Source organism: Diprion similis, chromosome 12, assembly GCF_021155765.1.
Source record: "Diprion similis isolate iyDipSimi1 chromosome 12, iyDipSimi1.1, whole genome shotgun sequence".
Classification (NCBI taxonomy): Eukaryota; Metazoa; Arthropoda; class Insecta; order Hymenoptera; family Diprionidae; genus Diprion; species Diprion similis.
Window position 1 is genome coordinate 12,544,566 of NC_060116.1, and position 288,358 is coordinate 12,832,923.

Here is a 288,358-nt window from a genome sequence, read left to right on the forward strand (position 1 = left end):
CCAGTACACGAAAGATTACCAATAACACACCGATTACGCAGCTGACAACAAAAGCCTGTCACAATTATCACCTTCACGCTCTTCATATTTGCATTATACAACCTCGTTCATACCACCCACGGTGTGACTTTCCAAAGTTACACAGCACACGTCCTAATACCCAGCTAAATGCTTACCCACGAATTCGCAGCACCTCGACCCGATCGATCGACTGTGAATATCGGAATGATGAAAATTTTGGGGATATCCACCCCGTCCTGTACTTTTGAAGGGTTGTGAAATGCCGGGCGCTCGCATCTTCCACCGAACCCGGAGGGTTTCAGGGTCGCTCGATCGGCGTGTGACACTCGATATAACCGTCACTATGTTATATTTGTCACGCCATCAGGATAATAGCAAGAATGTGGACCTGTTATAGGTGGGAAATGTGTTTGCCGAGGGCTCGACTGCAGGCCCGGATTGTGTCGCGGGGTCGGCGAGGTTCGACTGGATTGGGTTGGGCTGCAGGCTTGAGGCGGGCCGGTGAACGTAAACCACTTTGCCACCCCAAACCCAAGTCGACATTTTATTATCGACACCTTCCCGCCGCTCCCCTCTCCTCGATATCTTCGCGGTGACCCTCGCCTCGCCACTCTCGTCTCCCCCGGGTCCTCCAGGATACGTCCTTCCTCGACTTGCCACCGCGCGGACCGACGAACCCTGTTTTTCGGGACAAAACAATCGATCCTCAACCCTGACGTCACGTGACGTGTACATAGGTATATACACCTATATTCGGGTTGCATCTTGTGTCCGTACACCGGGTGCTAAATTTATATATCTCGCAGCATTTTCCACCTTTCACTCGAGCGATGTATCGCTACGAGCGCCTGCTTTACATCCGGAAGGAATCGAACTGCCGAGAAGCTTTTATGCGAAGCGACGCGTTTCGGAGACAGAGGAGATTTGAGAGCCTGAAGTCGAAGAGCTGCGAGTATCCTCGCATCGAGTCCTCCTTGTCGTAAATGGTTTATCTTTGCCGATAAAACCGCGGTAAATCAGGAGGGGCGACCACCCCGGGAACCATAACCAACCCCTCCCAGCACAACGGCGCTACTTAGAATCTGCACCGAATAACCAAAGCGAGAATCTTCGCGTTAGGGGTCCTGCTGCAACAAGGACTCGCAGCCTGTTGCCTCCTGACTACTCCCTCAACGGTCTTAATAATGTGCGTGCTTCCCACACAAATGCGCCTTGCTTTCATCCCCTATACGTGTGTAACCTAGATGGAGGCATCAGACAAACTCATCTACGAGCTGGAAGATTTTCTCGAATTTGTGAGAGGTTTGAGAAATCCGATGGGTGAATGAAGGGATTGTTTATTTGTTTTTCTGTTCTCACCATGGTTATATGGTTGTACGAATAATTGCTAAAAGAAAGGTAGAAACACAGATTTTGCCATATTTCACGTAGTCGCCATTCCCTTAGAATTGGAAACCGTGAGAGTTCGAAGGCTTTCATATCACCTTATCGATCCGAGGTGTGCTTGTGATTTTTTTTTATCGAAATTTCGTTTCAATAGAACTTGAACGACGCTTCTCGGACATTCGTGAAGCGTGCTTTCAAGGTGGAGAATAAAAATTTCTTCCCACGTTGTACAGGTACGCGAATGGATGACGAGCAGCCATGTGTAAAGAATTGGTCGAGTGTCGCGTAACGCGTCGGGCGATCTCATAAAGGGATAATAATACTTATCGGAATACCTACGATATTTCACCGGGTGTTTTCGGTGTATCTAGGGGCTGGCGTGACCAGGGATCATTCTGCACGTATACCCTTTTCTCGTTTCTTTTTCTGCGTTATTTTGTTCCGCGTATTTATTTTATTTCTTTCCTTTCCATTCCGTTCCAACTTCCAACTTCCAGACGGATGTAAGGGATGGTTTCTGGGTGCGCCGCAAGCCTCGCGACTCGGGCGAGGCACGGCAGCAATGAGCAGAAGCGGAGAGCGGGGATCGCGTGCGTTTTGCGAGGGTGGGGCTGAAAACCGAGGGAGTAAATTTATACGGCTTGCAGGGGTGGTGGAAATATGCTAGCCGTCGGCTGATGCTATCGTCCTATATGTATGCTACCTACCTCTATGTATGCTGCATGTCTTTACATACACTTGCACCTCTGTAAGAAATAACGAATATCCTGGGGATCCCTGCAGGATAGCGGCAGCTACGGGTTGCCATGAGGCTTAGGGTAGCGGAGCCTGCATCCATATGACAATTAATACTTTCTTGACGGTAGAAAAATAAAATGATTTCCTTCTAATCTTTCGGCATAGCTTGTGGGTTGACAGACGCAAAAGAAAAACAAGGAAACCAACAATTATTCATAGACAAGCAGGTCTTGAACACAGGAAGGGTGGAAGAAAAAAGCATTTGCAAACCTGCGAGATTCGAATCTCTGAAAGAGGGCTGAAACTCTTAGCAACTTCTATTGTGATTGAATAAAAAGAAAAAAAGAAAGAAAGAAAAACAATGAAACTGAAATATCGCGAAACTTTATGGTCACAGTTCTGCGCAGAACCTGCACTTTTAATCCCCGTAGACATATTCTACATCTCGAGCTCGTAACGAACAAAGTTATTCCACGGCCAAAGAAAGAAGAAGAAAGCGAGAGAGAGAGAGAGAGGGAGAGAGCGTGTCTTTCGTGGACCTAGAAGTTGATCCTTGGGAGCTTTGAGACGGCGAAGTTGGATCAACTTCTTTTTCGGTTGAAATCCTTCGCCGAGAATGACACGACATCTACGATTCGAGATCGGAGGACAGCGGCTTACTGGGAAACCCTTTTAATCTGCGAACGGTTCGAGTAGGTCGCGGAGATGCCGAGGGCTTGTGAAGGAAAGTAGGAAAATGTAAAGACAACAACGCGTTGTCTCCAAAAGAGGGTGGATCGCCGTATAAGTGGATGATCCTCTATCGGAACGAGGAGTCAACTATCTACAGCCTTTACTCTAGTGAGAAATTGATTGTATAAGAAGACAAACTTTGCGTTGCAGGAAGAAATATAAGTGGCAATCAAAACTTTGCCTCCGGTAGCTATAAGAACTCATTGTAATTCCGAGGGAAGAAAGAACATGACTTTGATGAGATTTATGATTTCGGAATTAATAAATTTCTGTTCTTGCGTCCACTTTATTGTTCGACAGTCACTTGCTCTGGCAAGTTTCATCGAATCATCGGATGGGCATCGAATAATATTACGTGTTCAACCGTCGGATGAAATTCCTCTAGGGTACGTAAGGAGCGGTCTTGATCCTTGCCTCGTACGCAGCCATTTTGAATTTCGAGAGTTCGAGAGACCCCGGCAAGAAGAGGAACAAAGAAATGCTCGTCAAGTATAACGAGCCGGGTCCACTAGGAGCCGTCGAAAATTACCCGTAATCCCTCACAGCAGGACGAGGGAATCCGGTGCGAGATGTAAGGGATGAAATTATAGCGCGTGGATTGACGTCGAAACGACGAAACGTAGGCGGCAGAGATCAGAGGCGGTCGGTAACCCGATCGACCCCGACAACACTGGGGAGTGTCATCCGCACGCAGAACTCACGCGGTATAATGTGCAAACCGTAAAGCGTAACTATCGTAACGCGTTACGCCCGCATCGCGAAACGCGGGGCGGCGGGGGGGAGAAAGAGAGAGAGGAGAGGGAGGGAGGCCGGAGGAACGGACATCGATCTGGGAGCGGCGTAACTCGTACACGAACAGACTCGGGGTGCAGAGTTTACCCGGCAGGGTGGGGGTGTGAGGGGGTGGCTAGACCGCGTTGCTCAATCGGGACATCCTCAGGGCGTACGTCAACTTCCCCGCAATTCGGTTACGAGCGTCTTGTTTGCCCTCCAGTAATCGTCCGCGGAGTACGGATCTTCGGCACTGGCAAATTAACCCCCCACCCCCTGAGTTCCGAGGGTTGAAGTAACTGGGCGAGACTTTCGTGCAGAAATATTACAAATAGTAATGCAACCGCGAACTTTTCAATACTTGCAGACCTGACGAACGTCTCACGTAACATTGCAAAATTACGAGCTTTATATACATGGCTGATTTAGACGAGGTCTTGTGTACAGTCTGTTCGGAAATTAAGGAATATCTATGAAAATCTGCTATAGAGTTGGAAAACTTTCCAACATGGAAGACTTCCGTGATACTGTATGAAAAGAAATAAGGATTGGAGGATGAAATATGGAACGAAATAAATTTGTCTAAATACTCAATTGAGCCAAGAGAAATTATTGCAATTTATTGGCTCACAGGGGAAAAGCCGCTGAGGCATAAAAACCCCTTATTATTACAATAGTAAAGTTGTCTCAAGAGCGTATGAGGTGTTAGCGTACGATCAATGGTTGTGTCTCGCAAGTGGAGAGCTGCCGTGAGATTCAGAGGCCGAAGGCGTGAATCTACGGAGGTTCGATCGGCTAGCGAGAATCTAATGTTTAAATTGGAGAGGAGAGGAAGAGAACAAGAGAGTTCCGAGCGCGACTGGAATGGCCGGAGACTCGAATCAGACTGACTAACCGAGCGCCGATCCCCGGTCAGTTATTTATTCTTCCAACGATCAGCGCCATCTTTGCGGTTAACGACTGAACATCTGCCGTACGGAATATCTCAATCAATTGGCCTAAATCAAATTCTATGTACTACCTATTTTTAGAGAGAAATTGTTTAAATTTTAGTAAAAATTCCAAATTGAGAGAATAACTCTACCGATTTCAACATGATTCTCGTGAAACTTTTCATCCACACGTCACACAATTCCTGTTCATCCGAAATGAATGAAAACTTCTCATCGAAAGAATATTGTCAAAATTCTAAATAATGTTTACACTGATTTTGCAAATTCTTTTAAACTCTTCAGAGAGCAGACGGAAAAGTTTCCTCATCAGGGTGAGAATCTCTTTCGTCAATTAGTGCCGCATTTCTTATTTACTTATTTTTTTTTTTTTGTTAATATTTTTTTGTTTCTATTTTTTCTACGACATAACAGGGCGAGCGATAATTCTCCTTATCCACGTAAGTATACGAACATGGAAAGTTAAATCATTAACCGGTAATTGCTTCGCGGAATTTGGGTAAAGTTTTCGTACTTCACTGTGCAGTGGATGAAGTGTGATCGAGGAATGGGTCGGTTGTTACTTCATCGAAATTAGGGGTCGTGGTTTTTTACTCCCACGTCAAGCTGCGAAGGATCCTAATGTGGGAGCTTAATTTGAGGTCCCTACGCTTGTCCACTTGCGTTTGCACGTTTGTCCTCTGCATCTTGTAATGGAATCTGAATTGGGGATAAGCGAGGATTGGATGATTAAAACTAAGGTGCAACTTCTGAGTGAAACCGATCTTCTCGAATCTCGAACTCAACCGAGTTCGAAGGAAAGTGAACGATAGTAGCAGTGATAATAGTACTGTACAGAGATTCTGATCGCATTTTCCAAGAAAACAAACAAAATATGCATCGATGCATGAATTAGGGGAAAATTTCACAACTTGCGAGACTAGGCAACTCGTAAAACGAAACAAACAAATAAAAAGTTAATTGCAAACGGTACCAGGCTCGTTAGTTCGTACATCGGCGAGGCAAGAGGGTCAAAGACGATCAGCGGAACAGAAATTGATCGTTAAACCTTGCAGGGGAAGGTCGAGTGAAAATCACCGTCGACGTTAACCAGGGCGACGCGTTTTTTCAGAATCACCTGCCGTACCTATCGTTTCTTCTTTTTTCCATCCCCAGTACTGATTCTTCTCTTTTTTCTTTCTACTCTACCTTCAGTCAGTGACTAATGGCCTGCGGGAAAGGAGAGAAACGAGTTGAAGAGTTTCGAGGGAGCAAATGGTTAATTTGAACGGATTTCGTCGCCGGTATAAAGGGCCTTGCTAGCCTTTGTCACTTGGCCGTTAAGGAGATGAAAATAAGAAAATGTAGGTTTACATGTAGCCGTCGTCAGACTAGAGAAGCTCATTTTCATAACTAATGGGGGAGAGGTTTTACCGGGGGTAATTTTAAGCGTCCTATTTCTTTCACCCCCTGACTCGTGCCTTAAAACAGCGTAAATCATTGAGATGCTTAGGAAAATTATTATGAAGATGAATTTTTCTCGTCTCCCCATTGCACGCGGTTAAATGAAAGCGCAAGTGATCACCAAACTTAATTATATCACAAATATGATATTTCTATAAGTATATATAAGTCTATAAACACGATTGTGTTTGGTCGTCTCCGTCGTGTCTAAAAAACTTTTAATTCAATCTTACCTTGGCCATTTTTTTTTCATTCGTTTTTGCTGTCTCGACACGAATTTCTGATCTCGTCTGTTGATGTGGAAACTGCAAAACGATTCTTGACTCGAAAGTGTTGAAATGCATCGATAATTTTTTGTGATTAGATGCTATTCTTACTCGCGATAATTGTAAGAACCTTTAAACAATGTATAAGAGTCAAGTTAACAACCGAGTAATATCGCGTGAGGCGAGACCTCTGGAAAACGAAAAGTGAGATTAAGACTAAAACGAAAATACCAACACGCTGCTGGCTGCGCTGTTTCTCATTCAGGATTCTGCATGCCCTGAGGGAGCAGCTCCTAGTCAGCGAGTTCAAGGGTCGGTGCCCTCCGAGGCGTTTTAAACGGCTCGACAACCTTCACCCACGCCCCTTGGTGGGCCTCGATCCTTGCATAGACCTTTGCCGGCGTTCCTTGATCTTCGTCGTCAGACTGAACAAACCATCGCGAGATCGTACAAGGGCGAGAAATGTAATCGGGATGAAAAGGATCGAAGACTTGACGGAGATTTCGGAATGCCCTGATTTTCTCTCCTCGATCGGATGCAGGGAAGGATCGATAATTTTGGAAAATAAAACCTGGAAAACTGCTTATGGTTTTGCAGGCATACATGGTATATAGAACCATATAACCCTGGGCTGGGCTCCACGGTACCGTCCTATTTCAGCCCATTTCCTAAACCGAACTCGTTTTCTTACCGTGAAACTGGACGCCCCGTAATCACCCTCGAGAAAAAGGACAAATGGAGGGTGGCGTAGGAGTTCGTTTTCTTTTTGTAGATTTTTTGATCGGACATGTGTGGGGGGAGGAGAAAACCCGAAAGGACGAGCGAATTTGTGTAAGGATCGAACGTCGTGCATAAAGGACGTTATTTCCTTTGCTCCGAATCCTATCGAAAAGTGTCCGTGGAATCAAGCCACGCGTTTTCTTCCCGTTTTTGAGAAAAAAATCTCTACGAGGCAGCTGCAGAGAGTAAAAACGAATGGAGTAACGAAAGACAGTAGGATAAGAGAGCCAGGAATAAGGCGAAACGAAATCAGGTTATCACCGTCCTTATATCGGGTAAGTGAATTCTCTAGTCGGATGGGGACGCGTCAAGGGTATCCCTAAAAGAAGGAGAGAAAAAGAAAGAAGAGGAGGAAGAAGCAACAGAAAAAAAAGAGGAGATCGACGCGCGGATTGAGCCGTTCGAGAGAGAATGAGGACGTTTAAAATCTGAAGGAACAACGTCTGGCTTGCGAAGTCTGCAGGGTTTCGAGCCCTCGCGTGCCTTTTCTCCTCCTCGCAATTTAGACACAGGATATACGGGAGGGGCTTTGCGGGGTTGGGCTGGGCGTGTGTGCCCCTGGGGGGTCCCAATATTGATCCCCCTCCCCCACCCCGCAGACCCAGCGTGAATCAACCCCGACATTTCTCACCCCGCCTCTCGCCTGGCCCCCCATCCCTGCATCCCTTGCCATTTTCCGGGGTCCCCGCCCCTCGTGGTATTTACAGAATATTTAGGAGAGCCAAACCGAGTTACCGCGGCTCCTGCACAACGGCACGCGAGTCTCGATCCAAAGGTAAACGTACCTAAGCCTAACCTCAACTCGATCGTTTCACATTTCTACATAGCCTGTATAAAGTATAAGGGAAATAATTGGCCCTCGTTGACGTATAAACGTCGTGTTTCTGCGTTGGAATCGCAATCTTTCGCCCGAGTGGTTCGATCTTTGGTTAGAAATTTTCCACCCCGCAGGTCGATCTTCGTCGGTGCCAATAAGTTCCGCAGACTCTCAGCAATCTCGTTGAGATCCGGATCGCTCCGTCGTTACTCAGCGATAAGTTACAAACAACAATAAACTATGATGATATTTTATAATAAATAAAAGTTTCGTATATATGTATGTATAGCACACATCCAAAATGACTTTGATCTCTGCGATGGACGATTGTAAAGACACGGAGGTATGAATCATACGAGAGAATACGCTGATGGGGCTTATTTTTTCGGTTTGAATGAAAGACAGCTCGGCGAGATCACTTTGGATGAATTAAACGGCATCAGCCTACAGCAAAATCCCCGGAAGTGTAATTGAAAGTTGAAATAGAAGCAAGCAGCCTGTCGATGTCCGGGGATTTTCGATCCTCCGTTAATGATCAAGTCTTGCTTTCATCTTCCTGCCGGTTTTCCGATTCTCATTTTTTATTTTCCCTTTCTCGCGTCGATTTCCAAGGATATCCGGCAAATTGCGGGTTTACCATGTATAACCAACCGTGATAAACAGGAAACGAGCGGAAAGGAGTACGCGCGTGTAAGCCTGAAGGGCTCGCCAGGCCCCTTTGCCTATTCGCTTCGTTTCGGCTCGTTTTGAACGTAATACAGTCGTCGTACGTTATACGGACGCTGCTGCAGGGAGGGAAGCGAAGATACATAATGCATAATGCATATACTATATAGAACAAAAGGGGGTGGAGGAAAGATGAAGTGTAAACGGAGAGATATAAGTGTATCGATTAAAATATATAAATATATAATACATATATATATATATATATATGTATAGATATGTATATAAATAATCATTGTGGTGATGATAATAATCGCAGTAATAATGACGACGATATTGACGATATTACCTGCACTATCATATTCTGATTAAAATAATTATAATAATATCGTTCATTTATTAGACTTCAATCTCGATTATCTGACGAATAATTATGATTACGGGTTAAAACCTCGTATAAGTATAATGTTAACAATAATAATGATAGTAATAATAGTAATGATAGTAGTGATAATCGTTCAGGTTTTTTTCACATTGACGATCAGGAATGATTCGTTGATTGCTTTTCGTTTGTTTTTGTTTTTTTTTCTTCTTTTTTTCTCTTTGTTTTCTTTCCTTTTTGTAAAATGACTAGAATTAGAAACATTTGGTTAAAATCGTCAGGTCCAACACACTTGATACTAGATTATGCTAAGCTAATTATTAATATGAACACCGTTAAAATTTATCGTGAATGTATATCATGTATATATATAATATAGTATGTATATATCGTATATATGTACACTTTGTACTTGGGTAAATATATAAAAGCACTTACATCACTATATGATTCTAACACTTAATTTGATATGCCCTATATGTATTATACATATAATATTTATTAAGTTATTATCATATTCATTGTCCTTTGGAATTATCGATAGATTGCTTTATATGATTTTGCATTATATGATTAAAAAAAAAATTTATCATTCTTATATTTTGCCATTTTCATGCTTCATATTTTCTTATACCGTTGAACGAAGAGTTTTCACTTACTATGGTCTCAAAATTACTTTCACACAGTTGAAACTGCTTTGATTGCATCTACGTAAAAAGTTGTTTTTTTTTTTCGATGGTCAAAGTAATAATGATAATAATAATAATATTATTAATAATAAAAATATATGACAAAATATATGAATTACAGTTAGATTAATTCTATAGGCCGAAGGTATCGCAAACTCGTTACAAAAACCCGTGCATCAATTTATTATTTTTCCCTTTCTTTTGCCTTCTACTTCGTTTTCTACCTTCTCGTCTTTATCAATTATCACAAATTACAGTATTATTATCTCTTGAATAATTCGTTATCGTCATCATCGTCATCATATCATGATCATAAAAAACAACAACAACACGAATAATAATAATAATAATAATAACAGTAATAGTAATAATAATTATGATAGTAATCTCCCGAAGAAAAAAACAAAGGTTTAATCTCGACGATAGAAATGATCTGATTGAGAGATTAATTAACCGTTTGCTTAAATTTCGTTCCTTCTCAAGAATCAGTTCCATACAGCGTTACATACGCGTATACGTTTATCTAAATTTATGCAATATAATACGGTGTCTATATATGTAATCGTATAGACTAGACGAAACTACGCGTCTAAATAAGCTAATTAGTGACAAATCTATTTGTAGGTCTATAATGATAATAAACAACAGGCTACGTTAATTGCTTTCGTTGTATAAATACGACATTGATATGACTGCGTGTATATGTATGATGCATGAATATGTAATGCGACAAGTTACTCGACTAAAGCTTTTTAAAGAGTTTCTACACACGGCGTGTTTCGGATAAAAAATTATTTCAAACGCGTCCGTGTCTGCATGACATTAACGCGCGAATTTAGCGATAACAAGATGATCGCACAATTACAGCATAGAAAAATGTTGATCAATATATTTACGAACGTCCGATGCACGCCAAGTCACAAACAGAAATTATTATTATTATTACGTTTTTTTTTTTTTTATTCTTCTTCTAACCCAGAAAATCGACCAAAGCGAAAAGCACATACAGCAGAAAACGAAAAGATATTGAGCAGGAATAACATAGAAAACAAGAGAATAACAATAATATCGACAACACGTATGAACAAAATTACTCTAAGAAAATTGATATATCGCATGATTTCGAAAGATATAAGACACACAGAAAGAATAAATAAAATCGAGGTATAATACGGATTACGTGTGAGTAGGCACTGCCTGTAGGTATACGTACTTCTGAGGGGAACGAGTGGAGGATTCTTTGAAAGTTAGTAAAAGATGGACCCCACCGATCTAACCCTCCTCTTATTTTCTCTTTGCCATCCTTCCCGAAGCCATCCAACTTCTAAATCCGCGGTAGGATTTCTCTCCTTTTCTCTCTCTCTCTCTCTCTCTCTCCTGCTAGCTCGGTGTTTCTGCTGCCGAGCAACGTGAAGAAGACGAAAAGCGCGTTAGATGATTTAGGAATAATGGTCCTCCGCCGTCTATATATATATATATATATATATATATATATATTTTCCACAAAAATACTTCATATACGCGTTTTACTACGAGTAGATCCTGCAAGTTGCCTCGAGAAAGAGAGTGAAAGAGAAAAGGAGAAAAGACAAAGAAGGAAGACCCGCAGGGACTCTTCTGATTTCTTTCTCGAGACACAGATGAAATTCTTATATAAGCACAGAGCGTCAAATTATCAGAGTTTTCAAGTGTTTCCCGTTTTTTTTTTTTTTTTGTTATATTTTTTATTTATTTGTTTTTTCACATCTCTACTAGTTTGCTTTTCCCCTCCATCCATCTCCTGCACTCCGCAGGCTCTCCCGTCCCCTCCCCTCTTCTCCCATCATCGTCAGTCTTCTTCCCTGTGCAAAGCCTACGATACAAATTATACATTACACACGTAGAAACGGATAAAGCGGTTTATCTTCCGTTTGTAAACTGCAAAACTTTGGTGACCCAACGGGGATGCTATGGTTGCAGATGAAATTGATCGGTCACCAGGGGACACCAGAACGAAAGAAAATCCCATGGCGTAGCTACGCAGGTGCAGCAGGCGAATAACTAATTGTAAGGCAAATTCGCACCCTCGTTTTATCCCCGGGGTTAATTGATAGCTGACCGATGTAATTCAACTCAAATTTTTCCAAATTATTGTTCGAAAATTTAACGGAAAGAATGAACGAAATATTCGAGGCATTTTTTATTATTTTTTTTTTTAATTTTTTTACCGCTGGCTTACTTTTCGTCAAATACCTTCTTTATATTATTATTATTATTATCATTGTTATTATTATTATTATTATTGTCCTGCAGGCGAGACGAAGGATTTACAGGTATAGGCGGCGAGTAATGGGGGAGAAATTGATTCTGTAAAGCGGCAAGATATATACGTGTAGGCATATATGCATATACATAGCGTGGGATAAGAGTAATTTTTTAATGTTTTCAACAACAACAGGTACAGCCTGTGGTAAATACTTCACGATAAGATACTCTTTCAGTTTACCCAAATACTGCATTACCTTAATACTCGTTATTACCAATTAATCATTACGTAATACTTGCTACACATGTGTTTTACTATATAATGATAAATCACGCTAGCCACTATTAATAAATATCTGTTAATTTTACACAGATTCGCGAGGGTCTGCAACAGAATTTTTATGCTACGCTGACAAGAATTTATATGAGATCAAAATTAAAATAATGAACTGACGCAACGTAAGAAAAAATCTTTCTTCCTCATTAATTGTTTCGTTTATTTATTTATTGTTCTCTTCGTTATCACTGAAGACCCTCGCGATCCAGAGACAAAAATACAGATAAAAGGAAGGCTACGTTAAAGCAGTCAAAAAATTATTGGCAAAATGTATACACCAATACAGACCAATCAATCAATCAATCAATCAATCAATCAATCAATCGATATCAATATCATAAGTATTAGCTCTAAAATAATTCAATTGTGGAGGTCTTTGTTTTTTGTCTTTTTTTTTTTTATTTTCATCGGTTTCTTTCTCCTTCTTTTTAAAAATTTTTTTGTTCGTTTGCACTATTCTTTTTCTTCTCCTTCATTTTTTTTTTTTTTTTTTATAAATTAAATAAATAAATGACTAAAATGCATCTCGCGTAGCCCTGATCCGAGCCCGTGATCACATGAAGATGAAAAGGGAAGGTGAAAAATTAGGGAGCAGAAATTTTATTTAAATTTCTGACTGACGGGATGGAAGATTTAAAAGAAAAAAACAAATGGAATTTCATCAGCCTTCGATCGATTGCCGTAAAATGGCTTATTGACTTGATACGCAGGTGCAGAATGAAATTCCGTTCAATTTCCTTCTCACGACTTTTCTCCGTTGTCATTTGGCAATGGGAATTACGATAAATATATATATATGTATATATATAGGCTTAGAGAGAAATGTGTCCGTCGGCCAGGATCAGGGTTTACACATTGGTGCGTTGTATATAATAAGCAGTATACAACGATACCATTCACATCTATATACTATAATATATATGTCAATTGAATATAGCTAATAATATTAATGTTTTAAATTACGTTAAAAGTTTTCTTTCTTTTCCTTTTTTCCTTTTTTTTTTTATAAGACGTATAATAACTACTCACTACCGACTATAATAATACTATTGTGAAATATTCTATCAATGTGCACTTTGTTCTTCTATTACAGGGTAATCAGAACGTATTGTGTAAGGTCCACTACTCGTTGACGTTTTTATTTATTCGTTTAATTCTTTTTATTTCTTTTTTTTTATTCAATCAATTTTCCGTTTTTCTCTTCTCCCTTTCATCGCTTTTATATCTGAATTAATTTTATAATACGTATTGTGTAATAATAATAATATCATTATAATACTTTTTCAATACGAAGAAAATATATTTACATTAATATCTTCTCTTACTAGATATTCTTATCCCTGTACGACGCGACACGTGCATATAAATAAATTATACCTCGCGAGATCGTGTTTCGTACAGTTATTAATTAATCACGTGATTAGGGGTTTGGGTAATAAGTGAATAGATTTTACTGGAGATTAAGATTAGTAAAAATAAATTACTGCTCCATGTACAGAGTTAATACAATAAATAAATAAATTATTACTTGCTGCAGATCATATCTTGTATATAAGTTATATATTATATCCTATTATAATAAGATAATAAATATTCCGCGAGTGCATTATCGAGATTGAAAAAATATTTACAACTCTGCGCAACCGAGTGTCTCGTGGTCTAGATAAATGTATATATTATAAATATATATATATATAGGATATCAATTTTATTCACTTATATATGTATTTTTATATATATATGTATTACTGCCCCTTCGTTATTATTGCTTTATGGCTCTATCCCTGATGCATTTATGTGTCCTCGCAACAAAAATTCGAAGCAAAGAATCTAGCTCTGTTCCACGTGGCACTCGAATTACGGGGGAAACTCGCGTTCTCAATAAGTTACAGTGAGAGTATATAATATATATATATATACAGATTTTCGCGATTACGTACTTGTTCCTTTTTCCCTGCGTTCATTTCCTTCTTCTCTTTTAATCAATTCTTTTTGTCCCTTTCTTATTTCCACGAGATTCTCTCTATTGCGTTATGCTCCTCCTGAGAATGTGCAAAAAAAAAAAAAAAATCGCGATGTACGAGTAGAATAAATTTTTCTTTCTCTTTTCATCGGAAATTTCAAAAATACAAAGAAAATACCGGATACACGACGTGCCTAAATATCACCGAAAGGATGACTCGAGCTAATCAAACGCACGTCGTGTAAAAAAGAATTTTGGAGTGAAAGAACGGAAGCGAAGGAAAGGAAATGGAAAAAAAAAATTCAAAAATCAACGATGAACGATATAATATCTCGCAAAACCGTAAATCACTTGCAACGTTATAAAGAGTCCGAGTTGTAATTTACAAGTACGTAACATTCGTGATATATACATATATTTGTATGTATGCATGTATGTGTGTATATATGTTATTTATAAGTTATTTATACTATATGCACGCGCACATATAGTAATATGGAAGAGCAGTATGGCCCCGGTGAAATTAATATAAGAGCCAGAAAACGCTATACGAATCATATATGTGTGGGTCCCTTGTCCAAAGTGCTTCGAAAATCGATCAATTACTTATACTATTATATTGATATATACATACATATATGAATGTATATATGTATGGATATAATACACGCAGTTCGTATATCATAGAACGATGCGTGTAATTATTTTGTAATGCGTTAAAATTACCCATTACGCGTTAATAACTCGAGATTTATACCTTTCGCGATTATTCTCTAAACTCAAAACTAACGTACGCTCACGTAGATACGATGATTTTATGTTTATGCAATATACATTATATGTATATACGAATTAAAATTTTATGGATTAAATTCTACACCGTATAGATTTTAATTGCTCTCTAGCTCTTACAATTGCTAATCTTAATCTTACAAACCGCGTTTCTTTATCTCTTCATTCTCTCTCCCTTTCTCTCTCTCCCTCTCTCTCTCTCTCTCCTTCTATTTCTCTCTCTTTTCCCACACTCATGATTTCATACATTTGCTAATCAAAGAAAATCGACTCAATTGATCGATCGACTCGTAGCTCTTTCGGTTTTGTTCCATTATTTTTTTATTTTTTTTGTCATCATGTATACTAAGACTAGCTGCTCGCGGATGCACCGCAATCGTATAATCGTTATGTAATCTTATATACGTACAGGTACAACAACGTTAAGTGTGGATTATAATTTTGTTTTTTTTTCTTTTACTCCGCGATAAAATTTGCACGATCGATTTACCAGCTGTTATTAGAAAAAAATTTGTAACTTGTAAGTTTGAAGAAAAAAAATGTCGTTGCTGCTGATTTTCGCTATGAAAAATTGATGGAAAAAATATTTTTAAACTTCAATAGTCTCCGAATAGAAAAAATAAATAAATAAATAAATGAATAAATAAATAAATAAAGAGAGAACGAAGCGATCTGCTGCATATTGTATACGTATACGCTGGAGTGTTGGCACGAGGAGTTTTGATTTATACTTTGTTAGTGACATGCATGAACGCACCCATGTGGTGAATTAGCTAATGGGTATAAGGTATACAATACCTATGTATACATATACTATACTATAGGTGTATAAAACAAGTTTGAAGCTCAACGACTCAAGTTTCCGCAATTCGCCTAGAACTTTCGAAATTCAGTTAACGCGTGCCTATAACGACAAGCTGCGCTGTAAGGCGAAATTATTTCTCTCAAAATGTGAACTACACAGTTTTCTTTTACGTATAATAAAAAAAATAATAATAATTATTATTATTATTAGATATATTTCATCAGGCGTATAACGATGACCGACTGTTGCAGGGTTGAAAATTTATCATCGAAATATAATTAATTAATACTGAATGGATAAGTTTTGTCGATTATTACATGTGTTTATATTTTTCAGGTATTATACAAAGATCCACAGTTTGCGAGAAGGACTATAGTCGTTGTTAAGCTCAAGTCAGTGTGTTATATATAATATATTATACGCAAGTATATACGGTATTATTTACGTATAAAAAGCCGTTACACACGAAACTACGCACTACACCATTTACCACACTTTTGGCAGTTTATGCTACGAACAATAAAATTCTATGTATCATAATAAATACATACATTGGCGAATGATCATTACGCTATATGTATAGGATGAATACTAATTAACTAGGATATCTACTAGTAATATCTTACCTGGTCATGGTTACGGGTTTCTCTCCACGTACAGGCGTCACCTCCAGACGTTGCGCGCACAGCAATGGATTTTATTTCGACGTTTTGTTTGTTTTTATTTTTGTATTTTTTTTTTTTTCAAAATCGAAATACCAACATAAAGAATTAAACAAGGATACAAAATCAAGAAAAAATCCAGAAATAATAAATTTCAAGTTATATATATATATATATATATATAAATATATATATTTATATATATTATATATATATACATCATCTACGAGGCTTTCTACATATAGATGCCAATTTTCGCGTTTCTTTTTCTCCTTCTTCGAAAACGTCTCATATTATTATAGGTTATTTTTGGATATTTGTTGCTTGTTTTTTTTTTTTGTTTTTTTTTCTTTTCTATTTTGCGATGGAAATAAACGTGTTGCAAACTACGGGAAAATTCAGGGTTCAATTGGGCAAGGGAGATATTAAGGCACTCGGATGGATTTTCGAACTTGAATCGATCTTTAAAAAAATAAAATTAGGAATGATAATTGATCAATATCAGGTCTACTATACTGTTGAAAGCTGCCCGGATAATAGCGAATAAAAGAAAACGAAATATGAGAAAAACAAAAAAAAAAAAAAACAAAAACAAAAAAAAAACAAGACACACACAAAGTGTTGAACAACGAAAAATAAAAACTGCACAATGCACACTTACTAAACTTGAATATTAGATATCGTCGTTTCAATAAATAAATAAATAAATAAATAAATAAATAAATAAATAAATATATGTATAATTTATCCGAAAAGAATAGGACGCGTGGTTAATTGGGGGGGGAGGCAGAGGAAAATCATTGGGTATTCTGCCGGTTAGACTGCAGGGGGTCCAATATCAGTGCTCTATCTAACGCATGCGCTACTCGGCGATGATCCCTGGTGGTTACCCATGCATGTCCTCGTACTTTTCCACGATTCTAATTCGACCCCGATACAACGGACACGTTATACTGGACAGCATCCCCTGACGGAGTGTGAGAGAGAGAGAGAGAGAGAGAGAATATCTCTTTCCCTGTTCACCACCGTTATTTCCTACACTTCGAAACGACGAATCATGCGAGTAGTTACCGGGGTAACGACCAGCGAACAAAATAGCTGCTCTGCACCTGGGAGTTTTTCAATTCTACCACGTGTATGTATATATATTTACAAGTATACGCTGTATACGATGGTACAGCACACTGTTCGCTTCGTGGATGATTTCTTTTTTTCAAATATATTTAATGGATCAGATCTTGCTTTTGCACTCTGCTCGATCCCCGCCGCCATTCAACTTGAACTAATTTTCAGAAAGCCAAAACGGCATTTACTTCCTTCTTTTCACTTGCAATTGCAATTAAATGAATCGTAAATGGGCGGGGTCGAAGGATTGATCGCGTCAGGTCGTATATAATGATCTTAGCGACAAATTATAGTTAAAAAAAAAAAAAAAAAACACACACACACACACAATCGGGTAATAATTATTATAAATAAGTGAAAAAGTGTCCAGAGAATGTAACACATATATATTAATTAATAATTTTTTTTTCATTTCTAGTGCAAGTTATTACTTGAAACAAGAACTAAATAAAAAAAAAAAAAAATTACAAACCAAAAATCCGATCGACTCGAATGTTGACCCAACGCGATCTGAAAGCGAACGATGCGTGAAAAGTATACGTGCATACGTAGGTACGTACATACATACGTGTGGCGTTTAATGCTTGCATACTGTATGCATATACGTATTCTAGACTGGCGTATCGGGCAACGAGACTACCGAGTGAGATGAGCACCCGACGGGTTAACTCGCCTAATTATATCTGAATATTAATTAGCCAATTAGCGAAACGTGCAGCCCTGTGCCTGCAATCTCCCTGCAGGGAAAGAGGGCAAACGAAAATTTCTTCGGTGCCTGATATTATCATGATATATGCCATCTACAGACGTACGTATGCAAGTATACTGGTGATAAAATATTCACCAAAGATAAGGTAGAAAAAAAAAAGAAAAGTTACAAAAACAAAAAGAGACGTTTTTGCGTCTCTCTAAATACTCAAATACGAGAAAGGTGGATTAGATTAAGAAAACAATGCAAATCAAATATTATTATACATAGAATAAATACGGTGACATAAATACGTGAGGTGAGGTGAGGTGAGGTGGTATACGGGGGGGAAAACACAACAAATTAATTATACATACTGTTTTTTTTTTTTTTTTCTACTAGTTTTATCGACTACTTTATTGGCAATTTTTCTAGGCAGTTACCTAAACTATTATACGCTTGTCATATTTGTATAGCAATGCAATGTGTTATTTCATATCGTGTTCTCGTTTCTGTTACTTTTCCTCAAATATGATTATAGTGTGCATGATGTTTTGTGTATTTCTTTTTCTTTCATATAATAGTATATGTCATACCTGAATTCATCTTTCTTTCTTTCTTTCTTTCTGTTTTTTTTTTTTTTTTCATCTCTTAAATTTCAGTCGCGGCAGACCGGCGACACCGACCAAAAATTCGCTCGATCTTATTGTATCAGGTTATTTCAATCACGCGAAACTATCAAACTCGTCTACGATCATTGTTTAAATTTTTGTTCGAGGAGAGATTCAGGGTTAAGAAAAAAAAAGAAAAAGAGAAGAATAAATATATATGAATGCGCGGGCGATTCATGAGAAAAATTTAACTTCGTTCGTTCTCATTCCCAGTTTGTTAAAACGGAATCGATAAGCGTGAAATACGACCAAACGAGATGAAATCTTTCCACGGGGTGGTCCGTCCGCCGCGACAGGAGAATATCAAGTGTGTCTCACGTGTACAATTTGGTTCGTGACGATTATGCCCCCAATTCCTTCGGGATGGTAAAGAGAAAAATGGGTGGTGGTGGTAGTGGTGGTGGTGGTAATAGTAGTAGCAGTAGTAAGAGTAGTAGAGTAGTAGTCGTAATAGTATGCGATGCAACTTCATAGATAATTGTCGTTAGGTAAATTTAAGATTTATTTATTTATTTAATTAATTAATTAATCAATTAATAGTAATAATAATACGTCTTGAGTATTGGTTACACAATAGGTGGGCGGGGTTGGGGTGTAAAGATGACGAATTTTTGTCAAATTTAGAACGTCATGAAAAAACGACGATTTGCAAACTAATTCGATTCGAGTTTATCACATATTTATATACGAATGTAACAACAATAACAATAATGCTGAGTGTTGTTTTATCGTTATTTCTATACTTGTTTCTCGATTTTTTTCATATCTTTTCTTTTTCAAATTTTCATAGGGTTTCTTTTTCCTAAAGGGACAATTCTAAGCGCGCGACTAAAGTGAAGGGATTTTTATTTCTTTTTTTCAATTTGCTTCTTTCTCTTCGTTGTTCAAAAATCTACGTGTCATGTTTTATCACGATTATACGTGTGGGTCTGTGTGTGTGTGTATGTGTGTTTGCGTAAATGTATTTATACAAGTTACAGGATTCTATAGTATATTACTTTACTTTACTTTACTTTACTTTACTTTACTTTACGTTACTTTTACGGGAGTGACTATATTGGATAATACGGGGTTGTTCGTGGTGGTGGTGGTTTTTTTTTTTTTTTTCCTTTTCAAGATTCGACGTTCAACGATCAACGTTTCGAGAACTTCGATATCGTAATTGATGCATTTTTTTCCTTTCGATTTTATCGCGGCATGCCTTGTTAGTCGTCGGTTCGTTTTTTTTTTTTTTTTTTTGTGTTTCAATCATAACATTGGTGTTTATGCAGTGCGATAATCGTAATGATTATAATAATGATAATAATAATATTAATGATAATCATAATCATAGTAGAAAACTACATACAAGTAATCAACTCGAATTCAACTCAAAAATAGACGAAATACATCGTTAGCTTCAACAACTAATTTATTGCTGCACACTAGAGATTTGCTAAATATATGTATATTATTATTCGCATTCGACAAGATACGTATAATATTAGTATGACACAAGAATAAGCATTAAACAAGAAAAAAAGAGAAACGAAAGTGAGTAAGAGAGAAAAAAAAAAAAAATTACGGGTGTCAATTTACAAGAAATTGTTTACGTGCATTCAAAAAATTACCTACCAAAAATACCTTCAACAAATTACACTTTCTACATTCTGCATAAATAAGTTTTTTTTTTTTTTTTTTTTTGTTTTTTGCCTCTGTAAGCAACGTGTATTACATATTCAGATCCGTATACTTTGGCTAATGAAATCCAATATACAGATTCACGATCAATTGACCGAAAGTGAGAAAGAAAATTGACTGAAATGAACGTGAATAACGAGAAAAAAAAAAGAAAATAAAATAAAGAAATGTTGAAATCATTACCGAACATGTCGAAACCGAATAGTAGTTGTGAAGTAAGAAATAATAAATAAGTGACGTGACTGGTAAAATGAAAAATAAAAAAAAATGTAATTAAATTCAAATCGGTGACTGAATAATTGAGACGATCGCAATTTATACAATGATATATATATATGGCTTATTATATATATAATAAGCCATATGGGAAATTTTATTCGTTGATGGTCGCCGAGCGTCGAGCGTCGAAAAACGAATTGGAATTTGAGTATGACAAAAACAGAAAAAAAAATACATAAAAAAAAAACAAATAAAAAATTGTTAAATAATTTCACCCGCCCCCCGAACACCCGAAACCATTCTACTTATGTACCAGGCTAGATAAGACTACGCAACGTATACGCACTCACTCGTGAATTCACTCATGCGCAGACCGAGACGATAAATCGCTCGTTTCTCTTGACTTACGGATATTACGAATTTAGTACAATTTAACTTGAAGTGTTGTTGTTTGTTTGTTTGTTTGGTTTTTTTTTTTCGTTTTTGTTGGATTTTTTTTTCTTTTTTTTTTTTTTTTTACTTCCTTTTTTTCTTCATCACCGTCAAAGTATATCGTAATATCATACATACTTATGCTATACCGAATACTTCCGGATGTCGGAAAAATTAACCGTACAATTAAACAGCCAGCAGAGACAACAGACAGACAGACAGACAGACGGACAAGCACACGTATCCTTATTTGCTTATAACTTATAACTTATATCAAGTTACTAACTTACATTAGTTACTTATTTACTTAGTTGCTTATTTACTTAGTTATTAATTTAATTCTTTAGTTACTTACTTATTTTTATACGCACGCACACGCATGACGCATTAATCAGTACTTGACGGAAATTAAATACCGTTATACATATACAGGATAATCGTTGATTAACAATCGCTTTTCATTTTCCTTATAAATCTCCATAGTTATTACTATTGTTCACTGATTCGAATATCTCACGAATCAATTTCGCGTGTTTCGTATTATCGTAAACGAATTTGTGTTTCGAATTCTGTGTCGAATGTGTGTTACAATTCTTGCTCTCATTTTATCAACGTCTCGGCTGTTACAATAATTATTTATATTGTAATTAAAATGTGTATAATATAAGTGTGGCGACAAACCCCATAATATGCTATGGTGTGTGTGTATGTATGTATATTGTATACCTATACGTATATATTATTAAGTTTACGGTAGAACAACATAGCATGGATTGTGGGCAATGCGATATCATACGAGGTCTCGTAACTGTATTGTTATTGTAATAATTATCTCTTTTCACAATCCTCAAACCGGTTTACCTTTGATCGAAATTTTTCTCTTCTTTTCTCATCCCCTTCTAAAATTTAATAATACTACAAACGCGCTTCTGAATTTCTTTTCAACAGAGCACACGAAATTACTCGCAGTAATTTTATCATTACAACACATTTATCGTATCGTATATAATATATAATATAGGTAATAATAACTATGTATATATAATACTACCGTCGTTGCCGTCGGCCGCGTCCGCGTCGTCACGTATTGTCCATGGTAATAAGAAAAACAAGAGAGAAATAAAAAAAAAACAAATAAGACGAGAAGAAAATGTCATTTACGCGTTAGCGGTAGATAATAATTGATTGATTAATTACAATTATAATTATCTTGCATTATACAATATAATCATCTCACGTATTTATCACTCGCACGTATCACTATAGATAATTATTACTTATGGTTCAACAGGATAATTCTGTTTTTCATATCATTTTTTTCGCATTTTCATTTTCTTCGCTCCCCTTCAAATGTTTAAGCGATAAAATGTTAAAACATCATCATCATCAACATCATCATTATTATTATTATTATTATTATTATTATTATTATTATTATTTTTAATTATTGTTAAGTATAGTTGAGTAATCACTTATTGCTCGAAATTTCCATCCGTACTTTTTTTTCTTGTTTTCTGTTTTTATTTTTTTCCTTTTTTGTTTTCGCGTTTTATCTTTCTTCCTTTCGTTTTCAAGAAAGTGTGCTTAATACTCCGTTATTTGTATGCCGCATTATGAAATGCGCTTGCACCCTTTGATACCTCTGCATCTCTCTCACTGCTCTTTCTTTTCCGTTTCACCTGCATTTTCAGTTTCGTTTTTCTTTTTCTTTGAAATTAATCTTCCCCTCTTTGTTTCCTTTGCTTTTTTTTTTTTTTTTTTTTTTTGTCTGCTTCGTTTTGTTTGCTTCATCTATGACTCGAGTCTTTTTCAAATACTTTTAAAACGTTAAATTTGTAACCTTAAACTCTTAACATCACGAGATATCTAATTTATCATATTATTATACATAATATGTATATATGTATATTAGAATAATTAATAATTAATTATTTGTTCACACATGAATATAAATACATACATAAAACGCACATATAACTTTATATGCATTTATGTACATATTTGTATTCACTTGCGTATGCATATATGTATAATTTAAGTAACGACTTACTCACTGAGCTACCCTTATCTTTTCAAAGTACATTATCGTTATTATTGTTAAATGTAATTTCTTAACTTCTATTTAAGTATTGTTAGCGTCGTTAAGTTAAGTATACATACTTCTTCCAATTTAAGTAGAGCATCATTTGAGTAGTAAGTAGTAGTAGTAGTAGTAGTATTAGTAATAGTAAGTAGTAAGTAGTAGTTGTAGTAGTAGGAGTAGTAGTATTAATAATAGTAGTATTGTATTGTTATTGTATTATATATATATATATATATATATATATATATATATATATATATATATATATATATATATATATATATATTTATGTATATATATATATATTTACCGTATATGTACGTATTGTATGTATAGTATCTATTGTAGTTTACGAGTCTTATGTAATTGTGGAGAGCAGATAATATTGTCTTTAATTACTCGAATGACTTTTACCGTATGTATAAATATTAAAAAAAAAAAAATCACGCGCCTATGATAATAATTTACGCGAAAACTTTGACAAATCAAAAATCAGAAACGAAAACGGTCAATCAATACTTGACAAGCTTCTCCGTATAATAATACCGTGATATATGTATTGCTTGAAAGATCGTACAAATAACAATGCCGAATTTCGATATGCTAGTATATCAACATTGATGAGTAAAACGAAGAAAAAAAAAAACAAATTACGTAAGAATTGTATAAACGCGAAATATTTAATTTATACGCTAACGAGTATTGATCGATTTGAGTAACTAACTAGGAACCGAATGCAAACGCGACACGGCTTGAGTGAGTTTAAATCCATGACAAAATAAAAACACTAAATATAGTAAAATAATATAGTAATAATTGTATCGGAGGTGGGCCGGGTGGGGGGGGGAAGAAGAAAAACGCGACAACTCGACAATTGAAAAACGCGTTCGATTAATGATTATAAAATTATTGTTATTATTCGTCGAGGCAACCGATCTGCACGCTTACAGTTGGGGGCCTGAAATACTATATGCCGTAAAATTATATACAAAGTGATTATCTATAGACAGAATGGCCCGTCGTAAGCTGTGGTTTAACGCGCATGCGCAACAATCCGAGAGCAGTTGTTTGCCAGGGTGCCCAACCGTCATGAACGTGACCTGAAAAATTTTAACAGTTGTCACCGACATTTGAGCTCCACATGAGTGTTGGTTACCCTGACAGAAAATTGCTTCTGAATATTAGCGCATGCGCATTAAACTATAGCAGACGACGGACCATTCTGTGGATGGATAATGACTCTGGATACACTTGTAATTGTTATACACGTGTGTTAGCTGCCTCGTTGAAAGAAGAAACGATAAAAATTAAAAAACATATTAGATGAAAATAAGATAAGAAGAAGAAGGAACCGTGTAAAATAGATTAATTTTACTAAAGGATTACACTATTAAAATAATCAATCTCTTTCTTTTTTTTCCATTTCTTACATTCATCGTATTCATCAATTGAAAAAAAAGAGGAAGAGAAAAAAAAAATTCGTAACACCTCACACTTGCGATTTTTGGCTTTAATCGAGGATCGTATGTGTCATTTTAATAATTATTATTCGTGTGATGATAGAGTGTGTGTATTTGCGTACGTGTGTATTCAAGTGTTTATGTGTGTGTGTGTGTTTGTGTGTGTAACATATATAATATAACGTGTGTGAGATCAAATTATCTTGGATTTTTTTCTTTTTTTTTCATTATTCATTCATTGTTTGTTATATATATATATATTTTTTTTTTTATTTGTTTTTTCTTTCAAATTTATTTTCACTTTTCTTTTCTCTTTTGCTAACCGAAGCCTTGCCCTTTTCGACGAGTTTTCTCCGCGCGGCAAGCGCACGCGCTCTCTCTCTCTCTGTAACACGCCAATTAAATTTCATTCATTGAATGTACACACGTCTATCCGTGTCTATTCGCTGGGCGAGGTGATCGAGCAGCATGAATCGAAATGAGGTACAATCCGAAAACCAAAAACAAAATAAATAGCTGGAGAACGGAAAAAAAAAAAAATAAATAAAAAATAAAATCTGCACGTGAAAATTACGATGCGTTTAATATATAGAGCGAAAATAATAATAATACTAGAACGCATCTCGCCTAAACGTACCAACTTCCAGTCAACTTACCATAGGGGTAAAATACTAGCGATTAGTAACGGTGGTGGTGATGTTGGTGCTGGTTATAGGAATGTCTATGAAAAAGCTTGAATCACAAGTTTCTGCAACACGCTTACGCAACGGGTTTTAAAGAACCTCGTATTGCACAAGGAGAAAGCTGATCACACCAGATCTCAGTATTCCATGGTATTATTTATACAATAAAAGATTCGGTCAAATCGCTTTTCGTAAACCCAAGCCCCGTTGAAAAATATTTCCTAATCGTAAAACGAATGAACCGAAGAAAGAAGAGAAAAGTTGAGAGTGAGAGAGAGAGAGATATAGAGAGAGAGGGAGGAAGAGAGAGAAAGAGAGAGAGAGAGAGAGAGAGAGCGACTTGGTTACCATTTCGCAAGTTGAAAATATCGGCAAGGTAAAGAAGTTATGCATGGGGGTACCTCGTTGTTACCAACATCAACAACAAACATCCCCGCGTCCCCCAAGGTCGAACAATAACCTCGAGAGTAAAAGTTGGCGTAGTTTGAACGCGTCCCCCGCGTCACTATCCCTTAAACGTACATCCCCATGCCGTACATCGATCCCCAGTCAACACCCTGGAAACTGGACATGTCGACGTTTGTCAGAGAGTATCCCTGATAGGGGTTGCCGGGGGCCGCAGGTGCCGTTGGTGTCGCCTGGGGTGCGGGCGCCGGTGGTGGTGCGGTGGCCATGGCCCCCGGTATGGGGTAGGGGGCGTATCTGTAAGCGGAAAGCGCCGGGTAGCTGCCGAAGAGCTTTCCGTATCCGGCGACCGCGTTCTGGACTTGGGCCGCAGCTGCGGCCGCCGCGGCGGCCTGAACTTGGGCCTGAGCCTGGGCCGCGACGATCTGGGATGCGACGGGGTGGGGCTGCTGGGGTGCAAGTCGGACCCCGAGGGCCCCGAGGACGACGCGCTTGCCGAGGGCCAGGGCCCCGGGCTGGACGGCCTCCTTCGGCTGGGCCTTCTTGCACTCGACCTTCTTGTTCTTTATCGTGTGGAAGTGTATCTCGCAGACGCGATCGACGACGTCCTCGTTCTCGAATGTTACGAAGCCGAAGCCCCGGTGCCGCTTCGTCTGCTGGTCCATCAGCATCACCGTTTCTTCGACCTTGCCGAACTGGTTGAAGTAGGCCTTCACCTCGTCGCTGCTCGTGTCCTGGCTCACTCCTCCGACGAATATCTTCTTCGTGCGATTCGCCTGCTTGGCACGATTCTTAGGGGTCGCGTGTTTCGGGTCGATCTTCTTGCCGTCGAGCGTGTGGATCGGGCACTTCAACACCTTGTCCACGCTGCCGGGCTCCGCGAATGTTATGAAACCGAAACCCCGACTCCTCTGTAACACGATATAAGCAAGGGGCGTTTTTTATTGTCAGGTATGTTTATACAGTTACAGGCCGACTCGAAAGCGACGGAGATTATTACACCGAGTCATCGAAATCGATTCCAGGCTCAACGATCCTCGTCCTAGTTTAACAGTGTTTACCTAAGTTAAGGTTATTTGGTGCGAGGACTCTTGGAAGTTGTCACCCAATCGCCAATTCTCATGTTTTATGTTACAACGTTCGGTGCGCTTGGAGAGCGTAAAGAAACGTCCGCGTGATTCCCGATAACCGAGTATAATAATAATTGTACTTGCGTCACTTCGGAATCGCTCACAATCGGTAAAATCAAATATTCAAATCGCGGGGGTGCGGGATGAGATTCACTCGTTTTCAATCGGTTTCATCATCGGTCGAAATATACACGAGAACAGTTATGTAAACCGGGTGTAGGAGTGGGTGAAATCACTCGGAATGAATATTGATGAATCTCCTTCTCTACAGCTACCCCGACGAAATACTTGACCGATTTCCACTTCACCCTGTACACTTTGAATAATGATAATTAAAGTGAAGTCGTTATTATAATATTCCTACGGGATACACCGAATCCTCATCTAAAACAGATCAATTTTCAGAAATACTAGTAAGATTCATTACGTCACATGTAAGATGAACCGGAAAACTGAGAACACATTTAACCGAAGGATTCCGTTTTTGCCTTTATTCGCTGACAATAACTGGGTACTAAACTTCCATCATGCCTAGATACGGTTCGAAGAAACAATGAAGAAGGGAGGTGGTCGAAGGCGATGGTGGTTGACGAGAAGACAAAGAGGGATCCTTGTGTTTTTTTTTTTTTTTTTTTTTTTACTTCTATTATTAGCGAACGTGTGTACATGGAGGTCTTAGAAGATGAGCACGTAGGATAGAAGTTGTCGCGAACGATGTGGAGGATGAGGAGGACGTGAAGAACTAACCTGTGTAACGGGATCCTTCATGATCAGCACGTCCGTGACAGTGCCGAACATGCCGAAGTATTCTCGGAGTTTCTCGCTGCTCGTTTGCCATGACAAACCCCCAACGAATAGTTTGCCGGGGGCTGGATCACCGCTGTTCGGTGTACTTCTTCCTGAGCTTCCCGAATGGCTGCCGTTTATGGGTACCAGGGCATTGTGAAAGTCGTGCTCAATCGCACCGTTGGCTTCCATGCCGGCGCTAAAACAAAAATATGAAAATATTCATTCGCCAGCTGTTTCTCTCATCCCACGCACATATATACGTATACATATATACATCAATCAATCACACATCGTCATCGCACCCCGATCGAAGCTCGGACAACCATCTGCAATGAATCACGTTTCTCGCACAAAATGTGTACACAGTGTCACTTTTGTTTCAGCTCGCACCGTTTTACGTTTTGCCGTTCCTCCTCCTCTCGATGGTCTCCTTCTTCGTCTGGCACAGAACCATGAGAACGACCATAGACGTTCAGTAAGTCGCCTTTGGCAAGTTTCCTTATATTACAATATGATTGCAAGAAAAATTCTCTCATATATTTATATATATCGGAGTAGAGGTGTAAATATACGAACGTCCAGTTTTCGGGGAATGAGGAAGAAGTCTCGACCTCATCCCGGCATCCCGAGTCAGACTCTCTCCGCATGGATCTGCTCATCACTAATGTATCGACCACGTCTCTCTCTCTGGCGTGGCAGACCAGGCAATTTGACTGGGTACGAATCATAACTCTTTTCGCTCCGCGGGGATCAAGAAAGAAGAGGAGGGAGAGGGGGAGAGTTTGCAGGTGCAGAACCCTCTCCGTTTTTCGACTTGGTGCAGTAAGAAAATATAAGGAGGGAGGACGAGATGGACGGAATGGGATCTGGAGCGAAAGAGAAATTTATGGCTGGGGAGAGGCGAGTTGAACTCTCCGGGAGATACGAGTGCGCGGTTCCCTCGGGAGCGACGATTCCCGAGGGTCAGAGGCCGGACGGACGGATGAACGGACGGACCGTCCACCATGGATCGGCAATTGGGAGAAAAGGCTAACTGGAAACACTGGAAACGGGGCAGAGAAATACTACACATAGTCTGACTCGGGGAAGATCTCGCGTCGCGTGGGGGAAAGTTAATGTCGTAATTAGGGGTGTTTCTCCCTCGCCGACAAGGGCGAAAAAAAATCGACTCGCCACAAGATTCTGCGAGTGTTGCAACGCGCCATGGAACCGAGAGACGTTGTAACTAGCCGTTTTTCCTTTCTCAGGTTAGACAAGTATCAGCGATGGGAAATTCCCTCGAAGCCAAGATTCTTCGATCTCCGAAACCCCCGCAGTCTCAAGGTAAGCGAGTATATATAGACGAATAATGTTTCAACTTGACCGACGTTTCTCCGCAGCGTGGTCGCAATTTATATCTCTGCGCGTCAAAGTTCATCACTCGGACGATGATTCGGGACGCGGGTGTAAAATATATGGTCAAGGTTTAAAAGATCGTGTACTTAGAGAGCTTACGCTCGAGGCTTCGAGGAACGAAACGACGAAGCCAATCTGCTGAATTCTAATGACCTGTAATCCACTTTTTAGATTGAATTACCACAAGTGTTTAAGAATTAACATACCGTTCGCTCAGTTTTAGTTCTTATAGATTTACTCAGACGGTTGGTAGTTGCTAAGTTTTTCGTACACTTCAATCCTTTATAAAACTATCACTGTATAAAAAAAAAAAAAAAGAAAATATGTAGCTGTACCTACTACGGAAAATAAATTTTCCGAATACCGTGAAAGGTTGGAAAACTTTGCCAACTCTCCGACGAATCGATTGAATTTCAGAAGTTGGATCTTGAGTATCAATTGGCTAAGTTTTGGACGACGTGACTTGATTGGTTATAGAGAAGAGAGTCTATCATAAAACAGTCCTTAGCACTGCAAGCGCTGACTATGAATACAAACCTCTTGAGTTTCCTCAAGAACTTGAGCACAAAATATTTAAAATGACAAGAACCATCAATGCGCAAGGTGACTTATAGTTGCGTTGCAGTGCAGTGCAGAGGACTAAGATCGAGATGATACGGGGTGAAAGAGCTCGCTAGCCTGTGATAGTAACTCTGATCTGGAGGATGCGAAAATTCTCGTAGAAAGGAATATAGTATATAGAGAAGGAGAGCAAGAGAGGACTAGGAGATAGTAAAGAGAGACGAAAGGAGTCAACAAAGACGCAAGTTGCTCTCGACTATGCAGCCGATACGGCATGGGTACCTATGTCATAGGTACATATGTTACACCTATAATGCAAGAAGGAGAGTAAGAATGAGAAGAAGAAGCAGAAAAAGAAGAGCAAGTATAAATCTCGCACGTGCCGTGCATTGAAAACGTGCCTATCGAAATTCAAGAACTTTAAACTGCAGAGTAGCGAGATGATACTATAAGTAAAATTCTTGAATATACTTATTATTCCACGATTGAAGATACTCTATAACTCACGATATAGTAAACATAAGATTTTCATAATCAACGGTGTTCGGGTGACCCGATCAATACTTATTTCCATAAAATAGAAATTCAATTACACCAATCATCGTCTCACAGATTTTGCGTAACAAAAATTGCAATTCCCATAAGTGATTAAATGTAGGTTTCAACAGTAGTGTACATCTAAAAAATTACACCATCTACTGCAGATCCTTGTATAATATATACATATACACCTATAATCGCGACATGCAGTAGCAACTACTGACTGTGCGCTCTTTTATCAATCTCCATTGTCAACCGCAGGTGTGTGTAGTAAAGGAAAACTGTTCTTTCCGTTGCAGCATAGCTTTACGTAGGTATGTATACCTATAGTGCCCCTGTAGGAGAATGAACGATAGTTCGAAGTCGTCGACGTCGTTCGTTCGTTCGTTCGTTCGTTCGTTCGGTCGACAGGCCGGAGCGGCATCATCGCGGGGGTGGAGTACGAAGGGTGCAGGCGACGGCACACAGCATTGGCCATATCCCTGTGTGCAGAGATAGAGAGAGATAGAGAGAGAGAGAGAGAGAAAGTCAGTCTCTCTCGGTTTTCGTTAGTTCGTTCGTTCGTTCCGCGCGGCGTCGTCTCCCCCGGTGAGAGAGAGCGCAGCTGGTGGATCAATACGCCCCGCGCTCTCCGTAAGCCGGCGAGGGGTCGTTTCATCCCTCCCCCTCCTCCTCCCCCTCCTATTCCTCCTTCTCCCCCCCCCCCCCCCCCGCACCCACCCCTTGCCTCTCACCCCCTCTCTCTACTTCTCCGTATTTCCCACCCCCGGCCGTCCCACCTACGTCGTCGCCCAGTCGGTTTGCCACCCCTCGCGCACCGGGGGCGACGAGGAGGCTGAGGGATGAAGGGATGAAGGGAGGCAGGGAGGAAGGGAGGAAGGGAGGTCGGGGCGCGGAGGCGCCGCCGCGCGAGCGACGCAGTGCCGTCGGGACGCTCGACCAAGTCGCTATCTAGACTCTCCCTCGTCTCTCGTAGCCGTCCGTTGCCACTGGCTCCGTCACCGTCCGACCGCATCCTCCAACCTCCTGCCTGGCCTACCTGCCTGCATACTTTTCTTCACTAACGGCATACGATACGCGTCTGCATATACCTACATTACCTATCCTACATACAATACGTGTATGTATTACGTACGCGGTTACACGCTGCACGCGTCACTACATATATATATATATATATACATATATACATATATACAAGGATATGTATGTACATGTACATAAATATATATCTATATAGAGATACATATGTGTGTATATACATACGGAGTGTGTACGATAAACGGTGAGAGGGAAGATAAAAGGGATAAAATTAATTGGTAAATAAACAGAAAACTGCTTGAAAATAAAAAAATAAAATAAAATAATAAAAAATCGAGAAGAATAAGACGAAGAAGAGGACGTATCGTAGAAAAGTGGATAACCGGAACTGTACGAAAAGTGGAAGCAGGCTGAAAATTCATGTCGCACCGGAGGAATTTCATCCGACCTCGTCACATCAAGTGACGGTGTATAACGTTGTTATATAGAACCGCAGAAAGGATGGATTTGTCATCGATGTTTCGCCGGGGCCGGGAATATTGTCCTGTCACAGCAGTACACCTTTTCAGAGTTACTGGTGTGGCGGGACATTGTCCTCGACCTCGAGCACACCCGCAAAACCCGAGGAAAAAATATTGGATAAATAAATTTCATAAAATGAATTTAATAAATCAATTGAATCGGAGAGAAAATTTCGTCTCGTCTTGTCTCGTTATGTAGCTGCGGATAAATAAAAGAGACGGGGATTCGAATAAATCGAGAATGATTACATCGAAACGAATTACTAAAACATGGATTTTAAAAACTCATCTTATCATATCGATTTCGACGATATGTACATTCAAACGCAGTGATGTCTCGTTACTTACTGTAATAATCGGTGAAAGAGAGAAAACCAAGAAGGAAATTATTTGGTGAGATCGCGAAATTAAAATTGCAGCGATACATGTATTGATCAATGTGCAGTTGTTAATTACAATAACCCTAATATTCTGTGTAACGTTTACATAAATGCATTGAATTTTACAAGCGAGAGAATCGAGAGATGTAAAAAAAGGGGGGAGAGGGGGTCAAGTCAAGTTGTTACAACGAAACCACCAGAGATTAATAAAAAAAAAAAAACATTAAAAAAGAACAAAAGAAAACAGGGAAAAAAAAACAACTCGCTACAGCGTGCCGAGAAATAAGTGAGAAATAAAGAATTTCTTCGTAATTCCTGAAACGAATAATCGTATAAGAGCATGATAAATCTGAACTTTATAAATAAAATCTGAAAGTAGAACGCGATACAGAGGGATGAAAAATATAATCATCCCTTATTCGGGAGGGCAACGTGAACGCCGCCACAGTCGCTTGCAGGGAGCTTCAGAGCTTCAATGAAAATGGTTTCCGGTCGATATAGGCGCGGCTACTGCCCACCTCGTGGTTGCATCGATCACGCACGCAGACAGACAGACACACACACACAGACACGCACACACAAACACACACCCTACCTGCAGGTGGTCCTACTTATTTCCCGAATCTTCCAAAAGTTTTCACCCCTCCCGCTCCAAGTCGCCTTAAAATCCCCGCATTCGCCGGGTCAACAAGGGTGGAAAGAACAAAATAAAAAAAAATATTCCAGCAGAGAAATTTTTCACCACCGTCCAACGACATTGATTCTTTACAATAATCAAATCTTTTCATCGTGGCGGTATTTTTTTTTTCTCATTTCATTGAATTTTTTCTTTTCAAACCTAATTAATCCCAAATTCCCGATACCCACTAGCGTGCCTGTTTTATATCCCCGTGGGACACGTTTATGGACCGACTAGCCGCGTACACGTGCGTAATTAGAGGAGTAGGTACACGTAATGCACGCGATCCAATTTTGCGTAACGATCGGTTATTCGACTTGTGAGTTTTTTTAGGCTGGTGTGCGTGTGTGTGTATTTTTTACTATCATTTTCTTTTATCATTATTATCATCATTATTATTCCCGGAGCAGTGACATTTTTACACCACCGTGTCAATTATCCCTCACAGCGGGACTGTAGAATGGTTTTAACCTTTCGTAGATTAATACGGTTTGTGTGTGTATGAGTGTGTAAAAGTTGTATATCTACACACAACACACGCACGCACGCCCATATATATATGTTGATGTGGGGAGATGCGCGAAATGTTATAAGAACGTCGACTTCAACCTTTCGTATAATTATTTACCCATCCTCCATTTTGGAACGAACCCCCTGCAGTACGTATATAATATACCTGATGTATATGTACCTACTGTAGGTATATATAAATATCGCTCAATTGTCAACGACCCGTGTGCCCTTATTCATACATATATATATATGTATATATATGTATGTATATAATATACATGTACATATACCTCGTATAACGTGTACGTAGGTAAATACGTTATATATTTCGTATAGACGCCGCGTACAAATACTTGTTCAATCCTTCCGTTGGCAACGCGTTTCTGAAAGTGCCGTGTCCCTCGGTCTTTTATTTTATACACGGGGGTGAAATTAACGATCGTCGAAGAACAATAAGTCAAGTTATAAGTAGTAAGCGAAGAAATATGAATATCGCCGAAAAGGTAATAGTCGCACGTAATTGTACGTAATCGTACGATGTAAAACTTGAAAGGAGGATAAAAGAAAAAGAAAAAAAAAAAAATATTGAAGAGAATAGAAAAAAAAATACGGTTACAAAGTGAGAATTACCCGGATAAAAACGTTGCATGATTGCAGTTCCGTGGATCGGCGAAGATTGGTAACGTAAAAACGCAAGGCTGCTGCAGTTGCACCAGAAAGGGTGGATATGCGTTTTGAATTAAAGGTCGAAGGAAAAGACTCCCTAAAGGTAATGATGGCAATTTATTAGCCGTGGATTAACGTGTTTGGCACGTCTCGGTGGACGCGAGACACACAGAGAGAAAGAGAGATAAAAAAAATAGGGGTTGGTCGCGTTCGGCAAGATTTTCTCTCCCTCGCGCTCTTGAGGCTAGAGTAAAAAAGAAAAAGAAAAAGAGAAAAAAGAAAGAGAAAGACGAGAAGGGGCGATAGAAAGGGAGGCCAAAGTAGAGGGCGCAGCCGCTGGATGGCGCCAGTTCCGCAGGGGCGAAATCCACCCTCCGGACCAATCAGGTCCACCCAGCTGAGCCGCCTTCCCGAATGCCGAAGCCGGGTGGCGCCACCAAATGCGGAGCTTTCAGCAAGAGGCAGGCTGAGGCGATACTGTGAGAATCGATACCGCAGCGACGAGGGTAGCAACCCCTGAACGGCTCGAGTAGTCCGGCTCGAATTATCCTCCCGTCGTTATTCGTGGCACGCGAGAAAAACGGGTTAACGAAAACGAGGATCAACAGCTCTGCGAGGCGTTGTTTGTATATTTAAATACACTGTTCTTTCATTTTCATTTCTCTTTTTCCCTTTCTTTTTTCGTAAGTCGTATCACGTAACCCATAAATAAAATCATCTACGAAATGCAACGGGGACGTAAAAATCCGGTATCTCGTCAAAGACGACGCGGTGTTGCTGACGCTGACGAAGATGCGGATGAAGATGAAGATGAAGATAAAAGTGAAGATGATGAAGAAGATGCTGCTGCTGCTGCTGCTGCTGCTGGTGGTGCTGTTGCTACGAGGACGACCAACAACGTGAGAGAATTGATATGAAAAACCATAAAAGAAAAAAGATATATAATCAATATTCAAACTAAATGAACCACAGCAAGGAGAGAGAGAGAGAGAAAGAAAGAGAAAGAGACAGAGAGAGAGATAGAGAGATGCCAGAGAAAGTGAGACAGATTTTATAAAGTGCCTTATACATAGATGTGTAGACGTAGTATTTATTGTTAGCTATCGACTGCTATGTAGTACCGACTATATCACGATATATATATATATTAGGCGTTTAAATATTGTTATTATTATTGTTATTATGGACATTTGTTACACGTCTATTTATTAAATATATTTAACACGTATATCATAGGTATACGTGGGTGTCTTATAATGTATCGTAGATGATTTATATTTAAGAAGCACATTCGATTATTTATCGTAGATATATCATGTATATCATCCATGCACATACATGAGTATGTATATGTGCATAAAAATTCACCGCAATTTGATTAGTTTGTTTATTTGGTGATTATACTCTTTTCTCTTATACCTATTTTTCTCTACACTATTCTCATCACTCGCATCTAAGGTAATTGTATAATAGATGATATAGATATTAAACGTATAGTTATAGAGAATTTTTTTTTGTTTTTTTTTTTTTTCTTTCTGATCACGGTATAAGTAGTTAACAACGATATATATAGTAGTTATAGAATGAAATTATTACCATTGTTATTAATGTGTGTATACATAGTTTATTTATATATGTATATGTATTTTTATATACTGTTTTCACAATATACGAAAATTATTATCCAAACGACGTTATCGACGCATTTCGACGCTCACGCGATACGCTTTAAATAAATAATTTACTGTACAGAAATTTGTCCACAGAATCGATCTGGCGGATCTCGTAAAACAATTAATCGCTATAGGTCGCTATACGATATCGCCTGTTCTTGAATTAACAAAATTTCGCGAATCGCACCTCAACTTCCAATCGGATCGAATTATTATTCAGTCCTCTGCATAGTTACAGTTGCAATATACGGTTCGAAATACGTATAAGTTGGTAAAAACGACACGTCCAACCCTCCGACGTAACGATGCGTCGCAAATTCAACTCAAAATCAATCTGGATTAAGGCTCGTCACGCACCTGTACCGTAATTTTACTCTCGATTTTTTCCCATCCAGCCAGGTCGTGGATTAAAAAACAAAGAAGAACGTTAAAAATAGAAAAATATCATGAAACTGGTTAACAAAAGTAAAAGTGTAAAAAAGTTACGTGGTCGTAGTCGCAGCATTTCGTATACCGGACGAAATGAGAAATTAATTTGACGCTAGTTCACGGTGCGAAAATATTATAAACCGCAAATTCGCCGTAATTTAAATTACATTCTATTATATACCACTTCGACGTGTCTTAATTCATTTAGCGAAACGAGAAACCCGTAAGACCAAATTAACGAGTAATTTTTTAATAAAAAATAACGATTAATAAAATTTTACGAAATTTATACACCAACATAAGCACAGAGATTCGATCTATAACCGGACGTAGAATGCTCAACCGCAGCTGGTTAAATATGGCCATTACTTTGCAGACATTTCTCACCCCCAGAGCCCCGATCTCGGGCACTTAGCGAGCTTCTACCGTAGGTACTTGGTTCCAGTAGTAACTCTCCGAATGACGAGACTATCGTCACAAAATTGTGTATATACAATCATTTATCTCGCGGCAAAAGTAAACATTTTCAATTTTCAATTACCAAATATCATCATCCCCTCGATCAAATGACACTCTTTGAAATTCCTGTGGCTATAATATTTTGACAAGAAGATTCCTGTATTTAGTTCGTTGTGTTCGAGTAGCGTGAAATTTTTCGAATTCTTTGTACCGATTCCAAAGCTGTCCGACGTCGCGTTAACCGATGCTAATTTTGGGGTGGATTTTTAGGGCTGTTATATAAAATCGGCGTTACATGGAAGTAAGTCTCGATGGAATCGCAGGCCTTTGCCTCCCCGAGTATTCGGCATCGGGCTGATCACTCGGTGTCTTTCCGGGTCCGTCTCTCTCCCCCGTTATTGGATCAATACGTTGGAGGTCCAATTAATCCGCGGAGTGAAGGGCGGAGGGGGAGGATTTCGTATCTCTCGACAGATGGCCGAGAGGAAACACTACACCACGCTTCGACGAATACATCGAACACAACCAGCCGAGTCTCTCTTTCGCTCTATATACGTATATACATACATGTATATGTGTATATATATATATATATGTCGACGGCAGCCCCATTTTTTTATATACCTACACAAACGTATGCACGGGACATTCGGTGTGCAACGTCCGTCACCTCCTCGCGTGACAATCTCATTTATCAATTATATTGTTAGCGGCAGACTAAATCGCGGATATTCGTGGTTGAGAGAGGAACGGAGAAGGAAAGGAAGAAGTGTAGAGGAATAGTTCAACGGGTAGGAATCCGGAATTTGTCGAATGAAAAATAGTAGATCAAACAGAAAAGGGTAGGACTGATGTACAATTTTTATGACTTCATATATAAACCTAATATTTCAAAATTCTACTTAATTATTTACTGATTCGTTGTACTGTTATCCGGTGTCCATTGCATTCCGCGATATACAGGGATCGCTAATTATCATCATTTGACGGTAATCGACGAACCGAGCTCGGCGTTTCAATACCACACACGTAGATTCGATCGCACAGTATTCTAGCATCATTAAACTTCGATCCTGGCTGTATAAAGTCTGAATATTGCAGGTGTTTAGGGGGAGAATGTTTGAATCTTTTAATATCTTAAAGTTTCTTCTATTCTTTACACCATGTAAATCTCTCTCTCTCTCTCTCTCTCTCTCTCTCTGTCATTCTCTCGCTTTTATTTTTATAAAAATTCTCATAATATACCACAAATTTCATTAATATTAGTAATAGCAATAGTAACGATATTAATGGTGAAAAAACCATCGAAAAAATAGAAAGAATTGATGAAAGAGAGAAAAAAAATAAAATACCTTTGCCAAAATTCGTCCACAATCAGGTTTTCTCGGAGTCGATACGATATAATGATAATAATAATTATTGTTATAAGGGGCTCTGACCCAAGATAATTGAACGATTATTATCACTAAGATTATTGTCATTGTTACTATTACTATTATTATTGCAGACATCTTCGTCTTATCTTGGTTATTATTCTTACTCATATTATAATTACTGCCCAACGCTAAAGGGCACCCTTTTACGTCTTTACGGACGAAAATCTGAAACGAAATATCAGAGATCATGGAAGAGCGTTGTGTATAATCAATTACTAAATATATACGGAAACGTGGCTGATTCAGTCGCGATTAAATATCTCCGCGATCAGGAGAATGCCTTGATACGTACCTACCAAACAGATTGGTGAAAAGTAAAATCCAAATTTCAAAAGCCGGAATTGCTGAAGATTTTTCATTATTAAACAACAGCGGAGAGGAAAAATAGCTCAAAAGTTTCAGTTTTATATAAAAAAAAGATATGCACTTTTATTCAAATATCTGCTATTGGACGAAAAAAGAGAGTAAAAAAAAATTGACGGAAACGGAAAAGAAATAGGGGGAGGGGGGCGGCGAGTACTTTCGGTGTAAAAATAAATTCTTCCATAGTTCAAATTTTAATAGTACATAATCAGGGTGGCGACAATCTTTTTCGAATAAAATTCCCTGATTTTTCTCATGAAAATATAATCGAGGGTAACTTTTATAACCAAAAGTTCCCGGATTTGTGCACCTTCGATACATAAATTTCGATTCAAAAGCACATAAAATTTCTCCGTTTCACACAAATAATTAGAAATTAAATAATACAATTTCCAAAAGTCAGCTTAGCTGAATTAACGAATGATAGCTGAAGTTTGAAAAAAATTTATAAAACAAAGCAAGTTTTTCCCTTTGGTCCATCATAATTCCCAGACTTTTCCCTGACTTTTCCCTATTGTGGAAATTCTATGACTATACTTGATTTTCCCGGATGTCACCACGTTGTAGGTATATATATATATATATATATATATATATATATATATATATATATACAGTATACACATCTTCACGTGGCCGCACGTGCGGTTATTGAATTCTTCTGTGTACTCATTCTATAACTTCTTTTTCAACGTTTTGCCCCAATTTTTTTTCTTCGCTTCATTCCGGAAGCAGCAATCTCGTACAAGCAAAAGGTCAAATTCGGATATATATATATATATATACTTCTGGTCGAGCGGTCGTCAAAAGATTCAAATTCCCCATAAATATACATATTCAGCAAATGTAGTTACAGTAAACACAGTAAATAATAAACGATAAGCCATCTTGTCGTGCAATAATTACGACACTAAAAATATTGCGACTATAGGTAAAAGCGATCCTTTTTTTTTTTTTTCAAATTTTCCGGAGAAAGTTTTGAAAAATTTCCACCCATGCATCGTACTTTCGTTCGGTAATTCCCGAGTATGTAAATATTTCGCGGCAATAAAAGCAAGCGTGAATTGCGCGATTTATTACGTGCCACGCGTACAACATCATGAGGGATGAAAAAAATTTTGCGAATCTGAAAATTTAATAACAATAATTGCGAAATACCAGACGTGAAGAGTATATGTATATACGGTTGTATATACCGGTGGTTTATCCACGTGCACACGGTTTTCCCAAGATAAATGAAAATGTAAGCGTAAAGCGGAAACGTATACAAGAGACGCGTGGATTATGCTCGACATGTTATACCTGCGCACACGAAACTTTCATTGGTATGCGTAACAAATGTTTAAGCGTCTCTGATCCGCGTGTATAACAACGTAGGGACAAAATTTGTCCAACCAGATGTGTGTTTGTGTGTGACAAGTTCGCAGCTTTTACGCAAATATATATATATATATAGACGAAGAGCTTGCGAAGCTGAAGGGACAAGCTTTGCCGGATATTTGCTGACGCGATTTCCGTACCGTGCAGAGATGATGTAAAAGTTTTGCACGTTGCGGAATACTCGCGACTAAAATGCGGAATATTTCCAACTCAAAACTCATGGAGAATGTGGAATACGCGTTTTTTACACATTACTTTTATGGTTACTACATTTTTTTAACTTTTTTTTCTTGCTTTTTTTAAAAAATATTTTTTACATCTTTCTGCACCGAGGGGTAAAAAGTAAACCACCGGTGATACACACGCGTGACGCTTCCCCGTAATTTTTCAATAAATTTTCCGATAGAATGAATATTCAGTGATTCTTTTTTCATTCGTTCTTTCTTTTTTTCTTTTTCACCCATGTATTCGCGGCGTTTGGAATTTTCCGATATCAGCGCTCACGGAATGTAATTAATATTCGCTTTATACGAGAAAAACTCTACGACGGTACAAAAATTCATCGAGCTTGCAATTTTTTCTTTTTTTTTTTTTTCTCCTCTCTACCAATAACCAGTTAGTGCGCGGCTGAAAAAATGTCGAAAAATAACATTTCAAATTCCTGCTGCAAATATGACGATATGCAATAATTATAATTTTATCAAATAAAAAAATTTCATGAAACATTGAATACAGCCGTCGAAATTTAATATTCTATAATTCTTTTCATTGAAACAAATGCCAGAAACAGGTTAAAAATATTAAACCTGTAGGTCGAATTATTTCGTTTACTGTGAAACGAACTGTATAAATTTGGGGTAAAATTTCGTCGCATGATGGCGTCGCGGTGCAGGAACGAAACAGAAATTTGTGGATATTCGCGTCGTCGTTTTGTCGTGCAGATCGCAGTCGGTAAGAACGGGACGACATGCTCGCCTTGTCTCACTCAGCTCCCTTTCTTACCGACCGACGAAACTACCCGCTGAATATTACCAACCCTCGCTGCAACCGCCCCATATGATCGTTATTACAACTTCCGACCGAACCGAGTAACGTAATAATGAAACGTCAATCAAATTTCAATCATTGTCAATTTTAGAGTCGATTTATGTACTCCTCAATTTCCCTTTTCATATAAACGTCATATTTAGTAATTGTTTATTATTTTTTCCATACCCTCAGGCGTACCTATACCAAAAATATTTCAGGGTAAAATTTTATTTCAAATTTCACAGCTTTCGGTTCGATCCCAAAAAGGCTAGAGAATATCGATCATGATTAATCAATATGACACGAATTTGATGTAATTTTACCATAAAAATTGTCACATCAAAATTTCATTCTCAATTCCTACATTTTTCTCATTTTTATTGTTGACAAAGCATTAAAAATTGGTCAAATCTACCCCAATATTTTAGTAAACCTACTGGGACGTTTTTTTTTTTTTTTTTTTTTTTTTTTTCTAACCGTGTACAGGGGATGAAATAGGGTAGAAAAAAGGCAGGTTAAATAGGGAGGTAAAATTGTCAATCTCCTCGCGAGGTAAATATTGTCGGGACTCGTTCATCAACCCGGTCAAACGGAATACGCTGACCGATGGCGCGCGGTCGGTGGAAATGAGTTTTCGCAGTTTAAACCAAATATTTTAATTTAGCAGCGTACCTACTACGGGGTGGGTTGGGAGGGATGGGGTGGAGGGCGGTGAGGGAACTACAGAGAGTGGCTGCCGGTTGTTACTGGACGCAGAGCAGATTCGGGGGCGGCAGAGAAGCTCGACTAAATTAAATCAGGCGAAAGTCGTTAGTCGTGTAAACGCGTCTCTCCATGCATGACCAGCGAATTTTCCTCTTATGCAGTTTCATCGTGTGATGCATCAGCTAGTTTCTTTCCGAGGGTCGGGAGAAGAAAGAGAGAGAGAGAGAGTGAGAGAGAGAAATGAAAATCAATTAATTGTAAGTTTGAAGATAAAAACGAATTCCGATGTTTTTTTTTTTAATTTTTTTGCAAAAATTTCGATTCTAGAATCCAGTCACCGATTAACGAAAAATATAAAGATATCGCAAAATTGTTGAATTTTTATTATTTAATTACAGTTTCTTCAACACTTTTTGACATTAAAATTTGTGTATAAGTAAATCACAGAACGATAATGTCACGAGTTAATTATGTTTCCAACTTGACGGGAAAACTTGGATATATATATATCACCACGATTATGTGTAATTGAGGTGAAACCAATCGCCCGAATGTAATGAAAGCCGAGTGTAATTTCACCGAGTAATTGTAACGTTTTTTTTTATTTTATTTTATTTCAAACATGTATTAATTACAACGACTTACCAACGATCTATATCACAAACCATAATTGCTTTTGCACAAATTAACGTTTCAAACACAATTATCAGATAAAGTAAAAGACACTGAAATTTTATCGAAGAATTATTGCCAACGTATATATATATATAGAATTTTTCTCGTTAAAATATCAAATCTTGCCGAATCACGGTTAAAAATGAACCGTTCTTCATTGAACTCGGAGGAAAACTGTTGTTGGCATCGCATTTTCAAACTCTGGCCAAAAATTCGGCCGTTACTTTCTATCGCACGTTGCAACGTGTATTATATATACATACATACAATATATATATATAGGTATAAAATACCGGGAATGAGTTCAACGACGCGTCTACCATGCTCGGAAGTGTTATATACGCATAGGTAGGGGTACATGGAAGTGTGGCCACGAACTGCCGTCTGCTAGTCTATCGATTAGTTTACCGGGCGCGTAGCTGCACAAACAGCCGACGAAGCAAACCGAGGCGGCGATATCACAATCCTGGCATAGGAGAGGAGAGAGGAGAGGAGAGAGGAGAGAGGAGAGAGGAGAGGAGAGAGGAGAGAGGAGAGAGGAGAGGAGCTCAATTGCGGGCAGCAGGTTTTCGCATCGAGGCATTACTCTTGCAGCCGGCGGCCGTCCCGACAGCAACAGAACAACAGAAACAGAAGCATTAATATCGCCAGGATTAGGGGAGGATGCAGGGTGAAGGGTGAAGGGTGAAGACCCGCTGGGATGAGACGGACGCGTCGACGTCCTTCTAGATCTGTTTCTCCTTTTCACTCTTCTTCCAACTCTTTTTCATTCCCCTTCCGCAATTTATACAGAGGAAAAGAAAAATTTCAACCCCCTGAATCGCGACGACCCTCCGACCGACGTTTCAAGTTTTCACACGAATCGAGATTCGGTTCTGTACCATTCTTCCTTGTTGCTTTATTATTTTTTTTTTTCAATTTTTTTTTTGTCACCTTACGAAAGCAAAAACGTGAACATATTATTCACAGAAAAAGAATAACTAATCATTACAATTTTCCTGACTTGTATTACATGTTTATCGTTATTTGTAACGCGCGACGTGTGTCAATTGATGATAACAATCGTCGTGACGAAATATCGCAATACTGCAATTACGGCCTTTAGATCTCCCCCCCCCCCCCCCCCGCAATTATCGCACGACATGTTATATGATCATTAATAATAGTGAAAGTGTTAATGATTTCATGATGAGTTTATCTGTGGAAAATTGCTGAAACTACCCTCGGGCCGTAGAGTAAATATAAATTGTGTTCAAACTGTATATCTTTGGAGTCACATGTGTACTGATTTGCGAAATTTTGTTTGTTTCCTGACCTGATTTTGTTTCATACCGACAGTTTTTTTCGTCACCTTTTCTTACCAAGGTATCTATACTAAAATGTAAAACCGCAATACTCTGAAAATTTTCAAAAATTATACGGACGATAAACTACAATTTTCATTATATTCAACATTTTTTCTTAAGAATCTTAGTATCAGTTGTTACTTGTAAGAGTTTGAAAAAACTACGAAAGATTTTCATTTTCTACGATTATACGTCACGTGTTCGGAGACGAAGAGAAAAAAATTGCATCTTTCGGAAAAAACCAAAAACCCTGTACAATTTTGAAATTTATTCCGCAGTATATACGCTGCGTCGCGAATACAAAATTATTAATCCTTATTCCAGTATAATATTATTATTTATTCAAAGAACCGAGTTCCGGGTGAACGTAGGTACATAAATTGCGGTTGTCGAGGTAAAACCGGTGGCTGCTGCTCCTGCTGCCGCTGCGCTGCAGCGTACGTCTATATGTAACTCAATTGCAACAATGTACGTATATGTACGCACGAATAGATGCAGCTATAGATATTAGGTATGTCAGCGTCGCGACGGTCGAGCATGTATACGGAGACTAGTGGAATGTCATCGGGAATTACAGTAATTAGTGAGTGTTGATTAGAAATTAGGTGCAGCAACACCAAGTCACGCCGCAGTGCACCTATGCATATATGTATACACGTATTGCACGTTATTTGTTGCCTTTGCAGAATTGCCGACACTGTATTAATCGTATACAAATGTAACGCCGCGACAAGCCACCCCGCCATTTTCCTTGATGATTCTGTATCAATGATTCTGTCCGATAAATGATCTCGTTATAGCGATAAACTAAAACGGTATGCAAGAATTCCTCAAGCTGACACAGATGATCTAGATTAGCTCCTTGAAATTTTCGCCAATTAGTCGTAACAGAGATTCGTACCTTATATACATATAAAATGAATTTAATATCGCGTGTAGATACTTCTTATAATTTAGGCAACCTCGCCGTGTTTTCTCTCAATTTTCCTCAATCTTTTTTTCCTTAATTTCAAAGTGTAAGAACTTAACGAAGCGCGACCTGTTCAGCGCTTGGAGAAATATGATATTGAAATTTTGTGTATAATATATAGATAGCTATGTATGTATATTGTACATACATATACTCGGAACTGAGGGAAGATCTACCGATGCAAAATAAATAAAGGAAATGAAGTAAAAAAAAAAAAAAAAAAAAAATATCTTATCAAATCACTGGAATCAAAGGAAACCGAAGAGGGCTGAGTTCGAGAAGAAGATGACGACCAACAAATGGACGCGAGGGGGGGGAGGGGGAGGGGATGGGGATGGGGATGGGGATTCGTAAACCACGGACGGTTTGTTCGAACGAACCGATGAAAGCTGGCTTTCATCCCGCGAGCGAATTACAAACTTCCAACAAAGTGTATATGTATATGTACATTATATGTATCTATGTATAGGGGTAGGTATATAGCGTATAAAGTATATAATGCAGACTCTACGCATATAAATATAGTCGTTGGGATCTCTTTGAATTTTCGTAATGAGGCGGTGTCTCTTCGAGTTTCCTTCTTGTGTTTGTTATTATTGTTATTTGTATTTTCTTCTTATCCTCTCAAGCACGGTGAACTTGAACCCCGGCGAAAAGAATCGTAACGGGACGAGACAAGTCTGCAGAGAAATTAGTTTGACATATTTTATTTGAGTTAAGGAGGGATATATTGCTCTTCACAAACTAAAATATACCTAAACATTATTTAACGAGCGATAAGTTAAATGAAAGAGTCACGCGTTGCCTTAATCGACTCGAAGAGTTCCACCGATCAAACGATATCCAGTCGAAAGTCCAACGATCCCGAATAATCGAGGATGTAAGGAAAGGTGAGAGATAGAGATGGAGGGAGGGAGAGAAGATTGCGGTTGACGAGTGGAAATATCTCGAGCCGAGAAGTAATGAGTTTTGCGAAATAAGACGTGAAGATTAAAGGCTTTCTAAGACGCTGTCGGATATGCTGTGATCCATTCTGAAAATTTAAAGCCATTAATTTATTCAAAGCGTCAAATAAGCTTCGTCGACTTTTACCCCTTACCTACCCTTTTCACCCGTGGCTCGACTCGACTCCGACAGACTGGCAGGTAGGTGGGATGGAAGGAAGGAAGGAAGGAAGGAAGTTGTGTACCTACCGAGGCCAACCGATGAAGGAAGAAACAACCCAAACCAACCCTTATACCCAACCAACTCACGCCAACCCCGAAGAAGTTTTGGGAAGGCCCGACTTGCTGTGCAATATTAAATCAGTGTAATATGTATATATAGGTATATATAGATATATATACACTCATACACGTATATACTTAGGTATAGAAGGGAGATTCGGGAAATTTCACTTTAATCTCTCGCGCAAGATATAACTTCTAGACGGTATAAAGCTTTACCGCCTCATCCACATCCCTGCTAATGCAAAATGAATCGGTTTAATACACGTACCGCCTCCACACTTTTTGCCGCAAGGAATTTATAACAAACTTTACTTTTAGCCCCGATATATATATATACATATATATGTATCTATATTAAAACAGTTTATATTCCTTACTGTAACGTTGTTGTTTTTGTTTTTGTTGTTTTTATAACAAAAATATCGTTACATTTTTTTCACTCTAATTTCATTATCGGCACAGAGAGCTCGAATCTGATTTCTTCGAAAGATAATTAAACTTTCCTTCAATCGATATTCTACGTATTATTAAAATTCAACACAGATACAAGGATATAAAATTATTGTTTTACATAAATTTTCTTTCTTCTCTTTTTTACTCATACAAATCGTCGTTAAATTCGTTCGATGGATTTATATATACAACTTTTTCGTAATTAATTAATAAACTGCGGTAAATTTTCTCGTTAAGTTATAAAAAAACGGTGCGAGGGTGAAAGGAGAGAAAGATTTTCTAATCTGTTTTCGATTTTCGCTTCTTTTGGGACACGATGCAGACGGTATACAATCGACAGACGATATTCGGGATTGATATATAGTTTCCGGAAACCGTGTAATCAAGCTTCCGATAAACTGAAATTGAAATATCATTTCTTTAGTATATAATAAAAATATGATTTGGTACGCGAGGCGTAAGAAATTACACATACGATCATCAATCAACAGGTTATGAAATTCTACCAGTGACCAGTAAACTGACCAACAATATTATCTCTATGTTCAACTATAAGAATATTCTCACCAATTTTTTTTCCTCTTATACTTTGTTATCTGCGATTTTGTCTAAGCGTATTAAGGCAGCATGAATCCTCGCGTTAATTATTCAATTAATTATTTGCCCGCCGGATAGCGGCGAAGCATCAGTTATATATATCGCATAATAATATCAGCATGCAGTAAACCCAGAGACTTGCGTCGTTAATTTTATCTAGCTATGTAACTCTTTATATATATATAAATATATATATATATATATGTATATCTATATATATATATATATAAATATACGGAAGCTTTTTCGGAATTATTTTATTTCATCAATCCTCGTAAAGAAGTCAATTCGCGTCAATTACCAAATTATTTTATACGATCGCGATAAGTTGCCGAGAATTTTTATATTTTTATTTTTTTTCAATGAAATCGAAACATTTAAAACAATCGAAAATTTTTCAATTATCCAACAAAATTGTTAACAAAGTTTTATAAAGTGAAGTGCACCTGTCCTCCGATAATCAATCATAAGGATGTAATAATCTTTCCTAATATTTCTTAAAGAAATTTTGATCTTCTTTTAGCGATTGAATTTTTTTTTTACCACAGCGTATATATTATATAAACCATGACAACGATCGACTTGCTTTACGATATTATAATCCGATCGTGAGAGTGACTTGCATGTTAATAAAAACGTGAATTATTCACGATTCTTCAATACAAACGTAGGTTATTATTATTATATAATACATGTTATTCACATGGGTATAATAAGACGGAAAACAAATTAGGAATGAAACGAGACGAAACGAAAAATAGCAATTTCATATATATATATATATATGTATACGATTATTCAACGCTAAGTAGTGACTATATAATTATTATAATTAATATACCCAAATAACGAAATGTATTATATACTTCAATGCGAGTTACGTAGATGATAGTTGATAGATGATATAGATGATATAGATGACATTATAATATGCGTATTGCCAAATTTTGATACAATAATAATACATGTACCATGCCAGAGAGTTAAAAAGACATTATTTTTACACGCTATTCTGTCTGTTTTTCTTCGTTAAAATTTACACAACCAACATATTATTCTAATAAATATTGTTCCTAGAGCCACTAGGTATATATATAACGTATAATAGATTTATACAAACATATCAGATATCCCTAGGGAACCCAAAAATCTAATCCCAAAATCATTCGCCATTTCTATAAACTCAACAAAGCAATGGGTGTAGGTATGTATAAAGAATACGATGAATGAGAGCAACAAAATGCGAATGATATTGTTATTATATACTATGTAAGGTATGTGGTATACGTATGTATACATATATGTATAATAATATAACAATAATAACAATAATAATACGATACATATGATACGTATATGCCAAGTATATATACATACACACACACATATATATATATATACATGTATATATACTCGTATATATGTATACATTACACCATAATGCGAGCATATCCAGTTGAAACTGGGTTAACACTTCTGACCTACCTCTATAAGGTTAGACTAAAGTAATGTGATTTCTAAGAGTTAGAGAGGTACGTTTAGTTAACATGATTGACCACATTATCTGACCACGAACCTACGGTATTCACAGATCGTTAAGGCAACAAGAAAATTGAAAAAAAAAATGAAAAAGCTCAAAGAAAAATGTCTCCCCCTTGCCAACATTGACAACTTGACTAATTGTAGGAAGAAATGCGTTATTCACAATTCAACGAATCCATTCGATCGTCTCGATCGAGAATTTTGGATAATAAATCAAGGAACGACGTATGAATGATTCGACAAAACTGAAACTATGGAATTTTATAAAACTTGAAATAATCAACGTTGCCGCAGGGCTGATTAGGAGGAAAAAAAGCTGCACACCTATGTGATGTACGTAATAAATCCACTACTACATAGTATATATATATATATATATATATATATAGGTATAATAATAGTATAACAGGTCAATAATGTGAAATAAGTGATAATCCAACATGTATACATATAATATAATGTAGGTGTAAGTATTAATTACATCGGTGGTATTAATGAACAAATATAATACGTATAAACAGTTAAGGGAGTTTCATGTTTTTTTTTTTTTTTTTTTCTTTCATATTCTCTCATCTGTTTTACTTATGTTTTCAATCAAGTTATTACCATACAGTCCAAACCAACCAAATACGAGAGAGCGAGAGAGACAGAGCTACATGAAAGGTGGATCTAACAAACAAGAACAACAGCAGCTGCGAGGGGGGAGAGGCTACACGAAAATCGATTCGTCAGTCTCCCGCAGCTTTTTTTTTTCATTTTCATTTTTTTTTCTTTTTCTTTTTTTTTTTTTTCTTTGTTCTTTTACCTGGAGGGGGAGTTGGAGGTAAGGACTGTCAGCGATGGTCCAGTTTTTGATTCCCGTCGCGGTCCAGCGGCATCTTACGACGCTTACGACGCCTTTCGATCCGCAGAAATGTAACCTGCCTCCTTGAAAAACATAATTCATATCGTGATGAAGCATATCTTATAATATAATGTTATATTATTAATGTTATATACATATATATATATATATATATATATATGTATGTATATATTACATCTCACTTTTAAAACTGATTTTGCGAGTGTTACTACGTTATTATAGGGCTCTAATTTAGATATTAAAGCTGTTATTAATTTTTGCTAGTCTCTTTTTCTACGTGGAATTGTGTAGCATTAGTAGTAGTAGTAGTAGTGGTATTGGTAGTAATAGTAGTGATACTAGTAGTAATGGTAGTAGTAGTAGTAGTAGTGGATGTACAGATAATAATAACAGTAATGGGACAAGAAAGAATTATTATACATGAATTAATATAAGTATACGAAAACTACAGAAATTTTCACATCCTACGTTCGTTTTCAATTCCGTTTTATTTTTTTTCTTTACTATTTCATAGATATATTCTTTCTTCGTACCCTTAATATATTATAAATACGTATAATGCTATATATATGTATGATTGTATATTATAATTAAGTATATTATAATTATATACGAGTGCAGACTGATTAAGAGAGAGAGAGAGCGATATAAAAAGAGTGAGGAAAAGAGAAAACGGGTTGTCCTTTACCATCGCATGCTATTACATTACATGTAGGTATACATATGCTGTAAGCATATCGATACATATTACAGTACGTAAGATGTGACAATAACTAATATCTATAACTCTGTGAAATTCAATTACTATAAATAATTAATTCAATTATTGTAAATTACTATTTGACTTGCGATCAAGAATGTTTTTGGGAATGCACGTGTCAAGACCTTCGGTCTTTGTTGCTCGTTATTTTTTCGGTGAAAAAATTCAGTCGAAAATTCAACAACACTTTGGTTTTTCAATTCCTTCGTTAAACTCTTCTACTCGAGTACTTTGAAATACCGTTTTTTCTTTTTTTTTTTTTCCTTGCAATTCATTATTATTATATTACATGCAATAAAACGATAACCTCTTATGTCCTTCCTGAAAAAATTAAGGTATAATATTTAGCCTCGATTACCAACAGAACGCTCTTCATAATTAGTGTACAGTGTTTAATTCATACTTGAGAATATACGATATACATTTATTGAGCTACTGTACACACGTTACATGTGAGGTGTACACTAATACATGATAAACTACAAAACTCAACAAAGTCGATACGTGAAAGAAAATGTACGTATTACTTTCGAAAACGGTTTCGTAAGAGACACGAGAAAATATTAATAGAAAGAAATTACCGCTTTGCCAATACGTATACATAATAATTCTACGGTTATATGAGAACTAATGTTAAAATTGCTTCATACATCGATGAGACTTCGTACTTGTTACGTTTTTCGAAATTATGGATTTCACAGGATACAACGTAGGGCATAATATGACAAAAAGAAGTATTACAAAAGGCTCGAGAAAATTTTCTTAATAAAATTCTTCTGCTTATTTTTAGATCGGTTCCTTGCATATAATCCTTCAAAATTGAAAAAAAAAAAAAATTACTCCAAAAAATTATTGCAAGTGAATATAATAAGCGAAAATTCTTCACTTTTATACTAACGTATTAGTTTTCAACTCAGTTTTTCCGCTGTATAAAATACGCGTCATAGTATTATTTACATAAAAAAATGCACGTGTGTATAATTCCCATGTTAAGTGTCAACTTTGTCCACAGAGGACAAGGAAAAAGAAAAAAAAACAAACGGACACATACATACGATCTAAATTGTGATAAGTTAATTATCAAACTACAAAGAACTACTGGCGCTAATAGTTACACAAAAGTGGGCGTATTGTATACTTTGTTTTCGTCGTAACGATCAAAGTTTTTTTTTTTTTTTGTGTTTGTACCTAGTATAATTCGAACTCGACTCATCATCCGATTTCTTTCTCTTTCTCTCTCTCTCTCTCCTTCTTTGTCATTCAATTTTCAATTTTCATCCTCAGTTTCTAAGAACGAACGAATGAATATAAATGGTTATTACTCAAACTTCTCGACAAACTTTCATGTCTGAAAACGAAGGAAACAACAAACCCTTTCATCGCGTCTTAAATTGCAGGCTACACCGTAATATATGTATATGTACAATATACATATACGGAATAGTAAAGTATCTGTGATATATAAGTACATGCTTTAGACACAATGTGTCTACTGTAAACTTTTGCCGCTGCACTACAGTTACAAGGTTTTGAGGTAAAAATTATCAAACAGATTAAGAACAAAATAGAAAAAGAAAAAAACTTGACGTGTTTTTGTTTCATTTGCAATGTTCTTTCTTTCTTTCTTTCTATCCTTCGTTTCTTCTTCGTCTTCATTTTCATTTTCTTCTTCTTTTTCATCTTCTTATTCCTCTTCATCATTTTCTTCTTCTCCTCTGCTCGTTTATTTATTTTTTTTTAACGAAAATGTGAAAGATAAATATATATATATATATATATCAATAAAAAATAAGGAAAAGAAGAAATATCGGGCGACACTTTCATTATTTCCGGAATTCTGAAATATTATTAATCGAAATATATAATTATTATTATTATTATTAATTTCACAGCAATTTCAAACAACCTGAGAGTGCAGCGATGCAGAAAAACGTGTCGTTTGTTTATCAATTATACATTTGCTGTACATATAGATACTAGTTCTAGTTAAGTGATATATATATACGTACTCACGCCTATGAAACTAACAATAAATAATATACTGTAAGTCAAAACTACTCTGGCACGTGAATAAGGCATACCCGTTGCAATATATGTGTATGTATGCAGATAGAGATGTATTACGTATACATATATGCACATATGCACACATATGCAATACATATGTGATGTGGAACAATTAACCGACTACCTCTAGCTGGCAGCAGCTGTTTGGATTACAAATGTAGATTATATATTAGTAATATACAGCGATTAGCTCTACGTATGCACAAACATATAATACTATGTAATATATAATAAATGATACCTGCATAAACAAATATATATATATATATATATATATATATATATATATATATATATTTATGTGTGTGTGAACGATACGTATCCCAAAGTTTTACAACGTTCCGAAATGACGTGTGGAATAAGATCCGTATCATCATTTGTTAATGAGGTAAAAAACGTTAGTAGACAATTTATACTTAGAAACCGTAGTTCCCGATTGAATGGATGACGTGACAAGTAGTTAGTTGAAAAATAAATAATAAAACGTATTAAACAAATGAACGCACACAAATATACACCGATTTTTACAAAAACATACGATTAGCTTCTTTGATCACTTTTTTTCCGCCCGATGATAAATAAATTATTCAACGTTTGTACAATGGAAATGTTTAAATTAACACGGTAAGAATATTATATCTCACTGCTGAGCGATTATATCTTCTTCCACAATGTTCCAAATCCTTCCAAATATATATATATATATATATGTAGGTCTTGTTATATAACATTTCGTCGTTCGTTAGGTTATTATAAATATTGTAGTAGGAGAAATTGGGTCACGTGCAGATTAGCCAGGACATTTGATAATCTTCAGAGTCGTGATAGAAAATAAATCGCGATGTCTCAACACTATCGATCAGTTTTCCCCCTCGTTCCTTCGATGATTCAGATATCAGATGCACGTCAAGTATTCACACGACATAATAATAACCAAAATTACTTTTCACCCGTTATGGTACAATATAGATCGTGCATAGTCGTCGGTGTTTACGATTAATCAGTGCGAATATTCATAATAATAAATAATCAATAAATAATAGAAACATAAACGTTAGACTCTATGTGTCTTCTGCTATATATCTATACATACATATATACTATAATCTCAATCTATGGTGATGTATAAGCCCCAAGAATCGCGTGCTAGTATAATGACGATAATAATAATAATAATAATAATAACAATAATGATGATGATTTATAGAAATAATATAAATCTACACAAAATCTACTTCTAGACATCAAGATTAATTTGCTCCCTGACATATTGAATTATATTATCTATCACATACATATATATGATATATATATATATATCATATATATATGAGTGTATGTGCAATACATATATTATACTTGTTGTATAATATACATATTACGTTAAATATGTTTACTACAGTCACTAGGTCTACGTTCTCGTGTCAATGTACGTATAATGCGTATATAATAATAATAATAATAATAATAATAATAATACAATTGATTAATTAATAATAACAAAATATAACGAGGTATGTAAGACAGGTGGTGATACAATTAGGTATAGTATTAGTCATATACAGCAAGCGAGGCTTTTCACAATTTTCCCGCGTCATCGGTGGCCCACAATGGAAAACAAAGTATATAGAAGGTAGAAAAGAAAACGAAAAAAAAAAGCTTCCCGTACTTTTTCTCCCCATCGGCGTGATTGACGAATTTTCGAACATCTTATACCAAATCGTTTTTAGGCAGAATGGGAGAGATGGAAGAAGAAGAAAAAAAACAAAAAAAAAAAAAAAAAACAAGTATCCGCGAGATTTACCAAATTTTCGCCACGGCGCATTGTTTTGGTTCTCAATTAACATTGCATTGCTTTTCTCTTCTTTGGGAACGATTGAAAGGGGGAAAGGGGGAATGAATTTCAATTAGCGTGGAACAATGTTGAATTGCATTCTCTCGTGGCGGTTGGAACAGCTGAAAAGCTCTTCACCCTCCCCCCCCCCCCCCCCCCCCCTTCCAACGGAACAAAAAAGAAAAAGAAAAAAAAAAAAAAATTCTCTCGCAGAAATCTTCTTCTTGTTTCGTCGTTATTCCGGGGACAAAGATGCGATTATATTCGATGGAGAATAATACGAGGTACTCGAAAGGAAAACGTGTTTCTCGGGGCCAAGACGACGGAATCTGTCGTATTGCAACGGATCGATCAATCCCGGTCGAACGCACGGCGTATTTGTTGCCCCCGGAGTTATAAATGTCGGTGTAATTAGTTAATTGACCGTAAAAACGCGGTCAAGAAAGCGAGCGATCGTCCCGCAGTCATGATGTTTGTTGGGTATATAAGTAGGTACAAACCATCACCTTTAGTGACGGTTTGGTGAGAAAATTTGAGGAATGTTGAAGTTAGTAACATCGAAGTAACGAAAAATCATGGAAAACATGAGTTGGCTATTAAAAATAATCCAACATGATTTTTTTTTGTTTTGATTTATTAGCTGAATATCCGAAAATGGTAAGGATTTCAAGTAACGATTTTTTCTGAACACGCATCGTCAAAGTATTACGTTACTAACTTGAACCTCATAAATTTTACTCTCCCGCGGGATAAGTGCAATTGATTGTTTTTTACAATCGGTTATTCTTCCCTCATTTCTCTCGTTCTTTAATTAATTATTATCACGCTGCGTTCCGTTTACTTCGTTGATTAACTTTTGTATCACCTACATATAGTTGGTACTTAATGTGGTCATAATAAAAGAACCTGTAGAATGAAAGTGGCGATGTTACATTAATGGCGGCATTTACTTGAACGATCAACGAATCCCGTTAAGCAGAAAATTAGAGAAACGAAACGTGGAAAGTAGTTTGGAGAAGTAGGTATAGATAAAGGAGGTTCAACTGTTGAAACTTTTCCAAGTATCCGACAACTTATCTAGTACTAGAGTAAGAACGAAACACGGAGATGGTCAACAACAACTTGTCTCGTTATGTCTGGTAAAACATTTTCGCCAAACTTTTATCAATATCTTTATCGCGAATATCTATATCAATCGGTATTTGTGCTGCAATAAAATCGGCGTAACAGAGATGATTATCACTTAAAATGAGAAAAACTATACAAGTATACGACGTTTAACTATAATTAAATTTTTTGCAAAGCATCGACTGATCGAGCATTGAATTGTTATTACTGGTTGCGTATTTTCGCGAATCGTTTGCAAAGTTATTCCGAAGCCGTCGTAAATATGGGTAAATTTTTTATTTTCATTTTTTTTTTTTTTATGCTTTGGAAAAAACTTCTATTACCTACCGCTGGGTCCTGAGGAAATTGAAACTTATTGGATCGAGTCTAGAATTGCGGGGTATCGCTTATGCGCCTCTCAATTTTATTTCCACGTTTACACATCTCGTCGTTTTGTCGATACCAAGCAGCCAACTTCGCCAGCAAGCCGTGCATATAAATATAAACTGTATCAGTGCATAGTTATCGACAAAAAAAAAAGAGAGGAAGAGCGCGAGAGAGAGAGAGAGAGAGAGAGATGGAGAGAAGGGGAAATGGCTCGTACACGATATCGACTGCATGAAGGGTTCAAGAGCCCCTCTAAAGAGCGTCTGTGACTCACCCCAGGCCAACATCCCCTCTTTCGAGAATTATTTTTTCTCCTACATCCACGTGAAAATGAATTTCAAAAAAATGCAACTATTGCAAGCAACTTCATTTCCCGCGATGAGATTTTCCGAAAGAAGATGTCCAACCTGACCCGGATCATGAATAACCCAACAACGCTCAAAGTAACCAAAAAAATACATAAATTCCGAAAAGGAGTCGAAGAGAAATAACACAAAGAGTGTCAAAATCTGTGACATTATATAACACACTCAACAACAGGAGTAAATGCAAAAAAAAAAAAAAAAATGCTGTTCAAGCTACTCTCAGCATCATCGTCACACCTCCAATCACTGGAAACGTTATTCTTCAATCTTAAGTCCGGTCGTCATCGAGTCTGGATGGATTGATTTCACTCGACGATCTTGAATGTCCGAAGCGTCACTAGAGCCGAGGATGTAACCCGAGTGCACGATGCAGTATAAACTTGTGCAAAAGTAACGGTGATAATTATTGCGTCGTAATTGAAAGGCAAAATGACTATGATTGAGTCGCGATTTTCAGAGCGGGCGAACTGAACTCGCTCCAGCGTTCATCCCACAAGCCATGAGACCATCCAGCCAGGACATGAGAACCACTGTTCTTGGCCCTGGAATTCTGAATTTTCTGCTACCTATTTTCCGCCAGTTTCTACTTCACGACTGCCGCATGATTCCGGCGCCTTCCTCCGTGTCTTCAACTTCACTTTATTCAGCCCTCTTGCGACGTGCAGAGTTTTCCATATTCACATGTGCAAAGGCATGCAAAGTACATCAAACGCTTCTTGTATTCTTCGTTCGCACTTCGACCGGACTTTGTCGACTGGCTTCTACACTCTCCGGGGACTTTTATTTACGTTGCCTTTAGTTATGTGGATTGTTTATTCAGCAGATTACAACGTGTGAAATGAAGCTGAATTGCATCAAGTTCACATCAAGACTTGATGCAAATGATTTAACACAAATCCTTGCACACGTTCATGGACAATCGACTGGAATATATCAAGTTTCTCAAGGTTGAAGATATCCCGCAAGTCCAGGATTAACCCAGACTTCGGCATCAGACCTGAACTGATTAACCCTTGTACCTACCATCAAACGAAGAATCACCCTTATGACTTCGGTCATGTATCCATCAGTTTTGTCCTGATGACAAGGGAATGTACCAGAGTTTTCTGGGTTCGCAACGTGGCCGTGGGAGTCGAGAGCTCAAAAGAGGAAGAGGAAGAGGAAGAGGAAGAGGAAGATGAGAGCGAGAGAGGCGAGCGATCGCTAGGTGGAGCCATCTGTGAGGAGCGACGGAAACTTTGTCTTAAAAATCATCCCCCAGATCAATACTCGGGTAAGGGGCGGACGGCTAGACACAGGGGCTGCTAAACACGAGGGTTCCCAGGGCCGGTGCTCATTTTCAGCTTCAATGTCGCGTCGCCGGATTCTCCGCTCCGCAAGGTTAAATCTGCGCGCCAGATTTCGCAGGTCATGCAGCCAGAATAACCAGACAAACGTTGCAATGTCCATTCGAAGATGGTAACACAGTCCGGAAATCAAAATTTTATAAAAAATACCTTGAACCTCCGATACTTTCACAGAATTACAAGGCTAAAACTGAACTGCATTTTTCCATTTTCAAAAACTTTAATATTTTTGGCTGCTAACTCTGGCTTTTAGCTTCAGCTTCAGTGGCTTCTGCGGCTGCCATCGCGTGTTATCATAAATCGGAAAACACATGTTCCACCTGCACGCAGCTTCCCCACCTGATATGTCGATCACGCATTTCAGCCCATTATTCGCCATTTGATAACGTCCTTAGCTTGCGCGGCCGGAGAAGCAAAAGAGGAAAAGAAAAAAAAAATTGAACAATTACCTCTAGCAGTGAATTTATCTCAAAATATGCATGTATATATGATATATATGTATATAAGAATGTCTCAGTCACATTATTTCAAGACCGCTGAAAAAAATAGGTATACGAAAAATTTCTGCAGGTTCGTTTTTTCATTCGGTAGGCATATCGAAATCGAAAAAGTCCTCGTGAACATCTCTCGTGAATACTGTACTGACTATTGAGAATGAAAAATGGATTTTCGTGATAAACGAGCGAGCCTGACTCATCGAAGTCATACATACATACATATTCCTACGTTAAAAAGACACTTTATCGTGGGTTTGAAACGAGTGTTTTCAAAATTTACGGTTTCCAAAAGTTTCGGTGGCAAGGTGACGAAATTTCGTTTTATATCACTGCAACTGTTGATCCTACGGCGTTTTGAAAGGCTCTAAATTGAATTTCTGACGGCCCAATAATTAGTGGTAAAAAGACTGATTGCGATCGATTCTGACAGGACAAAAAGCATTCACCGGAGGAAACTTGTTGGATCGAAGAATAAGGATCCTCCGAAACTGCGCTAAATCCTCATAGAAATAAGAAGGTATAAGGTTCGTGGGTTAGCGGCTCGCTCGTCCCGCGCACTTTCTTGGATCCTAGGAGAAAAGCCCGGCCATATATCGTGCAAGGGATGGCTTTGCCCGTCGGTTATCCCCTGGGATATACTCTCGACAACAGCCGACTGCCCCTGCTGCCGCTTTACCAATTCACATCGAGATAAGCTGGTGAAACAGGCCCCTGAGACCCCTTAATTATAAACATTCACATTCCACTAATTGTAAGTGGATGTCTGCAGGCAATGCAGGACATTCAAGCCTTCCCGGGATTGAAAAATCGGTAAAAAAAAAAAAAAAACCATTCAAGTCTTTAACAAATTATCGACAGTTATAATTCGAAACTCGCGAGACCCCATTCTGAAGTTCTATATATAATGAAATAAAAAATTCGGTAGAGAAAAACTATAACGGTCTATAATAAAAGACCGAGACTAGAGCTGAGTTTGCAAGAATTTTCAACATTTTACAGACGACGTTGGTATTTCGAAAATCGCTTTGAAAGTGGAGGTCACGAAATTCCTTGTTTAGACTCGTGTCGTATACCTTGAAGGTTATACTCGAGGAGTTAGGTAGGTAGGTAGGTAGGTAGGTATGTACCTTACGGCGCCGTCTCTCTTCGCTCCCCTGGGAATCGGGATCACAGGGAAGTATGCTTGACGAGGAAAACGAGGGATGAAATAAGGAGCCTCGATCACTCGGTGGTTGACACGTGTAACATGTGTATCCCAGAATTATGGTAGATCAGAAGAAAGTTACGGAGAGTTTATGTACCGCGTGTTTGCATATTGCGAGTACTTATGTGTCCTATATATATACATGTATGTATATGCATATACTTGAGAATACAACAGACACTCGAGATAAACGCGTTATATAATTACAATTACAGTACCTACGAGTATATACGTGACGTGTAACGTGTTTATCATTTCATCGGAATAAGGAAGACCTCTAAAGAGTTTCCAGCCAGCCAACGAACCAACCAGGGAGGAATGGGGGAGGAAACTGCCGCGAAGACCTGCCAATTTCAGGTCACGCATTATATATTATACCCATATACACGTGGAGGGATCTGCTCGACATAAATTCCGTCCATTAGGGGCTTCGTTGATCTTTCGCTTTTGCCTGGCTTCGCGCGCATCATGTAACGCTAATTCGATTTGTATTTATGTATGTAGTATGTACAACAATTACGTATACAAAGTACAATTGTTTCGTACGATGTGTCGACTACGAAGTAAACAAAACCGAAATATATATATATATATATATATATATATAAAGTATTTATTGACAATGTAATTTTCAACAGCGTTATTGATCCTCGAAAATTCTTCCAAATTCAAATAAAATCATCTCGATCTTTCGATTCCTTCGTCGGACGATTTTCCGAGATAGGTAACGAGGGATGTGATGATACCCTCACCTACACAGGAAATACCAAGATTCCAAGATTATGTACATATAAGGCTTTCCTGCAAATTCCCAGTATAATAATCCAAGTTTGGTACATCATAGAATAACTCTGCACGATATCTCGAGTGAAGACAAGCGGGTTCCGGTTACATTGAGAAATTCGACTGAAGATGAGAATATTCACCCCCTCCCCCGGGAGTAGAGTTCGTACATCAACCTCGAGTTTACAGGAATTCGCGTGATTCGCGGTTACCTATCGTGTATTGTACATATAACCTGTACACAAATATATATGTGATACAGATGCTTGCGGTATTTACATATATATTTTACACAAAAGCATAGGTATATACATAACAGCGATATCGCACCTAATTAGATTTCACATCTATATAGAGGGGAAAGAGATGGAATTTTCCCTTACACAATTTTCTGGATACATAATACATTATACCCATGTATTTATTTCAATATCATTGGTATATTTATATATTTATGCGTGTGTGTGTGCGTATGTATGTATGCATACGTATACACGTCGGCGGGAAGCCCCAAAAAATTTTCCTTCGATCGGCGTTAAAAAACGCTGGAGAAGGAGAAGTTTCGGGGCAAGTTTAGACTTTATTATTATTATTGTTATTGTTGTTATTATTATTATTTCAATTACCGCTCACGCATTTTCCATTCCATGGGGCTGCGTGTGTATTACTTTTCGTTTCGAGTGTTAGGGTTTTGTTACTGCATAAGTATATCCCACGAGCATTTCCATGTCGCTCAACTTGACACGATCGGATCCGGTATTCGTTCGTTGCTTTGTGTATAATACGACTGGCTTTGGATATAGATATCAGAGCCGACTCTGTGCCACGCTCTCTTATGGTTTCTATGTTCATCGTTGCTGCTGCTGCCGCAGCTTCATGCCTGCGTGTTTTTGAATTATCGCGAGATTCAAGAGCTTGGCAAACTCAAGAGCGCCGGTTTCAAGAGCACAGAGTATACGTATATATAAATATGCGTATATGTATGTATATATTCACACGTGTGAAGAAACACGAGTTCCTTAGATAATGTATATATATATGTACATACGTATACATGTACGTATAAAATTATGTATTTGCTTTATCGAGTCACGACTACCCAAGCCACGTATCATTAATAAATACACAAAGAGTTTAAACGTAGGTAGATTGGTAGTTAGCCGTATGGTGTTACTTTAATTTTCGTACAACAGGAGGTAATTCGAAACTGTGTGTATATAACGCATGGAAAGAGGAAAAGAAAAACCGAAACGGGGAAAGAAAACTCGGTGAAAAATTAAAAGGTAAAAAGAAATTGTCCGGATCACGATGTTATTATTATATACAATAACTGCACTAAATCTCGAGAGTACTTTATTATTTTATGCGCTCGTCATGATACGGAGGGTGTGAATTATTTTTAAAACACTTCCAGACAGTGCGTACGATGGTCTCGAGAGAATTTCGTGGATAATCCAATTTCCCACGTTTTCCTACATAAAATATACATATATAACACTTATACATCCGCAATGAGCATAAAATATGATTGAGTGGAGACAGAAAAAAAAAAAGTGGATAAGTAAAAAATTATGTTCACAGTAACGCGATGACGATGAAAATTCATGTCACGTATATTATGTGTTTTTTCTTTTTTGGTTGCTTTTTTTTCAAAAATGTTGATAACAAAGCGAAAAATAATTGAAAAGGGGGATAAAAAAAAAAAGGCTGCAAATTCCTGCAACCAAGAATTGCAGGCAAATAAGAAAAAAATGATTTCTCCTTCTTTCTTCTAAAACAGCACTCACAGCCTTTATCAATTCTCCTATTCACTTACTACACGCACTGATGGCCGTCGGTTTTGAATATTAATAAAGTTTATTGAAAAAGAAACCCGTGCATGGCGTCGATATCATTGTGGGCATCAGGGGGGCGGGGGGGGGGATGGGGAGGGGAATGAAAGAGAAAATGACGAATAAAACGTAGAACTACCGTCACGATAGCGCTGCAATTCCGCAAATCAAAGTTAAGGACAGTGACTCACGGGTATATAAAGTTGAGGAGGGTAGGGCAGCTCGTAGTCGGATAAATAACGAAAGACACGCTACACACGGACAAGTATAACACAGAGACGAGCAGCACGGGTCAACCGGGTCTAACAGAGAGGGTACCTACGTCTACATACCTACAACAGTCGTTTTCTCGCCGCGATTATCCGCCCCGGATTTCAACCTGACAAATTGTTTTCAACCAGGTATAAGATGGGGTGGGGGTGGATCGCAGGATCAGGAGATTAGGCCCATTCCCTAATTCTCTCGCTACCTGAATAATTTACAACCTCAAAACTGTGCGTAACGCAAACTGAGTGTTAAAAAAAAATTCGTTACTGCCGAGTCTGCCAAACGGTATTTGAAATTGGCAGAATTTTTTTTTTTTACATACGAGAGAAGAATTACAGTATAGATATGTATAGATTTTTCGAACACTCTTAATATTCATATAATTTGTAAAATTTCAAAATGAAATATGAAAACGAAGCGTACAGAGGAGTGAAGAAACATTTCTGAAAGCTAAAAAAATCAGACAGATAACAGAATCGTAAGAATTTCTATACTTTTTCTACACTTCTACGTTTAAATACTACGTATATACATACAAGATTCTATGTTCCGACATTCCGTACATTTTCACCTCGATGATCTTGATTGTTTTACAATCACTGAACTTTATCGAAATATTTTTATCAAGCATGCATAATTGCTGCAACAATACAAAAGCAACTAGACTCTATCTTCCTGACCAAAAATCAATCTATGAATCGCTCGAAATGATCAGACCGAAAAAGAAAAATAATATTTCCGAGAACCGAGTGTATATATATATATATATATACGAATAAGACGAGATCTTGTGACGAATAACTCGATCCGACGATACTGACGGGGCATGTCGGGTGTATAGAAGTCCGTCAGATGAGGCGAAACGCGTAGCGAGAAAGCCTGAAATAATCATCGTCCGGAGGGTAGAAGAAGCGTGAGGGGTTTCTCAAAATGGTGGAGTGGAAGCACCGCCTGGGGAGGATCGGAGTGGAGGTTAAGCCGCTTATTCTGACAATAAGAGCGAGCGGCGTGTTGCTGGGCTCCGCTCAGCTCCGAAGTTGATCAAAACTTAAGAACGCCGCGAATCTTCTTAAGGGTGATCGAATAATTAATGCGGTCTATATTGCAGACATAATATTACCCGCCATACATCATTATAGCATGCGGGGATGGGTGAAGAATTTCTCCTTTTGCAAAAAAGGGAAACCTTGTAAAAATCAATGAATAAAAAAAAAAGAAGAAAAAAGAATCAGAAATTCTACACCTTCTACACGATTTTCGCTCACACATAAGAATCGAATCAAAGATTATAGCAATGGAAACGCAAAAAACGATTGCTATTCGTGACTGCGGAAGATCGTCGGGTAAAATATATAGTAACTCGCGTAGTTACAGTAATAAATAAAAACTTCTCCCATATAAGATAAATATAATACATACAATTGAAACGGGAAAGATAAGATGGGATCGCATGACCATAATTTTGTATAACTTCTTCTCGCGAGGCATAAATGCGGAATGTTGACGCGTTCTTGAATCTCAAGCATGCCAGCCAGGGTAATAAGTCTTTGGGGGGGTGGAGGGGGTGGAGGTGCGTGTCTGTGTTCGCATGGATCATACATCCCGGAACAAAGTTTGAAACGTTTAGTTGGTACGCCCTGCTGACGTGGTGGTACATTAGTAGGAGAGGAGGGAACGTCGAGGTAGAGACATCGCCGGTTCCCAGGTACCTTATACCGCCAGGTAAGCCTGCAGGAACAGCCAGAGCCACGCACCTGGCACCGAACGACTCCCGGATTATACCTGAACCACATCTACGAGTATCCGTCCATATATATATATATATATATATTTGTATAAATTGACCAAAAATAGATGTAATAGCTCTCGCGATTAGTTACATCTATAGCTTGATTCTTTTACATAATAACAATTTAAAAGAAATGACAAAACAAAAAAATTATTCTTTACAAATTCTAACAACGAATCGATTATATATATATATATAAGCGATAATTTCATAGTAGATTTCCAAATAAGGAACAAGATCGAATACAGGAAACTGCGTACATATAATTTTTTTTCATTTCTTTTTATATGGCAATTATAACAAATTATGGGATAAGTACGCCTGTGGATAGTATAAAATCCATGCATTTAAGATTTAATTCAATTTCATTAATTTGCTGTCGCATAATCCGTACACAGCCGCAAATTATAATTTCACGAGTTATTCACCGTTTTCATTAGCGTTATTAACTCGTCGTCGCGAGGTGATAGATTGTGAAAAATTGATTCAACGTCGTCTTTTTCTTTCCTATTTCCAAGATAATCGTTCATTTTATTCCATTTCTTTGCTTTCCGTGATGTCCGTGAATTTTATTCAATCGTTATTTAATACATATATATGTATACACGTAGCGCGCCGTGTTATACGATTCGACTGTATAATCATCGGTTGCAAATTCATTGTTATAATAATAATGATATACGTTATAAATTCAGACTTATACATACATAACGCGTCATATTTTTCTCCTGTCCTTTTGCGCAAACTTTTTCGTATTTAACGAGCGCGGATTTTTCCCTCCTTCGCCTCTCGTTCCTCCCTGACCGACTTCGCATAGCTTGTTACATAAAATGTGATTAGGGATGAAGCACAGAAGCTGAGAGGTAACAAGATTGTCTCGATTACAAGAGACAGAGTTAGAGAGAAAACGAGATAGAGAGAGAGGAAGGGGGAAAGGAGGGGTGAGGCAGATGATGAATTTTTCATTTCTTCACAAAACATAAAATTTCTTCACTTTCGTTGGAAGAAGAAAAAAAAAAACCATCAGGACGTACGAGAGCAGAGAAATATTAAGCTGGGTAAAAATTTAATGAATCATTTTCTAAGACTCAAGTTATAAGAGAGTAAAATTTAATAAAATACCTTCAATATGTATAAAATATGAAAATTTATTGAACGATCGATAATCATGAATAAATAATTATCCCGTATCAGTTCTTCAACATTAAGAAGTACGCACGTAAATGAAAAAAAAAAAAAAAAAACACAAGAAAAGAGAAAAAAGAAGGAGTAAAACGAAAGGAGGACGAATAAAATATATTTACCCACCGAAGATAAATAATCTGAATAAAAATTTCACGTGTAAGAACTGTTGATTTTAGCTCGCTATGCTCAAGTAAAAATCAAAAGTTAATTATATAATAAGATTATAAGATTTCGATGCAGCACCAGCATCGGCAGACGAAAATAATATATAGAATTGGAAAAATGGGTAGGAAAGAAAAATTCTCAATATAACCTCAACGAACTCCAAGTATATATACTATACATTTAATAGAAATTGTGGTACGGAGATAATCTTATACGAATATAATATGAAAAGCGCTACAGCCGGGGTCACGAAGGGTGAAATTTTCTCTTAGATTATTAAAAATTATTAATATTTTTTTTCTTCCCCTCGTTTTCACTTTTCCCTGCAAGCTGTTTTTTCCTTCTTTCTTCATCTTTTATACAAACATAGCTATGTACATATTCCAATTTTTCCATGCCAAGGCATCTTCTGTTCTTCCAAGAGAGAATGAAAAAAAATGTACCTATATACCCTCTCTTACTCTCTCTCTCTCTCTCTCTCTCTCTCTCTCTCTCTCTCTCTGCGGCCCGATGAGATTTTAATATTTAGCCACGTTAAATTGGATAACTCCACTTTTCTCTCTCGCCTGTGCCTGTGTATGGATATATACATGGGTATGTGTACCTATATATATATATATATATATATATATATATATATATATATATATATATGCACATACATATGTATTCGTTAAATACACTTCCGAGCCAATTGTTTTTCAGTATTTTAATTTTATTCAATGTCCGGTTAATTTTCAAAATTACAAACTTCACATCCGTCTCGTGACTGAAATGAAAAAATGATATTGTAATCATTACTAAAAATGGGTCATCGCTGCAGTGCGTGCGCGTGTGTTCAACGTCCTAAAATAAAACTGCCTCCCACAAAATATATTCGTACAGTGCCTGGTGTAAATATAAAAACATGTCATACCCGTATAACGCATATTATATACATACAAGTAGATTGTAACAACGATCGATCGAACGAACGCAACGAAACGCCATGAATATTCGTTCGACTAAAACCTCGAGAGTGGTTATATACATATATATATATATAATATAATATACATGGTCGTGTAAGCTTATAAGCCGTGTACGTAATATATATATATATATATATATATATATATATATATATATATATATATATATATATATATATATATATATATATATATATATATATATATATACATATTATACATACACAATACACGGCGTGAATTTTGAATAAATTTCTTTTTGCGAATTCATCGTGTGTATAAGCGTGCGATTGTATATGTATATGCGTATATATATATTCTATACCTAATGAGAACAACGACGATATTAAACCATGTTTTTTTTCGTTTCTTTTTCATTATAAATTTTTCACCCGGTGAATTCCGCTCGTTGTGGTTTTTGCAATTTTTTCTTACAGTTAATTTTGTGCTTTCTTTCTTTCCTCCGCTCAGTTGATGAACACTCACAATTGGCAGCCGGCGATTCACCTCGACAACAGATACCGCCTAATGCGAAACGAGCCGATGCTCGACGCCGATGGTAACGAGACTGACGAGATTGGGGAGGACGAGACAGGCTGGGAAATTCCAAAAGAATTTTAAGAATAGAATGAAAAAGCAACGACTACCAAAAATTAATGTCATTAAGGAAAGTGGAAGAAATTAATCTGCAATTATCTCTCTTCCGTAAAACTTTTCACAAAAAAAAAAAAAAAAAATCTGCAAAAATTACCTGTTTATAGTGATATTAATTATGATATCGTGTGATACGTAAGTGTTCACGTCGTTGTACACATTTGTAAAATGAAAAAGAAAAAACGTTACTTTCGATTCTCGTTTATTGTTAGATAAAAAGGAAAATGGAAATATTTTGTTTTTATAAAAGTCAACGAGTTGATTTTCTGAATTAAGTGTTATACAACGGTGTGATTGTAACTTTTGAATCCTTCGTTTATTCCGTCAACTCGGGGTGCCGAAGAGTAGAAATGAATTTGAAATTTTTAGCCCCGTAGAAAAAAACAAAAATAAATTTCGTTTCAACGATATTTCGTCGCTATTTTCGTTGTATTTTCTTGTTATCATTTCACTTCGTTTTATTTTACAATATAATATAATATATAATTACACGACCGCACGAAACAAATGTCAAATTTACAAGACGTCCAGGTTTTTTTTGTTCCCGCGCATTTTACATAATTCTGTATAATAGATATATATATATATACACGAAAAACTGTTTGCAGATTATTAATCCACAGCCAATTAGATAAAAAGAAATACCGTAAGTACATTCGGGGGGAAAAAAGGAGGGGGAATGAAAGGTAAAATAAATTTAATTGGAAAGAATAAAGTGTAAAGACAAGAAAGAAAATCCAATCAGCGTTAAACAGGATGAAAAACAAAATGAAAGAATATTCTGACTCGATGGAAAAATAGAGTGTATTTGCGAACTCTCAAGACGGGGTTTTACCTACTTATAGACAAGGCTTGACTTTAATAAATCAAATCGCCCTCAGCTATTCTTGCAAATATCCTTTTTCCTTCTTTACGTTCCGTATCTCATGTATCGAGCTACATACAATACTAACAAGATATATATAAATATATACATAAACACAACCACACACAGACACACGTATAGAATATATATACGTGATACTGCATCACGTTATTACAATACGTAGGTAAGTATATATAATACACGTGGCTGAGCCCCTGGCAACTCCCGCAGGCTTTACCCGCCATCGCGAAAAAACAACAACAATAAAGAACAAGAATAAGAACAACAACGACGAAAATTAAGGAAACGATATAGGTATAGTCACGGAGAAATCAGACCCGTCTCAATGTATAATAGCTCGTAGTTAGGCTCTTGGTAACGATAAATAGATAGATAGATAGATAGATAGATGGATAGATAGAGAGGCGTAGAGAGACAGAGATTTTCTTCATTTTTCTCCACCTCTTTTGGCACATCAAAATCGTGAGCCGTCACTGTTATCGCGTACAGAGAAAAGGGACTCGAGACAAGGATGTTGTCCGTAGAGTTGAGAATGATTTGGACCTTTCAGCGCCAAAGACGCGACCCCGACCGAGACAATTTCTATTTCTTTCTTTTCCGTCTCTTCACACCCCCCTCCTTGATATATATACATATATATTGCGCACAAAAATGTGCATACCCATACACACTATTATATATCGGTCCTAGTAATGAGCGAAGATAACGCGGCTATTCATCTCAAGACTCGAGAGGTTAGAGGAGATGAGATGAAACTAGATAGTATATATATATATGTACGTAACGTTTGAAAATATGTAAAAGTAGCATGGTAAGTTGCAGCAGGAGAGAATTAGTAGGAGGTACATAGAGAGCATGAAGGAACTGGGAAGGTGGGTGTACATATATACCATTAGCAGATTAAAAGGAGTAGCTTTGAAAACCGATAACGGATCCTCTCAACTTTTCGACTTAACGGCAGATACTTCATATATATGTATACGTATACTCATCATATGTATATATACTCTCGCATCCTGCGAGACTCTCTTCTCCGATTTTCAAGCTACACATCGTTCTATGAATTATACACCTACGGTATGCCTTAATATAAGTAAGTATGTATGTATGTATGTATGTATGTATGTACGAGAACGTCTCTCCTTTACGCAGGAGAAAAAGCAGGGAAAAAGACAGGAAACGAGAGAAAGAGAAAATATTAATATATATATATATATATATACATATATAATATATATTATATACATGCCTACCCATATATAAAACTTTCTTATTATACGTTCATTATATTTCGCTTTCGCGAGGAAATTAATTACTTTTTTTCTTTCTTTCTGTCTTTCTCTGTTTCTTGCTTTCTTTCGTTCGTTTCGTTCTTGTAGCTTTCTTCATTTACCGAAACATGCAAAGGTGAAAAGGAAAATGTAAAGAAAAACGAACAAAATAGAAAGAAAACAAAAATTCATTTATCGACTATCTCCGAGATTGGTAAATATTCCTATTTTTTTTTTTACCCTGTACAATTAATTTCCATTTCCTACAATAACACACACACGCGGAAAAAAAATCCTTATTTCGTAAAGATTTTTTAGTGAAACTAATCGAAAAACATAAGAATGAATCCTTGATCGTTATGAAAATGGTGAAGATTATTCTGCGGTACTCGATTTTCGTACCGAGATGATTATGTTAATAATTAAATGCCGATGTAAAAATACAAAATACGCGTCCTCTAGTAAACCTTTAATTTTCATTTCCAAAAGTACCGATGAATGCGTCAAGCGCAACGCGGCGCGTTTTGACCAAGCGGTATCCAACTGGCTTCAACTTTACAACAACCTATACCAACCTACATTGCTTCTGTCGGTGGTTGTGAAAAGCTTGCAGCTGTCGTTCGCAGTCTGAACCTGGACAAACCCGCCAGTCCTGTTATATATCTATACTCTACAGCCAACACTAATTCTGCACGAAATCGCAGAAAGGAAAAGATTTTCAACGACTGTCACACACGATAAAAATCAGAATTAACGTCAAACTGGTAAGATGAGGAAAAAGAAGAGAAAAAGAAAATCTAACGATCCGAGTACGAACAACGTTAGATACAAATCGTTTCTAATTTTCTTGCAATTTTCAAGAGGAGGATCAAATTTAATACCTTTTTTCATCTTTTCAATGTTACAATGTTGAACAGCAAAATTTACTCATATATATTCAATGTCACCTACGATGCAAATTTAGTGACTAACTAGAGGCAAGAATTTACCTTTATTCTTTTTTCTTTTTCTTTTCCATCTCGGGAATAGTATATAAATAAATACCTTATAACTGATAGTGAATTTATTTATAATGCAGAGGCCACAGACTCTTGTTGCAGTTTTACGACGGGTCTTAAAACAGGTTATTCTTCTTATACCGCGTACGTCGTAATGCACTTCGAGAGGGCGAAACTCCATCGCAGCAAAAGTAGCAACAGCAGCACCGCCGCGTAGGTACCTACATACATTAAAAACTTTCGCAATCCTTTTTGCAAAAATATTGATAAATGTAACGCTTCGAAACTTTCTTATTATAAATATAAAAATAATTATACATATATATATATATATATATATATATATATATATATATATATTTATAATCATTAAAAAGACTCTATCTATGCCGTTTATTTCTTCATATTTCGTTTTCAACTATCGATAACGACTCGAAACTTGTGCCGAATATTATTCTCATAATTATATACTCCCAGTATATTTGAACGTTAAATATTGAAACTGTAATATTATTTTTATAATTTTCCTGTAACTTCCCACAATAGCCATACCGAAATGAAATTCCCTTCGTCCGTGCACAGGGTAGACGATGGGAGGAATAAATTTGGGGGTTTATGGGTTCGAGGCGAGGCCGATTTCCCCGGAGTTCGGGTCGAGGATCCCAGGCCTTCGACGACGAGCAACGTCATCAGGGTTCCGACCAGCCACTCCGGGGAGTCCGAATCCGCCAGGTGTCTCGACAAAGCCCCGTTCGACCGAGAACAAAGCTGGTTTTTGGGGGGCCACAAGGCACCCTCTTAGGTATATACGAGCGCACGTTTGCTGCTGCTGCTGCTGCTGCTGCTGCTGCTGTTGTTGTTGCTTTTACTGCAAGCGGAATTCCCGCCGCATATGCGACTACAACGAATTTTCGTGTCTATATTGCATTTCCAGTTACAATTCAATTTTACGAGAGTCTGCGTGTATTAAATAGAAAATTGGTCACCATTTGATCCCAGATCTTGAGATTCAAGTTGAAAAGTGATTGTCTGACACTGATGATCGATGGATCATATAAAATGACCGTTAATTTTTTACGCGAATACTTGAGTTTAGATCAACGAATTATTCCGATATTCTAATTTCTCTCTACGATTGACGATGCAAACGTGAGGCGAAAATGCGCAGGAATAACATACGACAATCGTATTAACGTACGAAGTATATATATGTATATATATCATCTAATTAACGAAAACTTTCTAAATTTTCATCTCCCACGAATAGTTTTCTCCGATCGGTTTTTGATTGACCATATTTGATACATCGACCGAGTGTAACGACGACGATAGAAAAAAATAATAATCTGACGGGTGTTAAAGTTACGACGACGGTACGACGCGACGGTGACGACAGGAGTAGTAAGTAATTTGAATGATGATAATGATAATGATAATGACAATGGGTACATGGTTCGTCGCCTAGTGCGTGGATAGAAAGAGGATGTGAAACGATACGAGTCGCAGGTCTGGAAGAACAAGAAGAAGTGTAAAAAAAAGAAGAACTGCACGTACATTCATCGGCGTCGTCGTCTCTCATCTCCTCGTTTCAAACTGATGAGAAGAAGAGCGTAGCCGAGAGACGACGCGATGTCATTAGCGTAAGCTATATTATGACGAGTGAGTGAGTTCAGCTACGACAAGAGGTACCTACAAGGCGGCAAGTTATGATAATGTAGTGGTAAAGTACAAGGAATTCGAAAAAGATCAAGCAATATAAAATATAAAATAGATAAATGAATGAATGAATGAAAACAGACCTACAGACTTGATTCGAATATCTACAATAGGTACATACACACATATATTGATATATTCATTTCTTCTACATACATACATAAGTTTGAAACTGAAAACTTTTCGCCATGATAATAAATGATTGACGAGATTTAAATCGAATCGATCGAAATGAAAAATTGTCCAAATTTTTTAATTTTTTTTATTCATTTTTTTTTTTTAAATTCCTCCCACGGCCGATTCGAGAGTTCGTGTTACACAAGTAGAAGGAAAGGTAAAAGTAAGTGGATAGACACGGGCAGTGTGAAAGAGCTCGCTTTTCAACCCGAGGCGAAAAGTTCGATTCATTCGCGACGATTCTCATGAAGAAGAAGAAGAAGAAAAATAAGAAGTTCCAACCCCCCGGAGGGTGGGTAAAGAAGAAGAAGAAGAAGAAGAAGAAGAGGAAGCTGCCGTGTTTAAAAAAGAGAGAGGGAAGGATATTGCTCGCGTAGGAAGGAAGGCGGAGGATCTTCCTCTTGCCTCGGTGACGCCAAGCAGCCCCACCTCGTCGCCATCCCACCCTTACTGCTTCCAGACTTTATCGTCCCGCTGCAGGGCGTCGCGGAACAAGCAAACGCCGCATCACGGCTTCACCACCAGCAGCGGTTCTCCTCTCCGAAGTAACGCTGGATGTTTGTGTTTGCGAAAAAACTTGTCGAAAGTGAAGAGATAAAAAAAAAAGAGGGAACAAACAAAAAAAAAAAAAAAAAAAAAAAAAAAAACAAGCGTCGAAGAAGAAATTGAACGAAGAAAAATGAGGTGAATCCCCAGTCGTTTGTTACATACGTAAATATATAATATTTTCGAAAATTCAGTGAGTCAAGAATGACTCAAAGTTTATTGGAGATTATATAATGAGTAAATCTGCGATTTAAATTCATTTTTATACCGAACTTGTAAAAATTCAACTGAATACATGGGAACTAACAATTTTTGCAAGCTTTATGCGGGGTAAATTCTAAAAAGACACGAGGTTAAGGTTCGCAATATTAACGTAAGGATGGATGATTTTTTTTCTTATGGAAAATCATTGTACTTGGAATTTCGAAGTTAAACTCTTTCAAAACCGATCTGTAGTTAGAAAAAGAGATTTTATTTTTCAGTGCTAATTCGTTACGTTAGCGTTACTCTTACGTTAACCCTGTTAAAAAGCGATTATAAGAATTTAAAATGAAATAAAAAAATAAAAAGAGATTGTAAAACTGAATTAGGCATTTGGGCCCAAATTTCACGGCGCAAGGATACTCTACTGCATGAAATCAAACATCCATCCATCCATCCATCCATCCATCCATCCATCTATATGTGTAGAGAAGAAGGTTTTTGAAGCAGTTCGCCGAGACTTCCATCTTCCGCGTACGGCGGCCATGTTTATTATAGACTCTTGTGTAAGGGATAAAATTCAAAGAGAGAGAGAGATAGAGAGAAAAAGACGAGGGTAGTTTTGCGGGCATGACGTAGGCATTCCGATCCCCGGACCCTCGAAAACACACAGCCTGTGTAGCTTCAGGCAGCATGCACACTCAGGCCTCCATATTCTTCCCGAGAGCGAAAGATTCACCGTTTTGCTGTGTTACCCCGATGGTCAGTGGATCTCAATTCGATTTACTTGATTGACGTCGAAGTTATTAATCAGACTCGATAATGTACCGAAACCGAGATAAGATACGAGACTTGTAATTTTTCAAAAAAACATGTTTTTGATCAATATTTAACCAAACTATTCAGTCATCATAAATTCCTTGCAATCTTGTTACATTCTAATAATTTATTCTTTACAATTCCATATGGAAAAAAAAAAAAATACAGTTTGTCGCTAAAGTGTGAAAATTTTAAAAAGACTTTAATTTTCGGTATCGCGAAACTGAGAATTACAAAAAGTGCAAATACACGGAGAAGAAATAACAACAAAAAAGAATAAAAGAGAATTAACTAAAATAGGTAAACGATAAGCGTAAAATCGAATCGTCAAGAGGATCGGAGAGGCTGCGTTTTGGGACAGGTAGTAAAAGTCCGTTAGTTTTTGTACTTCTCGACTTGGGAATGGAATGTTATACCTGCTGCCGCACACAGATCTCAGCATAAGGCGTAGCAGCAGCAGCAGCAGCAGCAGGAGCAGCGAAAGTAGTTTGCAGTTCCTTATGCGATGATAAAATGTGGTTTTATCGGATGAGAAACTCGCAATCCAAGTGGACGAGAAGTAACCGACCATTGCAGAGTCATTAAAGAATCGTGGGCGCATTTATTCGATTATGGTACAGAAAAATGGCAATTTTTTCTAACCGGATCGCTTCGGCAAATCATCCGCTTTCCAAAATTATGCAATATAATATATAGATTATAATGAATGTTGCCAAACCGCGGCGGTTCTCGATTTCGTACAAATTTGCGCATATCTCATTCTCTCTCTTTCTTTTTTTTTTGTTTCAGTTAATTTTTATTCAGCTTCCAATCGAACGAAATCCAATAAATACGTACATAGTATAAACAGCGAGAAATTGTCGTCGTTATAAGGTATTGAAATCGCGTTGAAAGTTTCCGAGTTTCCATTCCTCGGGAATTTAAGAAAAGAAGACGACAACAGAGTTGGCTTGCACCAGAAAATATCGCGGTGAAGTTTTCTTCGCTTAGGGCGTTTCGATATGGAGGAAGACGATAAAGAAAAAAAAAACCACCTTTGACAAAAAAAAAATATGACGGAGAAAAATCGCCAAGTTTTATTTATAACGTGGTACAAGGGAAGCTTTTTTTTTGCAACCAGACATTTTACCCCGTATAATGATATACGTTATAAACATGCATATATAACCAACGCCTGTTAAAGAAGTTTAAAAACTGGGTTAAACTCGGATATATACGTCATCTGATTAAAAAAGAATCTTTCCATAATCCGCCCAGCGCTGTTACATTGTGTCACTTTAGATTACGCAGAAGAATTTCCTTGCGCGCTATTACCGACAAAAAAGAAGGAAATAAAAACAAAAATACATATATATATATACATGTATATCATTCAAATTCCCAATAAATAAAATTAAACGTTACGTGGTTTTCGTACTCGTGATAATAAATCGTATACGATAATTAAATGCGTAATTAATTTTACATCCTTCATAATTGATTAGGTGTGACGGAGATTTTTCATTCTTTATTACAGCGCACGATCTAATCAACGATAAAACGAACGGTGTGGCCGTTTCTAAATGTTCTGCAAGAGTTGCTGTGGATATATAATTATATATATATATATATATATATATATATATATATATATACATATATATTGTAAACGATATACAATATTGTAGATATAAAACTATCGTACAGATATTTCTTTGTGAGAAGTGTACGTGATAGCCAGTCATTCGAAATGATTGAAGGGGGTTGTGGAAGAGGGGAAAAAAAGGGTAAAAACGCAAGGAGTTGAAAAATAATTTACTTGTCGCGTACCCGCGTTGAATGAAAACCTGGATCTGCACGTAGATATCTATATCTATATACCTTTGTCTTCTATGTACCTACCTAACGTATATTATGTATATACATGGAATGTTGAAAGATCAAACGACGCGAATCTACGTGGTTGGAACTAATCTTCCCGCAACGGTTCCGTTCCATTATCGTGACCGATATTATACGCAAGCCCGGAAGAAAAACTGTCTAGGCTTACGCGCGTAATGCTTTCTGATGTTACGTCACGCGTTAGTTTTGCCTATTTTCTCATTTCTTTTCTCACACTTTTTCTCGTCTCGCTTTTTCTCCTTTACTCCTTTTCTGCAAACACAAAAGCTTTTTTTCCCCTCGCGAGTTAGGTGAAAACGGGTGGATATACATATTGCGACAAAATAAAAGCACGATGAATATGAGAAGAAGATGGATTTCAATTTTTAACACACCTTGACTGGGTAAAATTTTGAAATTTACCGAGTTGTGGAAGACGAATTAGTAATTTTCCTCATACAAGTAGCTCATGTCGCACACTTTGTAAACTTTCAGTCAATATATTCAGCCGAAATTCAATTCACCATAAACGACATTTCGGTAAGTTGCCAAAATTGTATCTCAAGTAAAAAAAAAAACCAGTAAAATGTGATGGTAAGTATGATTTACGTTTATACGTATATAAAAGAAATACACATTGGAAGATTTTAAACGAAATAAAAAACGATATAGATTCGATTTCGGACCTTCTCGAAGGTACATATAAATAACATCCGCGTCCCGCAGCGTCAGTAGGTATGAACCTATATAAGCCCCTGCTGTTAAGAGAAATAAAAGTATTAAAAAGTAAAAACAAAATCAGCTACAAATAAAGCGGCCGAATTCCGTTGGTAATTTCATCTTCAGAAGACAGGAATCAAATTGCATAAAAATTTGCATAATAAATCATATCAAAGAATTTCTCTTGAGAGAGCCAGAGCCAGAGCCATGTGACATGGATGGTGAATTTCAGGGAATTTTCTGGCAACGAATAACAATAACAATAATAATAATAATAATGATAATCACTAACGCAGGAAAAGGTTTCTGGGAGGGCAGTGATCGTGAGCCGAGTAGTCGCGCCTGAAATCGGTGGTTATTCTGCGTCGTCGAGACGCAGCTAAGGCCAGGCAAGCAGTAGGTATAGAGCGTGCTGGGAGGAGGTAAGCAAGGCAGAGCAGAGTCGGTGGAGCGGAACAATGAAACGAGAAAGAAATGACCGCGAGAATAAAAAGTGAAAAGTAAAAATGGTACGTGAGGTAAACGAATGGCCTGGCCTTGGCGTCGCCCAAAGAGAAGGATGAGGATGAGGATGAGGATGAGGACGAGGAGAAGGAGGCGAAGGAGGAGGAGAGCGAGAAAGAAAACGCCGCCGCGACGCTACAGAACCGAGGAGAGGAGGATGATCGCGATCCGCGACGAAGAAACGAGGCTCTTCCCTCTCCTCGCGAATTTTTCATCTCTCCAAAAGTCTCGATCGCTCCTCCGCGCCCTCCTCTCCCGCCGACCACCGAGCAGAGGCCAACCACCGTTTTGGAGGCCAACGACGGGGATCAGAAATGGAGGAAAAACAACTAGCTTTTGACTGTATGAGCATAGCGCGGCCGTTCTGCGCGTTACCGAGACGAGAGAGCAGCGAGTCGCGAATCGTCGCGCGAGTGCATCTCCGAAATATGTAATCCAGTGAACCAAGTCCTGAATCTGGAAGCTTTGAAAGTGGCTGGATCTTGACTTTTATCTCCGTTTTATATACACTATGCGTAAATCCAGAAAATTGTAGTAGTTAACGAGAAAAAAGAGACGGAAATTCGTTGCCACTTGGTGAATACTGGACGTGAATTAAACCGCAGAGAACATTTTTCGACGCAGAATTTTTAGCTGTACAAATTTTGTACCAAACTTTTGTCGAAATTCATTACCGTTGCCGAGATAATCTCGAAAAACTAAAATTAGCGTCATTTTCGATTAATTTTTACAATTTCACGGCTATTTTGACCCGGCAAATTTTCGTATAATAGTATTTTTTACATATTCTTCAGTGTAAAACAAAGACGAAAATCAAGTTGGCAGCTATTTCCAAATTTTTGCTAACGTTCCGAACTTCAGCCTAATGATAAGCTGAAGTTGTCGATGAAACAATTAAAAATTTCGAAAACCCCTTAACCATGATTTTGAGTAATTCTTGACAAACGACGATTACGGGTAAAATATTCTTTCAAGTGTATATAATAACAAGAATATTGAAATTATTGCAACCGTATAATCCAAAGCAACGTGTTTAAAAGAAAAAAAAAGAAAATGGTCAAACTGCGAGAGAAAATCTATTTAAGCATTGAGTTGTTTTCTCTTTCGTTGCAAAGTATTATTAATAAAGAGTCGTACGAAAAAATGAAGAAGATAAAAAAGAAAAGAAAAAAAAAACTCAACTCTCCTTCCGAGGTTGTAAGAATTGTTCTGGCTCTCCTACAGCTTATTTAACTTGGTTGTATTACGATTATTATTATTCTTAGCATTACTATCGCTGGTTACGATCGTACAAGGCATGCGTTTATTGCGATTATTAGCACGGCGCGAAGCTTTTAGTAGAAAATCGTGTATACGCCTAAACGCGAACAGCTCGGATCAAAGATCTGGAAAACCGATTATACGCACCCTGCGGTAGGACGCAAATGTGTTCATATTGTAGTATAATAATTCTGTAACCGTGTAAAGGAGTCCGCATGTTTTAGTTTAATAACGGTACCAAAAATTGAGCAATTAGTAAGTAGTAATATCGGAAAATACCGGAAGAAAATCTCCTTCTCGCAATTTCAATGCAATATTATTACTTATATATCGCATACGCCGAGTACAATTAAAAATACATCACAACTCTGCTGCATTTCCCTGCAATTTTCTTTCCATAATCCTGCGACACGATAATGCGATTTTTCATAAACACAAAAAAGTTTCTTCAACAAATAGATACAGCTCGGTGAGCAGATCCATTAAAAGCGCGTTAGGTTCGGACCAATCGCGAGTAGTATAATAACGCAAGAAGCATATCGCGAAGTTAAATACCGTAAAGAGACTTTCACGGGTAATGATAGCCCTCAAGGAGCGTGCGATTACACTTTGACAAACGTATCGGTAATGCGAAAGAATTTCACATCGCAGACTAATTGTAAGTAGCTATAACCTTTCAATTACGGGCATGCATAATGCCTACACGAATGCACACTTATTGTTAGCACGGAGCACGGCATGGTGGAGCGATTTCCATCAAACGTTTGTCGTCCGTCGATTGCTAAACTTTACCAAAGTGTTTCTCAAAGTTTTACATACTTTCTTTGACGGCGAATAGGTGGACGTAGATTTCTTTCCTCGCTTCGGTGTTTTCGTCAACTTTGAAAAATAAATCATGATCGAATGGAGTATGTAACTCGTTTAACTCTCCTACCACGTGGGAAAAAATCCACATAGTATATATATATATATATATACTATATATATTCATCCTTCAGACCCCTTCAAGTCTCAAAAGAGTCGTAGATTTTTTTTTTTTTTTTAAGGAGAATACAATAACGAGACTTTTAGCGAAGCGAGGAGAAAAACTTTACTTCGATACGAAAATGAACCCCCCTACCCTCTTCGGCGTATATATACATTCTACATGTAAGTAGAACATTGTACATACAACCTATACGTATACATATACGGTGCAGAAATTAGTCCGGACGCAATTCGGGCTAAAATTCTGAACGTTGCAGTTGTCAGTTCTTTACAAAAATCAGGATTAGAGAACCCGCAAAGAGAGAGAGAGAGAGAGAGTGAGAGAGGGAGAGGGAGAGAGACAGCGATCAGCGATTTCTTTCCATTCAGTCCGAACCACCGCAAAGCGTTTATTACATAAACTTTCACAGTATTTTCCCGAATAGCAAAGTCATTATTTGCAGAGATAGGCGGAGTCGTGCGATAAAATAGAAATGAGAGAGCCAAAAAAAAAAGGAGAGAGTTTCGAGTCGAGTATCGAGAGAAGTTTTTTCCCCCTCAGCTAGCCTATCGCTTGTTATTGTTAAAGGTATTGAATTTTCTTGCAACGTATTACGGTTAGGATATTGGTCGTTACGGTAATGGTGAAAAAAGTAAACAATCTCGTTATGCAACAACAACGTCCGCATACCAACCCTGTCGCAACATTTCCATCATTTCAGGCGGCGTCGTCATGGTAAAATAAAAAAAAAAGATAGGGCACAGCATAAACGCATCGGCGTGGAACACAACCGGATGATTGGGGCCGATTATGGTGAAAACTTTGAAAAATTTAAGGCGAAAATAAAAAAGCGGTTATATCTATGTGTCTGCTGCTCCCCCTCCCCTGGGGTGGGGGTCAAATCAACGTGAAAATAAAATAACGATCGATGAATTGTACGAAATGTCGACTTTCGATAATATATCGGCCATTCGAAATATTGTCTCTTAAAAATTTTGACTCTTTCCACCCCTCCCCTGCGTATACTAATAACAATAATAATAATATGTAAGTGGATTTTGCATCTATTACCTGGAACACATAATAACGAATGATCTATCGGCGACGTCGATACGGCAAGTCGATATATTTAACGCACGAACGAGTTCCGTGAGCCGCACGGCATCGCGTCGAGGATAAGTTTGACAGTTCCGAGAGAGGAGAGCGAGAGGAGAGGAAAGAAGAGAAGAGAGTAGAAGGGGAGAGCGAGGAGAAGAGGTACGTAGGTACATCGTCGTGCGGAACAATGGGAATCCGTAGGACGATGAGGGGCAGGGTAGAAGGGAAAGGGTTTGAGGGGGTTCGACAATAGTTACGCCGCGCGTCGCCGACAGAAGGGGAAGAGTCGGGAGGCGAAGAAACAGGGACGCGGGGGGAGGTAAAGGGAGGGGGAGGGGGAGAGAAAGAGAAAGAGGAAGAGTCAGACGCGGTGTGGAGATGGAAACTCTGTCAGCCACCACGTGCATCGACCGCCGCTGGTGCCGCGGGTTGGGTTCACTTCTTCGTAGCCGGCGTATGTAAATGCATGCATACGTAGTGTGTGTACAGACAGACACGCACGCACGCACGCACACGCACGTTTCGGAGATTCGCGCGAGTTCCTTGAAACGATGAAGGATCGTCGAAGATGAAGAAATTTTAAAGAAAATAATGTATATAATGTATATAGGTATATATATGATATATTTTGTATACTATATTGCCGTTTTGCCGAGTGAGAGATTTCTTTTCCACTGTCCTGTATCTTGGAATATATGTATAACCAGTATAACGTAACATGATATGAGAGGACTTGGCTGGCTGGTGGAACGATACCTAACGGGAGAAAAACACAGTGTATATTCGCGGATACTGAAAGACGTCTGGAATATTCTCGCAGCGTAACGACGACGACGACGACGACGACGACGACGACGGTGGATAGTGTATCCGTCGAGAGGAGAGGAGAGTTGAGGTGAGAAGACAAAACCAGAGTGAGAAATGTAGGAGTAGGAGGGGGGATAAAAAAGGCAAAGAATGAGACTAAGGGAAGCGGAGAAAGAAAACGAAGGGAAGAATCCATGGGAACGAACGTGACTTTCAAGGGTAAGTCGACCCCTGTCCGCTCTGTGTCGTTGATGAGAAAGAAAAACTTACAAACCGAATACCTGCGTGTGCGTGCGTAACGCAAGGCAACGCACGCGTGCAGCATCAAAGTCACGGATTAACACAGATAGATATATATATATAATTTATACATATAACGAAGAACCGTGTGACGCGTTTAAATCAAGTTTGCATTAGGATGCGATGCAACGCGGATGGCTTGGGTTGGATTCGCGACTTAAGCACAATATGCCGAAATTATTCTCATACTTTCCCTTATTGAGAACACATAATAGATACATTACATTTTCCATGTCGGGTGAATAACGAGATAAATTTGAAAAAAAGGAGAAAAAAAGAGACACGCTTCAAACCATCAAACAAACGATTTTCCAGTGTATCGTCGTTTCGAATTTTTTTCGTCTATTATTAAATACGTTACATCTCTACGTACGAAGCGAGCTAACTATGTATGTATTACAGATATGCAGGCAATACGCTGCTTCTGCTTGCAGTACATGATATATGTATGTACATACATAATAATATTAGGAGAGACGAACACACAGGCAGAGAGAGAGTAGGACAGACAGACAGACAGACACGTGCGTGTATGACGTGTGTGACGTGACGTGACGAGTGGCATAACGTATATATGTATATATACCTATGCACCTAAGTAAGTACATGTACGTATTACATGACAGAGAGCAATAGACGGACGTAGTTATTCTTTGTTGTAAATAAAATACAAGTACACAATATCGTTGGTAAATAATATGGCTAATATAAGTATAATAATACCCACCCAGCAACTTGGTTTGTTATTCATGTTACCATGGAGATAAAAAAATAGAGAGAGAGACAACGATGCAGCGTGCATATTTACGTCTATAAATATATACACAGAGTAGAGTGTATATGATAATAATAACAACAACAAGAAAAACAATAATAATAATAATTTGTTATTTATTGTTATTATCATTACCACTATTATTACGTAGCAAGAGGTTAGAAATAATAATTATTATTTCTGTATATACATATACATGTAAATAGTGAGAAATAAGACCGGGGCTGAGAGCTATAATAAAGAACAACAAGTAGCATTTTGCGAGCATTATGACGATGACGGTGATGACGATGATGACGATGATGACGATGGCGATGAAAGACATCGACAACAAACCAACCAACCAACCAACCAACCAACCAGCCAACAAATAAATAAGTACATAATAAAGAGACAAACATGACTTCTAACAAAGTGTACAATTTAAGACAATGAATTACGAATCAAGAAACACGTATGTCATGTATGCATGTAGGTAAAACAGACGGGCAACACGACGTCACGACGCGTTCGTCCTTCATCTCGACCAACAACGACAAGAGCAACAAAAACAGCAAAACAATTTCGTCGATCAAACTGCAAGAAGCAGGATCAGGATCCAATCGTATCTGGTGCGAGAATAATAAAGAGGAAAACAAGGACGAGGACGATTCGCGACGTACGTATCCCAGTTTTATTTTGTCTCGTTGCGCTTACCCAACGGCCGGGAACGTCGTGTATGGAAACATCCCTCGGAGGGGTTAGTAAAAAGCGGGTTCAAGCTGCTGCTTCTTCTTCTTCTCCCCCTCTTCCTTGGCCGTATGCTTTTCCCAATTCCTCCACCTTCCTTCGAATATTCGGCGAGTAAGATTTCGCTTGGATTCGTCGTTGATCGGCGGCGTATCGTCCTTTATTCTTCCTAGGTTCACGCCGTCATGTGTGTACACGTCCAGGAACGAATTGATGAGAATAATAACAAGAAGGAACGAGAGGCTTCTAAACACGGCAAACAAACAAGACCGGCACGCGACGCGCGGTTCCGGCAAAAACTATTTATTTCTCTTCTATTTCCTTCTTCAAACGAATAGAAACAGCAACGCCATGCACGCGCGAACAAAGAAACGAACGAACGAACGAGCGAGCGAGCGAGCTCCTGTTGTCCCTCCCTCCCTCTCAACTTCACTTCATTTATTCATTTATTTCTTTACTTTTTTATTTTCTTTATTATTTATCATTTCATCACTGATATATACGTTGCAAACTTGTCCCCGTTGCTCTCAATCGTTTAGTTTTAAAAAACCACGAGAAACGTATAGACGCCGCGTCGTTACGCAGCAGACTCTGCAGGACACAGATAGACAGAGACTACACGCGTTGCTTCTCGCTCCTTTATACACAAAGACACCTATATAGGTGTACCAACACACCGTATAATACGTTTATTCAATCCGGATCACGTTGGACAACGAAGAAACCAACGACGAGACGAGACGATACGATACGATACGATAATACCGAACCACGTTTTCGATTCTTTATTTATTTATATGATAAACATATAACAACGACAATTTGTGTCGTCTGGTCTATTTGCATTTCACTCGATCACTCACTCTCTAACAAGCTAACAATGTATAAATTCACTCTCACTTCAATTTCCTCTTCTTCTTCTTCTTCTTCTTTCTATTCTTATTTATTCATCCGTGTAGTATCAAAGAAACTTTACACACTTGTTTCTCTTCAACCGTCGACTACGTACGTATATGTATGTGTGTATGTATGCGTGTACGTGTAAGAACAGGTTAATTGGCTAATCTGATCAAACTATACATTGTCATCACATCAACTTTGCAACTCAGAGAGGAGTGTGGGGGGGGGGGGGGGGGTTTAAGGATTACAACAATAATAATAATATCAATAATCAATCAATATCAAGAAGAATAAATAACGATATATATATATAAGATATAGATAATCGAGCGAGGGTACGGAGGGTGGGTGTAGGGGAATTTTCTAATAAATATTACACACAGAAAACACAACTCTCTACGCGCTAAAGAGACCGGAGAATGAACGGAATACAAGCAGAGTCGCGGTGCGTCTCTCGCGTCGGCTGGCAGCTGTGCGCCGCTTGCCGCTCGTCGACCGTTTCCTCGGGGCGAATGGGGGGGGGAGGGGGGAGGGGAAGGGTAGAGGGGGGATGGGGGGGGATGGGATCGAGGGGTGGGGGCGACGCGAGCGAACCCCTGCGCCCCGGCGGACGGAGGGCGAACTATAAACCGGCGAAACCCCGCGGGCGCCGAAGCCCTTCGACTGCCTGGAACTCGGATAGATCGGGGGTTCTCATTGTTCTCAGGGCTGAAGGCAGCGACCCTTCCTTAGACCCTCCAGCGATTCTCAACCCCCGTCACTCGGGACTTGGTGAATGGATGGATGGATGGATGGATGGATGGATGGGAGGTTCGAATACCGGCTAATGGGGGATTCTAGTCGCATTGATTACGTCGCTTCGTCTTATATGCCGGGATGTTTCACGGGAATTTGTTGTTTACTTGTATAGTGTTGTTGTATGACGGAGAAAATTGTTTATGAATTTATTTTAATTTATAATAATTGCCTTTTAAGGATTCACGTTGAACTTTGTGGTTTGTGCTGCGGTTTTCGCTTGAACGAAAACGAAGGTGTTTTAATTTTCCTGTAAAATGATCGACGCAGATCGGTGTTTTGCGTAATTGCAGATCGGGTTCGTCATTGTTTACCCATTTACAGTCTTTCAATCTCTCGACGCGTGCTTCCTTCGGTAGATATGTCGGCGTACTTACTTGTTTACACCTGCATCTGCGAATACGTCGCATAAACTCGGATGAGGATAAATTTTTGGCAATATTGTCTACACACGCGTCCGCGAACCTGTGATTAACGCCGCGTTCGTGTGTGTTTTCTACCTGACGCTCGAGCGAGGCTGTTTACTATTCGCAGGGCGTTTCTGTAGTGTAACAACACTGAATGCTCCAGAACTGTATACACTCGCAGTCCGAACCCAACAATGGCGAATTGGTATTTAAATTGCCGGTTTTCGATTCTCGGCTTTTCAATTTCACGTAAATAGTGAGAAAAATTATTCACAATTAAATTACCATCAGGATGTTGCAGAAACGTTGACGAGAAAATTTTTTTGTATGCCAAACTTACACAGAACCGTAATTATATATGAATATATGTATATGAGCAGAGTCTTGCGTCGTTACACTGTGCACTCCTGTTATAGTTGTTCTTATTCTTGCACACAAATGTAATGACTCTCTTGTTGTTCACGAAACCTTCTAATTAATTGCAAAAACGTAAAGAACTGCTTATCCGCAGCTGCGAAAGCTGGTATCATTTTATTCCTCTACAATGAGAAGTACGAGGAATCCGTTCTACGAATCATGATCAGGAAAAATGGCGCAAAACACTTCTGATTCATTCGCGAAGGTCTTACACTTTATTGAGAAGTTCGCCGCCGTTTTGAAAAACAGACCGACGAAACACGTGTGCTGCACTTGACGCGAGACTCTGAGTCTCTCGATACAAAGCAGGTTGAATCACTGCATTGGAAGATTTACAATTAGCTTAACTACAATTTCGTCATACTCGACTTTCATCTTTCTAGTTAAAATTTATTCATGAAATATTATTATTGAAATAATAAATATGTATATGAAATTTATGCAGATTCCATTTTTATCGTAATAATTTGGTAAGCTTGCAGGTAGAAAATTCCTTTGAATTTAAAAAATACAACTCTCGAAAACGTAAATTGGATCAATTATACTGTGACCTCGAATTCTTTTTTCTCTTTCCTGTAGGAAAAAAACAAAACGAAATGAAAAATAAACATAAAGAAGAAATAATATCCAAATCTGCAATCTATAATACAAAAGTGCATTTTCAGATAATCGCTGCACAGAATATCAAACATTCTGAATCGTTCATGTATCTACATATCGTATAACCTGTATACAGTATAACTTATAAATACGTACATACATATACATGGTATAAATCCACATAACATTCCGGTGTTGCGTTGAAAGAACCAAAACAATGAAATGGCGTTATCTTAATTCGCGGTGTGCAGACGCTAGACGCAGCAAGTAGTTATATATATATATATATAATATAGATCATATGTATAATAATATACATGCATATAAAGTATCATTAACATCACCCACGTGGCATATCACGTAGTTCTGCACACATAAACTTTGCGTATAATAAACGATAGTTGGCAAGATTATAATACGTCATACGTTGTATGCACATATGTATGTACGGAGACAAATTCTGTGCAACGAATTAGCAATACAAATAGTTTGCACAAGTGTGTATACATATTCATATAAGGTATAGTATATACCTATAATGTACAAGTATAAACAGCACGGTGCGAAATGCACTGGGAAATTTACAACCATATATAATAATAACATGCGTGTAATATGCATAATACGTAGTATAACCGCGTAAAATTTTGTTTAAACCTCCGCAATAATTTTCCCCTGTAGAATTTTCCGTATTCAACGACGAGACACAAGGGAGCTTTGCGTTGAAACCGACGCGGCGCGATACGAACCGGCAGCTGCAGCTCCGCGTCACGTCTCTATATAACTGTACATATAGAGGCAGATGAATTTGAAAATAATAATACCAATTTGCCGGATACGGAACTTTTTTACAGAGTGAATAATTCATCCGCATCGACTGATCACTGATCACTCCTCGACGTAATGTTAAAATTCTTGTAGCAAAAACGCGTAACGATGCATTATCACATCTGGAATTCGAATTTTTTTTTTCTTTTTTCTTTCTTTTTTGCCTACAGATTTTCTGCAACGTGAAAATATAAAATAAAAATTATACGGCAAGTACGTCGGATTAAAGAATCTAATAAGATTGAATCCGATTTTTGGCAATTCGTCGAAACCGGGTGACGTATAAGGTACCTTGTGACGTCACGAGGTGCAGCTTCGAGTTATGCAACGCCGCAAACGCAAACGAGGCGCAGCGACTGCACTTTTGCGACTTTGTATCCTGTCTAGGCGAGAGGCGGGGTGCGGCGGGTATTTCCCTCCGGTTCCCGGTTCCCGTTCCTCGAGGAACACAGTCTGACTGTCTGGCTGCCCCCCTGTCGGTCCTTTGTACTCTCACCCATCCAGATTGCAAATGTGGTCGAGAAAATGCAGAGGTGCTATAATATGGGCGGGCGTCGTGTGTGCGAGAGGATAATGCCGCGCGGATTAATCCTGAAGCCTCGGGAAAAGTTCCCTTTTAAGGAGCCTTGATCTGCACGTATATTCATGTATAAATACATATATACACGCGTGCGTGCATATGTGGCATATGGGGAGATGCAGGAAAGGATAAGGGCTGACCGACGCCCTTTGTTAAGGACTCTTCTCTCTGTCTCATTCCCTTTACCTCTTCTTCTTTTTCTTCTCTTTCTTCATTTTCATCTCTTTCATTTTCATCTCCATTGGGCACTGTAGGACTAGGAAAAGCTCGGCTCGTTCACACGTTTCGCGTTATCACACCCAACTTCCGTGTGACCCGCCTCCGGATCACCAGCTTCATTCGCTTTTATCGTTCTCCCTTAAGGCCCTTCAGAGGCAAATAGATGTAATCATACGTATGATACGTATTTGATTAAATTAAAGCCCAGTCGCTTATATTATAATTATTGAATGATTAGTGAATAAAAATGAAACGAGTTTAGCCTGTGTTTTTTTATTTTCATCATTTGCAAATTTTTATTTTTTTCTAATCCAAATCCTTTTCGGAATGTGACCTATACTTCTGTACCACAAAGGTATAGTTTCCTAGTCTGCTCACTACGCACGCCTGTCCGCATAAGTACGTCGCGACTGAGGGAAGACAGAAAAAATGAGGAAAAAATTGCGTCTACCTACTTGGGACAAGATGAAAGACAGAAATAAAAACGTAAGAATGAAGAAAAAAAAAAAAAAAAAAAAAAATGGTGTCAAGGTGCCCGGGTGTACCCTCATCCGTAATCCTGAGTAGGCTCACCGAATGCGTACAATATAAAGGCGATCGAGCGGCGAGTTACTTCAAAGAATAAAGCTCTCGAGGAGGGTTGTACATAAACGCTTGGTAAGCGACGTTACGGCGAAACCGTCGTTCCCAGTAACGTTTCATACTCATAGTTATAGCAGAGGCGAGTCGAAATATCGCCAAATATCGCCAAATATGGCCAAATATGGCCGACCTTATTTGCTTTAAAGCCGGCCTCTCGGGGGCGGCGAACATGTACGCGTGTATGTACATGTATGTGTGTATATATATATATACTCTTAGACACGCGTCCGGGGGTATAACCTATGGCAAAGGGTACTCAGGTTGGAGGCGCGCCAGGATACCAGCAGCTTCGGTTGTTTGCCTTATATTTCACGCTCTACAGGGTGCGCAAAAACGAAAGAGAGAAAGAATTTTCGGTAATAAAGAAGAAAGAAAGAAGAAGAAGAAGAAGAAAAAAAAACAACAACGGGAAACCACCCGCAACAAAAAGAAACGAAAACAGAGAATGAAGAATGGTAAAGAGAGAAAGAGACCGAATCGCAGTGGGAGAGGGAAAAGCGCTTAAAGCTACAATTACGAGGGTAATTTAGAAAGGACCGCCTGCACGTCCGGAGATTTGAATTTTCGTGAAAATTAGACTCACTGATGCTGACGAAAGCGCGTCTGCGTCCCGAAGCCGGGAACGTAGCTTAACGTTGGTTAACTGTCCAAACATTAGTCTTCGAGCCAACCTACCCTCCTCCGACACAACTCAGCCCTGACCTCTCTGGATGTAGGTACGTATCGGGGCTTTTGCAAGCCGGGCTAAAATTATTACACTTGAAATGGTAAAAATGTTCCCTCTGAATCGTGGACAGAACGTTTAGAATCCTATCACATGTAGTTTGTTTCGTGCATCCGCAAGGACTATTTGCAGGTCGGACGATTCGAGGATCAAGTTTCCGTGACACTGAACGATGAATAAATACTCAAACTTCTCCAAAAAAACTTTGCGTACCAGATGAAATCATAGAATTTGGTATACCTACGAGAAAAAGTTTGCAGTTGGTTGACCGTTCGCTTGGTCGAAGTTGTCGAAAGAATTTCACGTTGTTAAGACTTTCATCAGCCTCGAGGACCATTCCAGAAGGTAACTGTGAAGAGGCATTCTCTGATCATGATCGAGAATGATGGAGAATAATGGGCAAGGGCACAGAGGGTCGGATAAGAGTTCGGAAATCGAAGTGCGAGCGACTAGTGCAGGGAGGATAAGTAGTATAAGCGCGAAGAGTGTCTCGATGTATTGGAGAGTGTACGAAAGGCTACGCGAGACCTCCGGAGGTCTCCTCTGTCGTGGTGGAAGGTGAGAACAAAAAGCCGGAAGCTTGGAACGAGTAGGTAGATAGGTAGGTAGGTAGGTACCTACGTAGTGTCCGGTGTCTACGCGGCCAGCGATCCCCGAGGGTAACCTAAGCCTCGAGAGGCCAACCAGTGAGGAGAAGTCGATCAGGGGCGGGGGGAGGGGGACGTATAAGTGCGACATACACGACGTTGATACACCTCCACGGGGATGATAAGGATACTTGTGCACTGCCGGGGCTTTGCCGAGAGAAACCTGTTCGCGTTCCGGCTCTGCGAGGTTTATTACACTCTTAAACTTAATTTGTAACGTCGCTGTCTGTACCTTTTCGAAGGCTGTAAGTATTGGCCTGATCGCGTCGTTCGATATTCTTGTTGCAGAACGGGCACGAGTGGGTGATCAGGAAGTTTGCGCAAGTTTTGATCCTGAACATGGTCTACGTGGGAGTTCTATACTCAGTCGGTACGTTAAAGCTGAAGTTAAAATTGCGAATGCTTGAACGTTGGTGTGATGTACGGGACATCGAAGGACGCGGTAATATATCAGTGCAGAAGATGACTGACTACCGTCAAATGTAAATTCCGAGAGTTGAAACGGTTGAGAAAATTTCACCGACGACCCTATAAACGTTATACCTGAAATTACTTGATGGGATATCAAAACACGGCGGGTGAGTTCGGTGCTTTCAGACACCTCGAACTCCCGAGGGATAATTGAAATGGATTATTTATCAGTGATTTTCAGTCAACGGCCACTTTGAACGTTACAGGATTTTGGGAACGGGCTTCTTCGGTCGCAAATTGTATAATTTGTACCTACGAAATCACTAAAATCTGAAGAAAAAAACTCCTAAAGTTGCTCCGAATAAATCAGGGTTACAATTGAATGATCACTTAGACTTTGCGACTTGCTTCATGCAGATTGAACTATTGTTTCACCGTAAATGAAACAGTTGGACGAAACCAGAAGCTGGCTATGAAAACCTAAAGTAGGTACTGCGACGATCGGGTCAGTAGTATCGGAATTAAGTGCAGGTGAGTGAGGTTAGTGCAGGCGACCGGTCGTTAGCACGAACCAGGACGAAGATCGTCAGCTGTCGGACCAAGAGGCGTAGTTCCTGCCGCCTGGCACGAGGCTAGGTAGTCATGCAGAGTCCCTAGCTGCAGGGCTGACGGACATGTAAACCTTACAATTCGTTACGCCATATGGTTTTCGTGGCTCGTGCTATGGCCGTTTCCTGCCTTCACTGGATCCCCGTTTCGCTTACACGGACAATCGGACGGCGGTCCGCAAGTCACGTGGAAGAATCTTTCCGCAAGTCGAAGGGATCCATAGGGACCACTGAGTGGAGTGGACTTGTTTGCTTGGGGGACTTATTCATCGGTTCGAAAGAACAGCGGGACTTTGAGCAAATTGATTAGCAGTTATCGATAGTCTTGGGATTCGTTATGCCACGTGGTTCGCGTTTTATATCGATCTATAACGTATGCCTTATCCTTATCCTACCAATTTCCTGCTTTGGATTTCATCGCGGCTGATCTTTGGGTCCTAGATTAGGTTTGTTAAATCGAAATATCATGGAGGGATAGCGTGCCGCATCGGAATTGCGGTACCTCGGCAAATAACGTCGATCTCAGGATTTACGGTAAGACTGTTTCCGCTGTTTCCCTGCATCACTCACAATCAGACCACCACAACGGGTTTCTAGTATTTTCGACGTGTTTTCAACTCCACTCTGACTCTCTGAAATTCTGCCAACTTCGACGAGCGTTCCGCATGAATTGCGGTACAACCGCGACGACGAGGTTGGTATAAGCGCTGTCCATCACTCTAATGAGTTTGTCAAACTATTCGCATCGCGGCGAGTGTACACGTGCGGGAAACAAGACCAGCGGTCGCTGTTAAGTTGCCGCAGCCTGTCGTCCCACTCTAGGTACGCGATATCAAATTATACTAAATTTACTCTCATTATTCCAATACCACTCGACGCCTCCCGTCCCCATGACAAAGTTCGACGATGGTGCGTGACTCGAACTTCGATATTCCACAACAAATGTACGTAGCATTCAGAAATCCACACATCGCACCATTTTTTAAACACTTCTTCTAAAAAGTAGTCCAATGGACACCGGGTATAAAAGTGTGACTGTAAGTGCCTTCAGTTCAACTTCGGCGACGTTGACCTTGGCTGACCAAAATTGATGTCTCACTCTAATTCTCAAGACTCCACAATCCGAGGTGGGATCATATCGTGGCTAATTCGTCCAGCCGCGATTTGAATCTGGAAGATAGATAGAAGTACGTGGTTCAATCAATTAGCGCGTGTATCAGCTGCAGGAAGACGGAACGTCGTTTAAGGACAAGTCGGCACGCGGTGCCAATCAGCGGGCTGAGCGATGAGATGGATGGCTCCTGGGGCTCAGGGCCAATTCGAACCAATCCAGTCCAATTGGGTACTATCGATCTGTGGACGAGGGAGCTATAGACTAACCTAACCTGACCTAACTCAACCGGCGAGTAACGTGCGTGGCCAAATGGCTTACGTTAGAAAAGAGGTTCGGGGTACGCGGACATTTTTTTTTTTCTGCAGGGGACGGTTTTTCCCTCCTAAAACTTTTCAACCCCAAAAAACTCCAACGACGCGATTCTCGAACGGATTTGATTTACGACGCGAGGGTCCATATTTTACAATACAAATCGGGCGAAAACTCTGGAATCGACGTTAACCGTTGACAATTTTTGCATCCAAACGGGCTTGGGAATGATTATTATACTGCATTTATATACATATATACTATCGGTCAATAGAGGTATATCGAGTTTTACTCATCTCTGCTAATTGGCATGGATGCACGCTGCCACCTTCCAATTTACCAAAGTGTATCACGTTCTCGATTCCATCCCGAATTCGGACAACCGCAATCATAATTATGATGGTTATACACCTTCGGCACTAATGACCACTATAATCATTGTATCATTGGGTGGAATTTGCAACAGGATATTCTATGGAACCGCAAGTAAATATATCTATGCAGTTTCCAAACTTCAGTGAGAAAGTGTTTTAGAATTATCAGATCTTCCAGGTAATTTCAGCATTTGAAAATACATGACCGGACTGATTGATCGTTGACCCCTGCATTTATGCAAATCGCATAAAATCCCGCGAAAGCAAACATCTACGCAGTGATTTAAGCCCGGCACGTTTACCCCTTCCCCCTAAGCACAATAGAATATTCCACGAGCGGATGTGTACTCACGTCTCCTCGGACTACCTGCACAAAGTGATTCTATGTGTGATTCAAATTCAGTCGGACACCTACATGTGTCTTATATAGGTTTATATAGGTGGATGTGCTACATCCAAGATGCATCACGAGTCCGCCGCGTGGCTCTCATCCACAAATCCTCCGGCTCGATGCTGATCGGATCCACGTCCGTGCCGACTACCTACGTCAAGCCTTCTAATCAGCTTCACTGCAGGGATTGGATGGAAAAAACAGAGGACGAGATAGCGTAAATAGCTTGGGGTTGAAGTCGGTGACAGCAGATCTTATGGTGACCATGAACCCGAATCGTGGCTGTGCTTGAGTTGAAGCAGCAGACGTCATGGTCACTCTCACATCAGCTTTGCAATTTTCCCATTAATTTGGAGGAGTCGTAAGACCGAAGCGATTGCTCTGATCTCATGTGGGGCACAAAAGTTGAGCTCCTTTAAATTCATCGTGACATGCTGGTGATAGAGACTGAAATGCAGTGAAGATGCAGGGAGTAAAAGTTAACATAAGAGGCGTCGCAACGAGCGACGTACCCGACTTTACTGTTTAACGCGCTCTGTGCAACGTCCATCGTTACGTATGTACGACTTCTCAGACTCGCTGAAAGAAGCTGTGCCGAGACGAGGAGGAGAGAGAAAAGCGGCAGCCGGTTTGCCAGACGTCCGTCTGCTCGTGTCTGCTCGTCTGCACGCGTCTTGTCTGCGTGTGCAGCCCACCAATGCGCACGCACGTTTCTTGGATTCACTCTGCGGCTGCATGGTGCACTCTTGCACCGGACAAAATTTATCCAACTCAAAGACGCGGCACTCGAGTCGAGTAGATTCGAGTCGAGTCGAGTCGAGTCGAGTCGAGGCGGGAACTGGGTGCAGTGGAGGTTCCTCTGCGTCGGGACACCATTGCAGGGCAAGTCTTCTCTTCTTGAACACGCCCTTTGACGAGCGACTCATTCGTCCGTCAGCCAGACTCCAAGGATATCAAAGGCTAGCATGAACGATGAAAAACCGAGCACCACCCGCCGTTCCTTGTATTTTTAAACGATCTATGATCCCACGGTCTTCGATCTTCTCGCCCGGGCTCCAAATCGGGAACTCGAGAACTTGGAAGAGGTCGGAAAAAGGACACGCGCTGTCAACTTCACCTACTGTGAAGTGAAATGGAATCCAAGCGCATATCGACGTATCGACAGTCCCGGAGACCCGGAAGAATCTCTCGATGTACAGCAGCCTGTGACAGTTTCGATACCGTTTCTATAAGCATCCCGAGGTGGAAGCGGAAAATGGATTCTCGACTGTCACTCGGGGCCTCTGATTTACTCGACGTCGTCGGCATGATCTTTGATTTAGTATACCGTCTATACAGGATCATTAGGCAAGATAATTCCAAGCAAACAGAAGCTCGTTCTACAGCTGCGAAGAGTATGAACTGAAGAACTTCATATCAAGCTTCGCCAAAGTGCATTTCCAACACTAAACTTCTTCTAAAACCAAGACATAAAAAAAGGTGAATTTGCACCGAAGCTTATAGGCACCTCCGTGGTATTATGATGCGGAAGGGGAAAGTCCCATGAATCAGACGAGAGGGTCTAGGTAAGTGGAAATCGCATGGCCTTGACTATTGGCGTGGCTTAAAGACCCCGGAAATTGAGCTAATAAATTTTCGTTACCATAAATCGTCCCGCAGCTACTCACCACCAGCCGTCTTCCATGAACTCAACACGCTGCTGGAGCAAAATAGTGGTTAAAGAAAGGCGTCGGATGCCGCCGATGCCGCCGTAAGCGCTGAAAGGTGTGTTTATTTCCATCGAAGGATTTTCATTTTCATCGTGTTCGTGCCGGAATTTCAAATCACCCGCGACGAATCGAGTGCACTTCCTACTTTATTTACCCCACCCGTTTAACTCCCATCCTCTTCATATGTATACATACATATATATATATATGTATACACGTAGTATATACACTCGTGTTTTAAATCCGATCAGATTTCCGGCCTGTAGGGCTTCTCCCACTGGATTACCGGACGACTCGTCGAGGTGACGACCTCAAGCTTTTCATTTTTTTTCTCGTCTCTCCCTCATTTCAAAGAAGAATAAAAAAAAAAAAAAAATTAAAAAAAAAACAGCTCCGTTACAGCTTTGCTACAGATCAAGAAAAACTTAATCGATTTATACAGTTCACGATGTAGCTGATACTTTAAATTCAAACATTAAAATTGGACAGACTTTGGTGTAGACATGTATTCGACGTGAAAGAAAAATCATTTGGACCCTCTCAAGTTGAGGGTCTCTAAGCAAGAAAGGTTCGCTGAATAGTGAAGACCTGGGGTTTCACTTCTCCCCTCTCAGCCCCTCTCATCTGTTTAATAACGAAAACCTGCACAGCCTTGACTTGGCTTTGGTGCTCGACAACTCGGTCTTTGCTTCTTCTTAATGATACCGAAGACGTTTGAAGGTGGAGAAGGAGGTTCCTGGGTGCTCGAGTCGGCAATTAATTTTGTCACATCACAAGCCCGCCTCGTTGACCCGTCCCGGGTGAAGTTAACAGGTGTTCCTTGTTCGGGTCTCGGATCGAGGAAGTGTGCGAGGAACCCCGATGGGCGACATCCACAGCTGTGTATAAAATCCCTTTCCTCTGTCCGGCGAGAAGCAACAACTTTGCGGTGTGTGTGTCGGTTCGAAACGGAGGTTCAATCTTCTGATTAGAGACGCCGGGCTCAGCGTGGCTTTCGTCGTTCCCCGTTCAATCGATCTTTACGGGAAAACGTGACGTTGCCTTGGCATTACTCAGGGTCCCGCGGTTTGTTTCGACGTTTTCACCTACCCACTAAACGTGGGTCCTTCGTCGTCGTCGAGCCTCGCCAAGTACGGACCCGTAATAACTCCTAACGGATTGTTGAAACGTTCCGCGAACCAACGTGCAGAAATGCAACGACGGAAAGTATTAATGCGACTGGTACGAGGAAGAGGCGAGGCGGAAGTGACGGCCGCATCTTTTTACAACCTCGGTATCGAGGTCCTCCGATGCCCGGGACAGCGGACTGGAATTTGGCCTCCATAAAAGGCCACTGTAGCCCCTCGTCAATTCAGTCCTCGTATATTACGGTTCGTCCAGGTCTCTCCTTGCGTTACGTCTGGCGTAAGAGAGGTAAGAGCGAAACGTGCACTTAATCGCACGAGTACTCGAGTCGCACACCAACTCCTGCGTGTCCTTGGTTCCCAGACTGGTGAACAAGGGACGCTGTTTGTAAAATGTAAATAAATCGTGGGAAAGGTTTGAACAGTAAAGGATAAGGCGAAGAGAGACTCGAGAGGAGTGGATGTGTGTAACTGCAAAAGTCACTGGTTGTAGATCCACGTGGAGTTGCCTGAATATTTCGTCGTCGTGTGCATTGTTCAACAAATTCATTACCCGTCAGAATTGCTTGTTCAGTTTCCCTCATCTCGGTGCCAGATTTCTGCGCAAAAGTTTCCGGAAAACGACGTCATTAAAAACAAGTTGCTTCAATTGTATACGTTGAATCTTTTTTCATTATACTGATCCAATCTATACTTAAGGGAAAAGAAAACGAAAAGGAAAATTCTCAATCACTACAATTTTGATTGATTCAAATAATTCGATCAATCCAATCTTCCCATCGCGAGCAATATGTTTTTATTTTTCCAAGTAAGGTGAGATTATTCGAAAGCCTAACTATGGCGAAATAAATAAGTACAAATATAAACGCTAAAAATACACGCACAAAGAATATAATATTTCCGTATGTCGAACCGTGAAACGCAGCGTCTCTTTTTTTCTCTCTCTCCCCGTTTTCTGTACGTGTGCGAATGTCTGATCGATAGCGATACGCAGAGGGAGTAGAAAGCGGCGAGTTAGGGGTTGAAAAGGGGTGGTTTGGCAGTCGAGGATGGAGGGAGGATTGGAGGGATGGAGGGAGGGAATAGGGAGAGGGAGGAAGTTGTGACAGGAGAGACCAATGGCAATCTGGTGGCGATATCTCTGGCAGCGTGTCGTAAATCGAATCTAACCGGGCAAGTCGCGCGGGGCTCGATTGATGGGCGTCGCGACGCTGCCGCCGGGGAGACTCTAACCACATCGGCTTTATTATTAGGTCCGAGCTCGCACAGTTTTGCTTCCGCGATTATTACTTCCTCCTCCTCCTCCCCCCTTTCCTACCGTTGTCAAGAAAACGATTATCTACGCACCTTCTTCTTTCACTATTCCACACTATGTGATTATATACATCAATGTGTGTGTGTGTGTGTTTGTAGTGCGATACTCGTATATTATTATGCATAAATATACTTTGAAAAAATATACATATAAATATAATAATCGTTGTACGTATGCATTTTCTCTGTACCAAAGTTTCAAAACTCAATTTTCAACCTACGCTGTTGCACGCTTTGTTCCGTTAAAACTTTGCATCTTATTTTTTGTTCGGATGCAGGATCTATGCGAATATACACTTTGTTACGTTGTATGATAACGTATGTAACACAACGAGATGCATCGTCGCACTAATTACGCGGAAGATGTATTATTTTACCGGTTTCACACATATTTTCTGTTTCAAGATAAAACTTGATTAAAGGTGTGAGCTGGATACAACCTAGTTCGATTAGTAAAAACAAATGCTAATTAAAATAAAAGTCCTACATTCAATAGAAACAATTTCTGTTTCCTGTTACGAAAATAGTGAAACAAGTCATAATTATTCTATTCTAAATACGAAAATTGATCACGAGTACCATATTTCTACATAAATACGATTCTTCCGAGTCCTATTCTTGTAAGTGTATACGTATACAGGCACGTGTAACGAGCAAAGACATTGTTTGAATACCGTCGAAGTTTCTTGAGTGACTTTTCCTCCTTTTCGTCATCGGCCCCTCGAGTTTCAAGTTGAATATTCGTATGCCTCGAGCGTGTTTTAATTGCAGATCGAGTCTTGGGGCGAGGAAATTTAGCGTTTTAACCCGACGTTGACTTAAGTATGTAGTCATGAAACGTCATCGAGATCGAGGCACGCATCCAACGTAGCTTTTATCGCAAGGCGCACGCCAGCTTTATTCAAGCACCAGGCGAATGGCTGGCACCGATTTGCCCGAGACGCCGACGTCGACGTCGGTGGCCGACCAGAGTCAGCCGCTACCACTTGCGACCAACCGGATCGAATCGGCGTCGGTTTTATTTACGCGGCCGTGAAAAGAGCGCGGATCAAAAGAGAACGAGCACCGATAACCCTCGACTATCTATCGCAAACGAGGAAGAGGAAAAAGGAAAAAGGATAAGAAGAGGAACCAGCTTTGGTTTACCGCGCGATAGATGGTTTCCATCTGGTTCTTATGATGATACTCGAAAGAGCCGATTGCCCTGCAGCTTTATGGACCGTGCGTTTCAGATACCTACCGACTTTCGTGTATCTCCTCCAGCGTATCTATATCCACGTATTTACGTAGGTATGTACAGACGTGGCATGTTATGTATATATTTAGAAAAGCACCCCGGGGAAGGCATGCATAACCCCGCGTCTACACACACGCTTCGCTGACTTTCGACGAAGAAATACCCTCTGCAACTGCTCCTGCGAGGTTCGGCATATTTTTCAATGCATTGCGGGTCGTTCAGCGTATTGCACCTGTATCTATTATAAATACGGCACGGACCCAACGTTGATAGAAAAAAAGTCATTTGAATCGACTAAATATGTGTGGTCACGGTTGGCGAAGAGGATATTTATTTGTCCCAATTCAAGATCTCTTGGTTTAATAAAACATTTGTTTGATTTTGACTAAATTTTATTTACACAAATAAATAATCACTTCGCTGAACGTGACCACACATTTAATGATTTAATTACTTTTTTTCTTTCAGTGTTACCGGCTTCGGAAATGCCTGATCATCTCTCGGATTCTTCGGTGAATTCGTTATCGTGGTAGTACCTATATTTATGAGACATTCGCTTTCGTTATTCAAGCAAATAGAAAAAAAAAAAAAAATAATCGTCGGATAAGCTACTCTTGTAATTATTGCACTGAATAATTCATTCCATCGTGAGTTATATTAAAGGAACATGTTGATGTAGAGAAAACGAGAAGTCGAACGAGACTGCGGAAGAACCGAGAACATTACTTTGACGATAAGACGAAAAGTTTTTATTTGTACAGCGGTTTGGCGACGATCGTTTTCTTCGATGGAAAGTTCTTTTTTTTTTGTTTTGTTTCGTACTTTCCCTTCTATCAAACTTTGTTAAAAAGGTTATATCATCGCGAGCCGTAATGTGTAATATATAAACTTGTCCCGAGTGAATATATTTTGAAAATATATTGATATAAAAGAAGTTATAAGTCTCTCGAGGTGTTTTCTTTTCTTTTTTTTTTCTTCTGATAACAAAATTCAGAACTTTTTATACTGTGAGAATCCAAGGGGTGAAAATATGGGAGGTAGGATATTAGCGTGTCATAATGTAATTCTTGCACCGTGAAAATTAAGAAGAATCAAAAAATTGGAACGATTACGATCGTGCGGATAAAATATAATTTTGCAGACATTTACCTTACGGTTTGTTCACGGACGGCGAGTAAATCTTTTCTTTCATGTCTAACGACAAACAAACGAGACTTCGATCTGGCAAAATCTGTAATGCTCAGCCAGAAAATGACAAAGAACGAAAGAGAGGAGAAGGAAAGAAAAATCGTATTAAACGTGAAACCCCGGAGGAGAATTTATTTCCACCGAATGAAATTTACTTTGTATCGTGAGCAGCGAATTGTATACATGCATAAATCACCAAACGTGCTATATGTGTACATACACACACACACATAAATGTGTATATGTATATATATATATATATATATATGCATTATATTTATAAGATATATTTATACACAAGTGTCTAGCTCTTCAAGCCTGTACTAATTTTTTCCGGTGATAAGACGTGGGGGGTCCACATCTTTTACATAGAATCGAGGACTGATTTAGTATTGTGTTCTAAAATACATCAGCTTTAACAAGTTCAAATTTGTTTCCACGTGTATCGTCAATCCGCGCGAGCAGAGGAAAAAGATTGACAGAAAACAATGAAAAGAAGAGAAGGGCTTCGATCAGTGTGATCGAAATACCGCAGAATTGTCATGCGCGTGATATAATGTGTGGGTTTTTGCACACAGACCTCCGACACAACAAAGAGCGATAATTCGCTTCGCATTCCAACATAAAATCGGATAACAGACTCGAGTGAAAGAGTCTCAAGAATTACAGAATTTCATTTTACTTTTTTTCCGGTATATTTTCTTTTCATTTGCAGATACCTTAAGTTCAGTTAGTCTGGATTTGAAATTTTTTCTGCGACCACTTTTCTTTGCTGCTTCTTTATAAGTTTTAAGCAGCTTGGTTGGCCAAAGACCGTGTTGAGTATTCGTCAAATTAATACACTCGTGAGCTGCGAAAATCTCGCAAAAAATATCAGGACGGAGAAGTACTGATATTAAAAATGAAAGCTTAGATATCGATGCTGCTCCGTTTTAAATCGCGTCGAACTGGTTAAAAATCTGGTAAATTCGCCCGTCTTCATTCTGTGGTGCCTCAATTTATTTAGAATACTCGTACCAATAAATTCATTGAAACAATTTTTATTTTTCATTTTCACATTATCAAACGTTAAACATGAGTGAATTTGTAGAAATTAGTCACCTAAGAATAAAATTAGCCATCGTAAAGTGAAATCGAATGGATCTTCTGAATTCTGACGAATTTCGAAGCGATTTGAAATTAAGCATCGATGTCCAAGTTTGAGTTTATAACATTAGTATCCTCCTTTTTTTATCTTCAAAGTCATCTTCGTAGCCTTCTACCGAATCTAACAATTTAATAAATACTAAGTGTGCGGTTACTCCGTGATAAAATTGATAAAAACTGTCAATTTTTTAATGACACTGTTTTTGTGACGAGCCTAATGGACCCCCCCGCCCCCCCCCCCCCCTGCATATAGGCAAACGGGCCGAGAGGTTGGCAGGGTGAGCAAGAGGGTGAGGAGGGTTGGCCGCCCTGCGGCGAGGGTCGCAAACCGGAACGTACGTCGGTGCAGACGACAGCGTTGCAGGAGTCCTGTGGGTGGTACGTTACCGACCGCGAAAACGCCCCGAGATGGGCTTGTTTAGGCCGCAAACTCATTTACCGCCCCCGCCATCCGTCCCGAGGGTGCCTGCCTGCTTACAAAGGTCGCTTTGACTTGGAGGCGCTAAGCCAACGCCCCCGTCAAAGTCCTCCCCTCTCGCCGTGTCAAGAACTACTCACCCCCTCAGCGCCCCTATTTTTCAAGACCATCCGTAGCATCATTTTTCGCAAATTTCCTGTAATATTCTTGTGATCAATTTTATTTTCGTAATTCGTAAAATTCATGTACCTATACGATAACTTCTGCTTATGAAAACTTGCTTACGAATTAGTTCGACACGATTTTTTTTTTATCAATAAAGTTTGACGAATATGGCGATCAATTGATCCCCGGATTTGAAACAAAGAATTGGAAAGAACGGAAGAATTTCGTCGCTTGAGGTGTTTGGGACCTTGAAGGTGGGCGGAATTGATTCTTAGAAGAATTCCACCCCGGAGGTATAATTTGTCCGCGGCCATAGCTGGCCATCGGATGCGGTATTTCGCCATCCGGAATCGACCCGGGCTTATTTGGCGGCCTTTGGGATGTGAGGGGAAACCGGACAGTTTGCAGGGGCGTAAATTCCGGAGGATAAATATTGCGAGTCGAAGACGAATCACAGTTTTTAGGCGAGTGCAGAGGAGCGATTACTATACCGAGTGACTCAAAAGCTTGTTTGCATAAGTTGGCCGCTTCCGACTCTACGCGGTGGATGTAGGAGAAGAAAAGAAAAGGAAAAAAAAACAAAAAAAAAAAAAAAAACGCACTCGCAACCCGCTACGCTGCAGGGAAATTCGTGAGCCGGCAATGAGATTGCGGTACGGTTAACAAGAAACCAGGATATAAATATAAGCCACGAAGGTTAACCGAGAAACATCCTGCACCGTCAGCCAGAGATGAAAATTACACGTTTAAATAGTGGCAGAAACGAATAGAGAAAATTAATACGCCGCGATTCGTCCTGCAGGTAACCGAAGAACGTACCAGCTATGAATTATTCTGCGAGAATTTTGCACTTGTTTGGATAGAAGCAAAAAAAAAATTGTTAATATTAAAATCAACAATGACTATAGAAAAAATTGTAAAACTTATTTCAGTTCGCGGATAATCATCGTTTATAGTCCTCTTCGAGTACAAGACTCAAGCTTTTCATGATCGACATTACGGGTGAGTTAAGATAGTGAAACCAGAATAATTGCGAGTCGGTCGTGGATTAGATGGAGAAAAAAAAGCTAATAAAATTTGAAGGAAGTCCTCTGGAATATTGAACTGTATTAAATCAGTACGTAGAAGTCTCACTGCAATGTATGCGAAACTGAATTCTGTCCGTCACCTTTCATCCCTTTCAGCATAGAAAGCTCTGTTATAAATCTGACAAAAGCAGACAAGTCAGGCAGGAAGTGACGTATGTACATACGTACAACGAGAGAATAGAAAAGAGGGTAGTTTTGAATTTTTTGTATAAGTTTTTCAGATACACAGAGAACGACGAGGCGATACCGAGAGCAGGCAGAATAATACGATCCGCGAGTATCGGGCGTGCAGAGTTCAGCTTTCAAGATTACCGTATTGTTATACGAATTTGCTGGATGAAACGCTGCAACAGCAGGAGAGTCGTCTGCTGATGATGACAGTTCCTCCGTTTGAAATCCCGCTCCAGCGAAGTGCCTCTTTCATTCGCAGTAAAATGGAATTCATATAACAACCCGGTAATGGAGGGAAGAATGATCCTTCGTATGGAATACAATAATTCCCAGGACCTCGACCCGCGAATACGTCGAGGCTTATCCTCCCCAGCGCTCCGCGTAATTGGAACACCCTGCCGACTGAGGACCAGCGGTAAAGCTCAAAGCGTGGCAACCACGTATTCAGGGTGAAGTCACCCTGGCCTCGAACTCGAGGTGGTGATCGTCCTTTGAGTTTGTACCTACAAGGAGCACCGAGAGCACGACAAAGGTGATAGATTAAAACTAACGAAGGTGCTGAGAAGGAATTAACCGAAGGAATCGAAGATCGATCATAGCGTACAAAAAATTTTTATCGGTGCGTACAAACGTGCCTGTAAGATTTTCTATCGATCAGGTAATTCCGATACAACAGAGTTTGAGCGTTCAATTTTTGACAGATAGTTGGAAGCTGTTGAACACGAAATGGTGAACTTAGTTCTGATCACCTGTGGATCTTCGTAACGTCCTTGATCATGCTTGATCGATCGCGATTTCGGGTCCATGCGCATAATACCTCGAAAGCTTCTGCAATTGCATTCGCACCTACGATCATTGCGCAACTCCTTCAGCGGATGTTTCACGGAGGAACGAAGGAACGAAGTGTAATTTGTGTAACGAATGATGTTTGATTCGCGAGTTTGGCGATGAGATCTGCATTTTCTTGGCCAATGTTAGCGCAGCTGCGTTATTCAGGTAATTGTTCCAAATTTCGTATATAAGTCAAATGTTCCTGTGTGTTCGTGTGTGTTTCGGCCATTACAATGTACCCTGTATGTGTGTATGTATACGTATTCGTGTATCGATCGATCTTTATTGAATTGTGTCAGACCTCAGACCGCGAACAATGGACGCAGGGATGAAGTTGGATTAATTGAGTGACAGGGGAGTAATTAGGGGATATTTGATCCCTGCGCACCTGTCTTCCTTCAGATTAATAACAGTTTACGGGGGGCAGGGGGGGGGGGGGGGGGGCTCGGCCAGTTCATATCGTGCAGTTTATTGTTAGTTGCATCTCGAGATTCTTCGCCCGTCCATCTACCCTCGTTCCTCCTGATCCCCCTCTCATCACCTCACCGTAACTCTCTTTCGACCCTTCCGACTCGACCGTTCTTTGCTAATAATTCTCGTTCTCCTCGAGCACAATCCAACCGACCACTTACAAGAACAAACATCCCCTGGCTCGAGAGCGTCTACACTATAGAAAAGAGGAGGCGAGGGGTGGAAACAAAAGAAAACCACGAACAGCATCCTGTAACCCCTAATCCTCACTCAACTATCCACTCTTCCTTAATCCCGATGCCCGAAGCCACCTTTCGTGTCCCACTAGCAGCTTCCGTATCCACCACGACTCGATTTCTCTCCCCGTTTACCTGAAGACTAACTTTCTTTATACCGGGAAGTTCGCGAAGGTGGTGGTCATCGTATCTGTTCGCCCGTCAAGACGGAGTTTTGCGAGTCCCGGAAGCGCGTGGCGCGTTGGTGGATATTTTCTTTTTATTTTTCCTTATTTTTTTTACGACAGTTATTATCTGAAACTAGGTTAAATTCCCCATTAAAATAACTCCCCGGATGAAGAACGGCTTTCTTTAACCCGCCCGGATATAAGCTGTGGAGGTTATACGCCCGATTTCGTGGTGGGGAGATGAATTATATTTATAATTATATTTCCTCCCTCTACGCCGCGGCGCAACTTTTAGCGCAATTAAAATAGTTTCCGCGGTAATATTCATCGCCGCTGCCGCAATCGTGAAACGGCGATATAAAGTATTTTAATACCGCCACATAGCTGCAGGCCAGAAAACATTCCATCATTATAAATCATGTCTTTAATCTTACTCATATACATGTAAACATTAGAAACATATTTAGAAACTTATCAACGGAGTTCAGAAATGAATTTTTTCAAGCATTAAACTGCATCACGTTCAAGGTAGCAAGATGCAGTCTTAAATTGAGGACTTCGCTGACCCGGAGGTGAACAGATGAAAGAAAGGAGGCTGGATCAGTAAAGAGAAAGAAGAAATAGCTGAGCGAGATAAGAGGAAGAAAGAAAAAAAAAAAGAAAGCAGGCAAAGGTTTAATCAAAACCGAGAAGAGTGCAGAGAGAGAGACAGAGAGAGAGAGGGATAGTATAGAAGGACCTACTTTTCATTCGCACCATTCTAAGGAATCAAGGCTCGCGGGGCTTTTATAGCGCGTTTCAGACCTCCTGAGTTGACAACAATGGTTCTTCGTATACATTGTCTATGCGATTTTATTGTTCAAGTGGTGAATGGGCGCCTCGGTACCGACTTGAAACTCTCACCGGAAGCACCTCTGCGCCTCCGAGCTTACAGTATCCATCCCTTGCCTTCGGGGAAGTCTCGCACCCCACCTTCAGGATGGGCATCTCAAATCCAAGCTCCCGTCACCGGATCCCGCGGAGAAGAGACGAGGGCGATAGTAAGATTTGGGGAATTTGGAAACCCACTCGCAGATCCAAACAACTCTGCAGCTATTCGTACGGTATTATATCCAAGATGTTTCCCTTTCTCTTCGAGTATATGTTCACCGAGTTTCCGAACTTGGGTAACGGAGACACGGGAATTGGCAGCCACCTCGTATCCAAGTACAAACGTTGTACAAACTGGCATTTGGTACTTTGGTACTTTGGTACCAGAAAATCACCATTAACGGCTTTCATCTCTTCTTCGCGATTAGGCCTCGAGGCACCGAACGCCTCATCAAGGAGAGTGTTGGCTTTTGATGTATACGTACATTATGTGTGTGTGTGTGTGTGTGTGTGTGTGTGCAGATGTATAGGTATACAAACGATACAGATCCTATTACCGATTCGTCGCGGTATGTGCTGCTACTTTGACTGTTAGTCGTCCCCAAATTCTCACATCAAACGAAACTACGACATGGTATATAATATGTATAATACCTGTGTTACACATTCTAAGGCGCGGTTTCGGAGCAGAGTTCCTTTCACAATTCACCAAGCGTGATACCTTGTATACCTACTTGAGGTGAAAAACCAAAACCAACAGGTTTGTCACACGTTACCGTCACAATCGTTTTCTATAGTACCTTAACTTTTCAATAAACATCGAAGAAAGTATAACGTTCCTTGTGGAATCGCCAAGATATGTATGTACTTTTGAAAGTCTTGTACGTAAATTCCTTCAGTCACAAAATGGCTGCCGCTGAAAACTCGGGAGAATCGATAATAGGCAATTGAATGCCTCGGATCTTTACATTATTCGATAATACATTCACACGATCAGAAAGGATTTTTACAGTTATTAATCATCACATTTTCACGAGGTAAGACAAGTCTTTTGAAAACCCAGGTTGCAAGTATTTTCCACCCCGTCGAAAACGACCCGAAAATTACTCAACGCTGTCGCCAGCTTTACGTAATCGGTAGAGGGCGAGAGAAAATCTCAAAATCTGAGATAGTATAAAAACGGTTTAAAAATATCGTTGTAAGTATACGAAGATGAGAGGAGGGGTAACTCATTGTGGCTCTTCCAAGGGTTGATAATAACGTGTATTTTATCCAGTAGCTTTGAGGGTGGATAAAGGTGAGGAGGGGGTAGAAGCCCAGTGTTAAAAAGGCCGGGGCTTTCAAGAGCTAGAAAACCGGACGATATTTTTCACTTGACACGAGTCGGGTCTTTGGGCGTCGAAGCGTCGCGTCGTTTCGGTTTGCAGAAAACGACGCCCGTGTCGGTGAGAATTTCAAGAAAACGCGACCCTCTCTCTAATGGTTTTTTCCTTTCAATCAAAAGCTTTTGGCGATCCGTGCGCACATCACACCCGCGCGTATTATAATTTTGCCTCCTCGTTCAAGAGAAGGCGAAGAGACGTCCACCCCCCGCCCCTCCACTTCGACCCTCAGGAAATAAAAAGAGGAAAAAAAAAAAAAAAAATTCCTGCACGTCGAGTCGAGAGGTTTCAAATTGACGTATAGTTCGAGAGCGTGGCCTGCAACCCTCGAAACACTTGTGCTTTTAAACGGCTGTGCGAGCTCTCGAAAAAGGAATTCCGGTCGAGCTTGCGCGCGAGTAGCGTGAGAGTAAATGTTTTCAATTACACAGGGAAAATGTTGCGGGGGGGGGTTAGATGTGCTTTTTTTGCCGACCGCGGTACATCTTGTTCCATAAAAAAAAAGCTTGCTAGAAAAATGATTTTCTTTCTCTCTTTGTTTCTCTCAAATTGTTATATGCAATTAGAAAATTACCGCCCTTGTTTAAATTGACGAGATTGCCAAGCGAGGGTGACTTTTCTGTTACCGTTGTTTGTTTTACCTTGTTTTTTTCGCTCGCGGTCAGGTGAGGTGGGCGAAGTTGCAAAACTGAGGGAGAAACTCACGCTGCAACGGAATCACCGCGACGAGTTCCTCTATTCCCCGACGCTTTTCTCGCGGAAATTCTTATTTTCCGGTTGACTGACGAAATAAGAGGATTCCCACCGCGCGCTCTCTAGCTTGCGGTAAAACTCTCTCTCTTTCTCCCCCCTGCACATCGCCGCCGCCGCCGCCGCGCTTTGCGCACCCCCGTTCTTCCCTTAAACTATACATACATACACACAAACACACAGACACTTAGCGATAACTCGATCGTTTATCCGTCTAGCGAATGTCCGCCATATGGCGTGAAAATCTTGCGGAATATCAATTATCGCTACGGTATATATATACACATTATCGTATTAGCTGCGCCTATTTTTTGGACAAAGATTTATTCTAACGTTCGTTCGCCAAATTTTGCGCATTTTAATATAACCACGGGAACAAGTGTAGGTATAAAAATTATTGTAAAAAATTCAAATTTTATGTTTTCAGTGAAATTAACCGTGTAAATTACCTCGAGTAGCCTACCTGTACAACGATGTACGCAATCGTCGAAATTATGTAACCGGATATTGTTGTTAATTGAAGAAGCACGGAGGTCCGTTAACGCTGGTCATAACTACTATATCGCGCAAACTTGTGCGTGCGAATTATGCGGCGTGTTTGCCGCGCATCCACCGTATGATTGTTTGAGTAGCAAATTAATGTAACAACGCGCTTTGTCCGACCGATGGTTGAAGTTAATTCTACGGGGGTGTGTGTGAATCGCGTGGGTAAATTTTTCACGAGGGGTTAACAATTATCTGTAAACATTTTAGCCAGGTGAATTAATACAATATCATCGAGCCTGACGATTTGTATTTGATGTTAATTGACAAATTTTATTGACGTCGGTCTAATTTGTATGCATTATTATAAAGTTACGAGTACATACATAACAAATGCCCGACGAAAATATATTTACCCTAGATATTTGTATGTATATTTGGTGCTACAGCGGGTGATCAATTTACCATGCGCTATATATATATCTATATATATATATACATATTATACGTGTGTACAAATATGTATTATACACATAATATGTATAGATATATAACGTATGCGGTTAGTCTACGATACTTTTGACGAGTGTGTGTTTGACTTTTTAATAACGTATAATACCTAATAAATAATAGGCGTATAACGGGTTATACATCAAGGTTTTATATAGTGTATACAGATCTACCGTTTAATTATTAGTTTCCTAAAAAGTAACAAAATATACGGTATACGGTTAACTGCAGTGTATAATATACTCGTAGTGGTACTGGTGATTGTAAATATATATATAGTGATAGATTTGTACATACATTCACGTAGTTAATTAGCTGATCGACGTATATCGTCGGAATGATATTCGACTTACCAATTTTCCAGAACCCCGACGTTGGAGAAATTCGGAGGAAAGCTTGCGGCCGCCATTTGTCGCAAGAGTATTTTAGCCGCTTCACTCCGGGTAGTTGTCAGCACCGACTTCACTGCAAACGGATTAAAAACATTGAAACTTTAGTTATTTTTTTTATCATCGTTTCTTTAATATTATAGAAAAGCACTCGCGGAATGGGGGTGGATTTGTAAAATCATTTTAAAAAAATTACCCCTCCGTTACAGTCACAGGGGGAAAGATTTTTCTCGATGTACGGAAAACGAGAACAGACTGCCTTTGAAAATAGTTGAAGTGAGACAAATGATTCGAGCGTAGTTTCGAGAACGAAGGATTGATATGACCAATGAGAACGGCGTCTGACTCTCTTCGTCTTCGCTGCAGTAAATTTTATTTCTATTTTTCCACACCCCATATCCTGCTTCGCGACTCTTCCATTTCTTTTTACATTTTTCCTCGTCTAGCTTGCGCTGCATTTTTATGAATAAAAGATTTATAAGAATAAATGATCGAACGATAACGATTTTCCTATACAACAAGTCTTGGATTTAGAATACTGCATTATTGAATAATGGAATATTTTTTCCAACGCGAGGGGCTACAATTATTATTATAACGTAAGCGACTGTTTCAGCGACTTTGCGGTAAATAATCTGACGATCGTTTTTACAAAATAAAGAAAATACTGTGAAAATTACGACAAGGCGAATATACGAAAACGCGTGGCATTTTTTTGATACCAAAACGGTCTCCGTCCTTTAAATTCTCCCACTTTCTCTGTTTTTTTTATTTCTTTTATCAACTTTCTGCTCGATAAAGCATTCGTGTCTACCCACCGACTGTTCGACTGAAAATACGCAGAAGAAAGAGCAGGAATATTTGATATAAGGGTCCCGTCGCTTCAATTGTTATTCGCTACGGGCTTTCCTTTTTCTTCGCTTGCGACGAAAATAACGGTTCAAAAAACCTGGAATACCACTTGAGACCAAGAAAACGTTCCCGTGCAGCCATGATAACATCCTTATACATATATATATATATATATACATATATATATCAATCAAAAAATTGATTTTTTACTTCTTCTCACTCCATCACTCTTCGAGAAATATGCGGACAATTACGTACGCTGCAATAAATCAATTAATTGTCTCTCATTCTTTGTTTTTTATTCCATCCATAGAATTTCGAATTAATTCTGAATGGCAACAAATTGTAGTAGGTATCAAATTTCAAACGCAAAGTGCTACAGGGCATAAGTAATATACGACAGATCCATCGTGGAAATAGATTTGAATTTGATTTCATTGCACTCGTTCGCTGTGTCATATTATTATACCTATAACATTACACACGAACAACTTGAGGCAGAAGTGTGAAGCAAGTTGTCGATCATATTTGAAAAACCTCTCCTCTTCAAATCCTTCCGTTTTCTTTGAATTCTAAAATTCTGCACGATCGTTACACTTTCATTTGATTTCTGCCGAAGAGAGTAAGAAAAAAAAATAGAAAGAAAGAAAGAAAGAAAGAAAGAAAGAAAGAAATAAGAAAATCTGGTAACCGCGAGATACACTCACGCGCACTGTATATGCAGCGTATACAACGCTGATACGAAGGGAAAGATCGCAGAGGGTGAGGGGGAGGGGGTAGAACGTGGCTCGAATCCTAAATTGCGAAGAGCGTACGAGGCAGAGAAAGTGGAAGGAGTGGAAGGAGAAAAAGGGGCGAAGGGCGATGGCCAGGCGCACTTAAGGGTGCTACTGAACGCAAAGGGGGCCAGATGGTAAATGTAAATTAGCTTCTTATCGCAAGCTAATAAAGCGGTGGCCCGTACCGGGCGAAGAATGCCGCGTCAGGGAAAATTTAACGCAAACAATGAGCCCGAAATTAAGGCCTCCCATTAAGCTCAAGCTCAAGCTCCAGCTCCCGCAGAACTTACCAATACGGACATCGTTAACTCCTCGCCCGGTGTATAAATACTTTTTTTCCCCCCGGAGGATGAAAAACATTTATCCGATTATTAAACTCTTCGTAGGACAATACCGGTCAAAATTCACGATTGAAATTATCAACGACTTTTGAGATAAAATAAATTCATATTACGTGGTCTACAGTCAACTGAATTTTAGCAGACATTTTCTGCGTTTAATCGACATAATTCGCATAAAAATTTGCGGGGTCAGTAATTTTTCGTTCAACACCGTGGAAAAACTGTAAAAGCTTTAACATACGATTTGCAGCTTACAGATGTTTTTTCGTCATTTCTAATTGTAGGGTTACATTAAAAATAGAGTCGAATTTTCTACCGACCGATTCGCAGCGTCAGGTACAAAGGCTAATTGTAAAATAATCTGTCGACAACTAGGGAGCCTGTACATTATTCATACACCATACCTGAATAAGAACAATATTCACGCTCCGGCTGCAGGAGTCACGCGTTCCGATCTATATCCCAGATAAGGTTCAATAAAATAGAAAAAAGGAGAACAAAATATCACAGCCAGATATATGTATATCTCCAGACAGCTTGTACACCATCGAGCCTAATGCCGATGGCGAAAGGAAAGGTTTATTTCAATCCGCACAATAGAATATCGAAGTGCAAGAAACCGACTATTTTTTTTTTTTTGAGTCTCGTGTGACAAAATGTTAGTTTTTGATGTTATAAGAGCCCATTCCAAAGGACAGTTCAAAAATAAATTTTTTAGAGGTCGCTCCACATTTTTTAAAACGTAGAAATTGTCAAAAAACGAATTTAAAAAAAAAAATTTTTTTTCTTGTTACGGTATAATTTTATAGACAAAAAAAAAATAAGTTTCCGAAAGTGTCAGTTCAAAATTTGAATTTTGAAAGGTCGCTCATAATTTTTTTTCAATTTTTTGGTGCATTTCTTTAGATATTTTCGAGCGACCTTTTAATATCCATATTGAAATTTCAACTTTTTTCTTTAATTTAGTAAGAAAGAATCGATAACAATACACCACGACATGAATTAAAAATCAAACAAAATACTGAAAATATAATTTTTTGACGATTTTTGACATTTTTCTAAAATTTGGAGCGACATCTTAAAATTTTTTTTTTTTGAGCTGTCCTTTGGATTGGGCTCTTAAAACATCAACAACTAACATTTTGTCACACGAGACTCAAAAAAAAAAAAAAAAAAAAAAAAAACAGTCGGTTTTTTTTTGCGCCACCCTAATATATATACATACATTATACATATAGATATTTATAATACGCGTACCTTGTCGTTCGCTAAATTGTATTTGTACACATATAAGTGTTTAGCCAGCTCCACGTATAACGGCTGCTGTACGATACGTAGGTCTATAATGTGTATATATATAGTGTATATGGATTGTGGGTGTATATAGTGTATACGTATTGGTGGGTCCGCCTCGACGACACCTGAGCACATTGATTAACCGTGGTTCACTGTGCCTGTGCGATAACGATGCACACATTCGCACCGAGGCTCACACTCTGGGAATGAGGATGAAGGGAGTTTGAACAGGATTTTGGACGGTCTGCTGTAGGAGTAGGAGAGAAAGGGTGGGAAGGGGTGAGGGGATGAGAGGGCGGGAGGGACCCATTAACGAGTACAGTTTTCACGCCTCACCCCTTCTTTTCACCCCATCGCAACAAAAATTTCATCCCATTTTCGGTCCTCGACCACAAATACAGACGATGTTCATTACCCTAAACGTGTTACGTGTATTGCGTTTAGTGATTATCACGAGGATTGGAAAAATCCATGTATATGTTATACTCATAAGTTTTATCGCGTAGACGTAGTTTAGTAATTTTTAAAAGATTTTAGATTGGATTTTAAAAACTGTACGATTTTACCGTGTGACAACTTTAACCTTGTTACTTTTGATCAATTAAGCAACTCGTATTTAATGAAATTATATTGAAATTAATTATCAATAATATTCATATTTTTCCTTAAGAAGTTTCGAATAATATATGAATTTTATCTGTAATATAATAATAAAATATTTCCATTTGTGCTCTTTTAATCGATTCTGATTGATTTCTGATGAACTTTATACGAAACTACGTTCACCTGCAGCGATTTCTGATCACCTGCGTGATCAAGGAGAATGCGGAACACGTACAGTACGAATAAAAAGTGTGCGAGAAAGACGTTAATCGGGGTGAAAAGAGGGTGCAAAATGGGAAAATATATCGAAGGGCTGTTCGTCATTGGCGATACATAAGCGTAAAAGTAGTAACAACTGGAATCGGAATGCAAGTGAAACTGCACGTTTTAAACGCGTAATATAAACGCAAGTGAAACCGATAGACGGTTGCATAGTAGGTATTAGGTTTCAGGTGGATGGCTGCAGTCTAGTATAGAGGCTAGAAACCGGGATCGAGATCCACGTGGGCGATGCGTGTCGTTACCTACGTTCGTGTCTCAAAGGCGTCGTGCGATGAAAGGATGAGACGAAGCGTAGTTTTATATCTTCTCGTGCAATTCGCTCGTCGTCGCGACGCTCGAGACGTCGGATTGACTTATAGCGAAGCCGATTCGCACAAGAGACGACGACGCCTTGCCTCTCTCGCCTTATCGCCTTATTTCTTCTATATATTTCGCTTTTACTATTTCGTTCTTACGTCGCGCGTATTATAAAACCCGAGATCTTAAATATATCTCGGAACATTCGCGATCGAAACAGCGTCGCGACGCTTCGTCTTTTCTTTCACCTTCCTTTTTCACACCCCGGCTTTATTGGGTATAATGTTGATGATGGTAATTGGCAATGATCGATCAGTTGACTAGAATTAGATGCACGCATTCCATTTCCATAATATATGTCAAGTTTCCCTTAGCCGGTTCGTTTTTCAACCCCTGTGTCTATTTCAATACGAATTACGTGTATCGTACGAAAAATTTATCCAACAATAATCCTTACCTCGTGTTTATGATATTCGTGCACCAACGATCGATAACTTGCGAAACAAAGGATTTATCCATTTGCATAATAATTTACGAATGAATACATATGGGCTGGTGCAACGGAGTCGAGAAAATCCGGATCGATGAGGCATCAAAAATCAGTTAACTGAACGTCATTGGAGATTTAAATCGTAGATTTAATTCCTCTAATCTGTAGTCGTTCATATTACCGGGGCTTCCAAGCTCTGCTAATTATTTTATCAATATTCCAACGCAATTCGCATACGGGTTATACTGTGCAGATCTACGTATAGTATATATGTGCGATACGTACCTCGTCCCCGTTCACTGCAGTGAGATAAAATTTTTCAATAATTAAAATTCCCGGGTGTATATAGATATATATATATATATATACACGTCTGCGTCGCAGCAACGCAGCTATTTTCGTCCCTGCATAGCACCGCGGCGTGCCAATAACCAAGGATCATCACTCTCTGACAGAACACATTCGTCTTCGCAAGTGTATTGCACCAAAATTAAATCTCATTTGCATGGTTTAATTAAATCAACGTTAAAGAATTTTGTAAAAAAAAATTTCCACCTTCGTAAACTTGTATAATAATATTGAGATTTCAACCTCTCGAGAAGATCTACATTTGCATACACAGACTCAAATTTGTTAAACAATAATAATGATAATAATAATTCCTTCGCGATTTTCCTGAAAATTTTCCTTCATCCTAAAGTAAACTTCTACAGCCACACACTTAAGCACACCATCGAAAATGTTAAGCACAAACAGTTATGCGTTAAAAAGACTCTGTGATACATAGAAATTTATCAATATATAGTGTAATTCAAGTAATGACAAGGATTCGAAGCAAACAAGAAAAAAATTTGCCGTATCCATGCGAGGAATTTATTGTTGGGTGATTTTGGGGAAGGGAATTTGGCAGATATTCGCGGTGTGCATATCGCGTTGCTGCATCTGCGTGGTTTCTAGTAATGTAAAGAATGTAAATTTTGAAGTATTCGCGAATGCTAACATACATTTTTAAATCTGGCACCGTTTCTCTGAAATTGCCGAGGTGATGCGAAACAAACCGATTGTTTGTTTGCTTATTCAACAACAAATGGATAGCGTAAAAAAAATAATTATGAGGTTAGAGTATGACAAAAATTTCACATTGTTTCCCCAATATTTATAAGCAAAATATGAAGTATTAATCGTTACAATCACATTCTCAAAATTGTAGCACAATTTTTGCGAATGTCATGAAAATCTGCGAATATTCGTTACATCACTGACGGTTACATGCCTGCCGATATGATCGATTCTTTTGAGAATTCACGAACATTTTCAGCCACATTCAGGGTGTAGGTCATAGTACGCGGTATGTTGGCGGGGCATAGAAGCAAGAATTTCGTCCGCGCATGCCGCCGCAGCAGCACCGAGAGAATCCCGCGTTCCCTGGCGGCGGTGGTTTGATCGAGGAGCGCGGCAGAGCGCCGCGGCGTCTGGCGTCGCGGTATCGACGTCCCCACGGCCCCCGGGCGTCCCGACGCCCACGCCGCCGCCGCCGCCGCCCCCGACCCCGACCCCGACGCCATTCCGCCATCCCGGTGTTTCGCCCCTCTCGCTTTCCGCGGACGGACTGCAAACGAACATCAGAAGCCGAAGGCCGCGGGGTTGTATTGCAGGAAACAATCACGGGCGAGATGCAGGCTTGCACGTGTATGAGGCATTCCACCACCAAACCGACCTGCGTCTGACCCTCGTCATCAGGGGTCGTGTTTATTTTTAACTATATGGTGCAGAATTTAGAAAAAAATTATTTTTTACTCGATTTTAGATCTTCAGGATCACGGCTTTGGTCTTTAACTGCTCCCCAAAACTCCATTTTCGAATGAATAGATCGATTGGCTTTAAGCTTTTCTCGTGAATTCGTTGTTGAAGAATGAAAATTTTCAGACCGAGATTAAAGATGGCAAGCTTTTGGTTTGAAAGCTACGTGCGAAACGAGTAATTAAAAAGTGATAAAATCGAATAAAGTATAAATTTAAAAAATACTCATTTATATCTTATACATTTTTTCTCACCTTTCACTCAATTCTTTCATATGTAACTTCCGAACCAAATGCTTGCTCACTTCCCTACTGGTCTCGACATTTACGTTTTTCAACAAAGAATTGGTGAAAAAAACTTTCAAGCCAATTGATTCAGGGAGAAGGGAGCTATTCATTCAAAAATTGGGTTTTCACGTTATTGGGTGTAGTGAAAATCAAATCCGTGATCGAAAAAATCTAAATCTTGGTGAAAAGTGTTTTTCTGTAGCTACACTCTACGCAATACTGAAAAATTGAAAAAAAAAAAACCTCGGTGAGGGTCATACGTAGGTTGGTTTTGCGCTGAATGCCTCTTATACATTACAGGGATAGGTACCCTGCCAATTTCAAATTATACGCGAAAGCCTTCGGGCTGCGAAATTCGGCGAACTTGGTATAATACGACTGCGTGTAGCTTTCAGCTTCAATTGGAATCGCAATACAGCTGGTTTCACATCCGTAAATAATTACGTTTGCAAGACTTCTCTCTGCATTCGCGGTTTGCAAGACTGCTCTCTTATGATTATTCCCACGGTTTTGTACTCATGGTCGAGTACCTATATCGAAATCGCTTGGCTTCAATTTATATCCATATAACTTATTCCCGGAATAAAGAATTTTCACCGCGATTCGAAATTATTGAATAAAATGAATTAAATATCAAAAGGTAGATATTCGAGATACAGAAGAATCGAAAATTTAGAAAGTGCAAAATTTAGAAAAACACTCATGGTTCACGTTTTAAGCTTTTTATGCTTTAATCTTGCGATATTTTGGCCTTAATCTATGTACTTTGCTTCTTTATAATATTTTTAAATTCTACAAAATTAATTCTCGGCTCTTTGGAAATTTCTATTCTTCTTTTCAATCATCACCCGAAACATCGAATTGCATAAGAGGAGCCTCGCTGTCAGCCTCACAAGACGCAAATTTGCACTGCAGATATTAGGTGGATAATTGTTTACGGGAATCGTGAAAGTTCTAGAGTTTCTGACATCACATTTCCGTGCTCTGAAATTCTGATGAATTACTTAATTGATTGAGATGAAATTTTGGCAGAATCCCGTGCTTCCAAACTTTCTAAACTTCTACAGGTTGGGTTATGCCCCCTCTCGTTTCTGGGCTTTCCGTGCGCAGTGTGCCGAAGAAGCTTTCCACTTGAAAACTTGAGGAAAATTCATAACTTTTACGATCATTCGTCGCAAAGTCTTGATGAAATTCAGCGAGTGTATAACTTTTTTTTTTTTATGTACTCCGCAGCCGGGGAATCTTGAATTTTTATTTTATCACTGTACTGTTGTTATTATTATCATTATTACTGTAAGCTTTATTTTTCTCTTCTTTGTTTTCTACTGAATTTCTTCCGATTCTTGTAACGCTTTTTTCCACCAATCTTCGATGATCTTTGAGAATGAAAAAAAAACCGAAAACTGATCGACGAAGACTTTTCTTCATTTCTTTCTGTCGAATGACTTTTCGTCCGAGGTCAAATAATAATGGCGCGTGCGAACTGAAAGCCTCGCATTAGCGAGGATTTGACGGTACGAAAATAGAGCGCGAGATAGGAAGTTAAGCAGCGACCGTGGCTTTGGCACATCAGAGAGGGTCGAAATTGTTTTTGGTACGTCTTGCGAAGCGCGGTTCCCCGATCTTGATTTAGTCGTAAAGCGGCATTTTATGGGTCTGCCAAGTTTTAAAGAATCGTTTAACCTTCGGCAAACTGATCTCTGATCGGTCCGGAACATAAAGCGGAAAAAATTGAGCAGCGATTTTGCACCCGCACCGCGCCCTTCGCACATAATAAAGATAGGCACATAAATATCCGCGAATTGAGACAAACGGATTTTCTCATTTTTTTCCCTTCGGTCACCATAAAAGCGCAACGAAAGATAGAATAAAATAAAAGAAAATAAAATAAAATGAAATGAAATAAAGTGAAACACCCGTCGAAAGCTATGGAACACTGTCATTCATTTCCGGCTTTTTTAATTCCAACCCCATGGCTGAGCCATGAAGCCACTGTGGTTGCGGTGGCGATGTATTTCCTGCGTTCGCACATACATACCCATGTATTTATTTATACATATATATAGCATAGTTACATATATTTGGACCGTAAATCGTGGTCGAAAAACATTCCGAGTGGCAGCCGCGTGCTGTGGTCTCATATCACGACGGTTCTAGGCTATTGCATACTGTATATATGTATGTATACATATTCCATGGAAAATCAGACGATATTTGTGAAATCGATGTGACCAGAATTCAAGCCGCGGCATTATACACGTATTCCATGTATCGGAAATCTTACGTTTATAACTTACAAGGTATATATATATACATAATACATGTATAGGTGTATAGATTAGAGAGGCATGGATGCCGGATTGTAGAAACTGTGAAACTTAATATGTATAATGGCGTAATAACGTCGATTTTCTAACTCTCTCGATATTTCCTTTTCTATAGTATATATATTATATAATATATATTAGGGTGGGCCAAAAATATTGTCTAATAAATAACACTGGAAATTTTGTTTATTTCTTATTTTGGAATGTTATTACTCAACAACGGATTCGCGTATCATAAAGAACATAACATATTTATATATGAAATTTAACGATATACAAAAAAGGTCTCTTAGAATTCTTTTGTAAATCTACTGGTTCAAAAGTTATTTAAGGTTAAACCTTAGTTGTGTCAAATTTTACGATTTTTTCCATTTTCACTATGAAATAGTGGTTGAAAAATGAAAAAAATATAATATTTCTTAAAGTTGATGTAATCTTCTTAACTGAAACATCAATATTTTCCCAAAATTTGCGATAACTTAACAAGAAATAAGCTCTCAACGTAAACTATTGTACAAAATTTATATTTTATCAACTTTTGAACCAGTAGATTTGCGAAAAAATCAAAACAGACCTTTTTTTTTGATCGTTCAATTTCCTATAAGAATATGTATTGCTCTTTACGATACGCCAATCCGTTGTCGAGTAATAAAATGCCAAAATGAAAAAAAATAAAAATTTCCCGTCTCACTTAAACGGGAAATGGAAAATCACAAATAGGCATCTTAATATATTAATATTAAGAGCTCAAACTTTTACGGAATTTTTTTTTCGTCATCTCATCAACGCTGATAATATCGGTGTAGGTATCTAATATAATTAACTTGAAGTTTTCAATGTCTACTATTTTAATTTTAGATTTATACAAGGACGTATACGAACGAGAATCGAGAAATATTATTACTGTTATTATTACTAATATTATTATTATCTGTCGTATTAATTTCTCCATCGGTTTTTCACTCTTATTTTCTCCGACGACTTGCAGCTGCGCGGATTATTGACAAGCTGAGACAAACGACACGTAAGTACCTACCTTACGATCGACAAGGATCGAGTTTCCCGTCTTTCGAGAGAAAAACCCTGAAGCTGATCGCACGTTGTAACGAGGTTCGCATTATATTATATATGATACCTGAAGGTGTCCGGGTGTGGAAATCCCCCCCCCCCCCGCCCCGCCCCTCCATCTACCCTTTCTCGCGAAATTCTTGAAACAAATATACTACAAGTATAAAATTAATATTGCTCGGGAATTTTTAATAGACAATATATTGCAGAGATTTATCGAGTGATAGTAATTCACTCATGAAATATTTCTCGCATAACTACTCTCAGTAAGCAAGTAAAATAATTCCGCAAGTAGATTCGCATGATGCACATACCGCGTTACAGAGATGAACGAACATCTCGAGAATCCCTGAACTGAAGAACGCTGGGAGAAAAAACCTCGGAATCATTGAGGAGAAGCAGCGGACGATTGAGGCGCGAGTAGCTGAACGTTTCGCGAATTTACGGAAGAGAGAAGAAAACAAAACAAAAATGCTTTGGTGTAGGTTTTTCAGGACTGACGAATCAGGGTGAAGGATTTCAGAATCGTTTCGACACGCAGCTTGCGAGTGATCCTTAAAATGTGAATTTGGAAAATTTGCCATATAATTTCGCAGCTTCGTCCTTGGCAAGTATTACATTCCTATATATCTCTCTCTCTCTCTTCCTTTTCCCCCTCTTTTTGTCACATTTTTTTACTTTATACTCTCGGTTATTATTAAACGAGAATCGGCGCCAGGGTGGCCATTTCATCCCCTGCAGTGGGGATCGTTGGTAACCTTCCAAGTATCCCTTGCTTGGCTAACGTTCAAAGCGATATAAGCCCCCCTCCTCCCCTCCCTCCCTCCCTCCCTCTCTCTCACGAGCTTAAACTCCAAACTTTTGAATGAACGGCCAACTTTCCGAATAGTAAAAACGACGACGACCCTGTTAGTAATTTGGTGGAAGTCTTTTTTTTTCGTTTCTTTTTTTTTTTATTTTTTTTTTTACCAATCCCCTTCGCTCCTCGCCACGCTTTCTCGCCTCCAGACTAATCCCAATTTTACACACCCTCCATCCTCCTCCACCTCCACCTCTGATTACCAGCACACGCCTATAAACTGTTCCAATGTTCACCCGAACTTGGAACGTCCTGCAAAAACTGTCGTTTTGCGAGTTTCACGGATTTCCGTTTTAAATACGCTTGACGTCTATACAACTGCCTATATCTGGCTGTAATTAGGGTTTCCAAATTCTTGCTTTTCTTCGTTTTGCTTTATCGCTTTTTCTCTCTTTCTCTCTCTCTCTCTCTCTCTCTCTCTCTCTCTCTCTCTGTCACTCTCTGTTGTTTTCGACTAATCATTGTTTGTACACGCCGCATTACGTAAGTTTAGGGAGCATTTGTTTAACGATTTTTGAGTGTCGTTTTACGTAACGAGGATTTTTAACTAATTCCAATACAACCCTTCACCAGCTTCAACGATTCCTGAACTATATATACAAGGGAGACAAAAAAAAAAAAGATGAAAACAATAAAAATTTTACCAATTGGCGTTTTTGTTACTCAAGAGAAGCGGGAAGTGAATCGCGAGACAACATTTAAAAATGAGTAAACTGTGAAATTCGTATTTGAAATTTGTTGTATATACACATTTAATTTCTTCAGTTTTATCCTGAAATAAGTTTTATAAACTCTAAACTTCGTTTTATTCTCATATGGATTAGTTTAAAAAATCTGAATTGCATTTAGGTATACATGCATAAATTAGCCTCTAATATACAGAATATTCATCGAGTTACAAAAACGAGCTGTTCCACATCAATGAAGTCTTTAAGGACGATCGAGGAGCCGGAAATCGTTTAAAACCTGTTGGCCATAGGGTCGATCGAGACGATTAACGATATGATAAAAAAAATACTGTTTAAAATAAGTTTGCAATTAAAATCTATTCCAGTTTCTCCGATTTTGCACATCAAGTATAACATATAAAAAATGTCACATGATTACCTTCCTTCGCAATCAAACGAGGAGATCTAATTGTAAGTGGGCCACGTTGTTATACAATACATCACAGACACTCACATCAAACGTATTACATCGCCCGACACGTGGACGGAGGGGATTTAGTGCTCGAGGAGGAGAACGACTTTCAGCTGTGGAATGGTTTACATGTATATTTCGGTTATATGTTGACCTAGCCAGATTTGGCCAGTCGAACCGGCGCCGTTAAAGATGAGCCAAAACTGCTGCTGGTCGGCGAGAAATAAGAAGACGACGAGCGTTCCCCAGGATTCGATGTTGCACGACGACGGTAGAAAAAAATTCGCATATATCTATAAGCAATTTCATACGGAGTTAAAATTTGAAGAAATTCTATTACAATTCGTTGCGGTAACGCCGTCGATGGAGAAGAAAATCGTTGCCGCGTATACGTCTGAGGACTTTATTAATTCCTATAGTTTGCTAATTGGATTACTCTCTCGATTTAATTGGCGCAATGAAAGTGCTGCTGAACCTGGCAAAAGCTCCTCCGGCACTCGCTGCCTTATAACTTCGACTTTTGTTCAATTCTCGTGGTCGTGTATAACGCCGAATTAACCCTTCGGCTCTGAATCAACGCTTTTAAAACTCTCACACCAGCCGCCTGCTTCTCCTCCCTTCGTATAATATGAAAATCGACCGGTTATAATTATATCCGCAACCTTTCACCCATGACGCAGCGCTTTAATCGGAAAACAAAAAGCGGAGAATAAATTAAATCCGCGGAAAAAAATTCACCCGCACCTTAGATTTTATCTTTTTCGATACCACGGTCTCGTTAATATTACACGTGCAATTACCTTGTACGAGTCGATATTACACTTCCGGCGGTTTAACGACTTCAAAGAAAACAAAAAAAAAAAAAAACACTCCTCCGCGTAATTTGAACGAAATATATTTACAGAATTTTTTTTTACGAAAAATGAGTCTGACAGTTTCTTATCTCATATTGTGTGTATGTATAAAAAAAACTCCGATTATAATGCGACGTCTTTTGGTTGAAATTAATATTTAACAAAACGGAAGAAATATTTGGATTGAAAATTAGAAGAAAAAAAAAACGGGGTGCATGTAATGAGAAAAAAGATATCGTTCACGAATGGTTTTGTTTGATGTTCGATTTTGAAAAACTGCAGCTGTGAATGATTTCGGTACACAGCATCCTAAAATTAAATAGCGTGGAACGAGACGGATCGGAGTTAACAATTAAACAGTGGTAAAATAATATGGTACAGGAAGTGGTTTGTAGGCTAGAGGTTGTAAATCAAACGAAGTCGTTACTTAGCGTCGCGTCGCGTCGTGCCTTGATGGGGACGCCGAGCGTCGCGGCGTCGGTTTTCTCTGCCGCTATATCGCAACAACTCGACGTTCCTGGCAAAGCGTGCCCAGAACTCCCGGGTGTAAATTGGATAGGACGAAGTAACTCGTCGGGGTTCGACCGTTTACAAGTTAGGTATATCTACAGTGGCTACAGTCACCCGGATTTGACGGAGTACGCGCGGCAAGGAGGTCGACGTCGACGTCGACTAGTCGTCGTTTCTACCGCGGTACGGAAAACTGGTCAATGTAAATATAGATCACCAGGCGATGCCGGAGTAAACGTCGACGTCGACGTCGACTGAGATTCAGCCTCGCTCCTAGGACACGCGGTCGGTTGTATGTATGGCAGGGAATGAGGAGGAGGAGGAGGAGGAGGAGGAGGAGGGCGGGGAATTCATTCAGCCTGCCAAACGCGCATCGTCTATGATAGATAATAAATAGATGAGCACTCGCCAGGGATCGAGTCGATGATAACCGAGGGACAGGAAATCGGTCTGTCGAACGATTTCAGACAGCGAATATACGAGGAGGCAGGTATTGAGACTTTGTAAGGTTTTCCTAAATTGGGCGAGGAATAAGGTTTCGATGGAAGGGTTACGATATCGAGTTCGAAGGACGTGAAAATCTATTTAGTTATAGAATTTCAATCTTACGCAGAAAATATGATTATACATATATGTGGGAAAAAAGTCAGATCTTACAAGGATCGTATAGAAATTCAAAATATAGAATCATCAGAATTTTGTAAGAATTGTAGCCTTTGAATTTTCTAATCGGCCTACATTTTTACCCTTACATCTCTAAATTGAAATTACATTTTTTTTACAGACAGAAATAACCGAATTCCGTTCAATCCGGCACTCTCAGGAAATTAGAAACTCGCCTTGTTCGACAGAATTTCTCTACGATCCGTATTTGAATGATCAATTTTCCCGTGCGTGTTTCGCCTGTTTCGTGACTTTCGAGCCGTGGTTCCAGAGCCACCGATCATCTAGATCAAAGCGCGATCCGTTTAGGAGAGTTAGAAGGAAGCTAGACCCGCGAGTAATTCAGGGGCTGGGCTTGGGTCGTAGTGAAACCAAGCAAGCGAATTTTGCAGGTACTTGGTCGTCACGCCCTGGTGGGTTTTCAAAATCTGGGTTATCCGAAGTACGCGGCAAATTTATCGTCGGAACACAACCAGTCATCCAGTCATTCCGTAGAGGCAAAAAGCTCGTTTCGCATTTAAGTAATTTAAGCTACTGCCAGTTCCGTTCCTCGTCTCTTCGTTCAACTCAAACTCTACTATAATATTCGGCGAAGAAAAACAAGGCTTAAAATTTTCGACAATGAAACGTGCAGCATCAGCAGCCCAGCAAGCTTTTACATAGTGGAAATTACTTTCCTGCAGACCGGAAACGACACCGAAGCGTCGTCGGGATGATTTTGCATCTCTCCAAATATCCGTGCACCGATATCGTAATAATTGATCGGAAATTGAAAAACGCGTTCATGTTCATCCACATCTTGATTGTGACGATGGTTCGGTGGTCGAGTCGGAGACTTCGTGCGTCGAATCAGATCAACTGGTTTCCGGAAACCCCTGCTTTCCGCCAATCCGTTTTGCACAGACGACGGGAAACTTGAATAATAATTTTTAATTCAGTCTTGTCTCGCAATTTTCTCCGTTTATTCTCCTTCCTCTTCGGTAGTTGCAGAGAAGCATTTGCAGATGAGAGAGACGGAGAAGCTCCTCTTGCGGAATGCGAACTGCTGCTACCGAGTGGGTAGATACTATTCAGCGAAACGGGAGGAGAAAGGGGAACGGGAACAAGGGAAACGGGCGCGGGTCGATGGGAGAAACAGGAAGAGCGGAGAGTCCGGGGGTGTGTAAGGTAAGTAAAGCGCGCAAGCACAGAGGAAAAGCAGAATAATGGAAACTACAATGGCTGCAAAAGAGCTGCTGCTGCTTCTGGTGCACTGCGTGAAACGTGAGGCTGTAAATACAACGCGTGTCATTTGTCCTGCACACTGTCTCGGTCAATGCGCGTGTAGCGAGATAGGACACGGAGAAAGAAAGAGAGAGAGAGAGAGAGAGAGAAAGAAATTCAGGTGGTGAAAGAAAGAAATAGCGAAAAAAATTGCGAGGCCGGCTGTACGTTGACTGTATGCGTGACTAATTTCGAAAAACGAGTGTATCCATGATGGTATAACCCGTATGATAAACATTTCGAACTTTGGGGTAAAAATCGGTGGCGAGGAGCGATTTTCAACCCGCTAATTGTGATTGCAAACCACCCACGCACGTGACTGATTAGTATACGGCGGCTTTTATCTACGTAGCGGAAATTTAAATTTATCGGGCTTGATAAAAAGCGCGTGAATGCCCACGCACGTGCGGTAAAATAACGTGTTTACACTTCTTCTTCTTCTTCTTCTTCTCTTCAATGGAAACGCTACACGAAGAGAGTCTTTATTAACTATCAATTTGGAAGATCGATAAGCACACCGAAGCGCGTTTATGTCCCTCGACGTGCCGCAGGATGTTTTTATTTACTTTCGTTACAATCACTTTTCCGCCCCCGCACGTGTTTTTATTTTTTTTTCAAATTGCTCCTCATCGGTTTATCGCTCTGGTTCTGTTTCTTTTTTTAAACGTTTATGCTTCTGTTTTTTTTTTCATTGCTTCCGTTTTCCCCAAGTCGATCCGCGGTGACGAGACGCGACGATGGGTGCGGAATCACCGCTAAACCTACCCCGACTTGATTCATCGTCAGAGATCGTTCGGAAATTACGTTAGTCTGCTGAATATTTCGAGAATTTTTGATCCCTTCCAAAATTAATTCTATAATCATACCTTTGCCAAGCTCGATCGCTCGCAAATCATTCTCCTTTTTAGCGGAACTTATTTCAAATCCTCGTTTACAGATCAAAAAAGTGTCACGATGTAAACTATAATAAAAATTAATTTGATACAGATAATGTTCAAAAACTGTCAGGATTGTCGTACTGCAAGTTGAGCCTGATTAAGACAATATCTCCTGAATGTAAAAGAATACTTATCGAAAAAATACGTCAAAGTTTGATTATTTTATAATAATTCTAGACAAATTCCACTTATCGTGTGTTTGAAATATTTGTCAACTCTCCGCAACGAATCTTCCGTAACAAACTTGGTCCATTGCATTCAGTTAACCCCCAGATGAATCCTTTTAATTGATATCAATTCGAAGTAGCTGAGCAAAGTGGAATGTAAAAAAGACCGCGGAAAAACTAAGAAGCTAAAATTACGAACCATTGCAATTGGCCAATTAACCGCAATGAAAATTACACTGCACAGCAAAATTGGGTTCGGCGTTATTTACCCCGTTTTATTGCAACTGCTCTGCGAGTCTGGAGAACGTTTCCCGATACACCCTGAAACTCTACTTTCCTCCACAACACCAGCACATAAGCATCAACATCAGCAACAGCAGCAGCAGGTATATAGAGTTCATCGATTAAACTATGGCAGCATCGTTTTACGGTCCCGAACGGCATCGGCGGGTAGTTAAAGTAATTGTTACCAATCTACTCCGTTGGATTTTATGTTCAGACCGCGGTGTTGCATCGCCAGCTATAGCTTTTCAAGCTGAACGAAGTCAGTTCGCATCGAGGCTTTCCGACGGCGAGTTTTTATCCGCTCAATCGAACCCGTCCGATAGTTAGACGTATAATTGCGTGCAAATAATCGGTGCGAAACGATTTGCGATAAATTAATGGAGAGAATTTTCCAGGAAAATGTAGGTGCCCCATCGTCGCGTATAATTCGAGATCGGGTACAAACCATTTGGGCAGAATGGACCAGCACCAGAGCAGCAAAAGTTCAACACCGTATACACCAAGTTCCGTTAAACCGTAGGTAAAATAGCAATAATTAATAGCTCGTGTCCAACGGTACTGGCAATTTGTTACTCCTTGTAGTATCCACGCTCGGCTCGTCCCTAAGATACACGATTTGCTCGCTGGGCGAGTTCAGGTCTCCTCGGACTTTCTCTATCCGTAATCGGGTGTGTCTAGCAGGAAGCCGTAAATATATCTGCCCGAGTAAAATCGAGACTGGTTGCCGTATTAGTATTAGTATTAGTATTAGTATTAGTATACTTGCCGGCATTGTCTCGCTTGGCACATGCGCGAGTACACAGTCCGTAAGATAAACGTTTTCACAATCGATCACACACACACACACACACAGGCGACAAAGAGAAATAAAAGTGACTGCAGAAGACCGTGAGCAAAACCGGTCGTAAAATCGGACGCTCTTTCGTCAATATACGGGATAATTTTTTGCGAGCCGGGATTCGTTGACCGGAGCTTGATCAAGACGGTTTGAAAAAACCAACGGGAGATCAAATCTGGATCTCGTCGATCGAGCAGAGGAAAAAAGAAACGCAAGGGTCGTGCGGGTCAACGGCGGGTAAAAAGTTGTCTGCGTTTCGTGCGGTTTATTGCGATTTTTGCAGGATCCTCCCCCCCCCCCCCCCCCCCCCCCCTCTTGAGGGCGGCTCGAGGCTGACCTTCGGGTTCCTTCGGTCGTCGGAAAAGGGCTCAAGCTTGAGAGTGACGGAGGGACTCGAGTTGCGGGGAGACCGAAAGAGTCCCTTAATTAAAAAAACACCGCTTCGGTTAACTCCTTGTACTCAGCAGCAGACACCGAGGGTGAGAAGAACGAGAAAGAGGTAAAGAAAAGCAGGGAAGAGGAGAGGAAATACAAGAAGTTGCTGAGGAAAAATATAAGACGAGGTTGGAACACATTGTGCACCGTGCTCTTAACAACAAAGCATGGGAGATGAAGTGACTTCGGAAAAACCTCGTGTAATGCAAAGGGAGAGGAAAATCACAGGCAAACAGCATCGGCTAATTGTTGAGACTTTCTTGATAAGGAATTGCGTGCAGCGAAAACTTGCGCGTCAATTTCTGCGGCAAAGAAAGTTCGAGAAAGCTACGAGCTTGCTGCCCGGCTGGCTAACCGGCCCACGCTGTGATCCACTGCACATGCGATCCGATGGATCACGAATCGATCCTGCCTGCATGTGCTCGCGAATGCGAGTCGTAACTCGCCCAGATTTTTTCACGTCATTCGATCACTGGTGTGTGGGTGGGATTGTAAACGTGATCCGCAGGTTCCGGTCAAATGCACCAACCCATATAATTCACTCGAGGCACAACCACGTGGGCAGAGGCCGCTCCCGTTTTGCTTTGCATTCGTTTAGTATAATACATATCGGGTATACATATAATACGATGTTATAAATAATATAACGTAACCTACATTAGCCCGTCCATAACGCGTGTAAATTTTTTGTTTTCCCAAGGAACTTCGTTCGCCGGAAAGTCATTGAATCGGATATTGGAGTCGACTGATCGTCTGTGGGTGCATAAAACGCAGCTTAGAGGATAAACATTTGTTTATCATATATTCTACATCATAATGTACATACATCGCTATCCTCGACGATAATCTGACGCGGTTGTAAAGGTGAATGCGGAAAAAAAAGACGCGCGGAGTTTTGTTCCTGGGTAATACGGTTTCCGGTAAAATTTCAATATTTCATACCCGTGAATACGGGCGCAAACACGTACATACATGTACATATAGGAATAATACTTTGCGGATTTTGAATTCCGGTGAAATTCTTTGGCATCTCGAGCGATTCTGTCGTATGTATGTACCTACGAGCGAGAGCTGCCGGAATACATAGAAATAAAATCGAAGTGTCCTGTAGGGAGAAAAAAAGGGGTTCTATAAAGCGAAAGGAAAGGTAGGGGAGGGGGAGGAGAAAGGACAGCGTTCGCCCATTCATTCGGCTAAAAAATCAATCGAATCGCGGACGAATCATGAAAACGAGTAGGTATTGGTGGTAGGTGTGCAAAGTTCTGCAGACCTCGCGTCCTTGTTGCGTGTGTGGACGACGTGATGATATTTAAATATATAATCGCACACATTCCCGCCACTTCTCTACACGTATAGGTATTTCGACGACTATGAGATTCGGATTTAAATCCAGAGATGACTTTCAACGAACAGCGATGCCCGCTGCTTTTTCATCTTTAACTTATGTTTTTTCTTCTTCTTCTTCTACTTCATCTCATGTCTTCTCGAACTAATGCAAGATGTAACATGTGCCGTCTCATCTGTTAGTTGGTGGGTCACGGGTGACCGCGATCGCTTCGTTGATGCGTGTTCGTCTTGGAGTTTTAGTCTTTTTTCCTCGTATAATTATTCTCTTTTAACTCGTACCAAAGATTTTTAAATAGATACCCTGATTTATTTGCTCGTGTTGCTTATACTCGATTAAAACTGCAATGGAAACCGACCAGAGTAATATGATTATTACCTCTGAACCAGTTCTCTCTCTCTCTCTCTCTCTCTTTCTCTTCCACTCTCTCGCTTTCTTTATTACTCTGATTTCAAATCAGTTCGTGCCTACACAATTGGCAATCAGTGATCAATTGATCCCGTCTGAAAACAGTTAAAGAAAAATTAATCAGGGCTTAGCGTCAGCCTTTTATGCTAATTGGTTTGCGTGACGTCTTGAAATGTTGAAAAATATTTCGTCGAAGACGGAGAGGAGATTCGCGCTTCGTTAAAAGTTGCGGAATAAAATATGATCGAAGCGTCGTTAAAACCACGTGCGCGGATATAACTGCGAAGGCGTCGTGTAACACTATCGAAGTAGATAACGTGGACCAGAGGAAGACGTTGAGATTACGAATAATCAAGTCGAAGCTCTTAATGGGTCTTCCGAGTCTCCGTATTAGCTTGTCTCTGGAAATCGTGTTACTTTCCACGATGTACCCAAGGAAGAGGATCTATTCGCGTATCGGCCAGAGGTACTCGGTAAGCTGCTGAACTCAGTCCCGTCCCACTTTTTCCTCCTCCTCTTCTCCTTCTTCTTCTTCTTCCTCCTCTTACTTTAGACGAGATTTTAATGTTCACCGGCGCACCGATCAACCTCTGCCTCCGCCGTCTGCCGAGGCACTTCCGGTCTAGTTAACGCTAACAACTTAAAGAAAATGGGAAAATTTTCCTACGAGTGTGTGTGTGTGTGTGTGTGTTTATGGGTGAGACGTGTTTTCGCTTGACGTTAGTTCACGATTGAAAAAAATCGCCGTAGTTTTACTTTACGTTTCGGTACTCGATCATTTTTCCAGATCACCGACTTCGAAATTTATATTCACGGTATATACCTGAAGAGTAAATTTTTTTAAGAATCCTTTACCGATTTATACCTGAAAACACGGCTCTTGTGTATAATATCGAGAGAATTCCAAGTTAACCGAGAGCTAAGACGAAACCTCGGTATACATAGGATGACTCTTATCCCTTAAGTTTCGGGAGGAGTAAAACAGCGATTAACACCGTGGTCCAAGTTTCTCGGATTCCCAAGTACAGTCGGCGGCCGTTTAAGTTCCTAAGTAGGGGCTTTCCTGTTTCAATAGAAATCTCTGCAACGCTGCCGACAAACTAAAACCCACGAGCCGGGGGTAAAACTTGACGTATTAATCAGTTCTCCACAATGCGCCTCTCGTCGATCGATACCAGACGCCGTTCGCAGTTTCCGATTCAGCGGGTATCAATTTTTCCCAAAACCCTACCAAACTCATAGAATTATCATGCGTCATAAGTTACAACAATAATAGGAATAAACGATAACTGGATTGATTCGTTGATTACTGATTTTCAATACCAGTAAAATAATGTTACATGTTACACGCGACACTTTGTTAACTCCGTAAACAAACTGCGTTGAAAAAAGTTACGAACATATGTCATAATATTAGTTTGCCCGCGTTTTGGCTGCTACGATGAACGACGCTTGATATCTAGAAACAAATATGATCTTTGAAAATACTAATTTGATCAATTTTAGGGGGAAAAAATTCAAACATTCACTTTTAAATAACACTCATACATACGAGTTATTTCGAAAATCGCGGGATGAAATTCGCACGAAGGAAAACTGGGAAAAGTGTGGGTACATGCACGATGAAACGGTGGCTAAAATTGTATAAAATTGAAAATTTAACGGGATTTGACAGTTATTTGAAAAATTAACGTGACAAAGGAAATGCCTATATGCGTACAAAATATATATATCTGATACTGTTTTAAAGCACGGATTATCGAGTCAGCGTTCGTCCTTTCTGTCACGTTAATTTCAGCTTATAGGTATTACGAACTTGAAAGAGAATTCTTCTTTACAAACCATCCAGCACGACGAATTGTTTTTTTTTTTTTTTTGTCTTCAGCATACATCTAAACACAGTGACTGACATTGGTGAGCGAATATAGGAAGTTCCCATGCGCTACTTTTCCTGTCTCGAAATTCGTCGTCTACGGCCGGACGTGCGTCAAATTTTTTTTTTTTTTTTTTCTCTTTTCCTTTAAATATTAACATGAAATAGTTGAAAATAAAAAAAAAAAATAAAAATAAAACAGCAGGATAGAAAAAATAAATATTCTATAATCCCAGGTCCTGAATGTTGAAGGATGAAAATTTTTCGGATGGTGATAAGAATATGAAGCGGAGGTGAAAAGATAGTAAAAAAAAAAAGAAAATAAATAGATAAAAAAAAAAAACAATGAACGACGACAACGTGGAAGGCTTTTCTCGTTTCTGTTGTTCTTTCCTTCTTCTCCTCTTGTGACAATAATTCCGTTAACGAATGAATAATAATATCGGCAGATATTTAGATCCATAAATATAAAGTAAATATACACGACCGTTTCCCACAACCCATCAAGCCTAACGCGTGCTTTGGCCGAATGTATACGTGCGACACACGTGTTGATTAGAGCTAGAGTCTAATTATAGTATTGGAATAACCACGCGAGAGCAGCCAAGCACAAGCTGTCGTAGGGGAGCCTTGACGAGACGGTTATTTTCATTATTTACGAAGACACGTCAAATTGATGGATAACATATTGTAATTCATGGATATTTAAGGTGCGGCCGAAGAGATTCGCATTAGTAGTCCTTAGGTTATGCATATAGCTTACCTATATACGTTGGTACAAATGACGGCTTATATCAGGCTTATACAGGTATTGACTTCCCTTCGAAACAATTTTACAAACCGTCTATCGACGGCGCGGAGAGAAACAGTGGAAGAGAGTGACGGAGGCGTGACGAGAGAAAGGTAAAAGGATGTAAGTATCTCGCTGCTGCAGCCTTCCAATCCCTAAGAAATCACGCCTCGACGGAATAGCGTGAGAACTCGACGTCACGTCGAAACAACGAACAATGCCAAAGTAGATCAAGAATAGTTTTCGTCGGGTCTAACCTCTCTCTCTCTCCCTTTCTCCTCATCTCTCTCTATCTGCCATCCATTCTCCAAACCCACAGCACACAAGGGAATCGCATAAAGAAGTGTCTCTTTGCTCGTTCCTTATCCACTCTGCGATCTCACGGAAAAATCAAACCAGAATGATGATGTTCCAGAGATGACGGACGTCGGAAACCGCGTGTCGCAGTATCTATCGCTCAAGTTCCGTTCCAATTACGATGCACAACACGTTTGAGGCGGGTGAACTAAGGCGATGGTGGACGACAATTAAGGACAGTTTTTTTGGTTTTTTAGTAGTCTGTTTTTTTCCTCCGACCTCCTGACGAATTCACGCTGCAGAACATTATTCAGCTCCAGCTTCACGAATCAAATCGAGGACTGTCCCTCAGCTTATCGCGGTCCTGCGATCCGCAAGCTTGAGTGTGGATAAAAAATTGATCAGCATCCCCGCGTCAGATATTTCAGTGGGCGAATTGACAACGGGACGAGCGGTGAAAATGGAGGTGAAAATCCCATCGGATATAAAATATAGAAGAGAATTTATGCAGGTGTGCATGAATGCCGGACGAAACGGGGCTGAATAAAAAAGGGTTGCTGGCATTGCGCAGAACTCAGGAAGGGCTGCGTTCCTTTCCTCTTTTTCCTGATTGAAATTGCCGGTGAAATAATTAGCTAACCGTTAGGCGTCGTAGCAGTCTAAGGGATTTAAAACGCTTCAATTTTTCGGGGTGTTTAGTTCGAACTAGAAATTGTCCAAATTTGAAATCCCGATATGTTTAATATTATGTTTGAAGAGTAAAATCAAGTCAAACGAATACGCAAAATCGGGTTGAATATAAATAAACGCCGTTTAGCACGGAAAAGCAACAACCCTTCTCCTCGATCCTCAACAGCCTGCGCGTTTCAGCGATATTTCCAAGCAATTGGCGTCGATCATCCCCGTAATTAACTGCCGCTCCCGAAGCTTTGAACTCGGTATGATTAGAAGGAGCGAGAAGCAGTTCAAAGAACAGTTCTGTCCCTCCAACCCCCTTCTTTTTCTTCTTCTTCTTCTTCTTCAGCTTTCTGCTGACGGTTTATCGGTGGGCCGATAAAAGCTCCGGGCAATGCACGCGTCAACCCTTCGCCCCCATCGACAGAGCACCGAATTCATTTATCTCCCCTGCAGGGGTGTTCGCGTAACCCGCGACAACAGTTGGCCCTTCTCCCCTTCCATGGCGGCTAAGGAATCGATGATTTCGCGGGTGAAATCGATGCTCGAGTAATTACCTGCAGAGGCAAACGAGACCGGATCGACCAAGTGAGGATGGAATGTGTGTGTGTACTCGCATGTACCTACATACACATGTAAACGCATCAGCGAGGCAAAGAGTCCGCACAGTGTGGGATGAAAAGTGAAACACGGGGTGCTCATCGCCGCGTTTATCCCTGATTGCTTCCCTTCTGTTCGGTCCTTCTTTCTTCCGATACTCTTCCTCTCCTTTAATCCCGCATCTTCCGCTCCGCCTCCGTCGTCTCGGTTTCCATCTCCGTTAAGACGGTGTTCGGTATCGACCGTTAAAAGGTTTTCTTCCCCTCTCTCTATCTCTCTTACGTCTTTTTCTTTTCCTTCTTCTTCTTCTTCTTCTTCTTCTTCTGTACTTCGCAGCTCTCTGTAGTAGCTGCTGTACATCGACAGCAAAAGGGCGAATGGCGGGGGAGGAGGTTGAGCTGGTAGATGTATCGCCACGTTGCGTAGAAGAGGGTTGCTTTAGCGGAGATGATTAATGACAAAGTAGGTGTTTCCGCCCCCCTCCCCCTCCCCCTCCACCCCATTCTCGCGGCCATTGCTTCCGCAGCTGCGAGGATCATCCGCGAAGTACCCTTTGCATTTATACCGTGTATTATACATGCACAGGTAGTCCCTGAATATGCCATCAACAGCTAGCCCTAAAGGTATATATAGCGATTGTTACACAAAGGCCGAATCATCTCTGACCCAGGATTAACTATTACGAGGTATCGATTTGCTGCTGGTTTGGGTTATAATAAATTTCAAGAAATCTCAAACCTCTCTCGGACTTCACCAGAATTTTTCCCCTTTTCGAAAAAGCTTCGAATACTTAAGTCTGGATTCAATCCTGAGGCCATTCGGCTCGAAATACTTCAAAGGTTGAAGTACATACAAAATTCACCTGAAAACTTGAACCACAAAGCAGATCAAGGGTAGATTTTTTGGATTGGATCGTTTCTATTTATTGGCGCATAATCACGGTGATCGTCTTTTGGACTTTCGTACTCGATCGATGATGGCCACGTCTCTAGTATCCCAACTCTACGTCACCCTTCCTGTACCTACTCTATATATTTGTGTAATTTACACTTGGACAAAGTTGAACTGGGACGTAACTTGAACATCTCCTTGCTTCTCTTCGAAACACGACTTCTGGACAGTCCTCGAAGGACGAGGAGTCCCGAACGAAAGCCCCGTCGTCGTCGTATCAACTTTTCGAACAAACTCAGCCATCTCTCTGGCCGTACAGCAACTGATACAGGTACTAAATTTCCGGAACCCTTCATAACGATCCTGGGCAATCAAGTTACGACGTCGTTTAATACGAAGTCTCGACTGTAAATTACGTCATCCTTTCATACCGCTTTTATATTACTTTTAGCCCGTTGTTATCATCCTGATTATCGCTGTCGTTAACGGCCAGATAATAACATCCCTCTCGGTCCTGAATTCTGGAGTAATTCTTTCTCCGCGTCGACTGTTGTAGGTACGCAATATATGTATACGCGATTCCCCTGCTAATCGGTAAGCTCGGAATTCCTCACCCGAAACAAGATAATCATTCTCTCTCTCGCTCGGATTCTTTCATTCCGGATAGCTGGTTCAAGGAGGGAGAGATTTTCCAAGTTAAAAAAAAAGGCGGGTAAACACAAACACGAGATATCGGACTGGAGGGATATTTCAGCTCTGCGGTCGCACTGAAAGCTCGTATAGAAAAACACAATAAAGCTCCGGGTCGAAGGGGTGCAGGCAGTGCGTCTGCCTGTGAGGAAGAGGAACGAGCAGCCAGTGCGACGCCTTCACGTGTGTGTGTGTGTGTGTGTTGCTTGACAAAAATCTACGTAAACGACACCCACATGCGCGAGTTCGTCCGAGAGACAGAAACCCGTGAATTTATGGGATGGCTAGGGTGTAAAAAACCGTATCAAAATCGGTTTACTCGCAGAGTTTTTTTGCGAAAAAATTTTAATACGCGATACGTGTCATTTAGCGTAGATTTACGAGTTATTTCGACGGTTTTTCTGCGCGAGTCCCGTCAGGACACGCGGTCCGAATTTAACAAGTAGAAAACCAGTTTTCATGCAGCGCACCTATATTCCCAGTAGTGAAATCGTGTAATTGGGTAAGCATAAAAGCACAAAGACTAGTTTTCAAAACTGCAGTTCGCAGTCGAAATGAAAGCTGAACACGAACGCTCGGATTCCCGCAAGCACTGATGCGTGAAACGATTCAGTGCGTATACCTTCTACCAGAGATGCGTATCGTGCGAGTTTCGCGGGGGGATAGAAGGGCGGGATACAGTATTCCGAAGGTGGAGGGTATCGATTCGGTGATTATCAATTATTCATGGAAGTATGTGAAAAATTAACGGGGCCAGGGTTTATTGACATGTCGAAGCGTAACATGCGAGTTTCCTTCTTCCTCGACTTTTTCTTTTTCTTTTTCTCCTTCTCCCCTTGAGTTAAGTATGAAAAAGACACGCAGCGGATTCAGTTTCCCGACTAAATCATGAATGGCGAGTTTAGTTATCCGGTGTTCACGATTAAAACGGCGCGAGGACGCCTTCGATCCGTTCATTTTAATTCGGAGGGACGTAGCCGTGGAATCTCTTTCCATCTCTCTTTCTCTCTCTCTCTCTCTCCCTTTCCCTCTACATTTCGCTTCATCTCGCTAATTACGAGGCTTGCTATTCAGTTTCGGATTACAAGCGACGCCTGCGATGGCGCAAGAATGAGAGAGCTTTTTACTGCATGCTTTTTTCTGGGTCGGGACGTGAGTCAAGGGTTGGCTGTTGCCCGGGGTGAAGGGGGTCAAGGAGATTCCTGTCACCTGTTACTTCCAGTCACGTTTACGTCCGCGTCTGCTTGAAAATTCCTCAGACTCCTCGAACTTTTCTCCAAAAGAACAAATAGACGAAAGTTTAAACCAGCCAATGCGATACCCACTCTCGCTGCAGGCTAACTGATTTCACTCTAAATTTGTCCACGCTGCGAACACGTCGTCGATAACACGATCTGAGAGGAAGGGATGTCACGCTCTCTATTTCTCCCTTCCGCGAAAGCCCTCGAGGGTGGATGAAATTAAGGGGCGACGAAGAATCAAGGGACTCACTGGCCAACTGCAAGAAATTCCACCTGTAAATTGTCCCTTTTCTTTCTTCAAAGTGACTACACTCAGGACGAGGAAAATTTCACACCCCCATGCCCCATCGTAATATTGTCATTCTTTCTCCATTTGAGTCGTTCCCGTTTCCACATCACGTGCTCGTATAAACGTAATCATTTTATACCGCGTGCTTACTTCTTAAAAAAAAACAACAACAAAAAACAGAAAGAAAACGGTTCACTTCGCGAGATGGTATAACTTACAAAACAATCTTCTTTTATCAAAAATTTCCTACACAGTCTCACTATATATAATTTCCACCCTGTATCGTTGTTTATAATCCACTAGCTTACCCGTCCCGGCTTTTCACAGATAGACAAATCTAAGTTAAATGTAGACTTAATCACGTGAGTGTCTCTCCGCTTGAAGCTTGTCAAGCTTGTCAAATCAAGCAGTGCTTTTTTACCGACTTAATTTACAAATATTGAAAATTGAAACGAAAAACTTATTATTATCAAAGTGAATTATAGCTTATAATATTCAGGGATAGTTTATTTTTTTATGAGTGAAAAAATTTTCAAAATCGGTTCAGTAGTTCGAGAGATTACCCTCCACATACAAAAAAACATTTTCTCCCATGAGAATCGCGTAATTAGTGAGACCTTAAATCTCCGCGATATGATATCGCGTAATAATCAATTAGATGTACCAATCATCCAACCCATGCCGATAGTTTTTCAAAAGTTGTTCAACCGTCCTCGGGGAAACCAGCACATCATTCCATCATGGCTAACTAGTAACATCGATTTTCAATCTCGAGTATTATCGTCGAGCACAACGAGCTTGAGGATCGTTTCTTAAACGGTCAGGACATAGTTATTGAATTTTTCTTCAATCTAAATATACGAGTATGAACATCGCCGCAGTCATAGTATTAAGGCTTACTTGTGAAGCTGTGCATACAATGTAGAACCATTGCCGTACCTTTATCTCGCTTTTCTTTCTTCCGAGTCGCGTTTCCGCGTTTCGTCCCTTCTTTTCTTACCTCTCGTTCGCCATACGTGCCAAGCACAATAAACCCGCCACCGTCCAAGCCTCGAGCTGCTCCTTTACCGCGTACACAAAACTAATCGTTTACGGTCTACCAAGTCTACCTGAACCGCTCGTGTTATTCTCTTCCTCGCATGTTTTCTCCATTTCGCCTGAAACCTGAAAGACCTATTCCTTGTTTTTCCTCGCAAGGATCATCCGGTTGAGGGGTTCTATTTTTTCACACACAAACTCGCGAGGCTGGCTCGCCTAAGCGAACTCGGCTGAATTAAAACACCCTCCTTACATCCTCGCGCGAAGAATCGACGTGGAAAAATATCAGGTAAAGGAAAAGGAAGTCAGCGTTCAATCCTTCTCACGGATTATGTATATTATAATACAAAATAACACGCGAGAAATGTTTAACAGGCTTGTAAAAGATTTCGCTGATCCGTATACGTATATAGATCAGAGAGTATAGTAGAAAAAGAGAGAAAGTAAAGAAGTGAAAAAGGTAAGTCTACGTAATACACCTAAGTACGAAACGGCCATTATTATGCAGTGAGAACCGCTGAGATTGCTGGGAGAAGTAAAAGATACTTCAGGTTTCCAGGACGACCATCGGCTGATCCGATCTTTGATCGCTCGAAGGCCCGGAGAAAACCGAAGCCGGATCGACAGTCGGAGGCATTCGACTTTTGTTCAGATTCAAATAAGTATAACAGTATAAGAGACGTGGTTTGAAAAGGGAGTTTCTTTATTTTGGACCGAGGTTTCATCCTCGGTAAACCAGACTGTTTACTCTGCCGGAATTACGTCAGTCTTCGCAGGTCGAGAGAATTTTTCTTTTCCTCTCCTTCTCCGTAAGCCTTGTTTTTCCTTTCCCTTACTTCATACGTAATTTGTCCCTCTGAATACGTATACACTATACGTATGTGTATATAGGTATATTTCCTCTTTACCCTTCGGCAAATTTTATACCCATATGAATGAAAAAAGTTTCTCTCTTGCTGCAAATATTTGTTATCCGAAACCAATTTGGTTGGCATGGAAGTGTCAAAGGAAAAAAAACCAGCAAAAACAACAAAAAATAGAAACAAATTTGACCACTTCTCTGTCCGTTGAAAATTTGTGAAATTTAACAGTTTCCCTGCACCAATTCCAGTTCAATTGTATTACAATCGAATATATCAAATGGCGATTCGAATTCGAGTGGGTTTCTCGCGTTTGTTGTATCCGTTATACGTACGTGCAGTACCTGCACACCCTCGGGGCGTTATTGTATTACAAAGGCTTTATTTTCGTCACAGAGGACAAATTTTGTTGAGCACGGATTTCGGTAGGCAATGGCGCATGAAAATCGATAAAACCGGGGAATCCTCTTTGGCGAATAACCGAGGTCGACGATCAGCCTCGTGCACTTGGAGTTTTTCAAACCGTTGATGTAAATTAATTTTCACCTCAGGAAGTACCTCCCGTGGATAACGAGCGAAAAAAACGAGAAAAAAAAACTCGAACCGCGCACTTTTTGTACGCACTTGTACGGAATGTAATGCGATACACGTCCTTACACGACGCATAACATAACGTTCCCAGCTATGCATAATTCGGCCGATGCGTCGAGGGCTCGTCCCATCCACTCTCCACTCTCGTATATGCGAATCGAGGGACGAATTGTAGGAAACGAAAATTTTTCATCTTCTCTCTCGAAACGCGTGGCTTCCGCCCTCCTTCCTCCCCTTTCATTCCCTGCGTTGCCGGAACAACCGAGAGTAAACAGGTGAATTTTGCATGCAGTAAGCGCGTACAGGGAGACGGTCATACATAACAATTCGTGTAATTATACATATATTCGGTGGAAGGAAAAGAATATGAAAATCACCAACAGCGGGTTGGAAATAAAACGATGAAATAAAATAAGCAAACAATTGGAAGGCCGGTACGAAATAAAGGAAATGCATGGAAGGTCAGAGAAGAAAGGAAAATACAAGTGAATAATTTTGATAATGAAAAGGAAGGTAAGTAAAAAGATGTAAAACGAAGGAGTTAATGAATTATTGAGCGTCTACGCGAGAGGTGGAAACACAAATGTTTCATTATACATGTGTAAAATGATGAGATTGAGATTCGAAGAGGGGTAGAGGTGGTACGTGTAACGAGGGTGTTGGCCGGGAGATATCGTCAACTTACCACTCGAGCCGTATGCAAATTTAATATACCGTAGAAAATCAGATTCTGTGGGGTTCAGGGAAACTGGTTGCAGCTGGGCGAAAGCTCATCCTTGCACTCGATGCACTCTCGACTTCCTGCAGTCTGCAGTTTAGCCGAAACCCCGGCGACCGCTCGGTCGACGAGGAAAGAGTTTCTCGCCTAAAGTCGGATATCGGAGGCTATTCGAATCCGTTCCGGCTGGAGACAACTCGATGATGCTAATATTAACGCCCGCGGCACCGTGGAGAGTGAAGAAGAAGAAGAAGAAGAAGAAGAAGAAGAAGAAGAAGAAAAAAGAAGATCAATTCCTGCTGCTGACAAATATTTCTGTGCCTATAACATATTTCTATAAAGCATGCGACAGCTGTCGTTGACTCGCGGAGATCGTTCGTCTCCGAGAGATGCTGAATTACACGCGTGTCCCTGCATCACGATGACGATACTCCAGCAGCGCGCAAACTGGAAAATAGGCAAGGCGCCAGTCGGCGGTTAATTTTACGCCGTTCTCTTTCCGGGGAATCTCAAGGAATTCGTTGACGAGACGGTTGAGAGCGGTCGACGTGGCTGTAAGTTCGACAAACGGTCCATGAGGATGAGGGAGTCCGAATTTAATAACCGAATGAATGAACGATGAGGGGTTGAATGAAGCTACGCAGGAGAGGTCGAGTATCGGCGAACTGTCGAAACCGATTTCAGATAGCGCTGTTCACCCGTCAGACTACTTCGAGGACCTTCGTTTGACTCGGGTCGTCGATTGACGAAGGAAATTATTACATTCCGTTTCGAGGGGTGGGTGTGAGTTCCGTACCTGCCGAAGTGACGTCCAGGTTCTTATATTGACTTACCAAAAGTCTAGACTTTTGTGTTTGTTTCTTTTTTCTTTTCTTTTTCATTCCCGAGTTGGTACTCCAACAAGGATGACAGATGAAACTTCCTAATCAATTTTTTATCGCCGTTCTACTTGGAGGGATCCCGAAGGTTATCAAGACCGATATCGCGTGTCGTAATCCGGGGACAAAGAATCGATTGGCTTGCTTCGAGGCTTCGCCACCCACGTTTCTACGAGCCGTTATCGTTTGAATAAACAGAGACACACGCCGAACGAATCTGGTCTGCATCCTTGCCGAATAAAGAGAATCGCGAGTGTCCAGTTCGAAGCTTGGTAAACGAACGCGGGCGACTTTCTAGCCTCGATTGTGACAGTGAGATAAACTAATCGCGAAGAGAAACACGACGGACATTCGGAAAGCAGTTTGAAAACCGGCGATCCTACTTATTCTTCGTTCTGTGCTGGCGGACTTCTTCCTTCGGGAGATAAACTTCTCAAGTTAAAAAACTCTCCAAGAGTAAAAACCAGTCGAGACTCCGTGGACGTAGCCGAATGGCGAGGCGATCGATCCGAGAGTTCTTCAGCTCCAGACACCAGTCGTAGAGTTCGCGAATCTCACGACCTGAGAACCGGCTAAACGAGTCACGAGTCATTCGTCAATTATCGTACAGATCAGACGGTCCGGCCCGAAAGTAAACGCAATTCCTCGATGAAAGTCGTTCGTCGGGTTTCCAACATCGCCGCAGACGAGATGAAATCAAATGGGAAGAACAAAGAGCCGAGCAAAGAAAGGAAGACCAGAAAAATTCATCAGGTTCGTAAACCTGAACCGAAAAAATTAGGCAAGTGGGCAGAGTCGATGGTCTGCAAAATTAGTGAACAGAGGTGAACCTGGAAGGAAGAGGCGCGTCGTGTCTGTCCGACGAAAATTACCGGTCGATTCCTGCGTGGGTTGTTGTTGTCGTCGTGTGTAGGTATATGTACGTGTATAAGGTAATTGGTCGAATGTCCCAAAGTGACGTTGGTAGAAAATTAATGGAGTGTCTACGTTAAGGTACACGTACGTAGGTACGAAACGTTCATTTCCGACGGTGAATTTACAGCTCCTCGAGGGCAAGAGGTTTGCGGTCTTTGTTTCAGAGTCTCGAGTTTCCATGGCCACGAGCTGGACCTAATTCGCGGCGTGCCTCGTGCCAGTGAAATCCGATGGCAAGGACAAAGAACCAATTATTCGAGGCTCGACCCCTGGCCCTCGATCTGATTCTCAAACTTCCAAGATACAGCGAATCGATGCTTATCTCAACGTGAAAGAAACTCCGTCGTCCTCGTCATCAAAAAGAATATATATATATTATAATGTCAAAAATCGTCAAAAAATTGAATTAAAAAAATTATATTTTCAGTATTTTGTTTGATTTTTAATTCATGTCGTGGTGTATTGTTATTGATTCTTTCTTACTAAATTGAAGAAAAAAAATGTATGAAATTTTAATATGAATATTCAAAGGTCGCTTGAAAAGATCTAGAGAAATGGACCGAAAAATTGAAAAAAAATTATAACCGACCTTTCAAAATTCAAATTTTGAACTGAAACTTTCGAAAACTTTTTTTTTTGTCTACAGAATTATACCGTAACGAGAAAAAAAATTGAAAAAAAATCGATTTTTTACGATTTCTGACGTTTTAAAAAATGTGGAGCGACCTCTTCAAAAATTTTTTTTGAACTCTCCTTTGGAGTGGGCTCTTAAAACATCAAAAACTAACATTTTGTCACACGAGACTCGAAAAAAAAAAATTGTCGGTTTTTTGCGCCACCCTAATATACATATATATATATATATATATATATATATATATACTTTCTTCGTTGTACCTTCATCTTCGCTCTGTAGGTACATTCCTCCAGTATAACCTACACCACCTCTTACACGAACGATCTCGTAACTCAAGTCCTGCCTGGCGAGTTAATATAAGAAGAAAACAAGCAGGCAGAAGCCGAGGTAGATAAAAGCTAGGTGACGAACGATAAAGATGGAGGACGTGACAACTCGGCGACGCGACGCGACGCGTCTTGATGAAATTCTGGCTTAAAACTTAACCCGAGAGGTTCACTGTAGTCGTCGTCGTTCCGCACTACTGAACCGACTACAATAACGAAACATTCAACGCTATTGAATCAGACGGTCTCCCTTTCACTTGGAGGTGCCCACGGGATCCGGAAATCCCGGGTCAGATTCGCGAGAGGGTGAACCGAGTGTCGTACTTTCTCGATTTACGGTTTCATAAGGTTCCTCGAGTTTGGCCGTAGGCCCCTCATCATCCCGGCGTTTAATTACTGTAATTGGTCCCGCGAATTTCGTTGCGCGTAAGTAGCATCCTCAAGAATATGGGATGCGCGATGGATGCAGTGGAGGGATGGCAACGCAAGCTTCATATCTCGTACGAAGCTGTACGTTACGTCTATAATATTGTATAAAGCCAAGTTATTTGCAGAAGAGTCTGAGGTGTACTCCGTTAGTAGTTTGTGAAATTAGCGAGGACTTTTACCGTCAATTAGCCACTTCAACATCTCCACCGGGACGTGGTAGCGCGCGAGCGAAATGGATGATGAGCAAAAACGGGTGGAAAACAGAAAGAAGATAAAACAAAAAAGCAGAAAATAAAACGAGGAAAAGTGCTCAGAAGTTTTGTTTTCAACTTCTCCGGCTATGCCATATGCACCTACATCCTATCTCGGACAATGGCGATGCCAACGCGTATAATGTCGGCTGGTGATCCTGCAGCCGTGCACCGGCCAAAAGTTGCGACGACATAGTCCAACGGCAACCAAGCCATTCAACCAGCCGCCCACTCACGCCGTTCAAATCCATGCCAAAAGTGTGTCACCACCCATTGTAACAGTAGCGCACAGAGGCAATTCCGATAATGAAAAAGCTACGCAACCGAAAAGTAGGCACCCAGCATCTCTCGTTCCTCTGTATATCTTCTCGTTACCCTCCACTATTCCCCTCGTCCTGCAACTTTCCTATATTATCCAAGAAATCACGTGTGGCTTGGTTATGCGGAGTTTGCTGAGTAGTCAGTCGTGAAAAGCTTTGCAGTTAATTATATAGCCAAAAACACTCAGAGGCAGACGTATTTTTCCCACCGACAAAGGCGAGGCGCATTCGATTTTCTACTCTCGTCCGTTTCGGTTTTTAAAATCGCAAACAGCTGTTCAAAGGTGCAACACTGAAGTTTGAAGATTACACATCGCCGAAACGGTGATGAGAGGCAGACCGAGAGAAAAGGCAGAGTATATTGAATTTCGTTTCATTAGCGCGACTTTGCAGGCCTCTTATTATACAATGTACAATGTACATATACTATATACAGAAATACAGACACTTAGAGAGGTCGTGAAACGGTGAAAACGTGAAAAACGTTCGAGTTTTCAGTCCAACGAACGTACCCACTTGCTTCGAGAGATTCTTTTGATCTCATATTTTGGCTCGTTTCTCGGCGTGTTTGCGTACTTCGGGTAAGCATATTGAGACCGGATTCCCTTATTCGTCCTGGGCCTTCGCACAAGAATGCGAAAGGATGGAGCTGCTGTGCCGTGTCTGCAACGCGATCGCCGAACTAACCGGTTACTCGTTCTCCGGCCGGAAGCTCGAGAGGAAATTGAGCAAAAGCTATTTCAATAATTTTTACGTCTGGAGCGTATCGATGCCTGAGGCAAGAGCCTGGTTGGGTCTACGGAACGGTAGAGCTTCCGCAGAATTTATATTAGCGACGCGAATCGTATTAAAAATTTAATTCAAACTTTCCAGCTCCTCGACGCTTTTCGATTCCTTTGTCCGTGTAGTATAGGTATGTATATATATATATATGTATATAAGTTTTTCTAATATCCGTGACCAGATATTTATAGGTATAATCTATAATTATTCTAAATTTTGCTCTTCAACTAACGCGCAGCGAGAAAATTGGTCTCGTATTTTTCACGTCTAGTTTTTTTTTTCATCCTTTGCTTCGTTTCATTAAAAAAAAAAAAAAAAAAAATCTCTCCTCTTTCATCTTATCGTTTTCCAGCTGTTAGAACTGCTCCATCAATTGCAAAATCTTGTTAAAATGCTGTTAATTTCGAAAGAAGATTGAAATTGAGGTGAAAAGAGGTTTAGTGAATACTTCGCGGTAATGAAAATAATTTAAAACTTATTAAAAATTTCAACGAAATTCGGCTTCCATACAGAATCTATCCGCAGTTTATAATACCTAATTCGAAAGAGCTCGACGGCTATTTACTCGGTATACAGGAGAAGGTTTCAACGTCAGTCGCTGCGGAACTGGCTGTTCGGTCTGCGGCTGACTATAAGCGTCGGTTCGCGGAGAGGAAAGCCCGTCAATTTATGCTTCGACGTTGGCAGCGGGTATAAGCTATACGAGTATTGGCAAACCACTCTGCAAACAAACGATCCTTGAAATTAGACAGCGAAATGAGGAGCTGCCGGTCGCTCGCAGTCGAGTTTCAGATTCCCGAGCTCGATTTTCCAGCAACAAAAGCGTTTTCCTCCCCTCCGTTTCTCATTTGAAACATTTTTACTAATCCACGTGACGTATATGATGTATACAAACGCGGTAAATTTTATCATATTCAAGAAAAAAGTAGGCGCCCGCGTTTTCCGTCTTCTTTCTCATTCGACTTGAGAGATATTTGAAATTCAAATTGAGTTCAAAGTTAATATCGGCCGCGTCTCTGCGCTCTTCTCAAGGGAGCCGAGGATTGTACACGCAATTTTTTCTCTTCTCTTTTCTTCCTTTTCTTTTTCTTTTTCTTTCATCATCGTCACCTTTACCTCACCCCTCTCAATTTCTGTTTCGTTAACTACTTTATTCGACCCCCGATCCCCCTCCGCGACACGGAACAGGGTTGATTAATTAACTGAGTCAACAGCCGGGACGCGACCCTCTGACCTGCGGAGTAGTCAGGAAGTGCGAAGCCTCCGTTAACGGAAACGTGCCGAAAATTCCACGAGCAAATGGTAATTGGTCGGTAGTCAGAAATCAACCGATACCCAAAAGTGTCAACGAGCCTGACGAAGGGTGCAGACTGATCAGGCTTGATCTCATGCACTTCGTTAACACCATCGATCTCTTCACCCTGCGCGACACTCGGGGTAAACGTAGATAGATTTTCATCGAAAAACCAAGTGGTGAAGAAAGGAGAACGAAACGGTGGTAAAAATTGTTTTTATTTATTGTTACGCGGACAGAATACAACTACCGTGACAACATTTCAAATTTAAACTCTTTTCTGACGTGTTTTTATCACCACCTCGTTCTGAGATATCGTTCACCCCCCATAACGTACTGCTGCTTTATATATGCACGAGATATAAGATTCAAAATATTATTTACTACCAAGTTTGGTCCTGCACGAACCTCTTAAAAATGATATATCAAGACTTTGCGACGAGTTTATACTCTCGCAGAAAACACAAGCGCGAATTATGCTGTCAACCTTCAGATTCTCCGGGGGGTTGTATATTTTTATTTACCCTCCGTACCTACTCTGGGGATCTTCCGAAGATTCTGAAAGCGAGATGATCACCCGCGATTGCGCGTCGGAAGAGAATCTCGAGCGAGAAACATGCAATAGATCAATTCCTGTTGCGCCAATTTATTGGAAACTTGCATAGATTAATGTAGCAGAACCGCGCTGTGGTCTTATAATTTTCACGTCGAATCTCTCTGTCCACGCAGTACTGTAGAAGCTAATGCGATTAGAAATGAAACAGAATTGATAGATCGATCGTTTACGTTTGATTAAACATCATGCTGATTTTCCTTCAACAACTGAGAACCGCAGAACTGAGAATTGATCGATTTTGACTGACGTTTAGATCTGGGTAAGTGATATTTTGGTTAAACGAGTAAATATTTAATCATGCCCATCCAGAAAATATCCGTCTAACATATTTGACATATTTTTCTTTTCGTCTCACGTACAGTTCCCCTGACTAAAAGTGACAACTTTTCTACAAGATGCGCAGAGAGTCTGGTAATTAGAAAGAAAAAGAAAATGTCACAATGCAACTGATTGAAATAGAACAAAAATTATTCAGATTTAAAACGTGTAGATATAAGAATTTGATCTAGGCGTTTATCGATTTTACAAGCGATCTAATGCATGCATTTGATTCATAGAAAAATAAATACTTATAAATTATATAATCGCGAAAGTCGTTTGGTTAAAAATTACCTTGAAGTATAAATAACTTCTTAGCATCTGGTCAGCTGTACCGAATCGATTTCTTCGATGTGTTATTTTCAAACGATCGAATTATGACGGATTGAATGTATAACAAAAAAATGTGATTTGTATAAAAATAAGTTTATAGTCCAGCGCAGAAATTGTGAGCAGAAAAATTTATTCAAATAGTACGTAGAAATCGAATTCTCGTCGTTATACTTTCTCAAGTTGCAAAATTTAAACGCCGCTTTCGTAACTCACAAAAGTTTTTCCAATTCGGTCATTCTAAAATTACGCCTTTGCCAATATCCACATATACATATATGTATGCCTACATAAATTTATACATATAAATATAAATATATATATATATACAGACACCGATACCCACGCAATATTTAGTGATCTGTAACGCGATACGTTTCTGCATAGGAATAACCAGAAGAGATCGCTCCATCAGTCAGCCAGTAATTGTTCTAGTTCCACGGTACATGCCCAACTTTCTCGAGGGTTCCTTCCCGCTTCCCCTCTTCCCTCTTGCCCCCATCATCCTTCTCTCTCCTCTCTCCTCTCTCCTCACTCGTCTCTCCTCGGACAAATCGGAGGAAAAACAACAATACAGTGGCAATGATGAGCCATAAGGAAATAACGACACGTCGCTGGTTCAGCGATAGACTTCAAATGGTCTTTAAATTGGTTGAATAAACGACTTGAGGGCGTCTTTGGCCTATTTCACGAACGGCATACGAACGACACGGCCTTTGATTGTGAGTCTCTGCAATCGCTGGACGCGAGGCCAACTGGTAACTGAATTCGGAACATCATTCGCTGTATGGTATCTGTTACGATTCAAATTTTCTACAAACGCGAGAGAAAGTCACACCGTGACAATACAATTGAGTCTCGCGAAAAATGTTACAGCAGGAATAAAAATGGAGCAGAAAATTGATTTTTCAAAGTAGATATAATATCAAGTGTAAAATAACCAGATTCCAATATTGTACAAGATTTCGAATAGCTTTTTAATTTTGACGAAAGTTTAATGACAAGATTAGACTGTCCTTACGGTTAAAATTTTGTCAATCTATAATCCTGTGATTAATCTAAATATGCTACTGGGTCACGGTAAACGACGATTTGAGCCCAGCGAGCGCCGTGCAAGAAGTTCGTTGTGGCGGAAAAATGACGAGAATTAGAAACAACGCAAATGTGAAGACAAAAATCCCTGAAATATGTACAGAGGTAAAATTGTTCGGTACAAGGAAGGGATAAAAAATTCAGCAAATTTTTTACGCGCGAGAACAGAAAGCAGGAAAAACCACTTCGGCGATTACGATTTCTTTCGGTCCTTGCAACATCGGCAAAAAAAAAGAAAAAAAAAAAACTTCACTGCGTTCGTAATAGCTACATGAGTCGTACGTTTTTTGGGCTGAATCATAGAGTGAATTACAAGTTGATTGATCGCGGTGTTAAATTAAGCGAAGATGATTCTGAGAAACGGTGGAAAAGAAATACCTCGTAAGACGTGTGAAAAATGCGCGGTCTGCGGAAAATAGGAAAACTTACACCTTGTATCTATATACATAGTGCGTGGAGTTGATTGAATGTCGAAGCTTAAAACACGATTAAAAAAATTATTATCAGGGTGAAACTTTTGTCGGTAAAATTTTTTTCAACTACTAACAAAATGCAGAGACTTCGTTAAAATCGTTAAGATGAGTTTCACGCGGATCGAAAAATCGGACGTGATAAGCCAGCGGCAGATAAATGAGCGACGATATTTATCAGGTAATGATTCGATGCATCAAAGATCAGTGACAGCAGTCGATTCCACAGGTGAGTCGACGAGCAGGAATTAAGAGATAATTGGAACGTTTCGTTTGAATGTTTATATCGATAAATAAATATCGATATAATATATATAGTTGTTTTCTATACAGTTTCGTTCGCGCATTGTATGTACGTGCAAAACGAGGACGTTGGGTCCTCAAGGCTGTTATCATTTCGATACAATTTCAATTCATTGAACAATTGCTGACAATCGTATTATACGCGTGACGCCGATGTGTTGATACGTTGCGTTGATACATATGTATACATATATACGAGTCACGTGATGCATACATATGAATGCGTTAGAGAGTGATTTGTGTGGGCTGCATAACTCGATATCATGTGTATAAAAAAATAACCGGTGGCCTTGATGTTACGCTACGAAACTGGTTCAATGGAGTGTTAATCGTTAATCGTTTTCGTCGTCGTCGTCGTCGTCGTCGTCGTAACACGTTTCCTCCGAGTCTTAATTATATCACTGATTAGATTGGCGATCGTTCGGTTTCACATTTTTTACCATATGCTATGCCTTGTTTTCCATCCTTCCTTTTCCTCTCTCTTTCATTTTATTTCATTTATATTTCTATTTCCATTTTATTTTTATTTTTAATGTTATTGTTATTTTTATCTTCATTGTCTTCTCTCCTTCGCCACTGTCTACACTCTCCTCATTATGCTCACTATGCTTATGGTCTTTATCATTAATTAGTTGTTTAGGGCACTAATGTCCCTAATGTCTCCACTACGCTATTTTTTTTCTCTATAAATTAGCTTTATTTAGTAATTAAAAATTTTCTTTTTTTGTACAATTTGCTTTCTTTGTACTGGCGGGTCTCCACCCTAGTATAATGATAAACGGTTTATTCTATTTCTATTCCATTCTCTCTCTGATCCGCGTATTTTTTTAAGGAAAAATTTTAACTTCCTTACAAGCAAAAAAATTGATTTTGAATCGAAAGTTTCGATCATATATTTTTTTTTTTTTCCTTCTATTTTTCGTCGCTTGAAACTGCAAAAAGACTGACCCCAGTGACACGACGGCAAATTCCAGATATAGCTGATTGAATTATCGTGAAGCTGCCCAAGTTCGTGCCTTCTTTTTTGCGATAAGCTCTGCATGATCGAGCAACGAAACATTGGTCCGATTCTCAACTCGTTCTACTCGATTTCGCATCGCGAATGTTTGTAATAGGGAAATATCTTGTTTTTGAACCTCGAAAATATTCCAAACTTCTATGTAGGTAATTAAATTGGTTTAGTAAGAATTCAAAAAATGAAATTTCTTTTTAAAGGATTTTATCACAGATACATACATGCATACACAAATGCACTCGCATATTATGAAATCAGGCGCGCATTCAGTGAACACCGCTTTATGGGTTTTCGATAAATTCAGTCGCGCTATGACTTCGCCAGCTTTTGCATCTCTATATAATTCACCGTCGTGTGCTGCACGTGTTTGTGTTCGTCGATACACGCGGAGCAACCGGGGTCGGATGCATTTGCATATATATATTATATATATATATATATATATATTACGCATACATGTATATAATTTACATATACTTCGATAGATAGCCATGCAGGTTGACATCTCGATCTAGAATCTTCGATTCAGATTATATGTACGTATTACAGTTTCTCTCTCTGAACATATTAATTTTGATCAAAGAATTGAAAATTTGACGTTAAAGAATTCGGGATGATATAAACATTTCCCGAATAACGAATCAATCGCTATAGGCATACGTCGTTGCGGAGAAGAGCGACGTTTATCTTGTTCAATTAGCGCGCGTATTCCGCTCGAGCTTTAGCAACAGCAGCGTTTTACCCTTTGATCTAACAAAGCGCTTTTCCCCCGGTAGAGTCAGATCTCTCTCCGGTTTGGATGCGATCCTCGATCGCTCGTCTGTCCGGGGATCTCGGGACCAGATTTTCCGTTGATCATAAAAAAACGAATGTGCGGTCTGTCGGTGAGTAAATAAACCGTTTCATTTCTCACTTGCATTGTTTACTTCGAGCCGTCTATGTGCATGTGCATCGAATAGCACGATTAACTTTGTCCGGCTGCAGAGAACGACGGAATGTTGCGAACGAACGGATTTCTTTCTTTCAAAGTTATTCTCTAACCGTGTGCCGAGGTATGAACACTTTCGGTGAGTGTAAAGAAAAACTGGAATGCTCGATTGAAAGACTAAATTATCGAATTTTAAAATAAAATAAAATATAGAAAAACCATGTATAGAAGATTCGAAGTATAAGAAGTCGAAGTACAGAGAGATAAAATATGAAAAGGTCAAAATATAAAACGGTAAAGTCGAGAATCTGTATACGATTTTTAAAGATCGAGACGAGTTCTGACGATTCGATATCTTGGCAATTTACATTCTGACCGTTTAATTCTTTTACCTCTCCTTATTTTCTGCAGTAGTTATACTCACAGGTATAACCGATTCATATTCAGAGAGTGCCTGATACGCAGACGTCGCGTTGCAGGGAGGAAATCGAGCCGGTTTCGATCTCGCGATGGTGAAGCAGAGCTAGATCCGCAGATCCAATCTGGAGATAGGCAGACGAAGCATTGAAGAAGCGGAGTGGATGGCGTGGCAACGACGTTCCGGCTGTGTAGGTACCGGCGTTACTACTTGGCCGTATTAAACGCTACAGCATGTATCTGACAATCAGGATCTGATGCGTCTTGTCAGTGACGAGAATCCGGCCTCCGATATCAAACTGCAGGGTGAATGGCATCGGCAGCGTTTGATCGTAAAGTTAACGAACCGTTCTTACAATTATACGAGCTAAGCTTTTCTCCGCGTATAACCGAGTGACGGTTTTGCACGGTCGATACAGCGGACAAATTTCGATGGAAACGAATTCCGTTCTCTTCGTCGTTGAACATCGCGCGCGATGCGTTCTAAATAACGACAAAGAGCTCGTTCTTTTCCTCACTGTTTTACACTCGTGTCCATTTGCGGTTTTTTCAACGGCCGCATTGCGGTGGGTGTACTTGGCGAAGAGACCTACATTCGTCGTACCTTCGCCGGGAGAGAACTGGTTTGATGAAAAACGAAAAACGAAAGGTTGATACTGCAACAGTTTCCGCCCGTCATCATACAGCGAAACGCATTAAGTTTCTGAGAAAGGTTGATCGCTGCTGGCGCTGCATGCGCTCTTGTGCCGCTTCTTTGCTTCTGTGCCGCAGCAGCTCTCAATGCAATGCTCTTTCGCACTCTTGGACGATGCACTTTGGTGGTACGACTTTTAAAGCACTTTCGTGAAACACTTTGAAAAAAGCCTGCGGCGTAATCTATACGTATATACATATAACCGAGCTGCTGCCTTACCACTTGACCTGTCCATGTATTTATAGCTCTCAAGAATCAGGCAAAAAATGACGATGGACGGGTAAACGAATAAATCGAATGTAGGCGATACGTACGTTATACCGAGTACCGTTGACACCACATTTTTTGGCATTATTCCACATTATTATACATATAGGTATTATCTTGACACCGCGTTTATCGTTGCGCAATACCTTTCTCGGTTACACTTGCAGCCAAGCTCGCGCAGTGATTATTATCAAAGCGCTCTCTTCTTACTCTCTCTCTCTCTGATCGCGAGTTGCATGTGACACGTGAAATACTCTTATAATGTATGATCGTTGCTTTTATTTTCTCAATAAAGTTAAGCTCTGCTGCAATTCACGGATCACGCGCAGAGTTGAGGCGATACTACAAACTCAAACATTTCGCTTTTGGGGTAAAATTATATACGAAGAGGTGGTCACGATCCGACGATTTTACATAATTATACCGAAACATGCATATCTTGCATGAATGATAAGGATTTAGATATATTTTTATTGATCATCCGCGTTTGGAGATTATTAAATCATAATCAATATTTTTTAATCGAATGATATCATATTTTGATCTATCGTCGGAGAAGCGAGTTCTGTAAAACGGAGCATTTCCCCTCGAAGAGAAAATTTGACTCGCCGATGTATATCCTATTTTTTATTTTTATTTTTCTCTCATTTTACTCTCAATTTGATAAAGTTGAAAAATCTTACAACAATAAAAACGAACGAGTTATTTGGCTAAAAAACAGTGGCTTTTTATCAACGGATTAAAATCTATGCTGCCTGACTCATTTCGTTAATCCAGAATGAAATACGAGGGTGTTTCTTCTCGATGAAATAATTACAGAGTAAAAAAATCGCCTCGGTATAATATTTTCTTTAAATTTGCACGAAGTTAGGATCAGCAGCGCACGAACTCGGGTCACCCTAAAGACTGGATTCCGGCCTGAAAAGGTCAACGACTGCGATCACCCGGGATAAGCTAATTTTACATTAAGATTAGGTATGGATCCCAAGCGACGTGTTTACGCTGAGCTAAACTTATAAGGCGTTGGTCAGAATAGGATCGCCTTGTCCGGTTTAAAAATCGGCGTCGATTCTCTCTGGCGAGAAAAATTGCCACAACGTGAAACTAGATTCGTTTTACTAGAACAACGCGAATGAAATATTGATCATCGATCGATAAGTCTGTGCTTCAGTTCCTCGTCACGTGGCTATAGACGGCACGCGGAAACGAGCATTAGCTATCACGAAATAACTCTGCTTCGTTACATCAAATCATTGCGCATAGAATTTCTGAAATGGTACCGGGGCAGATGTCATTATCTAAATTTGTCCGAGCGTGCGTTAATCTCGTTTTGACTCTTTGGCAATCGACCGTTTATACCGGCTTTTATTTATAACCGTACATCCGCCCTTTGATCGTCCAGGGTAATGTATCGGTACCTGGACGATATATTAATTCAAAACGGAAGTTCCTAACGTCGTTCGTAATGACGACAACGTGCGGTCGAAAAATCTTTCGGTACTTCGTAATTTTCCTTTTAAAAATCGTGCAAAATGATTTTATCGTTTAATAAAATGAATAAACGATGTATTAAGTCTCCGATTTTTCTTCGATTCTCTTTCTCTCTTTCTCTCTAACCGCGAGGCGAATTCTACTCGGGTTCACGGAGGTCGCGAGGCCGAGATTCCGTCTTAGTGCTTAGGATTTCCGGTGCATATCAGCCATTCCCTCGTACCGTTTCTCGCGCCTCTTACCACCTCCACACCTAACGCTAATGCTCCTGGGAAATTGCGCGCAACGTTGTTGTTTCCTTTACGATTAAACTTGGCTCCGGTGTGTTCAACGTGGTTCTTTCACTTTTTCTCTCTCCGCCTCTATTTCTGCCTACACAAGAATGACAAAGCGAAAAATCTTTCAAGCCGGTTCGATTGGCAATCGTATCGCGTATCGCTTCGTCCTTGATTAATAGGACAGGAATTATATTCCAAGGCTTCAGCGCGCCAACGCGATTCTTCAAACAAGTATATCAGGTAGTTTCTCCCCTTTTTCTGTCCATTAAATTACGATACTTTTTCCAGAGATTAACCATCACACGTCGACGGATCAAACGATCGCTTTACGATATAACCCGCAGCGCGCGTTTCTTCCTACGCATGGAAATAATCCGAGAATGACGATGAGAAATAAAAAGCAAACAAACTACAGCCAAGTCACGGGTGTTACTGGAATTAAAAGACAAAACGACAATCTTTTAAAATCAATCACGCGTCTCGATCTTACCTCAACGATTATCATTATTCAAAATAACGAGTAAACTTTTATCGGTCATCAACCATCAACTCCCCCTTGCAGCATCGAATAGATACAATCGATTCTTGCACTGTGGCAGCGATTCAAAATCGTAATAACATATATAGGTATACACACGTTTAATTACTCATCATGCCCCACTGAACAGGCTTCTCTCTCTCTCTCTCTCTCTCTCTCTCTCTCTCTCTGTCAGTCTCTCTCTCTCATTCTTTCTAAATCTTTCACTCTCCTCAGCCCTCCGTTTTTTTTTTTTTTTTTTTTTTTTTTTTTTTTTTTTTCAAATTTATCATGTCAGACGTTACAAAGAAGAGGTGAATCTCTCACTTCTTTATATTGCGTGTACGATATAGCGTCTGGCCTATAGCTGGTTGCTGCTACTGCTGCTCTGAGGGCGAAGGTGTGTTGCTGCTACTACTGCTACCGCTGGTGTACCACTCACTGCTGCCGGTTGCCTTGTGCCTGGGTTTCTGCTCCCTCAACACACGATGCGAGAGCCGTGACAGCGTGACAGTTCGCACAGGTGGTTCACTTCGAATCAATATCTTTTCATTTTTTCTTTCCCTCTCGCCTTTTATTTTTACGCCTCTTCCCTCAACCCTCTATAAAACTTTTCCCCTGCCCCGTTTCTCCGGTAATTTTTATCCCCCTCCCCCTTTTTTCTCTTGTCGATCAAATTCAATATATTTGTATTTTCTTATATATACTCACGTCAATTATACACCCGGTGGATAAATTCAATTCTTCTGCACACACGTTTTCAAAATTTGCGTCAATACTGTCGTTATTTCTATCATTATTGTTATTATTATTGTTGTTGTTGTTGTCGTCGTCGTCGTTGTTGTTGTTGATATTTTTATCTCAATATTAGTTTGCTTTATTATTATTATTATTATTGTTATATAACTTGTTCAAATCACCCCTCATTCATGATCATTTACAATCGCCCTCCTTTTCGCTATGTAAACTGTATCGGACGCGTTCGTTCTTTTTTATTATATTTTATTTTTATTTTGAACACTCAAACTATACGGTAAACACGATGCCGCGTACAATATAAAGTTGTGATGTATTATAGTAGGTATAATAATAATACCAACGCACAAATTCGTTTATTCAATTTATCGTACTTATTTTGTTTTAAATACGTTGTTCAATTGATTAACGACCGATTGATATTCATTGTTGCTGTTGTTGTTGTTGTTGTTATAATTATTACCATCGTCATTATCATTATCGTTATTACTGTTATTGTTTCATATTATTGTTATTATTATTATTATTATTATTATTATTATTATTAATACAACTGTATTAGCAAATTGAAATTTTTTCCGCAAACCAAGTATTACAGGATAAATCGAAAAAATCTCCCACGTAAATTGTTTCTCTAAACAATTAACAATTCACAATACACGTAATGTATATTCATAATTCGCACGCCCGTTTTCCAATCACCTGATTTGTCGTCGAAGGGGTGGTTCACCCGTTGTCTACGACGATCGGCTTAGGACTGAACGCGGTTACCTCGCGTCCCGCGCCTCCCCCCTCGCCCTCTTCCCCCCTTGACGGTTTTCTCTTCTCCACCCTCCCGCCCCTCGCCACCCTCCCCTCTCCATCTCCCTCCCCACGTTTTACCGTAGCGTCGCGACGCATGCGCTCGTGCAGTTCGCAGCGGCGCCCGTTACTCCGAACGCCTTCGACGCGGAGGCCGCCGGTATATCCACGGATTCCGGGAGCCCACCTCCTCCTCCTCCTCCTCCTCCTCCTCCTCCTCCTCCTCCTCCTCCACCTCCTCCTCCCGCCCCTCGTACTCCTTCTCCTCAACATCTTCTATAATGCGCCGGCGGCGGGGCGAAATATCGGCGTATTTATAGACGACGAGGATTATTAACGACGATTCCCACTAAATATGCGATTCCGGACGAAGCGGGGGCGGGAAGAGCAGGGCACGGATTGTAATACTGATGCGCCACCGGCGAGAATGATACATACTCCAATTTGTTTATCTTGTTTTTTTTTTTTTTTCAATTTTTTTCTTCTTTTATTAATTTGAAACTGAACATTCTTATTTATCCAGTAGGTTGGTATTGCCTTTAATTTTATTTTATTCAGGGGATTAGTTTCATTCATATTTTCTACTCTTTTTCTTTTTCTTTTTTTTTTTTTTTTTCTCTCTTTATTCATTTTAACAACGATACTGAGAATCGCAGGCCGTAATCGAAGTGTTATTATATCCATTATCATAACGCGGAATAATAAGGGTGCATGCAGGCACGCAGTGTCCGGAGGTTATTATGCATTGAAGCAGCTAATCTTGTACACTTATTTCAAGAGAACAATGCACTTCGCTGTAATTGTGATTCCGGAATCGAAAAAATTCCATGTTGTTTTGTTACTAACACCATCTGTATCCATCGATTTATAAAATTTCTCTCGCTATAGGCAGAGACAATTTATCTCAGTGTTCACGAGCACGAAAATTAATCATGCAGCAGTGATAATGACGAGAATCCATAGAAAATGAAAGAACTAGGCTGCGTGATACAGGCCATTATTATTATTACTATTGTTCTTATTATTACTCACTATTTAATCGGCAAATCTTGCCCCTGGAAGTTTGTCCTACACATATACTTATCGCCGAGGGTTTCTCAATCTGTGCGGGATAAGGAGAAGCCTGAACGTGGCCTTCCGCACCTGCCGCTATGTACAGGAATACAGAAAGATCCCAGATCCCGATGCACTCGGTGCGCTTCGAAATCCACTATTAATGTCTGAATTCACCTACGGCACCTGCACCGCGTTGTATAAGCAAGCTGCATCGAATAGGTGCATACCTACGCTCTTGACGGTGTACCAAAAACTCCTATGCAGGATGCAGAACCTTTCTGCATGGTCGATAAAAAATTCAGTCTAACCGTGGAAAAATCGGAGGTGACGAAGAAGAACTTTGGCGGAGTTCTTTTCGATTAGTTCTTTTTTTTATTTTAGTTTTTCAAGAGCTTATTAAAAATATTGTGAAAATCGATCAGAGAACGTCTGCCCTGATTTCGTCGCCTCGCTGCTGCCTGTGAATCAGACGGCGATGAGGTACGAATTATACATTGCATAAGTCTGGAATTATATAGAACGAGAATGCCGATTCTAAGTTCGAGGTTTGGGTCTCTGAAGGTCGGGAGTTTTGAGCGGCCGCCAGGCGCCTGCAGCTCTCACATTGTGAGAGAAATAAACCGGCTCGTTATCTCGACGAGCTTCGCCCTAACGACGCAAATCATACAAACGCGATTTACGCTTACTTTCCGTTTTTTTCACGCACCTTTTTGGCGAAACCGCGGAACAAAAGGAGTGCGCTTACGCTCTTCCTGCGTTTTGCAATTTGTTAACACCAGATATTTTCATTCTTCAGGCCATTTATAGCCAAATGAGAGAAAAAAATTTTGTCTTATACGTATATACACGTTCGGGTATCAAAAAGCAACTTATGGGTTATCGCACACAGTCAACGACGTCCGCGTATTTTGCTGCACCTAAAGGGACTTTTCCTCGCCCCAAACACGCTACGCCGTCGGACCGTAGTTCGGTCCCAAGTGGACAAAAACTGGCTGAGGGTTTGCCCGTGTAAGCCGCGAGCCATACACCATTCGGCTACAGCGGTAAAACCATTGTGAGTCACCTTTGACCCGGATGGTTTTACCCCGTAGAGTTTTGGCTTCATTTTCCTCCAACTTTTTACCACCGGTCGCCATGAGCGGAAAAAATTACCCGGTATTATTCGGTATGATGTAACGCGTTTTGCGGCTTGCGAAAATTATTTTTGCGAATTATTGGCGACATGAACCACTTCGATATTTATCGATACTGCATACTGTATATACGTACGTTCTTTGTTTCGAAATCGGAAATAGATTGACGATTATAACAAAGTCGACTGTATGAGAAAAGAATTTGCCTCGACTGCATGAATTTTGAACGAGTCGTCTGACTAATGATATAAAACTCCGTGCACGTGATTTATATTCGCAACAATTAGAGGAATTCGTTAGAACCTTACACTCTAGCTACAAGAGGTCATTTTTCATTATTTGAAAAATGCTAGTTGATCTCGAGTTAACGATTGAATTCAAACAAGAATTTAGAATATGTAAAGCTGTTTGAAAAATATCGATATTTCTTATACCAAAAAAGGAAAATCCGTATCTGGAAAAACGCTCGATCTAATCAGAATTCGAGTCAAGCATTCCCTCCGAATCCTGCAGGCAGCCACAGCTGCACGACAACATCGCGTTGGTTCCAGAATTAGAACATCGAACTACTGTACGGTATTTTAGCCGAAGTTGTCCTAGGCTCGGTGAGTGGAGCCCGAGGCTCGCGGCACGGCGAAGAAGCATCTTTCATCCCGTGCTTTTTTTTTTCTTCTACCTCGTCGTCTTCATTTTCCAACGGCATCTCCGTTCCTCGACGATGTTTTGTCTGCGTTGAAAACAGAGCCCGAAACCGAAAGACGAGAGATCTTCCTCCTCCCCCTTCTCCCTTGGGAACGGTTTGATGAATTAAACCGCCGCAAATACGACCCTCCAAATTACACCGACTGATAGTCTGAATCGATTCAAAGCTACTCTCTCACCTCCGACTTTAGTGTTTTTCCACAACTCGATTTTCGGAAGTTTCGCTATTTCCTGAACCTTTCGCAGGCATACTTGTGATACGAATATGAGATATATACCTACTCCGGCGCGGCAGGTGTCTTAAAGTAGAATTACACACCTTATACCACTGCGTCTGTAATCTCTTACGGTTTAAGTTTACCGTCTCTTAATACTCGACGTTTATCTCGTTACTCTCTGTCACCTTCTTCACGTGACAGACGATAAGAAATGGCACGCAAGCGATCAACAACTGCTTTGCGTTACATTGGAATTTTCATTTTCAATACGCGCGATCCAGTCTGCCAGAATTTTGCAAACTTCATTTACATATTTTCGATTTTAGGAAGTGTGTAATATATTGAAGAGAATTTCCAACCTCGGCGACGCTCGCTCCTGAGAAACGGAAATTAACACACTTTCGCTTCCTTGGTTCCATCCACCCACTTGATGATTCTCGCTCTGTCTAACGAACAATAGTAGGTATATAACATACTCACACATGTCTGCGTACAATGAGACTGACCCACGCGATTCTTCATAGTTTACTAGTCCGCAGCTGAGAACTGGGTCGGTGTTTGTCTTATTTTCTCCGAAACGCGATCGCGGTATTCAAGAAACACTTTTGAGCTGGTCACCTTTCTTCTTTCACAACTTCACTCGCTTCAAAACTGAATAACCGAAACGCGCAACACTTGTTAGTCACTTTCGATACACTTTTGCACAATACGAAAGAAGTTAACGAGTCGAAACAAAGCCAATCACCGACACTCAGAAGCCGAGCTTCGTTCCTCGAAAGCTCTGATTGCGTTCGTGATCAGCGGAAGATTGACGAGTTACATACACCACACCGCACCATAAGGACCATACCAGTCCATCGCACCTTATGGAATACGAATCGAGCCTGACCCTCGGCAGCATAACAAACAACAAAAACAAAGCACCGTACACAAGACACAGAGACTCGGAAACATTGACACTCGACTCGACGCGAACAGCGTGATAGACGCACGCGATCTAGCGACGCCTAGATCTCGATCCTGTAGTCGTGTCGAGTATCCGATTCCTCAACGATTGACCGACCATTCGAAACACGTCGTCGCTCGAGGCGCGGGCGGTTTTCCTTTCTCGTCTGACTGTGTAAGGCACGAAGGAGTATCAGGTAATTACACATTTTGTGTGTGTGTGTGTGTGTGTGAAATATATCCTCTGCTTTAGTGCCCACTTTGGGAATGCCCGGTATCGGCTTTGGAGAACGGGACGCGATATCGTGATGCCGTTTGTTTTTAGTATCGGTAAACAGAAGCTCCGCAGGTGGCGCAAAACCGAATCCATTAATGACAAATTTCGAGTGGAACTATCTCTGTCTGTTTATTGATGAGGAGGTAAACTTCCATCGTGAGAAGAGAAAAGAGATGAACCTTGGGTTGAGGGTACCTACGGGTATTATCCCTTCGTTTTGTGGCTAATATTTGTTGATTTCAATCCGATACTCATATATCAATATCAATAGCTCTCTGAGGTAGAAAAACAGCTCGAAATGGCGAGCGGATAATGCAATACCAGTGTACCTACGATGTAGTATAATGGCAGTATGAAGTTATTTCACGTATTTGCGTGTAATTTGATTTGAGCTCAATTAATGGAACAAAATGACGCAGCGTCGCGATGTATGTTGAATAATTTGACGATAATAATGATCGTCGATATTCATCTAGCTCCTCTCCTTCAGGGATAATGATTAGTACAGAATTATAAGTTACGTGGACGATATTTGAAGAGATTTTTTTTTGCTCCGATAACTCAACGCGCCTTCGCATTAATTCATCTCCAGGCGTTCGTCCCGTTGGCAAACACGTGTTTTTTCTTCACGAAGAGTGAGTTATTTATTGCCTAAGATATTCGAACGGGAATGCGGACACATGTTATAGAGCCAGCTACCTAACGTTGGAAGGACAGAGGAAAACCGAGGAGAAAACGGAGGAAAAAGGAATGAATTGGAGCATTTGGCGAATCAATAGGCGAAAAGGAATTCAATACGCTTCGAATTTAAAATTCTGCACCATGCTGGTGTTCCCTGGTATAAGTTGTATGGGTGTATAAAACGGGGAACGAAATAACATCGCCGTAATTCAACCGGTTAGTCGGTCTGTTTACCCGAGTGAGAAATAAGCAGGTATTATTCATCGTTCTTAACCTTCATTATTCAACGCGTCAAACGCCACGTTGTAAGGAGAAAAAAAAATAAATAAAAAAAATAAAAATGCAAAAAAGGTTACCAAAAATTTTATTTGGCACGCGGCTTCGTTTCGCGTAGCGACGAGTATATTTACGCACGATTCAACCGTGTTTCAAATGTCCGTCCGTTAGCTTTGATAGACGAATATCAGCGCGTCAGTATTTTCGTGTAAGAAATATAATTCGCGAGTATAATGTTCGAGATACCTGATGTGACAACCCGTTGATCGAACACAATCCACACAGTGGATGTACGTAACGGTAAGATTTGCAAATTTTATGGCGTTGCATAAATAAGTTTCGCAGCTCGCGGCGAACGAAAAGAAGGAAAAGAAGAAAGACTAACGAATCGAAAAAGAAGATAAGGCTATCGGGTTGAGAATTCCGGTTGGACGAGATGATTGAAAAGCAACGGTTAAAATGTGGGAACCAGCGTATCGCGAACGGCTCTGCAAGTGTCTGTAATCGATAAGCTGACGGTTGGGACGAAGTCAATCCATGGAAATTTCAACATCACTTTAATCTTGACATATCAGACCTGTATATTTGCAGCTCGATTAAGTTCAACATTGATCAGTTTCGTACAACTCGATAAAACACGCGAAGTTCCTTGCATATCGTGATGTTGCGCCTGCTAAAGTTCGAGCTTTGATTTCGAATTTAGCAGGTCTTTTTTCTCGATACAAAAATGTGAAAAACAAGGAAACTACAAAACTCAAAATGCCCGTTAACGGTTTTCCTACCGCGATTAAAACTTGGCATAACAAACGTCTACGTTTCCATGTTATTCAAAGACCTTTTACCAACGATAAAAAAAAGGTTACTCTGCTTCTGCACTTAAACGATTCACACTCACCGCGAGATGCGTGTGTGTTTTTGGCACGGTAATCAGTGATAAAATTGATCGCTCCCGCTTGACGACTTATTAATAACCCGCAACCCAGTGCCTGGTTTTCAGGTCAGCAATTAAGCTCGGTCCATCCGAAGATAAAAAGCGGTTGTTGAACAGAAGGTCGAGGATCCGAGTTGCTGGTAGGAAGTTAAACAGAGTGCCTAGACTGGTTGACCGCTAAACCACGCTACTGATCATTGACCGAGAGCTGAGGTTTCTCCGAGTCCATGTGCGGTCCGGATCACAACCGAGCCCGAATAACTCGCTTGGATTGTGTGCATCGCGATGACGCACAGCAAGCAGACAGCGTGGATGGGATACAATGAAGAGGAGTCGTCGGTTCATTCACACCTGGTGATGGCCTCCGTCGTATACCTAACCTACCCAGTGCGTACAAACTCGACTCACTCGTCGTCAATATTCACAATGAAATGCTGTGTCTACACCGAGCTCGCGGAGACTTTTGAATTATGCATTCATCCGGCGACGCCGGGCCGCTTTACATGTGCTTACGTGCTCACGTCTGTTCAGCTCAGAGGCCACCGAAGACGATTTCGCTTTTTATCCCAGGTCAGTTGGTCGTCTGGTTGATACCGCTAACCGCGTGAAGTTTGGCCCCGAATTTCGTTTTTCTTCTTCATTCACTTTCAATGTTTATACGAGGTACTTTCCCCTTGGGCATTTCGAGAAGCTGCTGCCTGTACACTGTGTTTTGCACATTATCGTTGCTACCACCTTCGGTAGAAGCAACTTACGAGGTTTGAACAAGAAGTCGTATTTTTCACCGCGATGGAGAAACGAATTTTAAGCCAAGATTCTTGAAAGTTGGTGATGTTTTTTTTCAACGTGATATTGAAGTTATAAGAATTGCTCTGATGAATATTCTCGCAAATTGGAATATTGTGCATGGAAATATTTTGGGAACTTCGTTATTCAGGATATTCTTACGTTTTACGTGCTCCCTGTGATTCCATACGCTGTGCGCGGCCCGTTTCAATCTGTTGTCACCCATCGTCCAGGGTGCAGGTTCTCTTGGATATTCAATTGCCTGCTAACGAATAGAGAGTGAGGCATCAATTTTAAATACGGACTTTTAAGGGGATCTACATATCAGCACCATCTGAGCCTAGTCTCGTGTTTTACGCTGGGAATGCAGAACTACGAAGCGTAAAATAATCCGATTGCGACTATCAAATTGACCGCAGATTCCATTGCTGAACACCGTTAGAGATAAGGATTCAAGTCAAACGCTAAATATCTCGCGAAGAGCTTTTTTAGCCGTAATATTTCGCTGATCAATCACGCTGCTATAATGATGTTTCATTTCAAAGCTATCGGCTTTCCAGGAAATTTTCTAATCAGATAATTATATCGGGTAAAGATCAGTCACGAAGCCGGATTCTTCCTCAAAGAGATTCTAATTCCAATATACCAAGTCCTCGTGTACTTCTTCGTTCGAAATACCTTCTGATTCCGGATTCTCACGCCGCCTGGATATGCTTGAAAGCACAGGAAGGGAGGAGGAACGAGAAACGGGTCTTGCAATCCGAGTAAATATATCGGTAATCCTTTCTCCGTCTCTTTTCTCGGACCTGCAATTAGTTGACCAAGCATCACCGGATCCAGGAATCGAGGGATCTGATAATTGGACCTTTTCATGTCGGAGGACGCGGAGTCGTCCCTGAACCCGGGATCCCTGCACCAGAGAAGCGGCAAGGCTTTTGCGCTGTGACACCGGATTCGCCCGAAGCAGATAGATCATTAGTTTTCGATCGAAGAGGCAGCGAAAGAACCGAGACGAGCCGAGGCTCGAGACGCCAAAAAGTGTTTCAACGAGCCTTCGCGACCCAGAAAATGCGCGGCTGTGCAATTGGACTGTAGAGTACGTGCTCGAAAAAGGACCTGCCGACCCAGAGTACGACGTGCATTAAAGCATCGGGTTATTATCAGGGAAGATAATAATTCACGGATTCACTAACGATCGAAAGGAGGGAAAAAACTCCGTCGTTTTTTACCCTTGACGAGGTCTTGACAGTATCAATAACGTCGCGTTTGGACTAGACGAGGCGATGGATGGATGAGCGGTTGAAACAATTCACGAGAAAAGGCTTTGGACCAGGTTGATGACGTTAATTTTATGTTCCGGTTCTCGGAGAAAGAAGGATTCGTCAAATTTCGAGGATAACAATCGAATTTGGATGAGGTACTCACAATTAGCTTGTTGCGTGTTCTCGGGTAAAACAGGACAATATTCTTATCTACTAAAGTTTTGTAGTACCGAAGCAAAAACACTCTACATTCTCCGAAATGTTTAAAACGAAGGTAAAAGCTTGGAGTTCGGTATGAATTGATTAAAGCAGCGTGCTTACAAAGAGCTCGATAGGCACTGATTTCGGGCATTCAATAAAGCAGATCGAATGCATTGAAGTCGATTGTGAATAAGAAGCTGGTTATCGAATGACGGCTCGAACGATTCCGCATAAATTACATCTCATTGTAAGCCGTTTCAGAGCGTCCGCAGACCGAGAAGACAAGTGTATAAGAGTATACATACATACTTATATTCACTTGCACACGATCTTTTAACTGCCGTCTACTTGACGTCAGTCGGCCCCGACTGTAAAGCAAGATATTATTTTTGGTATCCACGTGCGAGCGACGTCGGTACGTTATTTGGTTATTTGCGGCATGATGTCCGCAGTTTCCACTCCGGTTTCCGTCGCGATTCACCCCGACTACCAACACGCTGTACCTGACGTAAAAGACGGAGAGAGAGGGAGAGAGAGAGAGAGAAAGAGAGACAAGAAACATATCTCTACCAACGTGGACGGCGACGTCTCCGTGAAAAGAAAGCCTCTTGCGGACACTGCCAAAAACTCTGCTCTCTTTCTCTCTCTCTCTCTATGATCTGATAATCGTCTCGCAATAGTAATTGCGTGACACAATCGCGGCTGCGGTACTTGAGCTTCGTTAGCGTCCCTGCGTGCAATTTAGATCGCAACTGGGAGTGGCCGGAGTGTTTATTATGGCGTCTAACCCGCGGTATAACGAGATTTATTTGTTTAAGAGGGACGGAAACGAATCCCGGCCGAAAACTGTCGTCGGTGGTTACGGCGCGTGGGCGCCTGCAGCAGGAACCAAACGGCTGTCAACGCTGGCAGCAGCACCTGGCTGGGATAATTGTTGGTGTTGGCAAACGCTACAAGACTGCTTCTCCTCCCCTGACTTCATTCTTCGACTTTTCCTCAACCAGCCAACAATCCTGCAGATTAATCGTATCGTCAGGTCCGAAAATGCCTTGTACGAAGCATGCGGTGCAATCGTTTTCATTGTCACCTGCGAATTCATCGTCGATCTAATTGCAATCGCAAATATTTTTTTTTCGTAGCTAATCGCTGAGATGCGATCCGATTTTTATTCCACCCAGTATTTTTTTTTTTTTTTCTTTCGACCATGTTTAGGAGGCGAAACAAGCAAGCTGGATACGCTTTTCCGAAAGGACGGAAATTCCGGCGGACATGTTCGAAAATTGGAAAGAAAACATTTTATTCACGCCACGACGTTGTGTATAAGAGCCGAGTCGGTGTTCCCTGCAAGCTTTTCAGATCCCGCTCTTCGGTGACTGACTGGTTTTAGGTGAGCGTTGGATATGTTTATTTTTGAATATCGAACGGGCGGGTTTTATTAGATGTGAAATCTGATTTAGAAAGCTGGGCGTCTCCAGCTGCTTCGCGGAGGACCCCGGCTAACCGTCCGTCCGTCCTCTGTATATTTTTGTTCCACGTGTTTTTCAACGGCTTGAACGACCGCCGCGACCACCGTTCCAATACACATCATAAAACCCTGCGAACCGTTCCTTGAGTCAATTAACTTCCCCAGCACACCGAACTATCATCGCCGCATCTCATCGCCAACCGCGTCTCCAATCTAAGGTGGAAGTTAATCGCGTTTCACAAGTCAGAAGGATAAAAGTTAAGTAGAAAAACGAATATAACTTGCCACAGCCCTTAGCGATTCGGACTCACATCTGTACACCCGCAAAGTTTCAAACCCTTTTTATCATCTCCCGGTTTCTCAGTGATGGCCACGTGATGCTGGTCGGAAGCCACGTATACACTCCGGGAGTTTGTTATCGGGTAAAGTACCGGGTTCCTCTTCGCCTCCGGAGTTGTTGCTGCAAAAACGGAGCCTAATTTTGCAAAAACGACGCGTTAATGACGAGACAATGACTTCGCGGCGAGATGAGCGCGTCTGGTGGTGTTCGGTTGGTTTGGGATGGGACGGGACGCGTTTCTCCACCCTTCGCCCCTCCCCCCGACCCCCTTTCCACCGGTTAACGTTATCAAACTTCCAGGCAATAACACCGGGACAGTGGAAGCAGCGAGTGGGACCGGGTGACGCAGGGCTTGCTTATCTGCCCTTGATGTCTAAATATTTCATCCCTCTACGAGGCGATCTCCGCTCGACAATCGGCGACGGCCCAGCCCAGCGCACCCTTCCGAAAACGTGAAATAAGGGACGTCGACTGTCTCCAATAAAGTGACGACGTGTTTGCGGTATCGTTTCAACCGGAAGAACGACTATTCGTCTGACTTGTTTGGATTTCACGCGGAGAAGATATGTATTATTCTTTTTTTTACTCACTAAAATTATTTCAGAGGGTGAAAACTTGGACGTTTTCCTTGTTTGATAATTTATTTAGGTTATACGGGATTATTATGCTTCTACACGTTGGAGGAACGTAGAAATTCATCGTCTGATTGAAAGCGTTATTGTTGAAGCCTAGACTTTGTGGAAAATTCGTCAATTATTCGGTGTATAATGGATTTGAAAGAAGAATAAGAAGAGGATGAAATAAGAAAGAATTCTAACCACTTTGCCCCGTCAAATGGTGTGCAAATTAATAATGAATATTCGAGGCGTGAGGTGAGTTGAGAAAGGAGAAGAAGGAGAGAGTCGCGAGTGTGACGAAGAATGGGAAAAAAAGGGAAAAGGAAAAACTTTCAATTATGAATAAGGCGGGCGGTTTCGGGGGGCGGTGGGACGCTAAGTACCTTCAGAATCGTTTAGCGTAAAACGTCTGCGGCGGTTGGTCGAAATTTATTTCGTATGGTCAAATGAAAAACCGATAAGTGAAACAGACGTGAGCGGTTACTCTCGGCTACGGGCCCACTACCAACCTAGGCAATCGCGTCGACGTTGCTCTGCCCACCTCCATCCCTTCCTCCCTCCCACCCCCGCATTGTACCATCGAGGTCGAGGGCTCTACGTTACCCGCTGTCAATAATAATTCAAGAACCGGAAATGGCCCACGGAGTCCATGTCAGCCTCCTCCAGCGGTCCACCATCCACACCGTTGCTCGCAGCTTTTTCTGCTAACGGATCAAGCCATCATTTCCCGACCTCAGTGACTGACAACAGCGACGTTGAAGCAGCTTTCTCCCAGGCCGGCGGAAAGCTCGTTTTGAATGATTGACTCGAAGCTTCTGTAGTAATTGCACAACGGAAACATTTGTGGTTAGCGGCTTATTAGTGAGAACATGCATGCAATTTTACGAGGTATGAAATCACGCCGAGTGGGAATTGCCTCGGGATTTTCAGGGGACACCATTAGCGCCGCGACGCAAGCAGGCTGGACAGTTTACAACCGTCCCCGGGAATTCAATCGAGCCAAAATTTCGCGGTCTCAAAGCTCGGCGGCGTCCTTCATCAACCCTACTGTAACGGATCCTCCTCCGAAGCTAGCTACTTCAAGGTGAAAGCCCTGAGGTCCTTTGAGGTCGATGGGCTTTGTCCTTGTCGAACTGTCGCGAAGCCAGGACGAACGAAACATGAGTTTTTTCCGTATCTCGACCATGTTTTCTCCCGATCAGTGCTTTTGCACATCGGAAGCAAGCTTTCGGGAGAAATTTCAACCTCCAAGGACTCACGGGAGCATCGATCCTCGTCGATTAGGCTATCCGATGAGGGCGGAAAAAGGGAGAAAGAATTGGCCGCGTGTTTCCCTTGCCGCATCGTTGATCCCCCGATGGATACCCGAAGGGTGGCGAGGAGAGGATGAGCGGAACGTGACCCTTGCCCCGTAACCCATACGCATACCTCGTAGCTCAGCGATATTCTTACGGGACCAAAATTCCAGACGCTTTCCCTCTCCGCTCCGGCGGCGGTGCGGCCGCCATTGTGTGACGTCTAATTTATAGGCCGATTAATTAATACTCAACGGAATATTCGTCCTGCGCCAAGCCACGGGTTTAGACCCCGGTCTAACTCTCTCTAGGCTCGTGGGTATACGCGTTTCAAATTCTCCGGATTAGTTTCATACCGCTGAATTATAATACCCAGCAACCCACTCGACGCGCGTTTCAGCTTCGTGCGCAGGAATAACACGCGAGAAACATAATCGCGGTATGGTTTCCAAGTAAATGAAACCATCCTCTTCGACTAAACCCACCCCTCAAACTTCCTCAATTACTCAAAATGTCGACTAGACCGAAGCGATGGCTGACCTGCGCGACTGTACAGGCACATCGAACACCATGTGAACAACGTCGACAGGGGAATGGTGAGATTCAGGTGATCCCGCACGCTGCATGCAAACACTTGTGTGTACTCAGTGCGAGACTCGGTGTAGCTGTTGTACGGGAGTGAAATGGGGATCGTCAAATGGGCAGACGACCAGGGAGGGTAACGGCTAATCTACCTCAGCACGGAGTCTAATCCATTCATTGGTCCGGGTGATGGGTGGTGGATTTGGCATAGGGGTATACGCCTGGTTAGCAGAGGGTCAAGGGATGCAATTGTGTACTTGGACACCTCGGGCTACAGAGTGTTTCACAACGAGCGACGGATGGTCGAGGGTCTTGGACATACGTCAGGGTTATACCAGCAGAAACCAGTGAGAGTGAAAAACGTTAAAAAAAAGCATCCATCGACTGCTCAATGTATTTCATAGATTATCAATGGTTATGTAAAATTATGATGGTCAATTATCAGCTCAGTCCATCATTTTAAGCGTTATTGGGCGTTCTACCGGTTGCCCAAGCATGGGTTTCAATAGAACTTTGGTATTCCTGTCTCGCTTGGGAAACATCTTTAATCATGAGAGTTGAATGCTGCTCGCATTAACTCGGCAAACGTTTCACAGTAGTCTTGAGTCAAAGTGGCGGTCCCGACTATTTACCGCCTTGGCATCCGCGTCGCCAGTTTACGAGAAGTTCGCCTTGTGCTCAAAGGCTTCTGGCACATCTCTAAGGCAGTTTGATGTTAGGACTTTTCTCAATAAGAAGATTTTCACTTGACGATTCACAACGCCGTGCTGCACCTGCTCATATCATTACTTTCTCGTCCATCAGCTGCAGCGTGGATGGGACGCTACTCAATCAATAAGCATCGAGATTGAAACGAGCCTGGAAAATGTCCGTTTCTCGCTTCTCAATCAACCCAAAGAGACGAGGACAAAACGAGGCGAAACGCCTGATGCTCGTTAGGCTATCTCGGGCGGTGATGGCGCCGTTCCGAGCCCAACGGTCTTCTTAATTACTCTTTACACGTACCCGGCATCCGTCCGACAGTGGCCACGTGCACCTAATGTTGCAATTACATTGCGGAACACCGTATATGCATGTTTATATATGCGCCTCAATGTGGGGCTTACATTAGGTAGCGGGCGAGTCGATTTGGGTCAAATTCGGACGCGAAACACGGTTCGGCTATCGCTAGGTGCAGCGGTTGCCAGCCCTTGAAATGTTGCAGTTTTTCCTAAATTTAGAACGCTGTCTGATCGATCATCGAGCGCGCTCGGTTAATTTAATGATTCTACAAGTGATTTACGAAATATAGAAGATGTACTGAACGCGTATCTTTTATACACTTAGAATGTTCCTCTTCAGTCAATTATCGGGAATAACTAAATTACTGAGTGTATATATGTATGTATATATAAAGGGTTAGATCACCCCTTTTGTTCCCCCACTCTGATGATCTAGTTTTCATCATGGGTAAAAGATGCATTATAATAAAATGCTAATAAAATCATTTTTCACATCTTCTGATTTCTGCCTGTTTTGGTCACTTCTATTTAATTCCGTAAAGCCAAGTTCGTTACAATATAAACAGCCAAAGATGCCGCGTGTAATCGGGAGAGTATATAAACAATCCATAATAGAAGGTCTATTCTGTTATCAAATACCGATCGTGACTCGGCGTTATTTAATCCCTTCGACATCCGCTGTACCCTAATCCGAAAATAAATTCCGGTTGGATATCAGCGTGAAAGTGATTTTCAGTTAATTATCAGGGGTTGCAGGGTGGAAGCGCGAGTTCAATGTGTATTCACGAAAAATTCTCATCGTCTCTCGCTCGTTCCAAAATTATGCTTATACATTATTATTAGCTCGTTGTTAGTTGTTTAATCGACATGATCGCCATTCGAGCTCGCTAGGAGAAACGCAGCCATGCACGGTAGTTCCTTTAGGCATAGACACACACATGTAACAACACACACAGAGATCATTAACCAGCAGCATCGCGTCGCCGCGAAACATGGCGGAGATAGATGACACTGTCAACGACAGCGGGTGGCAAGTGTCATCCAGGCGTTGTGCACCAGACACGAAATAATTCATCCCAAAATCGAGGGTGCATCAGCCCGATAACGTCACGTCCATCTGGCCGAGGTACAGCAATCAGTGTACACTTTTTCAGCCCTTCAATCACCCGTCGATCTCCCGATTTTCCGAGAGGATTCACCTCGGGTATCGCACCTCAGCTTCGCACTCTCGACAAAATCTCTCCTCCGTTTAGGGAGGAAAGCACAGCTTTCAATTCGAGTCGAGTCGTTATACTCGTGCTAACGTCGCCGGTATATTGAATATACCGGGCCGTTTTCAACCCCCTTACGCTTCGACAAAATGAATTATATATACGGGAGGTTTTGATAGGCCGTACAGACTCCGCGTGTAAATCATTCGCAGGCCTGCTGCAGGGAGGACAACCGTGGTGAACACTTCTCGCCATTTTCACTGCCCTGACTAATCGTTTCGTCGTTGGAACGGAGTAATGCACCCTGTAGATATATGCCGTTCCTCAATGGGTGTCTGTTTCAACTCGTAATAATATTATTAATTATAGTGGATTTTCCAGATTGTCTTTCCCGGGAAAACTCAGTGATGAGAATTTTTAAAACATTTTAAGTCTCGCGTTATTATGATGTGCAGACGGTGGTCGAGACAAGAACCATTCGCTTTTCATACGGGTGACTTTTCATGTAGATTTTGTTAAATAATCTGTGAGTTGACGTCTCGTTACTTGGGAACTTCGTTCTCTTTCTACCGACTTGGCGAGTTTTCTGAGGGACTGGTTTTACCCTCCGTAATAATATTCGCAATTATACTTGAAACAAAGTTTTCCGAGATCATTACAATTCCCTTATTTCCGCCGCGTCTGTAGTCAAGCTTGCGCTTTCTTTCTCTCTTTCACTCAGTGACTAACTCGAGACGGCGTTAATGTGACAAACAAATCGCGTGGGGCTGGGGAAAATTAATGAAAATGCGAATTCATGCACTTGCGGAATCCACGAGGCGAGAAATACTGTGAAAGAAGGGCAAGAATGCGCTGTGTAAAAACGTCGGTAAATCGCGTGTGTGTCTCGCGTTATTTTGGCAATTTGAGAAACAGGCGTCGAAAGAAATTTTGCACGGTTTGTTTCGGGCGAAAGAAAGGCGTTGAGAAAAGGGAAAATATGACGGGCAGGACAGGAGGAAGAATAAGACACGTTAGTTTTGACGAGGGGAAATTTGTCCGTTTTCACCCGTGCGGAGCGCGGAGCGTTTGGCGTTGAATTAGGAAGACAAAGAAGAAGAAGACGAAGAAGAAGAAGCAAAAAAGAAGAAGAAAAAGAAGCTGAAGAATAAGTCGCGAAACAAACAGGGGCCAATAAGAAAAAATTAAGGAAAAATAGCGGGTTTACGATTCAGAGGAGCTTTAGCTCCTCGTCGAGGCTGAAATCGAATCGCGTGATCCGCGCCGCGACGTGGATCCCTGAAAATAGTTACGTCTAACAAAGCCCTCGAATCCTTATCCGTATCTCCGAAGGGAAATTCCCGAGCCAGTCGGTTCGCTGAGACCGCCGTGCAGGCAGAGAGCCTGGACATTTTCCAAGATCCGAGATCCTGTCACCGCGAGTTTGTACCGCAGGAACTCCTTAACGCCGAGACATTTCTCATCCCGTCACTACACACGCCCGGCCTCGTACTCGAGGGTGCTGTACCGAAAGAATTGTAGATCTACACCACACGTGCCCCATTCTCTCAGTCTCTGCACCCGCCGTAAGAGGCTTCGATCCTTCGGGAAAATCACACCGAGACGCGAATTCCTGGGCTCGTGAAATTTTCGTCAACAATCCAATCAGGATATATCAATTTTTTCGAGAATTATTAAGAACAAGGGATGAGGAAACTGGAAAGGATTAGCAAATTTAACGGCACGGACTATTTGTCCTTGCGCTGAGTCCTGAACTCGATGAGATCGAGAGCTGCGGCGGCGGTTTACAGTCCCCGTAAACCACGAGATCTACGAGGAGGTTTATGCCGTTCGCGTTTCCTCCTCCATGGAGCTAATGCGGCGATAAACATGCATCTGCGTAAAACCGATTTTGTTCTTGGTGCTCCGGAGGAGCGTGTGCATGGCTTTAACCCGGAAGCACGCACCACGCGGGATGTTTTAGGGTGCGAGGGGGGAGAGAGAGGCGATCGAACAGCGGGAAAGGGCAAAAAGCGCAGGACCAGGGACAAAGGAGGCGAGCTTTTCGCCAGATTCGCTTCGGGTCACGTGGATTTGATTGATAACAGGAGGTGGGTGGACGCCCCCGTTCGATTCAATCTATCCGAGTCGCGGAAGTCATCGAAGAAATCCGAGGATTTCCGACCGTGAAGACCGCCGGGATCGGATTCTACGACCGATTTCCTACCCCATTAGGCGACGAATGAAAACTCACCCCCGAACTTCTCTTTCTTCTACTTCTTCTTCTTCTTCTTCTTCTTCTCAGCTTCTTATTTCAACGACCACGTCGTCAGAGAACCCCTTAGACTCGACGGGCTTCGTCGGCCTGCACTCGACAACCGTGTAATTTCTAGTATTGTTTTTGCTTCCCTTTTTTCGAAAATTCAACCCCCGTCCCATCATCGGCAAGAAGCCTTCCGACGGATGTGAAACGCTGTATGGATTTAAGAAACACGAATCTTCGCGAAGACGGTCGGATGCTCGGAATAATTTCACTCAAACTCACTGCGAGGCATTAATTTCAGATTCTATTTCACGGGATTTTGAGCGAGTGTTAGGATGAATTTAAGGGGGAAATGTGGACAGCATTTGTGTCCATTCACTTGACCACAGGTGTGAACAAGTCCGCTGGTCTCTTGCCAAAATTTCAATCGCGCTGCACGCGTTACCGGCAATCCGAGTCTCACAAACGAACCATTCTTCTCGACGAGACACGCCACACTTGAATATTTGGCTTTTCATTGATTACGTGAATTTAATTTTGGATTAAAATGTCAATCAGCTTATTTTAACCATTTTATTTATCGTGTAATTATGAGTGAGATTTGCGCACGCGTTCGATTAGTATTAGGAATGAAAAATGCATGGAATATTTATTCGAGTAAAAATGTCTTCAAGTAAACAAACATTACGTAGAAAGGCGTAAAAGTACAACTGCAGAAGGTAATCGAGTTAAATCAATTTAGAAATATCTTTTTGATCCAGAAAAAAAATTTCTAACGGCGAATCTCAATTGCAATCATTTTGTTGTTAACAACGTCAGAGAAAATATGTTATTAGATTATTTTTCTAACCAGAAATATACACAGTTCGTCCAGTTTTATTCAAAAGCAGCTCCATTAGTTTTATTATATTATAGAAATCTTATTATTCCATCAGAGTCGATAAATTTAATGAATTTTATTCGTGAGGTGAAGAAATTCATTTAAGGAAAAAGTAAACAATTTTTCAATAGAATCACTCAAAATATACAAATTTTTTTGATAGTTATTATCGAGATGATAATTCAATAATTCGGTACGCAGTAAATAAATTTTCCCCCCATATTTCCGGTCGTCCAAAATCTTCTTGATAGTTTATTAACGCGTGGAATCGAAGCGTGAGCCAAAGCATCACGTGTCATTGCTGCTGTGTCCCTCAGAACTGTGGACCACAGATGCCCTCTCCTAACTTCCTTAAGATGACGAAAGACCGGCGTAGCGATAATAAGAATATGTTTACATGTGAAAGGCTTGAGAAGCGGAGAAAGAATTTCCGGTCTATTCCTCGTCACTGGTTAACGCGAAATGTGCACGAGTCGTAATACGTAAGAGTCAATCCTTTTAGCGAGACGGCGGCGTATTTTTACGGGAAAAAAACAGGGTGGAAAAGATATGGAAGAAGGAAAAAAGGGTACGAAACAACAGCAAAAAAAAAAAAAAAAAAAAAAAGACGATAAGAAAAAACAAAATGTAAAAAACAAAGAACCGAGGAAAATATCGCACGCGACCCCGGCTCGCTATCCCCGCGCAAAGTAACAACTTTTGTGTTTTAATGGCTAGAGAAGGCCGGGTAGGCGATGAAACCGAGTCCGAGGCAGCAGCCGGTACTTACGCAAATTGCCAGAGATGCTCCGACTTCGATATTTCGACCACTCTTGCCGACTGGAATTACACGCCTTCCCAGCAAAGCCTGGAGGTACGCGATTCCGCCAAACTCCGGAAGTTGTATCACGGAAACGAGGAAAGAGTCTCTTCAGTTTGAATGCGGCATCAACGTGAGTTCAAAATCATGTTTTCAGCCTTTTTCCTCGCGGATGAAAACCTCCGGCATATTTTTCCTACCGTAGGTAAATTTCGTTGCACGAAGAAAGTTTTTTTTCTTTTTTTTTCCACCTATTATCGCGGCCAAAATCTACCTGCACACATTCGTAACCAACTGACTTGAAAATATGTGAAATTGACTGAAATTTCTGTCCAACTTTGCGGCGGTTGTTCACTCGTCCAGAAATTTTCTACGGAAATTGTTCGAGCTCGTTTCTTCGTCTACTTGTTGTCGTCAAGCTCACGATTTACCCGCGTTGCGGGACAAACTTAATCTTGTGAAAATTTCTGTTCGTACGCTTGGCTGGACGACTCGATGCCACGGAAAGGGTGATGGAACACCGACCTGCCGCCCCTGTCACAAACCTTAAGGGTAAAACATGCGCCCTAGTGGAAGAAGTTTCCGTTAAGGCGAAGATCATCGAAAGCGGTTGCAGAATTTCCACCTCTCCGGAAAATCAAATTTCACGACTCAATTTTTCAACGCAGTTTTTCCGGCAGCCCGGAAACGGAGAAATAACGCAAGTAGGGAGAAACTTTTAGGGTGCGTCAAACACCGCAAGAAACGGTAGACAGAATCTATTGCCCCGGGGGAATCGCTTCTTGATATTTGTCGACAGACAGAGTCGCTCAAATTGCGATTGAATATCAGACGAGAGGCGATTAGATTTAATTCATTCATAATTACGTATATATACAGAGACTCTAAATTTAAAATTCATGTAGTTTTACTTGCCTTTTTCATAAAACAAGTAAACTTGATCTGAGATAATTTTACAACAGACATTTTATTCATACTCGAGCAGACTTTCGACTACCATAAATTGAAATCGAAAAATAACGAGTGACAAAAATTCTTATTTAAACATTATTAACCGCGTTATATGGCAACTAAATTAACACAAATTTCACGATGCACCTTGAATGTTAACCGATACTAAACATTTTTGCCAGAAATTGATCCTGCGATATGGATGCACCCCAGTTCGTTCGCTCGACTTCAGGGGGGTTGTTAGGAATAAAGTATATCAGGTCGTCCGTATATCCAAGACACGGAAAAAGGGATCGTGACGAAGTGACAGCATCGCTCTCCCGACTCCTGCAGCTCCTCAGACTCTTTGCTTACACCTCGTAAACTTCCGGGGCGAATCCACATGCCGTTCCATAAAAGTTTAGTCTTTACTTTGTCGTCGTCGACGTCGTCGTCGTTGTCGTTGTCTATTCGATGAACGTATATCTCTGAGCTCCGAATCCCCGTCCTCGGATTCCTGATCATGCTCGTTCTTCACGCTATATCTCTACTCGGGGTTCGACCTCCCTCACACCGTAACCCCCTCCGTTTTTCTCTCGCAGAGCTTTTTGCGTGTTTGAACAGCCGAGGGGCGCTAGATTAGGCACGAATTAGGCGTACTTTTTTTCTACCCCCGCGCCAATCGAGACTGCACCCTGTGCAGGCAGCTCGTTAAAATTTCCATTTAATTTTACTCCCTCATTCTCGGCGACGAAGCGAAAGATGAGACCAAAAAGTAGAAGAAGAACGGCTCTGAAGCTGCCGATCGGCTGGCGGAAGTGCAAATTCGGCTATTATATGCAGAATTTCTATGAGCTGTTGCATAAAAACGCGTGAAATTCAACGTGCTTTTCCACCCTCTTATCTTTCTTTTTCCTTCCCCTCAGCTTCGTCTCAGATTATCATTTTCCGAAGATAGTTTTCCCCCGATCTTCAGGGAAACCAGAAAGAGTTATTCACCTCTTCTCTTCTCTTTGAATAAATTGTCTGCACGCTAGAATTGCTATCTCTTTTTCTCTCCTTCACCTTTCGTTCAGTTACCATCCTTCAATTATTTCAATTCTGCTTCATCCCGTTGCAGCCCGCCCCAATATCCGTACACCATTAAAATCCTTTCGCGTTAAAGTTCGCCTGCACGAGTTTCAACCCCCCGCAATTCTCGCCTCTCGGTTTTCACCCCCGGTGCAAACTTGACGCAAAACTCGCCCCTCGATGCTGCTGCTGCTGCTGCTTCTGCTTCTGTTTCCTTTTTTTTTTTTTTTACTCACCTGCAACTGCAGGAGCAGCCCTTCGCTGCAACTTCGCAAAATACTGCGTGAACAGGGTGCAAAAATAAACGACGTCTGCAACTCTTGTTTGCTTACTTTTTTTCTCTTCTTGCACTGATGAAAAAAACCTTTCAGAGAATTACTATTGCTCGCGGTAAAACCAGGAATCAGCATCATATGATCCTGAAGCAGAATAACCTAATTGGACTCGTTACGGTTGTATATCATTGTTTCTAAAATTTTGCGTCATTGGTATCGTTGAACAGATTAGTCGGATTAGTTTACACTCGTTATTTTCCATGTAACGTATGTTTAATTAGAGAGTAATGCAATATTTATACCAAAGCTAATATTAATCAGTGCTGGAATCCATTCTGTTAACCTTATTGATATTCATCACACTATTCACCATTTCAGAGAAAATACTGGTTACTTTCTACGCGCGAAAGGGTGTAAAAATTTTAGTACCGAAAAGGGAATTCCACGATACCAGACATCACCTTATCCGAGTAACAGAACCAAGTTTCTCGCGGCAGTTTCAATCCAGCAGCGTGTAACAAATGGAATAACTTTCTCCCGCTATTCTGATTAACCGACGAAAAAGGCTCGTCTGTGTGCGTTTGTATACCTGGTCCTGTTATAACGGAGCGGAGGGAGAAAAACATGAGGGGGTGGTTCTCGTTAGGAAGTAGACAGTAAGTGCTGCGGGGAGTGGGGCGCAATAAAGAGGGGGAGAAAACTGACCCGCGAACCAATCGGACTTTTCTCGAGTTCCAATAACGTCCCGGCATCCGGTCCACAGCCGTCTGCGGGTTTTAATTATTTTTATTGTGCTTTTTGTCGATACGTGAATGCGGCTTTCGGAGGGGAGGATAGAGAATTATTATTTATGTCCCTACTGCTTTTCCCTTCTTCTCTGCAGCGCTAGCAGCACCAGCAGCAGCAGAGTTTCGAGGTCAGGTTATATTTCGCGAGATTAATATCTCATTAACCACCGGCCAACGGTCAGCTGCTTGTGAAAGCTCTGGAGCGCTGCGAGTGAAAACCAGGGTGGGTATATAAATTATCAACGATCGGTTGGTTTTACGGGAAACGAACAAGAAAAAAAAAGAAAGAAAGAAAATAAATAAACTACATTCCCTTGCACCATCGCCATCCGTGAAAAGTGCCCGTTAATTGTTGATAAACAAAATTATCCGCGAGGGTGACGAGCCACCGACAGCATCCCGATGCCCACGTCCAAGCCCAACGTCCTCCTCTGGTCCACTCATTTATCATCATACGGTGTAACCTCGTTTCAAGGGCGTAATTAATTTTGGTCAGTTTAATTAAACCCTCTCTCTCTCTCTCTCTCTCTCTCTCTCTCTCTCTCTCTCTCGCTCTCGTGCAATTTCTACCACCACACCAAACTCCCGGGACCGATCCTTTGCGCCCGGCGATAACAATTCAATCAAAATCTTCATTAAATGTTCCTCATTATTAACAGCGTTGATTGTTTTATGCATTTTGGAAATTCGAGCAGTTTGCACCATCAATTTAACTACGCCTTCATGTTATTTCTAAATTTTTGGTAACACACAATATTTAGGATGTATTTTAGGCACGTAGTCTGAACAAACCTGTCCAATGAGATGTACGAAAATATTAATCGAGTTGAATCATATTAAAAAAATATGTTTTCTCAATGTAGAAAAAAATTGAATAGCCACCAGAAATCAACAAAATATAAGTTAACGAATATTTGATTTAAGTAGTTTGCTGAAACGTTGGTTCAAGATTGGAATATGAGCTCTCCGCATCCGTAAATACTAGACAAAAAATAATATTATGGCAATCGAAAATCATACGATGTAAAATAAGTTATAAATATTCTAAACTCACGAAGACCTGCCTAGAATTTTTTTCTGTCTAGGGTTTATCATTGATAATTATTAAAAAAATCAAGAAAGTATTTTTCATATAAAATCTGACTTAGTAATCATTTAACTTCGTTTTCCCATTTCAAGTCTGAATCTGGTAATGATTTTGTCTCAAAAGTTTTCAAGTCAGCAACAAGTCAGACACGTTAAGCTAACTCGGCTGCATCTCTACGCGTCGAGGCTGATCGACACGTGAGTTATAAAGTCGATGAAATTATTTAAAGAAAAGCTTATTGCACCGGAGTTTCGAACGAGAAGCTGAAGGCGAAAACAGCTGTGAGATTATGTTTCACTCGTCGATCACTCTCCGTCGACGTGTAGATGTATTCAAGGTGGTGGTAGTTGGCAGGCGCACAGTGAAAATTTGAAATTCCATCAGAGCTCTGCCGTTCGACGACGACTGACGTCGAGTACCAAGTTTGGGTGTTAGGTGTTACTAAAGACTTACCCGATTAGTTCCGCAACTTCCACTTTCCCGTTAGGTATATGCGCCAAAGTCTCAACGGCGTTAACAAACTGACACAGTGTCGCGTCAAAGCTTACGACGATCGTTTTGCAAAACGTATATATTATATATATATATTTAGGGTGGCGCAAAAAAACGGACTTTTTTTTTTGAGTCTTGTGTGACAAAATTTTAGTTTTTGATGTTTTAAGAGCCGACTCCAAAGGACAGCTGAAAAAAAAAATTTTAAGAGGTCACTCCAAATTTTTTTAAATGTCAAAAATCGTCAAAAAATTAAATGGAAAAAAACTATATTTTCAGTATTTTGTTTGATTTTTAATTCATGTCGTGGTGTATTGTTATCAATTCTTTCTTACTAAATTAAAGAAAAAAAATTTATGAAATTTTAATATGAATATTAAAAGGTCGCTCGAAAAGATCTAAAGAAATGCACCAAAAAATTGAAAATAAATTATGAGCGACCTTTAAAAATTCAAATTTTGAACTGAAACTTTCGGAAACTTATTTTTTTTTTGTCTATAAAATTATACCGTAACGAGAAAAAAATTAAAAAAAAAAAAATAATCGATTCTTGACGATTTCTGACGTTTTAAAAAATGTGAAGCGACCTCTTGAATTTTTTTTTTTTTGAACTCTGCTTTGGAGTGGGCTCTTAAAACATCAAAAACTAACATTTTGTCACACGAGACTCAAAAAAAATAATATTTATATATATTATATATAATATTTGAAAGAACGCGGATTTAGCAAGCAGAAAATAGCAAAAAGAAAACATTGAGTTTTACACGCAACAACGACACGAAGATATTTTTCGCTTTTAATTCCGTCTTTTATTTCTTCTCTCGTTCCTGGGTGTATCGCTTCGCTTGAGAGGGTAATAAATCCAGTCACCGTTCTATCTGCTTATTTATTTCTCCCTCGTTTTTCTTTATTTTTCTTACCTTATTCTTTCTCCGACCGACTTGGGAAAGTCGAGAAAGAAAGGAGGAAACGAGAGCTACTCTCTCAACCTCCGAATTAATATGTATCCGAGTGGCAAGATCCTCTTCCTCTTTCCTACTGGACGATGTTACATGGGTACGAGCGACTTAATTCTACGAGCAAACCGCTGCAGGACATTCGAACCTTTCCAATTCACTTTGCAAAAATGACACACTAAGAGCTACGGAAATATTTGTTTGCCAACTTCGAAGACGATGAGAAATATTATTTTTTTATCTACGTATAAATTCGAGTGATGCTATTAAAACTAACACGCAGCGATAGCAATGACCATGATAGTAATAGTATTGCCGACCATTATGAGATAGCTGGAGAGAAACATCGGAGGACCAAATATTACGATCCGGACATCGAATCTCCATGGTAACCGAACGGGGAGTAAATTGTGCGAGGATCTGCTCGCCTAATCGCTCGATACACTGGATCGACTGGGACCCGCAGATATAAATTTTGAATCAGATTCGCACGGATGGATAATCGCGGTACACAAACCGCGAGTAGCGAAGGCTTTGAGCGCGTCGCGATCTTTTAGCTTTCGAAAATTTCTTTTTTGATGAAGAAAAATTGAGTCAAAAGAGTCAAAAACTCGACGCATGTCTGCCAACATCGGGCACCGTGATTTAGTGATGTTTAAAAATAATCTTATTGGTATTTTTATTGTTGTTATTGTTCTTTGCGAACATAATCATTGTTTCGGGTCGCATAGGGAGACTGACAGTGACGAGCTAGATCTCACCCCTAAAAATCTGGTCTAAAATAAGGATCGATGGTGAAGAGTAAAGTCGAGCGAAATTTCACTTTCGCGTAGATCAGAGGATCAATCGCGAAAGCAGTCCAGCAAAAAGTGAACAAATAAGTAGATAAATGAATGAAACAAAAGTAGAAACCTTTGAAATATTTCAGGAAACTTCCAATAATTGTTCATCCATATTCATCTATAACCGAATTAAGTTCACATAATTAAGCCCGGGATTGTACAGTCAGTTCGTGAAAATCTGAGCAAAAATTCTGCGGGGAATATTTTTTGCACGTACGCAGGTTCGACGATTAACCCTGTTGTTTCAAATTGTTTGGAAAGCAGAACCGCGGTTTTAAGCCATTCCTGAAATTTCGCTCGTGCATTGACGTGGAATACCCGCGTTCAGAATAACCGGCCGTTGTCATCGATGACACGTTTAGCATATATAACCCACTCAACATCGCTTAAGCTTTTGATTAACCGAATATCCGATCGCCGGAATCGCGAGGCTGAAGTTGCAACTTTACTCCGATGACTGTGCAGCAGGTTAAGCTGAACGGAATTTTATTGCCACGATATAACAATAAATATTTGCCAAAGCGAGTATATATATATATATTTTTTTTTGTCGCTGCAGTTAGTCTTACATGAATGAAGGAAATTCGTTGGAAACTTGGTCACGAATTCCAAATCGTTAGTATTATGCGTTGTGTATATTACATATTAAAATCATTCTGTTCTAAGCACGATCAGAAGTCAGTTTTCGTGAATTCGCAAATTTGCATATTTTTTTCCTCACCTATCGATTAGTTAATTCTAATTCAGGTTTCATGTCTTGTGCAGCAAGCTCGATTCAATTTCATGTATTTACTCAATTTTTGGTCGTTCCTTGTCCTCTTTTTTTGCAAACGATAATCTCCGGCACTCGCTCACCCTTTTCCTGTCTCCCTCTCGTTCGCTCCCCGTGTAGGTAACGAATATATGCGAATGTCAGAGCTCGCCGTGGCATCAGGGAGGAACGATTTTAGAGCGCCTAATTTATTACCTTCTGTCACCTGTCGCTTGAACCGACAAGTAAATATTTTCAATCGGACAAAAACCGGGGGCGGTCGAGAAAAAAAGTACAGTTCGGCAAGAGCGAGAGGAATAGAGGAGTGAATGGGAAAACGCGAGAGGGAGAAAAAGTGGAAAAGACTGATTGTCGGAGAAATTGGGTAACGAATGATCGAGCTGTGAGTTACGAAGCAAAAGAGGAGGAAAAAGGAGACAAAAAAATAATAAATAAATGAAGAAACAAGAAAAGGGAAAGCAACTCACATGAGAAACTTGTAAGCGATGGCAGCCGAACCCGATCCGGTGAAAATATTAAAGTCAGCAAGAAAGTTTGCAAGAAGAAAATTACTCGCATGTACAACAACCGCTGTTGAATGAAAAATGTATGAACCTAATATGGATTACCTATATATACATAATGCAAATAATAAACTCAAAGGATAGACCGCGAAGGTGTATTTCAGTGATGCGAAACTCCGGCTTTTCATACCGCGAATTCTGCCAAACCGCGTTAGATTCGCGAAGCAGGAATATCTTTCAATATTCCGCACACGAATCGAACGGTAAAAAATGACAGCTGCTACCGATCTCAATGATTCTCTCGGATTCTTACACAATGCTCAATCACTCTTTTCCTCCAAGACCCCGAAAGTAGATATATATTGCTAATCCGTTACCCGAGGACGCGGAACGAATGACGCGTCTGTCTGCGTCAACGCGATTATCGTTACTGCAAAATTTTGAATTTTGCAAATAATGATATTTTGGTTAAAAAATTCGATATAGAGCTTTGCTGTAACGTCTACTTGTATAATTCAGTCACGTTAAATGTATACTCGAACGTGTTCAAGTATTTCAAATCCCTTCTCACTAAGAGAAGAAAAAATATATATATGCAATCGGTATCATAAAAACAATGTAAAAATATCACAAAAAAGACTGTCAATGAAAAAATCCAATCAACAGAATCTTTGTGTTTTTGATTTTCATTGTCTCCGCACATATTTTTTGCACCTGCTAAAATCTGGAGAAATAATTTACAACACGTATGCGATTTCACCGTGCGAAACGTAAAATATTGATGAAACTCTTACAGCGACGGAACAATTTTCTGTATAATTATTTTCCGATTCATGTATACATATATACGCATATAATAATGCATCGGCGTTCACGTCGGAAACGGCAAGTTATTAATTAACATTGAAATTTTTGCAGGTCGGTTTTAATTGCACCTTTCATCTCTCCGATGATCGTAACACAACGTTACGCAGTTCTGCGTATAACCAATAAGTGAATTCTAGCCGAAGGATTGCATAATTGCGGTCGTTGGAATAACAACGATATATGTATGTATATCCCGCAGCACTGCTGTGTCTGCAGTGTGCAGAAATACCGATCGTTTGCCATTGATACCCGATTTAATTGCCAATCTTCTCATTAGCTCGCGGATTTCTACATATCGCATTGCGTTGCAAAATCATAACCGTATAATTAAAAGCTAGAAATGATGACGAGAAAAATAAAAGGTACCTTGAAAAGTAAGAAATTAATTTGAAATTTGGTGAATCCAAACGCACATTAGCAACATAAAAACAATTACATTAACTAAATACCTACACAATTTCTCGCCCCAACAGCACGCGATTTATTCGACAAAGTGTACTTAAGCTGCAGAAAGAGATTTCTCGCAGCGTGTAGAAAATAGCCGAGGGACATACGGACTGTCGTTACGAATTCTGACCGAGGGAATTTCGGAGGGGGGGGGGGGGGGGGGGACAAGAAAAAAATGTTTCGTTGCTCGCAAGCGACGGGGTTTCGTATATCGGTGGTTTAATCGGGCATGAGCATGGCTGTCAGGGGCAGAAAGCGTCTCCTAAGAAGAAGGAGGAGAAGGAAGAAAAAATGCAAAAAGAAAGAAAAGGAAGGTAAAAAAAAGTAGGGAGAAAAATAGGGGGTAAAAGGATAAGTTGCGAGATCGTAAGACTACTCGAGCGGCGTTGGCGTCGGATTTTCCGGATGGCCGTCGGCCTCTGTTGCTGACTTAAGGAATACGGGTCACCGAGCAGCCGGCTAGCTTGATACACTCGAAACGATAACCGCACTTCTATTCGCCCACCCTGGCGCATTATGATATTTTTCGCAACCCCCGCCGCACCCGGCAAATCGCTCGCGAAAACCGCGATTCGCAGTGTTCGGAAAATCCCGGGATTTTACTCGGGACGATCTATCAGCCCCTAATTTATCCCCGATTCTTATCTCATCGTTGTTACAACCTTGTTGCTTCAAACTTCGATCAAGAATTTGGCGATTAAAAATCGCTATATCGCTATCATATTATTATTGTTGTTATTATTATTCCGAATGACCTCATCTATAAATATACGATCCCCGGCTACGATCATCGTGACGCAGAAGGGCGCTATTACTAAGCGAACGTAAAACGTGAAATACTCGATGGAAATAAGGCGACAGGTGGACCTGCAGTGTACGTCTTTCATGATCCTTAATTATCCGTCGCTTATATACGGTAAACGACGATCCACGGTGTATATATTTGGACCGGAGAGTATGACATGTGGTCCGTACAAGTGATAGAATAGATGAACGTGATTTTATGAATCGTCATGCTTATAAAGGTCGGAAAAATTATAGGATTTCCATATCCATTAGTACGACTGCAATAAAATATCGAAACTGCAGAGAAATCAAGTTTTCGGGCCCTGATCTGTGACCGATAATTGGTGGACGGACTGACAAGCATTCTCGGCGGAAGAAAAAAAAAAAAAAAAGAACAAAACATTCAAGAAAAAATCGAAATCTCGCAAAACAGTCGGAAAACAAATATTGAAAAAAGAACGAAATCAACACACGTAAAAAATGTAGAAATCTTTTAACCAGTGTTTTCGCTGCAAATTCAGAGTATATATACCAAGGAGGAATAATTACCACGGAAACCGGCGTCCTCTTATCGGTCCCTTTAATATCCAGTAAAAAGGAATCCGCGGTACGGTCAAATTTATGGTGAAAATGAAGAATGAGTTCAATAATAGCTGCGAACGATTCTTCGCAAAAGACGTCGCGCGTTACGCGGACACACCAAAGCCCGTGTTTCACCCGGGTAAAACACACTTACACGTTCCGACATATACATATAGACCGAGTAACTAGTTACGAGCGGTATAAAGGCGTCCCTGAATCATAAGAGAAGGGAGGGAAGGGTGGAAGGGAGGAAGGGCCGCTGCAGGGTTGTAATAAGAAGCGGTATCTCTTCTTCGCATGATTAAGCCTGGCGGTAGTAAATCATCAATTATATTCTCGTTAGGGTAAGTATGGCGGAGGAGAGGAGGACCTCCTTACATTTGGTATACCGAATTCGAGTTCGTTCGTGCGGAAAGATATCCGTGGATTTTTTTTTTGCTTTTACCATCATTTTTTGTTGATATTTTTTTTGTTTTGTTTTGTTTTGTTTTTTATAACGCAAAATTTGGCTTTATAATGAGATAAAGCCTCCAGCCGCATCTGTCTCCTCCTGTCCCCTGATTGACTCCGGGAAAATGTAATCGCGACTTCCGTTTTCTACCCTCTCGCGAGAAGGGCGGAAGAAAAGAACGGGCAAAAAGGATACTTAAGGGAAACTTGAGGTAATCCTTGGAAAAGCGGATGATACAAACCGAACGCCGTCCTTCTCCGCGAATTTACTTGGGTCAAGTTCCGCAACACGCAGCTCCCACCGAAGGGACTCGCGTAATGGATACGAAGCAGGTTTACCGGGGTAATTATTCAAACAAAGTTAACCCGCTTCGACGTCCAACTGTATATTACATTTGCCCACCGGCTGTTTGCCTTCACCACCCCGCACCCACCCCTTACAACACAACGCGTGTCGGAGTTAAGGCATCCCTCAAACTGGACCCTGGACCAATGTCGTCTTGGAAGGGGAAGGGTAGCTGGTGTGGAATTGATGTTGTTATTTCTACGGTGAGAAGGAAACATCCTTGGATTAAATTAATCGGAACGAAAGGTGGGGGAGATAGTCTCAGATTCTGCGAAATTACAGATGTAACAATTGTCCTTTGACAACTCTAAGGATTCGACTTCGGCTTTCGCAAGGGATGGATTAATTTTAAGGGTGATACATGGAATGGTTGGAATAGTATCTACGCTCCACGAAACACAATTAAATGTAATCGAATGACGAGCAGAATGAAAGGAAGAATTTCTTTCTCTCCAACACGCTGTAATATCGTAATTTGAAGAAAACGTTTGGCCAGGATTGTCGAGTCGCATAAGGTGCAGGAATTCCGTATTCACCGGACACGACGCGGCTCCTGTGGAAGGACGAGAGGCTGGCGGGTCGCACGTGGCGGATCCCTGGCGTAACATCGTAATCCTGATAAGGGTTTGCGTGTCCTTTGCGTCCGGTCTCGTCCCGCGAGAGGATATCATAACAGCTGGGTAATCTATCGGAAGTATCCGAAATTCCGGAAGGCCGTTCTGGGTGTTATGCAGGGGTGTATTTAACCCGCTGTAATCGGGAAAATATATCGATGCCTGATTTTGATTCGAGGGAAAATGGCGAGCGGAAAATCGGGAACGAAAAAACAAGAATCGTTCGTGCGTTCGTTCGTTCGTTCGTTCGTTCGTTCGTTCCGGGTTCAGGTGTGTTTAAAATTCGAAGTGGATGCAAATTTCATTAAGATTTTAGTTGCAAATCTTGAAGCGCCGTAAACACCGGAGCGCTTAACCTTTCGGAATATCAAAACAGCTTTTTAATTGCCTGGAATAAAGTCTCTCGCGAAGGTGTGCCGCGAGATTTTCTTGAAGAGGGTGGAAAACCGGTGATGGAGGTGGAGAGAGAGAGGGAATGGGAGCGAGAGAGAGAGAGAGACGAAGAGACTGAGAAATACGAGCGATAAATAAACGTCGAGGCGCACCAGCCGCCCGGTTTTAATAAATAACGAATTGATACATCGTAATTAGTAATGCGCCATTGGCTCTCTCTCGTCCTCTCTCTCTCTTTCTCTCTTATACTCGAGCTTGAGCTTCAGCTTGAGCTTGACAAATTTCTACCTCAAGGCTCTTCCTTGGATTTTACAGGCTCTCGAAGAAGGTCCTGCAGAGAGAGTCTTAAGGTCGGGTTATTGCATAAATAATTACCTCGACGGTTTATATAGATAATAATACAGCTTGATTCCGGAGACACGTAAATTGCCCGCACATATGGGGCGTGCCATCTCAACTCTTCGAATTTTAATACCGTTTTCCTACAAATAAAATGTTCACAAAATTTAAGGCGTTGGAATTGTTTATGCATTTTTACGAATATGTTGACATGACAAATATAGTCGATAAAATGAATGAAAAGTATCGAACTTTGGCAAGCAGTCTCCTTAACCACTCTCAAATTGGATACCCACTTTGTATCACGAACTTGTCTTTTTACGGAGAAAATGCTTTCCTCGGGTATCTATATACAATTCTCCTCCAAAACATGAAACATCTCCCACGTTTGAGATTGAAATAAATTTCTTGGGACCGGCGTGAAAGAAATGGCAACAATTCATCGCAGGGATCCGTCTCCTTCGCGACGGAGTTGCGATGATTGCTGAAATTTTTGTCTGCGCGGGTAGAAAGCAATAATAAAAATTTTCAAATTGACTCTCATCCCGTTTTCCTTCGGCATCCCGCACTCGTGTTATTTGCGCTTTTCATGTCACCCACAACCCGTATTGCAGAGATAGATACGTGAAAGACGTCAAGCCACGTTGATCTGGCTGGACTCAGGGTTGAAATTCTGTAGCCGAACCCGAGTCACGCGCTCGAATTCGTCCTCAGGATTTTAGGAAAATGAGAAAAGAGCGAAGGACTTTTCGCACTCTCGGGATACTCGAGAATCGAAATTTTCTGAGACGAGAAAAAAAAATCGTGGACAGAAATTTCCCTTCCCTGGAATATTTTGCCTCACGAAGCCGTATTTTGACCGGAAATATACGACGAAGAAGCCGATCGTCGTTACGAAGTCCTTCCTTTCGCGAATCACCTCGTCATCGTTCTTCTCGCAAACTTAGGAATCCGTGTGTCTAATCCGGCGTAATCCGGTCAGCGAATAAAGCGAAGTCCTCGTCCTTTCGCTGAAGGGTGTGCAAATCGTAGGGTAAATAGGACGCGTCTCACGTGCTTTGAAGATTCCGCTTTTATCTACACCCGAGGGTCTCTCCGATATTTCGCGGTGTCAATGAAACCCTCGCGAGGAGAGAAATACTTTTGACAAACGGTTTGATTCCACTCGGTAGATTTGCTCCAACGGCGCCGGCCCAAGTCCCTAATCCTCTTGTAAGCACACCGTAAAACGTTGCTCGCTTTGTTGCCAGTCAAACTCTTGTACAGCCGGCAAACTGACCCCGGTAAGCCAGCTTTATTATCAAGAAGAAAAGAAGAGGAGGAAAGAGGAAAAAGAAAAAACGAGATAAAGTCCCTCCAGAATCCTCGCGAAATAAGTCTTCCGATTATCGTTAAATTCGAATTTCGAAACCCACAACGTTAAGCAAAATAATTAAGGCTTAATAAGATCTTTCAAACTGTCAGTAAATCGGAAAATCTGCATATCGAAAATCGTGTTCAAAAATTCTGTTCAGCTAAGTTTTGAACATTTTGACTGAGAGTTAAAAAAAAAACCTCATTTATTCAATTTCTGAAAAATCGATCACTTTAGGCAAAAAAATATCATCGCAAGGCTAATTTATCCTACATAACATTTAAACACTTTACTGATATTATGAAATCATTTCGTACAGCAATAAATAAATACATCCGAGCGTATTTTCCGACCACATCCTGTCCTGTCGACGTGCGCTTCCCAGGATCTAATCCCGCGAAGGATGCGGGCCTCTCGAAAGAGAGCATCGAGTCCTCTTGACGGGCTTCAAGTGGGCGCGGGGTTCGTGCGTGCCTGCAGCTTAGTCAGGACTATGTTAATCATACAGGGGTGGATTGGGGGTGGAAGGAAAGGGGAGACGGCGACGCATCCTGCAGCCGTGCAGCCTCTCCTGCCTCTCGAAAGACGTCGACGCGGTGATACGCGACCGATATTGAATTACAAGACAGCGTGAGTCACCGCTGCACGGTTTCAACAAAGACTTCGGCCCTCTTCAGCCCCGGTTCTCCGCTTATCTCCTCTCCTCCCCTTCATCGCCAAACTCTCTTGTACACGCGACGAGCCAACCCTCGACTTCCTTTATCCACGTCGCGATTCTCCCGCCGAATTTCACCGACAGAGTCACGGTTTTTTTCTTGAAACGTTTCTTTAATTAAAAAAATTTTGAAGATCAGAAGAACAAATCGGATCATTTTTTAAATGATTTAAAAATTTCTTTCACTGCACTTACTGAATTCAACAAATTGTAATCGTACTATTTTACGAGACTTTAGTTTAAGCTTGATATTTTTAAGGTAATCAACGTCGTTGTCATATTCGGAAAATATTGCAAATCATCTGTGAAATATGTTTGAATATTTAGAATTAAATGTCCTTCGATTCTGCCATGAAGCTTCAATTTTTTCGTGCAATACGAAATGGATAAAGAGACTCTCTCGAGTCTCGCTACATGCAGAGGATGAACCCGGAGCTTCGTAGACTTGCGGAATGGAGAACGTTACATAGAACCTATTCGAATCGATACACCCGGCACAGACTGGCAGACGCCATCCAGATGGAACTAGGAACTGGAAACTGAGAACTGGGTGGTCCAGAAATTGAAAAGCGACATTTCATTATTTCATTCTTTGTATCAGGCGGTTAATCGAATTTTTATGCTTCTCCAGACATAATTAAAAAGCTCTTCAATACCCTGAGAATATTCTCAAATCTGTAAGACTCAACAGTCCAGAGAATGAAAATGTGTGTACCCATATATACAAGGCATTCCACACCAAGCCAACCTTTGTCTGACTCTCACCATCGGTGTTTTTTATTTGTTTTTTTTTTTCAATTTTTAAGTATTAAACCAGGTTAGATTAGATTCACCGAATTAAATATAAGTTTGAAAAATTGAAATTCACATTCAGTTGAATTTTGTTTTGCCTGTAACTTTTAAACTAAAACCTTACCCACTTCAATTTTGCTTTCAAAATTTTTGTTTTTGACATAGAAATCGTGAGAAAGATATTATGCCAATCGACTCACGTTATTTATTCGAAAATTGGGATTTCGTGTTTTTCCGGAGCAGTAAAAATTAAATCCGAGGTCCCAAAAATCTAGAGTTCGGTGAAAAATAATTTTTTTTTATACACTGCACCATAATTAAAAATAAAAATATACTCCGATGGAGAAGGTTAGACGTGGGTTGCTTTGGGGTGAAATGCCTCGTATATACCCGCGAGCACGAAGAGGCGATGTAATCTAAAATCTTGCGGTGCGTTCAGGAAATCGGGATGCTGTGAAAGACGACATACAGATACACTCTGAGCATGTATATCCATAAAACTGTCGCTGACAGCAGGTGAAAAAAAGCTGCCGTGCAAGTATACCTAAAAAAAAAGTGAAAAAAAAAATCATGGCTGCGAAACGACGTGGCTAAAGTCTTGATCAGTATAACATAAGAGATCCCATCGAATCTCGAGATCACGGTTAGCTGGAAAGAAGGGAATGAAGATCGACACATGCTTGTAGATATACGAGTATAACGACGAGTGTGGAAAAAAGAGATGAAGACCCGTGGGATACATCGAGAAGAAGACACCCTTATGACAAAGCCAAGCCGTTGACAATGGTGGTCATATATTTTTTGCCACAAACCCGTGGTAATGGCGAACACGGAATGGGCGGTCGACTTCACCCCACAATAAACTTCGCAAACAGACCGCTGGACCGATGATCGTTTGTCATAATTAGCGAGAGGTTCAAACGACGCGCGATATCGCTCAATTTATTTCCCATCGATGCCGTGCAGTTTCCTTCGTTCAGTGCAGACGATATTTGTAGAGGATAATGTCAATTTTCGCGATCCTTTCGACGGACGGATTTCCCATTATTCAGCAATTATTTGCGAAGAAAGAGGAAAAATATTGCTCCGAATCATCCAGCCGCAGGAAGCGATTTATGTACACTGGGAATTAGAGATCAGGACTCGGAAGAGAAAGGTAAATAGGATTCATAATTACATATATATATATATATATATATATATATACATATCTGATGATCGAATATCGTCCGAGATGAGAGTGGAGGGCCCAGAATAGCCACAAATTTCTAAGGAAAAAAGTTCGCGACATTTTTAGATTTTCCAGGACCTAAAATCTAGTTTCTGCTGACCTAAATCGTTCAGCTTATTAATTCTATATTCGATTGAAATTTAATATGGAATTGAAGGAAAATATTATGTACAAAGAAATCAGTTCGAGCTAATTTGTTTTCGCGACGAAAAAAGTAAACTTGTTGCGACGAAAAGTCATTTCTAATTGCCATGATAGAAAACTGATATTTGCAGTTCTTTCCATGACCAAATTAAAAATTTTCTGACAATTCCTGATGTTCTATGACCTCTTTTAAATACCCTAAGATTTCCTGGTTTCTCAGTTGCGTACGTGGCGACCCTAATTGAGAGCTTTTCCTGCATCGGCGGCTGATTTTTAACGCAAGTTCACCGAACATTCCGCAAGCTTTGCTTCTCTCTCTCTCTCTCTCTTACTCTCTTCTCTGCAGGGCTCTTTGAACTTGCGGGGTTAAGTTTGAAATTTACATCCTAAAGTTATGAATCGCTCGTCTATTGTTTTACCGGAGATCATAGACCTGCTCGGGTGGTGGGCGACCCTCGAGTTTGTCAAAGGCATCGCGCGTATTGAAATTTGAAATATGTATAATCGAGGACCCGAGGGGACCAACTTTTGAACGATCCCCATCGCCCTCCATTTTTACACTCTTCGTTTACGGTCAGATTCGCTTTTGGCAAATGCGTGGAAAAGTTGAACGAAAAAAAAATGATAGCCGTCGGCTTTGTGGGTGAATGGATCGAATGAAAAGTTGTCGGAAAAGACTAAAATACAGTTCGAAAATTCTTGAGAAATTTTGTTTTTGCCAATCGTATAGTGAACGAGAATGAAATAACTTCCCTGCTGCGTGATAGAAATTAGTTTGAGCAAATTCTAACAACACGATCTCAGCTAGGATATCAACAATTTGGGAAACGGTTTTATAATCAGAAATTTCGAAATTATTAAACTCGTGTTTTTATACGCTGTTAATATTCTTGGATTAATTTTATTTAAAAAGAATTGGTGGCTAATTTTGAAATCTGAAAACCAGGTGAGAGGAAAAAATGATAATTCGAAAAAATAAGAAGACTAAGAAGAAATTCTCAGGGTGCAATTGAAAAATGCTTAAATAACCGCACTTCACTTTCTGCTTTTTACTTCCGGTAAGACAAACGAAAACGATGATACAACCTCTGAAAGAAGCGCTCTTTTTTAGTATCCACATAATAATCGAGTGTGAAACGAGATCGCGTCACAACAGCGTGAAAATCTGTGTTTAAAAATATCGTTCTCGCTCGATTTTTTATCTCATCTTGTACACATCCTATACGTACGCACTTTGCGTATCGGGTTTATTTACGTTACTGCATTTCCTTCCTGCACTTGATGCGCAAAGCTTGTCGTGCGCGCTTTCAGTTTTTTCGAATATTTATTTCAACCAAAGTATACTTAGCATACTGACCATTGAAAAGTCTGAAAAGCATCGACCGAAATTTTTATTTCCCGTTTCCCGCGGGGTAATTTTCATGCCCGAACTGCTGATCCGAGAAAATATACGTGCAACGCTAGGACGAAATCGATTTTTTCAACATCTTTCGCTTAGCAAAGTGGCAGCCTCATTAGCGTGATGCGAGAGATGATAAGCCGCATCGATCGAATAAGTGCGAACAGCTCTTGAGTGCAGTGCAGCTAAATTGCACGGAATTATGCCTTCCTTAAAACATTCGACGGAGAATTTATCACCCACCCATACTGCCTTTTGACGATTTTCCCGAAGGTGTCAAAAGACTTTTCAATCACGAATCGAAACCAGGCAAATACATAGTAGTAGACCAAACTATATAACGAAAAGCAGCTTTTCTTTTTCCCTCGATTAGACGTACACTTGAGAATTTGCGCGCATTATTTGCACTCGTTTCAGAGTTGAGTGCTGCTCGTTTATTAATCGGCATTGAAGTTTAACAACGTCTACTTGAGGAGTATGTATGTACCAATAAATGCAGAAGACGTGCGCCACTGTGTATTATATAGGTAGCTGGTAGATATGCATAGAGCTGCATTGCCTGCAAGATGGAGAAACTGCGGAAAAGCACAAGAATCGCTGGAGCTGACCCCAGCGGTATAGTTTGCTACGTAACTTATGTGTACGTTATAAATTATTTATTCACTCACAAGTTTTGCGCCATTGCCCCGAAGCAGCAGCAGCTTTTGTTTCCCTCCTTCTCGTTCATGAACGACGCCGCAAAAGCACCGTCAGCTTCCATTCCCGAGAAGTAATCTCGGGACGAGTCAAGTTTCGAGATTATAACGAAACCCTCTTATTCCTAGAGTGGCTAAATCCGTTGTCTTGAGGATTTACTCGACTTTGTTACACCCTATCCACCAAACCCACGACGCTTTTCCTCAAACAATCCAACGACTAACCGCTACATATCCGCATTAGAAGGTATGCTAAGCTTTCTCCTAACATAATTAATACTAAAGCTATCTTCCGTCTCTGTCTCTCACTCTCTCTGCTTCTGAAATAAACACAGCCAACTGTGATCAAGGATTGCGCGAGTAAAAGTGCGAACCTCGAGAAATCGGGAAAACACACAAACGACAGATTTATCATTCTTATAATTCCCGCAAGCTTCGATTTTGCTCAAAAAATCTGATTGCACTTGTTCGGAGGTAATATAAGAGAATCTTCAGTTCAAAAATTCGTCTCAATATTATTATCGGTATGAAAAAATTTCCTACATTCCAGCCTCATTCAAACCAATCGAAAAATTATTCGTCGAATGAAGGACTATCAGAAAGTGCACAACAATTTAGTTTATCTTCGAGAGGCTTGCAGCAGATACAAGATACGAGAACGCACTCGGATTGAACGCTGGGCTCCATCCATATCAAAATGTGTATACATGGGTCCATGAATGTATAAATGCAGGTTTCGTTGATGGGAGCAGAGGCTGATAATGGCAGCTAATTCGAGGCAGAGGAATCCTTAGATATTCTCGCTACCTTGCCCGTTAATTTACAATACGTAATTAGGATCATCTTGAGCTTTAAGCGCAGCGCAAAGGCACACGCGCTGCATTGGACAGCTGTGAAACGCACGGAAATTCACCCCTCGAGGCGGAACATGATTTTCCGCGATTCGCTGCCTCGCGAGGCTTTCTTTCGACTATCGTTATTTTTTTTCTTTCTCTCTCTCTCTCCCTCTTTCTCCTAATTAACCGCTGTGAATATTTTCCGTCCAAGGATTAGTTGCGACGGAGAAACGGATTTTATCAACAAAAAAAACAATGTATGTAGAGAAATGCGTGAAAAATATAAATAACTAAATAAATAAAAAAAAAAAAAAATAAAAAAAAAAAAAAACGGGGGAGTCAAGAGCTCTGGAAGACGAATGTATGTGTGTAATATAAACGGTTAGGCGTATATATATGTATACGTATAAGCTGGGTACATCAGCCTGTATAAGCACTGAAATTCCCGTGATGCATTGTAATTACGATCCTGTCTAAAAATAAATTAATTCTCGCTGGAACAGAAGAGGAATCCGAGCGTAACAGGCACACGGACGAAAGATATGCAGCGTGTAGGGGTGACTGTGTGTTTGTGTAGGTATAGGATAACCAAGCATGATGGATATTTTAATCACGCATGTGCCGCAGTGTTTGAATACCGCGGGATTTTGAATTTATCATTATTTTTTGAGAAGAAAAAACGAAAATAAATTAAATAAAAAAAAAAAGAAGAAAGTTTTTCTACAGTTACAGAGTAAGTGGTCGCGTGTACGTATATAACAAAAGCGCGATAAACGTCGGAGAGACAATTTTTTATTTTCATTCTCCTCCTCCTCTCTCGTTCACTCGCTCTCTCTCTGTCTTGTTTCATGTTTTGCGAATTTACAACGATATTTCCAATTAAACGTCCCTAAAAATTTCTCACCTTTGATCCGCGACGCAGGCCGCGAGGGTTGCGCGCCTATAAGAGACAAGGGATGAGGATGATGGAGAGGGGAAGAATTTTTTTCTATATACCTTACGTACTTTTAATAACATAACGTTTTTCCCTCACATTTTTAAACGAAGCTTTGAAATTTTTATGAAAGTAACTCCGATCGCTTCGCCGCCATGCTGCAGGTTCAACACACCGTCCAACGATAAAATATATAGCGTTAATTAATTATGAAATATCCCGCTTGGCACCGCCGCACCTTTTTCACAATTTTTCCTCTTTTAGTTACCGTTTTTTTTCGCTTTCTTTCTGTCGGCTGAGTCAATTTTTTCAAATAATTTTTTTCGTTCCCGTTTCACTATTTTGCAGTACCTACCTCGGTTTCACATAATATCACTTCGTATTCCTTTGTATAATAAAAACTGTCTTTTTTCTACTTTTTTATCCTTCTTTATTATTAAAGAGAACATTTCTTGTCAATCTCTGTTCTATAATATCAGCCGCTCTCGCTCGCCTCGACAAATATTTTGCATATTAAACGTGAAAGCACCGCGGTGGAATTGCAGTGAACCGTGTTTGCGAAACCTTCACTGATATTTATTATACGTATACAAGGTACGATATATACCTAAACTTTTTCAAATATCTATATATGTATATTATACCTGCAGGGAGAGGATGTAATAACTACAAATTTTTATTCAGCTAGTCTACCGCGGTGCAATTCCATTTCAAATAACTATAAATGTAAGTAAGCAAAGGTGCCCAGAGATTGACAAACATTCACTTCCGGAATGACAGACGTTGGATACAATTTTTCAGTCATTAAACTCGTGACGTTAGGTCAGAATTTGCCTTTTTTTTAATCTCTAGTTATGTAAAAACGTGAAAACTAAAGATGCAATAGTCGCTTGATAAATCGTTGACAATCTTGATAAGCCCGATTAAACATTAGCGGAAAATACCGCGTCGCTTTGTTTTTCGCAAAATGGGGATAAAATATTACCGCTCTGTTTCCAATGGTGGTTAAAATTAATTTTCTAAATTGCTTTTACCTACCACGCATCGCGACAGCAATTACAGAACGATCGAACTGATACTTAAATTAAATGTGCTGTGTTTGTATGTTAAACTGTACGCATTACACGATTACAACGATTGAAAACATGCAAAAGGAAATATGGATTGTAAAACAGTTGATGAGCGACACGAATAAGGTTAGTCCATCAATTATTGACCTTTTTTGGTTGTATACGATTGATCCTTAGTTCTGAAATGACTAAAACAACAAATTTTTAGTGTCTAATCCTCTAGAACTTGGCTTTAGTCATCGAGAAGATCACAATTTGTGTCGTAAGTTTATAATTTTGGAAAATAAAAGGATCAATAATTGCGTCGATCTTAAATGGTTTTGCATTTTATATGCCAACCAACTGCAAGCTGTTGCTCGAGTTTTGCTGATATCAGCTTCAACGAATTAAGCTTCAGGCGTCGCGTTTCCGCGTGTTTAGATTTTACTTGTCGTCCTGTCGTGGAGCAGGAAATTTACGAATAACCGAAGATATTAGTTTTGTCGTTATATAATAATGTAGGTACAATGTATCCATGATAATAATAATGGGCAGAAAATTACTCCACCCTCGACAGAATTTTGTATAATCGCTAATTGCCAATCAAGTTGAACGGCCTCTGCAGGACTCCACGATCGTACATCCGAGTTCAATAGTAATAATTGCCAATAATACCAATTACCGCATATTCTACCCTAGCACCCGGATATTAAAATCGAGAAACTTACTTCGCGGCAGTCTGAGCAAAGTGAATTGATTTTTAATTAACATGGAATTTACAATTCGTGCGCGAACTTAACTTACATATATATACATACACAAATTGACTATTTTTTGTTTTTCAAAGAACATTGAAAAATCCTCAGAGTATCCCTAAACAAAGGTCCTGTTAAAATATGAGCTCTTAATATTATTAATTTAAGGTGACGATTTTCAATTTTCTATTTATGTATGTAAATAACACGAGAAAATTTTTTCTGAACTTTGAAATTTTATTGCTCGGAAACGAATCACTGTACAATAATAAGCAAGATAGATTTCTGTAGGAAATTGAACGCTCCATAAAAAAGTTCCGAATGAAGACTTACGTAAGTCGAGCCGTTTCGAAGTTATCATTACATCATTATTTAGAACAGTTCAATGGTTAAGGCTTCATAATTTGAGAACATTTTTATAGAACATTCAATTTCCTAAAAAAAACCACTCTGCTTATTATTGTAAAGTGATTCGTTTACGAGTAATAAAATTCCAAAGTTGAGTAAAAAAACTTTCCCATTTTATTTAAATAGAAATAGAAAATTAAAAATCGCCACCTTTAAATAATAATAATAAGGCTCATATTTTCACGAAGACTTTGTAAACAAAGTTAGGGATGTTCTGCCAATTTTTCAATGTTTTTTGGAAAATAAATAGTCCATTTTCTTTTTTTTTTTTTTCTTCTTTTTTCTTTTTTGGTGTACCTATATAGAAACTTTTCATCGGAGTTTCGACGTATCGTACGACTGACGATGAGACGAGACAATAACTGGAGAGGAAAGGGAGACGCGCTGCGCCGTAGAAAAGTTAGAAATTTTCAATCTGCGAGGCTTATAAGGAGACGCAGGCGGGTTTGCGAAGCACCTGAGACCTCCGGTATCAGCGAGATACGAAGAAGGGCGGTTGCTGCTGGATTGTACAAGTTTCGCGAAAATAATCGAGAGGCGTAATATTATGGACCAGAGCGAGGCGCGTAAAACCGCCACCGACGCCGTTTACTTCATCTACTAGTGAAGGCGGAAGACCTTCGAGGTACGTAGATCGAGAGATCTGCGGTTGTGTTTGTACTGCAACGCGAGGAGAGGAATAGCCGAGATTTATGTTGGGATTCTAAAGATCCTCGGGGATCTTTTTCAGGGATTACCTTAGGTTTTCAAGATTTCTTCCATTTTAATAGAGCCATTTATTATCGGCCCTATGTATACGAAATATCATAATACCTGCAGCCTGGTGTTTTTTTTTTCCTTTTGTTTTTTATCTATTCCAGTTTGGTCGATATTAATCGATTTTTTTCGAATACCAACTGCAGATGAGAAAGTATTTTTTAATTATGAGTTCAAATTCATTTACGAATCCGTCGTACAAAATTTCATTGAAATAGATTTTATTCAAGGTTTATGGCTATATAATTTAAATACACAATATTTAGGAGAGCAAAACAGAGAAAAAAAGAAAATTTCAAACGATCGAACGCCATTCGTAAGAATTTACTCTCCCAAACTAGATATTTGACTAGAATGAAAAACTGATCATATCTTGTTTTATATTTTACGAGTATTTTACTAAACTGATCATGGAGGAGCGAATGGGTCGGTAATATAAAATGATGGGGGGGGGGGATGGGGGAGTGATCGTGATTTTTTACACCGGAACAAAAGAATTGCGATATTCGCATTCCTCGCTGATCCTTGAACGCGACGACGTCGGTATCCTGCAGCCCTTATATACAGCTGGAGATCGGCGGCGAAAAGAAAAAGGGTCGAGAGAGAGGATCGAAGAGATGCGGGGATGCAAATTCAATGCTTTTGCAACGCAGACGCAAACAGCGGAGCAAACCTTATAATTCCCGTATTAAAATTGCAAAACGCAAAATGACTAATCTGCGGCTTTTCCACGAAGCCAAGGCGAGTCTTCGTCGAGGGAAAAACCTCTCTCTCTCTCTCTATCTCCGTTTGTCTCTTTTACTCTAGGCAGTCTGTCACAGCTGAAATAAAAAGAAGGAGAGGAGGGAGGAGGCGGAAAAACAAAGCGATGACAAATAAAAATGTAGTGAAAGACGGAAGGAGGAAAAGCCTCGAGAATGAAAACTGCCGTTCGCAGCATCCCTATTCACGCATCCGCTGCTGCTGCTGCTGCTGCTGCTGCTGCTATACTGCTGCATGCCATATTAAAACCGAGCAATGTTTGCGAATTGTTCCTCTCATTGTTCGAGTCGCGGAATGAGACGCGAAGAGGCATCGACGTCATCATGGATCGACCATCCGGGCTGTGTTCCTCCCGATCCACCTGTCTCGACTTTTCAAACAATCGGCCGACTGACCCTCGGCAATACAGAATACACGCGACCGACGTACGAAACAATAGTTCAAAACGTCGACGAATCGAAGCAACGAAAACAGAAGAAATTATCTACAACAAAGGAGGGAGGGAAATACTCATTTCAATTTGGAAGACGAAGAATCTCATTGCGATGCGGAAAAGGAAAGAAAAATTTTTGCACAGGTAAGATCAAGACAATATTGTGCATATATATATATATATATATACATTGTAATATTGAGAGTTGAATTGAAGTTAAATTAAAAAAGATTTAGCATCATCTAGATTTATTTACATAATCTGATTTAAAAAATATTTCCGATTAATTTGATAGTTTATTTTTAATTAGGAGTTAACGTTAAAATCGGAAATATAGTTGATATTTTCACGAGACTGTACAGTGAAGCTCCTCAATACTTCCAGAGTATCATTTCATTTCGGAATTTGAAATTTCTATCAATTACCGTTCAAAGTTCAAAAACGACGAAAATGGCACACACTAGGGTAAAATCTTTGTCGACTGAATCGGCCGAAGTCTAATTACGTCTGCCGTTGATACAGCTATAGTGTAGGGTTTATTCACGTGTAGATACATGTATAATGCAATCCTCATTCAGCTGTGGGGAAGGCGAATTACATTGCACGGTAGAGAATTACTGTACAACATGTACGTACCACATGCAGATAGGATAATTGCAGGTGGTTGGTCGGCATTTCTCATCGGGACATAAAAGTAATAATTTATCAATGTCGTTGTAACAGGAATACAAGAAAATCCATTGTAGATTCGTAACACTGGGATAAGTTTCGCGGGTCCAGATGTTGCGATGTAGGTAATACCTCGTCACACAGCAGCAGGTTATTGCCCAGGTAAATACGTAAAGCGGGTGTACATAATAATAAATCTGAGCCTTAATTGCCGCGAGTTTAATTCGCGACAGTCAATTACCAGCTGTGAAAATTTCGCGGCACTGCACTGGCGCAAATACGGCATGGCAGCGTTACAATATGAACGTATATACACGTATATACAGACTACTAACACAACACAGGCAATCCTCAACCCACTCGGGAGGTTTCAATTCTCAAGGAAATCCGCGTAGCTTTATATATATTATATACCTGCCGTATATAATATACGTATAACGTAGAACGTATTGTGTAGGTTTTAGTATACCTCACGACGCTGCATAGGTGCGGGGATTTGCAAAATCGAAGCAAATACTCCACGCGGCGTTCGTTCTTGTATATTATATATATATATATATATATACGAAACGAGGGTTTCTGTCTGTCTCGTATGTATGCGTGTTTATATACGTACAACACCAATTGGGTGAATGCCGGACCCGAAAAGTCCCCGGGAAAATTATTATCCCCTCGTTTTGACGCTGAGGAATACGCGTGGCTGCGAGGCAATTGGCAAACTTTTCAAATAATATGCGTTATATACATATACGTACGTATAAGGTGAGTGGGATGCGCGTGAGGCGATATATAATATAATATAAGCGAGCCTCAGGTATGCCGGTGTAATTTTTAGTTAGGTCATATTTTTCATTTTTCTCCGTGATTATTATTTCGTTTCCTTTTTCTTTTTTTCTTTTTTTTTTTTTTTTTACTGGTGTTTTTTGTTGTTTTTCTTCCTCTCGTTTCGCAAAAAAAGGCTTCCCACGCAACTCCCGCTTGAAATACGACCTTTGATAAATCCTATTGTATACGCAATGTTCAGAAATTCTTTACCTTGTCGGACAAAGAGGGAAACTACGCTCGGGACGCCTGCCTGGGCGGTTCTGGATTGCCGTGGTTATATCCTTATACTCCCAGGGGAGAGTTTTCTCGTTCCCGTGTGGCTTGGAATAAAAAGCTCGCGAGAGGACGAAGGAACTAAATTTTCAATTATCTCACCGAGCGGGTATCTATTTTGCGATATGTACAAGTAACAACTTGCGGGATATTATTTAGTCTTTATCACCAGCTCGTTTGATACATTATATCCAACAACTATACTGCACCATGAAGCAATCGCGCTAATATACCGCGTGCGACAAATGAATGTCGGTATCTACAATAATGCAAAATTGGAAAATTTATCAAAGAATTGCACCCACGAATCGAATTTCACGTTTATATTATATTCCTCGTAACGTCACTGGGGGATAAATTTGATTCAATTTATACAGCCACTGGGTATATTTAGTACAGAATATAATCATCCAAGTCAACTTCAACTTATCTTTATATAGTTTACTACATTTTGCTACATCGATCAGGGTTTTTCAGACGAGTAGCTATATCTTTTCTCTGCAATATTCACAAGAAATTAACTACACATCCTTAATATTCTATTTACAGGGAGAAAACTTGTAGGGGATGGTGGGCCAAAGTGGGCCCCTTAAAAAATTGGTGTCTTATAATCAGAATAAAATCTTTGCGAGTAATTACGATTTCCGAATAATGATATTTAGAAAAAGTTGAAGTAGTTATTTTATCCCTTGTTATTTAAAAAATTTTAGAGGTGCCCACTTTGCCTCATCATCCCCTACTGATTTTTTTCCAACAGAACCGTATTTTTTAATTAAACTTGAAAATGAAAGTAGTCAAAGACCGTAGAGTATAACGTCGACTGTGAATTTTTCTCGCGCGGTAACGATTTCTTCGTACGATTGCGATATCTTGTTTCAACGGATCGCGATTGGTTCTTGAGATGAAAAATAAAAAACTCGACGGCGAACGTCGTCGTCCTCTCGCCTCACCCGCGGATATCTTGTCGGCATTTGGTGTCTGAAGGAAGACCGGGAAGAAGGCAGGAAGTGCGGAGTTTTAGTCCGATGCAGCGGCAGCATGCTTCTGTTTGATATTCAATCCGCGATCCGCGAAGAGGTATGTAATACGTGCTTCGTGGACACGGACTAAATCGATATATCGAGAATCCCAATATCGCTGCTCCCCCTTCCTCCCCGTGTGTCTCCCTACAAGATCGCACGTCGTGTATGTCCTACACCGTAATTGCGGCCCTACGCCCCCATATGCATATCCATGGGGGATGATTCCCGGTTCTCGGGTAAGGGAAGTTAGTAGATCGACATCGTTTCAGCCCTCGATGTATGCTACGAATTGTAAGCCGTGACGAGACGCGAGAATTTCAATCTCTGGATTTTTCAAATTTGAATGAAAGATAATGAACTTGACAAGAAAAGCTCGGGAACGAAATCGTTCGTGCAAATCGACGATTAGAAACTGAGAATATGAATATGAAAAATCTCAAGAATCTAGTTTTTCTAACTTTCCTATTTTTAGAATTTGTCTTTCTGAATTACAAAATTTCAAATCAAAATCTGACTTTTTGACTTTTCAACTATACATATCTGTCTAAAATTCGATAAATCAAGTCAACGCGTGGTTAAAAATCCGACATCCCAAATGTCGAGATAACCTGACCCATTTTGTGTGAATATTTAATCTCCATATCAAATTCCCCCGAATCCACAAATTTCCATAAGTTTGTTGCATGTTACGCAAAATCAATGCAACGCAAAAACAAATCAGCTAAACATCACGCCTCATTTTTCCCACGGGGGTCGAATCGATGACGAAAAAATGGAAAAGACTCGTTCCTTGGGCGGAAATACCAGGGTGACATTACGGTCACCCTGAAGGCAGTAACAGGTGTCCTCGATGTTGGCCAAAGCCAGTGGAGGTCCAAAGCCCTTGGACGTGAAGGCAGGCAGTATAGAAGCAAGTCACGTGTCGCAACGAGCGGATATCAAGGCTCGGCTTCATAATTAAACGGTTCTGATAACACCGATGGATGGTCCCATATGCATATGGATGCATAAGTAGCAAGGCACGAGGATCCCGCAGGATTCGATTCCAAGATCCGAGGAACGGATCCAGACTCGAGTATAAGGAGCAGGAAACCCTCCTCCTCCTCGGCATTGTCCTCATCACCGCAGCGTATTCCCGTCGGCAGTCTACCTCCGGACTGTTCCTGTAGGTACTTACGATACACAATGGGGTCGCAGATTTAACGGCGGCATCTGGTGAGGAATTCCTCGCCTCTGTGCAGGTGAGCGAAGGAAAGAATTCCCGAGTGATCGTAATTCCCGGGGTTTCCGGGGTGCTTCGGAATACTGCAACGCCTCGGAGTCGTGCAGGGGGTGCGAATCCTGCAGACCCTTGAGCCGGAGTCCGAATCGTTCGAGTCGTTCCTCTTTCCCCGAGAAATCAAAGCTCGGTGATTTTCTCAGGCAATTTGGAGGGTCAGATGTTCGGGTGTCGCGTAGGCGTGATTCGTTGCAGTTGTCTCGACTTCGAGCGGGCCAAATTGTATCCTAGATTGAGCTTTTTCATCAGTACCTACACAAGAAAATTTCCCACCCCTTGGAGAGGATTTACGACTTTATCGCGGTCGACGGTCTCGAGTCGCGGGAGCCAATTTGGCCGATCGGTTTATCCCGCACTTCTCGATCGCTCGCCTCGCCCTTCGAATCAGGGAATACAAGCTTCCGGTGTCAGGCGCTTGCTTGCAGCGTTACGCAAAGTCGACGTGCCGACACCCGATTCTGATTAAAAGTCCGGATCGACATCGCGACGCCGGCTGGTCAGCCATAACGAGCGATTCCTCGGACGAGTTTTACGTGTGCAAAAACCGCGGCTTCGGCAGTTGAACGTTCAAAACCGTATACGTTATAATTTCCCTTTTTACATTCCATATAAATTTCCACCGGGCCACATTTTTTATGGAACTCCCTCGAGGCAGATGTACTTTAGTGGCGAGGCCTGCCTCCGCAGCGTAGGTATAATAACATATCCGTCCACCTTACACCTCCCGCACTTTGTCACCGAGTCGCGTAATTAAATCCGCACCAATCGCGAGCTCCGTACACACCGAGATATGGGGTTTTATATTTCTTTGCAATTCTTATCACGTACCCGGTGTACCTAGACTGGAAGTCGAGGCTCTGCGAGGGTTGAGAATAACGATCGTTTACAGTGTCGTAGATCGGGATCGTCAAAGTTGAAAATGGATATGGATTTTCTCGGAAAGAATTCCAATTATTCATTTCAACGGAGATTACATGTCAACCATACTTGTCGGAGAATTCGACCCATGCAAAACGGATAATCCACTCACGATGATTTGATGGATCCCAAATTACCGCGAGATCCTAATATGTTCAGAGACCTGTTGAAAACCTCGAAACCTCAAGCCTCTAGGTCCTCGTGTATGAATGTTTAAATAGATACGGAATGTTCCGCGCATCTAGAAGAACAGCCCACGAGGTACTCCCTCAATTACCTAATGGAGTCTGTGGTTCTCAGCCCACAGCACGAGACTTCGGTCTCAATAACCGCTACGTTTCTGTCACAAAACATTTCGACGAACAATTTTGACATTGGCATTGATGTATGACGAGAGTCGACATAATAAAGTCTGATAAAGACTGATAAAGTCGAGTCTGGGTCAAAACGACGATTTTCTGAGTGTCACTCTGATTCGGGAAACTGCAGCTACTTTTCCTGAGCAATGCAAAACAGCGAAAGGGTCTCGCTTTTGCTCAACTATTTCCAGCCTCGCTTTGTTCCCGATGCAAACAATGGAAAGGCATACCGTCAGAGAAGCGACCAAGAGGTAAAGTCTCATCACAGAGAACGCGCGGAGTTTTCTGCAGCTGCATTTGTGTACCACTGACACAAACGTAGGTGTAGTTTTAGTTAGAGACTACGATCAATTCGCGCGATTCAGGCTGTGGGTGTAGGACAGAATCAACGGTGGCTGATTCACCTGTACGCAGTTGAAAACCCCTCCTGCCTCACATGGTCCAGCCTTTCAAAACACATCTCTCCCTCTGGCATGATTCCGATGATTCAAATGTAACGCAATAAAGCTAATGGACGAGGTCCTGGTCCTCTCTCACACTCCGTAACGTGAAGTGTCATCAACCAAATGGTCCAACATTTCGTTGGTTCTGAATCCCAATTCACGGTTTGTCATGATGTGAAAGTAAAAAACAGGTACCTACAGTGGTTCAATTTTGATATAACTTCGTCGAAGCAGAGCGACTCCAACGTCAAGACGAGGATGGGAATACATTGAACCAGCTGGTACTACACTGCAGTATATACCGCATTCCGTGTCTAACGGATCCTACTCTGGATCACAAAAGAGTCGCCCGTAGCTGCGTAACGGACTTTTTATCTCCAGGATGACTCGTGGAGCAGCTGAATAACCGTTAGAGTCCGTCTAATTGCCCCGAACGTAAGGTAGGCGAGACACGTGCGAGGCTTTTCTATGGGTACCAGGCGATTAAATAAAACTTTGCTTCGCCCTAATCGACCCGCCGTCTCTCATTCCTGCAAGAGGGGGCGACGCTCTTCCTGGACATCTCCGCAGCTCCCACGCATCCGCGTGCCGTCGCGTTGATACTCGCTCACTCTCTCCCACCCTCTCCTTCTCTCTCCGTCTCACTCTCATCCCCGGAGAGTAATCAAGAGGATAAATAAAAAGAAGAGCTTGAAATTTCACCAGCGGACACGTTTGACCTTGTTTTTTCGCACTTTCTCTGCAACATGACCCTCAATTTCAGCCGTGACGGTTGGATGATCCAGAAAAATGTCACCCCATTTCGCAACGCTTGGTATTCTCGTCGGTCTAGCGGCAACATTCGTTTTTTTCAAATCTTTTGTTCACCTTTAATCGTTAGAAAGAGGATCATCGGATAACGATCGATGCTTTTGGTATCAACGAGGGTTTAGAAATCCTCCGACGAACTGAGTGAGCAGGACTTTTCATGATCACAAAAAAGAAACGTTTTGGATCTCGATATAAGACGAGACAATTTTTGTTCAAGTATTACGAGACCGCTATTAAAAACTACGACGGTGTCTTTCTCTGGCTAAATATCAGCTGCAGGCCGTCTTGAGCTAGGAATGAAGTCGAGACTGAATAGAAAAAGTAGAGCACTCGTGGAATGACGTGACTTGGGAGCGTCAATAATCGAAGTGGAGCAGCTGCAGGTGCCGGCAAAGCCATTCGAGTGCATATATGCAACGTACGTCGAGGGTTGGGCGCTGGGCAGGAAATCCCAGAGAAGTCAGGAACAACCACCGAAGTACCTTGGCGGAATTGAGTCCTGGACCTGCGCCTGGTTTTCCAGAGAGTATAAGAGTCAGGAGGTAGGAAGGTAGGAAGGTAAGTAGGCATTATACCGAACAGTTAACAGGTGGGATGTGCACGTACGGATCGGTAAATAGACGGCGTTACTGGAGATAATCGTAAGTCTTTCACCGAGCTGGCTCTTTTCGTTAGATCCGCACCTGCGATCCGAGGAAAAGAAGACCATTCGAAGGCGAAGTGGATCCCGAGCTACATCCGAAACTCTCTAGCGAGTTAAAGTTATGTTATGGAGGCTTTATTTTCCCGACGAGCGACGTATATAATCACGAATTCTTCTTACCAAAATGAACTCGGCAGAAGAGACACTTAGTCGCTCTCTAATCTAAAGCGACTGCTCCTCCGGCTTGTTCTTCGTCCTTAATTGTGCGCAATTTCCTTCTATGTGATTCGTTTAACGACGCGTATAATATAACTTCGCCTCGATTTAGGAGGACCAAAGGTACGTATTACGTATAACGACTTTGGAAAATTCGTTTCAACGATCTTGAGATCTTTTTCAACATACGATTTTTCTTAGGCTTTTAAAACCATACGGATTTTCACTCGTTAGTGATTCCGATCATCGTCAAAGCACGACGAGCTGATCAATGATTGCGAACGTAATTTTCAATGGTTCGAGCTAACGACCCCACGGAATGAATTTCGCAGACTATGCGCTACGGGCCAATCAGTATTGAGATAATAAATACGCGCGGAAAGGATCGATCCACGTTTTCCAACCGACTTCTCATCTGTCGGTGTCAGTTTGTTGCAATTATCGTTACAGCAGCAGAGTGCAAATCGTAACGCGAAAGCTGTGAATCAGGTGCAGCTGGATGAGCAGGTGTGTATTGATTGCAGCATGCAATTGCAGCATCCATGACTCGGGGGTTGGTGCAGTCGTCAGTTTTCCTTTGCGGGAAAATTAATTGCAATTCTCCGTTTTATTTACCCATTTCAGACCTATTTATTTGCACCCTGGGGTATAACGTGTAGGTACTTTGTAATGCAATGCGTAGCATGCATATCAGTGCAACGATTTCAAAAATGAAAATTAATTAGCGACTTATACAGTGACTGGCGGTAATGAGAATTTTAATTAGATCGAAAATCGCGCAAAGAATGTATTGAATTGAATTTATCAACCAAAGCATACATCAAATTAATGCATTCCACACAGAGACGTACGTACAATATATACAATATTTTTATACACAAGAATATTATAAACAAAAGTTGTAAAAATATTCCACACAAAAAATACATCACAGAAAAATAAGCTCAACGTAATTTGAAACTTAGAAAATATACGTGTATACATATATATTTTTTTATTATTGCGTTAAAAAATATTCCCGCCACAGTTATAAAAAGCCGGAACATCAGATACGCCCGGAGAAACCGGAAGTTGGCGGTAGGCGGAAATGAGCATGTTTTCGCAGCGCTTTTCCATACGATTAACGCCCCGCAACCCAGAGGAGAATCAGACGTTCTATGTATCGGAGGTAAAGTTCTGATTAAGTAGCAACGCGACGCGCAATTTTCTGTACGTTGCCGCGTTGTTCTCGTGGAAAATCCATTTACACCGCACCCGTAAGGCCAGCTGGCGTAATTTAAGCGTTATAAAATCAGCTCGTCCACCGCCGCTCCGATATAAAACCGGAGATTCTGCCCTGATGGCGCAAAAAGCGAGACTGGTGTGATCGCGTGCAAAATGTCGATGTGGAAACGAAACAGAAATTATTTTTGCAAGGTCAATTTTATACAGTTTTTCGCGCTACGTGGTATTGATTTGCAAAACGTGAAAATCACAATTTTAACTCACAATTTTACTCATCTAATTATCATCGTGATGGGTTTACATTATTATTAGAATTGAAACGGAATTCTGGAAAGTTTTGAAAAATCTCTACATTCTTTATCAAAGATTTAAAAAATACGATTCATTTTTATACTTCCCGCTATTCAAGTTAATTTTGTTGAAAATTATGTAATCCTGGAATGAAAACGTCAATTTAAACACCGTTGAGTACAATTATACCTAAAATGTAAAATCCTCGCATGTTTTTTCGCAAAATTTTCAAAATTTTTCCATTGCATTGTAACCATCGTCGTTTTCACGAGATATGAATCAGATTTTGTAGTAAACAAATCCACGTGGCAGGTATTGTTCACTATTTCTGTTAAAGAAACAGGGGAACAAAAGTAAACGTTTTATATTCCCCGAACGAAATTCGCATGGGTTTAGAATTATTCTAAATTTCTGCTACAGTGTTTTTTTTGAGCTCGTTTTTCATACTTTAATATACTATTACATATTATATTTTACATATTATTTACACGTGCGGGATGAAGCGATTCATCGGATTGTGAATAGAGAATCCGCGATTCGTGTAATACCAAATTTCTTTCGCCGAGAGTTTTTCCAACTTTTTCCGCGACTCTCGCATCCTTTATAATATCCGCCTGGAGACCCGATTCGCGAAACGTGTCCAGATACAAATCTACATAATATACATATATTCAATCTCTTTTCATATGTTAAATTTTTCCGCGAAACCTCCGCGCCAAAGTCCGGATCGTTGAAAATATTCTTTAATTCAAAATATTCATATCAGCGGAGTGATTTCGCAATTCAAAAAGTTGAAACTGACCTTTGGACTCTCCTTAAATGAATGAAATTCTTTTCCAACGATGTATAAAATATAAAACGATCTCCATGAAAAACCTTGCCGTCTTTTTTCCGTGCTTCGTTGCGATCTAAGCCTTTGACTGTTTGATAAAAATTATAAAGACGTAGATGTAATTTCTTTTCATCACAATACCGACATTTTTTCTCCGTGAAAAACAGAGTTTTCAAATTTTCCACACCAACAGAGTCGAGAGATCTATTTTTAACACACGTATTACATAGAGGTGTAGGGAAAATCGGTGGAACAAAGGTGACCTCATCGAAGGGGTTAGCGTGTCGAGGCACCGGCATACCGCGAAGGAGAGAGAGAAAGCGAGAGAAAGAAAAAGAGAGAGAGACGCAAAGTTCACTCGAGCTTGCGGAAAAACGCGCGATAGTTGGCTGGGCGAGTTAAAGCTGGCTGGCTCTGGCGGCTTTGACCAGCGGCAATAAGGCGTGACAAAATATCCCCGTAAGTAAGGTACACACGCCATGCACGCCGATGTAGGTACCGTAAATACACCATCCGCGAATCCCTGTTACAGCTCAGCAGTCAGGCCGGCTAAATAAAGCCGGTGAGAATCCATGTTTCGGAAAATTGGCTTCAGTTTTTGTTCCCATATTTTCGGGTCAAGTTTTCAGATATCTTGCTTTTTTTTTTTTTTTTTTTTGTTGCTTTTTTAATTCTAAACACTTTGCTTCTCTCATGGTGTTCAAGATTTGACGGGAATGAAAAGCGATAGGGGAGGGTGGGGCAAAGTGGGTCCCCTGAAAATTTCAAATAACAAGGGATAAAATTAACCACCTTAACTCTTTATTGAATATGAATTACTCGGAAATGATTTTCTCGAGTCATTAATTGCACACCTCATAAGGAGAAACGTTTGAAATTGTGCTTTACTCTAGACTTGTCGCAAGTGAAATAATTTTCTTAACTTGAATTTATGATTACTTTTGAAAAGAAAGATTTTATTCTGATTTTAGGCATTATATTTTTTAAGGAGTCCACTTTTCCCACACCCTCCACTAACTGTTTCGGTTAATTTTTTCAAAGAAATGAGAAAAATATACTTTTCAATATCGCGCATACACGCGTATACAGAAACGTTTATTCAAATTGCGACGTGCTCGAAGCGCGAGTGAGCGGGCGCGCACCTGTTTACGAAAGGAAAATTAATGATTAAGCGAGCGAAGGACGTGCAGAATTCCCCGGGGACAACTTAGTAAATGTCAGGAAGGATATGGCGCATATACCTATAATACTCAGCGCGGGGGTCTATGTAATACCTTATGGAGGCGAAAACGGCGTCGCGTCGTGTCGGGTCTTTCTCATTGGTCGCAAATTAATCAGTATGACAAACGACAGTAGCGACGAACCCGTCCTTCGCAGACCGCCGCTGACTCTCCTTCTTCTCCTGACGTGACGGGTTCTGTCTTACATCCGAATGTCAGCTTAATTACATTCCGTAGCCTGGGTTTCACCGATGTTTACTGCTCATTATATTCCTCGGCGACGAGTTATGGCGAGTCTTAATCGAAAGGACGAGAACGAGGACGAGGACGAGGACGGGTTACTCGGATCCTACAATAAATCGGGGAAAACTCGCCCTTTCGTATATGCTCGTGGATTTCACCCCTCGGGGGGAATATCCTTCGATCTTAAATTCGCGGAGGCGCGATTCGAGTAACAGGTTTAGGATGTATATCCGCAAGCCGGAAATGGATACCGACCGACGAATTTTAGCGTGCAGGAAATATTGCAAGGGAGGAAAGAAGAAGAAGCGGGGGTGAGGGATCATCGAGTTACTCTGTTTCATCCCCGGAATCCCGTCAACTGTCCTAAACTTTGAATAGAACCACTCAAGCCAATTTGAAAGCTCCGTGAGAAGATACCGTGAAATCGGGACATTCGTTCTGCTCCTTGACAGTTCAAGTCAGCAATTTGTCGCAGAATTTCATAGACGCAGCGATTAGAAAGTAACGAAGTAAATTCTCGCGATTTTGAGAAAAGGGAATGCAGCAGACCCCGAGGGTCGATTTTCTTCTCTGCACACATCCTCGCTTTTTTTTTCCCTCCACAATTTTTTCTCCTATTCTTCTAGTCCGGGGTTTCGTTCGGCGTGGGAAAAAAGACGGACAGCGATGAGAGGTGGGGGTGGAAAAAGCTCAAGTAAATGACGTGTCACCGAGAACATTGGCGCAGATTGGCCTGCTGCCCGCCTCCCTTTCCCTCTTTTCGTTATCAGACGATGTCCCGTCTCTGAGCGGGACCTCGGAGGTGACTCGGCGACTTTTTCCTACCAATTAACTAGACGGATGATACCGCGGACTGGCGCACCCCGTTCCGCGTTCTTCCCGTCTCAACAAATCTCGCCAAATGTCCATAGTCACGTCGTCCTCCGCAATGACCAGCCCAAATGGTCCACTTGAACCCCTCGAAACGAACGCGCGTTTACGTGCCTCTCCTTTAAAGCACTTTTTCCAACATTTATTTCCGCACATCGTCGAGGGAGAAACGAGGTTCGACTCTAGTTTAAACTAACGACCAAAGCTAAAAGTGACTTTTTCACGCGGAGATAATTAATTTGAATAAAAGATTATTTCCACGATTTTTGAAAGACTTGTACAATCTAGGATGCGAAAGTTGTGATAATATTTGTCATTCGGAACATTTGTTGCTGCCTTTTTCATCTGCCAAACCGATGGACCCTTCTTTATAAGAAAGAAAAACTTTCGTATTGTATACCAAATCACCGAGGAAAGTTCATCCTGGGACTACATCGTCATCTCCTGCGGACTGAAAAGCTACAGGATTCGAAAAAGAAAGTTTAAGGAGGGACAGTTGGACCTGAGAAAAGTGGAGGAAGAGATGAGGTAAAACGACGGTGGTATATGGGTTATGATACGCGTTTTTATTATATGCGACATTATTTTCTACGGGGTATGACTATGATACTGCGGTGCCTCGACCATTGTTTCCAACAATGAGGAAGCTCTTGAAACGGAAGGCAGAGCTGAAGCGTCCGGCGTTAACCGGAAATCGAGAAAATAAAATATCGAGGTGGAGAATGAAAAACGAAGCGTAACGGATACGCGATAGAGGGAGAGAAACGAACGACGGCAAATTATGTCATTGTTCGTTTCATGCCGCATGATAATTATACTCGTATTCGTATAGATAATAATATCGGGTCGGTGCAATCGCATTTTAACGAGACAACTTTTAATGGCCTCGGCAGTGAAACCTGCAGCGTCGTCGAGTCGACGACTCGATTAGAGTTAATTAAAAGTCCTATCCTCTCAAGTCTGTATCATAATAACCTATTGCGAGGCTCGTTCGATCAACCCAAAACTGCTCAACCCCTGAATGCAAGGGAGGCTGGAATACACGCCGCACAATAAACATCAAGTATACTCCACCGCGGTGGGCGATGGGTGTCTCGATTCTCAGCCCATCACCCTCTTTGCAGCCCATTGTCCATTTCCGGTTCGATACACCGCGTGCCAATTCACCCACTTCTCCGCGAATCCCGCACGAGTGAGCCCTACAATTAGGTGCAAACTGCGATGTCGATTCGCGCATCACGAGTCAGGAGTCAAAATTGAATGGAAGTCGAGTTATTTTCACGTGAGAACAGCACCCGTCTGAATGATTAGAATTTTTTATCAAAATTGGTATAATAATTCACCTTTTGAAGTTACAACTTTTTAATCTGAGCATAAAAGTTTCAACGGCGAGGGTGAGAATGCAGGATTAGAAGATAGAAAGGGAACAATATCGAATTTGCAACAGCGCGAAAATCCATTCTATAGAATTTAGAAATACAGTATGACGAAAGCAACGTATAGAATTGTAAAAACTCATGACCATTCTACGTTTTTACTTGTTGTATATTTTCATGTTTGTTCTGACGAATCTGAATTTTGGCTCTTTCGAAACTTCGATCTTTCTAAACGAACTTAAAAACGAACACCAAGGCTTCTGGTACACGAATTTCAAACAATTCTATTTTGGTTGAAGGAATACTCAAATTTTCGCTGAATTTCGAACAAAATCAAAAAATTTCATGTGTCTATTGAAACAAGGTCTTCAATAATCAGCATTCCGAAAATTCCGAATGCAGAATATATGATTTCATACAATCTCGTTCATACGATATGAACTAGCATTCAAATAAAAATTCCTCTCCCCCCCAAAAAAATACAAAAAAAAAAAAACATATCACATTAGCCGTGGGAAACATTTTGCGACAAGGAGGGGCAGATATTCGGGGAATAATTCATCGTGGAAATAGGTGGGGAGAAGGTAACTTGAGGGCACCCCGCATGGCTTTTTACCGTTCGCTCTCAGCGCGGTTCCGGGTGAAATTTAATAATTTCCTCCAATATATTCTGGGGCAAAATGGCCTTACGCGAAAATGGGATATAAGTAATACCCGGGCGAACTTTGAAAACACGATATGCGGGGGTGGCCAGGGGCCGATAGATTTATGGTTCGTTGGCCCGGAAATGCGGTCGAATAGCCTCGTGCGTGTTTAAGCTCCGTTCAAAAAATTTCCCGTCCATCGTCGCAGTTGTATAATCGTCAATATTCGTTTATTTTTATCCTTAAGATGAATTGTGTTCTGCTCCTTGAGCCGCGACGATTTTGAATCAGCGAATTAGCTGTTAAATTGAATTAAATAATTCGCTTCGCGGTTCGCAAGCTCTCCTTATTTCTTCTTAAGAGAACTTCATCCGTACCGCGCTTGTTTAAACTTTGTAATCTCTAAGCGAGTACTCGCTCCCATGGCATAATGTGCCGGAAATTCAATTGATTATCGATTAACTTGAACTTTGGAAACTTGACTTTAACGTCCTAATCCTAAATACAACCACCCTCGCTGTTATGTATAGAAACTGTTACGGCTTTCATGTTCTCTCTTCTCTTAGATCGGCACCGTTCTTGTATAACGTTCGATATTAACCGACCCTTTTCAACTTTATACCCCCCACACGACGAAACTTTATCTCGCAAATATTACCAGTTTCAAGAAGAGCTTTTACATATTCCGATTCAATATTGAACAGCAAAGTACAAATTCAAGGCATCATCGTCTCGTCGATTTTTCTACGATATCATTTCTTAGCTTCGTCATGTTTGCCACAGTTTACACGAGTTCGTTGACTGCCGTTTATGAATCAGGTATTCCGGAATCTAAAAAAATGAAAAAGAAACACGGAAGCGAAACCAACAGGTCCCTTGCTTAATCTCACGCGAAATTAAACGCGAGAGCGCCAAAGATAGCGATCGTCTGACACGCGCGGCGAAATGCCATAACTTGAATTTTTACACTAAACTTCTAAGTCTAAAGACTCTGCTTTGCAAATTCAATAACAGAGTTTCGTCTAAAAGAAGAGTCGTCGTTTCTCAAAATAAGAGGCTGAAAATAGGAAGAAGACATCAATTGAAAGAATTCTGTTTCGTAATAAGATATGTTCAATTAGTAAGACTGTTCAATCAAATCGAGATAAAAAGCATATATAAGAGATCGAACAGCGATTTTTTCTGTTTATTTCAAGAGATTTTATTATTCCCGAGCACATTCTTACTGCCGATTCAATTAATGGATATTACAATACAAAGAAAAAAAAAAGTAAATACAGATTGATTAAAAAATTAGGGGATGTTCGCAAGGTAGTCCTTAACGTTGGACGGATGGAGCCTCCTGAATCCATTGGCGTCACAAATGCCAACTTCGATATTGTCTGCGGTCATTTGTCCCTCAAATCCTTCCTTCAAAGTCAGAATAGCCGTATGAACTGCATCATCGAGTTCCAAATCTTCGCTGTATCTCTTCTCCAGGAATGTTTTACCGTTGATGTGATTCTTTCCCATCGCGGTTGCTTTCCAGGCGTAATAAGCACCTGACGGATCGCACTGGAATAGGTACGGCTTGTCGTTGTCCCAGCCGCATATCAGCAGAGAAACACCGAACGGACGTACACCTCTGCATAACCAGACATTATTTAATCAGTTCAAAAATTTGTTTATTTCACAATCGTCTTTCACTCATACCTTGACTTTTATCCCTCCTACCTAAAAGCCTCTCCATTTCGCCAGACTATACAATGCATGCTTCGTTTTCTGCACTCACCCACACTTTGTTCTATTCATTTTGTCGATCCAATCGTGATTCATCTTTCATACGAAACTCTAGATTTACCTTTCGAATCTAACACATCGTTACTAACTATTCATTCAAAATATGTTCAATGAATCGTGAGGCTTATTGCGACATCAAAACGCCAGACTCATTCATTTGGAATCCTGACCTTAACCCTTCGGTTATTCTTAAACATAAATATGAAGCGGAACCTAGTCTATCCCTTTTCGCTTGGGAATAGATGACCGGTAAATCATTACGGACAGTTCCTTGTAAATCTTTGTGAAGCAATTTTGTTCGAGTACGGTCTTCGATTGAAAAATGTCAAGCGACTATTCTATTATGTAAATTCATTGCATAAATGTACTTTTGTCACACACTTGCTGCTAAAATCTTATATCTAAATTCGATAATGTCTATATTTCATTGCTTATAGCGTTCATAGCAAAGAAAAAATCAAAAACAGCATATAAAATTCATTCAAAACCATCATGGTCGTTCAAATTGCATATCATAGTCAAGATCGGCTGAATATTATGGTAAAATTTTGTCAAATTGCATGAAATCATGAAAACTCGGATCTCACCCTGACTGCGTGTACTCCTGCATGAGCATCGCTACTCGTTGAACGAGCTGCGCGGTTGGGATTGGTTCCTGATACACTAGCAGGTACTGCTGGGCGATTTTACGGGCTTGCTTCACAAGTAGACGATAGTCAGGCCCCATTCCGCTATATATCATCCCAATATGCTTGGTAACCATTTCGACCTTGTTAACACTGTGCTCGTCGTAGAGTATCGATTTGTGCTTATTTTCAGTGGCCAAAACAACTCCGTTGGATGCCTTGATGCCGACGGAAGGCGCACCCGCTGATACTGCAGCCAATGCATACTCAATCTGCACCAGCTTGCCCGACGGGCTGTAAGTATGGAATAAAAATGTAAAATATTAAAATGACTGTGAAGACTAATGTGAATCGAATATTTGGATAACCAGATATCGTAGTTGACGCGATCAAATTTGATTCTCATACTATATATAGAGTAACGATGACAGGACACAAAGCTGAGATTCTTTGATCGAAAAATGGGATGTAATAAAGCTGATTTCAAGTTTTCACGGAGATTGAGACCAAAATTTGAAACAGGTTTGATATTGCTTAGGTGAGGATAAGGTTTCAGACTCGTTTGACACGAAACTCTTCCGAATCTTGACGTGGTTTTAGGTTAGGACCGAGTTGTCGGACTTTCAAACTTCTGGCTGAGAGAAAATTTGGAACAGTTTTCCAGGAACGGTTATACCGATTGATTAAAGCTCGCAAGAATACTCGAAATACAGTAAATTCTCTGTTCTTACCTGAATGTAGTCAGCGAAAAACTGTACCGCTCCGAAGCCATGATTACCTTGCAACAATACAATAACCTGAAGCTAAAACCTAAAGAGACAGAGAGTTTCAACTGTTTCGACCTTCGACTGTTTCGAGTTGGCGATCTAAAAAGTAAAATCCAAGATGGCGACACGGAGCTCAGCGCACTCGCGGTTAACTTCAGCTGTAACGCCATTAGGATTTGGGATCGTTAAACCGGCTAAACACGCTCTGAGGATCAACATCCGCCGTCGCGTAAATAATTTCTCCAGGGTAAGTTGTTATTGAATAAATACCGCACTCGATTAGAAGAATAAATAACAGCTTGTCTCAATCCGAGTAACGAGATACGGGGATACGATCTGCTTTCAGGGTGATCTTGGATTTTCCAGCAATGTAAGTCTGTTATGCTTGGTTAGGTTCTTCGTTGAATGTTGATTCGCACCGATCAGGAGTATCGAGCGTCGCTTCGTCCCCATTTTTGCCGAAACTACGAGCCTGGAAACCTGATGTATCCAAAAGCTTCGTAAATTTATTAGTCTTTCATTTTTTTTTCGATCTTAGATAGCGGGAGGTTAAAGCCGAAGGTTATTTAATGGGGGCAGTAAAACGGGTATAAATCAAAGTATAATGTCACTTATATTTCGTCTGCAAATTAGTTGGCGCACAACTAGTCCAACATTTAGTTCAAATATCGCCTTGATCGGAATCGTTCAAGCTCTCAAGCACGTTTCACCCACTTCATCCATCCCCTGTACCGACGCCAAGCAGTAATCCAGTGGGAAATCATATCGCAATAATTTTTAATATCTTGTAAACTATGTATCGACTCCAGACATGATTACACGCTTCATTCGATTTGTTCTGACATTGCAGGCTTAACATGGTTCGAGGTGCTCGTGGCGGCATGATAAGAGGTGGGCGAGGAGGGATGGGGCGCGGAATGGGGTTTCCTAGGAAGCAGTTCCTGCCCAGACATCCCTTTGATTACACCCTTTGCGAGGCTGCGTTTCCTCGCGTCAAGGCAGCCGCAGATGAGGCTGATTTCACTACCGCACTTCTGAAGAAAAACTCGGACATGTGTCCGACGGCGAAAGAGCAGAATTCTATCTTAAACCTCGTTACCAAGCTACAAGGAGTTCTGGATAATCTAATCGTTGCTCCTGGAACCTTCGAAGCTTGTGTAAGTATACAGCGAATTTAAAATACCTTTAAATAGAGATACAAGTATGTTTTTTTTAATGAAAGGAAAATGAGAAGGAAAATTTATGGATTTATTTCATTTACAGCAACTCGAGGAAGTCAGGCAGGTCGGGAGCTTTAAAAAAGGGACAATGATCAAGGGTCATAACGTAGCAGATATCGTTGTTATCCTCAAAACGTTACCAACAAAAACCGCGGTCGAAGCACTGGGCACGAAAGTAAACACAGACTTGAAGGCGGGCAATCCTAAAGAGGCGTTTAAGCTAACTCAAACGGAACGTGGATTTGATCTTTCAACCAATGAGGCCACTGTTCGCGTCCTCATTACCACTTTGCATCAAAATTTGCGTAAATTGGAATCCGAGCAACATCTTGACGTTAAAATCTGCCAAGGTATTTGCCAACATTATGTTGCGTTGGAGTCATTTCAATTTTTAGTAAAAGTTCACAGGAAAAAATTAAAATAGAGACAAAAATTGATCAAGTTAACAATAGTAAAATCGCAAAGCACTATCAACCTTATTTCAACATGTTCCAATTTTTTTACAGGACACCTAGCAGCCATCAGACACTCCCGATGGTTCGAAGAAAACGCCCATCACTCGAGCATCAAAGTACTGATCAGATTGCTGAGAGATTTGCGGACTAGATTCGAGGGTTTCGAACCCCTGTCTCCATGGATGCTAGATCTTCTGGCACATAACGCAATCATGAATAATCCCAGCAGACAAGCACTGCCGATAAATCAAGCCTACAAGCGTGTGCTCCAGCTCCTCGCTTCCGGGTTATTTTTGCCTGGGTCAGCCGGTGAGTTGTTTTGATTCGAGAAAATGTTGACCTCAATGACTGGGAGCCAAATTTTAATTCATACTTTTATCTTAAGGAATTTCCGATCCCTGCGAGGGTGGAAACATCCGCGTACACACCGCTATGACTTTAGAACAGCAAGACCAAGTATGTCTAACGGCACAAACCCTGTTACGAGTATTGGCGCACGGTGGTTATCGGCCATTGCTCGAAGGCGGTAATAAATTAGCGGTAGAAATGAGTGTATGGGCTGGCGGTGTGGTTGCCAGTCCTTTGGACAAAGCCTACGAACCTCCAACGGAACAGGAACAGCAGGAGGAGATGGACGAAGGAAATGAAGAAATGGTGACCCAAGACGCATAAGGAACTCAATATTTTACAGAAACGAACGAACCCAGCTTGTTCCAGATCGTTATGAGGCGTGCCTGTATCTCTGTCTGTATATTTGATACAATTTCACGTGAAATTTGGAACGACTCTATACCTACATGGTATAACTTATATAATTACTATATAATTACAAATTTGTACAAGGAACAGTATCAACAGAGCGGAGATGGGTAAAGAGAAATTGTCCATTTTCAAATTCGATAATCAATTTTTTCAATGTATATTCTTTGACTTTTGTGGGCAACCCGACGTACACACTACATGTATGTGTGTGTTTATCGTTGCCTATTGGTCGTAAAAAAATTTATCCTGGTCAAAACATAGATGATGATTTATTATTTTTCAGTTTAAAGCACCGAACATCTTATTTTGACAAACATTTAATATATAATGCGATTATGTAATTACCTACGTATATACGGATACATTCGGAAATAACTAGCTTAATATTAATATAATTCCTATCATTACTATTATTATTATTGTTATACTGGTAGAACGTCTCGTGTGCGTGTGTGTGCAGTCTTCGTATGAATTTGGAAGTACGTTTTCGTACTCGTCAACGAGAAATGACGAGCAATTGTACCATCGTCATAGGTCAAATTAACAACGTCACTTCGAGAATGCGACGAAGTTATTTTGATCAATAAATATTCGGTCTTTACACGTACGAGCCCGTCGCGTAAGTGCTTCAACTTACTAACGTGAACCTCTGTTTTATTTTATGTACATACAAGAAAACAATCGGCAAGAAATCACCGTGAAATTCAGTCACTGAAAAGTGCAGCCTCAAGCCCCAAAAAAGTTTGACGAATATTCCCGGAGAATCGATTGACTAATTTCTTGGGGCAGATGACGATCACCATTGCCTTGGTTCGGGGGAACGCACCTAAGATTCAACGCACCTGTCTAAAAATCACTTTAAAATTAAATAAATGAAATTCCTTTTTCCAGGTACGATGTGGATCGCTCGTCGTGCAAAAATATTACAACACAAGATCTCGACCTTTCACTTCCATCACTTGCAAGGACTGTTTTCCGGCGTCATACTGACGTGGGCACAGCTCACCTGCTTATTACCAGGCGGCACTTGGACCCGGAACAATTTTCCCTGAGGCATGCAAACGCAGACTTTATACTGATTTCGACCGCTCTGGCTTCTGGAGTCCTGAGGCACGACGCGAACGCGGTTAAGGTCGATCAAAATACCCTCCTTACCACTCAGAGTTATACTACCGTTGTCGCTTTTGAGGAAGAGGTCAGTACGAGCCTTCCAGAGGATGTCTTTTGCCTCCATATGGACACCCTCGGTTCCGTGGACGGTCGCCCGCTGGTCGGCCTCGAACTTCAAGCTCGAGTTTATCGGCGATGTAACTCTGTGGGTCTCAGCTATTTTGACGCTGATTTTCGTCACCCCCGAAGGGAGTTCAAAGCTCGGGGAACTCGTCGAGAAGTATGTGACTCCCGTTCGCGGGTCCTTCGCCTCGAGTACTTTCACCCTCGACACCGTCGTCCCGTTCCAGTACACTTGGACGCTGGAATGGTTCTGGTCTCGGTGGTTCCTCACGTTTATTTGGACGCCGCTGTCGTCGCCGGATATCGCCATTGGTTCGTCACCGTATCCTTGGCAAACTCCTCGCCAGATACAGAGCTGCGTTTTGGAAGAAATTCGGTTAGTTTTGGTCTTCCCTTTTCACGATTTTCATCACACCTTTTCGCGAATACCTACTCGGTCTAAATCAGTTTTCCCAAAAAATGTTATCAGGTTCTCTTCCGGTATCACCTCCATGCTCTCCATTCTCTGATTCATCCGCAATACCGCGAATATCGTTATGCTTAGGAACAGATTGCACAGCCCCATCACACCCAGCAGAAATATCAATATCCACAGGCAGTATCTTTTCCTCTCCGAACTAACGTCTGTTGTGCTAGAACGACTAGAACCATCATTCATCGTGCCCTTCGTCTTTCCTAGGCTGTTGGAATTTCAGAGAAAAACAATTACTGACACTGGGTTCGTGGTTGAATCGCTCGGGAGAAAATAGACATGAAAATTATAGTGATCGTCTCGCTTCCAGAAAAATTATAATGGGACCAGCATGAGGCGAACTTAAGATAAAGAAATATTATTTGACGATAAAAGGTATGAAACAACCCGGCTATACAATAAATTATTTACGGCCTTGTATTTTATGTTGGATAAAATGGTATTTTTCTGCAGAATGACTTGATAGTAATTCGAGATGCCAATTTGATTACGATTTTGATTTCAAATTTTTCAAAAAACGTCATTTTATCGTCTCGACGTAGGAAACTTTGCTTATCAGAATTGCCCTCTTTTACATGGTTGAAAAGTTCTCCGAGGCTGGAAATCAGGGCAGCTTTTTGACTCGAAAGCTTCGGAAGCTTGAATGATTTTTATCAAAGAATGATAATTTCTTAATTTCGAAAGAATAATACCTGCGATTTTAGAACGTTGAAACTTCGAAATGGATAAATAACGTGTTAATTGCGTACCTGACGACGTTGTTATTCTGGTTAAAATTCTGAGTAATGAGCGGTTTGTCGCTGTTTGACAAATCGTCGTCGAGTTTGGACATCGTCGAAACGAACGGCTGCCTCCCAACGTGCGTATTAGAAAAATGGAAAAAAAACGGAAAATAGGCGAAGAATTATAGCCAAAGCCCGTCTCTCGCGACAGAAAACGAAGAAGCGATCTTATTGAGCGTTTACTAAGAATAGACTAACATTATTCTGGCTTAAGATTTTCCAAAGCACGTCGCGTCCGTTCCGTCGGCTTTTCTACAAAGCTGAAAATAAAACTGATCTCGGCGCTTGCGCTCACCTCGCACCGTTCTCACGAAGATCGATGTTTCGCCCTCGAGGAGCGTCGGCGTGATCCGAATTTCAAACAATTCAAAAACCAGAGTCCAGACCGCCCGGAATCAACGAAACAAATTAAATTTACCGACTGTTTTTCATTCTCAGCATATACTGACGCCCAAAATCAGTGCAGCGCTTTGCTCCAACTTCTTCGACCTCAAAACTGGCGCACCGCGTGTCTTTTTCGGGATTTGGCTTCGCACCAAGCGTGGAATTGTTCCAGCCGTCTTTCCAAGGGGATAATAATTAATCCCGCGACGTCTGGAGGCGAGGCGAGAACAGGAGTTAACCCTTTATGTTACGCGTTATTGTACTGAGTCAACTTTTATAACGAGATAATATTTTGTACTTTTTGGAGGAATCTAATATCAGATTTCGAAAATTCAAGATGGTGGATCCAATATGGTGGACGAAAATTTCAAATTTGATGAAATCGAATACGATCAAGAAACTCTATGCAGAGGTTTGTGGGGTCGCTGATTGGATTCACCAGACTGCATTTTCAAAATCAGATTCACATTCGTAATCAGCAACCCCAAAAACACCATGACAGAGATTTTTCTCCGAATTCGATCGAGTTTGAAATTTTCCTCCACGATATTGGATCCGCAATTTTGAATTTTTAAAATCCGATTTCAGATTCGTAATCAGCGACCGTAAAAACTTGTAATTTACGTGTAAAGGAGTAACTTTCTATAAAATGAATTACTCCTTCAATTTTGACGATTTTTTTTATTCAATTCGTTTCTAACAACAATAATTTACATTATATCGCAATAATTACTCTCGAGTATTGAAAACCTATTAGTATACTATCAGAAACAGCAAGAACTGTAAAGAAATGTGTTAAAGTGTCGTCTAAATATACAAAAAATGGATATGAAATAGGTGATAAGAATATGACTCAAAGGGTTAAAAGCAGGAGAAGCAGATAGAAAAAAGGGAAAAAATTAGGAGCGGCGAACCCCGGCAACAGCGACTCTCGGTCAGTGATTTCCCGTCTGTCAGTCGCTTACAGCTCGAGTCGCTGCGAGTTCGTAAGTTGGTGCTAATCGTGAGTCTGTCATTCAGTCCGCGGAGAGACTTTGCTAGGAGCGAACGTTTCGAGATTAATGACCCGGCAAAGTGTTTCGTTCGTGTACAAGTGCGCCGCTTATTTTACGACTGTCAAATAAACCCGCGTTTCAATTCGCGCGCGCACAAACCGCGATTTTCAAGACGCTGTTTGCCGGCTCGGCTCTCTGACTCCAATCCGCGATCAGGTGCTCGAGGCCTGGACAAAGATGCGATCTTATCAGGTAAGCACAATTACTAAAATTCTCAGTAAGATCCGAGCATCTTCATTCGCAAATTCGGGAGAGTAAAGAATTTTTTAAATACCTAAATGCGAACGGTGCGTATTTCTTATTCGGAAGAATGTATTGCGGAAGCGTCGCAAAGCGATCAGAGTAGAACCCATAAATGCAGTGAAGGCTGTTCCGGTTGCAGTCGAAAGAATGATTTTAATTATGAAAGCATGTATTATCTCACCGGTCAAACGTCAATCAGTCACTGTTCTGCGGTGACTTTTTTCTTATCTTTAGTCGAGGCTTCGGAACGCTGGAGACCAAAATGATATATTTTGTGGTACAGCTCCTTTCAGATTTTTATCGAGACACAGGCAGTTTATCAAGTAAAAGGATAAGGTTTAGTCCATGTTATACGTATCTTCGTCAATTATCATCCGCACTTGATCTTGGGTCGCCTTTTTTTGGTCCCGAATCAAAAACGATGCGTAACTCCGAAGCCAAGCAATCCCGTTTTGAAATCGGATCTCTGAAGTATTGAAATTTCCGTTTCATTCCGGGTGAAGAATCATCGTCAAATAATTATCTCTCTCGTTTCAGCCACTTTGACAGTCGCCTCGATTTTCGCATAATTACTGTATAACAGTAAATAATTCCAATGAATCGCTGTCAGAGTGGAATGGAAAAATGCAAAGTGTATTCTCTGTACAAAAATCGGTAATACATCGACTGCCTTGGAAATTGCTTTGATTCGTGAGAGTAAAAAAAGTCCGCCAACGTTATGTTAACACCGCGTGTAAACACATACTTATATCCATTCCGCTTATCTATCTCACCGGTTACACAGAGTGAACGTTTTTTTTTTTTTTTTTTTTTTTCCTATTCGTGTCATTTTTTAGTCATCTAGTAGTTACGTTATACGATATAAACCATCCCGGTTCCGCGTCTTCTTTTCAAAACAAACACACGTATATTCTAGTGACCTAAAAAGTAAGTACATCGTACCTACATGCGGCATGTTTTTGGCAAATTAAAATTCGCCATAAGATATAAATGAGGCAAGATGTTTTCTCCACGGGGTTATTACAGCTCGCTAATAATAATTGTTATACAATCTGCGATGCTCGTTTCTCATCCTTTCACCTGCAGACTCGCGCTCCGGCTTCCACAACTTGTTATTCCATCGACAAGTATGAGGTGTAACTTAATCACATGTGGTAATGCTGCGCAAATGTTCTAACTCCTAATTCAGCACGCATCTTGCGTACGCGCAGCGCCGTGATAAGAACGTAAAACAAACCAGCGGTGGACCACCGTTCTTCGCCTTCAAGGCACGTGTTTCGCGACCCATATGGGATGCCTAGAACGTACGTACACCCACCGTTGTGAAACACAGTAAATACCTTTGCCATAAAGTCTACGGGTCTCAGCCATCGCGAGGGACGTTAATTATTAGTATGTATATGCTATTCTTTTTTTTTCTTGAAGTGCAACTGACCGTTTCTTATTTCCGTATCTCTATTTATCTCCAAAATGAAATAGTATTCGTATTTTCGGAGACCTGTTCACGTGCAGATTCAATAGTACTGACGAAGAGCTTGTACTTGGAAACTGTTGTTTGGTAGGTTTGAATTTTCGAATATGGAAGTCGTCTTTACGTTCCAAAGGAGACAGAATGGACCGGAACTCTGGTTAATTAGACACGTTTATTCCTATGGGAGAGTCCAATTGCCGATTATTGGTAGACCGGTTACGTTTGGTCACGTTTGGTTGGCTGTAGATCTCGTTTAGGCTGTCATATATTGTTCACCCCCATCAATGGTGCCCAGCTGGTATACGAGCCTAAAATCTAAATAGAAATAACGAAAGCCCAGCTCCCACGGTGGAAATCATCGACGAATCCGATTGCATGTATAAAAATTCTATAGCCCAAGAAAAAAAGGTTTCTCTATTAAATGCGATTAATAAAAGAGTAACAAGGCTTAGCCAATTTACATATTTCATGGTCAAGACACTTAATATCGCTGTAAATCGAATGTCTTTTACTTTCTTTTTTGTATCAAGATTTTATGGATGATCTCCGTGATCTCGTCGGCACAGGCCGTCGGTCCCTTGACGACGACGACGCAGCAGCCCTTCGTTGTACCGGAAGTCCAGACGATGGATCAACCGGAAATCCAGCAGAGGCAATCGGAGATACAGAGATCGCCGGTTGACCGTCTTTGGGAGGAAATCGGTGGCGTTAAAGCAATGATGAGCAGTATAGCTGGTGAGAGAAAAGACACGTTGACATCACACACTGAACCGCTTCCCACGCCATACTTATACACAAACTGTATAAGCTGTGTTTGTGTCAAATATGTGCGTCCGAGGTCACGAGGAGAGCATCTGTGAAGCGCATGAAGAGGGCCGATCTCGCGTTGAACAAAAAAATAATAATAATAATAATAATAATAATACACACAAAGCAAAGCAAAAAACGAGCAGCCAAATTTTTTTCTCCTCCTTAATTGAGGAGGGTATGATGGTAAAGCTCGTTGAATTATTGAAGAATTGAAAACAATTGAAGTTTATTTGCTTTTCTTGGCTTTTTTGTGACTCAAGCTGGTGCAGCTGATGGAAAAAATAACTTTTGCGCAGACGATCATCGTTGTTTAAAAGCCAAAGTTCAGATTTTTATCTGCGTACTTTGTTTGTTTGTTTTTTTTTTGTTTTTTTTTTTTACTAAGCGTCAGTTTAATTTTACCCTTGAGATTGCAAAAAGTTAATTTCACATGCAGAGAGTCTAAACAGAAAGCGGTACGCTATTTATCAGTGGATCAGTTACTTGGCAACATATGTAGGATTGTTAAGTCTGCCTCTTTGGGCGCAGATTCATTAGTTTGACAGACAAGGTCGCTTAACTTATTGCTGAGCAGACAAATTGAATTCATTTTGCACGTGACCCGCGCACTCGGCACTTTCCCACAATCGTTTTGTACTCTTGAATTTAAAACACCGATGATTAGGACTCCCATTCATCGGTGAACTTGACTTCGAACGATAATTTGGCGAAAAGCTATCTCCCAAAAAAATATTCTTGAAGAAATTGCGATCCTATAATAAGTTGTTTGTGAAAATCCCGCTAGGTCAGTTGGACAAGTTCAACAGTCTGTACCTGGGTAAACTGGAGCACAGAATGTTGACGACGTCGACGCTGTTGGCGAGTATTGACAGCAATATTCATGGTCTACAAGAGAGAAGCCACGTTTGGGACACGTTTCAACTGCACGTGGCTGCCTGGAACGAGCAGATAAAGAGCCTCGACAGCAAGATGGACCATCTCTCAAGGGGCCAGGAGAAGATGATCGTCCTCGACACGAAAGTCTCGCAGCTCATGAACCTCGAGTACAAATTGGAAAGAGTCGCTGCGAGCCTCCAGGAAACCTCGCAGAGGATTCATCAATTGGAGGCGCCCAAGGATCCTCTGATGGGAGAATTCGCCAGCAGGTTAGTAGTTCAAGACAGAAATTGTCGAAAACGAACTTTGCTTCCTTCTTCAGGAGACCACGAGCAGCACTTTTTCATCTTGAAATTTTCAGGGGCGTTCTTTCGACGTTGAAGAACGTCGAACGCAAAGTGGACCGAGTGCAGGCCGGTATTCAGGGCATTGGAACGACCCTGAAACAGAAGAAGAAACGCAACGAAACGGAGGAGGCTTCCGGAAAATTGGTAATTCGATGCAACACGCCACCGGCGGTGGAAGAAGCTCTTCAGGATGTGCAGGCCAAGGTTGATCTCGTCTACGACAAGCTGCTGTCCGAAACGGACAGTAACGAGTTGAACGATCAGCCAGAGTCCTCGGATCTTTCTCAAACTGAGGCCAAGCTGCTCAATCGGTAAGCCATGTCGATATGCTTTTTTATCTAATCTTGATCCTAATCCTATCCCAGGAATTTTTTGGTGATTTTGAGAAACTTGTCGAAGAATAATTTTCACTCTGCAGACTCTGGAAGAGGCTGATGGTACCGCAACGAAAGATGATCAAATCGTTAGACGCCATTGAGGATCTACTGCGTGGCTCAAACGTCACGGGCGTTTCTTGTCGCGGTGATTCGGACGATAACCTTCACCACGATATTGAAGAATTGTCGAGCTGCTGCCGAGCAAGCAGTCATCGGGTCAGCTCCTTCGTAGAAAATGCGGAGACCCTTATGAAGCGGGTCGAAGGTGCGTGACTTCGGAACTTTAAGAGACCTCGGTAAACAGTGAAAATATTCATATAGAATCACTCCGAATTTATGATCGTCAGGAGTTGTCAACCACGTTAATTCCCAGTCATCCATCGGACTGGAGGCTCTTGAGCGGGGCTTTTCCGAGCAGAGGAATCGCTTGAAAGATATCGTCGGAAAAATCGGCGAGACTTGTTCTCGGACTAAGGGCGAATCACCGTCCTCCAATCAGTTTCCTCTCCTTGTCTACGACGGTTCAGGGGACGCTACCGACGACACCGGGAGTGGCGACGACGAGGACGCTCCTCAGGGTGAGGATGAGGGCTATTTTTCCGGATCAACCGATTCTGGAGTCACAGTTCCATCCGTGTTTTATTTTATAAAGAAAGTACTTGTTCCAGGCAGCCTTGACAGAGACGTCACGGTGATACCGCTTGACACTGGAACGGAAGGATGGACGCCCAACAACGGCGAGGACGCGACGTCGACGGCAGCCTCGACTCCCGCATATCCGGTACCACGAACCTGGAGTCCGGTGACGACGGTACCAAACACCACCACATTACCGCCACCCGTCACCACGGCAAGTGTCGAAACGTTATCGACGTCGGAAGCACCAGGAGATCAACTGCTTTACGCGGACGTACAGAAGTGCGAAAGTCTGGTGAACACCGGGAGGAACTCGGGCGTTTACATGCTCGGGCAAAACAGAGACTTTAACGGTGCTGGTCGCGATTTCTACACGAGGAACTGCGATCTTGATACCGCCGGGGGCGGATGGACCGTGATTCAACAGAGGGGTGGCGGCTGGGGTGGCGTCGAGAACTTTACGAGAAACTGGGACGATTACAGGCTCGGTTTCGGCAGTTTTTGGGGAGAGTTTTGGCTCGGCAACGAGTACATTCACAGGTGAGTAGATCGGTCGAAAAACGGAACTTGGAAATTTGGATGAATGTGTCCTCTCCGCAGGCTCACCTACGAGGCCGACGTCGTTCTGAGGGTCGAGCTCGAGGACTGGAAGGGCGTCACGGCCTGGGCCGAGTATTCCACCTTCAGGTATACATATATAACTACAACCTAACAAAACAGCTTTTATTGTCCTTGATTGTGAAATGAGATATAGACGACAGCGACGTTTTTCTTCCTTGCTTACATGATCGACAGAGTCGACGCCGAGGTGGACAATTACAGAATATGGATCGGCGACTACGAGGGCAACGCCACTGACGCTTTCAGCGCTCATGATGGAACTCCCTTTTCCACCGTCGACCGGGACAACGACAGCGCACCGCCATGTTGTCCTTGCGCACCGGCTTACGGTGGTGGCTGGTGGTTCTATAGGTGAGACATCAGGATGGGATCCTTTGACCCTTTCGACTTACTCCTTACTTCTATCGTTTCCGTTTTTCCGCAGCTGTTTCGAGGCGAATCTGAACGGCGATTATTACCCGGAAAACGCTACGCACGATCCGTTCCGCGGTGTTATTTGGGAACACTGGCAGGGTGATTACAGTCTCAAGACTACCAGGATGATGGTGCGCCCTCGTACGCTCGGTGACATTCCTCTCGATCCTCCGGACCAGGTTTATCCGGATCCCTGACTCCCGGTGGCGTCTGGCCTCGCCAAAGGCACACGAAACGTGACACTTCATCCTGACGCTGCTCTGATCGTCGCGAGCTGCTCCGGGAGCAGCTTCATCCTCGTCCATCTCAGATGGATCCTTTTGGCGTTAACTACACTCGCAGTTATTGCGCTGGAGTAGAAAACGCTCTTCACGTCCATCCTCATCCCTCATTCCTTTCAGGTTTGATATATACTGACATTCGTTCCTTTCCTCTGTCACTCGTTCATTATTCAACCGATAACAATTCCAGCTATCAGTATATAACCGCGATGTTTATTTTCTTATTATTTCCTAATGCCAGTTATAATCAAGCCCTGGTTTTCAGCCATTCGTAGATTATCTTACTACCTGTTACGTATTTACTTCTACCTTACATCTATTTGTATACATATTAAGATCACGTTCGTCGATTCGTCACTGTTGCTTGTCTTTGCTAAGGGATTACGCACGCCCTCCCGTTATACAACCGATTGGATTCATACTTTCTAGGATTGTAGCAGGAGTTGAAACATCTGAGAAGAGCACTTTCAATTTTTCTTATCTTTCTTATCACCTCGTCAAGTTATGAGAAAATTCTTCAGTACACTGCCTGTGCTTACACCTAAATCAAGGTAGAAAGAGTCAGGGTTAAAAAGATTGCACAGAACTCGATGCGTCTTCAAATGCATCTAAATGAAAGTATTAACGTGGATACTAGTTATTTTCCTCCTTTTGGCTCTAATTTCCACTCTTTTCTATTCGCTTATGGTCTCCCTCTGACACGAAACGAGGTACTTAAGCCTTCCAACAGTACGACACAGCAGTGACAACGAAAATAGAGGGATATGAATGAAATATCGTTTTTTTTTTCAGAACTGTTATACCTATGTCTTTGAATTATAGAAACTACAGTTACTTTGTAATGCAGATGCGACATTCCAGACCAATTGTTTAAAACAAACGCACCTGATACCGGTATTTAGTTCTACTGGAAACCGTTGATGCAGAACTTTTTAAAACACGACATTTCCTTTTTTTTTTATTTCCTATCAGAAATTTTGGATATGACGTGTTTTGAAAAAAACTTTACAAGAAAATTATTTCCTTTACTTTCGTCATTATCAATTGCTTTCGTCGTGCTACTTGAAGTGAGTCTCGGGTAGTAATTCAAAATGAATGCGAATTCAATAAATAATAAAATACAGTGGGTGAATGAGAGATCTCTCGATTGGAAGAACAGACTTTATAATCTATGAATTAATAATCATAATACAAATTTTTTGTGTGCAACATTTTTATACAATCAATGTAATTTAAACTTTAAAAGCAATATACATTTCTATACGTAATGCGTATCAGGTAACACATAATCCTTGTATCTATGAATACGTAACATACTTCAGAATCGGTACATCGATGTGATATGCAGTGAAGTTCACTGCCATTCGGTGCAACAAATCGTCAAGGATTGAACTCGCAAGGATTAAGGCTTCTCGTGGACCATCAGGCGAATGTCCATTGGTAAAGTGTACCCCGAACTGCATAAACTTTGGCGGGTTTTCCCGATATTAAATTGATCATTATTTACGCTTGATGCACTTTCGAGGATGCATATAGGGGAACGTGGAACACCCTGGGGGACTACGAACCGCTGATAGAATTGCGAGAAAAAAATTATTTTCTCTTGTCATAATCAAATTTTCATAAGTAATTTTCTTTGAATGTCGATTTATTATTACAGGTTTGTTTAATATGCGTTGAATTGAGGTATGCAACATTCTTTTGGGACTAAAAACAATTTTCATAAGCTTCTCTGCAAATGTCCTGCTTATAATTCAGTCATAATTGATAAGTTTCATCAAAATGAATGTTAAAATGACTAGATTGAAAGTTAGCCTTACATGGTATCGAGACGTTCACTCACCAACTCAAAAACGATGTCCACTCTAGCTCTTCTGGTACAAATTAAATTTTTTCCCCCATATTTCATACTTGAATGCAGGAAACAAAAATACATATTTATAAAATACTGGAAATTTTATAATCCGTTTTCAACCGATTGAGGCAACCTTTGGTGGTGTGATACACAGATCGCAGTTTTTTACTGCTTGTGTCCATTTGCAAAAAACGAATTGCAAACAATATCCGTATACTTATCCGTAACTCGAGCCCCGTCCTTCGCTCGCTGCCATTCAAGGTAGAGCGTTCCCTAATTGGACAGCAAACGACTGGTGCATGGTCGGAAGTATACCCGCAGATTGAATCCGGTTCATGACAATCCAATAACTGCCGGCGTATGACATCGCAGTTCTTCAGCAAGGAGCAAACCCTGGCACTAATATCCTCCGAGTTGCAAGAATCGCCTGGAATTTGTGGATAAGATATTAGCATACAGTAGAACGTCGATTATCAGAAGTAATTGGGGGACATTGGTGTTCGGAAAACCGGTCTATTCGGATAATCGAACCATACACTTTTATTTACCAATTTACTAAGAAAAACCGTGTTTGTAATTAATTTCAATCTCTTTTATTGCGACTTATTTTCAAAAGTAGACAGCCTTGTAATAAAATATGCATATGCAAAGTTCGGTTGACCGACGTTGGAATAATTGAAGTTCGAATTCATGGTTGGTCAAAAAGGTCGGATGGCTTTAGCTGTTTTGGCGAGATATAATTTATTTACCTTTTTCAAGAGTTTAATTGTATAAAACTGTCCTCATTAGTTAATAAATCTCGCGTTATGGATCAGTTTCTTTGTTTATATCTTCGTCTTGGCAACTATGCTAAAACAATATTCTTATGCAAATTAATATATACATTTTTTGTTTCGTGATATCCTCCCTAGTGATCAAATTTTCAGGTTTTTCAACTTCTGAGATTAAATATTATTTGTTTATAATAAGCAATGAATTTGAAATTTTCAACCCGTAGATCTTCATCGACACGCGCATGGACAACCACAATTATCAGTATAAATCCTTTTATTTGCACTGCAGATAAAAATATTGCATTAACAATACGGGGTCTCGCAGGACCCCATGTCCCCTTACTGACGCTACAGTAACTGACAACCTTAATGAAGGGTTACGAGAGCCACACAAGGCTAATGAACGAGACAACGAAGAAATTTTTCCTTAAAATTATAGCCTTTGTTTTCTGTGTCCTTCCAGGCTTCCACTTGAAGATTGTCCCACTCCCGATAACCGGAAGACCTCGTCACCGAATGCCGCAATAAAACCGCAAGCTAGGTCAGCCACTTCGTGAAGGTAAGGTGATAATTATAAAATCTTCCTGGTGCTCAATACACGATTATACGTAATTATTGTTCGATTTTAACTCAGTGAAGTAAATGGCACTCATTTGTCAGCATGAAGGAGGAACAAAATTACGGGAAGAATCATCTTCGACGTCCAGTGAGTTCGAGGCTCCGCGCAACACTCCTTTGAAAATTTTTGAGCTGTGGAAGCACAACTCAAAATTCCCACCAGACGTGTTCGTTGTGAACTTTCATCGTGTGGAAATACGTGTACTTTTTTATTTGTTTCCTTTGTTTTTTCGAGTTTCTGCGGCACCAAGCGAGCAAATAGAAGTCACGTGACGGCGATGTGGTGAGGATTTTGAACCAGCAGAACGACGAAGAATGTCGTTGACCCATCAGTAATCAGAAACGAGCAATACCGCGATTATTCGCGCTTGTGTTTTCAATTTTTGTGAAATTTCGTACTTCCGAAAAATATTATGGGTTCGGTAGCGTCGCGATTATCTGAACAGAGTTTGGAATAAGTCAGCGTAAGATTGTTCACAACGCAACGGTCCGAATCGCGTAATTGTTCAAGACCGTTTTTCTGCTTGTTATTATATCGCGATATAGGATATATAAACTTTTTTGTTTTGTTTTGATAAATTGTGCGGTGTCATTGTGTGTTTTTGTCTCTCTCTCTCTCTTTCTCTCTCTCACTCTGCCTCTTTTTATCTCGATCTTTCTCTCCTAAAAATTAACCCTTCTCTCCCAAGGGTACTGAGCGCGGTACTGAGCCGCTATTTGATAAGATTAGAAATTGAGAGGCGTGTCGACCACGCCATCAGGCGCCCAACAAAACCTTTCAACCTATTTTGCAGCTATGTATCCGGTGCGGCAAACGTTTCATGAACGTCGCTCGCTGACCATCATTGGATGCTCGAAGTGCAAAATCTTATTACCCCAAGAATGATGGGAGTCGAGTAGGTGTAATTAAATTGCAGGCACGGTCTAGTCATGTATAAAAATTATTTATTAAAATGTAACGCATCCGATCCTGGTCCACGTTTTGATGTGTACACATGTCATTAATGTGTACATATGTTAGTTCTAGAGGGTAAATGTTACAATATGTATAGAACAAAGTAGTAAACTACGACAAATACGCCGTAAATTTTATAAGTGGATACATAAAATAAGGCATATATCTTTGTATCTATATGTGCGTGTATGATCCTAAAACTAATGAGCTTCGAAACTAGCTTCAGTACGAATTCCGTCGCGTCGTTTTCATTAAAATTACGGCGATATACCGACGAGTCTTTTGATTTTTTAATTCCATCGTACAACTACAGTGTTGGCAAAAATTTTCTACAACAAACTCATGAAAAATGTTGGACTAGTTTTCGTTACATACCGCAGTCATATTATCTATATGTTTCTTTCTATTATGTCGTCATTGTAACATGCCATGAATAAATCGCGATAATGGAACGTTTCAAACAATGAATGTATTTGTTTTGAGATTCAGCACACGGACAAATTGTGATGACCGGCTGTAGTTAATCAGCTAATTTTACCCGGTCAAACCTAAAAAAGCAGAAAATCAACAAGCAAATGAATTTTTCACCTTTGGGAGTCAAACTTTTGACGTAATAATACCAGATAAATAGACGTTTGTTACTGAGAATTACAGAAGTTTTCGAACAAATCCAATTTTAATATTACCGAATAATGTACTAAGTACAGTTGGAAAATGATACATACTAAATCATTCGAAAATATTCGCAGCCTAGTAAATTACTTTGCAAAATCAATCCAAACAAGTATCAAGATTTGATGGATGCTAATTTTTACTCTTAGGTTAGCTGATTAGTACTGATTGATCAACTTTTTTGTCACCTTGGAAAATTAAATGACAATAATTCTGTAAAGTGAATATAATGAACTTACCTAATAAAGTTCCAAGTTCGAACCTGAGAGGTGAAAATTCATTTGCTTGCTTAAAATTCGTTGATTAGCTAATAATTTTAGCCTGCTAATTGTTTCAGCCAGCTAATTTTCATCCGATTAGCCCAGTTAATTGTCTTGAACGGCTAAACAGGCTAAATCATACAGCACTAGTAAAAACCGAACGGACTGTAAATGAAATCGAAAATTGGAACAAGTTATTGTGACTTTATTTTCTTAAAATAAATCCAGTATCGAACGAGCTCGCTCTAAGTATTCAACTTTTTCATCCTATAAATTGCTCTGTCGAGTAGCTCAAGATCGGGACTTCCGGCTGCATTGTCCAAAAATGACGAGAGATATTGTTAAATTTAATGTCTCGTCGAGCCCAAAGAAGATCTTTGGTCGAATCCATACCAGTATCGGATTTATCCTCGGCCCCACACGACGGACTCTATCCACGGAACGTAGTAATAAACGCGTGTGTAAACCCCGGGAACTGCACTTCCGCAAAATCTTCCTAAACTTGTGACTCCGACTACATCGTACATGCAGTTATAATCCTTGCTGCTGAATATCACGAGAGGGCCTCCACTGTCACCCTGAAATGCAAAAAGTCACCCTCAGTTCGAGAAAAATTTCATTCGTTGTGACGTTCGGCGAAATTAATGAAAGATACTCTTTCATCTGTACGCATACCTGGCACGTGTCACGGCCCGATTGTCCAGCACACATCGCCCACTCTCCAATTACTCCATTGGGAAGCTGCACTACAGACCCGCCAGCTGAGTAGCTCGCGTTACAAGTTCGCTGATCGACGAGGGGAAGCGTAACTTTTAGAAGATCACTCGAACCTTCATCGTCAGCTGTAAAAATAAACATGAAGATGGAGGTAGAGATCATTGAAGCGTAATATTACTTGGCTGTTTGTACATGCATTTGTCATCATTCAATCAAAGAATCACGTATAAGAACCTTACTCCATTCAACACGCCCCCATCCAGTCGCTATGGCTTTCTCAGTCCCAGTGGTGGGTGAGGTGTGCAGACAAGCCGGTCTGATCCAGGCGTTGAAAGGCACCCTGGCCTCGAGACGAAGAAGAGCGATGTCGTGGTATTGCGCAGGAAGCTCGTATCGAGGGTGTCTGATTTTCTCGGTGATGCGACGATCTACCGGTGACGCCCCGTCGTCGGAACGCTGCAGGTTCAAATCGCCAACGCGCACCCATTTCGCAGGGCCCCTAAGAATTCAACAGGCATTGGGTATGGTGTGAGAGTCAGCCAGAAAAATACCGAGGGACTGACTCATCGTGCAATCTAGCACTGATAATCGAACTCCAAGTAATTTAGCAGCGATTCACGATAATTTTGTTACAGAACATCAACTACGTTTGCGGTTCGATTGACCAGCTACTTTTGCGAGGTGGTTTTATACGCGATCCTGCAGTGAAAACCCAGAACAATAAGGTGGTGGGAAAACTCACCAATCCGATGAAAACGTGCAGTGGGCCGCTGTCAGGACGAAATTCTCGGATATCAGGGTGCCTCCGCAGTACCAGCCGACTCCGGCTGTTGGCAAATCGTAACCAACCGCTGCCATGTGGGGAAACTCCATACGCTCGGCCCTTGTTCCTCCCACAATTAACTTTTGCGACTTGATCGCGCATACGGATTTATTCACTTTATGTCGATTCAGGGTCAAAACCGGTGGATCTATCAGCTGATAAGTGTACGTAGCATATTCAGCGCATTCTGAAAAAATAATTGCAATTTATGTCGTCGGTTCTCCAAGGTGGTCATACAGGTAATAGACTGGCGATGAAAGTTGTAGGATGATTTTAAGCAGCTGAAACTCACTCTCCCTCGCAATTGCACCTCGTCCATCGCCGACCGGCTTCCGAGGAATAGTCGGAGTTGGCCGCGTGGTTTCCGGTCTGCTATTTGGACAGCAAACGATTGGTTCAAATCCGGCATACCCGCAGATTGAATCCGGCGCATTGCCAGCCACCAATTGCTGGAATACGACGTCGCAATTGTTCAGCAAGGCACAGACCCCGGAAACGCCGGTTTTCAATTTGCATGAATCACCTGGAATGTGTGGGCAGGAAATCTTAGTCTTCGTCTCAAACGATCGACAAGATCGAATGCGTTTAGACACTCGCAGAAAGAACACGAGTTGCGATTTCGCTTTCGATTTAAAATCGGCAATGGTCGAACCCCGGACCCGTTTTGACGAACGTGTTTTTTTCACCGAACTGGTTCATCAGCATACCTCCGCTCAAAGATCACGTGAAACCAATCAATGTACCGGGTGGAATTTGATTTTCCAATGAAAAGACATGCGATCATTCCGAGAAGAAAGTATGAAAAGAGCAATCTACTATATTACAGAAATTAAGAATTTGTTAAACGTTAATTACATCAGTTTTAGATGCGTATTAGAATTTTTAACCATCGGAAAAGTATCGTGGACATCAATCGAAAACATCACCTCTTGATGCACATTTTTGTTTTGTTTTTCTTTTATACTTCGTCGCCTTCCAAAAGCGATAATAATAAACGAACAGGATCGTAAAATATTTATCTTAGCGATGATCCCGCGAAGCGTTGTGAGTCAATATAATCAAACTTACAAAGGAATTTATTATCGCATTTATCGGCATCCACCAGTTTCCGAACTGAGTACCTTAAACTACTGACATTATCTGCTATAACCGTCGATAATTGAGTTTCTGCGAATTTTCCTCTAACACCGACCTTCCGTTTCAATCTAACTCTTTGTCCACGATCCTGACACCTCCGTTTCTACCGCCTGCATGAAAAATTTGCAAACAACGATCTTTCGCATTGCCGCGATAATGTAAAATGGCGCCGTCCAGAAAGTAATTACATTGTTTGAAAAACAGTCGTATATAATCACCCAGTAAGAATCACAGACACTGCAGTCACGATTCACGCGATTAAAATTTTCAAAGTCCATCCATTATTGTAACCTGAACGCACTTCCGTTACGTACTAACCACAATACTTCAATTTTCAAATGAGAACGGAAATCACAGAATAAATATAATCTCACGATCGAACTCACCTTCTTCCGCTGACTCGACGTGATACGTCGCGTAAAGTAGGAAGAAAATAACCGAGAGAATCATCTTCGACGCGAAGTGACACTGCAGGTCCGTGTAACAATGATCGCGGAACGTAAACTTCCGTAGTATTACAACTCGAAATCCCCACCAAGCGAAACCGTTTCAGGCTCTAGACAGGTGGACATACGTGTATTGTATAGCGGGACGTGTGTCCATAGCTCTATCTCTCTCTCTCACTCTCTATCTCTCTCTTTCCATCTCTCTCTCCCCTTCTCTTCGTAAGGTCGCTCGTGACGTCAAAAGTTTGGATCACTGGTATCGATGAAACCATGCTTCCAAGCTAGTTACTTCTCGGATGGTCCAAGAATGCTAATCACAGAATTTTTTCACATTTTTATTCTTCCGCTTCTCTTCTAAGCCTCATTTTACGACGGTCTCCTGATATTATTTGTTAAAACTTCCTTCTCGCCTCTATGCAGTAGCCAAAATTCTGTAACAACACACAAATCTTTCCTAGAATGAACGAAGGAACTAGGAGAACGGTATAAAACACGGTAAAACGATTCCTTGAATCGTATGACACGGTGTTCGGATATACTTATTATACCTCGATGACACACACCTTTGATGTATATAATAGATAGACACACGTATATCACGTTTATTATTGCGCTTCTTCAATGTAAGGACATTATCTTTCTCTTTCCAAATACAAAAATGTAAGCTCTGCGGCCCGTAGCGACGATTATTGACCACTTATAGAAATCGTTATGATTTTTCAACTGTTCAGCGAATGTCAAATCGTGTTGTGACGTCATCGACGACGCCCCCGACATAATTAATGATTGTTACACACTCAAATCAACGCGTTCACAGAAGCAACTTCCGTATCTTTCACTCTATGGTCAAAAACAACATTAACAACTAATTCTTCTTATCGGTAATTATCTGATAAGATGTAACGATTTTTCGTTGTAGAACATTACCGTCGATTTTAAAAACATCCAATAATGTCTACGCGATTTTTATTTCACCACAAGTTACCGAGACATTTATGATGCGGAATTGCGATTTCATACACGACTAATTAGCCAGATTTATGATTTGTAGTCCAGCATGGTTATGTATGTTGTTGGGTATTTCCGAACGATGACAAAGACGGCACGTTAGCAAACACGGGAGTTAACTTGTTCCAAGAAAAAACTTAGCTTCCGTAGGTGAAATATTTTTACATCAATGGTTCAGCCGTGGACACAGCGATTAGTTGCTGTAGTGGTCGCTTCTAAACAACTTCTAATTAGGAATATTTTTACGACTGTATTATCATTAATAGTTTTCTTTCAAACATAGTTTATCACCTTCCTTTCCGATAAAAATATTCTTACATAATTGGTTTCCGCGAAAAATGATCATCGCAACGTTAAATATACACCGATACCAAATTAAGTCAGAAGGTAGGTATAATTCTGGGCCCGAAAATGTAGTCCCATAACAGATTTTTTCTCGTTTATGAATAATCATGTTATATTTATATTCCGTATAGTTTTGTATGAATTCTGAATAACCGTTGAATGATATAGCCTGCTCTACACATCATACATTAGTTCCTACACATATGGATGTGATATGCTCACCCTCTTTATTCTTTTAAGATCAAATTCGCTGATGCGGATGGTTAAAATCGCATATCACGCAGATTAAACTCACCTACACGGATGTGAAATCAGCTTTATTCACCTCGGAGGTATTTTCATCCTTCGACAAGGATAATCTTGATTCATCCCTTCAGATACTATGCAAATTTGTCTACCCAAAATTTAGTAAAATTGCATGCCCACGGACAGGCATACTTTTCTCCACTCAGACCAGGTAACAGGAGTATTGCACTGCCCACACGAGCAAATTCACCCTTGAATATTTTACAGCACAGATTTGTTGAACTTGAGCATGTTCACACGAAGGAGATTAAGCTGCTCGTCTACATCGGCAGAGGATGTAAATACAGCCGTGTTTCAGCGATAGACTTTACTGATATACGCATCAAGTATCGTTTCACGTTTACGACACCTCAACGATTGAAAACAAATATAACGATTTGGTTTGATCGCGTTATATGTACGCCCCAATAATTGGACCGCCTAGTTTTGTTCAGTTGTTATTCAGATTCAGTTGAAACAACACACGTTACCAATTTCAAGTGCAACTATGCATGACGTCTGTCTCTAGAGCTGCAGTTTCTTTTATTTATTTATTATTGTTTCCGTCAGACCAAAACCTCATTTGTATGCAAAACAAGTAGAACACCTATTTATGCTTCACCAATCGACTCATAGAACATTATAAGAACGAAATCGATCAGAAGGATGAAAAAGATGCTGCTAGAGACAGAAGGAGTTTTCGATATTCTGTACGAATTATTTAACCATTTTGATATTCTTGTTTTCGGGCACTGCAATACAAAAATACAAAAATTGTATGCAAGAACAATTGTCTCCGAATATTACGAGGATAAGGCTCTGACGTAATAGTTCGTCGGTTCTCTTTTTGCAGTATCTCGTAACGTCAAGATTACAATAATCCGGTTTGATCGTCATTTCGTTTTTTATTTATTCGGCAATCCGCTGCTGCAGTAAACACAACGGGTGTTTCGGTATAAATGGCAGAGATTCGAGCAGTCACACTGGCACTGAGAATCATCAGCACTGCACAATTCCAATCACATCTAATTACACAAACAACAACTGCTTGTCATCCCTCGAGAAAGTAGATCGAGGAATATTTTTGTCTTTTTGATTTCCACCCACGACGATAAACCGGGATTTATATGAAGAGATCGACGCTTTTTCCGAAGCGTGTATGACATGCCAGCAGGCTGCACCTCGCTTCGTAAATAATATCACATTTGGTATATATGCATGACGGTATCCTGCTAGTAACAACGCTCCGTCGATACAAATTCACAGATCGAACGATTCGTCACTGGAAAATCAAGTTCACACGGATTCTTATTTGTTTCGTTAATGACATAATGTTTTTGCACGCCAGCTGCAAATCATTGCGATGATCAGTCGCTGTTTGAAAATTTTTCCGTTTTCATCTCAGAAACGCAAAGAGACATCTTGAAACAATGTATCGTGTCTCAGGATTCACGCATCATAGATTTGAACCTAGATAACGATATTCGAATCGTAGGGCCGCCGTTCCGCCCCCTTGTGGCAAAATAGAATACTTACTACAAGTCTGCGAAATTTCCTCGTCATTCTAAATCAAACTTCGGAACTAGTCGGTCGACGATGTAAGATTTTCTTACGATTGGTGGGTGTTTCGCTGGTGTGATGAGGTGCAACGCACACAATATTACGCAGTGAATGTGATCCAACAATTTTTTTCACTCTTGAAACAAAGTGGCTGTAATTTAATTTCGGATGACAACTGATGAGTGAAAAAAAGTTTATCTATTTTTAAAGTTCTAACGACGGTACTGTGATAATCATAAAACTTATAAATAAGGAACATGTTTATTACATAATGTCACACTCATCACATCGTTTTTCTTTACATTATGATTGCCTTTTAATTTTTCAAGTCCATCCTAGTTTCCGGATTATTCTCCGGCCCAAATGATCGACTCTGTCCATGAAACGTAGTGACAAATGCGAGTGAAAATACGAGTATCATCGACCCCTAAGCTCGTGACTCCGATAACGTCGTACAGTAGTAATACTATTTTTTCACTGCAGGTAATTCACGAGGGACCTGCCCCTACGAACCTGCAAAAAAAAAACACTTTAATCCGCAAGTTCTGTGACAGCATTGCCTTGTCTCGAAGTCTCCGAATCGGTACTCAAGAGTCTTGACGTATTGCAATGAGAAGATGGAGTGACAAGCTGTCAGATTGATCAGCGGTAGGGTCATCTTGGTGTAACCGGCATTCGGAAGCTCATTGGTGCCTGAAAAAAATCCATCAATCGAATCATCGCAATCAACGTCGAAGCTGAACTGACCGGTAAGTGCAGGAGAAAATTATTAATTTGTTTTTAGACTCGAACCGACGATATGCATTCCCGTGACTTTTTAATGGGTGTTTTTTTTTTGTTTTTTTTTTTAATCATGTATTACCGCCAGTCAATACAGTAAATCACGCGCGTTGCTTCGTCTGTACAAGATTAATTTCCCCCAAGAACCTGAATATAATTATCATTTGAATCCTGCCCAGGAACTAGTTACAGTTGTTTTCTTTTCTTTTGATAGCTGTTTAATATCGGCAAGTGAGATATTAGTATTAGCATTTAATTTTTGAGAAATTATCCCGGCCATAATCTTAATGGCTCGTGCAAATTACGTCTCCCCTGAGCTACGAGACTTGAATTCTGAAAAATGCTTGACCAAAGCGCCGAAAACCAGCTTGCGTCGCACCTGAATTATGGCGGCGGCTGAAGGTTTAAGCGAATCGAATTCCAACGTACCCTGTGAATCTACGTCTTCCGTGGCAAGCTGTTCGTTAGTCAAATTGAACCGCGTCATTTTATTTAAAAAAATCTATAACCGGTTTACGGTACCAGCGAAAAGGTTAATTATCAATTTTAGATTCTTGCAAAAAATTTTATTCCGCGACACGAGTCTGCATTTACACAACCATCTCTATAAAAATATTACACACAAGCGGTCTTCTCCCTCATTAAAGTATTGAACCATCAACGTTCTTCTCAACCAGAACTCGTCAATGTTTCGCAATTCTTATTTACGCAGAATTCGATCAGCGATTGATGTCTGCGAGGGTCATCTCCGTTCGGGCTATCGAACCAGCTTTGCATTTTTCAAACCTCGTATACCGATCCCACAGCTGCCACCAGTTCAAAAAAGGCCCCGCGAAATCCTCGAGAGACGCGACTCTGTAGCCAAGTTTAAAATTTCACTTTTTAGATGATTACCAAACCACTGGGATAGAAAGAAACATTTCTGTCTGACGGGGGCGCTGTGCAACTGAGGAAAACTGTTACCTATATACATACGTATGGCATGGAAATGTTTTTCCCCCTTTCCTTCTAGCGTCTCGAGTCCATATATGGGCAACGGCTTACCGCCTGTTACCTTCAAGTACGGAGAAACTTTCAGAGGAGAAACAAGACTTTGGTATTCTGGGTTTTCAACCAATTCTCAACACCATGCCCGCGTCGCCATGCCGTAAGAGAAAAAAATTGGCACTTTCCGATATCAGGCTTGTAGATACTTTTGGGCGCTTGTTATGGCAGATGAGGAAGCTTCGCATCCTAAATTCTAACACACGTCGTACGTGAGAGAAACATTTTCTCGAGCGATTGTGCGACTGACCGAAGAAATTAATTTAACGTCCGTCAAATTAACGAGACGCAATAGCTCCTCCTTGAATCATAAGAGCCTTTGATGAATTGCCCCACTTGTGATACGTAAAAATCTGACAGCAATAAATCCCCTACGCCTACAAATTTTTTTTCAAATCATTTCGGTGCTATGAAAATTCAGTTTTTTATAGTTTTTTGCCAGTAGTCTCACACCCTGAAATGTAATTTGCTAAAAATCGGAACCGATCGCGAAGTACATTCTGATCCTCAAACCCTGGTCTCGTGACTTTTGGAAATCTTTGTGATACTCCGATGTTGAGTGTATAGAAAAGTACAAAAAAACATATTTCAAGAATTTTCACATTCGAATCCAGATTCTGATTGCAAGAAATACTCTAAACTGCCATAAATAATGCAGGCAACACTACTCTGAGCTATGCATGTGACCAGAGATTTTCAAAATCGAACGTATGTAAGGTATGAGTGACAGAAGTCATGGAAACTCGACCGGTGAGTTTCATGTCTGTTTCTGTAGGATCTCATCAGCACTGATGGGCAGAGACGCACACGGTACGTAGAGGCACCTTTTACCAGATTCAAGATGATCTCAATGTTTCAGAACTAACATCCATCTTCGGACGCTAATACTCATCCTGTCGACAATTGAGCTAACGCTTCTTCTCCAAATGGCAGCTTCACGCCCAATGAAAGCTGCAGATTTACAATTAAAGAACCGTATTCGGCTTGTGATGTTTCTATGTGTATAATTGTCAAGGGACGAGGCAGGAGAGTCAATAAAATAGATTCAAACAAAAGGTATAATGATCTGTAGGTTTATTGTGATATAATTCCTTAATTTTGAGGTCTTGACGCGGACATTTGACATTTAACAATCAACTGAGAACAAAAAAGAAATAAACTAGAACAAGGTATATACCTTGGGTAATGGCTGTTGCGACGTATACATTTTAGGTTAAAATATGTAGATTCATTGGATTATAAGTACGGACATGCCGAAAAAAGTTATTTTAGATTACTTTACGTGAAATAAATCCAGTGTCGAACGAGCTCGCGCTAAGTACTGAACTTTTTGATCCGATAAATTGCTCTCTCGAGTTGTTCAAAATCGGGGCTCCAGCTGTACTGTCCAAAAATGACGAGCAATATTATTAAATTTACTGTCTCCTCGAATCCATACCAGTATCGGATTTATCCTCGGCCCCACACGACGGACTCTATCCACGGAACGTAGTGATAAACGCGTGTGTAAATGGTGGGAATTACACTTCCGCAGAGTTGTCCTATACTTGTGACTCCGACTACATCGTACATGCAGTAATAATCCTTGCTGCTGTATATCACGAGAGGGCCTCCACTGTCACCCTGAAATGCAAAAAGCCACCTTCAGTACGAGAAAAATTTCATTCGTCGTGACGTTCGACGAAATTAATGAAAGATACTCTTTTATCTGTGCGCATACCTGACACGTGTCACGGCCCGATTGTCCAGCACACATCGTCCATTCTCCAACTACTCCATTGGGAAGCTGGAATAGAGACCCGCCAGTTGACCAGCTCGCGTTACAAGTTCGCTGATCGACGAAGGGAAGCGTAACTTTTAGAAGATCACTCGAACCTTCATCGCCAACTGTGAAATTAAACATGAGGATAGAGGTAGAGGTCATTGAAGCGTAATATTACTTGGCTGTTTGTACATGCATTTGTCATCATTCAATCAAAGAATCACGTATAAGAACCTTACACCATTCAACATGCCCCCATCCAGTCGCTATGGCTTTCTCAGTCCCAGTGGTGGGTGAGGTGTGCAGACAAGCCGGTCTGATCCAGGCGTTGAAGGGCACCCTGGACTCGAGACGAAGAAGCGCGATGTCGTGGTATTGCGCAGGACGCTGGTACTCAGGGTGTCTGATCCTCTCGGCAATGCGACGATCCTCCGGACTCGCCCCGTCGTCGGAACGCTCCAGGTTTAAATCGCCAACGCGCACCCATTTCGCGGCACCCCTAGAAATTGAACGGGCACTGTGTATGGAGTAAAAGTCAGCTAGAAAAATGCCATGATCAATCAAAACGTGCAATCTAGTGTCGGTAATGGAATTCTAAGTAACATAGTAGCGATTCACGATAATCTTGTCAAAGAGCATCAACCACGTTTGTGGTCTGATTAGCCAGCTACTTTTGCAGCGTAGATCTATGCGCGATCTCGCAGTGAAAATCCGGAACAATAAGGTGGTGGGCAAGCTCACCAACCCGATGAATAAGTACAGTGGGCTGCTGTCATTACGAAATTCTCGGATATCAGGGTGCCTCCGCAGTACCAACCGATTCTACCGTTTCCCGAATCGTAACCAACCGCTGCCATGTGGGGGAACTCCTTACGCTCGGCCCTTGTTCCTCCTAAAATCAATTTTGGGTAATTGATCGCGCAAACGGATATCCTCACTTTTTGTCCATTCAGGGCCTCGCGTATTTCACGAGTGTAATTGGCATATTCAGCACATTCTGAAAAAATAATTGCAATTTACGTCGGCGATTCTCCAAGGTAATAGATTGGCGATGAAAGTTGTAGGATAATTTTAAGCAGCTGAAACTCACTCTGTCTCGCAATTGCACCTCGTCCGTCTCCCACCGGATTCCGAGAGACAGTCGGAGTTGGCCGCGTGGTTTTTGGTCGGCTATTTGGACAGCAAACGACTGGTTCAAATCCAGCATATCCGCAAATCGAATCTGGCGCTTTGCCATCCACCAATTGCTGGAATACGACGGCGCAGTTGTTCAGCAAGGTACAGACCCCGAAAGCGCGGTTTTTCAATCTGCAACGGTCACCTGGGATGTGTGGGTGAAGGAATTTCAGTCCCAATTACAAGCTGATCGCCAAGATAGAATGCGTTTAAACGCTTGCAGAAAGAACACGAGTTGCAATTTGTAACGAAAAGACATGCCATTGTACCAAGAAGAAAGTATGAAAGAAGCAATTTATTATATCACAGAAATTACAGAATTTCGTAGAGTGTTAATTACATGAGTTTTTTATGCGTATTGAAATTTTAAATCATCGGAAAAGTATCGTAGATAATAATCAAAAACGTCACGACTTGATGCAAAATTTTGTTTAATTTTATTTTATACTTCGTCATCTTCCAAAAGCTATAATATTTGCTAACGATCTTTCGCAACATCGCGATAATTTAACATGAAGCCGTCCAGAAAGTAATTGCATTGTTTGAAAAACAGTCGCATATAATCACCTAGTAAGAATCGGACACTGCAGTCACGATTCACGCGATTAAAATTTTCAAAGTCCATCCATTTTTGTAACCTGAACGCACTTCCGTTACGTACTAACCACAATACTTCAATTTTCAAATGAGAACGAAAATCGCAAAATAAATACAATTTCACGATCGAACTCACCTTCGTCCATCGACTCGGCGTGATGCGTCGCGTAGAGGAGGAACAAAATAACCGGGAGAATCATCTTCGACGTCAAATAACTCTGCACGTCCGTAAAACAATGATCGCGAAACGTGAACAACCAAGGTCCAGTCCGACCTCTTATCAAGAACGCCAAAACCTCCCAGGGGAAAAAGTTTTTCCTCCTTTTCGAGTACCACCACCATGCTCTCTTTCTCTCCTCGTAGGCTGAGCGTTCTTATTGGGAGGTTGGACTGCATTACATTTCGAAATCCCCACCAAGCGAAATTGTTCCAAGCTTTGGACGTGTGGAAATACGTGTATTTTGTAACAGAATCTCTCTCACTGGTACTTCTCGGATGGTCCAAGAATGCTAATCAGATCATTTTTTCACATTCTTGTTCTTCCGCTTCTCTTCTAATCCTCATTTTACGACGTTCCCTTGATGTTATTTGCTAATACTTCCTTCTCGCCTCTATGCAGTAGCCAAAATTCTGTAACAACACACAAATCTTTCCTAGAATGAACGAAGGAACTAGGAGAACGGTATAAAACACGGTAAAACGATTCCTTGAATCGTATGACACGGTGTTCGGATATACTTATTATACCTCGATGACACACACCTTTGATGTATATAATAGATAGACACACGTATATCACGTTTATTATTGCGCTTCTTCAATGTAAGGACATTATCTTTCTCTTTCCAAATACAAAAATGTAAGCTCTGCGGCCCGTAGCGACGATTATTGACCACTTATAGAAATCGTTATGATTTTTCAACTGTTCAGCGAATGTCAAATCGTGTTGTGACGTCATCGACGACGCCCCCGACATAATTAATGATTGTTACACGCTCTAATCGACGCCCTCACGGAAACAGCTTCTGTATCTTTCACTCTATATCCAAAAACAACGTCACCAACTGATTCTTCTTATCGGTAATTATCTGCTTGCACGGATGTAACGATTTTTTGTTCTGGAACCTCACCATTGATTTTCAAAAATTATCATAAGCACATGCATTAAAAATGATCATCACAACGTTAACCCTAGACGGGGTAACCGGGGTCCCTGGGTACCCCAAGCCAACTTTGAACTCCATCCATAACCCAGCAGACGATAGTTTCGGTTCAGGACGTTATTTATAATTCACTTCAACGTTCTCAGAGTCGGGTGATATCGATTATCGTGTCAGTTCTTTGTTGTCTATGAGTCAGTAAAGGCCGCAGTCACGCGCGGGGTCCTTCGATACCCCGGATTTTCCCTTTACGTACATATTTTGTAGTGGTGAGTCGATTTTACTTTCACTAGTATAATTAATCATTCTCATTATTAATCACATGTGAGGCGAGATATTGAGATGTTGACATTTTTTTTTTAAATCTTTTGAATAAATAATGACTGAAAAGTAAATAAACATCTTATATCGAGTAAAATCCGTGCAGGTAATTTATTTGTCCACTAAATAAAATTTACTTATTTGTGAGAGAAAAAATCTATTTGCAGTTGAAAAAAAGGTGCAACATGTGGTTTTTTATTAACTTTGCCCATTGACGGTTGTTTATTATTTTCAGGTTCCGGATAGACAAATAATTATACTTTTTAGAAAAAAATTAATCAATACACCATATCATCTGAAGGCTCAATGTATTCCCTTTCAAATCCCGTTGGAATTTTGAAAATCGGTTAATTAGAAAAAGAATGAGACTATTTTGATTGAAAAAAGTAGTTTTTTTTTTCAGACTACCAGAAGTGAAGATATCAAGGGCACCGGCGGTTTCCTGGGGTACGGAAAAGGAGGATCAGCAGGCGGGATTTTTCATAAAGGTAGTTGAAAATTTTTTCTTCGACTCCTAAAATATCAATAAGCATACGCTGAAAATTTGAAAATAATTGATCGCATAGTTTGATTTATTTGAAACTAGAAAAAAGCTCTTATTTTAGGGATCAAGAATGGGACACACTCATTAAGTGGGCTGTGACTTATTTCCATAAAATCCAAATGAGATGTTTTCAATTTTTTTCAACACTTTTCACTTTTTTTAGAAAATGCTGAACCAAACAGATTTCATCGTTATTTTTTATATTCGTATTGGAATGAAAAATGTAATTGAAAAAATACAATTCATCACAATTACACTTTTAGCTCTACAAACTGATTGTAAAACATGTTTTCAATGGACGCCACGTAATTTTTCAGCAACTACTGTCCATTGGTCGAAAAAAAAAATACGGAACTGGTGAAATTTGATCTTGTTTCACCAATTCAGCTTTCATGAAAGTCAGTCACCTTAGGTACGCGTCCTCTTTTTGACACGATAAAACTGAATCGGATATTACTCACATCGCAAGCATACTATCTGACAGGGAAACGGATGCCTCTACCAGAGCGAGACAGAGGATGGCCATAATCTTTGCCACGACACTCCGAACGCCGGAGTATAAAAATCACGAACTGGTATCAATTGGGATAAGTCCCGAATCAAACTCAGAAAATTTTCCCATTTCGTTACCCTGAGTTTGATTCGGAACTTATGCCAATAGCTCGCGGTCCGCGGTTTTATACTCCGACGTTCGTAGTGACGTGTGAAAAAACGAGACGCGCGTAGAGAGACTCAAGCTGTATCCACGAATTCTATTGTTTTACAGTATTTGAACAGCTTTGGTATCGATCTTTTTTTGAACACCGAATTCTTGAATCGTTGAATTGCGCAACACAAGAAATTTCCTAACCTTAGACCTCATTTGACCTTTGAAATTTCATCTTCTCTACGCGCTACGCAACGTGAATATCACAATCCTTTCATATTATTTTAGGTCCGGAAGATTCTCATGATTCATTTTAGTCGGATATGTGAAACTGAATGTCTCTATTTAAGAAAATCCACCACAACACGTGACTGCAAATCTTGAATCGTAGTATGAATGTGGAAAAAATTGCTCATTTTCATGGCAATGTACTTTTCGATTGCAAATATTGCTCTTAGATTTTTCAACTCAAAGGTGGCTGGACCCAAACGTTTATTATTGAAAAGAAATTTTTTTTAATCATCCTACTATACGTGGACATGAAACAACGCGATGCCGCAGACAGTAATGTCATGAATAAAGGAACGTATGAGAAAACCTTCAAGCTAATTGTACGGTAGCTGTAGATATACATATGTATTACAAGAAAAAAGAAAATGTCATGAAACGTGAAAAATAGAGATAGAAACGTAGAAATCGTTCACCTGTATAAATGAAGCATAACGGCATCGGGTATTTACCGAAAATGTTCACCAACCTTCTCCGGCATACGTGTCACTCTTTTCAATATCAGGCCAACCTCGATTGCTATGTCGTTTAGTCTCCCACACTCATCGTCAATTTCATCAGGCATGAATGATTGTTGAAATGTCTGCAAACTCTGGTAACCGAAGTTTTTTCTAAATCTGTATCATGTATTCATAGATGTCGAGTTACTTTTATTCCCTACGAAATTATCAGAACCGCAGACCCCTGTTTTACACTCACTAATATTCACATAATTTGGCAAGTATTTGAAAAAATGTGATCCGAAAATGTTTTTCTATATCCCCGCCCCATCGCCAATCTAGGATCGCATTTCTGAGATGGGCATAAACAATTTCCTGCACAAATTTTGGCTGACCATTTTTTTTCTACATATATATACCAACTGTTGTATCACTTTTGCTAATTTTCAGCGTGATTTCTTTCGTCTTATACGTTGCCTTGAGTATATTAAGTTATTCTGAGAAAGTAAAAAATATTTCTATGCAAATTGATATCCAGAATGTATGAACAATGAATGTACGAGCGGTATTATAAGATGACTAATTCATTTTTAATGAAACTATCGACGACGCAATTTTATGAGATATGATTCTTGCATGATTCTTCACAAATGAGCTGCCTCTAGAGCTGAACGTAATTAAAATATACGTCTTAAACGTGATATTTATACATGCTTCGTATTCAATTGCATATGAGACATATCTACAAAAGTGATATGCACACCCTCTTTATTCTTTTAAGAGCAAATTCGTCGATGCGGATGGTTAAAATCGCATATCACGCAGATTAAATTCACCAACACGGATGTGAAATCGGCTTTATTCACCTCGGAGGTATTTCCATCCTTCGACAAGGATAATCTTGATTCATCCCCTCTCATACTATGCGAATCTGTCTACCCAAAATTTAGTAAAATTAGATGCCCATGGACAGGCATACTTTTCCCCACCCAGGCCATGTTACAGGGGTATTGCACTGCCCACACGGGCAAATTCACCCTTCAATATTTTACAGCGCAGATTCGTTGACTTGAGCATGTTCGCGCGAAGGAGATTAAGTTGCGCGTCTACATTGGAAGAGGATGTGAATATAGACGTGTTTCAGCGATAGACTTTACTGATGTACGCATCAAGTATCGTTTCACGTTTACACTCGATACGAAACAGTCAATAACTACCAGTAACTAATTCTTTCTTTGTGAATCCTGTAATTTCGCGTTTCGACGCAAGCAAACAAGTTGCCACAACGACGACCCCGACCACCGAGAGACCAACACCCATCGATGACTACCGATTTCCGCTCCCGATCGCTTCATCTGCCGACCACCTGATGTGGCTGTCCCTAGTGAGCTTCTGAAGCACCTTGTCTACCGTCTACCGTTTACTCCACCACCGACGACACCGACCTGTGAGATACCGATCTGTGTTCCAGTCTGTTACCGCCGTCTAGAGATCTTCTAAAACCGATGCTGTGTTCCTGTCGGTAAGGACCACTATCCTTGCGAGTCATGGTTCGTAGCTTTGCGTGCTGTAAGCCGTCCTGTGACTGCATGATTTCCGTGATAAATTAATTCCGGTAAATAAGGTTATCGTTGAGCGACATCGTAGCTATCAAACAAACACCTTTTACTATATTTTATTTGCTATTGTGCGTGATTTTGTATCGTGAATCGAATTCCTTGGAGTACATCCGAGCATAGATTGAGCCACTGAATACTACCGCACCTTTTTTTATCGCCTCTTGTTGATTTTGTGTTACTTATTACTTGTGAAAATATCGTATTTCTTCCTTAATTCAAGTTCTGCTTATTACCGCTGACTTTCGGGTAATAAGGTGCATCTAGTTTATTCTTTCATCTGGCGATCGTCAATGTGATCTTCCGTGACGTACTCAGACTGAATACCATTCGTCAGGACAGTATTTTGCGGCTATGTATCCGGTGCGGCAAACGTTTTACGAACGTCGCTTGCTGACCATCATTGGAAGCTCGGAGTGCAAAATCTCATTACCCCAAGAGCGATTGGAAGTCGAGTGGGTCTGATTGAAAGTTATTTATTGAAATGTAGCCCATTCGATCGTCTTCCACGTTTTAACGTGTACATTTATCATTATTGTGTACCTATTTTATTTCTAGAGGATAACTGTTACGATACATATAGAACAAAGTAGTCAATTACAATAAGTACGACGTACATCTTATAAGTGGATACGTAAAATAAGGCATATCTTGGTATGAATACGTGTATGTATGATCCTAAAACCAATAAGCTTGGAAACTGTCTTCAGGGCGAAATCCGTCGCGTTATTTCTATCGCAATACGCCGTCGAATCTGTTGAGTTTTTTATTGAAAAATTTCTTGTAAAAGTAAAAAGGTTCTTGAAGATTTCTTTCCTTGAAATGAATCCAGTCTCGATCGAGCTCGTTTTAAGTATTCAGCTGTTTCATACGATAAATTGCTCTCTCGAGTTGCTCAAGATCGTGACTTCCGGCTGCACTATCCAAAAATGACGAGCGATATTATTATATTTGATGTCTCATCGGATTCTGGCTCATATCCGGCTTAGCCTCGTCCCCACACAATGGACTCTATCCACGGAACGTAGTGATAAACGCGTGCGTAAATCCCGGGAATTATACTTCCGCAGAGTTGTCCTAAACTCGTGACTCCGACGACATCGTACATGCAGTAATAATCCTTGCTACTGTATATCATGAGAGGGCCTCCACTATCACCCTGAAATATGAAAAGTCACCCTCAGTAGGAGAAAATTTTCCCACATCGTGACATTCCACGAAATTAATGAAAGATATTTTTTTGTCTGCATGCATACCTGGCACGTGTCGCGGCCGTCTTCTCTAGCACACATCGACCAATCGCCCACTACTCCATTGGGAAGCTTGTCGATACCCCCGCTAGCTACCCAGCTCGCATTGCAAGTTTGCTGATCGATAAGGGGAAGCGTAACTTTTAGAAGATCACTCGAGCCTTCGTCGTCGACTGTGAAAATAAACATGAGGATGAAGGTAGAAGTCATTGACGAGTAATATTAGTTGGCTGTTTGTACATGCATTTGTCATCATTCAATCAAAGAATCACGTATAAGAACCTTACACCAATCAACACGCCCCCATCCTGCCGCTATGGCTTTCGTAGTCCCAGTGGCAGGTGAGGTGTGCAGACAAGCCGGTCTGATCCAAGCGTTGAAAGGCACCCTGGACTCGAGACGAAGAAGCGCGATGTCGTGGTATTGCAAAGGACTCTTGTACTCAGGGTGTCTGATCCTCTCGGCGATACGACGATCCTCCGGTTTCGCCCCGTCGTCCGAACGCTCCAGGTTCAAATCGCCAACTCGCACCCATTTCGCGGGGCCCCTAAGAATTCAACAGGCATTGGGTATGGTGTGAGAGTCGGCCAGAAAAATACCGAGGGACTGACTCATCGTGCAATCTAGCACCGATAATCGAACTCCAAGTAATTTAGCAGCGATTCACGATAATTTTGTTACAGAACATCAACTACGTTTGCGGTTCGATTGACCAGCTACTTTTGCGAGATGGTTTTATACGCGATCCTGCAGTGAATACCTGGAACGATAAGGTGGTGGGAAAACTCACCGAACGGATGAACTGGAGCAGTGGGCCGCTGTCAGGACGAAATTCTCGGATATCAGGGTGCCTCCGCAGAACCAGCCAACTTTTCCGTTTTCCAAATCGTAACCAATCGCTGCCATGTGGGGGAACTCTTTACGCTCGGCCCTTGTTCCTCCCACAATCAACTTTTGGGACTTGATCGCGCAAACAGATATATTCACATTTTGTCCATTTACGTTCCGACGCAGTTCGTGAGTGTATTTGACATATTCAGCGCATTCTGGAAAATAATCGCAATTTACGTCGGCGGTTCCTCAAGGTAGCCGCATAGGTGATAGACTGGTGATAAAAGTTGTAGGATGATTTTGAAGAGCTTGAACTTACTCTGTCTCGCAATTGCACCTCGTCCGTCACCGACCGGATCCCGAGAGACAATCGGATTTGGCTGCGTGGTTTCTGGTCGGCTATTTGAACAGCAAACGATTGGTTCATGACCTTTATACCCGCAGATTGAATCCGGCTCAATGCCAGCCACCAATTGCTGGAATACGACGTCGCAGTTGTTCAGCAATTTACAGACCCCAGAAGCACCGCTTTTCGTTGTGCATGAATCACCTGAAATGTGTGGGCAAGAAATCTTAGTCCTCATCTCAAACGATCGACAAGATCGAATGCGTTTAGACACTGCAGAAAGAACACAAGTTGCAATTTCGCTTTCGATTTAAAATTGGCAATAGTCGAACCCCAGACTCGTTTTAATGAACGTGTGTCTTCTCACCGAACTGGTTTATCAGCATACCTCCGCTCAAAGATCACGTAAAACCAATCGATGTACCGGGTGGAATTTGATTTTCTAATGTAAAGACATGCGATCATTCCAAGAAGAAAGTACGAAAAGAGCAATCTACTATATTACAGAAATTAAGAATTTGTTAAACGTTAATTACATCAGTTTTAGATGCGTATTCGAATTTTTAACCATCGGAAAAGTATCGTGGACATCAATCGAAAGCATCACCTCTTGATGCACATTATTGTTTTATTTTTCTTTTATACTACGTCGCCTTCCAAAAGCTATAATAATAAACGAACAGGATCGTAATATTCTTATCTTAGCGATGAACCCGCGAAGCGTTGTGAGTCAATATAATCAAACTTATAAGGGAATTTACCATCGCATTTATCGGCATCCACCAGTTTCAGAACTGAGTACCTTAAACTACTGACATTATCTGCTATAACCGTCGTTAATAGAGTTTCTGCAAATTTTTCTCTAAGGCCTTCTCTAAATCCTTCTGTTTCCGCTTATAACTCTTTGTCCACGATCCTGACACCTCCGTCATCCGCCGATTGCACCGAGTTCGTTAACAAGAATCACCCGGCGAAAATGTTATCACATATTTCTCCCCTCTAACGATGAACTGCGACACTCAACGAATTACATACGTTTATAGATTTTCAGAGCTTTCGATTAAGCCCTATATCAATACGATCGATGCACAGAGAGCCGAAGTATACGAGTTCTAATATTTCCATCACCAACGAAATTGTCAGTTCGATCAGGAGACTTTACCACTACATATGTGGCATGCACTTTTTGGTGTATATAGATGTATAATCAGTGTAAAAGGCGGCTGCCAATTTCAGAGAATCTCGCTGTTCTGACCTGCGGAAACGGCTCGGTCTGTGAGTATAAATGACATTAAATGACGTAGAAATTTAAGTCTTTCTCAAAATCTATGTGAACGCTAGATCCCTGGTGGCGAAATCTGAACAGTCCTGTTTTCCTAGTGATTGGCCGCATTTCAAACTGTCGATAAATTTCCTACAGCTTATCCCAAAGGCACGCCACACGATGGCGGTGCAGCCTCTTTCAAGGCATGATACTCACACGAAGCGATAATGATAGAACTGGATTTATTTTTCTAAAAAATACCCGCCAAGTTCTACGTGCTAATTAATGTTTTTTTTCTGGATTTTTATCAATGCATGAATACTGTTGTTTTTTATCCATACTTAATTATTATTTATAGTTGGATAAATTTAGAGTGAGTGTGATCCCATTGTGAGACCAGTGTGATTCCAGAGAGATGTGGAAGTTGAGGATTAAGTTTCGATCACGCTTTTATTGTGAACTAACAGACACGTGCTTGGCGGTAGCTATAGTGATTTCAATCATTTCTGACAAGGGATGAAAAGACATTTTTAATGTACTTGGCGAAAGGTTTTTCCACCAGAGGTGCTTTTTAGGGGTATAATATATACAATTTCACGATCGCACTCACCTAGGTCCTCCGACTGGACGCGATGCGTTGCGTAAAGGAGGAAGAAAATAACCGGGAAAATCATCTTCGAAGCGAAGCGACACTGCAGGTCCGTATAGCAATGATCGCGGAACGTAAGCTTCCAAGATATTAAAACTCAAAATCCCCACCAAGCGAAACCGTTCCAAGCTTTGAATGTGTGGAAATACGTGGATCCACAGCTCTCTCTCTCTCTCCCTCACTCTCTCTCAAGTAAGCTCCTGAATTTCCTCTCGCCTCGGTTCAACGTATTATTCAGTCGGACCCGACGGTATTCGCTTTTCTCCGTAGTTGACCCCCGACAGGCAAACATCCAAACCGGTACACCTCTCGCAACAATGAGTGTAAAAAATACCCAGTGGAAATTAATTTCAAATATCTCGACTTTTAACAAAGCTAGCGAGTTTTTTTTTTTTTTTTAATTACAGTTCAAAAAATTCCGCACAGAATGGTTGTACGATAAAAGTAATTGAGTTAAACTAAACAGATAAAAATTCACCTGTCGCGCATACGCGATGGTGTCAGACGCAATATCGACGAAAGGCGTATTACTATTTTAATTCTATTTGATTTTGGTGAAGCATTTGACACAGTTCCTTACTTGCAATTACTTTTGAAGCTGAAGAAAATTGGATTTTCAAACTCAGTACTTGATTGGATTTTTTCTTATTTCATCGGCAGAATGCAAGCTGTTGTTGACGATTGCGATAATTGCTTGACCTGGCTTCCCACGACATCAGGAGTCTCTCAAGGCTCGTTTCTGGGTCCTCCCTTTTTTCGCACTATATTAATGACATTGGATTAGCTCTTCGCCACTCGGATACACAAATTTATCTTAGCTGTTCTCCGGCTCAACTAAATGAAGGTCGGAGGTTAATAACCGAGAATGGTCTGCAGCTCAATATCAGTAAATCCAAGATTCTTCCGAGAAACTTGCGCCAGCTCGAATGTAAAAGGTACAGTAGATTCAATTTCATGTTGATTTTTTTTAAATAAGATGTGTTCGAGATATCACAGTTTGATTTAAGGTTCAATTTAATGCTTGACCAGTTTAGCCAGAACTTCTCTTTCCAATTTTGTCGCCAACAGACTTTGTAGATTACACTGTTGTTTTATTGTCAGTTGGAAGCAGAGACTTCATCGCCATTTATAACGTTGTTTTTTCATCTTATTTGTCATCAGGTAACTGACTCCTTGTTTCGTACGTTGTCCCATACGTATAGTCGGGCGGTGATTCCAACTTATACTTTAGGTAAATTTACCGCGATTCAAGTCTTGCATATTGTTTCTTTTAAATTTTCCTGAAACAGCTGTATTCGCATTCAGCCTTACAGTCGTATTCAGCCTTTCAAGTTGTACCCTGAATGATAAAGATTTCTCGCATCGAATAGGCAGTGTATAATAATCCAAGAGTAGTGCGATCAAACTAATATGGGATTCATGTACAGCGTTGTTTGTGAGTTGTAAATACATCTTTTAGTTTACTAGTAATTAATCAGACACAATTCGTATAGCTGTAACACATTCGACATTGCATTGAAACCGTTAGTATTAACGTAAACGATAGATTGACTTGAATAATCACAATTGATCTGCACATCACAATGACAAGGAATTACATGCAATGTTGAATCGATAGATCCAGTTAATGATTGGACAATGACATATCAATTCTAGCGTACGTTACTTCAATAATCTTGTAGATAGCGTGCTTCACAAGGTGTCAACCGATTTGACCAGATTTAATAAGATGTCAGGTGATTCAACTGATATCTCAGATCTTGAAAAACTTTTATAACATTCCGAATAACTTCAGCATTTTCAAATTGATCTCAAACCAATTTAACAACCTAATTTCAAAAGATTTCATCGATAGGTTAAGTTAGTGGTTGGTAGTCTCGTGAAAGATGGTTCATTCTGATGACACACGTGAAGTGTTAATTTTTAACACATCAGCGGGCCACATCTTGTTTCGCGTCGTCGTTTTACCAAAGTGAAACATTTTCCTGTTCCAAAAGATTTCTTAATAGGGTGGAAATGGTCCGAGAGACTGTAAAACATACAAAATAATAAGTAATCGAAGAAAAGGTCCCACTTTATTGCTTTTGATATTTCAATTGTGTTTTACGTGAATCAAGTTACATATTCTACATGATGGTAGAAAACATACGAATCAATAAACAACTGAGTCATGCATTTGGAGAAAATAAAAAGGTTTTTTTTGCTGTTTGATTCGAGCTATCATAACTATTCTTCCACTAGATCTGGTTAGTGTTGTTTTGTCAGATTCATGATGAACGAACAACCTTCTCCTGGGAATTTTCTTGTCAGTCGTCTGTCCGTGACACGGATGTTTCTGATTCTTATTCGGACTGTTTTGCAAATTTCTATAGATTGCAGAATATCGCATCTTCGTCGGTCTCGATTCTTTGTTTACAACTGGCTCAGAGGATCTGTTTTGTGCAATCACAAGATCTCGTTATGCAGATGTCAGTGATAATTAACATCAATCGGCATGAAACTTTTGTCGTCTTTTTCGTAACTGACGCTACTTCTTAACCTATCGAGCTTTTAGCTTGCTATTCAAAACTAAATTCCATGCTCAAAAATTCCTACATTCTCAATCGTAAATTCTCAACCGAAACATTTTCGAAACAGAGGGATAATCGCTACGAAACTGAAATTATTACCAATCTCTCGACGGACACAACTGGAATAAACTTTAACTTGGTTCTGAATTCGCTCACTAAATCGAAACTTACTCTACCCGACACGACACGGCAAAATTCATACTCTTCTTACAATAACAACTTTACCACATACTCGCCGCTTATAATTACATGGACTCAATCGTGACTCAAATGTAACCAATCGTCGACTTTTAATCATAAACTAAACCGAAATTTACAAACGCAATCGCAACGCATCCAGATTCAAAATTTTATAATCACAATAGACTCAATTTCGGCCATTCGCGAGCTACACGAGAGGCGACACTGAAAAAGACGATCCACGAATCGACCCTGTACAGCAGAATTTCGAATTTCGGCGCAAAGGACAGTTTTTGGCGGGGAAACGAAGAGCACCAGCGGCAATCGCGTCCGCCTTGGATTTCCGATTTCCACGATGCAGGGATCCTCGTTGGGTCCCCCTCCGCAGCATCCACATCCTTCCTTCGAAATCGTCGCTATTCCGCCAGCCTCAATTCCCTCGAAATCGTCACCGACTCCCTGCTTGATGACGTCGAAACTCGAAAAACAAAAATAAACAAAAAGCCTGTAACGTCTGTCACTATTCGCTGCAGTGTCGCCTCTCGGAATCTCGAATGCATGACTACAGTTCTGCCGTTCTTTTTCAACAACCACAATGCTCGATACCGGGATCCAGAACGCCACCTTACAGTGTGTGATCCTAAAAGTAATGAGCTTCGAAACTATCTTCAGGGCGAAATCCGTTGCTTTATTTCCATTACAACATAAATCGATATACCGTCGAGTCTTTTAAATTTTTTATTCAAAAAGTTCTTGTGAAAAAACAGGCCTTGTAGACTACTTTGCTTGAAATAAATCCAGTGTCGAACAAGCTCGCTCTAAGTATTCAACTTTTGCATCCGACAAATGTCTCTGTCGAGTTGCTCAAGACCGTGACTTCTGACTGCACCACACAAAAATGACAAGGGATATTATTGAATTTGATACTCATCGGATCCAGGCTCGTACCCGGTTTATCCTCAGCCCCACACGATGGTCTCTATCCACGGAACGTAGTGATAAACGCGTGTGTAAGTCCCGGGTTTTGATAGTCCGTAAGATCTTGCTAAACTTATAAAGCCGACTACCTCGTTCATGCAGTACTTCTTTTTACTGTATATTATAAGAGAGCCTCCGCTGTTACTCTGAAAAAACGGGCCACCCTCTGTACGTCAAAAATTTCATACGTCGTGACATTCCACGAAATCAGTTGAAGACATTCTTTCAGTAGTTTATGCACCTGGCATGCATCGCTGCCACCTTTTCCACCACATATCGTCAACTCTCCAACTACTCCATTAGGAAGCTTGGTGTTAAAAGTCCAGGATGAGTAGCTTGCCTTGCAAGTTGCCTCGTCGAAGAAAGGAAGTATAAGTTTTAGAACGTCATTCGAGCCTTCATCTTCGTCTGTAAAAATAACCATCAGAATTGATGGCGAAGTAAAAGAGGAATATTGCTGGACTGTACCTACTGTACATGCATTCATTATTATTCAATCAAAAAACGACATATAAGAACCTTACCCCAATTACCATGACTCCATTCTGTCGCTATAGCTCTCGGAGTTCTCGTGGTGAGTGGGTGGATCCAGGCGTTGAAGGACACCCTGGACTCGAGAGGAAGAAGCGCGATGTCGTGGAACACAGAAGGAAGCTTATATCCAAGCAAAACCGGTCGATCTATCAGTTCTAAAAGTAAATAAAATTCCATGTTTCGATTAAATCGCACAACTGTAATGCACGTTCACGCTCAGTGTAAAATTCAGGATGATTTTCGCTGCGCAGAAGACTCACTTTGCCTTGCTATTGCACCTGGTTCATCGTCGAACAAGTTCCCGGTTAATCGATTGGCTTATAACCGGAATATCTGCACAGTGAATGAATCAGGCGCCCTGCCATTCGCTAATTCCTGCAACACAACCTCGCAGGAACTTTTCCAGAAATGAAAAAAAGTTTTCCGGAAACGAAGACAAGTTTTCTGAAAACTTTTTTTACGTGTTAATCAAATGGGGATTTTGTTTTCTGAAAACTTTTTTTCATTTCTGGAAAACTTTGTTTCATTTTTGCATAAATGACCCGAAGGAATGGGGGGAACCCCCCCTCGAAATGCCGCCATTGTGCGCCAGAACTCTTATATCTTTACTACTAGGCTTCGATCGCTCATTCTTGTCGTAAAATATCGATTATCGTTTCACAGTAACGGTCCAATCTTCAACTTTGAATCTGGAGCCTTGATTGATTACGTAGAAATCGGAAAGAGATTATCCGAATTATGAATATGCTGTGAATCTTACCCGTTCACCGCACCGTCATAATCCTGAAATTTTACACTCCAATTGAAAATAAAAAGCGATGATCTTCCGCCGTCGTACTTTATAACGAAGACACATAGGTATAAAACAAGGTTACCGCAGAATTCTGACTTTTATACGATTATTTCTGACGAGAAAAGTCCTACCTGCGCCTGAAAACCAGCACCGAAGGCAAGAAAGGCTTTAATGATCCTGCGATAAATGCTTCTGGATCTTCCTACAGGCGTGTAATCTCTTCCTTCCATGTTGGTAGAAAGAATATAACGAGAACTTGCTGTAAATGTGACGCAATAATGATCCTCTAATTCTCGATCACTCGTTACAATGCGTCCGAGATTTTTCTTCGAATTCTTAAAAAATTTTATCAGCCAACGGCTATCGCTTTCTATACACAATCGTGCGAAATGTTAGGAAGTACATGCGCGAAGTGCGGGTTATACGTCGTACAGCGATCGCGAATAAAATTTGATTAGCGCAGTAGACGTAATCGCGATCGGGATTTATCACACTTTGGTGACTCGATTCTCCTCTATGTAGAACCGAACTCGTGGAACTAGTCGGAATAAAACGCTTCAAGATGCGGTTATTCTCGAAGAGAACCGCTTTTCTCTTACCGTTTCTCGTTCTTCGATGCAGTGAAGTTTTCGGAGCCGGTGATAAAAGTCGGGAAAGTGCGTTCACGGTTTATCAACAAGCTTGCAAAAATTATTGCGAAAGTTTGCGTCGCTCCTTATGTTCTACAATTATATTTTGTCTCTGCAGAGTGTAAGGAATACGCAAATTTCGTCTACGTAGATGAGGAGATTCCGGTTCTGCGAATCAATGCTGGTACAAGTTCCGTATCGCGTTGCGGTATCGTCGAGATTCCACTTATAATAGGCGGATCAAAGGCTGCTAGAAAAGAATTTCCACACATGGTTTGTGATGACAGGTTTCTTTCGAGGTATAACGATCATTGGGAATGGGCAATCGAATTCTCGCGAACTGAAAACAAGAAGACAAAAATTTTTCGCCTCTTAAGTTTCTTGAAATCTACCCATAACAGGTTTTTTGCATGTCGTTTTCAGGCTCTGATTGGTTTCGGTGATTCCACCATCTCCTGGCAGTGCGGAGGATCTCTGATCTCCGAAAGCTTCGTCTTGACCGCTGCTCACTGCTTGGAGTCTCGTGACGCGTAAGCTTTCATCAAACTTGACGATATGGTTTATCGTTTAATCAATCGATAACGGTTCAATTTATGCGTTGTGGTTTTCCGTTTCGACTCACAAGGAAGGTATCCCAGATCGATCTCTCCGATTTCATTTCTTTTGCAGTATGTTGTAGTAGACTAAAACTCAAACTACACGTATTTGTTTTCCATTTAACACTTTTTTTTGGTATTGAGAAAATCACATTTTTCATTTCTCGTTATGAGATACCTTTTCCAGTTGGATTGATGAAGAATTATTATATTCTTGTCACTGTAACTGCCGAATCACCCCTTGACATGCCTTACTTTGGAGGGTGGTTTCATTTCCCATAAAGCGTTTAATGGCAGGTAAAAAAAAAATATCTGTTACCTAGTTTCTAGTATTCTGACCAACTTGGGATACCTTCCTTGACAGAGGAGGAACCGAAATGTATCACGACGAATCCCTTCTCTCAATTTTTTTTTTATACATGCGATTAATTGACGAATCAAAGAATTATTGAATTGATTTCAGAGGACCGGCAACTAAGGTGAGAGCTGGATTAACGAACCAGAAAAATCCGGAGGACGGAATGCAGGAAAGAAACGTCGCGGAAAGGATCAAGCATCCGAAATATCAGATGCCTGTTCGCTACCACGACGTAGGCTTGATCAAGGTCGATGAGCCGTTCGATCTGAATGCAGAAATTCGCCCAGCTTGTCTTCATACTGAGAATGATCTTCCCGGCACAAAAGGAATAGCGACTGGCTTCGGAAAGCAAGCTTTCGGTATTTCGTTGGTGAATCACGTAAACATTGTCATAAATCTGTTGCCAGATTTCAAACATCCGACATTTCTTGTACCTGAATATCAAGTTTGTGTTCGGAATCCTGGTTATTCTGATTTTCGTTTCTTCAGATTTTTTACATCTTAATTTTCGGAATTTTGCTCTATCGTGACTTGAATTTTCGGAATCTTGCATTTCTGAACTTGGACCGTGGGGATTCCGACCACTGTTTGAAACTTTGTTGTTTCTTCAAAGTTTGATTTCTATACTTCAAGTTTCGCCACCAAATAATCGGAATTAAGCGCTGTCGGAAATTATCAAATTCGGAACTTCAACCTGGTTTCGTTTCGTTTCGAATAAATTACGACAATGTCATAATTGCCATCAGCGATACTTAGAATTCGGATCTGCACAATGATTGCGGTGAAACCGACTAATTGGACGGCTGATTTTTATTATTTCAGAGGGCGAAAAAGGCAGCGACGATCTCATGAAGGTGCAGCTGACTTACATAGCGGAAAACGATTGCGAGAAAACTTTCAAAGTGGATATTGGCGGAAAACAACTGCCCGACGGTTTGATATCAAGCTTAATCTGCGCCGGTGAATTGGGCGGTGGTAAAGACACTTGTCAGGTGATTGGGAGATAGGAAATGAAATTCAGATTATTAATGCCAAAAAAGCGTATAAAAAACAATTTCTCCGATCGACTTAAAAATGTGTATAATCTATAAATTTATGTAAAAAATTGAAAAAAAATTGTTTAATTAAGTCAATTGAAAAATGTGTACAATGTATAACAATTTTTTCCATTTTTTCCATAGATTTATACATTATACACATTTTTAAGTTGACTGGAAAAAAAAAAAATTTTTGACACGCCCTTTTGGCATTAGTAACGCGAATTGTTTTTCCACGTTTTCTTTCCTGACAGATTCGTCAAGCAGCTTTTGAAATCTTTGCAGGGTGACAGCGGCGGGCCTCTTCAGCATGTCCTAACCGATCCCTATTGCATGTACAGCATAGTAGGTGTAACAAGTTTCGGAAAATTTTGTGGTTTCAAAAATTCACCAGCCATATACAGCAGGGTCAGTTCATTCATTGACTGGATCGAGAGCAACGTGTGGCCGTGAAAAAGTTTTTATTGTTATCCTTACTCTTTTATGGTTTATAATTTTAATTTTTCGCAAGATTTTGGACTCGAAGAGAAGAAAAAAAAAGCACACGTAGTATATCCTGATTTTCGCGATCTCTTTACTTATCAGATCTATTTGAAATTCTTCTCTTCTTTACTTACAATAAAGCAATTACCTATGATAATGGATCTACATTGATTATCGTCGGTCGAGAAAAATCGATATTATCGATTTACCGAAGAAAATATTAACCGCAGTCTACTCCAAGAGATGGAGGCATCGTTTTCACAGCGCGGTTACGAGCAAAGCAATCACCGATGCACTAGAGAATGAATATACCTTCCATTTACTCCCGTCGACTGTTGGCTACACAGCCATAATGATATTCCATCTGTTTCACAGATGGCAGCATCTTGTTGAAAGTAAATTGATCTACCAACAAATCGCGCGTAAAATCCCCTCCTGAGAATCGGAATTCATTTCGATAGACAATTTTTTTTTTTTTTTTTTATATATATAAATTCAACGATGATGACCATAAATATCTGTCAATTGTTCAAATGTCTCAAATAATTTATGAACTATTTTTTTACAGTTATCAAAAAAAACAACATAATATTAATTATGACGAAATAGATATTCAATTTGTGGAAATTTTTTTAGTTTCCTAATTATTAACATTTTTCTGTCAATACACCTTCGAATTATTCACTGTGTATCAATAATTTTCTGTTTTAAACGCAAACTATTGTTATCGAAACTATCGTTTTCGTAATTATTATATTTTTTTTTTCAATCATTTTCGGAGAATACTGATTATATACTGTATATCACAGTTTACATAAGCAAGCATGTCGCAAAATTTTTTTCCTCAAATATTTATATAACTAACCGTGAGTCGGTCTCAAAAATCTATTCTAATCGTAAGAATAATTTCTATTCGTTATTGGAACAATATTTCAATGCATATCATAGAATACGTGATGGAAAAACAGGTCAATTTTTATTCTTTACATTCCAAATTCTAATTGCATATTTAATACGACGAAAAGATAAAACGAAATCGTAAAAAATATATTCGCAACGTTCCCACGATTATATACGTACGAGAATTATAAGTACATAATATGAACAACCTGTAACGGTGAGACCATTTAGCGAAATGTTTTGACGAAGTGTAACGCAACGTAATAAATACGTCTGCATGTATACCGTATCGCATGTAATAATAAGCTTTATTATCAATACATACAATCGGGCGAAGTTGCGACTGCAGTACCTATACCGCGAGTTTATATTCATCGCTGGAATTAAAGTAGGGGGCTAATTGGAATGAAAACATGTGCAGAAATTCATCCAATGAGAACACGATTCGATGTCATGTAGTTCGCAACCCATAAGATAAATATGTTACATACCGTGTACGTGATAACTGGCGCGATGATTGTGTACAAAAATCACGGCCTGGCATTCGTTTTATCATGTGTCACAGGCTTTTCGCTCTCGTGATCTCGCGATATTTTTGCTTGCTCTTTTATTAATCATTATTTTGTTTTTTTTTCTTCTTAAATGTTACATTATTCTTTCTCCGCTTTTTCTTCCAATAAATGTTGGCAACCTTTCGCAAAGTTCAGAGTCGATCGAAACGTTGCAATGAATTCTAGTCTGAAATTGCGGAACGCATGATAAGAGAACCGTTATTATAATATATGTTATCTATTTTATTTTTATTCAGAAGTCTTCTAGTCTGACGAATTTTTTTTTGTCTCTAATATTATTATCTTCGATTCTTTTTTCTTCCCCCTCTGTTTGTCTCTCTGTCACAGAGTCAAATGATTTGTCGCATACATGATTGGTCTGATTAATTACACGAGACGTGTAAATTAGTAATTAGGTCACTGCACTCTGAAATTACGGTATAAATAAAAATCAAATGAAGTTAATTGATATGAATTTCTGATTGGTATTCTAGTGGACTGATTAATTTTGAGGAATTGAAAGATGATTATTTCGTGATGTAATATCAGAGACGTTTACGAGAGCTTAAGAATGAAAATTTCAAACGTCTAATTAACTCTAACCTTGCGACTCGTCTCGCTCAAGTTGCTATATAGCTAGTTATATGAACCCGTCGCACTTTACTTTATATATCTTAACGTCGTCGTTGAAAATAGATTGTCAGACGAAAGACGTGCACTTGGTTTGGCTAGAATCCAGCTCGACGATTCGTTTCAAAGTTAATATTACTAGAACTTAGAGTGGGTAGGGATGTATCGCAATGTTGTTTTTGCACGGCAGTCAAGCCCACGTCTTTCTACAATTGTTATACAAAAAACTCCTCGAGATTACATACACACTCTCTCCCTCTCTCGCTCTATTTCCATAATTCTCTCTGCGACATTTGCAGCGGGTACAAGTCCGCTTGAATCATTTTATAGATACAGAATAGTGATATAATTATGCAAAATTCTTCTTTACTCGATGAATTTATTATTTCACGTTCACAACTTTAACGCCCAGTCCGATAATTAACGTTCTTATAATTATAACACGCGGCTAGTTGCGTTTATCTTTCAGAAATACAGCGTTGAATTGACGAGAGTAAAAAGTAAGAAAACGAACGATAAACCCGTCAAGTATCATGATTAACGCTCTGAAGGTAAAATAAAAGTTTTTATTAAGATAGAAAAACTACAAAGGAAACAAGAAGTATTAATTTCACGAACCGTATTTCGATGATAATAATTAATGGCTGCGCCGCGGCGCCGTTGAATTTGAGCTCGCGTTTCCGTCTTGGAACCGAAGCTGATTATTCTTCACGATTGCAAACGCAGCTCGAATCTTCAAGTATGTCTTGATAAGTCTTTGATTGTGAGTGGGACTGAGAGCCACTGCAGTCGGACACCATAAACCGTGCAGCTTTTTCTCTCCACCTTTATTTATTCGCCAAGATTGCAGACGACTCTGAAGAGCGTTGAAGCTCGCGGGGTTTTATCCTCAGGATGTAACGTATATGCACACGGTATTATACACGAGTTGCATTCTATCTGGGTGGCTCCATCAATCCTCTCCGGAGCTATTCGAGCTCGTAACAAGAATAAAAATAAAAAATTGATATTTCTCCATGGCGTTACACGTCGTCTTTCCTCCTCGATGGATACCTACGATCACAGTGAGACAACAAGTTTGATAAAAGTTCAATGAAGCGATTGATTGTGAATATTTTGAGAGTTGCAAAAGCAACTTAATTGCACGAATAGCTGATGTTAAATAATATTTACTTAATTCTTAAGAGAGAATTTGAATGAAACAATAATTGATAAAAAATATTTATCGACTCAAATAAATCGGGGAAAAGAAATGAATACATGTATAATTATCACAAAATAAGTGATGGGTTACGTTAAGGTGTGAAGTTAGCAGGCAATATTGGATGTCTATTTTACACGTACGTGTTTATCAGACTTAGCATACATGTAACGTGTACGATTTTACTCTTGGAATTTCTTGCGTCCACACAGTACGAGCCGTTAGATTTAACGTCCTACCTACGATATCGTGCAAAGTAGTAGAGCAGGTCGGGAACACCTTCGAGTTTATCACGAGTAACTCCTCTAGCAGTCGAGAGTAAATGTCAGATAGGAAAACCGGCGAATGGATGGCTTGTTGGCTGCACATTGATTTTTGCAGCATAACTCGATCGGCTGCAGAACACGGGGAGAAAATAATTCTGCGGTCAGAAATTGCCGTTTTATTTTTATTTCTTCATAACAATTTTCTTGTTTATTCCGCTAATCGATTCTGCAGCAGAATAAGCATCGAGTGATTATATAGTTGCAGAATTTATTACTCGTCGATCACAAGTTGCGACCACGACTCGATTACCTTGCCAAAATATTTCATACCGCGAGGCTCGAAATTGCAGACAATTAATTTTCCCATTACTCAATCGACGCGCGTAGGTATATCGTTTACATACACTTTTCATATGTATGTTGCGAGCCGAGAGAGAAGAAGAGACCGCGAGGTGCGGTGCAAAAATTCGCTCGAGATCGTTCGTGTATATAGATGCTTACAACAAACGAACCAAACATTCCGCAAGGCGATCAGGCGCAGTTGATTCGTCTAATATTAGCTCTCGCGAAAATGGATTTTTCGCGAATCGTCCTTGTCCGCAATTTCTCTGAAAGTTTTCTACGTCACCGTTTCCGTGGCAATAAAATTTCAGACGAATCGGGTCACGGCCCACAATTTTCGCAAGATAATTATAAATTTGCAATCAGCAAACCGCAGCAACAAGTGGCATCGTACCATATATTATGTACATTATTTTGCGTCGTGGTTAAATATTTTTCCGCATAGATATAACGCGCGAGTATTACAGTATGGGAAGTTATACCGAGCGGTGTTATTGTATTCGCAAGGGAAAGTAAAAATAGTCTCACCCTGCCAAATTTACAACACCGCATCGTCTGCAAGAATTTTCCGACAGTCTGCATGCATGCAGGTTGCCAATAACCGCTTTGCGATTTACTCTGTGCGAATTCATACGTGCCTGTGTATTATCTTCGTTTGAAATTAGCTTCGCGAATTTTCTGCGGCTGTATGAGCTAGCGCGAGAGCTCGAAGTGCCACTTGAGTTTTTGCATCGTTCGACTCTTGAGTCAGACCATTTTTACACCAATGGCTCGCGGCTAAAGACTTGCCAAAAAAAAAGCTCGAGCTTCTTAAGAGTCGACTGAGAGAAAGTCGACTAGATTCGACGCGTGCACGATGTGCAGGTATATAATTGCACGTATGGTAAAATTCGCGAACAAAGCTAGCGCCCGAATTATTTGGGCCAACGCGCAATATATCAAATCAAACACCAAAGTGTGCGGAAATAAAAATTGGCTTCTTTTAGAATCCTCGGTTTATGTCTGTACAGAATTTTTTTTTTTTTGTTTATACACAAATATACTTCTCGGAATTAAATAAACACGATAAAATAAGTAAAGTTAATTTTTATTTCTGGGTCACCGTGTCCGCTTGAGTAAAAACAACTTTGCAAATTCAAAATCACGCATCGTAAAATTAACATGACGGGAGTATGTTTAGCAGGGAAAATTGTTTTTCGGAATCCCTGTTTAATATTAACGTTATTGCAAATTTCTTTCCGTGCCCTACTTTATACGTATATATTATTATAACTCTTGTGCGAATATGTGCTGATCTTTTTTGTAATCCTATACGCTATCGAATATATTAGATTATTCAAAGGGTTCACACGTTTTGTGACATTTTTTATACCGGAACACGTGTCGGGTATCGACGCTCAACGACTCGTACTGTTTAAAATTGGAAGTGACAGCGAGACAGAAATTTTATTCACAACTAATTAAGAAAATGATTTGTCATGTTGTTACAGATATTATTTGTTGTGTTCGTCGGTCCGACTTGTCAATAATCGTTAAACTCGAGATTTTGATACTCGAACAAATTCAACGATTAATCGGCAAAATTTATCGACGGATATTGCGCATATCTAATTTTATAAATAATAATTCAATAAAAACGGGGTTGAGACAGATTGCAGGTCTTTAATCTTCTTACTTAAGTCGGTATATATGACCAAATAATCTCTTCTCGTCTCAATTCCAGTTTGAATGTCATTGGCGGACGATTTTTTGACACTTTTTCTTTATCCAAATAATGTACGAGTTGAATGCAAATTTTCCTCAATTATTAATTAAAACTATGTACAGATTTTTATGTGTATTTGATTATGACCCAAGCACTGGCTCACGAATTTATTCGACAACTTATCTGTGTATTAACTGGATGGATATTTTACAGGTCCAGATTTTCGATTTCTGTAGCCGTTAATCTATGTAGAATATGATAGGCACGTACTATTTTACACGAAATATTTAGATACCGCAGAGCTTCGTGCTCGCAGTTATAAATAAACATGAGTGTTAATTATGACAATTTTACGACTTGTATTTGAGCCTCGGCTACAGGCAGTGCAGGAGGCGTTGGTGCAGTCCAGCAACGATCGGTGAGGCGATAAAACTTGGAATTAACGATTGGAAATAATATTATTAACGTTCACCTGCGTCTGATAATCGGAGTGGCCTGCAGGTTTTATCGCAGTAACAACGGGTTTCGTGAATAAAATTTTGCGATCGTCAAACCGCGCGACGGGTCTATTATACAGATTTATTAGCAAGGCGAAACGATTATAATTCCTAAACAACAAACGATACAAGTTTTGCCGGATCAAAAATTGACGAAGGTATAATCCGAGAGTCCATGTCCTTGGATCTGAGAGTATGGAACACTCCTTGAAAAAATTAAATTTTCCCCGCGGGTACCGTAAAACCTCGGTTCTGACATATACGTGTAATACACGCCCCTCGTGATTTATAGCCGACAAGACTGAAAAAATTCATTCATTCGTTACCGATGAATATATCATGTGTACGCGATAGTGTGAGTGTGCCAGTACGTACGTGCAAGTAACCCGGAGTCGAGGACCCAGATGGAAGAGAGATAAATATATATAAAACCGATATTTCGTGCGTGAAAAACACAGATACTCAACCAGAGCCGGCTTATAAATAATTTTTAATTAACCCTTTAGATGTATATTGCAACATTTTTTTTATAAAAGTATAGCGTCGACTTGCCCGTCACGCGTTTACTGAAAGGCGGAATCCGACGTTTTTTTCTCTTTCTTTATCGATGGCTTTATCAATGTCATTGGTCCGCTCTTCGTTTATACTGTCGATCTTCTTCCATATATGCATGCTTAAGTTCAAGGACTGATGAAACAGGGCTTCCTATCAAGAGAAACTAGTTTCATTGGACTGTATATAACGCAGAGTATAGTTTTGTCCGAATCTTAAATCGAATGATAACCATTTTTAATGGCTTCACAACGCGCGAATTTCTACAAGCTATGATTCTCGATTCTCAAGCTTCCGGCGAAGTTCGAACTGTGGCTAAACTGTTCTTGCTGTCGTTTTGTTTCGTTTAAAACAAAATCTGAAATCTCGCGTCAATCAGCGGTCATGTGAAATTCGAAATAAAACTCGAAGCGTGTCGAGGGTGGCCATTTTGATTTTCGTCCCAGCGTTGCCAACTGCTAAATCTAACTAATCAACTCCGCGGTCGATCAAGCAGAGAATTTCGGTTATTAAAAACCACTGAATGAATTCAGAATCGTTTTTTTTTTTTAATTGTGTGATACTTGAGGAGAGTTCAAATTTTGTTTATATCCACGGTGAAAAGTTTTGGAAAACCAAAGTCTCGTAGACCCGGTCCATGGCCTCAAGCAGACATGACATTGAGGAAATTTATTTATATAGCGAGTTTGACGCGGTTGATACCCACGCGAATATGTATGAATAATATTCAAAGTATGTAGCTCACGTTCTTGAATATTAAGTGGCCTTAGTCGAGCTCCGTACGTCTGCAGATTTACGTACGTCATATGTAAACATGTAAAATTTCCTCAAAGGATATTCGCACCCGGCTGATTGCGAACCGAGCCTGCAAAATTTTCCGCAACGATTGTTGGTGACGGTTTGCGTTTTTACCATTTTTTTTGAAACCGCGTCGACTGCGGACGTAAGCCACTTCATGTTTAGTCGTGGTGAAACGTGCGAAAAAAACTCGAGAGTGTGCGAAAAAATCTCACCGCGAGATAAACGCGCTAACGACTTAACGCAATATAACAGCATTAGCGCCGTGCTGCCGAGCAAACATCTTGCCACTTGCATATATGTTTATTTTACTGAATTTTTGATTAGCTCTGATGCAGCAATGAGGGCAAGAACACAGCTTCAAAACCAGGACAGAGTTGCATTACGCTTCAAGGTGTTTCAGCCTCGCTTATTGAACTTTGCAATCGTTACGAAGATATCCGAGCAAGATCTTTGCGGCTCGATTGCTAACTTATTACCTCTGCTTTACTATTTGCACTAATTTTTGGAGAAGAAAAATATGGCGAACTAATTATCGAGATCACAACGCTGAAGCTGACTGCTCATTTTACTGTTAGATGGATAAGGATCTAGATAATGGTTACCATCGGAGCAAACATGATAAACATATCATTTACGGAGTATTTCCGTGAAGCGTAGATTCCATTGATTATTATTCAAACAAACTCAACCATCAATGAAAATCTTTTCAAATAGCTGAAGCGTCGGATTCATGTGATATACGATATTCCTCAATCACATTCTAGCGGAATGGGCTGTATAATGTGATGAATAAAATGTTTAGAATTTTTGAACCATTGTCAAACCATCTGGAATTCCGTTCCCGCGATCTTCGCGTGACTTGCAAACTAGCACGAAGCCAAAATAATTTCGCAAAAGTATATAACCGGCATTTTCTCGTTGCATAACAGCCTGCCACGTGTTGGTATATAATATAGTGATTAATTGAAGCTGTGGAGGCGTTAGATAACGACGTCTAAATCAGTCGCGAAGTATCATTTTAAGCAAATATTTGAGTGCCACAGTTATTTCCGGGGTTGATGATTACTCTAGTACAGTTGTGCATGCTTTACAAACGTGGCCAAGTCGAATTTTTCTTAAAATTCAAAGAGACGTTGATTTTCAAATCGAATCTACAGATGCAAGAAACTTGTGCCGTGAAATATTTTTTGCAAGTAAAACAAACCGATGTGTGAAAAGTTCAACTATACATATGCACACGAAAAAAAGGAATCTATTTGATTTACGCTCGCTACGGTAATTACACGAACAGCATATCTTTTTGCGGTAAAATTTACACCGATTTTGGTATTTGACGAGTTGAAAAAAGATTCATGAATGTAAATTCGACACAGCGATAAGTAATTCTCACCACAATCGCTGTAATTTATACCGCAAAAAAATGTGGTTCGTAGATTATAATTATTTATACCATCGTCGAGAGGCTAATCCAACAAATACATATAAATTTTTATTCTGTAATACAAAATTCTGTGAAGAGTTCCCGAATTTTCTGCCAAAGTTATGTCGTAGAAATCGGTCGATGATTACTTTCTTAAAATATTCGGATGTATAGGCAATAATTAGGGGGCGAAATGGCGAAATTTCGTTTTAATAGCCGCACGTGAACGTCACTGCGACGTGAAACGAGCTTACACGATAAAAGCGTGTGTACATAGGCACGTGTTCATGCATATATATGAATACATATATGTATACAAACACACTATATAGTTATACATGCCTCGCGCAAAGTGCTTAATTGCTTCCAGATGTGTTATGGTCACGGCGATCGTTCCATTCATGGAAAACCGTAATATCTTTTTCCGGAATTCAATGGGCTTGCCTCGTCAGCCCTACGCTCTTTAAGTTCTCGTATTAACTGTTCACTCAGGCACGTGGCAGGGTTTCCCATGATGTGGCATAAATATAAAAAACTGAATAGATTTATCATGCCAATTTGTAATGTACGATTTTAAGATGTGTGAAAAGGTTTTTTCTTATCTCCTTTTTCGAGACAGCCTCATGCATTCATGCTTTTAAATTACACTGTGAAATACGATAGTATTGTAATTAAAAAAAAAAAATAGATCTGGAACAATCAGCAATGGGTCTAAACTGCAACGTTTAAGCGGGAATTGACTGACTTCAATATTTTACCTCGACACAAAATGCATTCTTTTGTAATAAAAATGTAGCTAGTGAGTATTCTTTTTTCTGACATTTCTAAGCAATATTCTAACTACCATTTTGAAACCGATTAGACCTCTATTTCACCTAGGTTTCGAAACAAATAGACTACAAAATTATTAGACTACATGAACGAATATTTGAAAACAATGTGTGGAACCTCTGAAATTTTCGTTTGGCTGTACGCTGACAAAAAATATTTGGTTTCGAATCGCAACATTTCAACTTAACGTAACACCGTCAAGGTGATTAGCTAAAACAACAACGGACTGTACTTACCAAAGTGGAGATTCACCTATTTGTTCGGTTTAGACGAGATAAATAAAATTAAGAAACAGAGTATATCTTCAACGATAACTGCCAACTGTAAAAAAAATGTCAAACACAATTTCTTCGGCATTTATAAGCATCGAGTTCAAGCTTCGCCGTCACTGCTGGTTACTGCTCTAATGTAAGTGGCATAAATCTAGAAACGCATTTCATTCGAATTTGAATAGGAGTCAACGCTGTAAAACTAAGAACTTAGAAAGAATTGTCATCTTTACTCGTTGACGGTATTTGTTTTCTTATTTCCAGCAGTTACACGAATATCTTACATACGTATCGTACATATATGTATATGTATTTATAGAGTTATACCTATTGGTCAAACATCAACACTAAAGTTGCTAAATATTTGTCAACTGGTTACACCGCGGGCGATTAGAGAGTTTTTGCCTGAGATAATATTTCTCATCAATATAAATATATATGAAGAAAAAAAAGGAAAAATACCCTCAAAGAAACTGATGAAGATTTTTCTGTCCCTGTGTGTAATATGTAATTGAGATAAAAGCTGTTACATTACATGTATAATATTATACGTAAATCGTGTCATATCTAGGAGTTGAGGTCATTGGCATCGACAGTTCAATAATTCAGTGTAAGTTTAGTGCGATTTTCGAGGCATACGATGTAAAGATAAATGGGTCAGTGAAAAAAAAAAAAGAGAGAGAGAAACTGACAAAAACAAGTTGAATATTTATTTTCATATGTATATTTTATTGCAAAGTAGAGCAAATTTTCTACAGCGGTAATTATTCGTTATGCTACTTATTACTTTTATCTTTACCTCTCTTCAATATATATAAATATACATATAATATATACACGCATATGCGTGTAACAAATCAATTGACAACTGTATACACGTAATATACCTAGGCAGGAAACCTAGAATATCGTTGATTGATACATAAACGTATAATTATATAACCGTAAAATAATATTTGTATAATATATTAACGTAATAGATAAAATGGCGATAATGGTAATAATGATAAAAATTAAATATTCACTTGAATCTGTGCAAGGCATTGACATGCCTGCTCTGTTGCATCCGTGTGCTTGAAATTACACCGTGTAATATCATACATCGTAATTTGTATAATAGAGGATAAAAGTGCAGAGAATAATTGATTATATACCTCCTTCGATGCATATATATATATACGTGGGTAAATGTTTATACATGTATTTCAACTTTGAGATATCAAACAGTTTCAATGATATAAAAAAGACGAAAGAATGGGTGGGAGAGAAGATAGGGCTCAGAGGATTACGTAATACGAACGTGAAATATTTACAATTTTTAATTCAATTTGAAATTTAAAAAAAATATATATATATATATATGTATTATAATATTGATATAAGGTCACAGGTGATTCAAGGATCCATGAGTTTTAATTCTATACATATAGTCTGGCTAATAACAATTTAATAGTGAAAGTAATAATAATAATAACAATAATAACAATAATAACAATGATGATTACGATGATGACGATGATGATGATGATGAAGGCGACAACGACGGCAATGACAATGATGATAATTAATGATAACATCTGCATTGACAATGAAAATAAAAACAATAAAGATAATATGGTGATAGGTAAGTTAACTATTCAAAGATATACATAATAATAATAATATGATCAGTCTTTAAGCTCTCTAGGACAAGAGTACTCACAATATTTGCAATTCGTTTCCCATAAACTACCCTATGTTGAATTATTCATAAAATACTAATAATAACGATAACATAATAATAATAATGATAATAATAATAATAATAATAATAACGAGAAATTATTTAAAAATCTGCATTTCTAAGCAGATGTGATATTAAAATAGTAAACAAATTTTCACGTCTGTTAGGTGATGTTTGTTTTAAAAAAAAGTAGAAGGCCTTTTTGAAAAATGTGAATAGCTGTTTTTGAGTTCCAATTTTTCTTCAACTTACTGTATTAAAGGTGCAGTAAATATTTCTTATATTATATGTACAAATCTGCATAATTGCCTTCGTAAGAATTTCAAAATACTCGCCTATTCAAGCAAATGAAAATATGAACAATTTGAATATCACATCTACAGTTCGACACTTTGTTTTAACGGCGGCAACACATGTATAATATTCATTTCTATTGCATTATTCAGATATACGCACGTATAACAACAGGCTTTCTTCCCTCTTTCTCTCGCAGACTCACTGAATTTTTTTTCTTTTTTTTCTACAATATTGGCCTTTGTTAATATGCTAAATATCTCGCGATGATGAAATGAAAAAGTGAATTTAACAATTATCATATATAATATATATACACATGTATGTAACAAAGTGAACGATTAACGATCGATGATTTGAAGATACGTGTTAATTAATGCACATACAATGATTGTAAAATATGTTTCAACGTAAGAAAAAGGAAGAAAAAAAAAAACACGAATAATCTGTTTTCGCTATATTCACATATTATACATAATATTCTATGTTCTATCATACATACGAGGCAGAGAAACTTTTCATCGTAATCTATAGATATCGATATATATATATACACGTTGTGTATATTTATATCTATACACGTTCTATATATATATCTATAGATACTTTCTTAAGCAGCGCCAGGACGGAATCGACATTACTTTTTTTTCCACACGCAAACATGTGAAAAAAACTATTCAACCGATTTTCATTATAATACAATTTGGAAAAATAATATTAATTATATGTATAGTCGAGTTACGCGCTGCTTAAGAAAATTTCACAAAATTTCCACCCAAGTATAAATCGTATTTCGTATGCATAAAGTGTATATTTATAGGTATATATATGTACATATGTGCGAGTGTGTAGGTACAAATGTGTGTATAACGCATTTATGCACAGAAAAAACTTGGAACAAATGAAATTTCCATGAAATCCAACCGCAGATGTAAATTTTACGATTTACATGTGACTGATTTGTTCGATGTTAAGGGAGCACTCTGTTCAATTTCGACGTTGACGTATATATACCTACCCAAATATCTATGCCCTCGTACCTCAAACGCGAAAACGGGTTTGACAGCCCCATTCATTTAGTCAATAAACATTTAGTCGAAATCCATTTGGGCACCCCCTTAAGCGAAAGAAATTTCACCTGCAGTGCGCATGCGTTCGTGTGATTGAGTATATGTACCGCGATGAGACGTACAATTTTTTAAATATCGATTAACATCCTATCCGTATTTATATCTTGTTTTCAAAATCTCAGTTCCCCTCGTCATTTTGCCAAAGTAAAATACAAATATACGTATACAAAAACATATCAACAATTAATTACAGAAGGGTTCATCAGTTTTTTTTTTTCGTTTTTTTTTTTTTACTCTAAGCAGTTTTTTGATAAATTTTGGCAACTTTTTTTTTTTTTTTTTTTTTGGATATTTGATTCATTTTTTTTTCATCAGTGTTCTTTTTTTTCTATATATATATATATAATTTACAAGTACATCATATTCATCATCACGATATAATAAAATTGGAATCACCGCGTAGCGTAAAAAATTCATGCATCATATATCACGATTGAAAAAGCAACAATAAACAAACAATATATCGCAATGTTTGAACGAATATTGACGTTATTGCTGTGACAATGGGAAACAAAAAAACGTTGAAATAAAAATCAGAATTTCGTAGCACCGTTTTATGTATATGTATATATGTATATGTATATATATATATATGCATATATTGTAAATTTCGAGCTGTATTCTATAATAAGGCACATTAAATTCTTCGCACGCAGATACTTTTCAAAATATAACTGCACACACACGTACGTTGATAAAACTGTAATGAGTAAAACCTTAAGAAATTGTTGAAAGGTTTTTTTCTTTCAAATGTATATACTATGCATATAACAATATAAATTTATAAAGACGAAACACAGAGTACACATGTAGGATAATGAAATAAATATATTCAAATATACATATATAATAAATTGACGCGATCCAATCAACGCTACATATAAATAAGAATTTGCCTTGATTTCAAAGTTTAAAATTTCTGTATAAAATTATCTACGTACGTGTGTGTGCGCATATATTTGTACGGTATCCATGCCTCGGCAATTCATTCGTTGTAAAATCATTACTCCTCCCACCCTTCCTTCGCAAATTCTCTACATCCATCTAATCCGTAAAAAAAAAACATGGCGTGGAACTATGTACACATTATAAATATATGTGTCAATTTTTTTTTTTTTTTTTTTTTTTTTTTTTCATAGAAAACCAAAACCCCGCAGCCCCAAATAGTTCATAGTGTATCTGTATAGGTACGTGGATATAAATTGAGCTTTAGATACGGTGCCGTTCAGTTTTCCCTATTTCGTGTTTTTTTTCATTGTTTTTCTTTTCTTTTTTTTTTTTTCCTTTACAACGTGTAACGTACGTACTGTATACAGCTATAGTGAACTTTTCACCGAACTAATCATCAATAATAAGTAAAGAATAAATAACAATGATTGAATAGTGAAGAGAGAGAGAAAGAGAGCACGAGAAAGCGTGAGAGGGAGAAAAAAAATAGATATATGCATAATATAGATAATAAAAAATTAACGTGCAAAAAAAAATATCAACGAATAGGAAATCATGTGTAAGGTGTGTGTGTGTGTGTGTGTGTGTGTGTATGCGTTTGTGTGTGGTACAATATTTGACGAACAGTGTGTTTGTATGTAAAACGAAGGCGTGATTATATGTGTAATATTTCCAGTATTCGTATAGAATAAAAACTAACTAAAATAGTTACGTAAAGTTAGGATAAACTTAAAATTTGGACGCGAACGGGCGACCTTTTAATTTGTTTGGCACAGCGAATTCACGTTGCTCGTTAAAACCTGAAACAGAAAGAAGCAAAAAAAAAAAAAAAAAAAAACATTACTTTTAGAGAATAAAATAGACGGAATTTGTAAAGAAAGATAAAAAAAAAAAAAAATTATATACAGATAGACGTATAACTGAACGAATGGATCTAATGTTGCGATAACAAAAAAAAAAAAATGCAGTGTTGACAACTAATTCCAATAACATTGAATCCATTTTTTTTGTTGTACAAAGATATTCGTTTCATTTAGAATTTTCGATAGTAACTGTAACAAATAAAAAAAAATTTCTCAATTCAAGAATAGAGAACGAGGTGAAAAGAATGGTTAATGGAGAGGGGAGTTTCCGGTTCAGAAAAATCGAAGAACTGGGCGTCTGGGCGTCCAGACCCACGCGTCTAGACGACCCGAGAGATTTTATGGTGTGGCTCTCTGCCACGCCTTGGTAACCGGCTTTCGGATTACCTGCAACTGCAGACCTGTTGCACCGCGTCGATCGGCCGCTGCATCGACTCGCGGATCGCAAGTAAGTAAGTAAGTAAGTAAGTAAGTAAGTAAGTAAGTAAGTAAGTAAGTAAGTACGTATAATGCATATACAGCAGACCGCGTTCCGATTCCGCAGATCGATATAGGTAGGTTTTAAAGGCGTTCAAGGAGAACCGCGACTTCGACGCTTCGTCGTCGTTGATGAACGATTAAAGAATATAGAGAGATAATTATTCTGCTGACGAGGCTAGTGTAGTGCATGACCGGTTTATATATAATGTATATGATAAGCTCCAGTCAAACGTCGGCGATTATTTGTAACATTTCTATTTTTTATGAAAGTATACATATATTATAATAGTCAGATGTGTACCGTGTACTACATGCACAGAACGCAGTTTACTTTATCGATTTATATGCGGGGTCAATTATTAATGACGGAAAATTACTGGAAATCGATATTTCAATTGTTTAGACATTCTGAGTTCAGAAGTAGTTGAAAGGTTATCGTATATACATTGTCGTGGCGAGATATTAATTCAGATCTTTGACAAGACAAGACAAGGAAATCACTGAAAAACCATTCGCGAAATTTTATGCATATGGTCGTGTAATGTAGTAACCGGAAATCAATTTAATATCACTCATATTTTACAGGTATAACGGTTATTTATTCGAAATCGACAACTGCAACATATTCAATTTAAAAACAAAGAAAAGTGATTGGAAATGACAAAATTGACTTGAAAATTGTCTGAACTAGTGATAAATGGATAAAAAATTCTTAAATCTGAAGATGAATTATTTCAATAATGTCCCGTATATCCCATATAACATGGAAAATTGATGAAAAAGTAGTTAGATAAAAATGGAATAAGAATCGTTATAATCGTGTAGATAATGAGAAAGAAATTTGAGGATAAAATAGTGATTATAATAATGAAAAATCGATGTAGGTATGTGAAAAGAGCCGATTTTTCGAAAACGACAATATTGTTTATCAACCGTTCTCTTATGTACAATACATATATGTACTTGTAGAATAACGTTAAGTTTACTTTTACGCACAAACGGTTATAGAACAAATGTAACCGAAAGTGTGGAGAACGGGGAAGTGAAACGGGACGATAAGGAACGACGCTGTCCAATTTACTGTATCAATGACAACGATACCGGTGGAATTTCTAACCGTCGCGTGTACATTCGGCCTTTATACATCTCGATATAGACGGCTATTTATAGAGTGAAAGTTTCGCAGTAACCATACGAGTCTCGTCGACTCTTGAAGCTTGTGCCGCATAAGCCGAGGGCTGTCGATCCGCGAACGATCGCAATTTTTTTTTTGGGAAAAATCGGTACAGAAATTGCGAGTGTTTTTTAACCCATATCCAAATTCTGAGTGGATGTTGCCAATGGCTTACGATATATAAGAAAGTCGAACGGTATCGAAGAGGGTTGAAAATAACGGTTGATTGAATAAATAAAAAAAATGAAAAGAAATATTGTCAAGATCGTTATAAGTCGTTCAATTTACAAAACAGCGAACGACCGAAAGTTAGACCGCGTGCCAAGATTATACCGGATGCAAAAAAGATTACAAACGTTATTCGAATTTGGGAAGAGTGTTTGAAAATAAATTGTGGAAAAAATAATATACAAAATCAACTCACCATAAGAAAATTAGCTGCCGATTTCCTGCGCGATAGTGATTCCTGGTATTAAACGTGAGTAGAATCGTGCAAGTCCGGATGAATTTCACCTGCAGGAGTAATTCGTCCATCAGGAATAGATGATTGGATACTTTTTTTAGCCGAAGATCGTTTGGTGATCGGTTCAGATGTGATGCGGGGAGGTGTAATATGATACACGTCGTCCATGCCCTCGTCGCGAGGTCGATTTCCGTCAATTCAAAGAGTCTGCAGCCTCGTCTGTGGAAATCGGTATGTACACTGGTCGCAATTTTTCTAACCGATTGCCACCGAGTATCACGTGACTTCTTAACACGCAGCGTATTCGCTCTGCACATCTACAATAATGTCGAATCGCGTCAATGTTGTTGGTGTTGTTTTTCTCTTTTCTTTTCGTTTGTAAATTTCCTAGATTTGTATTTCCGATTGTTCGTTCGATGTTGCGTGATTGGGAATGAAGTTTATTGTTTCGGCTGGGGGCAGCGAAGCGAGGAGGTCGAAGAACGGTCGGCATCACCAATAGGGCGAATCGTTCACCAGGTGATTCCACGATGCGAATTCGCTCCAGGCCCTCATGTTCGCCCTCGTCGCGTCCCTCAGTCGCAAATCCTCCCGACTCGTGTTCATTATCCCGTTGCTGATCGGTATCGGGTCACTTCTCGTGTTGAGCGAGGACGACATCGTCTGACTAATCGACGACGTCACACCGACGCTGCCGCCGTTGCAGATCATAGACGCCTTCGCCGATTGCTGCAGCGGCTGCAAATATCCACACGAAACGACGTTTTCGTCCCGTTAAATGGTTCTCACATCTTTTTCTCTTTCTTTTCTTAGGCTTTTTTTATTTTTATTTTTTTTTTGCAGGAGAGGGGGAGGGGGGAGGATTGGGAATCGAATCTTTCTTACTTTTTTTCCCCCATTTTTTTTTTTTTTTTTTTTTCTTTTTGACATATGCAATATCGCGAAATTTGCTCCACTTTCAACTATATACCTATTTGTATGTCGTGTATAATTTACCGAAATATCTATACGGTTATAATCGTTAAATTTTTGTTATATCTTAGAATAAAAGTATAATAATAAATGCAGTCTATATCGTATTACAGTGTATAACTATATATAAGTATATAATGTAGACACGGAGGAAGAGAATTAATTAGTTTACTTTCAGTCAAGTGACATTCGTTTGATTCGACTAAACGTTGTAATGCGGGAAACACAGTATTTACTTAATTGAACAGAATACTTTTGTCGTACGAAGTACTCGAGATGACCTAATTGTCAATTTATTTTGTCAAACTAACTAAATTGAAATTGTTGAATTTAAGCTGTCGTATTTGGAACAAATAAGAGATACTTGTTTCAAGCAAATTGGCTCTGGCAAAATCCAATTTATTTCTTCAAGAATTCCTTTCCATCCATTATCATCTATCAAGTCTAAATCTCACTTTTTATTTAAACATGTATATCAAACGTGAAAAAAAAATATAAAAATAAAATAAAACATCTTTCCCCGGGATGTACCGTAAGGATAAAAAAAAGATGGTGAAAAAACATGCTAAAATATATTATTCCTATTCAACTAAAGTATCTCGATATTATCGGGATCCAATGTATCGCGGTAATAATGGCGTCGCGCTAGCTGATTAGCTGTTTTCGTTTTCGGTCAATCACACGACTATAAGGTATCAAGAGAACGGAAAACTTTGTGTAACGCTCCTTGCGTCTCTTATTATCTCACATCGAATTGATAATATTGAATAAAATACGCGGTTGAAATACGCGGTCTTTCATTTTAAAATACGACTAGGATTAGGGTGTATGTCACCCTCGATGTCACCCGTTATTAGGCGACGCCATATAGTACTTTGGATCCCTATAACCAGAGTCTGCGATATATTGTAACTATACACCAATACATAGTTGATAAAAATGTGTTTCGAAGTTTACAAAAAGCAATTGACACACAACATAATTAACTAAGGACAAATGACAAGTAGGTCGGTGGAGGACGGAGGTGGGGGTGTGAAAGTGCAAACAAGATTTTAAGAAATAAAATTGAAAAAAAAATGATGAAAAACCCCCAAGTATTGAATATAAAAACAGCAGAGATCAAGCGGGAAGGACGAAGGTCTGGGTGATAGCCTGGGTGCGGAGGACGCGCGTCATAAGGTTTTCAAGCTAGACTCATCATCATCATCATCATCAGCTCAATATTCACCTCGGACTTTTTTCTAACGACGTAATTCTTCCCCTCGTTGTTGTCCCAGTGCTCGTCGCCGGCAACCCGATAGCAGACGCAAAACTCGATCTTGTCAGACCGCGGTGGTAGGGTCAACCGGAAACGGAAGGTGTCGTAGAGGACGAGGGCGGCCTGCGCCGCGCCCGGCTGCGAGACGTAACTGCAGTGGGCGTCCTCGTGGGAGATCCAGTCGTCGCTGCTCGCCCTGACTATCACTTCCTTGTCGTAGGCCAGGTTCTTCACCTTCACCGTACCGACCAGGCACTCCTCCGCTTCTCGCACTATCACGTTCTCCAGGCTGACAGCCTCCTGGTCCAGCTTCCGGCGGAAGGCGAGGTAGTCGCTCGCCGGCTGGGGGAACGTCGGCGACCACGGCGTCGGCGTCGCCTCCACCTTCACACCTCGGGTCACTCCGGCGAGGTAAGCGCTGCTCCACAAAGGCGGCACGTTGCTCGGTTCCGACATTACTCGGACCTGAAATAATACCAGAGACGCTTATATTTCTCTCTCTCTCTCTCTCTCTCACTTCTCGAAATTGAATGTTCGTCAAAATCCATGCAGACTTAGCTAGAGACGCAAAGTGTATAAATTCTATTTAATTAATCTTGGAAGATGAAAAATTTTCGGTGATAAAATCCTATAGATAAACTTACAAGAACGACAAAAAAATATCACGAAATAGAAAAAGAATGATTTCGGAGAAAAAATTCATAATTCTGGGGATGAAAAATCTTGTACAAAAACTATAAATTAATACCGGAAAAGCAATAGATCGTAACTAATTGGTGTTAAAAAGTAGTATATTTTTTTCTTTTTTTCGTTTTTACAAAATCGAAATATCTATGCATGCTTTACATTGTATTATGAAAATTTTGTGTTTCTATGCACGATATGATTAGGCAACGTTCTTTTTTTTTCTTTTCTTTTCCTTATTTTTGTTTTGTTTTTGTTCCACCCCTGTACGCGAATGAATCTTGTGGTGCATATTATTCGATGGAGTTTTGCGAATTCGTTTAATCTGCAACGTGTCGCGGATAAGTGACAGCAATTTAAGCCGCGTGGTGAAAGGAATTGCAAAATAATCTCGTCTTATTTGCATAGCTGCATTCCAAGCGGCTGTATATTGCCACTGGTGCAATGCGTACTGTTGTTGGTGTGTTAGGATGATTCCAGCTACATGCACGGTGAAAAAAAAACGCTGTCGCGAAATTTTCAGGAAGTAAAATTTGACGTACATCGTATATTTATATTCTATACTGTCAGATAAACTCTGACGATCTTACTTCATGCATAGAAATTTCATTATTTTATAATAGAAATTTTTAACGACTATCATACATATAATATAGAAATCTTGTATTTATAGTTGTTTCCAAATATCATACAAGCCCAAAAAAGATCAGTATAAAACATCGGCGATAATTAGTAATATATTCATTTATTTTAATTGCGTGAGGCGTAAATTAAAAGTGACAGATAATAACAACGCTTTACGACAGTCTTATTGCGAATGATGCAATAAAAATTTAGTGTTATGAAGATTTATTATCTATCAAAGCGACAAACTACTTATTGTTAGTAAATAAATCTCGGTTTCGCGTAAGCTCGGATTGATGTCTCGATTTTAGACAGAAAAAAAAAACGAAAAATTAAACACAAGTCTGTACGACTGGATTCGTTTTTTTTTTTCTCAACAATATAAACTACCGTTTATCGGTTATTCTTCATCTCGTTTGTGATTCGCGTTGTTTTTTTTTTCTTCCTCCCCCGCCCCGCCACCTTTTTTTTTCCAAAAAGAAAAAAAGCGAAAGTAAAGCAGACACTTACGAAATATTTTACCTGGGTAAGGGGCCGGCCACGATCATCGGCGAAGACGACACGTTTCTTCTGTTTGTTGTTGTTCTGGATATTGTCGAGGGGCAGGGACCCGGTCGAGAGGCAGGGCCGAATCCTCGGTGGAACTGCCCTCGTCGTCACCTGGGGCGACACCACCAGGGGTCGATAAAGCAGCGTGCTGTAAACCGGGGGACTGTGCCCCAGGATCACCTCGGCTGGCATGGCTATTGAGCACATCGAGATCTGCGAACAGAGGAGGATCGTGAGTTGTTTTATTATTATTGTTGTTGTTATTATTATTGCTATTATTATTATTATTATTAACCTGGACGTCACGACCTGGATATCCCGGCATCTTTGCGCGTATTTCCGTGTGTCAGTGTGTGTGTGTGTGTGTGTACTGCGAGAGTATTTTAATAAAATAAATAACTGTGAGGGAGGCGCCAGTTTATTTACGCGTGAGTCAAGCTGCGATACCCCCAAGACTTGATGATAAACCGACTCTCACATCAAACGTCTTGTTTTTTCGCATGTGGCGTGAGCAGATAAGAAGATTTGAAAGAACGTATAAAAAATTTTTTTTTTTTTTTTAAATTAAACAAGAAAAAACACTTCTTCCCCGTTTTTTCTTCTTCTCAGAAGACGATGTAGATTGTTATATAAGATAATTATTATTGATCGACCATCGTACACTATGTTTCATTATTTTCCTGTTTACAAGATTTCAACCAAAATTCGTTTTCTCCTTTCACTCGATGTTTGACAGTGATAAATATTCTTAATCATTTTATCGTGGGTAGTTCCAAAGTATTTTACCCCCTCCTCGTGATTTTGAAACGAGCTTTCTACATTAAAAATAAAAGAAATAAAAAAAAATCTACAAACATGATAATACAATTATTTAGTTCGTTTCGTATAAGTTTTATAAATTCACCAAATCAAACGAAAAATAATAATTTATCAATTTTTTCGATCGTCCTTAATTACGTTTCGATAAATTAGCACAAGCTGAAAGATTACCTCGATGACATGAAGTGAAATAATAATATCTTCTCTGTTACAAATCCTGAGATACGGTAGTAAAGTATCACAATTTTTTACTTTATCCTTTTCTTTTCTTTCTTTTTTATTAAATCATTTATCGTACTTTTATTCAACGTTTCTTTTTCTCTTTCCGACACTTATGCATCACGAATAATAAATTAATTACACATCCCCGAATATTGATAAAATTACCATAGAATCACTGTGATTATAAATTGAACTTTTGCACATGCACGTATATAAAATCATTATTGCACGTTTCATACGCCGTTTTAATTTCGCTTACGTTACGTGCGAATGTATTTAACGAAAAGACGGAGCGACGTCCTCCGTCGCATTGCTCTCGTTCAAGCCTCGACGAGATACTAAGAGGCCAGGGTGGTGGTGGTGAAATGTGATAATCCCCACATTTGGGGAGCTGCTATATAATGTTACAGCCATGATGCCATGGCTCCCACGCTCAATCGCCCATCGCGCCTAATTCCAGTTATATAGTATTATAAAAAAAAAAAATTCTGGCTATGCTAACAATCAGGCACATCATCTAGGTACTTGTTGCAATACATTTTAATATGATAAAGGATCATTATACATATAGATATATATATATATATATGAATACGAATTAGAAATCGATATCACCTAGCAATTGATTACTATTTATGTGCATAGATATTTATCCCATTAACGATCGTCTGTACGAGAGTGCAAATAACATATTGATCATTATCGATCGCTGATCGATAAAGCAGATTTTTTTTCCTCGCGATAGCGTAGTACATAAAGAATATAAAATACTTACAAAGATATCAAGGCTAATTGTAATCAAACTGAATTTAATATCGAATATCGGAATTAACGTCCCGTCGTCGTCGTGTATAATTTTTGTAATTACACATCAATTCGGACAATAATAATTATCGCTGTAGTTACGGATATTGGAAGAAAATATGTATAAATCTTTTGCGATTCTTTGGACTTTTTTAATGATAAAAATTTCTTTTCGTAACCCGTTTTAATACAAGATATTCTTCTCAAATAATACCTTAACGCGTAAGAATTACCGTAGCGTATAATTTATCTTTGTTTTCGCGTTAACGTCGCCTTATAATCCATCATACCAATTCGCACATTTCATATCCCGTCTGGATATTTTTTTGGATTACGAAGACGCGTAATCTAATTCCAAGATGCGTGATAGCACCAGGACGTTGACTTGAGATATTAGAAAGTGTGCTTGCACGACAGACTTAGGCTATGGATTATCGATATAGTTTATTACTCGAGTAATATCATGTGCGAAAGATATTTATATATATATATATATATATATATATATGAGAAGATGTGAAAGAGAAAAAGTCTAAAAATTTCAAGACGATACTTGAGAAATTCTCAAAACTTTTCTATACACGCATTTTTTGCATAGTTTTTGTTACAATAATTTGGTCATAACGATTGATCAATAATAATCGTCGATCAGCTCATGACCAGAAAGAAAGCCTCTCGTGTTACATGGTACAGAAATAAAAAACAAAAATTAAACCACCCAATTTTTGTTAATTTTTTTATTTATTATAATTTTTTTTTTGCGACTACAGTATTGTACGAATTATCATGAAACCTGCATTATCTTAACCTGTTCAATACACGTATAATACCAATACGTGCAGATATTGAAACGCCCTTGGCCTCGTTAATTTTATTATCGTCCGTTCTATATCGAGCAATCGCGGCTGGCCCGAATTTTCATCAATGGAAAATTACAAGACAAGATCCTTTAAGATCCCTTAACTAATTGTAAAAACAACCGCGTATGGATGGATTAATTACAGGTTGGCATATACGATTCTGTATATATAGTCTGCTGCTCAGCATCGGTATCTTGTTTCTTCTGTCGATCGTTGACAAACTATCGGTAAAGTCGTCAAAAAGAGTTCATGGCTTAAGTAATTCTGCCGTCGACGGTTCGTTCCATGTATTCTTAACTGCTTCTGTTAGTCTGCAAAAATGTGCGATGTACTCAGGCTTTTCGCAAATAGTGTATTCATATGTTCATATACGGTATAAGCGGTATGTAGGCACATTAATTTGCGAGTGTCACGTGAACATGTATTATAAACGCTCAACAGCTGTGATGAAAATTGTATTTGCTGAGAACGATGAAACGACTGATGTTTAAAATTAAAAAATGAAATTTTTATTATCTATAATTTTATTTATATTTAAATATAATTGATAGAAATGCGATAGAATTTTTTTCAATAATATTAATTTTTAACTCGATGTGCTAGAAGTGAAGAAGAAAAAAGAAATGTGACAAACAACATTTTTACGTTAAAAGATTAAAGCTATCGCTCACTCATTATACCAGGCTTCAAAATTCTTGACTCCATCGAGACAATTTTTTACGCATCAGACTTAGTACGTAATATATATATATATATATGTATATATATATATTATCCATGATAGGCAAAAATTTTCGATAAGACTTATATGTATATTGTTATACGTATCGATATCAGATTTGTAGTTTTGGTATGTTGAATAGAAATAGGTTATCTCGTTATCACGAATTTTTTCTCACTTTGCAAGATTCAATAATCCGCATAGATTATCCGTCCCAATAAATTTCAGGTACGCGATACGTCATCATACTTTAGTTTCTTCAATATATTGCAATAATTTGTGTACACGATTTACAAGCAATTGAAATAACGTTCTTTTATTATTGTATAATATATAATGTAAATTATAATCCAAAGCGCGATATCAAAGTTGATATTTAAATTTTGTAACGTACCCCCCGTCACAGTTTCCTAAAAAGTATGTCAAATGATTACAGTAAACTATAAACAATATATTATACATCTAATTAGTAAGTTTTGTCATTTTCAGAGCGTTAATTATGAATATTCTTACTCGTTTGCTGAATACAAAAAGAAAAAACGTTAGATTTCTGTAATTTAGGTATAAAGTCTATCTGGACCTCGTACCACCCGATATATATATATATATATGTAGTACAAAATGCCAAAAAGTTCCTCATGTACGACGTATCGTTATGATCGTGCGATGAACATGATAATAATCAGTCGCTGAACCCGTCTCGAGACGTCAAAAATTCTCGTAACGTATTAACCTTATCTTGTATCGCTAAAAGAACGCACAACATGCGTGTCACGCAATTCCCTCTGTGCAGATAGACAGAAACTCGTACATGTGTGAAGAAAATCCCCGACTTACGGAACCGTCTCCTTAATTCTCTGAACGTCCAAAACGACGTTCACGGTTAAAATTATAAAGAAAAATTATTCAAAGTAATAAAGAAATTGAAAATAAAACAAAATCCAAATACAAAGTTTTTGAGGAAAAGAGAAAAGAAATCAAAATGAAAAAAAAAAATAAAAAAAAATAACCAAACGTCAGTATATAATAATAATATTGTAAAATGCAATGTGATAATGACGTCCGTAAAAACAGGTCCTAATAATTCTTTCTTCTCGGTTTATAATATTTCGACCTCGTCTATATAAACAACGAATATATATATACCATCGAACTTGAGGTTCTAGGTGTTGGAATATATCTATATATATATATAGACGGCATACTAATTTTCACACATGATGCGTAAATTATCGCAATTTAACGAACGCTTAGGAGGACAAGGATGCGTGAGGTCAGTTCCGAGTCCTTCGACAGCTGCCAGGGTTACGGAACCTTGAAAATGAATTCGTTGTGTCAACTTGAATTATAGATATGCATCTAACCTCGTTCTGCACTTGTCTATACATATAGTATGTATAGGTATTGTATATATAGATGTTATTGTTAATATTAATATATGTCGAATGCTTTAATTCCGACTGCATGCATATGAATTGCGACAT

At 40.1% G+C, this 288,358-nt stretch overlaps 11 protein-coding genes across 23 annotated transcripts in view; 3 read left to right on the plus strand and 8 right to left on the minus strand.

Moving 5' to 3' along the window:
• Positions 1-25,074: 25,074 nt before the first annotated feature.
• On the minus strand, positions 25,075-158,368 carry LOC124412915 (RNA-binding protein Musashi homolog 2-like). 7 transcript variants are annotated; one of them, XM_046893133.1, is made up of 5 exons: positions 153,679-153,794; positions 153,295-153,444; positions 107,683-107,794; positions 27,768-28,005; positions 25,075-26,801 (listed from the first exon to the last, which is right to left on the minus strand). In XM_046893133.1, coding segments are annotated over exons 2-5 (1,155 nt in total). In that variant the 5' UTR covers positions 153,296-153,444; positions 153,679-153,794; the 3' UTR covers positions 25,075-25,997. The 7 variants fall into 7 exon arrangements, with proteins under 7 accessions (XP_046749089.1, XP_046749087.1, XP_046749090.1 ...); XM_046893131.1 differs by lacking the exons at positions 153,295-153,444; positions 153,679-153,794 and adding an exon at positions 158,114-158,368; XM_046893134.1 differs by lacking the exon at positions 153,295-153,444 and having other exon boundaries at positions 153,679-153,796.
• Positions 158,369-204,558: 46,190 nt separating this feature from the next.
• Positions 204,559-215,632, minus strand: LOC124413499 (proteasome subunit alpha type-2). Of its 3 annotated transcripts, XM_046894123.1 has the most exons (5): positions 215,521-215,577; positions 214,751-215,083; positions 213,663-214,008; positions 205,480-205,489; positions 204,559-204,569 (listed from the first exon to the last, which is right to left on the minus strand). In XM_046894123.1, exons 1-3 carry the CDS (start codon positions 215,559-215,561, stop codon positions 213,678-213,680), a joined length of 705 nt encoding a protein of 234 aa, XP_046750079.1. In that variant the 5' UTR covers positions 215,562-215,577; the 3' UTR covers positions 204,559-204,569; positions 205,480-205,489; positions 213,663-213,677. The 3 variants fall into 3 exon arrangements, with proteins under 3 accessions (XP_046750079.1, XP_046750078.1, XP_046750077.1); XM_046894122.1 differs by lacking the exons at positions 204,559-204,569; positions 205,480-205,489 and adding an exon at positions 206,089-206,099; XM_046894121.1 differs by lacking the exons at positions 204,559-204,569; positions 205,480-205,489 and having other exon boundaries at positions 213,568-214,008; positions 215,521-215,632.
• Positions 215,633-215,709: 77 nt separating this feature from the next.
• Positions 215,710-218,661, plus strand: LOC124413496 (interleukin enhancer-binding factor 2). Of its 2 annotated transcripts, none has more exons than XM_046894118.1 (5): positions 215,710-215,803; positions 216,407-216,713; positions 216,820-217,126; positions 217,283-217,540; positions 217,617-218,661. In XM_046894118.1, the coding sequence occupies exons 2-5, from the start codon at positions 216,414-216,416 to the stop codon at positions 217,901-217,903; spliced, it is 1,152 nt and encodes a 383-aa protein (XP_046750074.1). In that variant the 5' UTR covers positions 215,710-215,803; positions 216,407-216,413; the 3' UTR covers positions 217,904-218,661. The 2 variants fall into 2 exon arrangements, with proteins under 2 accessions (XP_046750074.1, XP_046750073.1); XM_046894117.1 differs by lacking the exon at positions 215,710-215,803 and adding an exon at positions 215,911-215,926.
• Positions 218,662-218,891: 230 nt separating this feature from the next.
• LOC124413494 lies at positions 218,892-228,253 on the plus strand. 2 transcript variants are annotated; one of them, XM_046894114.1, is made up of 10 exons: positions 218,892-219,602; positions 224,164-224,368; positions 225,228-225,588; positions 225,681-225,977; positions 226,085-226,308; positions 226,391-226,621; positions 226,712-227,219; positions 227,280-227,366; positions 227,475-227,651; positions 227,725-228,253. In XM_046894114.1, exons 1-10 carry the CDS (start codon positions 219,228-219,230, stop codon positions 227,909-227,911), a joined length of 2,652 nt encoding a protein of 883 aa, XP_046750070.1. In that variant the 5' UTR covers positions 218,892-219,227; the 3' UTR covers positions 227,912-228,253. The 2 variants fall into 2 exon arrangements, with proteins under 2 accessions (XP_046750070.1, XP_046750071.1); XM_046894115.1 differs by lacking the exon at positions 218,892-219,602 and adding an exon at positions 222,082-222,109 and having other exon boundaries at positions 224,158-224,368; positions 226,391-226,627; positions 227,725-228,250.
• Positions 228,254-233,509: 5,256 nt separating this feature from the next.
• LOC124413495 (venom protease-like) lies at positions 233,510-236,270 on the minus strand. Its single transcript, XM_046894116.1, has 6 exons — positions 236,192-236,270; positions 234,961-235,191; positions 234,588-234,855; positions 234,085-234,344; positions 233,804-233,970; positions 233,510-233,706 (listed from the first exon to the last, which is right to left on the minus strand). The coding sequence occupies exons 1-6, from the start codon at positions 236,253-236,255 to the stop codon at positions 233,533-233,535; spliced, it is 1,164 nt and encodes a 387-aa protein (XP_046750072.1). The 5' UTR covers positions 236,256-236,270; the 3' UTR covers positions 233,510-233,532.
• Positions 236,271-242,699: 6,429 nt separating this feature from the next.
• Positions 242,700-245,372, minus strand: LOC124413659 (serine protease snake-like). Its single transcript, XM_046894380.1, has 8 exons — positions 245,339-245,372; positions 244,945-245,242; positions 244,695-244,795; positions 244,126-244,356; positions 243,777-244,032; positions 243,275-243,534; positions 242,994-243,160; positions 242,700-242,896 (listed from the first exon to the last, which is right to left on the minus strand). The coding sequence occupies exons 1-8, from the start codon at positions 245,370-245,372 to the stop codon at positions 242,723-242,725; spliced, it is 1,521 nt and encodes a 506-aa protein (XP_046750336.1). The 3' UTR covers positions 242,700-242,722.
• A 5,436-nt stretch (positions 245,373-250,808) lies between these two features.
• Positions 250,809-254,188, minus strand: LOC124413497 (serine protease snake-like). Its single transcript, XM_046894119.1, has 6 exons — positions 254,125-254,188; positions 252,224-252,454; positions 251,864-252,119; positions 251,361-251,620; positions 251,080-251,246; positions 250,809-250,982 (listed from the first exon to the last, which is right to left on the minus strand). The coding sequence occupies exons 1-6, from the start codon at positions 254,186-254,188 to the stop codon at positions 250,809-250,811; spliced, it is 1,152 nt and encodes a 383-aa protein (XP_046750075.1).
• A 3,684-nt stretch (positions 254,189-257,872) lies between these two features.
• LOC124413660 (serine protease snake-like) lies at positions 257,873-259,448 on the minus strand. Its single transcript, XM_046894381.1, has 6 exons — positions 259,350-259,448; positions 259,199-259,208; positions 258,686-258,742; positions 258,416-258,580; positions 258,133-258,299; positions 257,873-258,037 (listed from the first exon to the last, which is right to left on the minus strand). Exons 1-6 carry the CDS (start codon positions 259,446-259,448, stop codon positions 257,873-257,875), a joined length of 663 nt encoding a protein of 220 aa, XP_046750337.1.
• Positions 259,449-259,738: 290 nt separating this feature from the next.
• Positions 259,739-262,345, plus strand: LOC124413498 (serine protease snake-like). The gene is made up of 6 exons (XM_046894120.1): positions 259,739-259,874; positions 259,966-260,120; positions 260,271-260,377; positions 260,907-261,160; positions 261,624-261,793; positions 262,124-262,345. Exons 1-6 carry the CDS (start codon positions 259,781-259,783, stop codon positions 262,289-262,291), a joined length of 948 nt encoding a protein of 315 aa, XP_046750076.1. The 5' UTR covers positions 259,739-259,780; the 3' UTR covers positions 262,292-262,345.
• A 14,352-nt stretch (positions 262,346-276,697) lies between these two features.
• Positions 276,698-279,678, minus strand: LOC124413142. The gene is made up of 2 exons (XM_046893521.1): positions 279,323-279,678; positions 276,698-277,181 (listed from the first exon to the last, which is right to left on the minus strand). The coding sequence occupies exons 1-2, from the start codon at positions 279,676-279,678 to the stop codon at positions 277,175-277,177; spliced, it is 363 nt and encodes a 120-aa protein (XP_046749477.1). The 3' UTR covers positions 276,698-277,174.
• Positions 279,679-279,712: 34 nt separating this feature from the next.
• LOC124413141 (protein phosphatase 1 regulatory subunit 3C) overlaps positions 279,713-288,358 on the minus strand; it is an 18,975-nt gene continuing 10,329 nt past the window's right edge. For 2 of the 3 annotated variants that reach the window (XM_046893519.1, XM_046893518.1), the window contains exons 2-4: positions 283,410-283,661; positions 281,562-282,056; positions 279,713-280,099 (exon numbers count right to left, since the gene is read on the minus strand). In XM_046893519.1, coding sequence (XP_046749475.1) covers positions 279,854-280,099; positions 281,562-282,056; positions 283,410-283,655 — 987 coding nt within the window. In that variant the 5' untranslated portion in view covers positions 283,656-283,661 and the 3' untranslated portion in view covers positions 279,713-279,853. The remainder of the gene's footprint in view (positions 280,100-281,561; positions 282,057-283,409; positions 283,662-288,358) is intronic. The other variant, XM_046893520.1, reaches the window with a different exon arrangement.

Coding starts and splice junctions, on each gene's coding strand:
- LOC124412915 (XM_046893131.1), bottom strand. Junction 28,006..107,682: donor GTCGGGGTTCTGGAAAATTG/GTAAGTCGAATA, acceptor TTTTTGTTTTAG/CGCCGGCATGGAAGCCAACG. Junction 26,802..27,767: donor TGAAGGATCCCGTTACACAG/GTTAGTTCTTCA, acceptor ATCGTGTTACAG/AGGAGTCGGGGTTTCGGTTT.
- LOC124413499 (XM_046894123.1), bottom strand. CDS start 215,561: ATGGCTTCGGAGCGGTACAGTTTTTCGCTGACTACATTCAG. Junction 215,084..215,520: donor TTTTCGCTGACTACATTCAG/GTAAGAACAGAG, acceptor CCATACTTACAG/CCCGTCGGGCAAGCTGGTGC. Junction 214,009..214,750: donor CAGGAGTACACGCAGTCAGG/GTGAGATCCGAG, acceptor CTGGTTATGCAG/AGGTGTACGTCCGTTCGGTG.
- LOC124413496 (XM_046894117.1), top strand. Junction 216,714..216,819: donor CTGGAACCTTCGAAGCTTGT/GTAAGTATACAG, acceptor TTTCATTTACAG/CAACTCGAGGAAGTCAGGCA. Junction 217,541..217,616: donor ATTTTTGCCTGGGTCAGCCG/GTGAGTTGTTTT, acceptor TTTTATCTTAAG/GAATTTCCGATCCCTGCGAG.
- LOC124413494 (XM_046894114.1), top strand. CDS start 219,228: ATGGACACCCTCGGTTCCGTGGACGGTCGCCCGCTGGTCGGCCTCGAA. Junction 225,978..226,084: donor GAGGCCAAGCTGCTCAATCG/GTAAGCCATGTC, acceptor TTCACTCTGCAG/ACTCTGGAAGAGGCTGATGG. Junction 227,652..227,724: donor GGTGGCTGGTGGTTCTATAG/GTGAGACATCAG, acceptor GTTTTTCCGCAG/CTGTTTCGAGGCGAATCTGA.
- LOC124413495 (XM_046894116.1), bottom strand. CDS start 236,255: ATGATTCTCTCGGTTATTTTCTTCCTACTTTACGCGACGTATCACGTC. Junction 235,192..236,191: donor CGTCGAGTCAGCGGAAGAAG/GTGAGTTCGATC, acceptor CACACATTCCAG/GTGATTCATGCAAATTGAAA. Junction 234,856..234,960: donor AGGTGCAATTGCGAGGGAGA/GTGAGTTTCAGC, acceptor TTATTTTTTCAG/AATGCGCTGAATATGCTACG.
- LOC124413659 (XM_046894380.1), bottom strand. CDS start 245,372: ATGAGGATTAGAAGAGAAGCGGAAGAACAAGAAT. Junction 244,796..244,944: donor CGCCGAGTCGATGGACGAAG/GTGAGTTCGATC, acceptor TCGTGACTGCAG/TGTCCGATTCTTACTAGGTG. Junction 243,161..243,274: donor ATGGGGGCATGTTGAATGGT/GTAAGGTTCTTA, acceptor TTAATTTCACAG/TTGGCGATGAAGGTTCGAGT.
- LOC124413497 (XM_046894119.1), bottom strand. CDS start 254,188: ATGATTTTCCCGGTTATTTTCTTCCTCCTTTACGCAACGCATCGCGTC. Junction 251,621..251,863: donor TGCTCCAGTTCATCCGTTCG/GTGAGTTTTCCC, acceptor TTGAATTCTTAG/GGGCCCCGCGAAATGGGTGC. Junction 250,983..251,079: donor ACGGCCGCGACACGTGCCAG/GTATGCATGCAG, acceptor TTCATATTTCAG/GGTGATAGTGGAGGCCCTCT.
- LOC124413660 (XM_046894381.1), bottom strand. CDS start 259,448: ATGGAAGGAAGAGATTACACGCCTGTAGGAAGATCCAGAAGCATTTAT. Junction 258,300..258,415: donor ATGGAGTCATGGTAATTGGG/GTAAGGTTCTTA, acceptor TTATTTTTACAG/ACGAAGATGAAGGCTCGAAT. Junction 258,038..258,132: donor GTGGCAGCGATGCATGCCAG/GTGCATAAACTA, acceptor CCGTTTTTTCAG/AGTAACAGCGGAGGCTCTCT.
- LOC124413498 (XM_046894120.1), top strand. CDS start 259,781: ATGCGGTTATTCTCGAAGAGAACCGCTTTTCTCTTACCGTTTCTCGTT. Junction 260,378..260,906: donor TGCTTGGAGTCTCGTGACGC/GTAAGCTTTCAT, acceptor AATTGATTTCAG/AGGACCGGCAACTAAGGTGA. Junction 261,161..261,623: donor CTTCGGAAAGCAAGCTTTCG/GTATTTCGTTGG, acceptor TTATTATTTCAG/AGGGCGAAAAAGGCAGCGAC.
- LOC124413142 (XM_046893521.1), bottom strand. CDS start 279,678: ATGTGCAGAGCGAATACGCTGCGTGTTAAGAAGTCACGTGATACTCGG.